This window comes from Pleurodeles waltl, chromosome 12, assembly GCF_031143425.1.
Source record: "Pleurodeles waltl isolate 20211129_DDA chromosome 12, aPleWal1.hap1.20221129, whole genome shotgun sequence".
NCBI classification, from domain to species: Eukaryota; Metazoa; Chordata; class Amphibia; order Caudata; family Salamandridae; genus Pleurodeles; species Pleurodeles waltl.
The window spans coordinates 79,612,535-79,873,714 of record NC_090451.1 but is presented as its reverse complement, the minus strand read 5'-3'; the positions used below and the strand labels follow the sequence as shown (position 1 = coordinate 79,873,714).

The 261,180-nt window shown below is 45.4% G+C and overlaps 2 protein-coding genes across 4 annotated transcripts; both read left to right on the top strand.

The window, feature by feature from the left end:
- Positions 1 to 27,806: 27,806 nt before the first annotated feature.
- On the top strand, positions 27,807 to 72,029 carry MKNK2 (MAPK interacting serine/threonine kinase 2). 2 transcript variants are annotated; one of them, XM_069217005.1, is made up of 14 exons: positions 27,807 to 27,888; positions 31,615 to 31,787; positions 38,072 to 38,162; positions 38,804 to 38,905; positions 39,655 to 39,752; positions 41,718 to 41,797; positions 41,890 to 41,963; positions 42,075 to 42,179; positions 42,523 to 42,578; positions 43,102 to 43,197; positions 62,603 to 62,797; positions 62,894 to 63,058; positions 63,613 to 63,656; positions 64,154 to 72,029. In XM_069217005.1, the coding sequence occupies exons 2-14, from the start codon at positions 31,737 to 31,739 to the stop codon at positions 64,392 to 64,394; spliced, it is 1,398 nt and encodes a 465-aa protein (XP_069073106.1). In that variant the 5' UTR covers positions 27,807 to 27,888; positions 31,615 to 31,736; the 3' UTR covers positions 64,395 to 72,029. The 2 variants fall into 2 exon arrangements, with proteins under 2 accessions (XP_069073106.1, XP_069073107.1); XM_069217006.1 differs by lacking the exon at positions 31,615 to 31,787 and having other exon boundaries at positions 27,811 to 27,888.
- Positions 72,030 to 118,741: 46,712 nt separating this feature from the next.
- BTBD2 (BTB domain containing 2) lies at positions 118,742 to 246,445 on the top strand. Of its 2 annotated transcripts, XM_069216607.1 has the most exons (9): positions 118,742 to 119,358; positions 148,618 to 148,737; positions 160,738 to 160,894; positions 175,158 to 175,263; positions 176,978 to 177,175; positions 179,041 to 179,233; positions 198,121 to 198,208; positions 203,277 to 203,423; positions 245,554 to 246,445. In XM_069216607.1, the coding sequence occupies exons 1-9, from the start codon at positions 118,898 to 118,900 to the stop codon at positions 245,713 to 245,715; spliced, it is 1,632 nt and encodes a 543-aa protein (XP_069072708.1). In that variant the 5' UTR covers positions 118,742 to 118,897; the 3' UTR covers positions 245,716 to 246,445. The 2 variants fall into 2 exon arrangements, with proteins under 2 accessions (XP_069072708.1, XP_069072707.1); XM_069216606.1 differs by lacking the exon at positions 148,618 to 148,737 and having other exon boundaries at positions 118,777 to 119,358.
- Positions 246,446 to 261,180: the final 14,735 nt, after the last annotated feature.

Below are 261,180 nucleotides of genomic sequence, written 5' to 3'. Positions count from 1 at the left end.
CGCCGACTGAACGTCCGCACGCATGTTCAGGACTCCGGCCAACTGATTTGCTACCAAGCAAATCTTGTGGTCCTGAAGCCAGGACCAGAGTCGAAGAGCTTCTCTGCAGAGAAGATACAACCCCACTTCTCCCTGCTTGTTTATATACCACATCGTGGTAGTGTTGTCCGTCAGGACCTGAACCAACTGACCGCGAAAGGAAGAGAGGAAGGCCTTGAGAGCCAGACATATCGCCCGCAATTCCAACAGATTGATGTGAAACCTCTGTTCCACTGGAGACCAAAGGCCTTTGATCTCCAGGTCCCCCAGATGAGCTCCCCACCCTAGAGTGGAAGCATCCGTCACAACTGTGGCCATTGGTGGAGGCAGCGAGAACAGCCTTCCTTGCGACAGGTTGCCATCCGCAGCCGCTCCATTTTGAAACATTGGAATCAACGCCTGAATGTCCTGAACCCACTAGGGCAGAGGAAAGGCCCAATTCAATGTGTCCATAACTGCCCCTATGAACAGGAGGCGTTGAGAGGGCTCCAGGTGAGATTTGGGCACATTCATTGAGAATCCCAGGTCGAACAACAACTGAGTTGTCAACTGCAGGTGACGCCGCAAGAGCTCCGGAGACTGGGCTTTGATCAACTAATCGTCCAGATAAGGAAATACCACTACCCCCCTTCTTCTGAGCTCTGCTGCAACCACCGCCATCACCTTGGTGAAGACTCAAGGTACCGAAGTAAGACCAAACGGAAGGACCGCAAACTGATAGTGCTGCGACCCCACCACAAACCGGAGATACTTCCTGTGCGACTTGAGGATCGGAATATGGAAGTACGCATTCTGTAAATCGACAGACACCATCCAATCTCCTTCGTTCAACGCCAAAAGAACCTGTGACAGGGTCAGCATCTTGAACTTTTCCTGCTTGAGGAACCAATGCAAAATCCTCAGGTTCAAGACTGGTCGTAACCGACCATCCTTTTTGGGGATTAGGAAGTACCTTGAATAGCAGCCCTGACCCCTCTCCTGCTCTGGAACCAGCTCCACTGCGCCTGTCGACAAAAGGGACATCACCTCCTGTTGCAATAACAGAAGATGGTCACCCGAACAGAAGGAGGGACGGGGAGGGAAGGGAGGAGGAAATTCCCGAAAGGGAAGAGCATACCCCTTCTTCACGATGCCGATGACCCAGGAGTCTGATGTTATGGACTCCCACATGGGAAGAAAGTGGGCAAGTCTCCCCCCTACAGGAGACATGTGCGCAGGGAGTGGTGGAGGACTAAGGCTGCTTTCCTTGCTGCACCCCTCCTGAGGAAGAGGCAGAGTGCTGCTAGGTGGCTCCACTAGTTCCTACTCTACCCCTGAAGGATCTGTAAGGTAGGGTTCCTGCAGGTTGTTGTCCTGCCGCATGGAGCCTGCCACGAAAGGAGGCGGCTTGACCAAAACATCTCAATTTCCAAAAAAGACCTAAAAAGTAGAGGAAGTGGCTGCCTGAAGTCCCAATGACCTCGTCGTGGCTCTACTCTCTTTAAAACGTTCAGGAGCAGAATCGGCTTTTGCCCCAAAAAGTTTATCTCTGTCAAATGGCAGGTCCAGGAGAGTAGTCTGTACATCCGGGGAGAAACCTGATTAACGCAGCCAGGCCTGCTGCCTCGTCGCTATGGATGTGCCCATAGCTCTTGTCACTGAATCCGAGGTGTCCAGCCCAGATTGAATCACCTGGGTCGCCTGAGCGTCTGACAATAGGTTCAATACCCCCTGTGGCAAACCAGGGTGACCCTTAGCCTCATCCATAAGGGCATGAATATAACGCCCCAAAATGCAAGTCGCATTGGTAGACTTTAATGCCATGCTGCAAGAAGAAAAGGTCTTTTTTGCTGCCTGGTCCATTTTCTTAGACTCCCTGTCCGCAGGGGCCCCGGGGAACGAACCAGGTGCTGAACGGGAGGAGCACGACGCCTGAACAACCAAACTCTCCAGAGTTGGAAGCTTGGTGAGAAAGTCCGGATCACCTGGGGCCACATGATAGCGTCTCGCTACTGCCCTGATGACGGCTGCCGAAGTCACTGGCTTTTTCCAGATGTCCTTAATGGGGTCCAAAAGAGCCTCATTGAAAGGCAAGAGAGGCTCCGCCACCGCCAACGCTGGATGCAGCACTTCGGTCAGAAGGTTTGTCTTCAAATTCGCAGCAGGAAGAGGAAGGTCAAAAAAGTCTGCAGCCTTCCTCACCACAGCATGAAATGAAGCAGCCTCCACCGTATACTCCCCTGGGGAAGCCAGATCCCATTCAGGTGAAGTGTCCAGGCCACTTGCTGTATCTAAGCCTTGTAGGTACCCCGAAGGCTCCATGACCTCACCTTCCTCCAAATGCTGCCTGCTATACTCCTCTTCCTCCAGGAGCCATAAAGCCAATCTCCTGGATCGGAGTCTGGATTCGAGCCCTCCGAAGCCACAGGCAACTTCACAGTGGATTGGATCCGTGGCGAATCCATCGGCGCCGGAACAGCGGTCGTCGGCGGCGTCACAGGCCTTCTGTGAGACGCCAAGGGCATCAGCGCCGAAGCCGCTCCAGAAGGAAGAAAGGGCATAAAGGGTGTCGGCTTGTAAGGAGCCGGAGCACCCAACTTAAAGGCCAAAGGACCTGACGGACCCGCATGCCCTCCACCAGGCGCCATGGTGGCAAAGATGTTAAACATTGCATTTAAAAATGCAGCTGGATCCGTACCCGGCGCGGGGAAAGCCAGATAAGTCTGAGGAACCGGCGCCAGAGGAGAAACCGATGATGGACCAGGCATCTCCTACTCCGGAGAAGCCGTCGGCTCCTGATGAGGCTTGACTTCAAACACCGACAGAGGAGACGTCGGAGAAGCCGGAGTCGTCAGAGGTGGAGGCGTGACAGTCAGGCTAATCTCCCACGTCAGCCGGCACCGAGCTGACGGAGATCTGGATCGGGATCTGTCCCTGCCGTGATTCGTGACGACACCAAGAGACCCCATTGTGTTGATGAGTCTTCGAAGATCGCGAAGAAGCCTCTCTCCGATGACGCCTCTCCTTCCTCTTCTTCGAATGGGCAAGAAACAATTTTGTCTCTTGTTCCTTAAGGGCCTTAGGATTCATTCGTTGGCATGAGCCGCATGACTACCTCATGTTCGGAACTAAGGCACCATAAACAATTTTCATGGGGGTCCGTGACGGACATTCGATCCCCACACTGGTTACAAGGTTTAAAACCAGATTTTCTCGGCTGAGACAGTTACACCGAAGTGAAACTGTAGCTCCCTGGTAGCCTCGAAGGCACGAAACCATTACTCGAAGGCACGGAAAAAAGGGAACTAAAGTCTGCACGTCGACGAGGGCTTATTGCCTGGATGACATCATACGGCGTGGCATGGAGTCGGGCAATTGTGACTTCGGCGACGTGCAGAGCTAGAAGAAAAATTTCCATTGAAGCTGGCGCGTGGTGCAAAATTCTTTAGGTGAGGAATCCACAGGTAGGTGTATCCATCAGAGAGATAGAGATATATATATATATATATATATATATATATATATATATATATATATAGTGTTTTTTGTGCTGAAACTAATTTAATGAAACCTAAATAAATGAACTTTTTGAAACATGAGATCCCGGAGTGCGGCTGTCCTTGAAGAACTTCATGGAATGTCATGTTGACACACACACATATATATATATATATATACACACACACACACACACACACACACACATACACACATATATAGACACACACACACATACATATATATATATATACACACACACACACACACACACATAGATACACACACACACACACACACTTATACACATACATATAGATATACACCAATACATACACCTGGTGGGGACTACCACTGGGTAATATATAGTTATATATATACACACACACATACATACACATATACACACGCATATATACACATACACACACCAGCGACTACCACTGGGTAATATATAGTTGTGTGGACACATACACCCACAGACACAAACACCCACACATAGAAATACACATATATATATATATACACACACACACAAATATATACACACATACATATACGCCCAGTGGTGAATACCACTGGTTAACAGTTGTGTGTATACATATACACATATATAAACACACCCACATATATACACATACATACACAAAGACATATATACACACATACATACATATATATATATATATATATACACACACACACATATATACACACACCCATATTTTCTTCAAAACCTTCTAAAGAGGATCAAAATATCAGTTACTTCTGTATCGCACTCACCTGTGATAAGTCTATATATAGAGCCATGGAAATGGCCTTATAAAAAAAAATAAAAAAATTGTCCAACATTCTGATGTGTTGGTTCTCACTTGTAATTACGTTCTGTATAAAGCTATTTGACCCCACGCCCCCCAATTTAAGTCTTGTCTGCATGCTAGAAAACTGCAATATATATGAATGAATGACTAGGGCAAATGTTAGCACTAAACTGATTGAGGTCACTCTGGTCTACACAAGTCTTACCAGAAGCTGAAGCAGACAATTTGAATGAGTAGCCACATAAAAATTCTAAGGGGAATACTGATAATCTAGTATGAGGTATTTGATCAGGCTTTCCAGTCTCCTGAGCCTCTTGTAAATGTGAGAACTGCCAATATAATCTGCACACTTCTACACATCCGTCCTGTAAACTGTATGCATGTCTAAATTTGCTACCCCACACCATGTGCTGTAATTTTGAAATCTTTTGCCAGGAGTTGATATTTAAGCACCCCATCAACTCTAAACTAAGATCACTAAACCTCTGTCTCAAACTGTGTTCTTGGTAGCCTTTTGTGAACCGACCGGAAGGTACTGTTGTAGGAGGCTGGCCTGGTTTGTAGTGGGTTCCCTAGGTACTTACACCTTATATATTTACCCATGGTTCTAATAATGTAGTGTATGTACATATATGCGTGTGTATTCATGTGTGTGTATGTATATGTGTGTGTGTGTATGTATATGTGTGTGTGTGTATGTATATGTGTGTGTGTGTGTATGTATATGTGTGTGTGTGTGTATGTATATGTGTGTGTGTGTGTGTGTATGTATATGTGTGTGTGTGTATGTATATGTGTGTGTGTGTATGTATATGTGTGTGTATGTATGTATATGTGTGTGTATGTATGTATATGTGTGTGTATGTATGTATATGTGTGTGTATGTATGTATATGTGTGTGTATGTATGTATGTGTGTGTATGTTTATGTGTATGTGTGTGTATGTTTATGTGTGTGTGTGTATGTATGTGTGTATGTGTATGTGTATGTATGTGTGTATGTGTGTGTATGTGTGTGTATGGGTGTGTATGGGTGTGTATGGGTGTGTATGGGTGTGTGTGTGTATGTGTGTGTATGTGTGTGTATGTGTGTGAATGTGTGTGAATGTGTGTGAATGTGTGTGAATGTGTGTGAATGTGTGTGAATGTGTGTGAATGTGTATGTGTGTGAATGTGTATGTGTGTGAATGTGTATGTGTGTGCGTGAATGTGTGTGCGTGAATGTGTGTGCGTGAATGTGTGCGTGAATGTGTGCGTGAATGTGTGCGTGAATGTGTGCGTGAATGTGTGCGAATGCATGCGTGTGCGAATGCATGCGTGTGCGAATGCATGCGTGTGCGAATGCATGCGTGTGCGAATGCATGCGTGTGCGAATGCATGCGTGTGCGAATGCATGCGTGTGCGCGTATGCGCGTATGTATGTGTGTATGTATGTGTATGTTGTTTCTGTGCTTGGCATGTTTGTGGGTCATTGCATGGCTCCTGGGTGGGTTGTTATACCAGATATCTATGAATCCCTGCTCTCATCTTATCACACTTATCTACCCACCATCATATGTCATGTCTATCAAACTATCCTCCATTCCCACTCGGACTCATCCCAAATCCTTTCTACTACTTTCATTTCCTAAATACGTCTGCCTAAGCTCTTCCCTCCGCTTCCACATCTAACTCACCAAACCTCACTCTACTACCATGACCTCCCACACAACCCTACTAAATTCTCCCTCATTTATCTCACCCTGCTACTATGCTCTCCCTAATCCTTCAACACTCTTCCCTCCTCCACCCCCCTTTACTCATCCCAAGCCTTTGGGTTGAGTAAATGAGGGATATACTCCCAATTAACACTTCTGATTTCTTTCCTTCTCCACCCCTCCATTACTCCAGTTAATCTAACTAACAAACTCTCAAATCCGCGGCTCAAATTAACTCATAATAATACTAAAACTGTACTCATATTTCCCGATACTAATCCATCACTAATTCTTGTTGGGTTCCAGAGTAGCATGCTACTCACCGAAAAGCGCTTCGACGCCTCGTCAGGGGTAGTAAGCGCTATATAAATACTATTACTATATATACACACACACCCACCCAGCCAGCGGCGACTACCACTGGGTAATATATAGTTGTGTGGACACATACACCCACAGACACGCCTCGGCAGGGGTAGTAAGCGCTATATAAATACTATTATATATATATATATATATATATATATATATATATACACACACACACACACACATATATATACATATCACACTCACATATATACACCCAGTGGCGAATACTACTGGGTGATATATAGTTGTGTATACATATATAAACATATAATTATATATAGACACATACATATACACCGATACATACACCTAGTGGTGACTACCACTGGCTAATATATAGTTGTGTGTATACACATATATATACATATATGTGGGCTGCAATATGTGGGAAGCACAATTTTCCCCCTCAAAAAATGCATTTTAGAACATTAGAGAGCAATAGTGAATAAGGAAACCATGTACCCAGTAGCCCGCCACTACAACCTAGCACATGATGGAAAATTGGATAAGATGCAATTTTTGGGTATTGACAGGGTAGTGGGTACCCCAAGGGGGGGTGACAGAGAGAAACAATTGATGAAGTTAGAATCGTAATACATTATTCGATTAAACTGTCGATTCCCCTGGGGATTGAATAAAGATGAAGAACTTCATGTTCATACTGGATAGTCAGATATTGTTTAGAATTGGGAGAATTGGGTCAGAGTTTTGTATTTAGTATTATTTTGTAATTGTTAGTAAAGTCATGTGGTCACCCCACCAGTTCGAAAACAATGTTGAAGATATTGACACATTGTTTATCAGGTTAACTTTGAAGGTTGGATGAAAAATGGTGAATACTAGAGATTATTTGGGTAATTATTCTTTCAAAATAGACCTAGAATGCACATGGTAATATAAAAAATCCATGCAATGGATCAGTGGTTATATAAAGAGTAGGATAGGTCACATGACTTGAATACTTGGAGGGCCAAGGAGGAAGACCGTGATGGTTGAAACGCGTCGCCCTAAATCCTTGATTTCTGAGTTACATGGATTGATATTAAATTTTGGATATAAATAAACGACAGTAATCTGCCTGGAGTGCCATCGTTCGAATTTTATGTGCAGCATATATATATTATACACCTAGTGGCGACTACCACTGAGTAATATATAGTTGTGTGTGTATACATATACACACACATATATAAAACACACACACATTATATATATATATACACACACATCACACTCCTATACATATACAGACACACACAAACACACATAAATACCCCCCCACATATATACATACAGCCAGTGGCGACTACCACTGGGTAACATATAGTTGTGTGTATACATATATAAACAGATATAAACACACACACACACACATATATATATATATATATATATATACACACGCACACACACATATATATATATATATATATATATATATACACATACATACATAAAAGTAAAAAATTAAATATCACCATGCCACCCAAAAGCCCATACCCACCCTAAACACACAAAAACCCATACCCACCCTAAATCCAAACCACCTTTCACCACCCTAAAACCCATACCCACCCCAAACTTTCAACACCCCTGACCCCCAAAAGCCCATACCCACCCTAAAACCACCCTTAACCACCTTTTGCACCTGGCCCTTTTTGCAGAGTCATCCCCAATCTTTTTGCCTCCTTCCTCCTAATTTTTCTGACCAGTTTTTGTTGGTTTTATTGTATTGTTGAATGGTTTATTCCTGATTGGCATATCTAATTTATTAGAAAGTCCCTGGTAAAGTGCACTAGAGGTGCCTAGTTCCTGTAAATCAAATACTACTAGTGGGCCTGCAGCACTGGTTGTGCCACCCACATTAGTAGCCCGGTAAACATGGCTCAGACCTTCCACTGCAGTGTTTGTGTGTGTGTGTAGTTTACCCACTTGCCAGGCCCAAACCTTCCCTTTTGGTACATGTAAGGCACCCCTAAGGTAGGCCCTAGGGAGCCCTGTAGGCAGGGTGCAGTGTATTTAAAAGGTAGGACATGTACAGGTGTGTTTTACATGTATTAACACTGCCAAATTCGGTTTTCACAGTTGCAAAGCCTATCTCCTTCATTGGTTAACATGAGGGCTGCCTTTAAATAACTTTAAAGCACAGATTCCCTTTGAGGGCAGATAGAAATATGGAGTTTGGGGTCTCTGAACTCACAATTTAAAAATACATCTTTTAGTGAAGTTGGTTTTTGGATTGTGAGTTTGAAAATGCCACATTTAGAAAGTAGGCATTTTCTTGCTTAAACCGTTCTTTGACTCTGCCCGTTTGTGGATTCCCCGTCTGGATCAATTTAACAGTTGGGCTGTTTACACCGCTCCTCTAGACAGTAACACAAAGGGAGCTGTGGTGTAGCCTGCATATCCTGATGAGCCATCTGAGCTAGAGTGGAGGAAGGAGTGGTCACTTACACCTGAAAGAGCTGTGCCTGCCCTCACTCAATGCAGTCTCCAACCCCCTGGTGTGTGTCTGGGGCCTAGCCAAGGAAGGATCTTGCAAACACATGAGACTCTTCTTTGAAGTTTGCAAACTTCAAAAGGCAGAAAGGGGTCTAAGTAGTAGACACAAAACCCCTGAAGTTTAGTATCTTTCTGGACTCAAGAGGAACCTCTGCACAGGAGAAGAGCTGAAGGAGGAGCACTGTCCCTTTGCTGTGTTGCTTTGCTGGACTGGCCTGCAGTTGCTGCTTCTGCCTGAAAAAGAGTGCAAAGGGTGAACTTTGGTGTGTGTCCTGCTTGAGAAAGTTCTTTAAAGGCTTGGAGTAGAGCTTGCTTCCTGTTGGAAGACTCGGAGACACCGAAGACTTCAGTTTCCTCGACCTACAACACTGGGAACTGTGTGTTTTGACCTGTTCAAGAGGAGAAACCACTGCAACACCGCTGGCCTGCACCGTGACCTGCCAATGCCACACGGAGCTGCAATACCCTGTTTCGCACCATAACCCTGGTCTCACTAACACTCATCGGACGACTTCACTGAGCCGCTGCTCGCACTGCGACCTGTGGGCCCACACTCCAGCATCACCTTGCTCACACCGCAGCCTGGACATCCCAGACACTGACGCTCCTGCTGATACCGGCACTGTGGCCTGTGGACACCACTTGTGAGGAGCACGAAGCACCGTCCCGTCCTGCACTGCAGCCCTGGTCCCCTGAATCCAGCACAGTCGACTTCAGTGTCATCACCAGGCCTCCCTGCCTGCACCATGGCCTGTGGACACCGCTCGTGAGGGTCAAGAAGCACTGTCCTGCACCGTCAGCTTGGGCCTATCGACAGCACTTCAGCAACAACTACGCCACTGCCTGCACCGTGATCTGGTGACACCGCACATGACAACGCCCTGCTTCACACTGGAGCCCTGGTCTCACCGATGCAGTCACCGGGCCACTGCTTGCACCGTGACCTGTGGACACCGCACGTCGCATTGTCCTGCTTCACACCTCAGCCTCAACGCCATCCACGCCAGTGCTCCTGACTTCAATAGCCCGGAGATCGATTTGCAACATGTGTGACTTCAAGGGCCAGGTGACCCCCCCCCCCCTCCCCCCCCTGCACCGACTTCGGAACAGACACTGCACTGCTGCTCTCTGGAGCTCACTGCGAGGATCCCGACTCTGGGCAATTCCGGAGGTACTGTTAACAGGTCTCCCTGACACAGTAGCTGACCCGCGACGCTGCAGCAGTCCTGAACTGTTGCTTTTATTGATCAGGACCCCGTGATGGCCCCAGGTGGAGCTACTGACCTCAAGGTACTGTATTTTTAAGTAAAGCTTGTAAAATTCCTATCTTTAGCACTGTATGTTGAATTTTTATCATTTTGGTCTTGTTTTACACAGAAATATTGGCTATTTTTCTAAAACGAGTGTGGTGTCCTTCTGTAGTGTTTTCACTTATTACTGTGTGTTATGTACAAATGATTTACACATTGCTTCTGAGATATGCCTGACTGCTCGTGCCAAGCTACCGGTTATCTGAACGGGTATCTCCCTTACCCTGACTAGAGTGAAGGTCCCTACTTAGGCAGGGTGGAAACAGACTGCCAACTAGAGACCCCATTTCTAACTTTGGTTGTCAGCAGTGAGGATAGGACTTTCATTTGCACTTGACCCACAGTGATTGGTGTACACTACTACCTTATCGCAGACCATTACCTGACCACATACTATTTTCCCTTTTTATTCTCTGGTGTCCTCCTGGATATATTGACTGTGGTTAGTGGTTGCACCTGTGAGGCCTTGGCAGAATGGAAATCAACTTCTGGCACCTATTCAGCTATACAATGAGGAAGCTAAAAGTATTCTACAAGGAAAGAGGACTGGCTGTAAAGAGGTCCAGAAGGGAGGATCTTGAGTCAGCCCTGTTTTGTTATGAGTTAATACACTAATGTGCAACACTACCAGATAATTCTGAGGAGGAGGTCAGTGTCCCTGAAAGGGAACCAGAGAGAAGGATGGCTCCTAGCTCAAAAGCAGTAAATAAGAGAGCTGGATGAACAGCTCGAGAGAGCTGAGGCTGAGAGCGCTTTAGCCAAGGAAAAAGGAATGTCTATAGCTCATGAACTGAGCTGTGAAGAGCTGAAGCTGGTCAATCAATCAATCGAAACAAATTTATAGAGCGCGCTACTAACCTGTGAGGGTCTCAAGGTGCTGGGCGGGGGGGGGGGGTTACTGTTCAAACAGCCATGTCTTGAGATTTTTTTCTGAAGAGTAGGAGGTCTTTGGTTTTGCAGAGGTTGGTGAGGAGGGAGTTCCAGGTTGTGGGGGCGAGGTAGGAGAAGGCCCTGCCTCCTGTGGTGGTTCGGTGGATGCAGGGGACTGTAGCTAGTGCGAGGTCATCTGATCGGAGGTTGCGGGGTGGAAGTTCACTCTTTCGTTGAGGTAGGTCGGGCTGGTGTTGTGGAGGAATTTGTGTGCGTGGATGAGGATCTTGAAAGTGATTCTCTTGTCTATGGGGAGCCAGTGAAGAGATTTGCGGTGTGGTGAGATTCGTTTGTGGCGGGGGGAGGCCAAGGACGAGGCGTGCGGCTGTGTTCTGGATTCTCTGGAGTTTGCGTTGGAGTTTGAGTGTGGTGCCGGCATAGAAGGCGTTACTGTAGTCAAGTCTGCTGCTAATGAGTGCATGGGTGACTGTCTTCCTGGTCTCTGGGGTAATCCATTTGAAGGATTTTTTTTTTTTTTTTTTTTTAAATAAAGAGTGCAGAGTGTGTGGAAGCAGGAGGAGGTTGGTGCATTGATTTATGATGTCATGGAGAGGGAGGGGTCCAGGATGATGCCGAGGTTGCGTGCGTGGTTTGCGGGGGTGGGTGCGGGGCCTAGGGCAGTGGGCCACTACGAGTCGTCCCATATGGTTTTGTTGGGGCCGAAGATGATGATGATCTCGGTTTTGTTGGAGTTAAGCTTGAGGTGGTTAGTTGTCATCCAGTTGGCGGTGTCGAGGAGAGCAGCGTGTAGGTTGGTTTTGGCAGTGGTGGGGTTGCGGGTGAGGGAGAGGATGAGTTGGGTGTCATCTGCGTAGGAGAGGATAGTGATTCCGTGTGGTCGGAGGATGTTGGCCAGGGGGATCATGTAAATGTTGAAGAGTGTGGGGATGAGGGAGGACCCTTGGGGGACTCCGCAGATGATCTTGGTAGTGGTGGAGTGGAAAGATGGAAGACGGACTCTCTGGGTCCGGTCGGTGAGGAAGGAGGTGAGCCAGTCTAAGGCTTTGTGGCGAATTCCTATGTTGTGGAGGCGTGTGTGAAATGTGTGGTGGCAGACAGTGTCAAAGGCTGCGGAGAGGTCTAGGAGGTTGAGTGCGACGGTCTCGCCTTTGTCGACTTTGGTCCTGATGTCGTCAGTGCATGCGATGAGGGTGGTTCCCGTGCTGTGGTTCTTGCGGAACCCGGATTGTGAGGGGGTCAAGAGTGTCGTTTTCTTCGAGGAAGTGGGATAGGCGGGCGTTGACTAGTTTCTCGGCAACCTTGGCGGGGAAAGGGAGGAGGGAGATGGGGCGATAGTTGGAGAGGATCTCCAGGTCGGCTTTGTTTTTTGTTTTTTTAGCAGAGCGGTGATTTCCGCGTGCTTCCAGGAGTCTGGGTAGGTGGCGGAGTCGAAAGAGGAGTTGATTGTGTTGCGGCGTATGGGGGCAATTGGGCTAGCTTTGTTGTAGATGCAATGTGAACAGGGGTCGGAGGGGGATCCGGAGTGGATGGCGTTCATGTTTATTTCGGTTTATTCGTGTGTGGTGGGGGCCCAGGTGGTGAGTGTGGTTTGGGGGGGGGGGGGGGGGTGAGGGAATCTTGAGTGGGGGTTGAGTTGGGTGAGTAAGGGGTGGGTGGGTGTGGTATGAAGCTGTTGTGGATGTCCAGGATTTTGTGGTGGAAGTGGTTGGAGGTCTATGTTGCTGGCTTTGTGTTTGGCTAGTTCTTTAATGATAGTGAAGAGTTCTTTGCTGTTTTGAGAGTTGTTGTCAAGGCGTGTCTTGTAGTGATCTCTTTTGGTGGTGCATATGAGTTGGTGATGGGTGCGAATGGTGGTTTTGGAGGGTGGAGAAGTTGGTTGTAGAGGGTTCTTGTCACCATATTTTCTCTGCTTGGCGGCATTTGCGCTTGGAGTCTTGGAGTTCGGGGGTGAACAATGGGGTGTTCGTGATGTTGCGGGTGGCGATGTGTTTTCTGAGGGGGGCTAGTGTGTCTGCGCAGGTAGTGATCCATTTAGTGAGGTTGCGTGCTCCTGCGTTGGGGTCGTTGGTGTGGGGGGGGGGGGGGTGTGAAGGTTGTGAGCCAGTTGGGAGTTCAGGTGTTCTGTGGGGATCTTGTCCCACATGCGCTAGGGTGTGGTGTGTGGGGGGGGGGGGGGGTTTGGTGAAGGAGAAATGGACGCAGTGGTGGTCAGTCCAGAGGAGTTCAGTGGTGTGGGTGTAGGCTGTGTTGGCTTGAGCTGAATATTGCGTCGAGCGTGTGTCCTGCTGAGTGGGTGGGTTCGGTGACCAGTTGTTTGAGTCTGAGGTTGGTAAGGTTGTCTATGAGGGAGGTAGAGTTGTGGTCTTGAAGGTTCTCCAAGTGAAAGTTAAAATCACTGAGGAGGATGTAGTCTGTGGAGGTAAGGGCGTGCGAGCTGATGGTGTCGGCGATGGTGTCGCAGAAGGAGGGGCGTGGTCCTGGTGGTCTGTAGATTAGTGTACCTCTTAGGGTGGAGTTGTTAATGTGGATTAGGAAGTGCATGTGTTATGTGTTGTCGATAGTGTCTTGGGAGCTGGTGGTGACTTTGATGGTGTCCCTGTGTAGGATGGCGATGCCACCACCTGGCCTGTTGAGGCGGTCTTTGCATTGGAGTTTGTATCCCTTGGGGGTGGCGATGGCTATGTCGGGTTCAGAGGAGGAGTTGGTCCAGGTTTCCGTGAGGAAGGCGATGTCAGGTGAGTGATGTGATCCGGTCCCAGAGTTCTATGGCTTTTTGTGAAGGGAGCGGATGTTGAGGAGCAGGCAGTTGAGGTGGTTGGTGTGGTGCATGAGGATGTTGTTGCGGGGTGTGTTCTGGTTGTGGGGTGGTGTGCTGCGGGGCTGGTTGGTGGGGGCGTTTTTGTTGTCGGGGGCGCTATGGTTGGTGTGTGGGATGAGGAACAGGAGAAATGACAGGTGTGGCAGGTGAAGGGGCCATGAGTGTGTGTGGGGCTGGATAGGGTGCAGGTGGGGCGAGGGCCTGGGTTGAGTGAGTTGAGGGTGAGGGGGGAGTAGATTTGTCTGAGCGGGCCAGGGGGGCTGGGTGCGGTCTTGGGGCGGGCGAAGACGGGCTTGCCTTTGGCACGCCCGCTGCGCGTCCGCGCCGCAGCTGCCATAAATGGGGAGGAGGGAGGGAGTGGCAGCTGGGAGGAGGGAGGTCTGGGCGAATGGGAAGGCTGGGGGGGGGTAGGGCTGCAGGGATTAGCAGCGGCGGGAAAAAAAAAGCAAAGGGAAAACGGACAGTGAGGAGGTGGGGGAGGCGGGAGGGGCCACGGGGACACAGCGGCAAGGTAAAGGAGAAAAAGATGGAAAACGGATGGTGAGGAGATGGGGGGAGGCGGAAGGGGCCACAGGGACGCAGCGGCGGGGATTTTAAGCAAAAGGGAACGGCCAAGTGGAGGGGGCGCGGGGCGAGGAGCAACCAAGGGTTGGTGGTCATGAGGGCTGAGACCAGTTCAGACAGTGGCAGCAAAAATCTTATGTCCAGTGCTGAAGAGGTACACATGCCCAGAGACTTGGTGCCCGACCTGAAGGAGGGGGCTAACACACACCAGGAAGTTCAGGGATATGAGGCAGCTCCAGTAGTGCACAGGGTCCCCGGGGTGGATTGGGGAACTGGCCTGGTTGTGGAGTGTGGAGACACCCCAGAAGAGTGTGGGTTGAGTGACAGACAGTCAGCTGCAGTCTTACCAGTCTCAGGAGGTTAATGTGGGGTACCTGTTCAAGGCTGAATCACTGGATGGTTGGATGAAAGGTAGTTTGGTTAACATATGTGAGGGGCTGTATGATGTGATTGCTGGAGAGCCTATGTCCAGCCCTTGTTTTTCAGAACTATGCCAACACCAGGTGGAGTGTGAGTTCTCTGACCCCAGGAAACTTGCACTGGAGGTAGACCTCTGGGTGAGTACCAGAGGGTCTGAAGAGGCGTTTGGGGGTGCTCCTGAAGAGAGTGGTCTAGGTATTTCCCAACCAGGTGAGGTGGGAAATGATTGCAGTATCCCAGGTATGTCCCAGTGTAGTGGGGAAGGTGAGGGATCCCATGTCCAGTCTCAGAGGAGAGGGAATGGGGGTGGGCTGAGTCCCAGCATGCCCGAGACCCAGCCCCAGGTCCTAGATGGTTCCATAAGTGAATGCCAGGAAGAGAGCCTAGCCTGTACCTTAGGACCCTCTGCTGAAGGAGATCCCCCCCCCCCCATGGTGACGGAAGAGAACTTGGGGGGCAGCTGTAGCCAGCGTCCCACCAGTTTTGGTATCTGCCAGTACCACTCCCAGTGGGGGGTGCAGAAGTCCAGAGAGAGGTTTGAGGGGGGTTGCAGGCCCCAGTGGAGAACCTGAAGGGTCATGAGGTCAGCTCTGAGGTACCTCCCCCCCCCCCCCCCCCAGGAATGACCTTGATGATACCATTTCTGAGCTGGGGTTGATCCAGGCTCTGCCAGGTGGGCCGAGGTAAGGGGTTTCCCTTGTGGAGGGTAGGTAGTCCTGGCTTGCCACTCAATGGTCCAGTCTGAGGGTACAGACTCTAGGCTGGAGGGTCAGCTGCAGGGGGTAAGCCCTGACCTGATTGGGGGGTCCAATCTCCCCCCCACCCTCCCCCAGTGGAACTCCGAGGGGTACTCTTCATGGGGGGGGGGGGGGGGGGGGTTTGAACCCTGGGAGTAGGGGCAGGGGAGGGAGAGACTCACCCCTGACCCAAGTTATATTCAAGGGTACAGATCCTGGATTGAATGGTCAGGTTCAGGGTGTCCACCCTGATCCGGAGGGAGGGGCTACTGCCAACAATGCCCCTACCATGTTGGATTCTTGGAGGGGGGAGGGGGAACACTCCTAGATGGGGGGGGGGGTGATGCAGCTCCCCAGAAAGGAGGGCAGGGGGAGAGAAGCCTCACCTCTGACCCTGGTCCAACCTGAGGGCACAGACCAGGTTGGTTAACATTCCTGCACTGGTAGGAGAATTGTGCAGGACAGCTTCCCTAAGCACCTTGACAATTATGGATTTTTTTTTTGGGGGGGGGGGGGGGACCCCAGAAAGAAGGGAAGGGGGAGGGAAGCCTCACCCCCTAGCTCTAATCCAACTTGAAGGTACAGACCCCAGGTTGTAAGATCAGTTGCAGGTTAACATCCCTACACTGATGGGAGGATTGTGCAGGACTGCTTCCACATGCAGCCCTCACCTGGTGAAAGGGAGAGTGGTAAAAGGGTGCTAGGCACCTGGGGATACTGACCTCTCCCGCTCTCCACAGTCAGTGGTTGGAAAGCCTAGAAAGGCCACAGAACCTAGATTCTCACCCATGACAGCGGTCAGTGGCAACTGTGACTTTCTGTCCTGGTGGACAAAGATGCCCGGGGGGGGTGGGTGGGGGGGGAGGGGGGAATAGGAGTCAAACCCTGGTGGTGGAATGGGCCACACCACTGTGTTGGCCCTGGTCGTACTGTCTGACCCCTAGAATACATCTGTGAGCAAAGTAAGGTTGGGTGCTGCACAAATGGTATCCACAGGTGAGGAGAAAGGTTCCCCATGGGTAAGCCTAATGGCCCCTGAGAGCATGGACAGAGGGATTCAACTGAAGTCGGGAAGGTGTAGAACTGGAACATGCCTCTGCTGTTGTGGGCCAGAGTCCCTGTTCTATCACCCTAATCAGGGAAGTCCATCAAGGTATTGATTGGCCTCCCATGACTTTAGGCTGGTGGGGGCTTGTTTTGCACCTGGCCCTTTTTGCAGGCTCATCCCCAAACTTTTTGCTTCCTTCCTCCTACTTTTTCTACCAGTTGTTTTTTTGGCTTTATGACTCCGGACACTTTACCACTGCTAATCAGTGCTAAAGTGCATATGCTCTCTGTGTAAAGTATATTGTTGATTGGTTTACTAGTAATTCCCTAGTAAAGTGGACTAGAGGTGCCTAGGGCCTGTAAATCAAATACCACTAGTGGGCCTGCAGCACTGGTTGTGCCACCCACATTAGTCGCCCTGTAAACATGGCTCAGACCTGCCACTGCAGTGTCTGCAGTTTTAAACTGCCAATTCGACCTGGCAAGTGTACCCACTTGCCAGGCCCAAACCTTCCCTTTTGGTACATGTAAGGCACCCCTAAGGTAGGCTCTAGGTAGCCCCCTGGGCAGGGTGCAGTGTGTTTAAACGATCAATCAAGGATTTGTAAAGTGCAGCCACTCACCTGTGAGGGTCTCAAGGCGGTGGGGGAGTTTGGGGGGGAGGGGGGTGCTGAAGATCAGTCGAAGAGACCGGTCTTAAGGTCCTTCCTGAACTGTGACAGGGTGGGAGATTGCCAGAGGTGGATGGGGAAGGTGTTCCAGGTCTTGGTGGTGATAATGGAGAAGGATCTTCCTCTGGCTGTGGTTTTCCAGATGTTTGGGGGGGGGGGGGGAGGGAGAAGGGGAACGTTGCCAATGGCCTGGTCGGCGGACCGGAGTTGTCTGGCGGGATTATAGAAGGAGAGTCTGTGGTTGAGGTATGCTGGTCTGGCGTTGTATAGGGCCTTGTAGGCGTGGGTCAGTAGCTTGAAGGTGAATCTCTGGTTGATAGCCACACCCCGCCCTTCTAAAAGATCTACACTAGCTGCCTGTGTCGTGAGGCATTCTTGATGAGACGGGCAGAGTTGTTCTGGATGCGCTGTAGTCTTTTCTGGGTCTTGGCAGTGGTTCCGGCGTAGAGTGCATTGTTGTAGTCAAAGTGGCTGCTGACAAGGGCCTGGATGACTGTCCTTCTGGCTTCTGTGGGGATCCACTTGTAGATTTTTAGAAGCATGCACAGGGTGTAGAAACAACCTGATGAGACTGTGCTCACCAGTCAGTCTACTGAGAGCAATGAATCTAAGATGATGCCGAGGTTGTGGGCGAGCATCTGAGGGCAGTGGGCCACAAGGACTCATCCCAGGCAGAGGGTGTGGAGCCGAGGATGAGGACTTCCGTTTTGTCTGAATTCAGTTTGAGGTAACTAACTTTCATCCAGGCGGCAACTGCTTTCATTCCTTTGTGGAAATTGTTTTTGGTGGTGGTCGGGTTGTTGGTGGGGGAGGCATGTACTGCTGTGTTTTACATGTCCTAACAGTGAAATACTGCCAAATTCAGGTTTCACTGTTGCAAGGCCTATCTCCCTCATAGGTTAACAGGAGGTCTGCCTTTAAATAACTTTGAAGTGCAGATTACCTTTGAGGGTAGATAGAAATATGGAGTTTAGGGTCTCTGTACTCACAATTTAAAAATACATCTTTTAGTGAAGTTCTTTTTTGGATTGTGAGTTTGAAAATGCCACATTTAGAAAGTAGGCATTGTCTTGCTTAAACCATTCTGTGACTGCCTGTTTGTGGATTCCCTGTCTAGGTCAATTTGACAGTTGGGCTGTTCACACCTCTCCTCTAGACAGTGACACAAAGGGAGCTAGGGTGTAGCCTGCATATCCTAATGAGCCATCTGCACGAGAGTGGGAGGGAGGGGTGGTCACTTACACCTGAAAGGACTGTGCCAGCCCTCACTCAGGGCAATCTCCAGTCCCCTGGTGTGTCTCCGGGGCTTTGCCTGGACAAGGAAGGATCCTGCAATGCCATTACATGCCACGAACATATGTACACTGGGGTAAGTGATATTTTCCATTCAATGGCATGTGTAGCTGCAGATACATATGCTGTGCATAGACTAAAAAGCAGTCCTTCTCCCAATAAAGCGGTGGCTAGCCTGCAGGGGTTGAAGTGGTTAGAAATAATGTTTTAAGCACAGTTTGACCAACATTGGCCTGTTGCTTTGAAAATACATCCACACAGTAATGTTTTGTAAATGTATGTGGTGTGTACCATGTGGCAGCTTTGCATATGTCTGCCATTGGTATGTTCCCTAGAAAAGCCACGGAAGCACCTTTTTTCCTAGTGGAAAGTGCTTTAATGTAACATGTTTGAATACGTCTTACAATCCATCTAGCTAATCCTTGTTTAGAGATAGGATTGCCGTTAAGTGGCTGTTGGAAAGCTACAAAAAGCTGTTTTAGTTTTCCTAAACTCTTGTTCTATCAACGTAGTACATTAGAGCTCTTTTAAGGTCAAGAGTATGAAGGGCTCTTTCAGCAGTTGTGTCTGGCTGTGGGAAGAAGACTGGGAATTAAACTGATTGGTTAATGTGAGATGGAGAAACTACTTTTGGCAAACATTGTGGATTTGTCCTAAGTACAACTTTATGTTTGTATACTTGGAAAATAGTTCCTCCAGAGTGAATGCTTGTACTTCACTCACTCTTCTTAATGAAGTAATTGCTACTAAGAAAGCAACTTCCCAAGTGATAAATTAAATCTCACGTGAATGCATGGGCTCGAATGGTGGTCCCATTGATCTTGTGAGCACAAAATTGAGATTCCATGCAGGAACTGGTGGGGTTCTTGGTGGAATAATGTTTTTAAGTCCTTCCATAAAGGCTTTTATGACAGGAACTCTGAAGAGAGAAGTATGTTGTATGGTTTGTAAGTATGTAGATATAGCAGTGAGATGAATTTTAATGGAGGAAAAAGCTATATTTGCTTATTGTAAACGAAGCAGGTAGCATACAATATACTGTATTGATGCTTTAAGTGGGTCTATATCTTTGGGCTGACAGTAGTAAACAAACCGTTTCCACTAGTTAGCATAACATTGTCTAGTTGTACGTTTGTGTGCTTGTTTTAGAACTTCCATACATTCTAATGGAAGGTGTAAATATCCAAACTATGACTTCAGGAGCCAAATCGCTAAGTTGAGAACACTGGGATTGGGATGCCTGATCTGACCTTTGTTCTGTGTTAACAGATCTGGTCTGTTTGGAAGTTTGCAATGGGGTACTACTGACAGATCTAGTAGTGTTGTGTACCAGTGTTGTGCCCACGTGGGAGCTATGAGTGTCATGGTAAGAGATGTGTGACTCAGTTTGTTGACCAGAAATGGGAATAATGGAAGAGGGGGAAAAGCATAAGCAAATATCCCTGACCCGTTGATCCATAGAGCATTGCCCTTGGACAGAGGGTGTGGGTATCTGGATGCAAAGTTTTGGCATTTTGCGTTTTCGCTTATTGCGAAAAAGGTCTATGTCTGGTGTTTTCCACATTTGAAAGTACTGTAGAAGTACCTGTGAGTGAATTTCCCTTTTGTGTATTTGTTGCTGTATCCTACTTAGTAGGTCTGCCAGCTGGTTGTGTATCCCGCTAGCAAGTAAATCTGATTGTGAATTGCCCATTTCCATATTGTTTGGGTTAGAAGTGACAATTGCAATGAATTTGTTCCTCCCTGTTTCTTCAGATAATGCATTGTTGTCATATTGTCTGTTTTTATTAAGACTGTCTTGTGCCTGGGGAGAGGTTGAAAAGCTTTTAGGGCGAGAAACACAGCTAACAATTCTAAATGGTTTATGTGATAAGTTAATTGCATTGAATTCAATTCCCCTTGTATGGTTAGGTTGTTGAGATGAGCTCCCTAACCTGTCACGCATCTGTTATGATGGTCTGAGGCACAGGGTCCTGAAATGACCGCCCTTTTATTAAGCTGTTGTGATTCCACCATTGTAGAGATTTGTGAGTTTGGTGGTCTAGCAGCACTAGATCCTGTGATTGACCCTGTGCTTGAGACCATTGTTGTGAGAGACATTGTTGCAGTAGTCTCATGTTTAGTCTTGCATGTGGTACTACTGCTATTCATGATGCCATCATTCCCAATAGTTTCATGATAAATCTTACTGTGTAACTTTGATTGGGCTGTATCTGTGATATGAGGTTTTGAAAAGCTTGTATCCTTTGTGGATTTGGGTAGGCTAATGCTTTTTGCGTATTGAGAATAGCACCTAGGTAAGGTTGAACCTGTGCTGCTTGAAGATGAGATTTTTGGTAATTGATTGTGAACCCTAGTGTGTGTAGGGTATCTATGGTGCATTGAGTGTGTTGTTGGCATTGTATAATGTTGATTGATCTTATTAGCCAGTCGTCTAGATAAGGAAAGACATGTATGTGTTGTCTTCTGCGGTGAGCTGCTACTACAGGTAGACATTTTGTGAAAACCCTTGGAGCGGTTATGCCGAAGGGAAGTACCTTGAATTGGTAGTATTTGCCTGCTATTACAAATCTTAGGTATTTGCGATGATCTGGATGTATGGGAATATGAAAGTAAGCATCTTTGAGATCTAAGGCAGTCATATAGTCTTGTTTTTGTAGTAGGGGAATTACATTCTGTAGAGTGCCCATGTGAAAATGTTCTGACAGGATATATAGAATTAGAGGTCTGAGATCTAGAATGGGTCAGAGAGTACCATCCGTTTTTGGTATCAGGAAATATAGTGAATATACTCCTGTTCTCCGTTGTGATATTGGAACTGTTTTTATTGCTCCTTTTAGTAATACAGATTGTACCTCTTGTTTTAGCAGAACGCTGTGGATAATTGAAAATACCCACTGATCTGTGGTGATGTTTTGCCAGTGAGAGTGGAATTGTTGCAGTCTTCCTCCCACGGGAGATGTGTGGTTTTGTGGGATGTTGAGGAAGTCATTGTTTTGGGAGAGCGGTAACACTGAGGAATTAAAATTTCCTCTAGCTCTAAAGTGTTGGCCTCTGTAAGAGCCTCTAGGATAATACTACTGGGTTTGTTTTGGCTGTGAGGTGGAAGACTCTGTAGTTTGGGGTTTGAACCCCCCCCCCCTAAACTGCTGTTTGCGAAAGGGGCCCCGGTAAGGTGTGGTATATAGGGCTCCCATGGCTTTTGCTGTGTCAGTCTTTTCTGAGTTTTTCAATAGTTGTGTCATCTTCAAGTCTGAATAGATGCTCCTTATCAAAGGGCATATTAAGCACTGCCTGCTGTATTTCGGGTTTAAACCCGGAGGATCTTAACCATGCATGTCTGCAAATTGTTATGCTAGTGTTAATACTTCTAGCTGCAGTATTGGCTGCGTCGAGGGCAGATCTAATTTGAATATTAGTGATTGCTTGTCACTCAACAATTTGTTGTGCTCCTTAGGTAAATATTGCAATTTTGCAAGAATTCTTACATTTCACCCAGTGTGCCCTGTTATACCTTGCTAATAGGGCTTGGGAATTGGCAATACACCATTGGTTAGCTGCTTGTGTAGCTACCCTTTTACCAGCTGCATCAAAGTTTCTACTTTCCTTTTCAGGTGTATGAGTATCCCCTGAAGACTGGCTATTGGGCCTTTTCCTTGCAGAACTAACTACAGTAGAGTCTGGTGGTACCTGTTGTGTGATATAAACTGGGTCGGCTGGTGCAGGCTTATATATATTTTTTTTACCTATTCTTGGGGTTAAAACCCTAGCCATGACAGGTTCCTTAAATGTCATCAGCATGTCTAAGCATACCAGGCAGCATTGGTAAACACTGGTAGTGTGAGTGAGTGGTGGACAATGTGCTAAAAAGAACATCTCCCCTCCAATGGTTCAGCATGCATTTGAACACCATAGTATGCAGCTGCCCTAGAAATGACCTTAGTGTAAGCCGTACTACCCTATGGTGGTGAAGGTTTGGACGGATAAAGATCTGGGTCATTTAATGGTATAGGATCTGGGTCATATAAGTCCCATGGGTCCACTTTATATCCATGTGAATAGGTGTGAGAATGTGTTAGTGAGGGCAATGGTGGTGGGTACAAGGTGGAGAGAAAAAGCTGTGGTGAATGTGGTGGAGAAAGCTGTAAAGGTGATGGTTTCTCCTTTCTTTTAAATATATATGTTTGCTGGTGGTGGATCAGTGTCAAGAGTCTCTTGAAACGCCAGCTTCCTCTTGGTCTGTGGAGGAGGTGAAGCAATAATTTTCCCTGTCTTCTTATTGATATGAATCCTTCTTGGTCTACTGTCCATAACCTCCAAAACTGGCTGGATATCATAGTCCTCAGAATGATATTCAGATATTTTTAAGCCTTTGGAGGATTGTTCAGTAATTGTCTTTGAACTGTGTTTTAGATGGCTCGAAAGTCCGGTCTCCTCTGTATAGAAGGATTTTTTCGGCTCCTAAAGGGTACCTAATTTTTGTGGTCCACAAGATAGTCTGATTTCGGCCCCTGAAGCTAGATGTTGAATTTTCGACTCCGAAGAGTGTAGACGTCGGCTTGGAGGTGGAGCTTTTGATGTGTTGGCTCGACTCTGGCACCGAAACAGGCGTGGCCCGTTGATGGGGGGGACTTGGTCTTTTTCTCCGCTGAACCCGAAGGTCGGTCGCCGACAATTTTCTTTTGGGTGGAACCATGGCTTTCTGGCAGTGGTGCACCCATGGCCTTAATAGGTCTTTTGGTGGTGGGCTTAGAGGCATGTGCACTCACATGCTAAGCCGCAGTGACTGGTTGGCTGTCTTCAGAGTCTGCTTTGGAGTCGGTGTCCTGAATTGAAACAGCAGTCTGTGCCTGCTCTTCCTCTATGGTGTCAGTGGACTCTGTATATTTCGACACCATCTTGAGTCTTCTTGCTCACTGGAATGACCGACAAGCTTCACAATCTTCCTCTCGATGTTCTGGAGAAAGGCAAAGATTACATACCATGTGCTGATGAGTGTAAGGGAATGTCACATGGCATCGAGGACAGAATCGGAATGGAGTCCAATCCATCAGGCTATTGCGTGGTAGGACTGAACAGGCCCAAGTAGGGTGCAAGCACCCAAAAGGGCGTTTTCTTGTTCCCGTCGATACTACTGGCTTGATTGCAGATGGAAACGCGATTGAAACAATACCAACAGTAGAATAAAGTTAATATAAAGTTTCCGAATGAAAAGTCTGAGAGCAAGAGGAAACACGCCTGAACCAAACAGTGGAAAGAAAACAATCTAACAAAGGAGTCGATGACCATGCTCACTATTACCGCAAGGAGGAGTAACTCGATCCCGTGACTCGAGAGAAGACTTCTTTAAAGAAAAACAACTTGTAACACTCCGGGCCCAACACTAGATGGCGGAATATATGCACAGCATGTGTATCTGCAGCTACACATGCCAATGAATGAATGAATATATATATATGAATATATATATATATATATATATACACACACACACACACACACATACACACACATATATACATACATATACATACACACACTTACTAAAATCATGTAATACTTGCCTTTAAAATGTCCACCATGCATATACCTTTACCATTCATGACTTTACAAAGTTAATAAAAATATTACCTTTAAAACCTTTACCACGCATATGCCTTTACCATTTATACCTTTAGAACGAAATTGGTTTATGAAAGCATGCGGGGTAAAGGTACGTGTGGAAAAGGTATATTTGTGGTAAAGGCATAGTGCATGGTAATGGCTTTGTGGTAACGGCTGTGCGTGGTAATGACTGTTGTAATGGCTGTTTCCAAGTTGGAGTGCTACCAGTAGCTCGCAAGCTACTCATTGGAGAAGCCTGCCCCATACACACGCCCCCCCCCCCCCCCCCCCCCCCCACAACACCATTGAGTCAGGTGGTCTCAGAAACCATATCAGAGGATTCCCAGGGTATAGACAAGTGCTGCGCTACTGGTGGTCATGTTCCCTTTTTCAGTGTCTCTGTTGGAGTTTCTTGGTAGGTCATCCCACTCTCCTCTGTTTACAGACACTCCTTTCCACACATTCTCACACAGAATGCAAGTTCACCAAATATTTGTTTTATTAACCACTGCAAAAAGTCTTCGAGGTGACTTTCTCTTCCTTTTACATTGATATTGACACCTGTGGCCAGGAAAACCCAGGAAGTGATTTGTGTCTCACATAATAAAACATTTGAAATTGCATCCTACAGATACCCCTTCTCAAAATCTTAACAGTATACCCATTATAAATTGATTACTGCAATGAACAGTGTGATGCATTTTCAGTTTAGAAAAGAGGGAGATGACCTTTGGGCAAGTAAGATTTACACAGAGACAGAAGGCTATTTCCCGGTGCTTCTAAGCATAGGAAATGGACCGACTGCCTAGTCCTTATATTGTAAGGCTACGCTGGGATCAGTGGTATCATGGATTTGCGTTGATTGCTTGGAAATTACTATAAGAAAAAAATGTTTTTTGATCTGACTTGGACTGTCCTATAACAAATTTATGAGACTGAAGTCCTTCAACTATAATACACTGCTAGACTATGTACAGTCCTGGTGAAGGTGGGGCATATAGAGAGGACTGTTCCACTAACATGTCAATGGTTTTAATTTGTCAACTGTTGTACGCCGTCTAATGAGGATACTAAAACATAACTGATACCTCCACCAACTTTCTGCGAGACAACAGGGAACACATTTAAAAAAAAAAAAAAAAAATCATGTGACTGTTTTACTACTTTGCTGGTTACAGGGCTTGATCATTTCTTTTCTGGTGATGTGTAATTTTGATATATTTTTCACTGAGCGTGTAATGAAATTAAAAAAAGTTCACTTGAGAAAAAACAATCCATTTGAAAACGTTTTGGTGTATGGTAAATGCATTAGTAGAGATCTGGTGAGATATATAAAGTTTTGAACATTCATTGTGGGTAGAGTTTTTAGGTTAAGGCAGCAAGCACTCTGATGTGTTCTAATCTATCAGTGGACTTTCATCCATGCCCACCGCACGCCCATCACGATCACTTGTTCATGAGCTTGTCTTTCAAAAATCCTTTATCATCATTGGTAAATGCTTAACGTTTGTCCCTCCTTGGGGCGGCTTGGTTACCGCCTTGGACACAGACCCTGTTACATGGACAATTGCACGTTTGCCGATACGTTTGACTGACAGCAAACTTATTTTTAATTTGGTCTTTCTCCTTCACACTCGTGGCTGCTGTGCCTCATTGAATCAGCTCACTTATGTCAACCGTTTTAATTTTCTTTTTAAATTTATGTGGCAAGAAAAGTCCAGTTAAGAATTTACAACAATCGAGCAAACATCAGACCCATTTCATTGCAAATGCTTGTTTTATTTTTTCAATTAAATAAAAGGGAACAGGTTTTGTGCTGTGTTTAGCAACGCGAGTTGGTCACCAGATAAGCCTAGCAGTCTACGCTGTGCACCACATGGTTTGGCCTGCCTATCCAGTAAATCATTAAAAAAAAAAAAAAAAAAAAAAAAAAAAAAAAAAAACACACAATAAAATTCACTTACAGTTCAAATGCGTGTCAACTTTAAGGGTCAAAACATGCAAAACAACAGAAATGTGTCAGTTATATTTTGCAACGTGCACACTACATTACATAAATATCACGTGCCATGATCCAGAGAACATGGTGGTCGACCATGTGTGCGTTTCTAAACATGAGTGGCAATGTCAGTGGTTTTGCACGTTTGAGTCTCAGAGGTGGGCGACCTACTGAAAACTTGAGCCAGGCTCTAGCTAGAGATCCTGTTGGAACTTGAAGCCGTAATGAGCCAAGCTTTCATGTGGATTTTGCCTCCCTCATGACCAGAGCTGCAGATTGTGGAAGTGGGGAACCAAGTTAGTGTTGGCATCGGATCACCAGCCTTTGATTAGGGTCAAATGTGCCCTTGTCTAATGTAACTGGTGGTTATCTAATGCGCTCCAATATCTTCGGGTCGAACTCCCGCTACCTTTCAAAAACTGCAGAAAAATACACTAAGAGGTGTTAAAAAAGCAAAAACAAAAAAAGCCTAAGTAGAAGGGAAGGCAAAAAGATATCTATTTACTGGCTGATTTGTACTAACTAAAACCAGAAAGCCTGGATAAACTGCACGTCCCCCGCGTAAATTGCCTAATCTTAGGCAAATATTTTAGTTCACCAAAATGTTCCTTCTTTAGCGCCTATTGAAGCACTTTTAAACGTGAGTTTAGAGTACCAATTGTACAAAGCTATCACTTAATTTGTACTTCTCGACGCCCTATTATTGTAAAGCTTCCATACGTTGAAGAATTACACCTTTTCAATTCTGAAGAGCCTTTGCCACATTTTAAGTGGCTTGGTGCATTTACATTGCAAATATTTTCAGGGCTAGGCTCGCGCATGGATCTAAGATCTGAGCCAGATCCCCGCCTCTGCTCTCCCTGTTAATTTGTTGGCTCTTAACGTTTTTTTTATTTTTATAAATAGATTACACATGCTTTAATTCTTTATATACATAAACATTCCACGTTACAGTATCTTTGAAGAGCACGAAACTATACAAGAATCTGTGTGCATATAACGCTATTTAAGTGGTTTGAATGTAGACGTGTCCGGCCTGCACAAAGTGCTGTACACGTGCTCCTTGAAGCAGCCGTTGTTGTCATTTGAGCATGTCTGGGCATTGCACTCAAGGGTGAGGGAGCGAGAGCCGCGACTGTTGAAATACAGTGTGTTTTTCCGGACACCGAGATGTGGGGGGTGCAGGATGCTGAAAGAGGGTGGTTCAAACTGGTATGGGACTGGCCGGAGAACTGAGTAAGGGCTGTGGGAGGGTCTGTGAAAGCAGAATGCGAGAGCCGTGTCATAAGCAGGCCTCTCAGTGACCGGTATATTCCGCAGGCTCAAGGCAGGCGCTGCTTATCAGGACAGGGGTGGGACAAGAGAAAGGGGGAGAAAAATGGAGGGGCGGGCAGGAAGGCCGGGCTCCCGCTGGGTATCAGCAGTGGTAGGACGGGACAAGGGGGAGAAGAATGGAGGGGCGGGCCGGAAGGCCGGGCTCCGGCAGGGGGCAGGGCCCTGGGAGGAGGAGCGTGTCTCGATATATAACCCCCCGCCCGGGACATTGGGCGCTGTGAAAGTAACTCCTCTTCCATGAGCTGAGTCCGGCTGTGACCATCCAGCAGAGTCTGCTGCAGAGCCCACCACGGTAAGAGGGGTGTGCGAGCAGGACAAACCCAGTGGTTTCGGGGCAGAGGCTTCCAAAGGGCCCTTCCTTACAACATGGGGGGGGGGGGGGTGCATGGTGCACCTAAAGGATGGATACGCCCCCTACCAGTGTCATATTTAACAGGGGGGCGACTGGACGGTGGAACACAGACCCCCCCCGTCCGTTAAATGCTTGTGTGGCACGGAGGGGGTGCAGGCTGTGTAACTTGTATGCACTCCCTGCGAGAGCCCTACGTGTGTTATTGTTGTGTCGGTGCGAGCCCGCCCCTTCCTCATTCCGATGGAGGGGCACACAAAGGAGCCTGCACGCTGCAGGGAGGGGTCGGGGGTTGCAGGGGGCCCCGGCCTAGAGCCGACGTGTGGCGCTTCGTAGGCGCAGGTTCGGGTGACGATGGGTCACGGCAGTGGCCGCGCGCCCGGGACCCCAGCGAGGGCCCGCCGCGGTGCACGAGGGAACGGCCGGTGGGTGCAGGGGCCGCGCGCTCGGTCGGGCAGATGACGGAAGTTTCCAGAAGGGCCGCGCGAAGGCCAGGAGCGGCCCTGATCCTGCGCGGGGCCGAGAGGGGATGTCTGGAGTACAGCGGGCGGGGGCGGGCCGGGCTCCTTCTCAGGGCTTTTAGTTGGGATGAGCCGACTCCTTCGCACCGTGCAACTCCGGTACTGCCCAGCTCACCCACGAGGCCCGCCGGGCACAGTCGGGGTGCATGCCTGCAGTGCGACCCGCTGCAGTCACTGGATTATAATGGGCTACCGCAAGATACTGCATGCTATTGTTCCAGTTCTGCAATACTACAGGGAATGCTGTACTGTTGTGATGTGCGCTGCATGATATACTGACCATACCCTGCTGACCACGATAGGCTAACCTAGCTGCATTGTGATGAGCCTCTTCACTGCTGTGGATCCCGACAACAGCCGGATAGCTGCGTTATTGTGATGTTAGCTTCTTTAGTGCTCTGGATCCAGATAAGTCGGATAGCTGCGTTATTGCCAAGCAGGTTAGGCTCGCTGCATTGTGATGTTACAAGTTGAGGTGTGCTATAAAAGAATCGGGTCGATGTATCGGTATGATGCGTGTTGCTAGCTCCATTATTACTGTTTAGCCTGCACTACTACGGTATGCCCTGACTGCTGCCTGGATTGCTGCTTTTAACATCACAGGTTAAGCTAGCTGCATTGTTGCGATGTTGCATGCTGCGTTGTTTTGATACTGTTAGCACCAATACTATTGCTTCACTCACATAATGGAGCCATTGCAACATAGTTGGGTTACTGTATTACTACAGCAAAGGTTGAAGCTTGCTATATTGCTACATTATGAGCAGTGTTAAACTTGCTGCGATATCCCGCTGCATTTTTGTGGTGACGCCTAATGCTATACCTTAACAGGGCCAGATCGATGCGTTGTTGCGATACATGTGGCTAGCTCATTTGTTAAAGTTCAGGCCGCACTGGTGTGATATCGCTGACTTTATTACACTACACTGTGACCTCAGCCAGACTGCTGCATCATGGCGCAGGTTAAGGTAACTGCATTGCTTTCATTATACATTAGGCCTTAGGCTGTGCCACAACAGAGCCAGATCGCTGCATTGTTGCGATGACGCCTTAGGCTGTGCCACAAGGCCAGATCGCTGCATTGTTGTGATGACGCCTTAGGCTGTGCCACAAGGCCAGATCGCTGCATTGTTGTGATGACTCCTTAGGCTGTGTCACAACAAGACCAGATCGCAGCATTGTTGCGATGACGCCTTAGGCTGTGCCACAACAAGACCAGATCGCTGCATTGTTGTGACGCCTTAGGCTGTGCCACAACAAGACCAGAGCGCTGCATTGTTGTGATGCCGCCTTAGGCTGTGCCACAACAGAGCCAGATCGCTGCATTGTTGCGATGACGCCTTAGACAGTGCCATAACAAGACCAGATCGCTGCATTGTTGTGATGACGCATTAGGCTGTGCCACAACAGAGCCAGATCGCTGCATTGTTGCGATGACGCCTTAGGCTGTGCCACAAGGCCAGATCGCTGCATTGTTGCGATGACGCCTTAGGCTGTGCCACAAGACCAGATCGCTGCATTGTTGCGATGACGCCTTAGGCTGTGCCACAAGGCCAGATCGCTGCATTGTTGCGATGACGCCTTAGGCTGTGCCACAAGACCAGATTGTTGCAATGACGCCTTAGGCTGTGCCACAAGACCAGATCGCTGCATTGTTGCGATGACGCCTTAGGCTGTGCCACAAGGCCAGATCGCTGCATTGTTGCGATGACGCCTTAGGCTGTGCCACAAGGCCGGATCGCTGCATTGTTGTGATGACGCCTTAGGCTGTGTCACAACAAGACCAGATCGCAGCATTGTTGCTATGACGCCTTAGGCTGTGCCACAACAAGACCAGATCGCTGCATTGTTGTGACGCCTTAGGCTGTGCCACAACAAGACCAGATCGCTGCATTGTTGTGATGACGCCTTAGGCTGTGCCACAACAGAGCCAGATCGCTGCATTGTTGTGATGACGCCTTAGGCTGTGCCACAACAGAGCCAGATCGCTGCATTGTTGCGATGACGCCTTAGACTGTGCCATAACAAGACCAGATCGCTGCATTGTTGTGATACATGTGGCTAGCTCGGTTGTTGCAGTTCCGGCCGCACTGTTGTGATATCGCTGGCTTTCTTATTACGCTACACTGCCTCTCGGCCAGACTGCTGCATCATCACGCCGCGGGTTAAGCTGGATGCATTTCTGTTATGTTTTAGGCAGCATGATTATGCGCCCAGCCAGCCGCATTATTACAGTCCAGGCCGCTGTCAGCTGACATTATCAGCTGCAGTACTACTCCAGAACCGGGCAAGGTAGTTCACTGTTATAGCGTAGTCTGCTAACTGCATTATTACAGTGCAGGCTGAGCTTTCCGCACTGTTATAGCCAGGCTAGGGGAGTGAGGCTGGTGCATTATTACGGCGCAGGTAAAGCTACTGGAATTTTTGTGTGGAAGGCGGCCGTGCTATGATGCTGCGTTGATCTGGCAGCAGCGTTACTACAGTGCAAGCTGCAGTGTTTGTGGTGCGTTGAGCTGGCTGCAGTGTTGTGATGTGAAATGCGTAGCTGCTAAACCGTATGCTGTCATTACAGCTTACTGAGTCTGCAGCATGGCTCGGTTACAACCAAGTAAAGGAGTCGGTCAGCTGTATTGTTACAGGGTTGTTTGATCCTGGCGTGCATTGTACTACTACACTGACTGGGAGCCGGGTACCTGTACTGTGACAGTGTGCAGGCTCACTCAGCACGGGATACTTTTAAAACGTAATACTTTGCAAAAGGTATCCGATGACTTCACTTTAGTGGCCACGGTATTAGATCATTCTCAACAAAGTTCCAGGTGTGGCTCATGCTTAAAAATTTTCATATTAAGAGGTGCTATTGTGCTTAGAATGTTTACATGTTTCTACCATTCATTTTTTCCTTAGTTCAAAAGTGGTTTACACTTGTCCAAAAGTACATATTCTTGGCATTGTGGACACACCACAAATTGTGTATGTGAAAATGGTGTACAGTTTAGTTCCAGCTTATAAAAATGAAAGATTTGTACAAATATTTCACTAGAATTCAACTTAACTGTCTACTAGTAATGTAACGTGTGAAAAGAATGAGTAGATTTTATGAACAAATGTGAGAATACAAAAACATTTTCTTCATCTTTTCCCCCAGGGTCTCTTTCCAGCCAGTTAGGACTAGCTCGCTCCACTTTTTCCACCACCCCGCCTAATTTCTGGGGTCCCAGAACCATTCTTCTTACTCATTTGTTTGAGTAATCCAAAATATCCGTCAAAATGGTGCAAAAGAAGACGACAGAAGTCAAAGGATTCCACCGCTCCTTCAAGGTACGAGGTTGCATTGCCTGCCCTGCACAGCAGCTCCACTGCTTGATCATAGCATGGTGGAGGGAACAGTGTGGGCACATTCTTTACGCGCACTTAAGTTTTGAGATGACGTAATGAATGTTGATTTTAAGAGGGCGGAGGGGTTTTCCTGCCTCTTGTTCATTGGAGGCAGGGATCTCGGGGTACAGGTGCACACGCGTGTGAGCGTTGTTTAGGCGCTAGTAGGACGTTGGTGACATTGCTTTATACTCTCGGAGACTTCAGTCTGGGGTGTCAAAGGGGCAGTACGATGAAAGCAAGCCCCACTCAAGCAGGGGGCTTCACTGGTCTCGAAGGAAGAGGAAACTGCTGAAGCAGTTAAGACTAGAGGGGAATCACCTCCCAGTGCGTGAAACTTGAGCTGACTGCTTCCGCACTATGTTATTGTTTTCCGGGGCAGGGGGCGTGGGCCTCCTGCATCTCCTACTGTCCGTATACTCTCTCGGGTAGGACTCAAACTGTTTCTGGGGAAAAGGAGGGTGTGTGGCTGGGGTATGAAAGATGATTTTGTAATGTGAAGTACTTGACTGCCGAGGGCCAAGGCCCCCTCGTATGATGCAGTTTCCCATAAAGCCCCAGTAAACGGGGATGAACTTGCACCTTGTTAGTATTTTGACAACTGTGTATCTCGACACACTTTCAAAGAATCACTGTTTCAACTGGAATACGAGACCGTTCATTGCTCGCTGCGCTCCAGTGATTGGATGACAATGTATTCTCGGCACTTTTCTGACCCGGTAACAAGGCACTGTTTGAAACTCACGCTGCTTTCAGCTTCGGCTCGGAGCTCATAATTGTTGCTCTTCTCTATAAACACTTGGAGACGACTCAGTTCATAGTGTGCACTACAAAAGCCTCAGCACATAGTGTGCACTACACAAGCGTAATGTGTTACACAAAAAGTACATAACATCACGGAAATAGGTAACACTCTAAAGGGATGTAAGATTAAGTAAAACATGACATTAACAGGAGCTTAATAGCCTACACGAACCGCCTTAGCACTTTTCAGGTTCTTTGTTCACAAATCGATAAAGGTTTTCGCTGTTACAGTTGACATGCATAAAGGGCCCGACAGAGAACCCCCCCACACAAAAAAAAAGCTGAGCAGGCGTGCGACGTTGAAGGCCTCTGCCAAGTTGTGTTGGCAGCTGTTCCCAGTCCAGCCTCCTCGGAGCCGCCTGAGGGGGGAGAGCAGCAGACAAAGGCTGGGTGCAGTTTGCAAAGCGCACAGGCCTTGTTTTCGTTCAAAACAGGACTCCAAATGGGCGAGAGGCGACGTGTGTGTGCTGTAGGATGTCCGGGTAATTATACCAGAAAGTTGGCGCGGTTATTTCGAGCTCACCCACCATAGCTGCTGGTATCATCATCCATCAATGTCGGCGCCACTCCGAAAGCGAGCATAAGAAGTAGGTACTTAAAAAAAAAAAAAATCAATGCTGTAGTTCTGCATGTTTACAGATGCAGTTCTTGGGTTTAAAAGTATGTCAAAGTCTTCACCCATTGCTTGGTAGAACAGCCTTGACGCTCTGTGTCCTGTCGATGGGCGCCTGGGCACTGCATGGTTCAGTGACAAGCGTTTATTTAGGGCACGTGGGACAGTCAGGTGAGGAGTGCCTCGACTGTGTGCCACTGGTGTCAGCTTCTATGGTAATTGGAAGCCTGAAAACCACAAAGGACTACCTGCCCAACTCTGGCTTTTGTAGGGGTGGGTGATATATTCCACCCAGTCGATGGAGTTTTGGCCACTCAGTTACCTGCCCAAATTCCTCCAACTGCCGTGTGGCTGAACTTTTTTCATGTGCAGTTCTCCAACGGTAAAGTTGGCGAGAGCAAGCAAGATATGGCGTCCCATAGCACGATTTCCAGATGCTAGGAGAGCACCCGGTGAGATGTCCCCAACACTGGCGGTTGTGACCGCTCAGTCAAAGCTGCAGCTAGAGTAGAAAGGCTACTTGAGCGGTGGCAAATCTCCTCGAGAAGCGGTGCCCTCTTGCGTGCTGTGTGGTGCTGTTGACACTGATTTTTCAGTGCTGAACAAGTTGCTGGCACTAAAAATTAATGCAAGCAGCGCAACAGGTATATTTCCATCCGTTCAGCCAGGTCTGCCTGCAGTAAAAGACAGACCCGGCTGATGCGCTACAGCAGCACTAATACCACTCCCTCAAAACACCAGGTGGAAAACTCCATTTGGATCATTTCATCCCTCGAAGCACTCGTAATGGGCAGACAAGTCCATTTGGTGTTGTAAAGTTTCTTTAGCATGATTAATTCGCGGAGCATGCAGATACAAACCTCCATTGATTGGCTTTCGTATGCAGTCACCTGAGGTTTTTCAACAAGAGAGTGATTGAATCGTCTTCATATGTGGTGGGTCTCTTTGTCCCAAATCCTTTGTGTCTCCTCTTCTTTTGTCCTGATGATGACCCTGTTCTAAATAATTGTAAAGAGGTCGAAACCTCACCATTAACATATGTGAATTGGTTTTAAAATTTGATTGTGGCTCTCAACACTCATTACTGCAGTTTATAACAGCAAATTGTCAGTCAGTCACGTGTATATTTCTGTACATAGCACAAGCACACTTATATTCACTTCCACTGTGCCATCCCTTGTTAGGAGCACCTTGCTCTTGAAGAAACGTGAATGGTGCATCATATCGTTGTGGATAAATGCACTTATTGCAATAATGTTAGCCAACTTGCAGAGTATGTTTTTCGTGACTCTACTGCAGTAGAGGTCTAAGGTTACTCTTCCCCCATTGGGGCCACTTTTTTGATAATTCCACACCTTGCTTTTTGTCACATGCATAGCTCATTGGCAGCTCACCGATCAGCACTGATCCTTCAACAGGCCACCTGACATTTCTGATGGCAAACTCAGTGCGCTTGACCAGTCTCTTCCACATCGGCCAGTGCTTCCTGATGGATTAATATTTGCAGATATATCAGAATTAGACATGCAACTGTCTTTTTTTTTTTTTTTTTTTAAATTAGTGCTAGGTTTTTATGATCATGTGGTTCTGAAGCACTGCCCACCATAGTGGTGATAAACCACTGCAATAAAAAGGAGGACCGGACATAACTCTACCAAAGTTTGCCGTGTTGGATCCACGTGTGGCTCCGACATCCTTGCATTAGACTGTTTATCTGAGTGCTGCCCAGTTGCACCCTGCAGAAACACCCTGTAACTCCCAGGCTGCTGAGACATTGCTGACATCTGCGAAAACAGACCTCCCCGTACTTTCCCTGAACCGCAAGGGTGGCATCGAGTGCAAACTGGGAGTTGGGCGATAAAGTCTGTTGCACAATACATTAGAAAAACTGTTTCCTGGTTTGTAGCGCTGCCAACCATTGTGGCGATCACGAGTTATGGGACAGCGTTTGGATTAGAAGATTTCAACCACAGAGAACCTCTAACATGAGCTCTCAAGTACCTTCTGAATGCTCTAAGTTTTGCCTGCAGATGGCTGCAGCTTCAGTGGTGTAGTACTTGATTTGCTCCGTCTTGTGCCAGCTGCAGACCGGACCCCATCCCCCTCCCGCAGTACCTGGGCTGTCGGAGCAGAAGTGCTGGGTGCTAAACGGTTAAGCCGAACACCTAACCTCCACCTCCTGAAAGGGGGACTATCCTCATGGATGCCACTGGGATCCTCTGACCAAAACTAGCTTCACACAAGATGAGTCAGACCATGCCCCTCTAAATAGGCCATTAAGCCTGTGCGCTGCAGCAGCTCCGTGACGGCCAAATATAAACTGTTGCCTGCCACTGGTTAACAAGACTAGAGAAGGCTGTTACTAACCAGCATATGGAGTGGTAATGTAAGCAAGAACTCTTCACTTTGAGAAAGCAGGTGCTGGAAGGCTACCTGGGTATGCATGGCTACCTGGGAATCTTAAAGACTGGCAGCAACATAGACACCCCTGTTGAATGTATGGCTGGGTGGGACCTAGTGCCCTAATGGAAGGACGCGAAGGAGCACTCCCAACTAGTGATAAGAAGCTCAGTCTTTGAGGTATAAAGCGCAGACATCTCCCAGCGAGTGAGAGAAGGCAGGCAATGATGAAACACAAGGATGCTCAACTACTATCAGGACACATCAAAATGATCAAATACAAAACTACCTGTTTTTGCGTTTGGGGGCGGGGGGGCTGTGTTTTTGGTCCTGGGTTCAGCAGCCATCTAGGGAAACCTACCAAACCCCGACATTTGACAACTAGACGCCCAAGGGAGTCCAAGTAGGTGTGACTTGCATGAATCCCCCAAGGTTTTCTTACCTAGAATCCTCAGCAAACCTCAAGTTTAGCGTTAAACAAAATAAATCCCCACATTTCTGTGTGAGATCACCGCCCCGGGACACATTTCCTACCACCCAACTTTCCCCTCAGTCTCCTGGTAAAAATGATACCTCACTTGTGTAGGTGGGCCAAGTGCCTGTGACAGGGAAGAGGCAAAAACATGGTTGAAATTGAGGGGGAACCAAAGCGGGTCCAAAAGGGCAGTTTGGAAGAAGAAAAAAAACATTTTTAGGCTGACAAGTGCAGCAGAACTTTTATCGGTATAGATGAGATAATGTTGGGTGGTAGGAATTTTGTGGAGCCTGGGGAAAAATGTGCGATTTCCAGCAAAGTTGGAGGTTTGCAGGGCATTGTGGGTAAGAAAGATGTGGGGTGCATGTGAAGCACACCACCTTGGGATCAACCAGATGTTTAGTTTTCAGATGTGTCTAGGACTTGTGGATTTTTCTACATGGCAGCGTCCAAAAAGTGCAGCCCCCACCATTCTAAGTGGGAACGATTTTGAGAGTTACCAAGCTCTCATGGCCCAAATGCAAATCCAAAACCCAAAATAATCAAATGTCCTCATGCTTGCCGTGGGATAAGATGTTTTAGTGTGCGGGGGAAGAGCTGAAAGACTGTTACCCCCTTCAGTTGGGATGGGGGCATAACCAGGCCCATTCTGGTTGGTAACCACCACTCCAATTTTTTTATTCCCTGCATCTAGTACCCACCACCACCAATTATATTAGGTCAATCTGCCCCCGGGGTCTGTAAGGGTCTTAAACCTCTATACAGCAGAAGCCAGGTACAGTTTCTGCTTCAGTCCAGGTGTCCGTGGTGCCTGGCTCAGACCATTTGATAATCGCAGAGTATCGCTCCACCACTGTTTTTACTTTTCGCCCCACCCAGTTCCCAGTTTGTTCCCTCCTTAACACATATACACAGTTTCTTCCTGGTCATGTGGTCACACCAGCTGTATCAGTGTCCTCCTCTCCTCAGTAATGGTGTTGGTATAGACAGAAGTCGTATTTGCTGGTTGGCTACCGGTGGTTCACCTTGTAGGTTTCTTTTATAGTAGCGGGTACCTGGTCTACAAGTAATACCAAGCAAACCAATTATTTGGGGGCTGGGGGGGGGGGGGGTACTTTATATATTAACATAGTACTACACTACTTGAGGGCAAATAAGTTACTACATTTTATACCTAGGTTGGGGGCAGTTATGGTTAAGCCAGTGAATTCTCACTCTAAAAAATAATAATTTTTCTCCTATGGGAAGCTGTTGTATTAACAAATACTCTTTTTGGATTGATCCTGCACCCTAAGCTAGGTGAACTGACCGATTAGTGTGTGGACACAGCCTCCCAGATGAAACATTGAATGGGCATTATTTTACAGTGGTTACTGGCAAATAACGAGTACACTTAAGCAGGGCCTACCTAAACCGGCCAGTTAATAAATACACAACTTAAGACATATACTGTTTTTTTTTTTTTTTTTAGGACAGCTGGGGCAAATAAATACCATCTAGACTTTGTAAGTGGTCACAGCACAAATAATACCCTACATGTTTGCTCGATGTTGGGGTTTTCAATCTACAACTGAGTTAATTAACTTTCAGTACCTTCCTCCAGACACAATTGAGTAGTTTTTCCCAGGCTGTCGAGCCCAATCCCATGACGGTAGTACTGCAGACCCCATTTCTCTCCCTTTCACTTTGAACTGTTGCCCGTTTGTTAAGGGCCACATTTGTTTAAGAGGCAGCTGGTTCAGCCACCATTTGTGCTTTGGTCTGCCCTGGTCAGATTTGCTAGAAAAACTGTTTACCGGAGCCTTTCGAATCGAATTGCGTATGAAGCTTGTTCAACCATGGTTTATGCTTAGGTGTAAAGAAAGAGTATGAATACATGGATAGGAGAGAACCATTAAGATTTTATTAGTGACCACATTCTACTTTTCCATGCAGGGGAAGAATCCTTTTGATTTGGTCGGCTACAATGACACCGAATCTGGCCACCTCGACTCCGTATTCAATTTCGACTGCCCAACCCGACCAGGTAAGTTACTATTTCCATATCGTTAGTGTGCGTTGAGGTCGGGTCTCTGGAATGCAGTCCGGGGGTCTTCAAGGTCACAACGATGGTCGGATATTTTTAGGGGTTGGGTGGGCGCACTTTGGCCCTTTCTCAGAATCTATTTCTGGTTTTCTATTTGCTGCCAGGTTTCTGATCCTACTTTGCCTCACAGTGACCATGACTAGGCTAGTAAGACTGTAAGAGTGTGCACAAGAAGCAGATGTCACTGTCAGTACAGGGAGCTCTCAACCCTACAGCTCTAATCCCAACTGTTGCTTGCCTCTCAGTCTTACTAACCCAGCCACGTTATATGAACTATTCTTCCTCCTGCCTTCCACCATCACAGGCAGCTGAATTTAAGTGTCACGGTTGTGTAATACTTGCTCCCATGCTGTGTGTGTACACGGGGTAGACTGTCCTCTGCTCTCGTGGTCGGTTTGCATGTTAGTGCACGTGTGAAGGCTTCACTTAAAGGAGGAAATATTGTGTCACTTTCTCGTGTGCTCCACTTCGACTCTTAGCACGTGTGTGTGTATATTATATATTAGAAAATTTGACAAAACAGTCCTGCTTATTAATGGTTCTTCCATACAACCTTTGCCCCTCCATTGATGCTTCTGCAGACATGCCATCTAGTCAACCAATTGACATCCCCGATTCCAAAAAGAGGACCAAGAAGAAGAAACGGTGCCGGGCCACCGACAGCTTCTCAGGACGCTTTGAAGGTGAGCATCGGCCGACTTTGAAATCTGCATCACCACTGCTCTGCTCTTCCGGGTAACCACTATGCCTGTATGGCGGTTTCTTGTAATCCCATTAGTAGCCACCTACTGCCGATATGGAAGGAGCGGTTCTCCTTCCTGTTAGGGGCAGCTGGTCATGTGCTTGGGGTGCCCATTGTCTGAAAGCTGGAGGAACCGTTGCAAAGGCAGGCACGCCCCTAGAACCTGCTGCGTAGCATGGGAGGCGCTTTCTAGCATGGACCCAGGATGCCTTCGCTTCCTGCCCTCCGCCGGCAAGCGGTTTAAGCTGGTTATTTTAAGCCACATATGTTGGTAGTTGCAGGGCTCTGCGATGCCAGCTGGCCCTCCCTGGGGATAACCATGTAACGCCTCTAATCCAACATGTCCCAGCAGAGCATCTTTCGCCCAGAACAGTGTGGATTGGGTTAATTATGGCTTGAAAACCTTGCCAGAGAGCGCCAATAATCCCCCAAAAAGGCTCACTTTCAAGTGAAAGGTCCCTACTGGGGACCTTCAGTTCCTGCATATGGTGGTCTCTATCCAGTAACCGTGTGCTGTGGGTCTGTCGTGGATGGCATTTCTGAGTTCCCGTAATATTGACCTGCTTTTAGCTGCGTTGTGTCATCAGACTCGCTTCCCTCGTATTAAAGCCAAGCTCCCGCCTGGCGAAATCTACCTTTTCCGTCATTTTCTTTGCTTTCATCCAGTTACATTTTTCTGCCTGCCAACAGATATGTACCAGCTTCAAGATGAAGTGCTTGGAGAAGGTGCCTATGCTCGAGTCCAGTCCTGCATGAATGTCATCACGAACAAGGAGTATGCCGTGAAGGTAGGTTGGCACTGGGAAGGTGTCCCATTTCGGTGGTGTTTCTGAAAGGCAACTGTGGCTGAGGAAGAGCAAGTCACAAGTTGGAAAAAGCACATGCATAAGACAGCTTCTCATCGCATTAATGCCACTAGTCTTGCCCACCCGAACGCTTGCCATTTGTCTAGTAGTGTACTTTTGTGGTTGGCCACGCAGCACTTGAAAACCGTGATGCAAGGTGGCCTAGTCCAGCATTGCTCTTGTATCCCAAACACAAGCAATGTAAAAGATTTAAATGCGTGTGGCGTCCTTAAATATATGCCCACGACAACGTTTGGCCTGTCCTACAGTAGTAAACAATCTATTTGAACACGGATGCAGAACTTAGACAACGTTCTGCAATGCTGCGGCGAGAGAGGACACAGTAAGAACGTGCCCGAGAATCTCGACGAAAAATATAAATAATTGGCAAAGCTCCTTTTTTTCTTTAGACTTTTAGCTTCTTTTAACGGTTCCATCTATAGTTACGGGACAGAAAAACCCGTGGGAACAAACGATGTTTGCTCTTATGTTTTCATTAGCTTACTTGACACCCCAAACATTGTTGTGGTGTTAACTTCCTTTCAAATATTAACTTTGCACAGCCTATGGATCAAATATTGTTTATGCATAAGTCATTCGGTAACTAAGTGAGATAGCAGGCTCCACCCTCAACCCTATTTTATAGGAAGGTCAGGGGTGGTGTCCACCTCTCAGTTTTAAAACCCAGTTATTTCGACCTGGCAATGTGGTTCAACTTCACGCAAGATGGTACGACAGGAAAGTTAAGGTGCAGGTTGTACAACAGGTACACAGGGAGAAATGGCTGGCAAATACAGTGTTGCCACAGCTGGGGACGAGGGGGTAGAAGGATTATTTAAATTGTAGTGGAAGCTAACCACGATGTCTCAGCGCTAATTTCTTCCTAGCTGGTGTACATAAAAGCCATGCTTATGTTTGCCTGTTGATTAAGTGGGTTGAAGTCTAAGGGGGAGGGGCGTTCAGGAGACTTGGGAAGACCTGGCACAATTCCTCCCCCACTTTGCCCCTCCCGGTGTAATTGGAGCAGAGCCAGCCCGAGAGGGAGAGAAAGGAGACAAATAAAACCAGTGTTTAAGACGGGATCGCCCTCCCCCCTGCATTCCTTCAGTGGCGGAGAAGCTGCTGGTACCATGTGCAGGCAGTCGCGGCTGTGGAGAGGGTGGGGTGAGAGGACTGGATGGGGGCTGTCCACAAAAGAACCACTACTTAAGTCTAGCTTGTGCGGACATATAATACATGGCGCCTGGCCTGAGCCTAGCACACACTAAGTACGGCATGTTCCTCGCCTAGCCTTTTGCGCAGCAAGGCTCGTCCTGTAAGGAGCAGCCCGGGCTCCAAGTCATGCTCATGGGTCCTGCGGTCACTGTAGGGCAGGGCGGTAAACTCCGGTTCGCTCCGCCGGACATACCCCATGTCTCAGGTTTATATCAGGTGTATGCATGGCGCAGTAATCGCTCAGTCCAAAAGTCCACGTCGCGCACCTTCAGAGGCCATGCAGACCTTGCTGGGTCATTCGCTCCCCGAAGTTGGCATCTCTCAAGCTCTGATAAGTCTCGGCACCACTTGTTTTTCTCGGAAGATTGTTTTGATGTTATAAAGTCCCACGATAGTCAATGTTCAACAAAGGTGTTACGGTTGTTGCTTAGTTCGGCAAGTCTCGGACTCCAATCCTGGCTTGTATAGCTAATCACCCCGAGGGCGAATCTTGAAGTTTTACAGTGCCACGGAGGTAGATAAGACTGTCAGTGAGTGCTAGACGGAAGAAAGCTAATGGCATCACTCTCCTGTCTTATGTCTGTCCAGTAACTAGTAGTGACAGGCCCCAAGTGTATACAAATTAAAAGCCTGGCGCAAAAGAAAGCATGCAACTGCTCTCTGAAGTTCAACCATGTTTCCAATTCATTGCAGATCATCGAGAAGCAGCCCGGGCACAGCCGTAACAGAGTATTCAGGGAGGTGGAGATGCTTTACCAGTGCCAAGGACACAGGTATGGTATCTGACCGCCACCCACGGGGGACTGGGGCCCTCTGCTGCTGGGGGACGGCGATCTGACCAGCTTCCTTCTTTATCCTCTCGTAGGAATGTCCTGGAGCTGATAGAGTTCTTCGAGGAGGAGGACAAATTCTACCTGGTATTTGAGAAGATGTGTGGAGGTCAGTGTCTGCATCTATCATCTCATTTTCAGCAGGGCTACAAGTAAAGAGTTGTGTGCATAATTGGACTCAAAGCTCACATGATTGTGAATCTGCGTCATGTCTTTGTAGGGTCGATTCTGACTCATATCCATCGGAGGCGACATTTTAATGAGAAAGAGGCCAGCGTGGTGGTGCAGGACATCGCCAGCGCTCTCGATTTCTTGCACAATAAAGGTAATATTAAGCATGACAAAACCAACTATACACGTGAACTTATTTAGTTGGGTATTTTGCCCCACGCTGCCTTTACTCATCCTTGACTACTCTTCCTACCCAATTATCACCTGGTAGTCCCACTGCACACTTTGCGTCACTGGGACTCATGCTTTTCTACAAATACCGTTCTCAATGGGGAGGCCAGCTTCCCATATGGTTGTCTTACCAATACCTCGAGCCCTCCCTCTCACCCACCTAATCACAGGGGGTTAAAGCCACAGCATCAGTTGTATAGATTTAAGTCATTATGAACGTTCAGTTGGTTTTGCCTTTAATACCTACTATAGTCTTATTTTTGCAGGAATAGCCCACCGAGATTTGAAGCCAGAAAACATTCTATGCGAAAGTCCAGAGCAGGTGAGTGAAACAGACCCACTGGAGGATGAAAATTAGAGTTGGGCCCAGTTCGAAAGTATGTTGAATCGTTCCACTCTGTTGTTCACTGAAACTCCCAACTTTTCAAAGGTACCTGTGTAAATGCAGAATTATCTGCGGTCTGAAAGTGGCCTAGAGGTTCACTATCGGCTGTGAAGCCAAACTAAAGCCCTAATACCAGCTTTCATGCTCGACTGATGTGGCCTTGCCTTAGTTTAAAAACTCGCGGTTAGAAACAGGTGAACTGTATATACAAATATGGGCGATAGTTTGTGAGTTCACTATTTTTGTGGAGGTGCAGTTATTCTCATGGCAGTGCTATTCACAAAACAAGTTGTTTTAAATGTATGTGATGGGAGGCCCCCGAGAAATGGGATAATATTTCAAAGTAGGCAAACTAAGATAGCTTGGGTTTAAACATTAAAATCAAAAGCCGCTCTGCTCTCCAGCCCTTCCCTGAACATAACTGACTTCATTTTTCTTTCTCCTTGCTTTACCTGTTCAGATGTCTCCAGTGAAGATCTGTGACTTTGACCTGGGAAGTGGTATAAAGCTCAACAGTGACTGTTCCCCCATCTCCACTCCTGAGCTGCTGACTCCGGTAAGAGGTGGTTCAGGCTTACCTCAGTTTGAATCTGCTGGGAAAGAGGTGTACGTTGGATTCAGTGGGTTGTAAATGTATTAAGTTTTTCATTGGCTGCACAGCACTGTCAAAAGGAAATAAGTATTTGCAATGCAATAGGTCTCACACTTGCTTGAGTTAGAGCTATTGGGGTTGTAAATTCATAACTGGAATTTTCTTGTTAGATAAATTGGTCAACCCTGCCTTCTAATTTGGTCTTTTTTCTTGCCACATAATTCCAGTGGCCCTGCATATAACTAAAGCACTTCATTTACCTTCTTCCTTTAGCTGCAGCCGAAACAGTTGCCATTTAGCATCCTAATTTAAATCTGCCATGCTAATTCCAACAGAACACCACTTTCACCACCACACCTAACATTTGCAATGCAATGGGTCTCGCATTTGCTCGAGTTAGAGGTATTAGCGTTGTAAACTCCTGACTTTTCTTGCCACACAAATTGAAAGGGAAAAAAAAAAAAACTAGCACGATCGTGCTATGTAAAACTCAGTTCGATCGCACCGAAATTGAAAAACAAAAAACTGAGCGTGATCGTGCAATGTAAAACCCAGCGCAATCGCGCAGGAAACCAAAAGATAAAGTAGTCTGGAAACCATGCTGAAAACATGGAGCCTTGTATGTTTTCAGTAGGTGGCCTGTGCACTCTAGGAGGGCTAAACACCAGAAAAGGCATGACGTATGCATGCCTTTCACTAATGAAATCAAGTGGATTTTAAAAGGCAAGCCCACATACCAATGAAAATCACAGGCGTGATATAGGCGTTGTTGAAAGCCCAAAGAGAGATTACAACAGGGACAGAACGCTTGTGCGCTCAACCCTAAAAAGACATCAAGACAGTCACAGAGTAGTAAGGAGAGAAATAAACTAGAAGGGTCACCCAAACATATCAAGGGTGCTCAAACAGTCCTAGTGTAATAAGGATGTTAAGTTAGCCTGAATCATGGTCATAACTGCAATAAGAAGAGTTTAATAAAACATATACTATTATCAAGTAAACCCAATAAAAAAAATAAAAACACTTTTGACATCAGACTGATGCTCAGAACAGCCCCTAGAGGACACCACAATGAAAATAGCATTTATAAGAAACATGGTCATGTAACTTTAGTGAGCCCCTAGAGGGCATAACCAGATGAAAAGAAACTGGCAGAAAGTAATGCAGTGTAACCATATGTTCGATGGCATCTGTCGCTGTAGATACGCATGTTTTGCATAGCTCGCCATCTGGTGTTGGGTCGGAGTGTTACAAGTTGTTTTTCTTCGAAGAAGTCTTTCGAGTCACGGGACCGAGTGACTCCTCCTTTTGTCTCCATTGCGCATGGGCGTCGACTCCATCTTCGATTGTTTTTTTTCCGCCATCGGGTTCGGACGTGTTCCTGTCGCTCCGAGTTTCGGAACGGAAAAACAGCTAAATTTCGGAAGATTTTAGTCGGTATTGTTGCGTTCGGGATCGGCGTAGTCAGAATCAACACCGCATCGAAGATCGAAGAGCTCCGGAGCCCTTCGGGGTAGTTTTCGATCCCCGTCGGGGCCTGCTCGGCCCGACCGCGTGTAGAAGAACGCCGATGGAACGGACCCCGTTCCGTTTCTGTCCCAAATGCCACAAAAAATACCCCTAGTCAGACCAACACTTGGTCTGTAACCTGTGCCTATCACCTGAGCACAGTGAAGACACCTGCGAGGCCTGTCGTGCGTTCCGGTCCCGAAAAACACTCAGAGACCGTCGAGCAAGAAGACTTCAAATGGCGTCCACGCCGACAGCGCACCAAGAGTTCGAGGTACAGGAAGAGGAAGAAACCTTTTCGATACACGAATCGGACTCCGAGGAATTCGACGATCCACGAACCGTGAGTAAGACGTCGAAAACCACGCATAAGAAGATTGTCAAGGCCCAGGGGACGCCACTGCCACCAGGCCATGGCTCCACCCATAAATTCGGTGACCGACCGTCGGCACCGAAAAAGGCCCAATCAGTGCCGAGACCGTCCGACTCCGGTCGAGACACCGGCACGCAGCCTTCTCGGGACAGAGAAAGTGCTGGAGACATACATCGACACCGAGATAGCGGTGTAGACACGGCTCAACGCCGAGACAGCGGCACCGATGAAGATCGACGCCGAGATGTTTCGACTCCGAAAAAGAAAAAAGCCACCTCGGAGCCGAAAAAAGATGCAGACAGGGTTTCGGTGCCGAAACAACCTGCAACCGACCCAGTTTCAGGCTCTTATACCGAAGAGCAATCAATGACCTCCCAAATGCGAAAGCATAGGTTTGAGGAAGACCTGCAATCCACCGATGTAGACCATACGCAGAAACGTATTTTTATACAGCAGGGGACAGGAAAGATAAGCACCCTTCCCCCTATTAGGAGAAAGAGAAGACTGGAATTTCAAACTGACCAAACACCACAAACAAAAATGGTGAAAAGGGTTACTCCGCCACCCTCTCCTCCACCTATAATTCACGTCTCGCCAGCACAAACTCCATCACATTCCCCGGCTCACACCACCATGAGCCAAGGTGACCAGGATCAGGACGCATGGGACTTAAACGACGCCCCTGTGTCAGATAACAGTCCGGAGGCATACCCTACAAAGCCATCACCACCAGAGGACAGTACTGCATATTCTCAGGTGGTGGCTAGAGCAGCACAATTCCACAATGTAAGCCTCCACTCAGAACAGGTCGAGGATGACTTTCTATTCAACACCCTCTCTGCCACCCACAGCTCCTACCAAAGCCTGCCTATGCTCCCTGGTATGCTTCGGCACGCAAAAGACATCTTTAAGGAGCCGGTCAAAAGTAGGGCAATCACACCAAGGGTGGAAAAAAAGTATAAAGCGCCTCCTACAGACCCTATTTTCATAACTTCGCAGCTGCCACCAGATTCTGTCGTTGTAGGAGCAGCTAGGAAAAGGGCCAACTCCCACACATCTGGGGACGCACCACCCCCAGATAAGGAAAGCCGCAAGTTCGATGCAGCTGGAAAGAGAGTCGCAGCACAAGCTGCAAACCAGTGGCGCATCGCTAACTCACAGGCACTTCTTGCGCGCTATGACAGAGCCCATTGGGATGAGATGCAACATCTCATTGAACATCTACCCAAAGACCTACAAAAGAGGGCAAAGCAAGTGGTTGAAGAAGGACAGAACATTTCAAACAACCAGATACGCTCCTCCATGGACGCAGCAGACACAGCTGCAAGAACAATAAATACATCTGTGACCATCAGAAGGCATGCATGGCTACGAACGTCTGGGTTTAAACCAGAGATTCAGCAGGCAGTTCTCAATATGCCATTCAACGAAAAAGAACTGTTCGGTCCAGAAGTGGACACGGCGATTGAGAAACTTAAAAAGGACACGGACACTGCTAAAGCCATGGGCGCACTCTACTCCCCGCAGAGCAGAGGAAATTACAGCACCTTCCGCAAAACACCCTTTAGAGGGGGGTTTCGGGGTCAGGCCACACAAGCCAGCACCTCACAGGCAACACCATCCAGTTACCAGGGACAGTACAGGGGAGGCTTTCGGGGCCAATATAGAGGAGGGCAATTCCCTAGGAATAGGGGAAAATTTCAAAGCCCCAAAACCCCTACAACTAAGCAGTGACTCACATGTCACTCACCCCCTCCACACAACACCAGTGGGGGGAAGAATAGGTCATTATTACAAAGCATGGGAGGAAATCACTACAGACACTTGGGTTCTAGCAATTATCCAAAATGGTTATTGCATAGAATTTCTACAATTCCCTCCAAACATACCACCAAGAGCACAAAATTTATCAAAACATCATTCCGAGCTCCTGGAGATAGAAGTTCAAGCACTATTGCAAAAGAACGCAATCGAGTTAGTACCAAACACACAAATAAACACAGGAGTTTATTCACTGTACTTCTTAATACCAAAGAAGGACAAAACGCTAAGACCAATCCTAGACCTAAGAATACTAAACACATACATCAAATCAGACCACTTTCACATGGTCACACTACAAGAAGTGTTACCATTGCTGAAACTACACGACTACATGACAACATTAGACCTCAAAGACGCGTATTTCCATACACCAATACATCCATCGCACAGGAAATACCTAAGGTTTGTATTCAAAGGAATACACTACCAATTCAAGGTACTGCCTTTCGGTTTAACAACCGCACCAAGAGTCTTTACCAAATGTCTAGCAGTAGTCGCTGCACACATCAGAAGGCAGCAAATACATGTATTCCCGTATCTAGACGACTGGATAATCAAGACCCATTCGTTAATAACGTGCTCACACCACACAAATCAAATCATACAAACCCTCTACAAACTAGGGTTCACAGTCAACTTCGCAAAATCCAACATTCTGCCGCGCAAGGTACAACAATACCTAGGAGCCATAATAAACGCAACAATAGGAGTAGCCACTCCAAGTCCACAAAGAATTCAAAATTTCAACATCATACAACGCATGTATCCAACACAGAAAATACAAGCAAAGATGATATTACAACTCCTAGGCATGATGTCTTCATGCATAGCCATTGTCCCAAACGCAAGACTGCACATGAGGCCCTTACAACAGTGCCTAGCATCACAGTGGTCACAAGCACAGGGTCACCTTACAGATCTGGTGTTAATAGACCGCCAAACTTACCTCTCGCTTCTATGGTGGAACAATATAAATTTAAACAAAGGGCGGCCTTTCCAAGACCCAGTGCCACAATACGTAATAACAACAGATGCTTCCATGACAGGGTGGGGAGCACACCTCGATCAACACAGCATACAAGGACAATGGAACGTACATCAAACAAAACTGCATATAAATCACCTAGAACTGCTAGCAGTTTTTCAAGCACTAAAGGCTTTTCAACCAATAATAGTTCACAAATACATTCTCGTCAAAACAGACAACATGACAACAATGTATAATCTAAACAAACAAGGGGGGACGCACTCAACGCAATTGAGCCTGCTGGCACAAAAGATATGGCGTTGGGCAATTCACAACCAAATTCGCCTAATAGCACAATTTATCCCAGGAATTCAGAATCAACTCGCAGACAATCTCTCTCGAGATCACCAACAGGTCCACGAATGGGAAATTCACCCCCAAATTCTGAACACTTACTTCACGCTCTGGGGAACACCTCAAATAGACTTGTTTGCGACAAAAGAGAACGCAAAATGCCAAAACTTCGCATCCAGATACCCACACAGGCAGTCCCACGGCAATGCCCTATGGATCAACTGGTCAGGGATATTTGCCTACGCTTTTCCTCCTCTCCCTCTCCTTCCTTATCTGGTAAACAAACTCAGTCAAAACAAACTCAAACTCATATTAATAGCACCAACTTGGGCAAGGCAACCCTGGTACACAACGCTGCTAGACCTATCAGTAGTACCCCACATCAAACTGCCCAACAGGCCGGATCTGTTAACACAACCAAACGATCAGACACCCAGATCCAGCATCGCTGAATCTAGCAATCTGGCTCCTGAAATCCTAGAATTCGGACACTTACAACTTACCCAAGAATGTATGGAAGTCATAAAGCAAGCCAGAAGGCCATCCACCAGGCACTGCTATGCCAGTAAATGGAAGAGGTTTGTTTGCTACTGCCATATTAATCAAATCCAACCATTACACGCAACCCCAAAACATGTAGTGGGTTACTTGCTTCACTTACAAAAATCTAACCTAGCTTTCTCTTCCATTAAAATACACCTTGCAGCAATATCTGCATACCTGCAGCCTACCTATTCAACTTCCCTATATAGGATACCAGTCATTAAAGCATTCATGGAGGGCCTTAAAAGAATTATTCCACCAAGAACACCACCTGTTCCTTCTTGGAACCTAAATGTTGTCTTAACTAGACTTATGGGTCCACCTTTTGAACCCATGCACTCCTGCGAAATACAGTTCCTAACATGGAAGGTTGCATTTCTCATCGCCATTACCTCTCTAAGAAGAGTAAGCGAGATTCAGGCGTTTACAATACAAGAACCTTTTATACAACTACACAAAAATAAGGTCGTCCTAAGGACTAATCCTAAATTTCTACCAAAAGTTATTTCACCGTTCCATCTAAATCAAACAGTGGAACTTCCAGTGTTCTTCCCACAGCCAGATTCCGTAGCTGAGAGGGCACTACATACTTTAGATGTCAAAAGAGCATTAATGTATTACATTGACAGAACAAAGAGCATCAGGAAAACTAAACAGCTATTTATTGCATTCCAAAAACCTCATGCAGGAAACCCAATATCAAAACAAGGTATAGCCAGATGGATAGTTAAATGCATCCAAATCTGCTACCTTAAAGCTAAACGACAACTGCCCATTACACCAAGGGCACACTCAACCAGAAAGAAAGGTGCTACCATGGCCTTTCTAGGAAACATCCCAATGCAAGAAATATGTAAGGCAGCCACATGGTCTACGCCTCACACATTCACCAAGCACTACTGTGTAGACGTGTTATCCGCACAACAAGCCACAGTAGGTCAAGCCGTATTAAGAACATTGTTTCAGACTACTCCCACTCCTACAGGCTGAGCCACCGCTTTGGGGAGATAACGGCTTACTAGTCTATGCAAAACATGCGTATCTACAGCGACAGATGCCATCGAACTGAAAATGTCACTTACCCAGTGTACATCTGTTCGTGGCATCAGTCGCTGTAGATTCGCATGTGCCCACCCGCCTCCCCGGGAGCCTGTAGCAGTTCGGAAGGTACCTTCAACTATTTGTATATATATTATTTTAACCTTAAATAGGTACATACTTAGTCACTCCATTGCATGGGCACTATTACTACAATAGAACTCCTACCTCACCCTCTGCGGGGAAAAACAATCGAAGATGGAGTAAACGCCCATGCGCAATGGAGACAAAAGGAGGAGTCACTCGGTCCCGTGACTCGAAAGACTTCTTCGAAGAAAAACAACTTGTAACACTCCGACCCAACACCAGATGGCGAGCTATGCAAAACATGCGAATCTACAGCGACTGATGCCACGAACAGATGTACACTGGGTAAGTGACATTTTCAATTTAGCTCCCCCAGTGGGCGTAGTGCCTTGCACATTTTCTGAGCTAACAATGATATTACCAACAAGACCTTTAAATAACAAACTACTCCCATCTGTAAAACCAAAGTTCCAGCCATGAGTGAGCTTAAACAGACACTGAATGGTTGGGATTTATTTTTTTGGGGTCCCCACTAACCTAGTGTGGGGATCCAGAGATGATGTAGACAGAACACGTTGTCTTGAATGTTTGTGTGGTGGTCCCATTATTCTAAGACCACCACAGGTTGAGTTATGAGTAAAAATGTTTACTAAAAGTAATGGCCTGCAAAGCATTATGCGGCGAGTTTCCCAATTGCAGTGAATATTGTAGTATTGGCTCTTCCCATGTCGGGAGAGCCACTTTGAGAATTTGTGTTGTGAAAGCTATGGAGTGTGAAGGGGAGAGCCAAAAGAAATGACTTATTAGGTAAAAGTGTGATCAGCGCTTTGAAACCACAGCTGGAGTTTGCGCTGTTCTATGTTCTGAGTGCAACAGAGTACTAAAGGAAGAGGAAAAATAAAAATAAAAAAAGGCCCGTGCTGAAGTATATTGGCAATCACGCAATAACCCATGTAACAGGGCCAGTCTGCAAGGAGATGGTAAAACCGTCCCAAGGTGGGACAAAAATAAAGCATTTACTAATGCCATCAAGGGATTTTTGAAAGACAAGCCCACGAACGAGTGAACACGATGGAAGTGGTTAAAAGCCAAAGGAATACTTGTAACAGCGATAGTGCTGTTTTTTTTTTTTCCTTGTAATTTGTGCGGCAAGAAAAGTCCGGTTAGGCGTTTACAATGCTAATAGCTCTAATTTGAGCAAATGCGAGACCCGTTGCATTGCAAATGCTTGTTTTATGTCAGTTCTGTTTTATATCTGAATGCAATAACAGAAAACTTAGAGTGGCATACACCTTTCGGGTGGCACCCTATGGGAAGCACAGAAGTTTAATTTATAGGTATAAGCCACACCATTAATGACGTAGAGCATGTTTCTTGGAAATGATTATCCACCACCCCCCTTTTAGAGACCCCCCCCCTTTTTTTAATTTCACCTAAAGCTCTGGACAGCAATACTTCCGCACTGAGATACTAAGCATTCATGCACACATACAAACATGTACACGCATGAAGGGGACGATGCTGCGCTTAGAAATTGAGAAAAAAAATAAGTGTGCCAAACCGAGGGAGTGAAAGATTTAGAAGGTGGAAAGTCCAGGGTGGGCAGGGACCCTGAAGGCGTTTGTTAATAGAGCCCTTGGAAAGGAGGGGGTTCCCTGTTAGGCTGTTGATTGCTAAGACCAAAGGCAGGGGGTGTCATTGAGGGCTGAGGTTGCCATCACTGGGGGCTCTTTATACCTTTCCACCTACTGTCTGTTACAAGTTTCACACCAAAAAAAATAAAAAATCTAAAGATTCACTGAGGAGCACAGCTTACTGTAACCTTTGTCATAAAAGCTAATTTCTTCCCAACTTGTAAAATGTAGACAAGAGCATGACTTGCGTGAAGTGTGGAAATAAGTAAAAACAAGAAAGTTGAGTGCCAGAGACCTGAAGCAGTGGGGGGGGTCACGGGGAGCAGGGGCACGATCATAGAATCAAATAAGCTGCTAGGAAAGAAAAAGGGAAAGTGGAGGGGGACTGTCTGAAAGCTACAGGGAGAGAGCTCTGCAACTAAATCAATCTCATGATGCAGAATGTCGGCAACTATTTTATTTTTAATTAATAAAAAGCCATAAGTTACAGAACGGGAACAAACTGCAAGAAGAAATTAATGATAAAACCAATCTGTGAAGGAATGGAAGCAACAAGGTTGGGGTGGATGGGAAGGAGCATTTGTGTCGAGTGCCCAAGCACAAAAAAAGGTAGCTCCTAAGATGGGAGGGATGGAAAGACAAGTACTTGGGGCAATCACTGTAGGAGGGCCTAAGCACAAGAAGATGCATAACCATGCATGCCATAGACAAATGGGTACAAAGGATAATGGAGCAACAATAGAGCAAGCACAGAAAAAATAAGTCTATGGGTTGGCTGCATGCACTGTCTAGCCGAGACCTAAAAAGCAGCACAGAGCTTGGGTATTTTGCAGGGCGAAGACACTAGATAACACTTGCAGAGTGCTAAACGAAAATGAAAAGTTCAATCAACTGTGAGCAGTGGAAGGATACAAGTCAGTCAAATGGATGGTAAAATGTTATGCCTTAAGCATGAGTAGGGCAAACAGTAAGGGGAGGGAAAAACATCAAAGCAAGCAAACAACGGAAGCAGCGGGTGGGCTCCAAGCCTCCATGTACGTTATTGGTGCAGGCTGTCTTCCGTTGTAACCTGGCAAGAACTACAAATTAGCAGAAAAACTAGAAAAAAAAGTTGTAAAACTGGACCACAATAGAGGAGTTTAGGTTTTCGTTCACTGTAGCTTACAGCTGTGAAATTAGGAGGTTTGGGGGTCAAACTGTAAATTTAAAAGACAGTCAACACTGCATATGCATTATTTTAAAAGTCCCAACAAGCTTTTTTGTACTACCTGGCAAAAAATCATCATTAATTTGCTTCAATAAAAAGCAGAAGCGCAACACATCGTAACACCTTGTTAACTTTCCCACCTCAAGACATGAAATATCAAACCAAGTTGTCCCCAGTTCAAACTACAGAAATGGACTGTGAAATCTATTGCATTTTACTTAAGACGTTTTGGCACTTTGGTGCCCTTACCTGAGAATGCAGTCTCCCCAGTTTTCATACAGAATCTTCCAGTTTATACAGGCAAGTAAATGTTGACTTGTTGCCTCCAATTCAGACTGCGACTTGTTGGGTGGGGTGGATGACAAATGCCAGTTTCTGCACATTTTTCTATCGTCTGTGTATTTCATGCTGTGATTCCGCTTTGTATAGGGCTGCATATATTTTAGATGTATTGCGTTGGCGTTTAGCATGTTAATTGACCGTGGCATCAACGTTTGCATAGTATTTTTACTGGCCATATTTTCGAAACATTTCCCCTATTTGGATATACAGTGGGCATCAGATCGTCTTTTCCTATTGAATCGCAGGTTCGTTTTTGATGGTCCAGAATATGGTACTTTTGATAAGCCTGCTTTGCATTATGTTGTATCGGGTGGCTGTGTGCCTTAATATTAATATTTTATAGTTTATTCTAATCTGTATACTGTTGAGACAATATTCTAGGATAGCACAATTGTTGCTACCACCCCCACCATAGCTTATTTTTGTTTTCTGAAGTGCCATTCATGGTAACGAGTGTTGCGTGAGGTACTGCCGTTCTGGAAAGACTGTTATTGATTGAGATGGGCGTTACTGCTGTCACGTTGGTAAAGATTTTCACTGGAGCCTAAAGGGCACACAGATATATTTCAGGTCAGTTTTTTCAGAGGAGCAACACCAATGGGATATCAACGGGAAAATATCGAGTTTGAGGCAAAGCGCTCAAAAATAACAGCCCTAGCCCGAAGCGAACTTTCCAACCTTGAAACACACTGGCCTAGGCAGATAGGTTATGTATTAAGACTTTAACAATTAGACCCCACCAAATTAAAGTAATTTCAAAAGTATATTTGCTATGATAAAGCACGAGTGTCACGTGGTTCCCACCCCATGGCCATTTTTACTTTTTACCCCACAGCAGTCTTAGCGCTAGAATCCTGGCGCCCACATCCTACTAGTAGCAAACAAGCCTGGCCGGTGGCGTCTGCCATGCGTGGATCGGAGTCACACTTTAGATAAGAGTACAATTACAGTTTATTTTTAAACGTTTGGGGCAGCAAGGCCTGGAACACTTTGAGCATTTCAAAGACTGTTTCACAATGTGGACAGCTGCCGACTGCACAACGGCAGGAAAAATACAGCGTTTGTGTAGGCCGCCACACAGCTGGGCCTTGAAGGCCCTGGCCCAAGCAGGGAGGGCCAAGAGGCTGCGTTTGCCTCAACAGAACGGCAGGTCGATTATAAAACCAGCTCAGAACAACTAAGAAAGCGTTAGGGGCGAAAACGGTAAATAAACTCAAGCGTGTCGTTTTTCTTTTCAAGTTATTTTTGGTGGCGGTGAATAGGGGGCGTTCAAGTGCGCCTCTGTTCACGCGCCCCCGCTGGAGCTCGGCCTGGTTCCAGTAACTGCCCCTGGTGTTCGCACAGGGCCCCCTCCCGCTGACAGCTGGGCCTCAGCCAGGCCCGAGCGATAAGAGACACACTGGGGAAAACACCGAGGCAGACGCGGGCTCCGGGTAGCAACAGCCGGAGGCCCAATGGGAAGCCGAGGCGGGGCGCGCGGGCTGCGTGGGGGGAGGCGTGCTTCTGTTTTTGAAAGTGCGTCACACCAAGTCAGCCGATGAGGCGGGGCGTGACGCGCGCTGCAACGCCGTGGAGACGCAGGAGAACGACTAGACCGCCAACTAGAGACTCCTTGTTGGGGGTAGAAACGGAAGGCCTCGTGCATTAGTGCAGGCGCGACGACTGAATAATTGATTTATTTTAGCTGCCTGATGTTCGGGGGGGGGGGGGGAATTAAGCCTCCGTTTTTCCCTCAGTATACATTTTTCCATACATACCAACGTTTTAGAAGAGGAAAGTGGGAGATAAAAAAAAAAATAGGAAGCCTATATTTGGTCCACTGAATAGCAGACAATTCAGACAGGAGACAGCCAAAATCAATTTTTGGCTTAAATTGTGTCTCCTGCTTTATTGTGGTCTTTGACACTTGTGTTCTTCCTAATTTTAAACTGTTGGCATGTATTGGTGTTGCCGCAGAGAAAAATAGCAATGGTGTAAAGTTGACTGTTACATGTAAATTCGCAGTGTAGTGCAGCCATGTGCTATTCATTAGATGTAATGCACAGTTAATGTTGGAAATGGCCCTTTTTGCAGGGTTATCCCCAAAACTGTTGCATTCTTCCTATTTTTTTTCAGGTCTGTTTTTGCTGGTTTATTGTCTCTGCACACTTTGCCACTGATATTATTTGCTAAAGTGGAAGTGCTCACTACAGAAATTGTACTGTTGATTGGTTTATCCATGATTGGCATATTTGATTTACTGGTAAGGCCCTAGTAAAGTGCACTAGAGGTGCCCAGGGCCTGTAAATCAAATGCTACTAGTGGCCCTGCAGCACTGGTTGTGCCACCCACATTAGTAGCCCTGTAACCATGGCTCAGACCTGCCACAGCAGTGTCTGTGTGTGCAGTTTTAAACTGCCAATTTGACTTGGCAAGTGTACCCACTTTTTAAGCCTAAACATTCCCTTTTTATACATGTAAGGCCACCTCTAAGGTAGGCCCTAGGTTACCCCATGGGCAGGGTGCAGTGTATGTTTAAGTTAGGACATGTACTGGTGTGTTTTACATGTCCTAAGAGTGAAATACTGCCGAATTCGTTTTTCACTGTTGCAGTGCCTATCTCTCTCATTGGTTAACATGAGGGCTGCCTTTAAATAACTTTAAAGCATAGATCCTTTGGGAGCAGATAGAAATATGGAGATTAGAGTCTCTGAACTCACAATTTAAAAATACATCTTGTTGGTTTTTAGATTGTGAGTTTGAAAATGCCACTTTTAGAAATTAGGCATTTCCTTGCTTAAACCATTCTGTGATTCTGCCTGTTTGTGGGTTCCCTGCCTGGGCCAGTTTGACAATTTGACTGTTCACGCCTCTCCTCTAGACAGTGACATAAAGGGGGCTGGGGTGTAACCTGCATACCCTGATGAGCCATCTGTGCTGGAAGGGAGGGGAGGAGTGGTCACTCACACCTGAAAGCACTGTGTCTGCCCTCACACAATGCAGTCTCCGACCCCCTGGTGTGTGTCTTGGGCCTGGCCTGGCCTGGACAAGGAAGGATCTTGCAAACACCTGAGAATTTGCTTTGAAGTTTGCCAACTTCAAAGGCAGAAAGGGGTATAAGAAGAAGACCCAAACCCCCAGACTTCTAGAATCTTTCTGGAATCAAGAGGAACCTCTGCCAAGGTGAAGAGCTGGAGGAAGAGTACTGTCCCTTTGCTGTGCTGCTTTGCTGGACTGGCCTGCAGTTGCTGCTTCTGCCTGAAGAGTGCAAAGGGTGAACTTTGCTGTGTGTCCTGCTTCAGAAAGTTCTCCAAGGGCTTGGAGAAGAGCTTGCCTCCTGTTGGAAGTCTCAGGGACACTAAAGACTGCAGTTTCCTCGACCTGCAGCACTGGGAACTACGTGTTTTGTGCTGTTCAAGATGAGAAATCACAGTGACGCCGCCAATGATGCCACTGGGCTGCACAGTGATCTGCCATTGCACCACGACCCTGGTCTCACCAACGCCGTCACTAGACGACTATACCGAGCCGCTGCTCGCACCGCAAACTGTTGGCCCCGCATTCTAGCATCGCCTGCTCACAACGCAGACTGGGCCTCCCCGACGACGCTCCTGCTGACACCGGCACCGTGCCTGTGGACACCGCTCGTGAGGCGCACAAAGCACTGTCCCGTTCCACACCGCAGCCCGGTCCACCGACGTCCGCACCATCGACTCCAGTGTCGTCACCAGGCATCCCTGCTTGCCCCGTGGCCTGTGGACACAGATCGTAAGGGTCACGAAGCACCACCCTGTCCCGCACCCCTGACTTAGGCCTGCCGACAACAGTGCTTCAGCAACAACAACGATGACGCTGCCTGCACCGTGACCTGTGGACACAGCACGTCGCACTGCCCCGCGTCACACCGCAGCCCTGGTCTCACCGACGCCGCTCAATGCCGCCACTGTGCCGCTGCCTGCACCTTGGCCTGTGGGCACCGCAAGTCGCATCGTCCCAGTTTTCACCGCAGCCCGACATCATCCATGCTAGCACTCCTGACTTAATCAGCCTGGAGTTCGATCTGAAACGCGTGTGACCTCAATGGCCCGATGACTCCTGAACCGACGGCGCTCTCCGGAGCTCACCGCGAGGATCACGATGCCCTGAAAATCCAAGGTCCTGTTTGCGAGTGTTCCCGACACCGTAGCTGGTCTGCGACGCCGCGGCCAGCCTGAACTATTGGTTTTGTTGATCACAATGCCGTGATAGCTCCTCCTGGGACTATCGACTTCAAGGACCTGTATTTTTAAGATAAATCTTACAAAATTCATATCTTTAGCACTGTATGTTAGATTTTTATAGTTTTGGTCTTTTTTACACAGATAAATATTGGCTATTTTTCTAAAACTGGTGTGGTGTCCTTATGTAGTGTTTTCACTGTATTACTGTGTGTCATGTGCAAATGATTTACACATTGCTTCTGAGATAAGCCTAACTGCTCGTGCCAAGCTATCGGGGTGGTGAGCAGGGGTTATCAGAGCAGGTATCTCCCTTACCTGACTAGAGTGAGGGTCCCTACTTGGACAGGTTGCAAGGCATTGCCAACTAGAGACCCAAACTTTGAATCTCGTTTAATACTAGTGTCAAGCGCGTCTAAAAGGGAGCTCAATCAGAACTACTGTTCTCTGTTCAAGTAGCTGTAAACTGGATTTAAGAAGTTTCAGAACCATGTTATTACATTCAGTATGACTTGTTAAGGACATTCTCGCCATCCACGGAATTGCCACCTACCAGCTTCTGATCTACACCCTTCATTTTATGTATAAAATATAATTGGGGCTTTAGTTTGATTTTAAGGGCTCCCAACCTTAGTATTAAAGTAATTGATGGAGCACTTTGAACCTATCAGATGACTGGCCATCTTGTAGCATCTTTTTTTCTGTCCTGAGCTTGTTTCTAACCAGGCTCTTAATTCAGAATCAGGAAGTGGACAAGACATCAGAAAAGTTATTGGTTTACTGTAAGGTTTAGGACGCGGCGGTAAATGAAGTTTACATTCTGGTCCAGGAAGTGCTGATCAAAACCAAACTATGTTATTGGCATCTGTGTAGAACGCTGCCTGCCTGGTATGATCTTGTGGCTCTTTCAGCAGTTCAGTTGTAGCCTTCCAATTAGGTCTGAAGTTTATTTTGGAAATGGGAGGCTGATGGGCATTGTGGTGATGTTAACAAGTACTTTTCTCAGCTATGTCTCCCAGTTTTGTAGTTTATATCTAGTACTGGAACTGTTCAGGTGAACAACATCAGAACTTGTTTATTTATTCTATAACTGCTTGTTGGATCCAACATCAAAGCCTTAGCTCCAGGTGAAGTAATTGCCGAGTATAAGAGCTACCAGATAATATTCTTAAGTCAAGAAATGTTATCACATTTGATGGTATCGTTTGATCTTTTTGGCATTCCCACCAGCAATGGAGATGCTTGTGCATTTTTTAAAACTTGAGGGTATCGGTTGGGTTTGTATAGGCAAGAGTACCAGTGGAGCAAGAATAAGTAGATCAGTAAGAGTGCAAAAACTTGGAAAGAGGCCATAGTGCGCGGGCGATGTCACACTCGTTCCATGTCTGAAAATTCCCCCTCCAAGTGTGAAAACATGCATATGCGGCTGGAGTGGCTGTGCGGGAAGCGAGTTATGTCTACTCAGCATGGCTGTGATTGAGGAAAGTGTTGGTCAGCTGCTTGATCAGCAGTCTGGGGATGGGATTCACTGGAGTTTGGCATGTGCCGGTCAGGACTCTTCCTGTTCGACAATTAAAGAGTCTGTTTATATGCAGTGAGACATTAATATCTGGAGATGTTTAACCAATTGCATTAGGATGGGTGATGGTGAAATGCTGAAGGGAGGCGAAGTTATAATCTAATAGCATTGCCTTATATATAGTACCATCCTGCCTTCCTATCACCAACTTCATTGCCTGCTTCCTAACTCCTTGATGGCTGTCTCACCCAGTAAACTTCTTGTTAATCAAAAAGCGATCCTGATACTTTGGGCCAGATGTAGCAAAGATTTTTACCGATTCTGTGTCTATGGGAAAAAGTGTTCGTACCTATGGCCCTTTGTCTCTTACTCTTCACACTTTTGAAATGTCTTCTTTGCTTTAAAATTTTCACAGAAATCCTATTTCTTTCTGAAAGTTTCTCAAGTGTAAATCTTTCTGATATGTTATAGTCCAAAATACCCTAGGTACATTGACTTACTGATTAACAGGGTTTCTACCAAACAGCAAGCCAACTAAAGGTTCATCAATGTTTAAACTAGACAAAGAAAGGAGTTACTCCTGGTTCATTTAAAACACCAACCAAAACCTATGGTTATCTTAAGATGCCAATAGACACATATCGGAAATTGGTCCCAGGATGCAGTTTGAATATTTATTGACAGGATTTCATGTGCCCAAAACTCTGGGGACCACCAGTTGTAAAACTAATCTAGCAACCTATCCTTTTCGGCAAAAACATAACCTGTAGGATTACTTTTCGATATGGTAAACACCTTAAACTATATTTGTGCCAGGCTAATACAGCTCAAGAGGAAATATAATTAAGCTAGAACAGGCTGCCACAGTAGTGCAGGCCTTCACTGACCTCGTGTACTTTTGCATGCTCATTACCTTAGCATGCTGGCTGTTGATTGAGCGCAGCAGCTTACAGAAGTGGAACAAAGGCGCGCTATGTCTATTGAGGACATGGGTCTGTAGCGGAAAATGCTGACTGCGCGCTTTGCCCTGTGCAGGCGCAGTGGTAGCCGGGCCCTGTGCCCAGTCGCCTGTTTTTTGTTTTATTTGAACACACAGCAAAGCTCTAACTCAATGCCCACCTGCCCCAGAGAAACCCTTTGGGTGCTATATTTTCTACTTTCGTGGATGTAGGCCACGTGATCAAAGAGAAACTATCGCGAGAACAAAGGCGTGACTAGGAGGGAGTCCGGGAAACGGGTCTAGTCATTATTTACCCATGTACTGGTTTTTCTACATAAGGACATTTGTGAGCGTATTATGAAGACAATCACTGAGGGCTCTGGCCAAAAAAAAACACTGTCCAGCAATGAAAATATTTCCTGGTCCTTAGATCCTTTGTGTGGAGGGCTTGCTGAACGACTAATGCCGCTTTTCTCCCTTGAGATGTTGTCCATCCCAAACTTACTATTGTGGGTTATACGGAAAAAAACCATTCCCTCGATTTAAAAAAAAAAAAATTGTGGGGGGAAATCTCGTACTTCCCAGTGTAGCAATGTTGGAATGTTTGCAGCCGCTTCATAAATGTCTTCAGTCACTGCCTACGTGTTTACTGATGAAAACCACAAATGTTTAGCTTTCAGTTTCCTTCCAATACTACATGACATCTCTCCTCCGTTTGCACATATTCAACAAGTTCTTATCTTCTGTTAACCTTTGTTGTAAAGCGCTCTGCTACTCATTGAGGTGTAAGAGCGCTATATAAAAAAAACTTCAGAAATACATAAAAGTTGAACTTGAGCTTTAGTGGACGTTCTCATCGGGGAGCCTGTATTTCAGCTCTAATGGGAGGACTGCAGTTATCACTGATTATTGCGGCACGCGCTCTACCCTCTCTTTATCCAGCTGTGATTGGTGGCTGCTACCTTGGGGGCGGGGGGGAGGACTTTACAACGCTCAGCATGTAAGCTGGGCATTTTCATTGGTGATAAAACTACAAATGACCTAAGGCAGTGCTTCGCAGGGAGACATGAGGAAGACTGGGTAGCTGTTCAAGCACTGCCCTCCTCTTGGGAATTACCTGACCTGGTTTTGAAGATGATTATTATAGCAAGGTTGGGTGTGGATTATATGTTAATGACTGCTTGCTGCTGGGTTATTGCTAGGAGACGGTCTGGAAAGCTGCGTGAGAATCGTCTTCCTAACCAGAAAGTATGGCTCTTGCATAAATTCAAGGAGGCCATTCAAAAACCTACCACTGCTCCTTGCTGATTTGCAGACTGTTTCCTTTGCAGCATGAGTGTAAACTGGATTTACATGTAGGATATCATTCTACTATCTGCTGGTTGGGTTCTGAAGTGTTTCGAAAACTGAGGGAGCCGTCCAATGAATGAAGTCACAAAATGCCTCCAAACTAACAGTGACGTCATCAAAGGAACATTCTAGGATGCCTATTGCTGACTGCTAGTGATGCAGGACTGGGTAAAATAACTCATGTCTCCCTTCTCTGGCTGGCCCCATCAACATTTCTTAAGTATGGGTGATACCCTACTGTTAGTAAATAAAAACGGTAAATTGACTTGCTGTCGATTTGGGAATTGAGGTTTGACACTTCTGTTTACCCCAGGTCGCCCTACTTTTAGCTGCTTTTTGAAACTTGCCACAATGCTAGAAATGAGGTGGCCCTGGAGCTGTATAGCTGGATAAATGGCAAATGCCCTTGGTTGGCCTCAGATAAAGGCGGCAATCCCCTGTTAAGGGAGGGTGCAAAAATCTACCTGGGAAGGTTTTCTCTGGCAGCCAACCAAGTGTTTTGCAACCCTGGGAGGGGCTTGCTACAGTTCTTGGCTCCCAGCCATCCTTCTGACAGAACTGCCTGAATAGCTGTGAGGCCTTCAGCTTTATTACCAGTTTCCCTTCTCAGAAAGGAATGTATTTTCCTGGAAGCTCTGAGGACATGATGCTGAAATACTTGGCTACATACCAAAAAGGTGGATGGGAAAAAAAAAGAAAACAAAGTTTCTGCAGAGAAGAAAACATGCTTACCATGAGACCACAGGGCCATTAGGTGCAGATGGAGAGGAACTGCCCCTCTACACCCTGGTATACTGTGCATGTTACCAGTCAGTTGTTTTCCCACTCTGATGGGTTGGGTCCAAATTACTGCAGTGAAAAAGCCTTTGTTTTTGCAAATACAGCTGTGAATGTCACAAACTCTCCAGCTTCAGACATACAGTCAATCTACATGCTGCGGCGAGGAGGACCTAGGTTGAACGAGTCGCAGAGTATTGTATAGCTATGTCCATTTGGAGGGCGTGTGCAGGAAGGACCTGCTGGGTTGGTGAACTGTACTGTACAGTTTTTATGGTGTTAGGGAGACAGGCATGTGTGCCATCCTTTGTTGAAAAACATACTTCAGTGAAGTCAAACTTGGTCTAGCCACACTGTGGTGAGCAGCTGTCATTTTAAAGGAATCCAGCTGGACTAGGAAGCTGTGTCTTGGAAAGTCAGTCTGTATTATGGAATTCTATCTTGCTGTAAAGGCCAGACTCCACCTATGTTGACATCTACCGTCGACATTTGTTTTTATTATCAACCACTGTATTGCTTCAAGTTGCAAAACCATTCTTGCAAGTAAGTAACTTGTTTTCTTACTCAGTGGCGGAAAGCCATGCCCTCCGCGGATACCATGCCGTACCAGGGATGGAGACTGGCTAGATCTGTTCTGTAGAGTTTGGCCTGTTCTTCTGTGATATACATGCTTGCAGCTCACAGTTCCACTCTCGTTCCTTTACCACAGTGTGGATCTGCAGAGTACATGGCTCCAGAGGTGGTGGAAGCGTTCAGCGAGGAGGCGTCCATCTATGACAAGCGGTGTGACCTGTGGAGTCTGGGCGTCATCCTCTACATTATGCTGAGTGGCTACCCACCCTTCGTTGGGCACTGTGGCAGTGACTGTGGGTGGGACCGTGGAGAGGCATGCCATACCTGCCAGGTAGGGGCACGTGGCACTGGGTTGGCATTTGTGGTTGGGTGCCCCTATCCCTCGGGTGTCTAACTCTATTTGTCCTGCCTTGACTTCTATTTGCAGAACATGCTGTTTGAGAGTATTCAAGAAGGAAAGTACGAATTTCCTGACAAGGACTGGGCCCACATTTCCTTTGGCGCCAAAGACCTCATTTCCAAGCTGCTTCTCCGGGATGCCAAGAAACGTCTCAGTGCGGCCCAGGTGCTGCAGCACCCTTGGCTGCAGGGGGTGAGTCACCTGTACTTTCTGCCTTATCAGATGCTGTTGAACTTAAGTTGTTATCAATTGTCAACCTAAAACGTGTACTTGTAGCTGAGACTACTAGCCTACCGTAAATTGCATAAAGGATTTTGCTTAGATGCAAGAGGGTGGTATGATTTGTTTAGAACTTAGTGTGGGATTTGTTTTATTTTATTTAGCCCCCCCCTTGAACACCATTTAAAAATTACCCCCTTTGGTTTAATAGTAATCTATCTGTGAGACCAGTGGACTGGGCTAGATGTAGTTAATATAGTTTAATGTAGTTGCTTTGATGTCTGGAATGTTTGTGGGTTGAGGGGGGGTCAAAAGCTTTTGAAGACCACCATCTGCCACTGTTCAGCATTTATTTATTTAGCAAAAGAATTGTAAGGCTTTTCTGAAACAATTAAAATAAGTTAGTTACAGCTCAACCACTACCATCCTCACAACATTTGACAAACAGATTGAAACAGAAGGACAAGCGTAGAGATTCTTGATGGAGGTGAACTTTTAATCTAACTGCAGACTTTACTTTGTTTCAGTGTGCTCCAGATAACACACTCCCAACACCCATCATCTTACAAAGGTAGGTGATCAACCTCAGCAGTTTTAAATGTTTTTCTTCTATTTTACTCAATCACATAATCATCTGGTCTGTAGGCAGTAAAGGTAGAGTCATCTTTTTGGCACTACCTGTAATGTGCTATGCAATAATCATATTTTAAGGCTAATCTCTAACATATTCCAGGACATAAACCACACAAAAGATTTATATTCTCTCCTCCCCCTCCTTTCACAACATGTCAAGGTTTCCTCACTTTTTAAGGAAAAAAAATAGTTGAAATGCCTACGGGCATTTCCAACAACCCTGCATAGTCTTCATGGCACCCCTACAAAAACTGAATACAGTGTAAAGTTACTTTTAAAGCTAAAAGAAAATGTGGGGCATGTGCAGCACGCCTCTGGAAAAATGTCATCATTGTAGGAGATGGCTCCCTTATTGCGCAATAAGTGTGCAATCATGTTTTGACAATTCTTGCTCCTCTCTAACAGGTCTCACCCTTTCGTGTCTTTCTTCTCTAGGAACAGCAGTGCCAAAGAGCTCACCTCCTTTGCTGCCGAAGCCATGGCTGTGAATCGCCAGCTGACCCAACACCAGGAGGATGAGGAGGAGGAGGAGGAGAACCGACCAATTGTCATTAAAGCTACCTCATGTTCCATGCGCCTGTCGCCGCCATCAGAATCCAAACTGGCCAAGCGGAGGCAGAAGGCCTTGTCCGGGTCTGGGAGCTCCTCACCCGGTACAATGGTTGACAGCATGTAGAATCGCACTTTCTTTCCTATTCCCCCTGTCGCAGTCTGTATGTTTGTATGTTAAGGGTCTTGGCCCTTCCCTACTTTCCTTTCGCTAATCATGTCTGCCGATTGCTGGGTCAATATTTCCTATCACTGGCTGGTTTCCAAATATTTATTGATCCATGCACCTCGGCAAGTCCCCATACCTCCTTTTTAAAAAGGTTTTTATTTTATGATATTGAGAAAAAATTGAACTTGAAGAAAATCCTGCTTTATCTCATGGACATGAAGGGGCAGTCAGTAACTGAACTTCATGGGGGGGTTTTGTACTCAAAAACTATTTTTGTAAAAATAACAATTGCTTTAGTATTTTCTGCTCCCGTCAAACTGTGAAAGACTTTTGGTCATATTTTCAAAACTGGGTGCATCGGGAGGGTAATGGATAAAATCCATTGAGGGTTGGGGGTTACAGAGAGAAATGTAGCAATTTTGTGTATCACCAGTATTGTCACTGCTGGTTGTTTCAAACTTGGGATGCGAATGGTCATATTTTATGCTAAAAAAAATTAATATGCAAAAAAAAAAATCATTCCAAAAAACCATCTAAGTGGGAAAAATACAAACAAACAAAAAATCTACGCATTTTATGGGAGTGTTCAACTTATGTTCATATGGTCGAGGTTGTGAAAGATTGCGTAAATGATTTTCATTTACATGTATAATTTAATTGCGTGAATAATCTCATCATGGCGTCAGTCCTCCTTGACCTTCATTGAACATTTTACTTGGATCATATCCTATAAAAACAAGCCTTCCTCCTTAGGACGCACTACAAATTCTTTCTGCTCTTAAGTCAGGAGTCTCTAAAACATGTTCCAAGTTTGCGTTTAGTTTTAGGTAAGCAAAGAGGGACTGCAGAAGTGGAAATTGCATTGTCTGCATGGGCTCGGAAAGCTCAATGTTTGACAGAGCTAGTTCGTTACTGGGATTTTGTACTCCTGTTTCAGGTGTATTTTTTTTTTTTTAACTATTTTTTTATCTAGGCTGCCCCATGTTAGATGTGGTTGATTCTGTGAATCTCTGGGAATTTATTTGCAATGATGCATTTCCACAGTTGGATGATCAGACGTCTGGAGTGAGATTTGGTAATCTGTCCAACTTCTAATTGTTCTTAAGAGTTGAAAACTTGTTCATAGTTAGTCTTCACAGGTCATTGTGTAAGATAACTCTGCCTTGTACTTGGCATCTTGGAGGTGGGGATGGAAATGACAATATTTGGACATGGGATGGACTGGAAAGTAAGGGGGTTTACAGACCAGTTGTGAGTTCTGCTGTTTTTATGTAAATAGTTTTCTACATTGTTTTGCATCTGTTTCGGGAGGAAGTGGACCCAGTCACTGCAATATGGGGATGCCAAGCCGTCAATCTATGGCGCCTCCCGCTTTCAGATTGTCAAGTACTGTTTCCATGCAATGCGCTACACTAGGTTTGTAATCCACTCCTTGTAGTTAGTGGGATTCCACTGATGGCGTCAGTAGAGCCCTTTGACGCGAGGGAAGTTGAGGAGGATGTGGCAGGGAAGAGCAGCCATCTTTTTTCCATAAGTTTTGCAATGTGAACCAATGGAGATTTGCTTGCTGTGCAGTATCGCGCAGTGTAGAGGTTTGGTCCAAAAGTGTTTTTTAACAATTGAAACAATTTAACAACAACTTTAAGCTACAGTCTTCATTTGGTCTCTCGGCGTGTGATACAAGAACAAAGGCAGCAGCTTGTGGTTGCCAAATGTGTTGCAAGCCTAGATACATTTACTGGACCGTGTTCTGTTTCTGCCATTCAGCACTTAGCGGAAATTGTTTTGCTTGGTTTACAGGTCGAACGGTCACTGAATCCATGGAACATTAGACTGAATATACAATCCCCAGCTGCACGATAGCACAAATTGGGGCCTAGTAAAGGAAGTGTTGATTCTATGTGTCCAGTGCTGCTGAAAGGCCCTTAAATATTTAAAGATTGCTTTCGTTTTGATAGCTCCTGTAAAAAGTGACAGCGTGGCAGGAAAATTAATATTTCATTAAAACATTGGAACCTTGGGGCATTGGCCTACCGGCATGCACACACCGTTTTACTGGCCCCAATCGCCACAACTCAAGTGGCTGTACGACTAGCCAACCCCTAGGGAAGTCCAGGCTTTGGCATAGGGTCTGCGTCAGAAGAATCTGATGTTGCAAGTTTGAATTGGGCAGTAAGGCGGGGGTTCTGAAAGCAGACTGGGTAGACTGGCATGTCCCCAGGTGGGCGACCTGAGACAATTCTAGAATGCAGAATAGAACAACAAATTTAAGAAACAACTACAGGCATAGACTTAGTTGCGCTGCTCAATGGTTACTGCCTTGATTCCTGGTGTTCCCGGAACAATCTCATCAGTGGTCATGAACCTAGTGCTGTCTGACAGATCATTGGGCGTGGTGTGCACAGTGTAGGGATTTGTTTGACTATGATATAATCGTGGGTTTCCTGCTGCTTCAGCACATCTAGATTTGTGTGAATTTTATGCAGGTTGTGCTCACCTACTGAGAACACTTGCTCACACCAGGAATATATTAATTACATCTACAAACCTTGTGATAACAAAAAAAATACAGAGGGTATTTATTACTGCTATTTTCCTGCTTTGTGTTTTTTGCAGGATGAGAATTTTGGGCAGGAGTGTGTGCTGTGCAATATTGGGGGGAGGGATCCACCTAGGACTGGTAAACCTCAGGCTGCAATATTCATGCCAGTCACTCCTTACAAGCACCACCGTCAAAAGCAGCAAACTCTGCCTGCCAGGTATGCTTCTGAAGAAGCAGTTGTAATCTCTGACGCGCATTCAGCCCGTCATCTTTATTATATCGTTTTATTCTTCCGTGAAGGTTTATTAACATTTTCAGTAAAAATGAAAACAATAACATTCTTTTTTTTTTTTTTTTAATGGGGCCAGTGTTTTATCTGATTTTTATATTTTGCCAGCATGACTTTTTTTGGACAGACACAAGGTTTGTTCTAATTTCCCACTACATGCAACGGTGCAAGCTTCTCCCACCCCACTCTATTATGCGTTCCACAACGCATAAATGAACACTGATCTTGGGGTGGGGCTCAAAGGCTAATGAAGGTTTGACAATAGATAAAAGTGAATTTTGGAGAACTGTATACTGTGGTACCCCTGAAAAAGGTTGCACAAACTCAAAGTGACTACCAAAGCTCCCAAAAGGTATTTGCCGGGACGAAATTGTATACAATCATACATTGGTAAATTGTATAATTTTAGTTTTTTTAAACTGACTTGTGAATAGAGAGGGGTCAGTCGGCAGATAGCAGTAGACTTTTGTAACTCAAAGTTGGAGAGATTTAGTGCAACAACTGGTACGGACTGTGGTACAATCCATGCCTACTGACGGGTCAGAAAGGTGCTCTCTGATTGCGGGTTTGTGACTTGAAGTGTATCCAGTCGCCAGACTTTAGTTTCTCGCCTAATTCATTTTAAAGATGATTCGTTGCCGTCTCATACATTTGGGGCACTCTAGCCAGCAAATCTTTAAAGCTGAGATAAGGCTGTCAGTTTCATTTTTGGGAGGACAGGAAGCACCTGGCAATCATTTGTTTATTTAGATTGTGTGTTTAAGTCGCACACTCCCAACCTCTCACCTTTCTTTGTAACATCCTTATACGAATTAAAAAGGTACTGGTCTGCCACGATCTCTCCCAGTTTCTCTATAAGCTAGTTTGCTCGACGCCTGTCCGCACAATTGCTCCCCCTCGTGGAGACAGGAAGCAGGGCTTTTGTATTGTACTTGGGGTTGTCGTGCCTAGACTCCTGTTAGGTTGTTTCCAGCCCGTAAGACATTGTTGCTCGTATTTGAATATGTGCTCACCCTTATAAGACTTGTGTATATTTTCTTTCCCAGGAGGTTATATTAGTAACCTTTGCAGGGACAAGGAGTGTCTGAAAATTAAACAGCTCCTCTTTCACCAAGTGTACCTTTGGTTCTCAAACAGTTGTTGACTGTTGCTCAGGACACATTTTTGCACCCTTTTCCTGCGATATGTTATTGCGAGGAAGCAGGTCCAGTAGTTTATGTTAGGGTCAATTAAAACAATTGGAGCTATTTAAAAAATGTGTAAAAAGAAAAGACCAAGACTAAAAAAGTGGGATCTCTGTGACATGGAGTCATATGGCAATCTGAGACATTTACTTGCAGTGGAAGAGATGTTTTCAGCTGTTCATGCGCTTGCAGAAGCACTGCAAGATGGCATTTCCTGTAAAGAAATATATACCCCTTGACACCTATGCTCTTACTGTAAATCGCTGCTAGCTGCCTTGGTTACACATCTACTGCCAAGCTCCCTTTTTTTTTTTTTTTTTTTACTGAGAGGGGCACAACTACCCTCGGATCCACTCCCCTGTAGTGTTACTCACATGTGCCTGACAGGACTGTTGTCCTGGGCATGTAGGAAGAGCATTTTACGCACAATAAGAAAGCTTAGAGTGGTTGCCCATTTCTAAGCTCTGATTAGTCATTCCCTTTTCTTGGCTTGTCAACTTAAAAAAGGAATCCTGTTGACTGCAGTCGATTCTGACCAGCATTTTACAGATCCCTTCTGAAGCGGACGTTCATTTGGAGGATTGACGCACGTCTGTCTCTCTTTGTGGCTGCCAGGTGTTGTTGATCAATACACTTGAATTTAAAGAGGAATTAAAACTGGGTTTGTCCTACTGTTACACTAGCCTCCCTAAGCTTTTGTTTTGGTCTGGGACAAAAAAATATAAAAATAAAATAACACAGCCTTCAGCAAAAGCCTCATCTTCAAGGTGGGGCTTTTTGTTCCTTCAATGGACTGTGTTTTGAGTGGGAACTTCCTTTGTCAAGAAGAAACTTCACCTCTTACTTAGAGGGCACGAAAAGTTAGAGTAGGGCTTTAAAGAGGGAGTCTGTCCAAAAGTAGAAGTCAGTTAGGGGTGTTATTTTGATTATCAATGTGCAGGCACTGATATGTTTTGGCTTAATAACAACTCGGAGCCATGCATGTTCTGTGTATTTTGCGGAAGGTGCCTTCTCCTTGAAAACCCAAATAAACTGTTCTTGAAGAGTGAAGGGACTCTGTTCAGTTTTCATTTGAAGATCTTTTCATTAAATGCTGCAAGTTCAGTGTCTTAGAGGGGTATGTGCAGCTTTGTATATAAATATTGTCAAACGTGCAAATTGAGCTATTAAAGTGGCCTTGGCAACAAGTGGTGCTTGAAGAACCTTAAATACTTGAGTAGTCCTTTAGTTCAGCTTTATATGGGTGGGAAATTATAATTGCAGCAATAACCCACTGTGTTAGTCCACTATTGATGTCAGTAACTTACAGGACATTATTCCTTGAAATTAGTGCCTCCGGGTGATTGAATGCTTGTCGGGGGGGGCATATAACTATATTTTTGGCAGGGGGTTTAAATCAGGTCTGGTTAAGTGAATTTTGGCACAAATGGTAGTGTGGTTGCAGGGCGAGAATCCTGTGTCAGCTGCTTATAGCCTCTGCCTATAAAAGTGTAAGGGGTCTTTCTGTTTTGTTATAGTAATGATACAGGCTGACCCACCTGCTGGGCACTCTCATATCTTTGCATTTTGGTGCTAGTGTAGGGGACCAGAAAAAACAAGAGGTGAACAGCCAATAAACCAAAAGTAACACCCTTGTGGTGTTCCCATGTTGGCTCCAGTGCACATGGAACTCTGAGCACATCTCCCTGAGGTTTAGCATCTATTGGTGTCTCGTATTCTGGAAGACTGACATGATGCAGGCGAATGGGATGTTAAAATGGTTGTGCTGTGCTGTTACCACAGCTGCAATATATTTCTCTGTTCATGCGGCTGTGAGGAAGAATAGAGAGAGACAATGTATGTCAGATTAAGAGGATAATAATGCCCTTGGCTGAGAATGCACAGGTTGTATTTTGAAAAGTAATCCAACACCTGGTAGCCACAAAATGTTGTTTATTTTTGACAATCTAATATGGTCTCCTTTTAAGATTTGTCTTCAGAAAAATACCTCAGAGAATTGGCTTTGTGTTCCTTGACAATTTTGTTTGCTGCATCCGTTTTGGTTTACTTTTGTAAAAATATTTTAAAAATCAATGGACGACTGTTGTGTTCAGGGGTACAATAAATCAAAGTGCTTGTAGCAAGCAAGCGCTACAGGAAGAAGGTGGAAGGGATCATTCTTAGACTGGCTAAGGATGTGTGCACCTCAAACTCCACCACAACAGCAAGTTGTGAGATGCAGTTACAAGTTTGGGCAGACTATCCTGATACTGATTGTATGTGAAATCTAGCCCCTAACCACTTTTGAAGTAGCCCTCCCATGGGGAAATGCATACTTCCCATGCAAGTGTTTGCTGCTCAATTCAGGACTTGAGTCGCCTGGCCTCTCACGCTGAGCAGCTTTCTGCAGCACTTGAGGTCAGGTCTAGTTGGATCTCTACATTATGTCAAGTTTGGTCTACCTGACAAAGAACCTAAAAGTATATTGTAGCGGGTGGGTGAATTGACTGCCACAGAGACGGTTGGGCCTGTAGGAATTCTGGGATGTTTTACAAGAAGCTGGTGTTAAACTTGAGGGTTGCTCAGCACAGACTGAACAGCGTCGTAAGGCACCGCCTGCCCTTCAAAAAACTTGAGACTTCCCCCGTTCCACCAAAATGTACATACCAATCACAAAGAGCTTTATCACCATGTGGGGGTTTTAATGCTTAATAAATGCACTTAACATACTGTGGGTTCTTTTTCAAGTCCATCTGGAGTGTAGGAATCTAAATTTCCATAGGGCCCTGTACGCTTCTGAATTTTGCTTGTTTAATTTGTGGTAAAAGCACACCGTTGCCATATATTCCTTGCAAATGTGTTTTCTGTTGGCTGGGATATACTAGCTAGCTAGCCACCAACTGTGATTACAGCTTTCGGTAAAATTGATGCACTAAATTTGGTTTGAGGTCTTCAGATCAAAGCAAAATTTCCTGAACAAGCTATACAAATGCAAGCTAGGGTCTAGCTAGCGCTTCCATTGTTGTGGGCACACATAGGCCATTTCATGTCGTTGCCTGCATTTGCCATTAAAGACAAGAGTAACCCGAAATGAATAAATGTTAATGTTGTTGACCATCAAAATTAATGTTTTTCACTCTGTGTCTCACATATTCCCTTCAGACGGGCTGGGGGAAAGGGTGTGTTCTAAGGTTTACATTGCAATGTCAGTTTTTTTCTCTCTCTGACTATTAAAGTCTTTCTGCAAACTGAATTCATTCCTTGTTTATTCCCCTTTTACGCTAACTGAAATCGGGGAGGTGGCAAAGGAAGACTGCCAAAAAGCTGGTTCCACGCTAGTACGTGTAATAAATGCACTGTCGATTTTGTACATCTGAAGCCTCTGAGATTTTTGTGTCTGGGGCGTCAGTTGTAAGAGGAGAAAAATAAACTGTTAAAAAAAAGAATATAAAAAGAAAGAAAAAAAATAAGCACTTTACTGTTTGTATCAGGCATCTGATACGGTTCCACTGGGAAGTTATTTCCTTTCCGTAATGCCGTGGATACCACATTTTTTTGTATTCTGTTTTGTAAGAGTTGAATAAATGCTTTAAAAAGGATTATGACTGTCCTGTTGTCTTTTTTTCTTACTGATGCTGTCCTGAAGTTTTATAGCTTCCACCTGCATTTCAGTCAACAATATGTTAAAAAATAAAGCCTCCTTTAAAAAACAAAAACAGAATTTATAATGTGTTTTAAGTATTCGTTTCCTTATTTTTAGGTTATCAGTGGTTAAACAAAATGTATCCTCATTGTTACATTATAGCTTAAGGCAATATATATTTGACGACTTTTTACTTATAAATTGTATCGAAAGATACTCCAGGATTTGCAATTCTGTCTGAATTTTACTTGACAGGGATATCAAAAATAATCATCCGATTTTGAAGATCCAAGTGAAATCTCCCTATTACCATTTTACCGTCGTCATTTCTTTCTCCTGTTGCAAATGCCTCAGAGGGATATGTGCATATTTGACAAATTCTCTGCATGCACAATGATTAAGATGTTAATGACAATGCCTGTAGATGATTTGCCTGGAAATTTGTAATAGGAATGGGGCAGGTAACTATCAGTCACCTGGGGACTTCTGATAGATATGTCACTTTTTAAGAACTATCTGTGAATGGATAAAATCGTTCCCCTAACATATTTGGCTAAAATTTAATTTAGAAACACTGTTTCAACCCTCCGCCACTATAATTAGATCGATTGTAACATTTTGTTATGTCAATAAAGATATGGCTAATAGTTTTTTCTAATTATACAACACTGTTCTTAAGTTACGTTTGAACAGCTAAGTAAAATACCTTTTTTAATAAACAGTTTGTAAAACGTGAAAAACATTTTCCTACAGTGAATAGAAAGTTGTCGTTGTTGTGTGTGGTTTTTTTTTTTTTTACAAGCAATTATAAACGGCAAAATAATTTTGGTGTTATTAAGGTTACATTAGATAACTTCAAAAAATAGTTCGTAATGGTAGCTGGGTACATAACGATATGAAAGTAGAGGGGATTTTAGTAATAAAGGGTAATAGTGTAAATCTTGTCTAGGGTCCTTTGCTGTGCATTGTTCTGCCATCTAGTGGTTGAGTTTGGAAGTGTTATGTGCTGTAAGATAAATGGAGAGAGAACTGGCTTTTATCTCTTTTGTGTTAATGGAGAGCTAAAAATCCATTGATTGCTCTGTGAGCTTAATGGAAAAAGAAGTGGTTTTCCAGTTTTCGGAGGGTATCCAAACATAGAATAATTTCAGTGAACAAATGTTATGATGAAGCTGAAATGTATACATGAAGGTCAAACAAATACGCTACGTTTAAAAAAATATTGTAAAATGTGTTGGGAAATAAATTGTAGAATTATTTTTTAGTAAAAGACGTTTTAGGAAAATGATTGTAACCCATGAAGAGCCTACCTTGCTGGCAACAAAAATCTACTGTAATGTCCAGGATTCCGAATCCTCCAATCTAGTAACACTATACTTAACACTCACATGTTATATTTGTACTGAAAACAAGACAGAATTCCAAGCCCAAAAACAGGACAACAATATTATTATAAGCATATGAAGCTGCAACAGAAACAAGACAAAATTTAGTTACATGTAAATTCTTGGATGTAGGGATCTTGATAACCTGCTGGAGCTGGCAGGACTGGAGTGGAGCTGGCGCAAAGAAGTCAAGAAAAGGAGCAAGATGGAGGTACCCTTTTCAGAGTGCCATGAAAGGATGGGGCTGTACTCTGAATAGGAAACACCTGATGGGAAGAGGCCTGTCTCCCAATGGAACATACTGGAATGATGCTCATGTTTGGTGGCAATCTTGAAATGGAGTTTCACCAAAGAAGAGTTAAACATCGTTCCTGCTTTAGCCAGACCCTCTTAATGACCCGGAACCATAACTTAAAGTATAATATTCATACATCACATGAACTACCTGGAAATGATCACTTGACAATATACGAATCCATGAAGCTTTAAAAACAACCTGGAAAATCTGTGAAATGAAAATTCACTCTTTCAATGTCCACATAGAGCATTTAAAAAAAACGTTAAAGTTAAAGATGCTGATGCACTAGATATAAAAAGAACATTGTTTACAAACATCACTTTAAACACATCATTTATTTCAAGGCGTACTGAAGTCCTTAGAGGTTCTACTCTGCATTCTTGTGAAAACAGTGGGAAGAAACACAAGTTGACATCAAAATAACACCGACCACGACCTTGTCCTTAAAATTAGCTTTCAAATGGACTTTCTAGTACATTGTGATTAATACAGGTAAATAATGTTTTTCTCCTTATCTGTGATGTCATAAAATAATTCTTTTGAATAAATAAAGCATTTAATTAGGGCTGACTATATAGATCTCTGTAGCAAACTACAATTTTCACATGCACCTACTTGCACATCCTTTGAATGATGTCAAGGCAGGTTTTACAACCCAAGTATATTTCTTAAATGAAGAGACATTCTGGAACTCTTACTATTGGTGATTATTGATGAAGCAAGATTAGCTAAGAGAACTAGATGTTTTTTCAAAGGATGGCCCGTTTAATATTGACTAACTTAATTGCAACTTAAACTCCTCTTGTTAATAGCCACACCCATGGCCTTTTTGATTTTTTTGCCAGTGCTCTCGGTTTACTGTCACATTAGTACCATAAATGAACGTCACCATTAAGGAAACTTTCACTGACTATAGCAGGGTGTAAGAAGGGCCGTGGTAGTTTGAGCTTTACTCACTTCAGAATGTACAAAATATTTTTTTTATATGGAAAATATTTTACTTAGGTGTAAAGAACATGTAATTTACTGAGATGACCTCCTAATTTACCAAGTATTCATGATCAAAGACCTGAAGGTTTGTCCCAAAAAGCCAGGTCAATGTTCTAGAAAAATATATTTGGTTTTGCAGGTAAAATATAGGATAACACAACTGACGTCATATTGCTACCTAGTGGTTAGATGTGGAAAGGTCTTCATAGCTTTGATAAAATCAGTAAGTATTGGCAATGCCACTTGTCATTGGGTTTAGGCACTCAGTATCTTTGCAATCATGCAACCATTTATCCATTGACTCTTCATTCTTGCAGTCACCCTCTGACACAACTTTAATGAAACACATAAAATAAGCAGCATATGCAAGATAAATTAAATCAGTTCAAGTTGAAAAAAAACACATTGCCTCCTAAAGATGGTGTGCACACGATTGCAATAATTAATCTAAATATACCAGCAGGTGCCACCTTGCAGAGGTATTGTAAATAGCCAACATTTGTTTTAAAGTTCCAGCATGGCCACCACATTTAGAGATAAAGTTAGTCGACTTGGAATGATAGGACAATGATACAGTATGGCTGCAACATTCTATACAGGTCTCATGGTTTACAGGAAGTAGGCATGTGAGATGAGGCACACTGCAAATGCAATGAGCAGCAGGCAAGTGACTGGTTAACATGGCTTGAAGATCTGTAGTATCATCTTAAACATTACAATAAAAAGAGGAGAAGCAAAAAAAAAACAGAAGGAGATGCATTAAAACTAACTGACTGACCAAACTAGCCTGATACTGAAGTACACTCATTTTCAACTTGTTGTACACGTGATCAGAAAATGCAGTCATTCCTAGGGCAAGAGAGCTGATGACTGATGTGGAATAAAATCACTACCCAATGCAGTACACTGTCATGGATGGAAGCAGAGTGTAAATGACAGACCAGTGACAGAACAGATCCAACCCAAAGGCCCTCTACGCATTTATGGACATATATTTATACAAATGTATATATTATTTCATATATTTACAAGATCCCAGAAGACAATGAAGAAGAAAGTCTAGCAGGAATTATTAAAGTACAAAGCTTGTATATTTTTTCAGAGGCGGTAACCAGTATCACAATCTTTCCCTGAAAAAGGTAATCTCTGACAAACCTATCTGTGGGCTTTAATACAGAGAAATAACAATTTACCCTTAAATGCATGTTGGCTTTGACATATTTTCACAATCAGTATGCTAGGCCTACTGCGTTTATCATAACGTTTAATTAAAAACAGATCAGACCAATGGCGTCAGAAATATTTTTCCTAGTGAACAAATGAGGCTTCTAGCTGTTTTCAGTAGCGTGTCACCTTAACCAACTCAGGGCTCCTGTATTAAGTGTAAGCTTCCTCACAAGCTAACCATTAGGCATGCACTCATAAAACTGCATAGAATGCCAAAATATACAAAATGACAGTTTCCTAATCAATTATCTCCCCTAAGAGGGGCTAGAAAGATTTCTTCTATACCCATGATTTGTTAAAGGGAGCTACCAGCAATAAAACCCTTGCCTACTATGAGATTCCATGTAACAAATTACAAGCATAGTGTGTTTTTCATCCTTTTGATTGGGAAGGAGACTTGTACCCTTCCACTGCTCACATTCAAGGAACTGCTTTTATCTTTTTACACTGCAGCTCGTCTTTTCACAGAACAAGAACTGCAATGCACATAATGTAAATGCAATATCTTTTCTTGATGCACTCTTTTAGTGTCTGATTTCTCACTCAGACTCACAAGTGCTGTTACCATCACCCAGTGCTTTGTGTTGTTTCCTTCTGGCCTCCCTCGCTTTGTCTACTATAGTCTGCTATGCCATAAGGTTTCAGATTGCTTATGTGTGGCATTTTCATAATTTCAGTGTAATTATGAGTGACATTCAACAACTATGAGTGACACTTTCTTGTGAGCAAAATTAAGCGATGAAGATGAAGAAAACACAAATATCAGAAATTACACCCATTTCAGAAACAAGATCTTAAAACTGCTGCAAAGCACCAGAATTGGAAGGGCACTAACGTAGTGCCCACTGGATCGACAAGGGGTGCAAAGTATCTGAGAAATATTTGGGGAGGGACACTTCCAATCGTATGAGACACTGGCAAACACATACGACTAAGGAAGGGGCGAATTTCTCACACACGGTATTGCAACAGGCAGTGCGCAATACATGGGGAAATGGCAATAGCGAGCCACACACATCAACAGCACTTCACAAACTATTGCTGGGTGCGGGCGTGCAATCAGACATATCTTGGATATATAAGATACTACAGGATTACCCAGAGGAGATACAACCACAGGCTAAAATCAGGTGGGAAGCGGCCCTGCTATCACCGTTACCCACGCAAACGTGGAACATAGCACTCGCAACTACATAAGAAGTATCGAGAAATGCCCGTTTCCGATACACCCCATTTAATTACCTACACCAGACATACCTCACCCCAGCTAGCATAAAACGCATGTTCCCACAGTCAGCCCCAGACTACCCGAGATGCAGAACCTTGGAGGCTGACTTTTTACATATGACATGGAGTTGCCCACCAGTACTCCGCACATGGCAGGATGTAACGACGCAGACAGCTAACTGGTCAAGATTGCCCCTACTCCCAACTCCGGAATCCTGCCTATTAGGGATGCGCCCACGGCGAGGAAAGGACAGACAAAAACATTGGTGTGCCGACCTTGCGTTTGTTTTACTCAAACGATTAATAGCAATACAATGGAAATCGCCCAGCGCACCAGATATACATCGATGGACAACAGAACTACTGCACTGGGCCAGGGCAGAAGCGCAAACAATACGCGAAATGCGCGATAGCGGGATGGAAATCAATGGGGCGGACATATGGGACTCCCTCATACAGCAGCTGGAACAAAAAGATGACACCTGACCTCCATGAGCTAACACCACTCCAGTTACATACATACACACAAATGATCCTCATGCTCAGTTCGGAGTCCCCTGGAGATGGGTGGCTCACTTCCTCCCTTCCCCATCCTTGTGGCCCCTCCCTCCCTCTCCTGCCCCCGCTTCCCTCTTATAGGCTCCGCCCCCGCAACTCCTACCCCCACACAATATGGGACATATGCTGGGTCATTAGCACACAATAACACTCTTAAATGGCGCTTAACAAATAAGTTACTTACCTTCGGTAACGCTTTTTCTGGTGGATAGAGTAACTACCTGTGGTTTCCTCGCCTAAAGAATTCTCCCCTCGCGCCAGCCTCGACGGAAATTTCTTCTAGCTCTGCACGTCAACGATGACGTCACAATCGCCCGACTCCACGCGACGCCGTATGACGTCATCTAGGCAATAAGAAGCCCACGTCGACGTGCAGACGTCAGTTATCACCATTTTTTACGTGCCACAGAGACGAACAGGTTGACCCTAAAGAGAACATAGTCATCTGAAATGAATGAAAACAACATTTATTATAATAAAAATAAAATCAGATAACAGTAATAACTGCTATATACAAAAGTAAAATATGTAATTCAAGTCCAAACATGTTTTCCTTAAGCTATCTAAATTAGAGAAAGAAATGTATATACAGATGCCACAACTATATACATAATTCAGGTATATACATATATACACAAGACAAAGGATGCTCACCCATGGATTTCATGGCATGACCAGTCAGGCAACGGGGAGGCGGGTGGGACCGTGAGGAATCCACAGGTAGTTACTGTATCCACCAGAAAAAGCGTTACCGAAGGTAAGTAACTTATTCTTCTGATGGATACACCTACCTGTGGATTCCTCACCTAAAGAATAGAGTCCCAAAGCAGTACTACCTCCGGAGGTGGGTGCCCGAATGGTCAAACAAAGAAATCCTGCAGCACCGAGCGAGCAAAATGGCCATCCCTCCTAACCTCAGAATCCAAACAGTAATGTTTAACAAAAGTATGGAGGGACGCCCAAGTCGCTGCCCTGCAGATGTCAGCCACAGGAACACCCCCAGCCAAAGCCGAAGAAGAAGCCTTAGCTCTGGTGGAGTGGGCATGAAGCTCCACAGGTGGTTCTTTCCTCACCAAAGAATAACAAATCTTAATACATAGAATGACCCACCTGGATATGGTTCTGTTGTGGACAGCTCTACCTTTCCTCTTCCCCACGTATCCAACGAAGAGCTGATCATCTTGCCTGGACTCCTTCGTCCTGTCGACATAGAAGCTCAGCGCTCTTCGTGGATCCAGACGGTGGAGCCTCTCTTCCTCCTTGGATGGGTGAAGTGGAGGATAAAAGGAAGAGAGAGTAATAGACTGCCCCAGGTGAAAGGGTGTAACAACCTTCGGGAGGAAAGCCACCTTGGTCCTTAACACCACTTTGTCCCTATAGAAAGAAAGGTATGGGGGCTCTACGCTAAGAGCCTGAAGCTCACTAACCCTTCTGGCCGATGTTATGGCCACCAGGAACACAGTCTTGAGAACTAGCAACCGCAAAGAGCAAGAATGCATCGGTTCAAATGGGGATCCCATTAAAAATGTTAATACCAAATTAAGGTCCCACTGAGGCATAACGAATGGTGATGGTGGAAATTTGTTATTAAGTCCCTTTAGAAATCTTAAAACAATAGGAGATTTAAAGAGGGAAGGCTGATCAGGAAGGCACAGAAAAGCCGACGGCGCAGATTGTGGTAACCGCACAACCCTTCTGTGCCAGGCAAAGAGCAAATGACAATATGTCAGACAAATGAGCCTTTAAGGGATCAATTCTATTCTCTCCACACCAGCATATAAATTTAGCCCAACGACTTGCATAAATCGATTTGGTGGAGTGTCGCCTGGCCGATAAAATAACATCCAGCACTTCTGGTGGGAGAGAAAAAGCACTCAGATTGCCCCGTTCAATCTCCAGGCATGAAGGTGCAGGCTCTGGAGGTGGGGGTGTAGAATCTGCCCCTGCGACTGCGAGAGGAGGTCCACCCTGTAAGGGAGACGGAGCGGAGGGCACTGAGAGAGTTGGAGAAGGTCTGAATACCACACCCTTCTTGGCCAATCCGGAGCTATTAAGATGACCTGGGCTTGGTCTTGGCGGATCTTCCTCAGAACTCGAGGAATCAAGGGTATGGGGGGAAACGCCCAGGATATCTGAAACGCATCCCCCAAAGCTCCTTGCACCGGATACTGGAGGCTGCAAAATAGCGGGCATTGCGCATTCTCTTGAGTTGCAAACAGATCTATCTGTGGATATCCCCACATCTGGAATATGTACAGAACCAGATCTGGATGAAGATGCCACTCGTGGTCGACTGAGAACATCCGCACGCACGTTCGGAGCCCTGGCCAAATGATGTGCTACCAAGCAGATCTTGTGATCCTGAAGCCAGGACCAGAGTTGAAGAGCTTCTCTGCAGAGAAGGTACGATCCCACTCCTCCCTGCTTGTTTATGTACCACATCGCTGTCGTATTGTCCGTTAGGATCTGGACCGACTGACCGCGGATGGAAGGGAGGAAGGCCTTGAGAGCCAGACGTACTGCCCGCAATTCCAACAGATTGATGTGAAATCTCTGTTCCACCGGAGACCAAAGGCCTTTGACCTCCAGGTTCCCCAGATGAGCTCCCCACCCTAGAGTGGAAGCATCCGTTACCACTGTGGCCACTGGTGGCGGCAGAGAGAACGGCCTTCCTTGTGACAGGTTGTCGACTGCTGCCCACCACTGAAGATCCACTGCAGTGTCTCTGGAGATCTTTATCGATTCCTCGAGATCTCCTTTGTGCTGAAACCACTGCCTGCGGACGCACCACTGAAGAGTCCTCATGTGCCTGCGTGCATGAGTGACCAGCAGTATGCAAGAAGCGCACAGACCGAGCAGACGAAGGACCTTGAGGACTGGAACTACCACTCCATTTCGAAACATTGGAATCAACGCCTGGATGTCCTAAACCCGCTGGGGCGGAGGAAAGGCCCGATTCAATGTCGTGTCCAATACTGCCCCTATGAACAGGAGGCGTTGAGAGGGTTCCAGGTGAGATTTGGGCACATTGATTGAAAAACCCAGGTTGTACAACAACTGAGTTGTCGACTGGAGATGACGCTGCACGAGCTCCGAAGTCTTGGCTTTGATCAACCAATCGTCCAGATAGGGAAATACCGCTATCCCCCTTCTTCTGAGCTCTGCCGCTACCACCGCCATCACCTTTGTGAAGACTCGAGGTGCTGAAGTAAGACCAAACGGGAGGACCGCAAACTGATAATGCTGCGATCCCACCACAAATCGGAGATACTTCCTGTGCGATTTGAGTATCGGAATATGAAAATATACGTCCTGCAAATCGACAGACACCATCCAATCTCCTTCGTTCAACACCAAAAGAACCTGTGAAAGGGTCAGCATTTTGAACTTTTCCTGCCTGAGGAACCAATTCAAAGCTCTCAAGTCCAGAACTGGTCTCAACCGACCATCCTTTTTGGGGATCAGGAAATATCTTGAATAACAGCCCTGACCCCTCTCCTGCTCGGGAACCAACTCTATCACGCCTTTTGCCAATAAGGACAACACTTCCTGTTGTAATAGGAGAAGATGGTCTTCCGAACAGAAGGATGGGCGGGGAGGGAAGGGAGGAGGGAATTCCCGAAAGGGAAGAGCGTACCCCTTCTTCACAATGTCGATGACCCAGGAGTCCGTTGTTATAACCTCCCACATCGGAAGAAAATGGGCAAGTCTCCCCGCTACCGGAGACAAGTGGACAGGGAGTGGAGGAGGACTACGGCTGCTTTCCTTGCTGCACCCCTCCCGAGGAAGAGGAAGAGGCAGAGTGCTGCTGGGTGGCTCCTCTTGTTCGGACTCTGCCCCTGCCCCTGAAAGATCTGTATGGCAGGGTGCTTGCAGTTTGTTGTGGTCCTTGAAATCTGCCACGAAAGGAGGAGCCACGTCCAAAAACCCTAAACCTCCTATAAGCTCTAAAGGAGGATGAGGCAGTTGACTGAAGCCCTAGCGACCTCGCTGTGGCTCTGCTCTCCTTAAATCGTTCTAGAGCAGAATCCGCCTTTGTTCCAAAGAGCTTCTCGCCATCAAAGGGCAGATCCAGGAGAGTCGCCTGTACATCTGATGAAAAGCCAGATGAACGCAGCCAAGATTGTCGCCTAGAAACTATGGTCGTGCCCATAGCCCTTGCCACTGAGTCTGAAGTGTCTAACCCAGACTGGATTACCTGGGCCGCTGCCGCCTGAGCGTCCGTCAGTAACTGCAACATTTCCTGTGACAAGTTCGAATGGCCTTTCGCTTCCTCCATAAGGGCATGGATATAACGTTCCAAAATGCAGGTCGTGTTGGTTGACTTTACGGCCATACTACATGAAGAAAAGGCCTTTTTGGCAATATGGTCCATTTTCTTCGATTCCCTGTCCGCAGGTGTTCCGGGAAACGAGCCAGGAGAGGACCTGGATGAACAGGAGGCCTGAACCACTAAGCTCTCCAGTGTCGGGTGCTTGGAGAGGAAAACAGGATCACCTGGTGCCGCCCGAAAGCGCCGTGCCACCGCTCTGTTGACAGCAGCTGTAGACACAGGTTTTCTCCAGATGTCTTTGATAGGATCTAGAAGTGCCTCATTAAAAGGCAAGAGAGGCTCTGCCGTCACAGAAGTTGGATGCAATACCTCCGTCAACAGATTCCTCTTAACCTCCGTAGCTGGAAGAGGGAGATCTAAGAAGTCCGCAGCCTTCCGAATTACTGCGTGGAAAGATGCAGCTTCCTCAGTGTACTCCCCAGGGGAAGCTAGATCCCACTCCGGGGAGGTATCTATGCCATTCACCGTATCAAGACCTTGAAAGTCACCGGAAGGCTCCAAAATCTCACCCTCTTCCAGGTGCTGTCTGCTGTATTCTTCCTCCTCCAGAAGGCGCAAAGCCAGACGTCTAGATCAAAACCTTGATTCGAGACCCGGCGTCGATAAGGCGTCGGCCGACGCCGAAGATCTCCGTCTGCGCCGAATCCAACTGTGCCGTAGCAGGTGTAGTAGGTCTCCTAGGCGACGTCAAGGGCATCGCGCCGCTTCAGGTGCAGCAGACAAAAATGGCATGAAAGGCGTCTGATTTGTAAGACGCCGGGACGCCCAAATTAAAGGCCAAAGGGCCAGACGGACCTGCTTGACCTCCACCCGGCGCCATGGTAGAAAAAATGTTAAACATGGCGTTCAAAAACGCTGCAGGGTCCGTTCCCGGAGTCGGGAAAGTCGGGTATTGCTGTTGCACCGGCGCCGTAGAAGGGCCAGGTAACTCCAGGATAGGAGAACCCTCTGGCCTCTGAAGAGGCTCAACCTCGAAAACCGACCCGGGTGAAGTCGGGGTCGTAGGAGGTGGAGGGGTGACGGTCGGGCTAATCTCCCACGTCGGACGACGCCAAGCCGACGGAGAAGCCGATCTGGACCTGGACCGTCCCTTACTCGATCGGCGCCGGGAGTCGTGACGACGCCGAGAGTCACCATGGGGATGACGGGTCCTCGAGGATCTTGAAGAGGACTCCCTCCGATGAGGCCTCTCCTTCTTCCTTCTTTTTCTTGGAAAGGGCCAAGAACAATTTTGCCTCCCTTTCCTTGAGTGCCTTCGGGTTCATGCACTGGCAGGAGCCGCATGACTCGACCTCATGGTCGGAGCTAAGGCACCAGAGGCAATTCTCATGGGGATGGGTAACCGACATCCGACCCCCGCACTGGTTACATGGCTTAAAGCCAGATTTCCTTGGCTGCGACATTGTAACCGAAACTGTAGCTCCCTGTGAGCCTCGAAGAAAAACCGTTACTCAGAGGCACGGAAAAAAGGGAACTGACGTCTGCACGTTGACGAGGGCTTCTTATTGCCTAGATGCAGAGCTAGAAGAAATTTCCGTCGAGGCTGGCGCGAGGGGAGAATTCTTTAGGTGAGGAATCCACAGGTAGGTGTATCCATCAGAATGTTAACTGTAGCTCATTCTTCTTTTCTATTATTTTTGATTGTTAATCAAAAGATCTGCTAAGTTATATAACAGGCAGTAGAATTATCCTAGATGCAAGATAGATCGTTACAATAACTCAATGTTATGTTTAAAGCAATGTAAAATATTTGATAAAATCAATAAACAGATTTTTAAAAAAAAGTAAGGATTGGAGAAGGTACTAGTGGCACTTACTGGTCTGGAGCGAGCAGCGCAATGAGAATGTATTGCGATTATTTTGCCACCTATGCACTACAGTCAGCAAGTGTTAGGCCACCCCACCTACTTGGCCCCAGTACTCTTACCAGCAGCTGCAACAGAGGCCTGGTCGCATAAGAGCACCTCTTCTCAGGGGCTTATGTAAGCTTGCCCATGTGTCAGGAGCACTCTTATGGTGGTTTTGACCAACTGAGCTGGCTGGCACTAGGTGTCACTGTCTGGCAGCTAATTGGAAAGAGTACAACCATTCACAACAAGGTAGGGAATTAAAATATCTCACTTTGCTTTCTCTTCATCTTGTTTGTGTGACAAATTTCCGATCATGCGGTAATGCAGGCTCCTAACTGCAGTTGCGTTACCCTAACGTGACATGCGTGGCACTTGGCAGGACTGCTATCCTGTTCACAATATTCGTCCCACCCTAAGAGCTCAGTGCTGCTCCTCTCACCACTCAGTCTATTCCTTCCATCACTCTTGTTATTTATTTTTATTTATTCTCCACTCATCCCCTGCTACAGCTTTTCCGCTGACCCCCCTCCTCCCACTCCCCATGACTTCCTCCCCACAGTGACTCCATTATACCTGCAATCCACCTGGTCCTTCAAATTTTTCATGTGTTCCAGGACCGGGTAGCGGCCAATTGCTGCTGGGCAGTTTGGCTTTCATTGGTGTCAAGTTAGATCTAAAAAAATAAATAAAATGGCACTGGCATCATCCAGATGGCGCACACCGCCTGGATGACACGGGTAATGCTTGACCATGCGTCAGTTCACCACATCAAGCCTTTCTTTTTTTTCAGATGCTGCACAGGAGCAGGCCAGAAATTCTTGTTTTTAAAGCAACTAATGTCTTTTAACTTGAAAGCGGATGTTTCTAAAAAGAAAAATTCACAGGAATGGCATTGTGTGACTGTGGGAACAACATCAGCCCAAGTCAGGTGTGGGTGTCTATTGCACGATTTGCAACTAGAATTTCAGTCTTAAACCATTTAAAGAGGACATTCCGAATCGCGAAGTAGAGAACAATTCCACTTTGAAGCCCCTTATCTTTATGATTCAGAAGGTGTTCTAAAAGGCACTTTGGGAGTCAGAAAGACTTTTTGGTTGTGAAATATATGTGAGCGAAAAAATCAGTTTGTACTTTGGGCCCTTTGTCTTTTTCTGGTACACAGTGTGAGGTGAAGAATACTTTGAAAGCAGATTCACACTTTGGGATTCCTAAATTCGGAGAATGGCAGGGGCATCTCTAGAAATTAATTTTAAGGGGAGCACACCCCATCAAGATGGAATAGGGGAGAATAAAAGTAATATTAAACACAGGGATCCACTAGGCTGTTTCTCCATAGAGGCCCCATTAAAAGAACATCATTGTCAGTCTCTTGTAGCCAGTCCAGGGAGGGCAGCAGTAACCCTTAAAGAGGGGTAATTTTCCACTGGGCAGAGCCTTTGGGTTTTAAATTGTCTCCCTTGCTACTGATCAATCACATAGGCTTGCTTTTGTATTGACTCCCTCATCCTGATGCTACTTTCAGTTACGAGCCATTAGATCATCTGTCCCCTGTTTTTAGGTCGAGCATAGCAGCGCACAAGTGCTGCTTTTCCAACGTGTTGTTATCTATTTGGCCTTTTAGCCACGCCCATCACTATCGCTCGTACATGGGCTTGCCCTTCAAAAATCCTTTATTATCATTGGTAAATGCTTTACGTTTGGTCCCTTCTTGGGGTGGTTTGGTTACCACGTTTGCTGATACGTTTGACTGCGAGCGAACTTCTTTTTCTTTTTGTGTGTCTCCACGTTCATGGTGTGGCACTTTGAATCCGCTTGCTTATGTGAAACGGTATTACTTTTCATTTTCAATTTATGTGGCAAGAAAGGTCCAGTTAGGAGTTTACAACGCTAATAGCTCTAACTCGAGCAAATGCGAGACCCATTACATTGCAAATGCTTGTTTATTATCTGCTGATTTACATCCTCTAGGAGATTTTATCATCTAGGTTGATAGCCATGATAGAATGGATTCATCAAATCCTATTGACAACTGCACCGCCCAGGGACGTTTTTGGCTTTTTGAAACTTTCTTGGCTGACTACTTTCTATGATCCCGGAAGGTTGGGCATCCTCGACTAGGCACTAGAGTCTGAAAACAATACATTTGAAATTCCCATCTTATTTAACCATGGCTGGTCAGATGCCTATATGAACCTGACCAAAGTGTCTATAACACCATGCGTTGGATGCACCATAAGTGATGGAAAAGAGAGCTGAGCCAATGAAAAGCCTGAAGATTAATGCCTAAGACCCAGGAGAAGTCAAAACAGGGAGGCCAGTCTCTCCCTATTCTATAATCTAATAAGGAGACCCTCCCGATGTCCCAGGTTAGAAACTACTGCATTGATAAGTTGAGGAGGTGAACAAATAGGGAATCCCAGGTGGGCTACATCCTGTAAATGTTCTTAAAGAGATAGCATCACATATTGTCTGCACTTTGTTGGGGGGGGCAAGACAATAGAGATGCGCAGCAGAAAACCAAGGCCTACAACAATGGTCCTGGGGTTGGCCAAGCTATGACGTTCAGAGGTCTTTGCTCCACAGCTGAGGTTAATCCCCAGAGAGGAAGGTCCTGCATTTATTGCACCAAGCTGTAGCCAGTAGCTGTTGACCAGCCATAATTTGACTGCATGCAAAAGATGAAGGCCTACAAAGGGCCTTAGTGGGCAGCTTTTGTGAAGACTGGTCATTTGCTGCATGTTGTGTTAAACTTCAAAAAAGATGCCACTGTTTGAAAATAGAGACAGCCCAGAGGGTCCACATAGGTAAAGTTCAAATTACTATATGCTTCCAAAAATCTGCAATGAAAGGGTCAGTCCATCACTTGCAAAAAGATAATACGTAGCTCTTCAATAAAGCATTCCAAAATCACTCAACACCCAACTTTTCCCATGAAGAAAAAGATGTAACAACCGCATTGTGCTTCATGGCTGTTCAAACCCCCATCCCTCCTACTACACTGTGCACAATCTAGCTAATGACGTGCACACCAGATGTTATGTATCTTAGGTACATCGTTATGCAAAGCTACGTTGGGTAACTCAACATGTTTATGTACAAACCTTTAGGGTATGTCAGTAGAATGTTTCACAAAGTGCAAAAATCCTAATTCATCTTCTTATATATAACCTTCTGCTTCATAGTTCAAAGAAGTGATCAGAAGTACTGATCATTGGGAAATGTGCTTTTATCCTCTTTGCGTTCTCTCCACATCTGTAGAAATTAAGCTAATACAAGCTGTAAAACTGTATCCAATCGCAACTGTCTGCCCGTCTCCGGGAGGGAGCGAAATCACAAAGGGGAGAGTAAGAATAGTTAAGATTAGCTACCATGTTTCCGAAACCCTCCTACTTCTCTGCCCTTACACATTTCACCCAGCCAGTTACCAGTTGCGCTCCAGAGCTAACGAGCAGGTTCAGAGTTGCATGACCTCAAGGTTTTCCCTAACTGGTTGGTATTTTAACAGAATCTTGGTACCAAGGGACATCTTCCCCATAACCAGGGACATCTTATGGATTTTAAGGGCTCTGGGCCTAAAGCAATTTGGGAGCCCCTGTTCAGAACAGCTTTGAATTTATGATCCAATTTCACCTCTTTCATGACCTCCTTGGCTAGGTTATTGACACTGCACAGACATGCTGTCCCAAATTCTAAATGTGTTTACATCTAATATTCAGCGATAGTGAGGTATGTTTTCAACATTATTATACAACAGCAGCTCACTAATTTTATTGCAAATAATCTTTGTGACCCCTGTGCATTTTTCATGTGTGAGGTACTGTTTTGATCTAAAAGAAACTTTATGGATTTTGGGTGATGTCGAAAAATGTAACCATTTCTCCTCAAAATGTCTCTTGTAGACTCCCACACATCACTCAAATTAAAGGAAAATGTTATTTAAAAATAGGTTTAAGAATTATTCAAGGTCATCAGACCAAGACTCTTTACAGAAGAGAGCTGGCTTTATTAAGGGGGCCCCATGAAAGGCTGAGGCCCTGGGCCAAGGCCCACTGTGCACATCCATTAAAATATCTCTACCCATAACAGTGAGTAACCTACTAAGGTTTTTTTTAATTCTTAATAATCGTAGTACATGTAATGTATGTTTAACATTATAATTGAGACTGTGCTCTCCAACTGTGTGCTATTGTCAGAAATGAAAACTTGGTTTTAGCTTACCAGCCCACTCTCCCATAGCAACCATGTGCAGAATTCTCCATATTCCTTAAACTCATTGTTCCAAACCAGTGGCTCCCAACCTTTTGGCTTCTATGGACCCCCACTTTAGCATTAGTAGAACCCGGGGACCCCCACTGAATCATTAGTGGAACCCGAGAACCCCACTGATTCATTACTGATAGTCGGGGACCCAGGTGTTGAACAGCAAAACATTAGACATAAAATACAGAAACAAACCTTCCATCAAACGCAAACACAAATGCTAATCCATTTTATTTCATTTGCAAACAATAAAAAAAATTGCTTTACGGGAAGGCTGGCGCTTTTCTAAATTCAATGTAAGCCTCACATCGTCCATACAATATTCTGCCCCTCAATCAATCTGAGGATCCTAATTTAACTGTTAGCTCCCAATTTCAAATTCCTTGACATTTACAGTACATTTAACATTTTTCAATTTTACATTTAGCCCCTTTATATACAATGTATTAATCTGTTAACATTAGTTCATTTTCTAAGCAGTCAGGGACCCCCTGACTAGGCTTCGTGGACCCCCAGTGGTCCCCGAACCACATGTTAGGAACCACTGTTCTAAACAAAGTACAAATTGCTCTTATTTCTACTTTTTCATTTTATAATCCATGAGATTGTGGCTTTATCACCAAAATACGTACATTCTTACTGAGTAAAACCCTATCCTCTAACGTCAGTGCTAAAATAACGGCAGGTGTCATCTAGTACTAAAAATAATCTGCCAGAGTGAGAGACAGATTGAAACATTTTGGAGAACTCCTACAGTTGGAGCTCCCAAATGAATGGATGAGCAATTGATGCCAGAAAATAACTAATACAAAGTTAAACATTTATACTGTACTGGAGGGGCCTCAACCCAGATATATATATTTTAACAAAGAATTTGGGGAATTGAAGAAGTTTATAAAGACAATAACGTTTTAAGAGAAGCTTTTTATATCTAAAAGAGGCATACTGTGATCCTTTTGGACTGGTTTCTAAAAAGGGTTTTAGTTCGGAAGATGTAAAAAATGGATTTCTGCAGATCCAGAAATAAGGGGGCGGTTGTTCCTTCTTAAGAGAGGACAGATGGGGGATTCAATGAGGATCAGCAAGCTTGCCATGTGGCTACTCGTTCCACTGGCATTATTATTCATGTTTCCTGGCATGGACCATAACAAGCATGTTTCAGACACTGGTTTTAGGAGTGCCCACTTTCCAGCTCAACTACTGAAACTGCGAGGTAGATGGTGGCGACCAAGATAGCTCAGCACGCACAGCATCTGCAAGAATCATGTCACAATTCGATCACACCCAATTCCATTCTATCATACTGGGGTACTAACCTTCTGGATGGGCAATCAATATAAGTGCCTTGAATACCTTTGGTGAGTAATGGTAATGTGCAGTACTTCCAGTTTCTTTTCCAGATGTTTTCCTCCAAACATTCTATATTCTAAAATAAATTCTCAGAGTGGCTTAATGCAAACAGCATGTCAACCTTCAAAAAACATGAAAGCATTTTATTTGCAAAGAAAGGAAAATGTAATCTTTTACTGGCGATACATAACTTTTCAGATAATCAGTGTATTCCATTTTGTGTAGTGCTTGGCATGTATTTTTAATCTTGTTTGTTGTAAAGGTTTAGCACACGAGGTAAAGGAAATAGATTGATCTCCTCCGGATCACCCAAATGTTGTGAAGCGGGTATATAAAGATTAGGATTAACTGGCCTGATGTAGAAGTTTGTCACAAAAGTGATGGATGTCCTGTTATGCATTACATTTTATGGTACTTGTAATATGGTGAACAGTACCGCCGCCATGTTTATACAGACTATTCCATCCGTCAAACTCTAAATAAGGCCCAAAGGCTTCTGTGTCAATAGTCAACAACTTAATCACTAGAATATTATTAATACTTAGTAAGAGTTGTATTTTATTATTCAGTGATCAGTAGGTGATCTCGAACTTTCAAATGTCCCTTAGACAAAACCGGCCACTTCACAGTCAGTGATCGGTGAGCTACTGTGACCTTTCCGGGCGAATATTAGTTATTTTGTTACCACGCATGCATTTACCACACTTGTAATACAATGCATTACCTTTACAATGCATTGAATTACAGTGTTGTTCTTTACCATGCGTGGTAACCACTGATATATATATATATATATATATTTTTTTTACTGAAAAAAACAAAGGTTACAGGTATGTTATAGTTAGGTTCTGAATTTACTCGTAGAAAATTATAGAAATTCACCAGTTATAGTTATAGTGATTTCAAGTAACTATAACTTGCGCCCAACGTTACTATATCTCTCGCCCCCACCATGCACAGTTGTCTGTTTAAAAATGTGTCTGCTAATGTTTCATTGGTATTTTTAATAATGTTATAAAAGTTCTCATGAGTGCTAAAATATCTAGGGCAATTAGCAGTGCATGGTGAGGGTGTGAGTTATAGTTACGTTAAATCACTCTAACTATAACTGGTGAATTTTGATGGTTTTCTACGAGTGAATTCAGAACCTAACTATAACGTCCCTGTAACGTTTGTTTTTTTCAGTGAATTTCTATGGTTTTCAAAATTCTATTTCCTAACTATAATGTCCCTGTAACCTTTGTTTTTTTCAATGAATTTCGAAGTTTTTTTAAAATGGAAAGTAATTTTCATTACTATACGCTAATCCAACCATAACCGTGCACGGCCTTTGGCGGTTGGCCACAGAGCCTGGTCTGTGGCTAGGCCCTGCACACAGACCCTTAAACCACCAAACCCTGTGCAGCGCAAGGCCTTTGGCCGTGTGCAGCGAGTATTGGCCGCAGGGTCTGGCCTGCGGCTATTCCCTGAGGCCAACCCTTATACCGACCAAACCCTGCAAGGCCCCACCCCAGGCTGATCTCTTCCCCGGGGACCTCACCCTCCAGGGCTGGCCTGAATATTATTATTATGTATATATATATATATATATATTTCTTTTTTTAGGTTTAGGAGGGGGGGCAAGTGGCCCCTCTCCCCAGGGCCCATCCCCGGCCTAAATATATATATATATTTTTTAAGAGAGGGGGGCCATCTCGGCCTCGGGGACCCCAGGACCAGGCCTAAATATATATATATATATTTTTGGAAGGGGGCTGCTTGGCCGCCCTAACCAGGTCCAATCTCGGCCCTGGGGATCCCATCCCCTGGGGCCCCCCATGTGACCTGTTGGGGACCATGGGGGGAGCTTGAAGGCCCCCACGGTCCCAGCTGGCACCCCACCTACTGTGGGAGCCAGCACTGCTGTCACAGAAAGGGAGCTGCTAAAGCAGCCTGGATCCGCTGCGACTCCCGGCAAAAATTCCACCAGGGCTAAGTGGTCAGGGTGTCCGTCCCCAGGCCTCTTTTTTTTTTTTTTTTTTTTTCGTGGGACTCGGCTGAAGCCAAGTCCCGACATAGTTGCCAACACTTCCTTGTTGAAATGTTGGCAGCCAAGCACGAGGTCAGGAGGGGCTGTGAATCCTTCGCTATATGTACAAATTAGAATTTCCTTTAATTTCCCCAAAACTACTGAATGGGTTTACACCAAATAACAAAAAGGGCTCTTTCTGGACCAAGAGCCACCTTTCTGGCAAATTTGGTGTAATTTCGCCTAGTGGTTTTGGTGCTATCGCTGTTCAAATCCCTATGGAAAAATGAATGAGGAAAACGTCTTATCGCACCCCCGCTTTTCCTCTGACCCCTCTTGACAGATCACTCCAAAACTTTCCAGACAGCAGCTGAAGTGAGTGTCATATTTTCTTTCGAAAATTTTGTGAAGAGTCATCAAACAGTGAAAAGTTATTAGCAAAACAAAAAAGCTCTTTCTATAGGAACTGGGTCCTAACTATAACTACAAAGTAATGACCGCCAGTAGGTAATATATATATATATATACATACATATATACACACATGTTTTGTGGGGAGTACCGCACAAACTACCCGCTCCTTATCTACTCTTTTTAAAATACTACTGAGTACCTTTGCCCATCCCTAATCGCTTACACCCCATTTCCCACTGCTTGACCTTAAATACTACTAACTACCATGTACTGCCCCCTTATCATTACCCATGCCTGAACCCTGAAATGCCTACCAACCCCATACCCTTACTCATCTGAGAACCGTAAGTACCCCTTAGTATTGCTTATCCATCTCTGAACCCTAAAAACCTTACACTTCCTCCCCTTTCCAATCCCTGAATAATAAAAGCCCCTAAGAACCCCATACCTTTACCCATACATGAATCCTAGAAACACCTTACTGCCACTTACCACCCCCTACCATTACCAAATCCTAAGCCCTTAAAACCCCTTGCGCCGCTTAACTGTGTGGTAAACTCCCACATTGTAAAGTGCTGCAAAAATGTCATGCATGCTACTTATCTACATGGTAACTGCTGTGTTGTAAAAGTAATGCGTGGTAATGCCCATGTTGCAAAGTATGCATGACTTCCGAGGCCTCCATCGGACATGACCTGATTAACAGGCGGCGCAACTCATTCACGGCTTCGCCCCTGGAAGAATGTTATGTTCCGTGCCCCCTCACTATTTTCACAACCAATCCACCTCCCCTCAGTCACCGCTGTCTCACTACCACAGGGGCAGCTGTCATAGCTATTAGCCACCTCGTAGGGATGTGACCTGCCAACGCGCAGGAGATTTTTCATCTGGCAAGGATCCATCTCAAAATAGCCTAGGAGATTCAGCTGCTTTCGGAGGGCTTAAAATAGTGCCCTGGGTTCCAGGAACAGATATAATCAAGCATGTCGCTAGCGGCATAGTGGAATCTTCCATCACGCGTCAATCCAATGTCCAGTCAGTCAGGCTAATGCTCACCGTCAGGCGACCAGGGCATAACCTGTTGTAGAGTCACAACATTGCTCCAGACCTAAGTATTTCCCAGTCAATATCCGGAACCTTGTAGCCTCATCAAGAGTCCAGCTGCAACCGTTAAGCGTAACCAGCTGAAGTGCATCAGGAGGCAGCGGCTGAGAGAGCAATTTATGCATGTGGATTTACTCACTGTAGGATCAGAGTCCCCTGAGGACAGCTCTGCAGTCTCACACCTTTGAAATTACAGTGAGTAAACAATGGATAACCCTGCTTTCTAAGCATGTCACTATATGCTTAAAGTTCTCTTAAGATAGTTCTGCTGTATAATGTCGGGGACAATATCATGAAAGTACACAATGGATATCTCTACTTTCTAAGTACTTTCATATGGCCATACACTTCTTAGAGAATACAAATATCTGATAGACATTTCTGCTGTCTAAGACATGCCACTCTATGATCTTAGTCTTCTATAGATAGCTCTGCTGTCTAAGACATGCCACTCTATGATCTTAGTCTTCTATAGATAGCTCTGCTGTCTACGACATGCCTCTCTATGATCTTATTCTTCTATAGATAGCTCTGCTGTCTACGACATGCCTCTCTATGATCTTAGCCTTCTATAGGCAGCTCAGCTGTCGAATGCCTGTGGTGATATAATCCAAATACCTGATAGATATTTCTGCTGTGTCAGGCACATCACTATAAAATCAAACTCCTGGAGAGATTATAATTCAAGAACCCAACAGATTCCTCTGCTGATCATAATCCTGCTATACAGCTCAGCTGTGTAATGAGAGTATAATCCAAGTACTTAATGGATACCTCTGGTGACTGAGGAATGTCATATGATCAGAGTCCGTATATATAGCTCTGCTGCCTAATGCTGGAGACAATATAATCAAAGTACCCAATGGTTATCCCTGCTTTCTATGGCATATGGCTATATCCCTATAGTCCTCTAAAGATAGATCTGCTGTCTAATGCTGGAGACCATTTAACCAAAGCACCTGATGGCTCTCCCTGTTTTCTAAGACATCACTATGTGCTTAGAGGAGCCTAAAGATAGCTCTGCTCTCTAACGTCTGTGACAAATTAATCAAATTATCTGATGGATATCTCTGCTGTCTCAGGCATGAGTCATGGCAGATTTGACAGCTTTCTAACCACAGTGACAAAATAATCTAGCTACCTTATATATATCTCTGCTGTCATAGGCATGTCACTATATGACCCTAATCCACTAATGACAGCTTCGCTTCCAGACAGTGTGACTATAGCTTGAGTTTCTTACTCCAATAACTGGTGTAGTGAGAAATGTGCGCATATGACACATTTAAAAGATAGGCTATCTGGGGATGTATTACACAAAGAGTCATCGGGGCAGAACAGGGTGTGCGCCTGTCTAGTGCACCTCTGGAGCACTTTGGTATTACTGAAGGGGCTGCAGACGCTCGTGCAACCCCTTCAGCAATATTGACATGCGCCGGCACTGTTGTGAGAGGGTGCTATCTCATTTGCATGTGTTGCGGGCGCCATGCAGATAAGGGAATCTTTTTGCCTCTGTGCCTGCGCCGTATTATTGACAAGGGCACAAAGGCAGAAGAAACTATCAGGAGGTGCACTGACTGCGCAAAAAACAGGTGAGACACTGTCAGTGTGCCCCCAGAGGGCAGCCATCAGGAGGTGAGAAAGGGGGTCCCACGGACCCCCCAGGCATCCCTTTGCAGGTGAATGTATTCACTCGCTGCACGCGCCTGCACGGGGATCTCTCTGCTCTCTTGAAGGTGCAGGTGGATTGCCAGCAGCACAGTGAAAGACAGTACACAGCTGCTCCATATTTCACTTGAAGTCTGTGCCCGTAGGGCAGAGTTTACAGCTGCCCTGATAGCAGCACTTGAATCATAAAAAAGCGCACTATACCTGTTTGTCCTTGGCCCACCTTTTGAAAGGTGCATTGTGGTGCAAGCAAGGAAAATGCACCCTATGTGTGATACGTCCCCTGATCATATAATGAATGTTTGGGAACACGTCCTCTGGGTAGGTCTCTGGTCAGGGTCTGTCAAGCAGACAATACTACGAAAGTCCTATGGCACGCTTGTTCATATGGAGCCCTGTCCCTAAGTGAGGATGCTCTCCTTCTACATTTGATTATCTGATGTGTAGATTTTTGAGTAGGTTGACTCGAGTTTCTGTACATACATCTCTAGAAACAATGTGGCTTTTCACTGAAGCTTAGGAGAAGTGTTTTTTTTTGTTTCTGTGTTTGGTCCTGATGAAGCATCACTTGATCCGTATGGACTTTTTAGGTGTGAAACATGTTGACCTTTTGTAGGGAGTTTTGAAGGCAGTTCCTTCAGACATCTCTTTGTTTTCTGGTAGAGTGGTTGAGCATTATCTCTTTTCCACTCCTGAGTATTTTTTTAATCTTGACCGGGACCCTTCCTTGCTCAATAAATTGTAGGTTTTTGGAGGGTCTTGAGCCAATTTTACCCTTTCTCTCCTGCTCTCTCCTTATCTGTAGGTTTGAATGTATCCCTACTTTCTTTAAACCACAGCACGGATTACCAGTAAAGATCTCCGGCAAAGAGCCCCTCTGCGGGGCTTGTCAGACATTGCAGCGCCGGTCTGATGAGGAGCAAGCCCTATGATGGAGCATGACATCCAATGGATGTGTGAGGGCTTTTGCTTCTATATATAGAAGTGCCTAGTGGATTTCTGACCTTTTTTTTGTAAAAGTGGACTTTTGTGTGTTTGTATCATTACTAGGGATGCTGTACACTGGACCATTCAATCTCCCTGTCCCTCATAAGATTGTTCATATAATGAATTTAACATATGGGCAGATCTGCACATGAATGTACTGTTTCAGTACAGTAGTCACGCAGAAGGACTGCCGCTCTGCAGTGTGTGATTTGATATCATCCTTGCAACACGGGAGAATCTGCGATGAATGTAACACATGAGCCACTCTCAAGAAATCTGGCGATTCCCATAAAACATGCTATGCATTCCCCTCGAGTGACCTTCAGCAATAGGAGTCAGGCATGGGTTGTGTTCTGGACCATCTTGTGGGGGGTAGTTATGTGCTCCAAGCTGTTCCCACAAACTCGCTTACTAAAGTGAGTACACCCCAGACATGAAGATCTGAAACACAGGTGGAACTCAAAGCAGCACAACATCTCTGGAGAGATAACTGATGTGAAGACACCTAGACTAGGTCTAGAGCATCTTTGGGATCAGACACTTGGCCAACAGCTCTGAACCCACAACTGATAAGAATAAACAGTCAACAAAAAGACCAGGCAGTGATGAAATGACACTGGCTCCAGAGCTTTGGAAAAATTATCTTTTAGAGGACATCTAGAAAAAACAAATCTGGAATCAGACTGGGCCCAAATATCTAAAGGAAGAAAATCCATTACCGTACATCTGGGAAAGCAAGTCTGGAATCAGGGAAAGGCTCACAGACCCGGAGCAATAGATACCCTATTAGACTTGTTCTAGAAAAACAAGCGTACATACCCCTGGAATCAGACTGGACCAAAAGCTCTTGAGTGATAACTGGTCAGAGTACCTAAAAAAAACCAAAAACAAAATAACTTGATTTATAGCTGGGGATCAATCTCTCTCCAGCCTTTCCACATGACTGGTACCCTCCGTACTCCACCTCCTCCTATGTCTGCCCCAGTGTTTCTAGCTGTACCATACTCTACACATGCTTGCTGCTTACTCTCTTCTATACTCCTGTAAAACTACCCACACTCTTGTTTACACTCATTAACTCTAAATCTGAGTTACCATCCCTTCAATATCTAACCTTTACTAACTCATTTACGCATCCATAAACCAAAATTTCTCCTTTCGTCCTCACAATATCTAACCCCCTCCTTCCCATTACTTATCCGATTGTTTCCACTTTCATGCGCTTATGCTAGTAACTACCCCAACCATATCATCTTTCTCCACCACTAGAAACTGGAGGGAATGCTTCAGTTCCATTGGAGGCCAAAACGAACCCAATAACCAACAAATGGACAACAGTAATTAAGAACAACTGGATTAGGCAGTAACTTTGGGTTACAGAGCAGGGGTGCCTCCTTCGTAATGGCAAAGGAGTGTCGCCCCCCCCCCCCCGGCTTAGCCAGCAGCTGAAAAATAAAACAATATTTTACCATTCTTTTACTTTTCTGCTGCAGGCTCAGCCAGCATGTAAAGGGAGGGCCGGGGCAGTGCCATGGGAGTGAGGAGGAGGAGTGGAGTGCATCTAAGTGCGCATGTGTGTTTGGGTGGCCGGAGACGGCCGGCCAAACACACATTTGCACTTAGGTTTCTCCAACCCAGCTGTGTTATTCAGCCGGGTTTGAGAAACTGCAGACTTCCATGTAGTGTCTGAGCGGCAGTCCAAGCCGCTCAGACGAATCCTGGCACTGCTCTCATACTAGGTTTAGCATGAGAGTAGCGCCAGGATTGCATGGGGGGAGCCTGTGCTGATGTCCCAGGGACTGCTGGCTGCTGGGACACCAACACCATCGAGACGGAACAAAAGCAAGATGGCCGGTGTCGGAAAGGTAAGTTTTTTATTTTTTTTATTTCACCCCTTCTCCATCCCCTTGAGATTTGCGGCAGCCGCCGCTGTGACATAGAAGCTTGCTACCCGCCATAAGTAGCTCAGGCAGCGTTCCACTAAACATGTTCAGATCGTAGTTGTTACACGGTCTCTACCGCCACCTAGTGGTGTCTGGAATCAGTGCATGTACGTGGATTCCCAACATTTGCAAAAGCGCCATAACAGCACAAAATATTCAATGTGTCCAGAACTCGTTTCAGCGCAACCTTCAACGTGAGAAGGGATTTCATTTTTAGGTAACATCTAAAACGTGAATTGGTTATCGGTTTCAAATAACATGCTATAATAAATATTATAACAAATAAATATATTCCATTAATACATAAATTATATAATAATAAATAATGTATATACATTGTAAGAATCGCACACGCATATGTAATAAGTTATAATAAAATAACAATAATTAATAATTATTTGGTTTGGCACATAAGACAATTTTTGGACACTGAGCGAAAGTTATTGACTCGGATCAGATCTCACAATCTGGGGAAGTGAGAAAGCCATAACTTCATTTCCGGTGTTGACCCTAATGAGTTTGAGCAGCAGCGCCGTGCCTCGCACCCATCCTGCAGCACACATGTGCGTGCTCGAGCCCTAAGGAGAAAATGGTGGGACCCCAGACGCTTTGAGTGATTAGCAATGCCTAGATTCCTTCCTGGTAAAATTAATTCCAAGGAGCCCCCTCTCCTCACCCCAGTCGTTTAGCAGAGAGGTAATCCAGCCCATAACAGAATCTGTAATATTTCACAAACCAGCAAACTACATCCCTCCCCGCAGGGAAGGGGATAAGCACCATCACACCACCACACGTCATTGTGTACCTCCGCCCAAGTAGCAACATCCATTTAGGCGAAGGGTGGCACATGGCAGGAGGTTGAGGAGGGATGGGGGTGAGAGGACAGCCTGTAATCAAAGTTACCTGTAGGGATTATGCCATCATGCCCCTTCCTCGTACTTTAATTAACATGGTGATTGCTGCACATCTAAGCTGATTCAGAGGCCAATAAATAAGATGTCATAACAAATGCTAGCACTAGGTAGTAACTAAACTGAGCAGTTCTGTAGAAAGAATCCGTCTCTCAACCAGTAATGCATCATGAAGGAGTGGCCCTTATTACAGCTATAATACCCGTCTCTGAAATATACCCAGTTGACTAGGGTCCCCCAAGTAGCTGTGAGCTGGAGTTACTCAGTTTTCATATGACATGATTATGGTATGTAAAAACCAATAGACTTGTGTTTGGGGTAATGCCTAGGTGCCCCTGTGCCCCAATCGGAATATGACAACAAGCACTGACAAAGCCAATAGGTCTTGCCTACACATGAGCTGTTGGCTTTCGTAGTGTGTTTTTTCCATGCTGTATGCAGTGTGGCTGTTGTTCAGAATGGCTAAAAGTTAGTGGTGTTGAGTGTTGTAAAGTGGAGTGGAGTAGGGTGGATTGTATGGGAGTGGGTTGGATTAGACTGGAGTGAGGTGGGCTGGCTTGGAGTAGTGTGGGGTGAAAAGATTGCACTGGAGTGAGTTGCACTGAACTGGGGTGGGGTGGGTCGGATTGGATTAGGGTAGAGTCTGATGGATCGTGGATTGGAGTGGAGTGGGGTAGTTTGGATGGGGTGGATTGGAGGGGGTGGGCTGGATAGATTTCACTGGAGTGGATTGGACTGAACTGGGGTGGGTTGGATTGCATTGGGGTAGAGTCCAATAGATCAGAGTAGATTGCATTACAGTGGGGTGTACTGAAGTGGGGTGGTTGGATTGAATTAAGGTGGATTGGTGTTTATTAGACTGGAGTAGGGTGAATTAGGTTGAGTAGGCTGGATTAGATGCAGTGGATTGGACTGTATTGGGCTGAACTGGAGTGGGGTGGACGGTAGTGGGGTGGGTGGGGTGGTGTGGACAGAAATGGACTGGATTGTAGTGGGGTGGATTTGTTTGAATGGGGTGATTTAGGGTGGGATGGATTGGAATGGGGTGTATTGGATTGGAGTGGAGTAGATTAGATTGGATTTAGGTGGATTGGCTTGAGGTTGATGGAAGTGAGGAGGTTGTGAGAAGCTGGCCTGGTTTGTAGTGGGTACCAGAGGTACTTACACCTTATACCAGGTTCAGTGATCCACCTTAGTGAAATGTAGGCAGTGTCCAGCAGCTTAGGCTGTCTAGGGGGTAGCTGTGGCAGAGCAGCCAAGGCTGAACCAGGACACATGCTAAGAACTTGCAATACCACTATAGCCACACAGTACTAATGCACAAGAAAGATAATACTCAGTGTTACCAAAAATAAAGGTACTTTATTTTAGTGACACAAGGCCAAAAATATCTTAGAGGCTATTTTCCCTCTGGAGGTAAGTATTATAAATAATATATACACTAGTAACCAAAATCAGGTTAGTAAACAGTCATAGAATAGTGCAAACAGTGAAAAACACAATAGGTTGCAATAGGCCTAGGGGCAACACAAACCATATACTAAAATAGTGGAATGCGAATGTTGGTTCCCCCCTAGGCAAGTGTAGTGTGTAAAGTGGTGCTGGGAGTGTAGGAAAACACCAAAGGTAAGTAAATTACCCCACCCCAGAGCCCAAGAAAATCAGAGTAAAGTACAGCAAGTTTCCTCAGAACACACTAGAAGTCGCAGTAAAGGATTATGCAAAAACCAAGCAAGACTGCAAGGAATGCAACAATGCATTCCTGGAGCTGAAGACCTGCGGAGAGAGGAGACCAAGTCCAGAAGTCGATGAAGAGTCCGGGAAGAACAGGAGCCCCTGCTAACCCGGATGAAGGTGCAAAAGTGGATTCTCCGGTTGGATGAAAAAGTCAGAAATGCACCAAAGAAGACAGCTGGCGCAGTTCCTGCATGGTGCAAGAGATATCCCATATCGAGCTGTTGGATGCAGACTCGTTTTCGTCACTGGATTCCGCCAACAAGCCTTGGCTCACGCAAATGTTGCGGTTTGCAGGAAACGGCGCTACCTAGGCCCAGGAGGGACCTGGTTGCCTCAACTCAGACTGAGGAGACAGAGGGGGCTCTCAGATATTTAGAGAGCTCTCAGAAGGCCAGGCACAACCTGGAAACTGTTGCAGTTGCTGGCTGGAGCTGAAGTTGCAGGGTCACAGTAGCCTTCCTGGATACTTTGTTGCAGTTACAGCGTTCGTGGAGCAGTCTGCGGTTGATCCGATGGTCAGAAACTGAAGCAGAGGAGTCCTGGTGGAGTCTTGCAAACCGAATCTGAGGAAACACCCAGAGGAGAGGCCCTAAACAGCCCTGAGAGGGGGACTGGCTACCTAACCAGGCATGCATCTATCAAGAGTGGTCTCTGGTGTCTGGAGGAGCTCTGGGCACCAACTCTGGGGTGGTGATGGACAGGTGAGTGGTCACTCCCCTTTCCTTTGTCCAGTTTTGCACCAGAGCAGGGACTTGGGGTCCCTGAACCAGTGTAGACTGGATTATGCAAGGAGGGCACCTTATGTGCCCTTCAAAGCATTTCCAGAGGCTCTGGGAGGATACCCCTCTCATGCCTGTGACACCTATTTCCAATGGGAGAGGGTGTAACACCCCTCTCCTAAAGGAAATGCATTGTTCTGCCTTCTGGGGATTTAGCTGCTCAATCCCCAGGAGGGCAGAAACATGTCTGTGAGGTGGCAGTGGAAACCACAGAGAGCTGGTTTGGTAGTACTGGGGATCCATGGTGGAGCCCCAGGGGTGCATGGAATCCCCCCCCCATACCAGAATTGGATTGGGGTACAGTTCCTTAATCTTAGACACCTCACATGGCCATATTTGGAGTTACCATTGTGAAGCTATATATATATATTGACATATATGTAGTGCACGCTTATAATGGTGTCCCCGCATTCACGAAGTCCGCGAAATTGGTCCTGGACAACGTGAGGGCACCTTTGCTAGTGCAAGGGTGCCCTCACACACAGTAACCTTGCACCTAGCCTTCAGTAACTGAAGGTTAGAAGTATAGGTGACTTATAAGTTACCTGGTGCAGTGAAAATGGCTGTGAAATAGTGTTTGCAGTAGTTCACTCAGGCTGCAGTGGCAGTCCTGAAGAAGTGTTTGTATGGGCTCCTTACGGGTGGCAAAAGAAACGCTGCAGCCCATAAGGATCTCTTGGAACCCCAATGCCCTGGGTACCTAGGTACCATATACTAGGGACTTATGAGGGGGGTTCAGTGTGTCAATATGGATTGGAATATGGAGCCACTAGACTATAGTGACACATTTGGAACCAGAAAGAGCATAAGCCCTGGAGTTCTGGTTAGCAGGACTCCAGTGACACTGTCAAGCATACTGACAACACAGTAAAACACACTGACACATATGCCACAAACTATGAGCAATTGGGTCCTGGTTAGCAGGATCCTAGCGAGACAGTAAAAACACACTGACAAACAGGCCAAAAATAGGGGTAACCATGCTAGAAGAAAGCCACCTTCTTACAAAGGTGGATTGGATTGAAGTGGTTTGGAGTGCGGTAGTGTAGATTGGGGTCAGGTGGGTTAGATGAGTGGGTGGTTTTCTTGTAAGATTTCTCGATTATTGCAATGGTAATTGGGAAAATATAAAAAGCCATTATTTTTCTCATGTGAACTACAAACGCAAAACAACAAATACAAGAGGAAGAAAGCACTTAACTATTGTTTAAAACTGTACTGTTCAAACTATGTGTAGATGATTGTAAAGTAGACTGAGAAACTAAAGTTTTAAAAAGAGCATAGAGGATTTTACATGACGTACTGTGTAAGGACTGTCTCATTCCCATTACAGAAATTGAAAGTATTTTTATCTGAAAAAGGCAGGAAACTCTAGTGGGAGTACAAGTGCAACCTAGACAAAATCTCAGAGAGCTTGAGTTTCCTAAGTCCATGTGTGTGCATTTCATCCAGTCTGGGGTTTTCTGCTCTTCCTTTTGGGCCTTATAGTCTTGATTTTTTAGTAATAACTGTTTAGAAATAGTATGAATACAAATCCTAGAAAACAAACCTAACCTGGACTGGATGAGCTGCCTATACACTAACCTTTAAAACTTGAGCACTTCCTTATAGAAGGAGGCATGAGGGAGAGTTTGAAAAATTATTTTTGCAATTGAGTTTTGTTGAAGTGGATGCTGATTAGGGGTGAGACAGCTAAAATACAGCATTTTCCTGAAAACAATTACGAACACCTGCCTGATTCGGGTGTAATGATATGTATGTATAAACAATCGCTGTTCATATTACAGACCCAGAGTTTTGGCCCTCAGTTGTGCCTTAGAGCACCAGAAGCTTTTGAAAACGCTGAAAAGGCTAATTTATAATTATAATTCCAGTCTTAGAATATTTTGGAGAAAGGGAATAAGTTTCCATAAAAAAGGTTTCAATGCTGTAAATTAGATTTGCCAGCAAGGACTGTACTGCGGAGGGCCCTGGTGAAGGTACAAAGTAGGTAAACTGTGCACGGAGAGTGCAATTTTGCAAATAGTTGATTACTCAACTTGCATTCTTCAACTCTAGAAACTCCTGTCTATTTGCTCTTCTCGCCCTTCCGGCTGTCTTTAATACAGTCAACCACCATGACCTGATATGCAGCCTGGCGGATCGTAAGGCAGTCAAAAGTGTAGTTCTTGACTGGTTCACCTACTATCTAACAAACCAGTGACAATTAGTGAAAATTGAGAGCTCTGCCTCTAACCAACTCATCCTACAACAAAGGCTTCCTCAAAGCTGGATCTTCTCTCCAACCCTATTTAACATTTATCTTGAACCACTATGTGAGATCCTTTGGAGTTCTGGGATTCTCTTCCACCTATATGCAGACAATACAGAGATCTACCAGAAAGTCCCATCCCCATGACATCCTACTTCTCTATGGCGCATTGGTAAGATTTGATGAAGCAGAAAATGAAGGTTTTGATTTTAATGCATAAACGTAGTGCTGAAATAATCATGTGTGACATTAACCAAATTAATAAAGATTGTACGGGGACAAAATGTGCCCTCAGAGTAGTTTGCCATCATTTATACGCGTGCTTTATATAACGTGGTGTATTAGAAATGCACTAATTCGACATAATCATAAACGTGTGCTACGATTTTGCTTATTTGACATGCCTTAGCTTAGCATTACTTTAGCGGAGGCTTTGGCCTAGTTGCCTGGTCTCACGGTTTAAACGTTCATATTTTTTCCACTGTGCTATTAAACGTGTATTTCTGCTTGAAGCTGTACTTTTCCACAGAGACTGCTTGCATGCTTATCTTAAAGTTGGTGCCAGCATGGCATATTTTCTCTTAAATTCAAGGTCGGCTTGCAGGTGCGGACAATGGAGCCTCTGAGAGTAAGCTAATCGAGAAACAATGTTGCAAATTGCGTACCCATCTCCAAGGATAATGTATGCTTAAGTAAAAGCTTGAGAACTGTCGTTTTGGATTGGTCGATTTGAAGCTAACCTATGAACCCACCAATGGAGACCCTACAGGACTTGAACTGTTGTCTATAAAACCCAGGTGCACGAGAGGGAAGCTCTCTCTCTATCTTCGGACATCCTGCCATTTTGATTTCGTAGCTACTATAACCCATTTTGCTGCGACGCCATTTTGAGAGACTTTGATGCTTTCTCTAATCGAGAGAAAGAGACTTTAATGATTCTTGCCCTAGAGACTTTAACTTTGACTTGTCCCTTTGCATAAAGTAGTAGCCTTAACCTGCCGCCGTGAGGCAATTGCCCCGTTCACCCCCGCTCCTTTGTCCTGGCCCATGCTGATCGAGAAACGGTACCTGTGAGACGAAGACTTCATTGATTGCTGATTGGAATTGGTAAATATGAAAGGAAATTGTAAAATTGCATTGTGTTTCCTTTAGGTAACCAACTGCTGATTCTTGATAAGGGCCCTAGCTAGGAGTTTTCTAAATTGATGTTGCCAAATTGTTTTTGCATGAAGTCCCACATGCTGATGCTAATTTGAGGTTAGACGAGGATTCCATATGTCACACGATGCAATTGGAGATCTTGTTATGCTGACTAAATGTACGCAATTAGCCCATTACAGATTATCGTATTAGTGCTTTGCATTGCCACTATCGAATGCCTTGTGATTCAAATGCTACATAGATTACACTTGTTTCGACGATATGGACAGCTATTAATGTTCATTTATGTTTATCATTTGGTGTTGAGGCACATTTATATTGTGCTAGCTTTGTTAATATAGGGAAATAAATTCACTAACTTTGCAATAAACTGGTGTGGTTATTCCTGGCTGAAAGGTCAGGGTTCGCCGAAATGTATTCTGGATTAATTGTTAAGTGTTATGTTGTTCAAGGTGTTGCTTACGTTCGTTATTGATTATCGATAAGAGGTGATTGATCAATTAAGAGTACAGAGAGTTCCCACTTAGCCAAAAGATTCATCGACCTAAAGAGCATCCGAACGCAGGTAAATTGTTACCACGTTCCGCTCTATCAGTAGATGGTAGCAGAGGACGGTTACGTCTTTTGGGACCCTGTACCATTAGAGTACATGGTGTCGAATTAACGGTTACGCATTTTTTGAGACCCCATTCGAAAAGTTGAATTAGATTTTTCCTGGATAAAACTGATTGACAAGATGATGATGGGCTAGGTCCACCGCGACTTTCCCGGGATCTCGGAACTTGCGAATGGAGAGAAAGGAGATGTGGAAACAGCGTTGGCGGTACTAGTGATGGTATGAGTGAAGTTAGGGTTTTGCGCTTGCACAGCTTATTGCCGCAGGGTGTGTGAAAGGGTTGCGAGGATTTTCTTTTTAAGGATAGCGGAGGGGCGACTCCAAGTGTAGAAGTAGAGAGGTCGTCGAACTTCATAAAGTAACGGAGGTGCGGCTCCGAGTGTGAGAGTAGGGAAGTCGTCGAACTTCATGTGCGTCTGGCGCTTGTGCATAAAAAGGTCCACGTGGTTGTTGTTGTTGAGACGGGCCCTGCGAGGTCAAGAGACTCCGGAGTATGTTGATCCATGTTGTGGTCTGGGCGGTTTAGTAGGTTGATCGGGCGTGGTCAACGAGTGGGTACGTGTGTTAGGGAGTGATAGGAACTTCGACTTCGGGCTTTGACAAGATTCTAAGTGCACTAGAATAGATCATTGACAAGTTGAGAGTAGGTCTGCGGGTCAGATTTGCTTGCGAATGTGGGGATTGAGAAAGACGGAATAGCGGCCGAGGCTGGTGAAAGAGATCGAATAGTGGCCGAGGTTAGTGAAAGGTCCCTAAGGTCCTGAAGCGATTATGTTACCCTTCCTGTAGTAAACCGACAGATCTGTTTTAGTTTTTGGTAGCTCGCGATACATGCAAAAGCTGTTACGGGAGGAACTGAGTGAAGGAGGATTAGCCGCGAGGCTTTGTCAGCCGCAGTGTGTGTGAGTGTGACGTCACTAAGAGCCGCGCTGGGATAGGTTGGTTGGAAAGAAGGGTCGCGCACGGATTGGACGCAGTCCGTGGCACTCGATTGGAAGGGGAAAGGCAGGTGAAGAGTATTCCGGGAATTAAAGTCACCTATTGATTACAAATCTTGTGGAATAACAGTGATCTATTGATTATAAACTTTGTGAATTAAAAGACGAGAAAATGAAATTCCTTAAAGCATTCAGGAGCGCGATGAAGGGAGAGTCATACATTAAAGCGAGCGTAGGAGAGGAAACGCCGCCCGAGGGTACACCAGCTTACATTGTAATGGAGGAAAAAGGGGTAGCTCCGTGTCTTTGGCTAAAGCAATGGCACAAGTGGACAGAGAATCATGGGAGCGTAGCATTCCCGATACATGGGACATTCAATATAAGGGTCCTAGAGAATTTGAGATTTACGATGTATGACATGAAAGTACCTCCAAGGCCAGCACAGTTTGAGGCTCTAGCAATATGGGAACTCATGGCTAGGCAGCAACAGAAAAACAAGTTTGAAACAAGGATGAGGAAGGTAGAAAAGACACTAGCGGATGCTAGGTGGGATAATGCACAGAAGGTGTGGAGGTCAGACGTATTGCAGGGAATAAAATTGTTCCCCGCAATTACTAAAGATGAAGAGGAGACAGGTAAGAAAGCTACCTGTAAGACAGACAGGAAGTGTTCCAAGGACAGAGAGGACGAGGAAAAGTTGAGAAAAGAAGAGGAGCTAGAGGATGAGGAATTGATAATGGAGTTGCTGAACGACCGTCCACCACCTTATGCAGAGAATGGACAAGGTCCAAGTACCAGTTCTGCCCCTCCGGCGTCGGTACAGAACAGGGAAACGCAGAATACAGGAGCACCATCGGGATCTAAGGATCCGAGCCTACTGCTCACCCCACAGATACCGCAGATCAGGAGAATGTATCCAGATGTGCCCGTGTTGAAACCAGCAGAACACTATCAGCCGCAGATGTCAGGGTACTACAGCAGTGATAACAGTGGAGGAATGATTCTAGATCCAACCGTAAGGGGCGTACAGAATGGTTACAACCCAACAATGGCACAAGCTGAATCAACTCAGTTTATGATGCCTCAAAAGCAAATGCAGGGAGGAAGTGTTCATGCTCAAATGACGGGGAGTCAGGTGGGCATGCCGGCAATGATGGCCCATAATATGGGGATGAACATGCCTCAGAATATGGGAAATGGACAAAATCCAGATGCGATATCACTGCCCATTACTGTAGGTCCAGTGGTACCTTTGTATAGTCAGCCTAACTTAGGTATGAGCAGTCAGGGACAAATGCTGCAGAATGGGACAGAAAGAAGGTGCATAGAAAACACTCCAGGGATAACCCCGATAGTGGCTCAGCCAACTGGGTCTGGGTCCTTGATGGAGTTTAGTCCTGTATGCGCTCCATCAACACTGGTGAGGTCGAGCCCCCCACTGATAATACCTTTAACATCGAATACTGAAAAGTTGCCACAACCATCGATGGCAGTCGATGTGAATGCTACACTGATGGGGGTAAATGCGCAACAGCTGACACAGTGGTTCAACAGTCTAAATTCAACACAAAGTTCAGACGGTGGGAAAGGAGACGATTACTTGAGCAGGATGAGGCTGAACATGGAAGCACAAGAATTGGTGGAAGGGAATATGGGTGTGAACAGGTTAGAATCCTACACGGAAGAGGAGTTGAGGTATCTATGTCCAAAGATCACGAAAGAGGTAAACAAGGTACATAAAAGTTTGCAGGAAGTAGCAGACAGGAACGGGATTGACATAGGCAAGACGAAACACTTGAGCAGGAGCTATAGGTTGGATTTTGGGACCACAGATTTTGAACACATGAGATCAGCAGGCATGAAGGCACACCTTAGAGAATTGTTGCAGAGTGCCCAAGTGTGGAGGTGCTTAGACAAGTGGGAAAGCAGATGGGTAAAGAGGAAGGATAAGAGGAGGGACAGTGCCACAGAGCACAATGAGAAAAGACCACAGAGTAGTGATACAGTAACTATGTTACCAATGAGGGAGACAGCAGGGGGAAAATTAGTACATGTACCATGGCACAGGAGCGATATTCAGTCTTTTACGAATGATTTTCCCAAACTAAGAGAGAAGCCGATTGAGTGGTATCAACAGACTGATAGGTTTGTGAAGCTTGCAAAATGTCTCTGGGAAGACCTGAACACTCTATTCGAGATTGTGGTTCCGGCAGATTTGTGGGAGGATTGCAAAAGAGCTGTAGGTTGGCCGACGAGTGAACCAGAGAGAGACAGAGAGACGGGTGCACCATCACCTATGGTGATGTGTCTGTACTATAAGGTGATTGAACATTTGAAGACGAAAGTTGCCTCGAAAAATGTGGATTGGCAGAAAATTGATCGAACTGCCCAAGAGGCCAAAGAATCGATTCATAGTTACTATGAGAGATTGTTGAAGGCGTTCAAGAATTACAGTGGCACAGAAGCAATAGAGGCGAAAGATATGCTTCATTTTGTGTTCAGATTTGTGGAAGGGCTGAGACCAGATATAAGTCAGATGATAAAATCACATTTGATCTGCTGGCAGTCGAAACCGATTGATGAAGTCTTGACTTATGCGAAATACTGCAGCGACGAAATTGAGGTGAAACAGAAAAGGCTGAAAGAGAAGGTGATGATGATGCAGCTTAAGGCGGCTCAGACAGGCTTGCAAGGTCTGCAGGGACTGCAAGGGTTGCCAGGGATGCAAGGGTTCCAACAGCAGGTACCGCAACAGCAGCCGCAGTTGCAGGGAGGCATGGTGTTTCAGCAACAGCAGCCGCAGTTGCAAGGAAACATGGCGTTTCAGCCACAAGGCAGAGGCAGAGGCAGAGGAGGTTTTGTGAATAATGGTCCGGATTTGAACACTGTTGTGACAGGTGTGCAGGCAATGAAGAAAGTGATGCCGTGTCACGCGTGCGGAAACGTAGGTCATTGGAAACGCGAGTGCCCAATGGTGGTGCAGGAAGGTGCAGGTGCAGGTGTAGGTGTTGGTCAGCAAAACAATGATGTCAATGCATTTCAGACAATGAGAGGACCGAAAATGAGAGGTCCAAACCCAAACTTTCAGACTATAAATCAATTGCAGGGATTACAACCTATGCAGCCGCAGCAGATGCAGATGCCCCGTGTGCAGATGACGCAAATGCAGCCGATGCAACAGCAGTTACCTATGGTACCTAATCAACAAATGCAAATACCTTTGGCACCAATGAGTCAGCAGCAAATGATGGTTCCTCCACAGGTAACGGGTCAGGTAATGGGCACAAACGGCACAATACAACAGTTCCCATTACACAGTGAGAGTGGAATAAACAATGTATGGGAGAGTGAAAGTTCAGAAGAGGAAGGAGATTGTGTGCTTGCGGCATCCCTAGAAGTTGATCAAAAGGGTCCGTACGTAGAAGGAAGAGTAATGGGTCATCGTGTTTCATTCTTGGTTGACACGGGAGCCACACGTTCAACTGTTAAGAGCAGTGAAGTGCCAAATTTGCCACTCTCAGGGAGGACAGTTCAAGTGGTGGGAGTAGCAAACAGGCATCTGACAAACCCAATAACAGATCCGATACCAGTCAACATTGGTAACTATCAAGGGGTACATCAGTTTGTGGTGTGTGACTCAAGCCCGATAGCACTGTTAGGAAGAGACCTATTGTGTAAATTGGGTTGCTCGATCATGTGCTCAAATGAAGGAATAACAATAGAGACGAGCAATGATGGGGAAGACGAAGACAGTGTAGAAGGGGATGAGACAGAAACAGTCGACGAAGAGTATCCTCTGATTTGTCTTTTACCAATGATAACTGAAGAAGATATCCCAGCAGAACTACGGGAAACAGTCGGAAAGAAAGTGTGGGACATGACAGGGAAAGAGGTGGGATTGATGAAAGGAGTAGAACCAGTAAAAGTGATGGTAAAGCCCAATGCGATCTTTCCCCAGACCCCACAATACCACATGCCACAAGATACCCTCATGAAAGTTGCCCAACTTATTGACGAATTCGTGAAGCAGGGAGTACTGAAAGAAGTATTAAGCAGCCCATGTAATTCACCGATAATGGGACTAATAAAGCCAAGTGGGAAAGTCCGACTTGTACAGGATTTGAGAAAAATAAATGACATCATAATCAAGTGCTGCCCTGTCGTACCGAATCCAGCTGTGATAATGTTTCAGATCCCTTGCGAGGCTGAGTGGTTCTCAGTCATCGATTTGTCACAAGCATTCTTTTCTGTGCCTCTTCACGAGGACAGCCAATTCCTCTTTTGTTTCAAATTCCTAGACAGAGTGTACAGTTGGTGCCGAATTCCTCAAGGGTTTTCTGAGTCACCGTCGATATTCAATCAGGTTCTAAAGAGAGACTTGGAAGAGTTAGAGTTGCCATTCGAGTCAACCCTAGTACAGTACATTGATGACTTACTGGTTGCATCAAAGACAGAAAGTGGCTGCACAGCCGATACCATTGCTCTGTTGAACCATTTGGGAGAGAATGGACATAAAGTGTCTCCTTCCAAACTGCAGTTCTGTCAGAAGAAAGTGAAATACTTGGGTCACCAGATAGAGAAAGGGTCACGGAAAATAATGAAGGAAAGAATTACCAGTGTACTTCAAATGAGTCCACCAAAGACAAGGAAGGAGGTGAGGAAGTTTTTGGGAATGGTGGGATACTGTCGCCAGTGGATTCCCAACTTCTCGTCTCTAGCGAAGCCTTTACTGAAATTGACCCAGAAGGATGCCTTGGATCAGATTGAACTGAAAGGGGATGAGATGGATGCTTTTGTTGAATTAAAGGAATGCATGTGCAGGGCTCCATCTTTAGGTATGCCTGACTACACAAAGCCTTTCACATTGTTTTGTCATGAACGTGATGCATGTTCTTTGTCTGTCTTGACTCAAGCCCATGGTGGCGTAAACAGACCAGTAGCGTATTTTTCAGCTACTTTGGATCCGGTTGCAGCAGCACTTCCAGGGTGTTTGCGCGCCGTAGCAGCAGTTGGTATCAGCCTCACTCAGAGTGAAGGAATAGTGATGGGACACCCAGTAACAGTCATGGTCCCTCACTCAGTTGAGATACTTTTGACCCGCTCCCGAACGCAGCACATGACTGGAGCAAGACTCACAAGGTATGAAACAACTATTCTGGGCTCACCGAATGTGCAGCTGAAAAGGTGCACCACGTTGAATCCAGCTACCTTACTTCCTGGAGAACATGCTGAAATTGAGAACGCTGAAGACGTCGAGCATGACTGCCTTCAGGTGACTGAATTTTGCACAAAACCCCGACCGGACATCAAGGATACAAAACTTGATGAAAATGACCAAATTCTTTTTGTTGATGGTTCATGTCTAAGAGATGGGGTGGGAATTTTGAAAGCAGGATATGCTGTATGTACTGTGACAGGGGTCTTGGAAGCGGGATGGCTCCAAGGAGTCTATTCTGCACAAGTAGCAGAACTTGTAGCCCTTATTAGAGCATGTCAATTGTCTGCATTGATGAAAGTCACCATTTACACTGATAGCCAATACGGGTTTGGGATTGTGCATGACTTTGGACAACTGTGGTCACAGAGAGGTTTCCTGACTTCTTCAGGATCCCCAGTGAAAAATGGGGAGAGAATAAGGGAATTGTTACATGCCATTCAAGTACCAGCTGAAGTTGCAGTGGTAAAGTGCAGTGCTCACACGAAAGGACAGGACTATGTGTCTTTGGGAAACGCCTATGCAGATCAAGTCGCAAGATTTTGTGCCTTGAACTGTATATTGTTAAGGGATGATTGGAATACAATAAGTGAACCAGAACTCGAACCAGCTGAAGCATTTGCCTTGAAGGTCGTAGATACAATAGAAGAACTAAAAGCACTACAAAGTAATGTCGGGGAGGATGAAAGAGATTCCTGGATTAAATCACAATGCATAAAAAGACAAGACGAGCTATGGGTTTCACATGAGGGAAAATTTGTTTTGCCAAATAGTCTCTTATCACAGCTTGCGCGGTTCTATCATGGGCAAGCTCACCTAGGGAGAGATGCCATGATAAGATTGTTCAAAACTGATTGGTTTAACCCCAGATTTCGCCAAGCTGCGGAAGCAGTTTGCCATCGATGTGTCACTTGCCAACAGATGAACCCAGGAAAGGGAACAGTTGTGAACGCGAGCCACATTGGTAGGGCAAGCGGTCCTTTTAGCCGAATGCAGATGGACTTCATTGAGATGCCTGTGCATGGAGGTTTAAGATATGTGTTGGTGATTGTGTGCATTTTTAGTCATTGGATTGAGGCATACCCCACACGTAGAAATGACAGTCTTACAGTTGCCAAGCTATTATTGAGGGAGTTAATACCACGTTTCGGATTCCCGATCTCTTTAGAATCAGATAGGGGAAGTCACTTCAATAACGAGGTGATGAAGTTACTTTGCGAAGCACTGAACATTGAGCAAAAGCTGCACTGTAGCTATCGTCCTGAGGCATCAGGACTGGTGGAGCAGATGAATGGTACGCTGAAATCGAGAATGGCAAAAATATGTGCATCAACAAATTTGAAATGGCCTGACGCATTGCCCTTAGTGCTGATGTCAATGAGGAACACTCCGGATAGGAAAACTGGATTGTCTCTGCACGAAATTCTCATGGGCAGGGCCATGAGACTTCCTACAGTTCCCGCAAACATGCTTTTGAATATTACAGATGATATGGTGTTAGACTACTGCAAAGGTCTGGCTGACGTAGTTCGCTCTTTCTCTCACCAGGTGGAGGCGACCACCTTGCCACCGATCCAAGGTCCAGGACACACACTGAAAGCAGGTGACTGGGTCGTGATAAAGAAGCACGTGAGGAAGTCGTGCCTGGAACCCCGTTGGAAAGGCCCTTTCCAAGTGATCCTGACGACAACAACCGCTGTGAAGTGCGCGGGGGTTCCCAACTGGATTCACGCCAGTCATACAAAGAAGGTGTTGTGTCCCACAGATGAGGAAGTTGAAGCGCTGAAACTACCAGTGCCTGATAAAACGGTGCCGAGTGCTGAGACAGAACAAAAGCGAACTGAAAACGAACAAGCAACAGCAGGAGAAAAAGAGATATCATTGGGGAACGAAGAGTCCGACTCACTTGGGGAAGACCAAGGAGAAAGTTCAGACAGCGACGACGAAGCTGCAGGTGACAAAGAGCCTGAAGCAGCTGAGGGTAGCAAAAAGCCTGAAGCAGCTGAAGGTGACAAGGAACCTGAAGCCGCTGAAAGTGATACAGAGCCTGAAGAAAGTAACGGTGACGGAGGGCTCGAGGAGAGTGAGAAGGCAGGAAAGCCTGAACAGAAAGGGGCTTTCCCAGAAATAGACGATACAGAAAAAGAAAAGGAAAACGTGACTGATTCCCCTGGAGGTGGGGACAAAGAAGAGCAGAACGAAAGAGCTCAAACATCTACAGAAAAGGTCACAGGTCCATCAAACGGACACGGTGCAAAAAGAAGACTAAGTATCTCACTGATAAAAGAAAAGGGTAAAGAAGGTTTGAACGAAGGAGGAAGGCCGAAAGTGAAAGAGAAAAGAAAGGAAGTGACTGTCGTGGAACAATCGTCAAGTGAAGAAAAGGACTTGGCAAAGGAGGAGAGTGCCAGCGAAGTGGAATCAAAGAGAGAAGCAAAATTGAAAAGGAAAAGGATACCAAACAAGAGGTATTCCGGTCCTGAATGGGCATATGCAGTCAATGATGATTGGACTGATGAGTTTGTATCTCTAAGCATCGAGAACGAAGAAGAAGGAGAGATACAAATAGAAAAGAAAAGTTTCATAGACTCTGTCGATTGAAAGAGTAAATGATATTGCTCGCTACAATATAACGTGAAAGAAACAACCAGCTGAGACATTGTTAAACCGGATGAGACATTTGCTAAACTGATAAAGACTTAGTTATTGCCGAATTGAGACAAATGCTGCTAACCGATAAGTGACTGGCCTTTTGAAGAAGACGGTGTGAACATTGCGCTTGTTCAGCTTTGTAACTGAATTGCTAAATAGTTTCATTTATAAGTGCTTCTAGCTCTCTGATTCTATACAGATCATGGCGCCAAACAATAGAAAGAGATTTTGTAAATATGTGTGTATAGGCTTGGTAATAACATGTGTACTAATAATAATGGCAATTGTGTTTGGAATGCATGGGAAAGGTGAGAATGAGACTATTACTGCTTCTACTATTGTTCCTGTTACTGTCACTGAACTAACACCATTGAAAAGACTAGCAATGGATGAGAGGCTCTTGCATGATAAGAAAGAGCTTTCGTATAACGTTTTCTATCGCTTACTAACAGAGTATGTTGAGACTATGGATGCGAAAGATTGTTATGTGTGTACCCAGATACCGACATCAGTAAAGGAAGGGGTGATTTATCACCACATGCCTCTTACATATGGGATTACATGTAGTTTAGTAATGTCTAGGTTTTATGGTCAATCTAACATACAGTATTTTTTCTCAAATTATGATGTTACCTTTGCTTATGTTCCTATAATAGCTCAGCTAAGCGAGACTGCAAAATATTGGGATTACAAAATTATGAGGGATTTTTTCGAGCCAATGCAACCTTTTGAAACGGCTCATGCTCATAGGGAGAACCTTACATGCTCCGTCTCTGCTGTAGAAATAAGTTTTTTAGATCGCACAGATGATAGAAGGGCTCAAATGAAGGCGAAATTAGAAAAAGAACTGCATAAGAGGACTTCAGTAGATAATTATGATTTTGCTGCTATAAAGACACAAGGGAAAATAGCTTTAGATGCTTGGCATGTAGGGAAGTTTTGTATATATCGAGGTGAATCTTACTATGACAATATTTTTGTAGGAGCGAGTGAATGCAAACATACGTTTATTTTTAAGGCCAAATGGACATTCATGATGGACGGACTTGACCCTGTCATTCCAGGGGTGTATTACATTTGTGGGCATAATGCCTATTATCGTCTTCCAAAGGGATGGTGGGGAAGATGTTATTTGGGTATAGTGTTTCCGAAGGTTTATCAACTGGATGACATATCGATGATTAAAAAGACACCTGGATCACACCGTATCCAGAAAAGAGAGACCGCAGCTGCTGTGGTAGGTGATATATTTGGAGCCATGATTCCTTCATTGGGAGTTGTGCTGAATTCCATCAAAATAAGGAAGTTGTCTACTATAGTGGATAACATGCTGACAAAGTTTTCAGGTGCTATAATCCTGATGGATGCTGAACTTGCAGCGGAAAGAGCTATGACTCTTCAAAATAGGCTTGCTTTAGACATTCTTTTAGCAAAGGATGGAGGCGTTTGCAAAATGGTTGGTGCACGTCACTGCTGCACCTACATACCGGATAATAGTGTGAAAATTAAAACTATGCTTGCTAATCTAACAAAAGAAAGTGCAGATTTGAAGGAACTGAAAGAACCAGGAGTGTGGGAGAAGGTTGGAAAGGGACTTGCTTCAGTGGGACATTGGATTGGGGGAATTTGGAATGGAATATTATTGAAAATAATAGAAGGGATATTAATAGTGATAATTTGTGTATTTGGAATTTGGGGAATAAAAAGGGGAATAATAATGATTATGGAGAGAATTAAAAGAAGAAAGGAGGAGAAAATAATGAAAAGAATGGCAGAAGAATACAAAGAGCAAACTAGGGGAACTAAAAGGAAAAGGGAGCTGACAGAATTTTAATGAGATAAAATTTGTGGGCTAAATTTGTATGATGACAAGTAGTCATCAGAGGAGGGATTGATGAAGCAGAAAATGAAGGTTTTGATTTTAATGCATAAACGTAGTGCTGAAATAATCATGTGTGACATTAACCAAATTAATAAAGATTGTACGGGGACAAAATGTGCCCTCAGAGTAGTTTGCCATCATTTATACGCGTGCTTTATATAACGTGGTGTATTAGAAATGCACTAATTCGACATAATCATAAACGTGTGCTACGATTTTGCTTATTTGACATGCCTTAGCTTAGCATTACTTTAGCGGAGGCTTTGGCCTAGTTGCCTGGTCTCACGGTTTAAACGTTCATATTTTTTCCACTGTGCTATTAAACGTGTATTTCTGCTTGAAGCTGTACTTTTCCACAGAGACTGCTTGCATGCTTATCTTAAAGTTGGTGCCAGCATGGCATATTTTCTCTTAAATTCAAGGTCGGCTTGCAGGTGCGGACAATGGAGCCTCTGAGAGTAAGCTAATCGAGAAACAATATTGCAAATTGCGTACCCATCTCCAAGGATAATGTATGCTTAAGTAAAAGCTTGAGAACTGTCGTTTTGGATTGGTCGATTTGAAGCTAACCTATGAACCCACCAATGGAGACCCTACAGGACTTGAACTGTTGTCTATAAAACCCAGGTGCACGAGAGGGAAGCTCTCTCTCTATCTTCGGACATCCTGCCATTTTGATTTCGTAGCTACTATAACCCATTTTGCTGCGACGCCATTTTGAGAGACTTTGATGCTTTCTCTAATCGAGAGAAAGAGACTTTAATGATTCTTGCCCTAGAGACTTTAACTTTGACTTGTCCCTTTGCATAAAGTAGTAGCCTTAACCTGCCGCCGTGAGGCAATTGCCCCGTTCACCCCCGCCCCTTTGTCCTGGCCCATGCTGATCGAGAAACGGTACCTGTGAGACGAAGACTTCATTGATTGCTGATTGGAATTGGTAAATATGAAAGGAAATTGTAAAATTGCATTGTGTTTCCTTTAGGTAACCAACTGCTGATTCTTGATAAGGGCCCTAGCTAGGAGTTTTCTAAATTGATGTTGCCAAATTGTTTTTGCATGAAGTCCCACATGCTGATGCTAATTTGAGGTTAGACGAGGATTCCATATGTCACACGATGCAATTGGAGATCTTGTTATGCTGACTAAATGTACGCAATTAGCCCATTACAGATTATCGTATTAGTGCTTTGCATTGCCACTATCGAATGCCTTGTGATTCAAATGCTACATAGATTACACTTGTTTCGACGATATGGACAGCTATTAATGTTCATTTATGTTTATCATTTGGTGTTGAGGCACATTTATATTGTGCTAGCTTTGTTAATATAGGGAAATAAATTCACTAACTTTGCAATAAACTGGTGTGGTTATTCCTGGCTGAAAGGTCAGGGTTCGCCGAAATGTATTCTGGATTAATTGTTAAGTGTTATGTTGTTCAAGGTGTTGCTTACGTTCGTTATTGATTATCGATAAGAGGTGATTGATCAATTAAGAGTACAGAGAGTTCCCACTTAGCCAAAAGATTCATCGACCTAAAGAGCATCCGAACGCAGGTAAATTGTTACCACGTTCCGCTCTATCAGATTCCTGTTCTGGATTTCAACTTATCATTATAAACTTAACCCGGCAAAAAAAAGAGTTCCTTGTAATTTCTCCTAATAGTTTCAACCATACTGTGCAGGAGTGGATAAAATCCCTCTCTGTCCTAGTACGTTAAGGTGCACTTGCATTTGCAAAAAATACCAAGTCTCCTGGCTTTAGCCTTGATAATCAGCCTCATTGGCAGAGGCAAATCTCTGCCATAGCCAATTTGATTACAACTAAGGACTCTCTGGGGCATTAATAAGGTTGCCACCATTTCCAGGGAACAATACACCCCATCTATGGCATTATGCTCAGTATAAGGCTGCCACCAAGTGTACAAAAAGATTTAAATGTAAGATAAAAAATGCTTCCAAAATATAGATCTGAGTAATGTGCAGACTATACTCAGTGCAAACAATTTTATAACTGTCTATTAATAGTACGCATTTCACAGCTCATTAGATCCCCTTACAAATACCGCTCAAAAAGAATACTGTTCATGTGACACCATCAATTTAAATCAGTACCGGCTCCAAGCAGTCATTGCGTTTGCAGATTAACCAATTGCACACCTTTGCGTTTCTTTTCGGGCAGCAGACCCTATTGCAAAAAGGCCAGTTTCTAGTTAAGCTGTTTGCTTCACAGCACAGGAGGTGCTCTCCTCTCCACTTCAGCCAAGGCATCTCATATGTCGGAATTAACCATCCTTATACAGTTGCCTTTTAACATAAAGTAGTGGAGCTGTTTTTGTCAAATTACAAAAGTATGGCCAAGTTGTGTCCTTCAGATTCCGCCCAACTCGACCTCTGCGCCTCATAAAGGCCAGAGCTCCGTTTAAACGCCTGCCTCCTCCAAAGCTCTCAGGGTTTATATTTTCTGTTGCTTTCTTTGAATTCAAATGTTCGAGCTCAATTACCGTTATATTGTTTTTCTAGTGTTTTTTGGTTCAGCGCTCTGATGCCTTCGGTCCTTGTTTGCGCAACACAAAAATAGCTAATTTAACACCGTTTACAACACCTGGAGAAATTACGCGTACACCTAAAATGTCAGCCAGCAAGCCCCATTTTCGAATGTGTGGTCTAGCGTTTATAAAATATCAACGTCTTCTTGGTTTCCAGGCAACACATAAAAGACATAAAAAACATAAATGTTTGTTTGCTCCCGTCTAAATCTCTCACTATAGACAGCCTTAAATCATTCACGCCTGCGGCTTGCCTGACCTTAGCATGGACGCTACGGCGACCCGTATGGTATGTGGACACCTAACATGGCCGCGACTCTGTGGATAACTTTTATTCTCGGCCTAGTGTTCTGCCAGTGTCAAGCCCCAACAGTCCTGCCTACCACGCCCCTTCTCCCGACTCGTGTTGGCCTCATCCTCGCGCCCCTCCCCCTGTCACTTCCAAGCTCTCGCCACTCCCCACCGCCGTCTCGCGCCACGCCCCCCCTTAAGGTCCTGGCTCGCGCGGCCCACCCCCGCGCGCCCCCTCCTGATGCGCCGCTGCTGCCCGGCGCTATTTGTAAACACCGCGGCGGCTCGCGCTCCTGCACACAAGATGGCGGCCGGTGGCGGCGCGCAACCCCCCTGCCCCGGCCTCGGCAACAGCGGCAACGGCGTCACCAGCGCCAACCACGGCGGGTGCCCCGGCCTGAGCCGCAGCGGAGGTCCCGGCAACCCGGCGGCCGCTGCTTCTTCGGCCGCGCAGGCCCAACTGCAGCAGGCAACAGCTGTCCAAGCGGGGGCGGGCCCCGCCGGGGCAGGAGGAGGAGGAGCTGCCGCCGCGGCCCCCCCGTCCGCCTCGGTTCTGGTCTACCGGGAGCCCGTCTACAACTGGCAGGCCACGAAGACCACTGTCAAGGAGCGCTTCGCCTTCCTGTTTAATAACGAGGTGCTGAGTGACGTGCACTTCCTGGTGGGGAAAGGCATGGGGAGCCAGAGGATACCTGCGCACAGGTGAGGTTCGCACCCCCTGCAGTGGCATGTGGACCACCCGTGCATGTGGTGGGGGGCATCTACACCCATTCTAGTACAAGGATTGCTGGTGAATCACTGTCCATCTGCTGGGAGCCCCATCTATCTGGAATTCATGCCAGTCAGTCAAAGATTACCCAATCAAAGCTACAATACTGCAAACTTCCCAGTGCAGGCACGTAGTAGCAGATTCGTGTTCCGCAGTCCATTAAATGGGAAGGTACTATGTACGTATTTAATTTGCAAGGCAATACTTCTATTTTTCCATTTCCAGCACTGGTGAATGGGCATTCCCTCTTTCCATTCGTCCCATCAAATTCGTACTAGGCTAGAGGCTAAATGACGCAGCTGATCATACCCTACATCTAATTGCTGAAGGTTCTGAAAGTTCTCAGGGTAGTAGCCTCTCACCTTGCATCTTCTATATCCTGTTTTAGGAAGCGGGAGCTCCCTCTTCCTGGGAGTCGAGATTCTCTGTCTTCTCTTAGGTCTTTATAGCTACTTCATCACATGTATGGCAAATCGGGTGATCCGAGACTGCAGGTATGGAAACCATTAATTTATGGCACATAGAACTAGATTCCCCCCACCCCTCTGTATGCACACAGGGAACTAGAGGACCCGTGTCGTACTGTGTACTTTGGGGCTCTACCACCTCAAGTCAAGGGATCCACAATGGCTCTTTGTTGCAAAAAGTATAGACAGGGTCACTGGAATTATGTAATGGGGTGGACCAAATTATGCAGTGGTGACGACTATGCCACAAAGAAGTCAAATTATGCCACATCACATGCCACATTTTGTGACCATAGTCATAATGTTACCATTTTTAGGTCGAGCGCGCAAGCGTTTTGACCAGTTGTAAGTATTGTGGGCTTTAAACCATGCCTGCCTCACTCCCATCACTTTCATTCGTTCGTAGGCTTGCCTTTCAAAAATCACTTGATGTCATTGGTAAGTGCTTTAAACTTGTTCTGCCTTGGGGCAGTTTGGTTACCGACCCTGTTACTTTGTTAATTGCACGATTGCAGACATACTTCAGCATGGGCAAACTACTTTTTTCTTTTGTATGCGCTTTGTGGCTGCCATGTCATTCACAGCGCAAACTCGATCAGCAGTATTGTTTTTACATTATATGCACTCTGATTTGCTTAGTACATGTTCTTTGCAGCAGGCATATTAATCTTGCGCGCTACCTTATGATGACTCCAAGCTTCCACTAGACAAAAGTACGTCCTCTTTTAAGAAAGAACATAAATCGCCAGAGTTAATTTGACATTTTTACATTACATGCACTTTGTGATTTGCCGAGTACACATTCTTTGCAGCAGGTGCGTTAACGCTTGGGGCTACCTTATGAGTCCAAGCTTCCACTAGACAAAAGTACGTTCTCACTCCAAAAAGATAATTAATTGCTAGAGTTATTTTGATATTTGTACATTTTATGCACTCAGATCTGCTTAGCACACGTTCTTTGCAGCACACATAATAATTCTGGGACTTGTAGTTTTATTTTTATAACGTGAATCAAGCTGGAAACCAGCCCCTGCAGTAAAATTCATAGTGTTGTCCAACTCCTTAGTTTGATGCTTGACTCGCTCATTTAGTTTGTTTCAGCTTTGCCATCTTTGACTTGTAGTTATATTTTTATAATGTGATACAAACTGCAAATACAAAGCAGAAACCTGACTAGATGAACTACACAAGTTTAAGTCTGTGAAACCTGAGCTGTGTGTGCATGTATTTATAAAACTATCTTCAAGGAGAGCTTACAGGTGATTATGCTGTACAGTGGAGAGCATTTTATAACTAATATTTCAATTGAAGACTGACTGAGGATCATTAATATGTGAGGTGGCTTTCCTCAAGTGTGTGAAAAATCATAGGCATTTTGTTTGACTCCTCAGACTACATTAAATGGACAGTGATCCAGTAAGCATGCATTCTTGGAGTACAATTGTTTATTCATAGTGTCCTCTAAGGGCTGTTTAAAGCATTACAATATTCGCAGCACTGGCAAACTCGCCCCATAATGCTTTGCATGGCTTTCTTTTTTCAAAACATCTTTGCCAATAACTTAGCCTATGGTGGTCCTAGGAGAATGGGACCACCACCAAAACATTCAGCTCAAAGCACTCTTTCTGTCTAGGTCACCTCTGTGTTCTGACACAAGGTTAGTGGGGATAGCAAAATAATAAACTCTTCCACCATTCAGTTTCTTTCTAAACTTTTTCATTGCTGGAACTTGTTTTGCACCTAGGAGTGGTTTGTGTTTAAGGGTCTTGTTTAAAAAAAGATCCCAGTAGACCTACTAGCCCTTTAGTTATGTGCAGGGCCACTGGAATTATGTGGCAGAAAGGACCAAAATACGTGGCAGGCTTTACCTATTAATGTGGCAAAAAATCCCAGTTATGTATTTACAATGCCAATAGCTCCAACTTGGGTAAATGCGAGAACTATTGCATTGCAAATGCTTGTTACATGTTGACACTGTTTTTGCAAAGGTGTTCTCTTTAATTATCAGTGTAACACCCAACTACTGCAATAAGTAATAGAAACTGACAAGCCAAACTTTGCGAGTGGCCTACATTGGTTGAAGTGGGCATTACTGGAGGGGCACGATGTGCCCATACTTCTATGATTCATGAAACACCATGCACCCCTACATTTTGTAAAAAAAAAAAAAAAAAGTGCTGGGACGGTTAATTCCGACAGTCTAAAGCTGAAGTGTCATTCAGTGAGTCTCCTGAGCTGTGAAACTAAAGCCGGGCAGGCGGGTAAACAAGCCTTCCGGCCAGAGGGCACCTGCTTGCTTGAAATAAATGCAAATGTGTGCTGCGAGTGAATCTGCAAATGTAAAGGATGCTTTGGAGCCAGTACTGGCTTTAATTGACAAAGATGTATTCTTTTGGAACTGTAGTGCAAAGCATTAACACTGGGCTATGAAGCGCTATCTTGGTGACTCTGAAAGAGCTCTGACATTGTGGGGGAACTATGTGCAGCCTAAAACAACTTGCTTCTAATTATGTCCTTATCAGCACCTCATCGGTTACGTCAGAGTGTTAATTAAAGGTGGGGAGTGGGACTGATCATGACCATGAATAGAGTGGATCTGAGTATTATGCCAAGTGAGCAGCGGTTATTTCAATGATCTGGGCATTACATCTGGACACTATCTATTGCTGTGAGAGAGTCTGAGCGTTATTGGTTATGTCATGGCATTCTTAGCTCTGGGCTGTGAAGTTCATGCTTTTAATTGTAATTGTATTTATATCATGCTTACTACACCTGGAAGTGTTGAAGGGACAGTAATGTAAAAAAATAATTGCATTAGATTCACTCTGGGTGTTACTAAAATCTATATTTGGAAGCACCATTTTATCTTAAACATTTTGTAGCATTTTATCTTATACTGTGTGTAAAGCAAGGTTAAAATAATGAATTACATATTGACAGTGATTTTCTGTCAGTCTGACCTCGTGGCACTAAGAAATGCACAAGCCCCTTTTCTAGTCAGCGAAAGATGTTTCTCAGGCTTTTTCAATGGCTGAAGTGAAATGGCATTTCAGATGTGGCTTTACACAGCACTTCAAACAAAAGTTGTAAATTAATAACTCAGTATGTTTGTTTCAGTAGATGACTAGAGATTTATTACTGAAGTATAGCCTATTTTTCATGCACTCATGTTTGGTGGGGCTTTCGGTTAATAAAACTTTAGGTTTGAGGAATTACCTATCTATATATTGAGGTTTGAGTTACAAAGACTTTGGTTGAATGTGGTCTCAGAAAATGTTTTTGCATTTTGATATTTATAAAACAAAAAAGAGTAACCTGCTGTTACCAAGTAATGCTTATGTGAAGCTTGACAAGCTTGTTTTCTCTTTTAATGTGTTCTTTGCTGTCATTCTTATTCAGTTTCACCACCTAAACCTATCCCTTCCCACATCACAGCAGTGCCTTGGGGTCTGGAGCATATTATAGCTGTGGTGCCCCGTCACCTGGCCACTGCCAACACATTTAAAACCGTTCATATAGGCTCCTGATTGCTGGGTTACTAGTGGGTCTGAGATGCAAACCACCCCTAGCCACCACTAACAGGTGTCCACCTGAAAGGATAAGACCACTACATGCTAGATATGACACAAATTAAATAAAATAAATTTGTGCTCAGTAACTGGGAACATGACACAAAACAGCCAGGCTTAAATAAAAGGCAATGTGTAAAGTATTGGAGTAGTTCATACACAGTAGAATAAGTCACAAAAACACAAACGGTTCCACTACAATTTTTAAAATAGACACATTTTATGAATAAAGTAAGAGAAAGCCAACAAAAAATTCAATTGGGTATTGAAGATATGCATTTTCAAAGATATAAATGAAAATATTAACAAGAAACACAACTGGCTAATGATAGTTTGACAGTGGTAGACCAGGACCAAGATGCTATTTGAGGCTGACCGCAATGGAGCCCCTGCCGAATTCACCCAGTGAGGTCTTGACGAAAGTATGGAAGTCCAAAAGTTTGAAAAAGTTCCAGAAGAGTTCTAAACTGAAAAGGGATTTTGGCTTCGTTTTTCTATGGTACAAATCTAAAATTGTGCAAGTTGCAGGTCCAACCTTCTTCCTCTTTGCCCAGTATGCCTGTTTTAATTCACACTTTTGATATATATAATTGTGGTTGGAGAACTCCTTTAACACTGGGTCTGGGCCAACTCTTTCTCATGGATAAAACTGTATTGTGTTGAATGTACGGTTTTCCTGTATTTTATGTCTAAACGCCCAGTTATAGAATATGATCAAGTTCAATGCAGTGTTTCAAAACATAGTATTTGTAAGACATCCTTCATCTTCTTCATTCTTTGTTAGGTACATTTCTTCATTACAGCCAACATGTGTTTCATCCCTCTAGGAGCCTGTTAGGAGGGGCGTTTTCTTGGGGATTTTGGAAATACATTTTAAGGTCAGATTCTAGAAACATTTTGTTTTTTGCACTGACTGCAATGAAAATGACATTAACCAAAGAAAGCATTTTGGGGCTAGGCCCCCTTGACTCTGAAGCAAAAGATTTCCCAAAGCTGCCACTCTTTTTCTTCGTGCCCAGACAACCACTGGAGTACATTCCAAGCCCCTGGACAAAGGCAGGGTGGGGGGTAGTGGCTCCTAGAGAGTCTCATGGTGCCAGACACAGAGCACCAATAAAGTACAGTTAAAGTTCTAGTTGCAATTAGTCAGCTGCCAGTAGTAGGGAAATGGCCTCTTGCAACCTTTTGTGCCCCTGTAGTCACACAAGAGGTCAGCCAACTTAGAGGTGAAGTCCGCTTCATTCTCCTGTATTCCAGGGGAAGAAAGTAGAGTCATTCATGGCTTCTCACAGGTTACATACAGCAGGTCTAGTCCTCTTATGTTCTTTCACAGGTCCAGAAAGTGTTTTGAGGAAGGCTGGTGGAGGGTTTAGCTTTGTATGGTTCGCTAGTCTAACATTGGGAGAAGCCTCCTGGGCACTTCCTAATGAATGGGGTAAAAGATCCTGGGGGCAAATCTACCCACCTTTTCAGTAGTTCCTGTTTGCCCTGCTGAAACCAATCCAACACTGCCACTCACCCTCAATATCTGGGATGGGGAAACCCTTTTTCAGAGCCCGTTTGCCCACACAGAGATGTGACCAGGATAATGAGCAGTCCCCCTCACACTCAAAAACAGTTCTGGTGGTAGCATTTCATCCACTGTGTTTGGTGCCAGTCATACAAGTGGGACAAAGGATGGGTCCTTTCCAGATGTCACCTAACCTTTACCTGTGACAGGAAATGGCCCATCGAAGTAAATTAATTTCCTGCTCTCACACCAACTGGTCTTCATCCCTGGGGAAGAAAATATCTCCCAAATCCCAAGCTACTCTCTGCTCTACTCAGGCCAAGCACTGGCTGGGCAGTTCCTGAAGGGTTAATGCAAATTAGGCTGCAGCAGCTTCAGGCAGGGTAAAGGTAACTGTCTAAAAGTTATGTTTGCCAGAAAAATAAAAATGTGAATGTTCCATTATGTTAAACAAGTCTGCAACAGAGTGGAAGGCTGGAAGATCTGCATGGACAGACAGTGCTTGCTGTTGCACAAGAGCCTCAGCGCACTTCCAACCATCGTCTGTCAAGGGTATGTACAACTAGTGCATCTTTTCACTTCAGGCAGAACCCAATGGTGAACCCATCTGCACTTCAGAGAATCACCTAATCAAATGTCGGTGCCTTATATCACATGGTTATTAGCAGTCCTTACTGCCACTGTTCCTCCACATATCGACCAATAAGGCCATGGACATCAGGGTATATAGGTTTCACATGGGTGTCTGCAGCACTACTGCTGGGAAAGAAGTCACCCCCCCCCCACCACCCCCCTGTGTCTGAAGGAGCATTGTAAATTCTGAACGGTGTTTATCCCTATAATCAGGGCCATTGCAATTACACCTTTCTGCAGCCACGGCATTTTTAGCATAATTATGTTTGCCAAATTTTACACATAATCCGTAATCTACAGTTTAAAAAAAAAAATGTTTCTACCTCAAACGTGACAAAATACTTGGCAAAGTGTTTTCCCGCGCAGTGGAAGATCCTCTACCAAGGGTGACTGGTCACTTTTCAGTTGCTTATTTTTGTGTTTGGTTGTTAAACTGGGACTAATAAGGTGAAGTTTTTGCCTGGACATGAAACAGTGTTTCAGTGTCTGTCTTTCATTTTGTAAATGTCTTTTCAAGCTATGGCAGCTGGGAATTATATTATTCCGGATGAAGTGGTTGCACATAGGATGATGGATCAATTGACTTTGGTTATTAAATATAAATTTGACGTAGTACTGATCTATGGGACATGTTAGTATTGTGCATATACTGTCTGAAAGCTTTTCGATGCTGACCTCTGTGGTTTGGTACTGGATGATGGTGGGGGCAGCAGGGTGATGGCCACAATTTAGAGGCAGTAGGTGGAGGCAAACCATCCGATCCGCATTTCTGATTTAATTGTTTCTTGAGGACAGAAAATGTGGTCTCTGCATATACCTGGCAGGCTTAAAAAGTTCGTTGCAGAGGGGGCAGTATATATATTTCATTTGCCAGAGAACCGTTTTAGTCTAAGCTGCTTATTTGCATGTTTTTGGGTAGCAACACAGGGAAGTTTCAGAGCAATCTTCGAGGAAAGCTTTGGTAAACAAAGAGGGTTGAGGCAGGAACCCCATCTGGCTGCTCAGTAAACAGATTTGGGGTATTTCTTGGGCGATTAAAGTCCCGTTAGTTGTTAAGATTGCTACTGCCGATGGACAGTTTCTGAATGAAATAGAATGCCTAAAGTGGGATTTTACGTCTGCATACTGCTTGGCTCCACAGCGGAAATCTTACACTGGCTGTCTTATTAAACAGGCTTCTGATAGGCCACACTGACCATTTATTTGCATAGCTTGGTACTTCATTTAGGCAGACCTCCTTATACCCCATTCAAATAGTCCAGGCCAAAGAAACTGTGCAGATATTGACGGTAGCTTTTAGAGGCAAGTTTTCTTGATGACCTGTGTGCAAATGAAATACTGCTATCTAATGTGAGCCCAGTTTTCTGACGCTGAAACGTTGATTGAGAACTTCAATGAGAGAGTCTCTTACACAAACTGATCACAGATGTCTTACTGTGGTTGTGTGTGAACACAAATACTTCTGGTCCAGGAAGTGGTGCATACCAAGCCTCCACAAACTGTGGTATTTATTGAGAAGCAGTCTGACATACAAGTAGGCACTGACCACTCTAATACATTTGTTGTTCTGCCAAGGATTCTTGTGCAACCCGCATGGTGAAACGTCCGTTTAGGAAGCTTTTTGAGGTGTGTGTGTGTGGGGGGGGGGGGGGGGGGTGCTTTTTCTTCCCCTCCTCTCCCCCCTCCTCCCCAAAAGGTGAGTCTTTCTTCCCAGTCTGAACGAGGCATACATTTTTTTTTCTTCACTAATTTGTTTAGAAATTTGGAAACCTTTGAACAAAAGTGCTGCGCTTGCTGAATAATGCAACTGATACTTTTCTGAGAGGTTAGTTCTGTGTAGATTGGGCATACATAATGCGTATAATATTCAGTTGCGCTTACAAATAATATTGAGTCTTAGCCAGAAAGGAACCTTATGATTCTTTCCATAAGCAACCAAGAGTGCTGAGCGCATCTTCCTTAGCGCCATGTGTAAGCTGCTGGTGAAAGAAGAGGAGAGTGTTAAGTTACCCTCGCCACATATATTTGCGACTGACTCTGATCTTTGCTTACAGTGCTATACAGTGTGTTTAGGAGTCTTTGAAGGTATGAAGTGCAGAGTAACCGGACAGCCTGCTTAACATTTCCACTGTGGAACTATGCAGTATGCACCTTAGCATGGGTTCACGACTTAATCAAAATTAGGTGCTCCTTGGCAAATCACTTGATCTCTTTGAGCCTCAGTCACCGCACCCCTCCAAAAATCTATCAAAAGTGGGTGCACTTGGGGGTAGTAAAACTATGAAGACTGTATATAAAAAAAATTATGTTCCGTCTGCATCGATGATAGATTTTTTTTTTCTTTCTTTTTTACCCATTATGACGTTTGGCCTGTCTGAGAGAGTTCCGCTTAACTTTGCTACGAAGAAGCGGTTCTTAACCTCTGATCTAGGGACACCTGAAGGTCAGCAACACCCATTCAGGGGGTCAGTGACTGCTTAGAAAATAAAATGATATAAATAGATCAATAAAGTGTATAATAAAAAAATACACAATTTTAAAACCTTTTGTGTATGTCTAGGAATTTGAAGATAAAAATTAAGTTAGTATTCTTGAATTGATTTGTTGGAGCGGTGCAAGTGCATTAAACAGAATATGGTATGAATGATGAGTGTCCTCTGCTTTCCCATCAAAATTTCTTTTTTTTTGTTTTATTTGTGAATTAAATCAGATATTTATCACTTGTGCATTTGCTTGATAAAATGGTTGTTTCTTTAAATGTTTGCATTGTTCTGCAGTTCAAACCATCTAAATTGCTCAGTCCAGGTTCCTCGGTTCCTGTAATAACTCGGTGGGGGTCCCTGGATTCTAATGATTCAGTGAGGGTCCCTGGACTACACTAATGGTTAAATGGGTTCCATAGAAGTCAGTAGGTTAAGAACCACTGTTATAGAACACAAATCCCAGCCAGAGATGCTTTTATTGGAGACATAGTCTGAATTTTTCTGTAAAAAAAACCTTAATGTTTTTTCCAGGATTGAGTTTTTTTTGCCCTTCTTTTTTTCTCATGAGTGACACCCAACAATGCTGCTGGTTTTGTTTGCGTGCCAGTGTTTTGCACATATTAATGTCATGATTGTACTGCAGAAGCCCATGTGATACGAGTCATGTGTCTGAATGAATCTTCCCTCGATGAAACTGCTCTTTCTGTGTGTAGAAGGAGGCTGTGCAACTGTTTCCTTTACTGTATGTATTAAGGTTAGGACAGAAAGCTTGACCCTCTCGTGCACCACGCATAGACTTTCCTGTGTTGCTTCTTGGAAGTAGTAATTACTTTGGCTGTTTTATAGTGGATCAGTGTTGGCGAAGCTTCATGGATATACATCACAGTTACTGGCAGCAGTAGTGCAAGCTTCCTTAACATAAACACAGCTTATAGACAGCTGGCGGCAGCGCAGTCCTACATGGAATCAGGAGTGTGTGATTCTTTGTGTGTGATGTTACTGCTCCCTACTGGAGTAGTACTGATAGTTGTACACATCTTCTCAGTACAGAAGTTTAAAGAATTTGGCAGTGCCAGTGCTTATTTGAGACATTTTATGGAGCACACACCTAACTGTAAGGTGTTGCCATGTGTACAGGTGCATAAGATGGTGAGGTGCTATGCATACAACAGTTTGGGGTGCTGCCTGGTTGAGGCCGGATTACACTAACCAACATATAATAGGGGGGGTTGAACAAGTACTTGGGACAGGAGTGGTCTATTAAGGCTGGTTCCAGGAATTTTTATCTGGATGGGCCAAGGTTGCATTTGGGTGGGCCATTGCGGGCCCAGTTTTTTGTTTATCTGGATGTAACCTACAATCCCTAAATTTACATTATATCTTCTTCCTAGCGGGCATAAAGAGAATATAGAGAGTTATTGGAGAGAAGGAGCTGATAGCTACTGTATACTCATCAGTCTCAACTTTCAAAATTTCCATCAGGCCAAATGTCAACACAAACACCTCGATACCAAGCAGATTGTATTAGTAATGGAAGCTAAAGTAGGTTCCTGTTACTACCCCCAGCCTTGACATTTTTACACTAGGAAGACTGGTTGATTATTCCTTGCAATTTTCCCAACACGTATTTCTTTTAGGTTGAGAGTGATTCTGTCCACCAGGTTCTGGTTGTTCTTCAGCCTCCTGATGAGATGTTTGTTGATCCCAGCAGAGGGTGTTCTTGTAGTCTAGTTTGCTGGTGACAAGAGTATGGGTGATGGTTTTCGGGAAGATGACTGGGAGCCATTTGAAAATTTTCCTTCGCATCTCCAGGGTGTTGAAGCATGAGTCAGTGATGGTGTTGACCTGGGCTGTTGAGTTAGCAGTCAATTCCGAGGTTCTTAGCGTTTTTTTTTTTTTTTGGGGGGGGGGGGGGAAACCAAGCTCTGTCTCTCACCAGGTAGAGTCACACATTGAGGAGCTTTCCCCAAAGATCACTTTAGTCCTGTCAGTGTTCAGTTTCAGATAGTGGGACTCTATTCATCGGTCTTGTGATATATATATATATATATATATATATATATATATATATATATATATATATATATATATATATATATATATTATTATTATTTTTTCTTGGCAGATTCAGCTAAGAGGAAAAAAGCACTGATAACTTTGTGGGGCTTGCAGTTTTAGACACCCTGCTTGTAACTGGTAAAAGTTTATCCTTGTGTATCTCTCGTATGTGGGATCTACATGTGCAGTTTGATTAAATGTGATTGGTGTGTCTGTATGGCCTGTGGTGTATTTGTGTGTGTGTGTGGCATGGCTGTTCTGGTGTGGATGTTTGTGTCCAATGTTCGTTTGAGCATGGTGTGAGGTGCTTGGGCATAAATCAGATTGGGCATAAACATGGTGTCTTTGCATATGATAGGTACCTGTATGTGGTGCGGTTTGTGTTCATTAAACACCAGATGGGTTTACAATAATATATTAATAAAATGACACAATAAGCTTTGGGTCGTGAAGGCCAAGGAAACCACAAACTCTGCAGCTTCTTTGCACGGATCATCAGCTGTGTGACCTCTCGCTATACCAGTGAGCCTATCAAACCAAGTCCTATGTAGTGAAATGTAAAAAGTAAACGAGGTATTAAGGAAATATGAATAGAATAAATGTTGTCCTAAAATTGTATATATTTGGTTTTGAAATAGCTTTTTAAAGTATATGCTAACCTACGTAGCAGCTATCAATTTCTCTGAAAGTAATGTGATATATATATATATATATATATATATATATACACACACACACACACACACACACACACACACACACACAATAACAAATGTCTGTGGAATTAATTATTTAATTCTGAGGTAAATTTGGATAAATAGCATCAATGATGCCACAGTGTGCGTATCATGCAAGGTTGCATAACCTGTGATAGCCATTTTTTAAAGGGACTTTTCATCAGTACAATTGTGAATTCATATGGTTAGACAAAGAGTCAAGATCAATATAACCAGGGCCACTGAAATTATGCAGCAAGTGAAAACCAAATTATGTGGCAGGGTTGACTAAATTTATGAGGCAAGAAGATACACATACAGCATAATATGGCACAATTTGTGATAGTATTCCTTTATTATTTTCTTTTTTACACTTGTTAGCACTGTCATGGCATACATTGCACCTCATTAGTGCAAGTTTAACACCCAAGTATAGCAATAAGCAACAGAAAGTTGACCAGTCAACATTTGCGATGGGCCTTCAACTGCACCCCAACACATGTTGCAGCATTTTTAGTAATGTTTAATCCGTTTGAACTAGGAACAATTTGTTTTAATTTTGCAGATTATGCAGTAAACAATTAATTATATGGCAAATCTATAATAATGTGGAAAACACAAAAGCCACAAAATTACATCATTTCAGTGGCTTTGACTATAACCTGTACTGGAACAAGATATCAGAATATGAAATGCTCATATTTATCATCCTGCCCTACTAGTGAAAATAAATTCAGCTCAGCACAATATTTTACATGAGATAACAAGTTATTTACTTTATAAATGCATCTGGAAGAGAACAGACAGGCACACCTATTCTAGAACTAGAGTTAGAGTTTGATGGACCTGTTACTTCTTCACAAATGTGAGCGATACTCCATATAATATATACAGTTGCACTTGTAATACAGTAGGCGAGATATCAGTCATGGTTGTGATGGAGCAACCCATAGGTGATCTCTAAATCAGGCCTTAACTCTTCGGCAATGAGCAGACATCTATAATTCCATCATGGCTGCTCATCCAATGAGGCATGCACTACTGGTATCTGAATAGGTTAATGCATGCACCATCCTACAATATATTCCTGGGCGCTACGTATACAGACTGAAATAAGCACTGTCACACACAGATACACCCATAACTGACGGGCACTCGCAGCTATAGGCCCTGGGGCCACTGCACCTGCTGCATCTTTGACAGGTAAACCCCCACTTGTCTTTTTCTTTTTTACAGGTATGAGTATTTTAATGTCTGAGCAATGACAACAATGGGGAAAATCACCTGTCAGTATTTTTCCCCTTATGAGTACATACTTAAAACAGTAATTGTAAACTTGAATGCACTTTAAATGTGTTCTGGAGGTTTCTTCTTAACCCCGGTCTGATAATTAAAGTGAAACATCATCATAACATTCGGCCATCTCGAGATGAAGTAGCGCTTAACAGGTGCGTTCTCCATGGCCTCTTCTGCCGTGACTGGGAGGGCCAAGGGCCATGCGTGGGTGGGCCTGGCCCACCCGCACCCCTGCTAGAACCGGGCCTGGGTCCATTACAAATTCTCTTTCCCCATTTAGAATTTGAATCACAGAGAGGATGTGCCTTTGCAGGGCGGGTGGTTCTTGTGTACTCACTATGAAGCTGGTATTGGAATCCGGATCCTTGGGATCCACTTTCTCAGATGAGGTTAGACCTGTTAATCCAGGTTCTGGAGAACTGCACCCACAGCAGCGGAATGTACGTGCCGACAGAGAGACACCCGGGTGTCACGTGGGCACGTCGAGAACATGTACCCTCTGCTGTTTCCAACCATCAGAGCTGATCTCTGAGCTGCCTGAAACACACTACTCTGTCCCCCCGCTTGATCACTGCTGCACGGACTCTGGGGGGCTCCTGGTGTGGCGCTCGGACTCAGTGGCGTCTGTGGTGTGTTGTAAGTACAGTTTTCATGTGCTGCAGTGCTCGCTCGGCCAGACATCCGCGGTCAGCGAGAGCGTTCCAGCTGAGTTAGGCACAGGGTTTCGGTACTGCCAGCTGGACTACGGGGCGGACCTTCTCTGGAGCATTGTGGACGACACTGCACGGTTATGTACTTTCAGTGTTTTGCTAAAAGCCTGAAGAGCTCCAAGCAGTGGCTTGCTGCTGAAATGTATGTGCAACCTGCAGAACACATGCTTGAGTCTCTGCAGGCCCAATTCGGCGTTTTAAATTTCAGAATTCCAAAAAATGAAATGACCTATTTGGCAATGCCAGTGGCTTTAGATATTTACCTCTTATTACCCTCTTTATTTTTTTATGCGTGAAAGGCGAACATCTGTTATGGCAGGCACCATATAAAAATAAAAAATCAGCAGATTTATTGAAATTGACCCTTGCCCTTGCCGCAGTGGATGGGTTAAAATAAAAGAAGATTTATAACTAAGCTTAGATAGTTTACCCTCGGCGCGCACACAGTGGGTTCCAGAACTTCTTGTCGCGCAGTGGCACTTTTTTTTCGGTCAAGAGCATCACGTGTGGTGTATTTATATTTAGGCATGCGACGTTTAATGCAGACGTTGGTGACTGGAAAAGTACTGTTTTGAGGGCACTGGAGCCTGAACCTCTCCTCCGAGGTTGAAATTGGGCACGCTGCTTGGCAGCAAATATAAATACTTGGCATATTGGCCGGAGTCTAACACAGTTGATAATTTGATCTTCAGCTCCCTAATGAAGATGCAGTTGTATTTTTTTAATTTTTTTTAAAAATAATTTAGTTTATTCAAGCTTCAGTTAAAGGTCTCCGTCGTGGGTCGTCTTTTTTCCGGACTGTGGTCTGAGAAGTTTGTTTTTATTTGTCAAATTGGCAATTGTGTAATAAATGCACATAGGATTAAACACTGGGTAAAGAAGTGCAAAATCTGTTTGGGCAAGTGTATATGCAGCGATCACTGGTAATTTGCACACAGTTGCATTGCATGCAAGGCAGATATTAAAATGTACATTTGTGTTGCGTAGCCTGGCATTGGAGTGGGTTCGATTGCTGATCAATTGAGTCTTAGAGGTGTAAGAGCATGTGTATTCAGTCACAGTGGTATTCAAGGACGGCAATTACATTTTGCAGGTAACCTTAAAATGTGTGAATGCAGACGGCAACTTGCGGAGTAGCAGAGAGTGAGTCCCGGTAGGGGCCCTTGATAGGGCGCATTGGTTTGGTGCTGGTTAGCAGACACTAATTTGTGCAACAGGAATTTTGAGCAGGTGTGGATTCAGTGGGCTAGCTAGGCTTTGCATAGAGGTATATTGAAGTGGTAATGCGCAGAGGCTTTAATAACTAAGAAATCATTTCAGGCCTGCCTGTGGTCACTTGGAGGTAGGAAAGTGTCTTGAGGCTTAAAACAGTGTTCACCTGACAAATTTAATGATTACATAGAAATAGACCTAACTTTAGGCTGTGGGCACAGCTCACCTTGCTTATGACTATAGTGTTGAGGCACAGGCTGTGTGGTACCGGAGGGGGAGGTGGGTTTAGTGTGTTTCTCACCTTAATACTGGCAGAGGTTGGTGTAGCGCTGTTGAAAGTTTCGAGTTGCATGCTGGAATAGAAGAGTAATGACCAAGGTTTTGCCTGAAGAAGGCGTCAGGGTAAAGAATATTTTTATTTTTGAGGACTTCTGCATTAGCAAGTGAAGAGGCATTCCTTGACTGATTGCTACATTATTCTTTAGCCTTTGACTCGAGGCACAAAGAGAAATACAGAAGAAAGTGGGAACATTTTGATACGTCCTCATTACATTTTTTCCTGCCTTCCAAATAAGGACGATTTTACCCAGGGAGCTAGTGGAAAACTTGTGGGAAAGACCCGTTTCTGGGAGGCTACTCTTGCCTGTAGTGGAGCAGAAGAGCAAGGGAAAAGGACCCATTGGAGATAGAACGAATGGCAGTCTGATTCTAAGCCACTGATGCAAAGCGCAGCTAGCAAGGTTAGTAGAGTGGAAAGAGCAACCACGTTGAAGGTGAAGAAAAGTCAAGAAGAGTGAGTGAGGGAGGGTGGTGAATGGGTGAGGACTGCAGAGCACGGGAGGCTTTCTGAGGTGGGTTAAATAGCTTCTGAGAGAAGAGGAAGTGAGCTAGCCAATTGGATACATGCCACAGTGTTTTAGAAAAGGATGCAAGTTGAGATGGTTTGGTCGTTTACCCCCGGACAACCCTCAGGATGGTAATCAGTCAGTCCAGCCTTCGGGCGATGGGGCAGTACAGTCCTGTCATCCGTGTAGTTGTTGTGCTGTCTGTTCTATATGGGGGCTCCAGTGAGCCTAAAGGATTCTCAGTTATAGGTTGAGCATTTGAGACCTCTTGTACATACCGATTTGTGCTTTTTTATTTGTTGTTTCAGTGTCCTTAAAAAAATCCTTGCTTGCGAGTGGTCAGTCTTTCCTCTTTGTCCCCTCCCCCCCCCCTTTCCTCATGGCACAGGTACTTGTACCCTTTCACTTGTGCCACTGTACCACCTGCATAGAAACTACTTTTTTCTGAGGCTAAGAGCATTTGACCAGAGCGCTGGAGGTTTTCAGTGGCTCCAGTCCGTTTCTGTAAATAGGGCTGTAAATCATGTTCTCTCATTACATGTTTTGTGCAGTTTTATGAGGGTGCCTTTTTCGGTCCCCTGCTGCCGCCACGCAGACAATAATGACCACAACTCTTTGGAGGAACTGCAAAGTTGTGGTGGCGACACAAAAATATGTAGAGAAATGCTGCACAGTTTTACAATTGATGCACTGACACAATGAACTTTGAACACATTTTAGCTACAGCGAACAGCACATTACTTCACACCTCATCTTACAATATTTTATTATTTTCATTATCAATTTTCCTTATACCAGTACATATACTCGTGTGGTGAGAGATTTTGTTTCAGCAGAGCGTCACTTTTTAGTACAGCACAGGGGCAAGTGCAGTGCGTCGCACAATGTAAGAAAGGCAGCGCTAAAACGTATCTTCTCAAAATATCGCACCTAGAGGCAGCCATCTTGGAACAGTGCATTATATGAATAGCCAAACAGAAAAGAAAACAACAAAAGTTTTAAATCTAATTCAAACGAATATGCTCCATGGGTTTTTACCACTTCGGTATTTGAATCTGCTCAATAATTAACATCTAAGTTGGGAAGTCAAATGTTTGTGCAGCGTTTCCTTTCCGAATTTGAAATGTAAACGATTCTGAGATTTCAGTTTCAATCGAACCATGTCCTAGCACTGGTCTTTTTCTTGTCATAACGTGAGCCATTGTCGACTTTGAATATGTCTACCTTCTTGCTATGTTGACCGTTCATACCATCTTTCGCTCTGCCCTTCTCCGTGCTGCTGGTGAGCCACAGAGACATTGCGTATCTTTCATGAGTAAGCTTCCATTGATCCTTCTGATTGGGTGACGTGTGCAGGCTGGTGAATGTGGCTGATAGGTGTGCTGGGAGGTAGGCTGGACCTTGGAGCGTTTGCTCTGCTCTCCTCACACATTCTCACAGAACCAGACAGAGCCTTGGAGTATTTTCTGGCAGTAGTCAATCAATCAATCAATCAAATAATTTCTAAAGTGCACTACCCACCCATTAGGGTCTCAAGGCGCTGTGGGGAGGGGGTTTGCCGGTTACTGCTCAAAAAGCCATGTTTCAAGGTGCTTTCTGAAGGTTAGGAGGTCCTGGGTCTTGCGTAGGTTGGTGGGGAGGGAGTTCCAGGTCTTGGCAGCGAGGTGGGAGAAGGATCTGCCACCGGAGGTGGTGCGTTGGATGCGGGGGACTGTGGCGAGGGCGAGGTCGGTGGAGCAGAGCTGTCAAGTAGGTATGTGGAAGTTGACTCGTTCGTTGAGGTAGGCCGGTCCAGTGTCATGGAGGGCTTTGTGAGCGTGGACGAGGACTTTGAAAACGATCCTTTTGTTGATGGGCAACCAGTGTAGGGATCTGAGGTGGGTGGATATGTGGTCGTGGCGAGGGATGTTGAGGATGAGTCGTGTAGCTGCGTTCTGAATTCGCTGGAGTTTTCTTTGAAGCTTGGCTGTGGTCCCTGCGTAGAGGGCGTTGCCGTAGTCCAGTCTGCTGCTGATGAGGGCGTGAGTGACTGTTCTTGTTTCTAAAGGAATCCATTTTAAAGTCTTGCGTAGCATGTGAAGGGTGTTGAAGCAGGAGGATGATATATTGTTGATTTGCTGGGTCACGGAGAGAGGTGAGTCTAGAACGATGCCTAAGTTGCGTGCGTGGGTGGAGGGTGTTGGGGGTGGTCCGAGGGTGGTGGCCCACCAGGAGTCGTTCCATGCCGTCTTGTTGGGGCCGAAGATGATGATGATTTCTGTTTTGTTTGAATTTAGTTTGAGGTGGCTTGCTGTCATCCATTTGGCGCTGTCGAGGAGTCCGGCGTGCATGTTTATCTTGGCGGTGGCTGGGTTCCTGGTGAGAGAGACGATGAGCTGGGTGTCGTCTGTGTATGAGATGATGGTGATTCCGTGGGGGCGGAGGATGTTGGCGAGAGGGGCCATGTAGATGTTGAAGAGGGTGGGGCTGAGGGAGGATCCTTGGGGGACCCCGTAGATGATCTTGGTGGCTGGAGACCGGAAAGGAGGGAGACAAACTCTTTGGGTTCTTTCAGCGAGGAAGGAGGTGAGCCAGTCCAGCGCCTTGTGTTGAATACCGGCGTCAAAAAGGCGTGCGCAGAGGGTTTGGTGGCATACAGTGTCGAAAGCTGCAGAGAGGTCTAGGAGGATGAGGGCGACAGTCTCGCCCTTGTCCACTCTGGTCCTGATGTCGTCTGTGCAGGCGATGAGGGCGGTCTCAGTGCTGTGGTTCTTGCGGAATCCAGACTGGGAGGCGTTGAGTATGTTGTTTTCTTCTAAGAAGTGAGACAGTTGAACGTTAACTATCTTCTCAGCGACCTTCGCGGGGAAGGAGAGAAGAGAGATGGGACGGTAGTTTGTGAGGTCTTCCGGGTCTGCTTTGGGTTTTTTGAGAAGAGAGTTAACTTCGGTGTGCTTCCAAACGTCTGAGAAGGTTGCGGTGTCGAAGGAACCATTGATGACGGCGCGGAGCTGAGGATCGATGATTTGGCTGGCCTTGTCGAAAATGTGGTAGGGGCAAGGGTCTGTTGGGGAGCCTGAGTGGATGGAGTTCATGGTTTTGCCAATTTCTTTGTTGTTGGTGGGGGTCCAGGTGTGTAGTGGGTTAGTGCGGGAAGGTGTTGTGGTGTTGGTTGTGTCGGTGGTGGTGATGGTGGGTGTTGATGCTGTGAAGCTGTTGTGTATGTCTGCGATTTTGTGGTGAAAGTAGTTGGGGAGGGAGTTGCAGAGGTTTGGCGAGTGTGGAGGGTCGATGGTGCTGGATTTGGGTTTGGGGAGTTCTTTGACGATGGCAAAGAGTTCCTTGCTGTTGTGTGTGTTGTCTATGCGTTCTTTGTAGAAGGACTGTTTGGTGGTCCGGATGAGTTGGTGGTGTTTGCGCATGGCTATTTTGAGGGCGGAGAAGTTGCTCATTGAGGGTTCTTGGCGCCAGGCTTTCTCAATTTTACGGCATTCTCATTTGGAAGCCTGGAGTTCTGTTGTGAACCAGGGGGCAGTCTTGACGGTGCGGGTGTTTGTTTTCAGTGGGGCGAGGGAGTCTGCGCAGGTTGTTAGCCATTGTGTGAGGTTGTGGGCGGCGGTGTTGGGGTCGGTGTTGGGAGGTGGAGCTTGTCTGAGGTTGGCGATCAGGTGTTCTTTTGAGATCTTGTTCCACTTGCGGTAGGGTGTAGTGAGTTGTGGGTGGGGGGGTTTCATGAAGGAGAAGTGGACGCAGTGGTGGTCAGTCCAGTGGAGTTCGGTGATGTGAGTGAAGGAGATGTGGCTGCTGGAGGTGAAGATGGAGTCAACCGTGTGTCCCTCTGAGTGAGTGGGTGAGGTGACCAGTTGCTTGAGGCCGAGGTTCGTGAGGTTGTCCAGCAGGGCTGTGGAGTTGCAGTCGTGGGTGCTTTACAGGTGGGTGAAAGTTGAGGTCACCAAGGAGTATGTAGTCTGTGAAGGTGAGGGCGTGGGAGCTTATGGTATCTGCGATGGCATCGCAGAATGGGGTCCTGGTAGTGGGCTCCCTGGCAATGTGCGCCCTGCCCTAGTTGTGCTCAAGGAGAGCCAGGGAGCAGTCTGTCCACGTCACTTAGTCCCCCTGTAGACAAAGGTCTCCTTTGGTAAAAATCTATTTGCAGAGACCCCAGGGTCCACGTTCCCAGCATAGCAGTACTCCCCGCGCTTGCCCCTCCTGAAAAGCAACTTTTCTCTCGCATGGGAGCAGTTGCATCTGTCTCTTTCTAAGTGTTCAGAGACGCCCCATTCCGTATTGCCTTTATAGGGGCATACCGCCCCCGCCCGGTTTAATCCTTTTGGACACAAAGGGTGGCCCCTAGGAGAGGGGTGTTCCTTTTACAGGGGCAGACAGACCACCTTACCAAAGAGCGGGGAATAGGCCTTTCTGCCCCCTTTCTGTTCCGCAACCTATGTTTAGGGCCCGTTGTTGAGTTCTCATGAACCTTACTATCTCATAGAAAATAATCTACCCATACTGTGAGTAATAGTTGAGCGCCATAATTTTATGCAGCAGGCCCATTCATTTGCAACTGCTACATTGAGACCTGCCAACCCCCAAGGTTCCAGTTGCTGTCCCATCTGCCTTTGAGTCCTCATCTTATTCTTGGTCTTCCTTCCCACTCATGCTGAAGCTCGAACTCCCTCTGAGGATTACTGTTTCCTTATACTTTGAGTTATTCTCGACTTAAGCCTTATGTCCTCTCATATTCTGATCTATTTGAGACGTTCTCTTGTCTCATTGTTATAACACACTGCTTCCCCGACTCTTCATGAGTAGGACAGACTGCGCAGACCCACGTACCCTCACTTTTTCTGTTCACAGCCTTTGGCTCTCGCAACGACTCCTAATGGTGTAGAGCATTGGTTCCCAATCTTTTGACTTCTGTGGACCCCCACTTTACCATTACTGTTGCAGATAGAGGCAGAAGGTAAATGGAAGTGACTTAGTTATATGCTGGGTCCCTGAAATTATGTGGCAGGAAAAGACCAATTTATGTGGCAAGAAAAGTCCAGTTACAAATGTAGAACTCCAATAGCTCTAACTCAAGCAAATGCAAGACCAATTGCATTGCAAATGCTTGTGCCACAAACTGTTGTTTTGTTGCTATTAATTCCACTATCGAGAGAGAGAGAATCTGACTGTTTCGAAATAGTGTTTGTCCTGTTGAGCACAATATCAAGTCCGATACAATTTCACAATAACCAATATGGGTTCAGATTAATGTATTAAATACAAAAGAGGGACAGGGAGATTACTGGTCCAGTGTACAGTCTCCCAAGTAACCTATTATAAAGAAAGGTACACTGTTCCATACGGCATCCAACCTATTTAATGTGTAGGAAGGAGAGCGCGAATGAAGTCAGAGATACAAAGAGTATCAGGAGAGCCCTCAAGCACCCACTAGGGTGACATGTTTCATTATTGGGCTATCTCCTCGTCAGACCGGTGCTGCAATGTCTGGCGGACCACCCACCGAAAGGGGTGGTACTCAACCGAAGGCAAATTGCCCAATGATGAAACATGTCACCCTAGTGGGTGCTTGAGGGCTCTCCTGATACTCTTTGTATCTCTGACTTCATTCACTCTCTCCTTCCTACACATTAAATAGGTTGGATGCCGTATGGAACAGTGTATATTCAGATTAATGTATTCAGGTCTGATGCGCATGTGGCTTTGAAAGCAGATAAAGAACTTTTGAAAGGTGAAAGCCGGATGAGTATATTTCAATCAAACTGTTTAAATATGTGGAAAAAACAATAAATTATTAAGCCAGAGTACACCGTGAATGAGGTATATTTAGAGACACTTTTATTTCCTATTTGCTGCTGATGTAGCATGTTTCAAGAACTTAATGAGGTCTGGAGATATGCGTTTGGTCATACTGCATAGAGAAAACTTCTTTGTGAATGAGCCCAAGACAAAGGTAATGATGTTTAGTGTAAGGAATAGATGTGTGTGCAGTTCTATAATATTTAAGGCAAGCATCTCAAGCATAGTGGGACCTCCCTTTATGTAGGTATCAGTTTTCTAGAGTTATTGATCCGTTTTGCATGGTTGGGCATGATCTAGAAATGTGAGAGCTGTAGCTGGCACGTATGGTAATTCGTCCATGCTCTTGGTGGGGGGGGGGGCAAACACAAGAGGAGGAAAGCCTACAGAATTTGGAGAATAAGAAGCAAGCAAAGACGTGACTGGGAAGCACTTGGCAGGCTCTAAGCCCACTGAAAGCTAACATGTCTCTCAACAGACAGCACATGTGCTGTCTTGGGCGAGACTTAAAACTTAGTTCTCTAAATTTCTAGCAGATGAGTCTCAAAAATAGCAGTAAAAGTGTGAAAACATAGTGCCTTACACTCGATTTTGTGACACCCCCCCCAAACTCATCCCAGTTTTATTCATTGCTTGAATACTCAGTGCAGTGCAAGCATATGGTTCCCCCTCGTAAACACTAGGAAAGGGTTTTGATCTTTGGGGAAATAATACTTTTTTCTATCAGAACAGTTAGTGCCACCCAAGACTGGCACAACAGTCTGGTAGTTCAGGGAAGATCATGAGGTTGACATCCGAGGCGGAGTTTGGATAAAAGAAAGTCTGGGAGAGTGGGGGCAGCAGTTGGGGAAAGCAAAGGTAGCAGTAAGCGAGGAATCATGGGGACAGTGGTGCAGTTAGTTGGTTCTGGGCGTCTCTGTGGCCCGCATCGCTCTTTTGGATAGAATGTGGAGCTGCAGCATAGACATCTTGAAACTGCAGTCATGATATTTTGGTGATACGAGGGTTAATAATTTGTGTGGTCTGGTTGAATTTGGTTAAGGATAATGAAATATCCTTTAAATCTGCTACTGTGTTGCCAATAAGACGAAAGACACGATTGGTAGATCCCTTCTGGTTTGCTGCATGTATTGCAGATGGTATAGAAGATTCATGTACAAAGGAATCTGAGTATGAAAGTGGGTCATTTATGACCAGACGGTGCATGTCCTCTGCTGTCCTCTAGTTCTTCTCTAGATTGACTAGAGACCAATAAGCAGTAGTGACATTGAATCAAACAAAGGTTCTGTGTCGCTGCAAGGGAGTAAGCAAGATGTGCACAGTCACTATCGCAGGGCGGTTCACCTACGCTCTGCAGTTAATTGCAAGGTTCTCCTTGGACCACCGGAATCCCTCCCTTGCAGTTACTTTTTGCTTACTCTGGCCACCGCACTATGACTTGGGTAGAGAATGCAGGCAACAAGGATAACTTCTGAAGGCTTTTACCATGACGTAATATCCGTTCTGGGAAAGCTGGACTGACGCCGAGCTAAAATAATTTTGTCAGTATCCAGTGACCTGTATCGATCGGTATGCTTTTTCCTGAACTTCCACTCTAAATTATTTTATATATCTGCATGTCTGGCGTGTCTACCTATCTTCTCTATCTATCCACCTTTATATCTATCCTGTCTATACACCCCTGTAAAAGTTACAGTTGTGTTAAATTTGATCATTTATGCACTGTTTTCATACTTATAACTCACATTTAAAATTACGCACCCCGTATTTACGTGAAGGTGAAAGACAATAAAATGTTTGCAGATTACTTTGGGCTTCTTAGCCACATCTCTGGCACCGCACGGAAACTCGCTGACTCCACCGCCCCCCCCCCCCCCCCCCCGCCCCCCCCCATTGCAGCAGTCATCAAAGTTTCCATGCATTTTTTTTATTCACTGCAACATGCGAGCGAGATGCGGGTAAAACCGCCTTTTGAAAGGGCAGTGTGGAAAATTGACTAGGGGCTTGGATGTTGCAAGGCCGCTGCACATGCCCCGTGGGTACAAATGGTACAGGTACTTCCTGAACGTACTACCATTAGTGGACAATGAATATTAAAAAATACGTTCACCGGAGAAAAATGGACACCGTGGCCCATTTCTAACTTACGTTTAAAAAAAAAAAAAGTTTCAAGTGAAGATACTTACTAGTTAAAAAACCTAAAAGAAAAAGGACCAATTTTCTAGCTATGCAACCATAAGGCTACTTTCTCTGCTTATGAATTCAAAATAATATTAGAAATTACTTTGCCTGATCATTGAAAAGGCTGCAATCCTCCGTATCGCAAAATTTGGATTAAAATGACAGGTTGTAGTTAAAAAACAGAAGCGTTCTGTAGTTACAAAGCCAATTTACATATCTCCTAACAGGCGGTAGGGACATAGCTCTGGAAGACTGTAGTTCATCTGAGGGTCACAAACCTTATCACCAAGTGATTGTATGGCCACAAATTGCTGCAAGTAAGTGCAAAATCATAACGAACATGAATGTTTTTACAGCGACCTAGTTATGTATTAAACATGACGATTTTATCTGTCACTACAACAGTACTTCCTGAAATTCAGTGGAAAACCGCATAGATTGTTGTTTGGTGAGGAGAATCAAAAACCTCTGGGTCACAACTTGTTGCCGAGATATGAGGTCAATCAGCACCTTCTGCTCGGTCTGTCAACAATTTGGCAGCTCAGCTCGGCGATGTGGTATCTTTTTCTGTATGTACCTGTTAAACCAGCCATTTAGTTTTGTTGCAGTCAGCTGTATATTGAAGAATGCTACCTTAATTTGCCTGAGTAGTTAAAGAGATTGCCTGCTATCGTGGATATCTCCTCAAGAGTCAAATACATTTGCCCTTCATTTGAGACAGATTCCATATCTGTCGCCATAGGTGCAGCTCAATTGGTGAGTGTTGTCAAAGCTTTTCACTAACTTCCTTTAATACAAAAGATACAGCTGACAATTGTATGGTGCTCAAGCACCCTGTTGCACTGGTCCTGGTTCATTTGCAAGAGCCTTGGAGTGCTTTGTCCCTTCGTGTTTTTTTTTTTCCTATGCCAGGCGAGGATTGACCCCAAACTGAATTGTCAGGTTTTTACTTTTCAGGCAGCTACCTTGTGTATTCAGTCTCAGTTTTTGAAGGGGGAAAAATACAAGTATTGGAAGTTTGTGAACTGCTTATTAAAAAATAATGAAGGCGTGGGCCCTTTGAACAATTCGTTTTTCAAATCTACCAAATGACCCCATGCCTTAATTAATATTTTCTGTGTCATTAGTTGTTAGTACTTTTGTTCAGCAAGTAGCCTAGAACACTCTCCGAAATTCATGTGGGACTTAAAATGCCCTGCGTTGGGCTTATCTCACAGCGAAGAGTTCAGTCAAACGCCATCAGCCCTCATAAAATATGAAATATGGTGAATAGTCCATGAAATCACAACAGGTAGCGGTGTGAAGTGGCGTGCTGGAGACAGGTTCTCTAGAAATGACAGTCTGCTTCCCATAAACAAGGGTGTATTTTAAAACAGCAGAACATTCATACTAAAATGGAGTGTTAAGGGTCCTAGATCTCGCCTTTACGTCCACTTCCATGACTATGTTGCACAATAGCGTAGTGCAGACCACAGAGGATTTGGCCTCTTGGCCCTTTTTTTTTTTTAGAAGGATCTTCCTCTGGCCTCCCGGACGTGTTGGACGGTGGCGAGTGCGAGGTCGGCGGAGCTGTCTGGTGGGCGTGTAGAAGTGGAGTCTTTGGTTGCGGTAGTTTTGTCTGGTGTTGTGAAGGGCTTTGTAGGTGTGCGTGAGAAGCTTGAATGTGATTCTCTTGTCTATTGGGAGCCAGTGCAGGTCTCTCAGTAGAGCGGAGGTGTGGCTGTGTTTGGGGGTGTTCATGATGAGACTTCGGAGGCGTTCTGGATGCGTTGCAGTCTTTATTTCATTTGCATGCCTTTAATAACCCAATGGCTACATATTTCATTTGCATGCCGCGCCACTCACCCAAAATAAATGTTGTAGCTTGATGGGTCGATTTTCATATTTCAGAACCAATATCAAGGCCGGTGCTTCTTTTCTAATGAGCTATGCTTCTTGGGCACAACAACGTCCACGAGGTGTTGTCATAGCATGCAAAGTGTGGCTATTTGTCCTATTTTAGACACCTTTGTCACCCTTTACATCCTTTGTGAGTGAAGTTTGACTTAAAGGAAACCTGGCAATGTCAAAAAAACATCCTTGGGTGCTGTTAATGCCTGCACTCACCAAATCTATCATCGGAAGTGGCGCAGGAGGCCCCACAGTGCATATTGTCAAGTTGTGCTGAACTAAAAAGCATCCTGTGGTGACTTCCTAAACCTTGCTTGGTGAGAAAAAGAAGTTCTCCCGGCCCTATCTTGTTGCATTGAACACTGTTGGCTCTCCCCTGTGCCCTGCGTCCTGCGTTTCCTGCTGCCTCTGTTGCTGAGTGGTGCTGCTCAGAAGCAGAGCCGGGCCTCACTTCCTGGTTCTCGGGCACAGCTGCACATACTTTCCGCCACCGTGGGCTTGTCCTTTGCCCCTTGACTGCCTGTCACAGGTGTCCTGGTCAGTCACTCCTGGGGATGTTTTCCACCGTGCGCGTGAAGGTCACGCCGAGGGCACTGCAGCCCTTAACTAATGCTTTTAGTTAGCAGAGCCTGCAACTCCAGCATCAGGCCAGGTTTTCCCTTTTAGGATTGCTGTTTAGCACAGCCTCAACCTACATTTTATTTGTTATCTGTATATTTTTTTTACCTTGTTGTTTAAATGTTGCAGTTTGTTATAACTGCAGTGTTGAGTGTTTTTGTTTCCTGACGCATTTTTCTGTTCCCATTTCGTTTGGAATTCATACTGCTTGAAGTAGGAAATGAGTTGCAGTTTTGTACTTCTCTGAGGTCCAGGTAAGAAACTGTTTAGGTCAGTTGACCTTGGCTTTCGAGACTTCATCTTTCACTGTGAAGAAAGAGGAGACTGGGTGCTGTAGGGCACAGCTGGTTACGGATGTAGAACAAGAGGTGGTGTCGCGTGTCACTAAGTCCCCTTTGCTTGTACAACAGATGGGCACAGATGAGCTGTGGGATGCTCAAACTTGCTCATGGACAATGTCCTCATTCCGAAGGTTGTGGCTGTGTACTGGGGTCCTGTTTTTGGATGTGAATTTTGTCTCCTGTATCCATTGCCAAGTCGATTGCCTCCCCTTCGATGGTTCTGAATGGTAAGTGGAGTTTCTAGTGCCTCCGATCAGTTAGCTGGTTAGATTAACTGCACCAAAGACACTTGAGATGACTTGATTTGCAGTGAGATGCATTTAGTCTGTTTACTCTTCCTTCGTCCCTGTGATATTGGATAGATAGCGTTGTCGCAGCCTGTGCTCGGAACCCAAAGTAACTGGTTTGAGGAGTTAGAATGGTCCAAATTAATTTGTGTGTGTGTGTGTGTGTGTGTGTACATACACACACACACCAGTGATTTTTTTTTTTTAATGTATTTTTTTTTCTTTTGTTTACGTAGTAAGATACTAGCTCTACAATTTCACTTCTGTCCAGAGCTCTTTTGTGTGAAGGTTGTAATGCATTCAAAGATGTATATTTCAATTTTATAAGGCTCTCTACCAAATGTGCACTGTTTATCGTTACTCTTTAGAGTACCTGTTTGCTCATGAGAAGTGCTGGTACTCTCTCTTTAAATGTATTGCAGCAATGCTGAGAAGTGAAGGTACTCTTCCTTTCAAGTAAAAAAAAAAAAACAAAGTGTGGGGAGTCAGTACTGGAGAGTACCTGCCCGTTCAAAGCACTAGTTTAAACTGCTAGGATCTTAAGAGTGTTGATCATCGCCCCGTCGCTGCCATAGCACTCTCGAGCAACTGGTGTAGGTCTGCTTTGTGACAAGTTGGGCATGCAGTAGACCAGGTGGGCGCTATATTCCTCAGTTTAATGGTTCACATGCATCCTTACCTCCCGTTCTTTAGGCTTGATGTGCATAGCAATTGTGCCATTCATGGTAAATGTATTCTTAATTTAAGAAGCTTTTTAGGTCCACTTTCTTCAGCTATAGGTTTAATTTGTTCCAGAATATTCAGCTATTGTCAATCATATCTTTAGAAAAGTCCACAGGTGTATTTTCGTCTCACCAATTTTCTGTTAGCTTTTCAGCTTGTCCTCTCAAAATCACTATGCTGCTCCAGGGATTTTTTTAAATATCTGATATCCGTCAACGAATGGCCCTGTAGCACTATGGAACTAACGCTCTGAAAGATTCAGAAAAATGAATCCTATAGAAAGAAGTCATTGTCAACATTTGGCTTTGCCAGTGCAGAGTTACAGATTTTGTCAATTTTCTGCTGGTGATGCCATTAAGCATCAGCCCAAAAGCAAAACGTCAGATGATGCACTGGTGTCATCACAGATACTCATATATGCATCAGGAAGCAATAGCGCCCACAACATCACCTTGCAAGCGTCATGACATGGCAGTTTTTTTTGTTGTTTTATTTACCATTCGACGAAATGTCCACCTTGAAATGCTCGACAAAAATAGCACAAAAAGTTTGCTGAAGCACGTTTTAAAATGAAAGATGTGGTGCAGAAGCAAATTGCAGCTGCTGGTCCCTCCAAGAAATAGACGTGCAGCAGTGGAGCTGGAGCGAGCAGCTGGGGGGACAAGCACCCGAGGAGCTTGGTTTGGGGGATGGTCTGAAAATACATTAAAAATCAAGGAACCTGGGCAGTACAGGGAGGCGGGCTAGACACAACACACAAGCTGAGAGGCGGAAGCAACATGAAGAACAGGGGTACCAGAGAAGCAGCAGTCGAGCAGGGAGGGATTAGGGAAACCACCAGGAGAACGCTGGAGGTGCAGTGATTTGTTATGCTGATGCATCACACAAAGAAAGCAGGAAAACACATGCACTCACTTGAAGTGCTGAATGGAAAGGTTTTCTCTGCGTGCCAGCAGTAGAAGGATGTAAGTCATTCAGTCATCCATTGAGACTGCCAAAACAACCAATTGTAAGCTGTGGGTTGAGCCAAAGTATTGGTGTTGTCCGTAGCAGGTCTCCAAGATCTAAAAGGGGGTGCTTTATTTTCTGAGCATCAGCTTTACACTAATTCCAAATAAATAAACAGTAACAAAGTCCTTAGGCTTGATATCTTTAATGCATGTTTATATCTGATCCACATGCTATCCACACGTCAATCCAGTTGGCTTTGCTAGTGACGTTAATACATACTTTGAACAACCTAGGTTCAATAAACTTTAACTTTTCTAGCTCCTCTAATAATAGTGAGCAGGAACTACAGTCTCGTGCATGAAAGCTGTGCTTGTATTGACCATAGAGTTATGGTTTCTGTCAGTAACTCTAGGTGGCAGTTACATTCACTCTAAATGTGAGATATCCGAGTTCAAAAGATCTTCTCTGCTCTCACTTTTACCTTTAAATTATTTTCATAATACCTATAAACCGTCCTACTTGACTTTCTTTTGTCCTCGCTAGAATGAAACGTACAACAATGTTGGTTGGCTAGTAGCTAACAATTATAGTTACAAATTCATGAAGGTTTTTCATCCCATCAAGGGTGGACAACGTGTTCTGTGCTTGTTGCTCACCTATTTTACCAAAAGAATTGAAAAGAAGAAAAGGTTAGCTGCCTCCAAAATTCAAATTTTCACTTTTTCAGTAACTATTGAGTTTCTGTTTTACTAGAAGCTTTGCAGAATTTCGCCAGTATTTTCAACACCTTTATCGCAAGTTTTAAAGGCGTTACCTTGAGTGTAAATATAACTAAAGTGCTGGGCATCTCTTGTGGAAAGTAACTAGCGTTTAGGTGAATAGCCTGTGTGCTCCCTTCTTAATGTTTCTTCTTTCCAGGTTTGTATTGGCTGTGGGAAGTGCTGTCTTTGATGCCATGTTCAATGGTGGAATGGCTACAACTTCTACCGAGATTGAACTTCCCGATGTGGAGCCTGCAGCCTTCCTAGCTCTGCTGAAGTAAGCACTTTTTTATTTATTGGATGTAATCTTTCCATTTTTGTCGAATTTTGGGTGAATCCACTGGGAACCTATTTTGTCTGATTCCAAACTGGACGGATTCACTGATGTTTTTTGGAATGTTGACTGCAATATTCGTTCATTTATGTGCTTTCAGTTGCAGTTGACAGCAAGAGTGTATTGACAGCCTGTAGTCTCATAGTTCTGCTCCTTGTTGTCAGCATGGTGATAATCTAACCTATTTAGGACTACATGACTCATCCTTAATAATGGATTCAATGTAACTATTATAGAGATTAAGCTCATCCTCACTTCCCTTGTGTGGAGCGATGACACGGACTGTAATAGGAAACGTCAGTTTATGAATTAAACAGTGCAAAAACAAATAGAGGAACACTAGCAATACTTCTCTCACAACTGGAGTAACTAGTAGAACAGGAAAGGGTCAAAACTAGACTACATAAATAGAGCATTTAAATCGCAGTTCTTCCTTGCATAGGTTGTTTGTATACTCGTGATGTCCTGGTCCATCAGCCACTCATGCTTCTCTTTTCCAAACTCCTTGTTGCACGCAACCCATCTGCCCATGGCTTCCTCTACACCATGTTCTTGAATAACTTTTGGCTCGTACTCTTTCACTTTGTATAATCATGCAAAGCTCCATAGAGCACAATTTTAGGCCTCCCCTTTATTGGGTTGCACATCACTTACCCTTTCTGGTGCAGAAAATGTTACCCACCCATTCGTTTCTTGGCTGGGTAGTTTCATCAGAACCAAATCTCCACAGTTTCACTGTGTTCACCTCATTCTTTCATTTATACCATCAGTAGTACTGGACATTCCCCTCATTGTGGTCATCAAATGTCCGTATTTGGCATACTTCTGTATCTTCCTAGCCAACTGTTGCGGAGAACAACTATGTCCCTATGTTTCCTCCACACACCTCCTTCGACCGAAATGTCATCTTTGCTGAACAATACCCGCTCAGTACAACCTTGAACCTTACCAGTGACATGCCCAAAAAAGGTGGGCGTGGAAATGATCAAGCTCCGCTGTGCATTCCTTTAAATTGAAACTGTTGAAATGAAGCGTTTGCACTCTTAGTGGCATGTCACTAAACAAAACGGTTAATTGTAAATAACGTGCCAGGATCTGCAATGCCTCTTCGCAAATTTCTGTATCTTCTACACGGTTAGTGTTTACCCTCATTCGTATTACCTTCTCCAGTCTGAGTTTCAAAATCGGTATGGCCAGTGTCTTCTAGGTAGCTGCCCACTACAGAGCAGCATACTAGTTAGTTCAGCAAGCTAAATTTGTTGTGATGCGATGGACTCTTCTAGGAAAGCTGGAAGATTATTAATTAACATGCAGATACTATAAATATAAAGGACTAATCACAGCTGTGAGCCACTTGTGATGGACAGCTAACTCAGCCCACAATAATGACCACAAAAACCCCTGCATCAGTGTTAAAATAGTAATAATGTATTAGTCATGCATAGCAAAAAGACAGAATTGTCCGCATCATGGAACCTACTATTTGTTTAGCTCTATCTTCAATCACACACACAATCGTTTCTGTACTTGGAAGTAGCCATGAACGAATAAAGGTTTTTAAATCTTTATTTTGTCATTTGCACATAAAAACACAAGTACCTTGTTTTTGCCCCAACTAACATTTCAGATCTCTTGTTTCTCAGTATGCATGTTTTCATTTTTCTCGTAATGCACTATCCTGATTTAGTTTCGTCCAAATCCAGTATTTTGGATTTAAGTATTTAAGAACTATTAACTAAACAAATTAAACTTGATCGCATTCACGTTTGTCTTAATGTTCAATACAAGGTTTTTTCTTCTGGCATAGTGTAACTTTTTTTTTTCCTTCCATGAATGGCACTCCCTAGGCATGCTTTTTTTTTGTTTTTGTTTTTAAAGTTGATAATCCCTAAGAAGTAGGTGCACAGGAGAATGAGTTGGTAAAGGAAGAAGAAGATGGCTGACATGACCATGGGGAGCATCAGAAATTGGAGGGCCAGATTAAGTGGCATTCTAACGAGATTAGCATTAGAGAGGTTTCTGATGGATACAAGTACCTGTGGATTCCTCACCTTATGAATTCTCCCAATGTGCCAGCATTCGACGAAAATTTTTCTTCCCAGCTCTCCACGACGACGTCACAATTGCACGGCTCCGCATGCGACTCCGTCTGACGTCATTGTGGCAATAAGAGGTCCTCGCCGGCGTGCTGACGTCAGTTCACTTTTTTCTGTGCCTTCGAAGCTAACGGTTTTCTCCTACCTCTCGGGGAGCTATTGTTTCGAAGGTGTCCTTTTTGTCTCTGGTTACAATGTGTCCTCCTAGAAAGTCAGGGTTTAAACCTTGTCAGGAGTGCGGGGGTCGTATGTTGGTTACGGACCCTCACGATGACTGCTTATGGTGCCTAAGTTCGGAGCATGATGTGGAGGAGTGTGTGTCTGCCAAAGGATGAATCCAAAGGTGCTGAAGGAGAGAGAAGCCAAACTCTTTCTGGCTAAGGCGAAAAAAGGGCACAGAAGTCATAGGAGATCGTCTTCACATACCTCTTCGGAGAAGCCTAAGAAGCTGTGCTGACACGACTCCCGGTGTTCGTTCGGCTAGAGGTCGTTCATGATCCAGGTCTCCATCTAGACGGCGTCGTGGGAGGTTAGCCCTTTGGTGACTCCACAGCCTCAAAGCCCTCAGGCTTCTCCGGCGCCATCGGTCTTCGAGGTGGTTGCACCCCAAGAGAGTCTTTGCTTTTTGCCTAGGGTGCAGGATTCTGATGCCCAGCCGGCACAAGTGCCACAGGAAGATCAGCGGTATCCTGCCTTACCTGCTCCGGGAGCGGATCCGGCGGCATTTTTGAATGCCATGTTCAACATGTTTAATGCTATGGCCCCTGCTGGTGCACTGGCTGGTCCCACAGGTCCCTTGGCATTCTGGTGGGGCTCATATAAGTCGGCGCCGTTGATGCCTTTTTATCCGGCTGAGGGTGCCGGTTCGGCGCCGATAACGTCGCCTCATAGGCCTATGGCGCCGATGACATCGCCTTATAGGCCTGCGGCACCGATGACGTCTTCTCCAACACAGTCGACGCCGATGACGGAACCTCATGTGTCCACAGCGCTGATGGGATCAGCTCTGGCGCTGGATGGGATCAGCTCTGGCGATGGATGGGACCGGATTGGATCGTAGTGTGTCTCTTTCTTCTCCTGGTCCGAGTCTATCGGTCCTGAAGCTGGTGTCATCGGCTAACTCTATGTCGACACGGAGATTGGAGGCCAGGTTGAGGTCACGGAGAAGAGCACTGAGGCTCTTAGAAGAACAGGAGTACCAAAGACAGCTGCTGGAAGAAGGAGAGATTGCTGAGCCCTTGGGGGATTATCAGGGCCTAGACTCAGCCAGTGGTCTGGACACTTCCCCTGAGTGGGATCTTTCATCTCCAGGGGAGTTTACAGAGGAAGCGGCCTCCTTCCATTCTGTGGTCAGAAAGGCGGCAAATTTCTTGGACCTTCCGTTGCCAGCTGCTGAGGTTAAAACTAACATTTTGATCGAGGTTCTGCATCCTTCTTCGGCTTCAGCAGAACCCTTGTTTCCATTTAATGATGCTCTTCTGGAGCCTATATTGGAGGTTTGGAGGAAGCCTGTGTTATTGCCAGGTGTGAACAGATCTGTTGCAAGACAGTAGAGGGTGGCTCCGGGAGATCTGGGGTTTTTATCAAAGCATCCGACTCCGGAGAGTTTAGCGGTCCAGGCCTCATGTTCGGCACGTTCTGCACCAGGCTCTTTCCCTGTTACTCCTTCGGACAGGGAGTCCAAGAGAATGGAGCAGTCAGCCAAGAAGACTTTTTCATCCTGCAGTATGGCCCTGAAATCGTCAAATGCTACCTGTGTGTTAGGTAGATATGTGCACGCCCTGATGGACACGGCTAAAGCTGTAGTTCCTGACTTATCGCAGTATATGCAGGGGCAGTTCGGTGAGCTACTGTCAGATGCTCAAGCTGTGGCTAATTATCCAGTCTGGTCTGGATGCTACAGACTCAGTGGCCAGGGCGATTGGTACTTCAATCGCTACCAGGAGGCATGCGTGGTTGAGGTCTTCTGGCTTTTCTACAGATGTCCAGCCACTCTATTGGACCTGCCTTTCAACGGAGAAAAGCTGTTTGGAGCCAAAGCTGACTCTGCCTTAGAGCGCTTCAAGGACAGAAGGGCCCCAGCAAAGTCCTTGGGTCTGCAGGCTTTCACTACTACCCCTTTCAGGTCCTTTTGGAGGTTCAGGGGGTTTTGGCATGGAGCCGTTTATCGTGGGATACCCCAGTCCACAGTCCAACAGCCTGCCAGCCTCCCATATAGATCCTTTAGAGGGCGGGGGAGAGTTTGGACAAAAGGGGCCACCCAGCAGCACCCTGCATGATCCTCTTCCTTTGGGGGAAGCACAACAAGGGAAGCAGCCCTAGTTTTCTACCTTTTTTGGAGTCCCACTTCTCCTGTAGGGGGAAGGTTACGTCTTTTTCTCAGTGAGTGGGAGTAAGCCACATCAGACTCCTGAGTTCTAAATATTGTGAGGAAAGGATATGCCCTTCCTTTTCAGGAGTTTCCCATCCCTCCCCGTCCTTTGTTTTGTTCAGTAGACCCTCTCCTGTTGCAGCAGGAGGTTCAAGTCCTGTTATCAAAAGGCACAGTGGAGTTGTTTCCAGAGCAGGAAAGGGTTCAGGGTTGTTATTCAGGATATTTCCTGATCCCCAAGAAAGATGGTCGATTTGAGACCTATCCTGGATCTGAGGATTTTGAATTGGTTCCTCAAACAGGAGAAATTCAAGATGCTGACTCTTTTCAACGCCAGTAGCACCTGCGCCAAAGAGGATTGGATTGTGTCTGTCGACTTGCAGGATGCTTACTTTCATATCCCTATTCTCAAGTTGCACAGGAGAAGTATCTCCGGTTTGTGGTGGGGAAGCAAAACACAACCAGTTTGCGGTCCTTCCTTTTGGTCTCACTTCAGCACCTCAAGTTGCAGCAAGTCTCAGGAAGAAGGGAATATCGGTATTCCCTTACCTATATGATTGGTTGATCAAAGCCAGGTCTTCAGAGCTCGTGCTGCATCACCTGCAAATGACAACTCAGTTGTTGCTCAGTCTGGGCTTTTCAGTAAACGTGCCCAAGTCTCACCTGGAGCCCTCTCAGCGCCTCCTGTTCATAGGGGCAGTACTGGATACAACATTGAATCAGGCCTATCCTCCACCTCAGCAGATTCAGGACATTCAGGCATTGATTCCAATGTTTCAGAATGGAGCGGTTGTTCCAGTCATCAAGGTCCCTCGCCTGCTCGGTCTGTTCGCTTCTTGCATTCTGTCGGTCACTCATGCACGCTGACACATGAGGGCCCTTCAGTGGTGCCTCCGCAGGCAGTGGTTTCAACACAAAGGGGATCTCGGAGTTGATAACGATCTTCAGAGACGCTGCACCGGATCTATGATGGTGGGCTGTGGACTGCAACTTTTCCCAAGGAAGGCCGTTTTCACTACCGCCTCCAGTGGTTAAGGTCATAACGGATGCTTCCATTCAAGGGAGGGGAGCTCATCTGAAGGACTTGGAGATCAAAGGTCTTTGATATGAAAAAGTCTGTTCCACTGGAGACCAATCTGTTAGAATTGAGGGCGATACGTCTGGCTCTCTAGGCTTTCCTCCCGTCCCTTAGTGGTCAGTCAGGTCAAGTCTTGACGGACAACACTACAGCGATGTGGTACATCAACAAACAGGGAAGAGTAGGGTTGTACCTTCTCTGAAGAGAGGCTCTGCGGCTCTCGTCATGGGCTCAAGACCATTGGATTTGCTTGGTAGCAAATCATCTGTCCGGAGTTGTCAATGTATGTTCGGAAAGTCTGTTCGCATTTCTCGGCCGATCACGAGTCGCGTCTCCATCCGGACCTGGCCCTTCACATCTTTCGGATGTGGGGTTTTCCGCAGATAGACCTATTTGTCACTCGGGAGAACGCGCACTGCCCGACGTTCTGCATCCTCCAGTATCCAGTGCAAGGAGCTTTGGGGGACGCGTTTCAGATGTCTTGGTGCGACCAATTGCTTTGTGTTTCCCGTCCATACCCTTGATTCCTTGGGTTCTGAGGAAGATTCGCCAAGATCGGGCTCAAGTCATTTTAATAGCTCCGGATTGGCTGAGAAGGATGTCGTACACGGACCTTCTCCAACTCTCACTGTGCCCTCCTCACCATCTCCTTCTCAGGGCAGATCTCCTCTCGCAGTCGCAGGGGCAGGTTCTACACCCCCACCTCCAGAGCCTGCACCTACATGCCTGGAGATTGAACAGGGCAATCTGAGTTCTTTCTCTCTCCCACCAGAAGTAGTGGATGTTATTTTATCGGCCAGGCGACACTCCACTAAGACTGCCTATGCTGGCAGGTGGGCAAAATTTGTGGCTTGGTGTGGAGAGAAACAAATTGATCCCTTGAGAGTCCATTTGTCTAATATTCTGTTGTTTTCTTTAACTTTAGCGCAGAAGGGTTGTGCAGTTTCGACTTTCAAAGGCTATTTGTCTGCGCTGTTAGCCTTTCTTTGCCTTTCGGACCTTCCTTGTTCAAATCACCTGTAGTTGTTGGGTTCTTGAAAGGTTTAACAAATACATTTCCTCCCACTCCGTTTCTTATGCGTCAGTGGGATTTAAATCTGGGTTTGGATTTTTTTTTTCTCTCAATGAGTTCACAGTTTGAACCTATGCATTCTTGTCCTTTTAGGATTATTGGTCTTTAAGACCGTTTTCCTTATAGCTATTACATCTGCTAGGCGTGTGAGTGAGCTTCAGGCCCTTAGTGTCAAACCTCCCTTTACATCATTCTTTGCTGACAAAGTGGTGCTGAATGCCAGGGCGGCTTTCCTTCCTAAAACTGTCACTCCTTTCCATATGGGGCAGTCTATTACCCTTTCATCTTTCTACCGTCCTCCTCATCTTTCAAAAGAGGAAGAAAGACTCCATCGCTTGGACCCCAGAAGGGCTCTCAGTTTCTATATTGAGAGGACAAAGGACTTTCGATTTAATGACCAACTCTTCGTTGGATATGTGAGAAAGATGAAAGGCAGAGCGTTCCATAACAGAACCATATCCAGGTGGGTCATTCTTTGCATTAGGATCTGTTATTCATTAGCAAAGAAGATTCCTCCTGAGAGTATTAGAGCTCATTCTATCAGGGCTAAGGCTACCAATTCAGCTTTGGCTAGGGGTGTTCCAGTGGTAGATATTTGTAAAGCAGCAACTTGCGCTTCTCTTCATACTTTTGTGAAGCACTACTGCTTGGATTCGAAAGTCAGGAGGGATGGCCATTTTGCACGTTTTGTGTTGCAGGATTTCTTGGAGTGACTAGTCAGGCACCCACCTCCGAGTGCGGTACTGTTTTGGGGCTCTACTCATAAGGTGAGGAATCCACAGGTAGTTTTATCCATCAGAAGAACAAGTTACTTACCTTTGGTAACGCTTTTTCTGGTGGATACACTAGCTACCTGTGGATTCCTCACAGTCCCACCCACCCCCCCATTGCCTGTCTGGTCATACCAAGATTTTTGTATTATAAGTGTATTTATGTTTTGATTAATTTTCATATAAATAAATGTTGTACTTATGTTACATCAGTATTGTATATGTATGTTTTATATGTGCTATTGTGAAGTCGTTTTTCACCTGTTCGCCTCAAAGGCACGTAAAAAAGGGTGAAACTGACGTCAGCATGCCGGCGAGGACCTCTTATTGCCACGGTGACATCAGACGGAGTCGCGTGCGGAGCGGTGCAATTGTGACGTCGACAGCTGGGAAGAAAACTTTCCGTCGAATGCTGGCGCATTGAGAGAATTCATAAGTTGAGGAATCCACAGGTAGCTAGTGTATCCACCAGAAAAAGCGTTACCGAAGGTAAGTAACTTGTTCTTTGGGAGAGGGTGGATGAGGATGAAGAGTGATTATGAAGTTTATAATTATGGGGTTGGGGGGAATAACATGAAGGTGATCAGGGGATGTGTTCAATGAACTAATAAGAGGAGTGAGTTATTAAGTTGAAGAAAAGGAGGATTACAGGAGTCTTGAAGGGGGAAGGTTCGGGGTCGTAGAAGTATCCACAAAAGAATATCAACTGAACAGAGAAAACATGGGCATTTGGTAAAATACAGTTTACCTATTTATTCTTCTTTGTGTGCCGAAAAAGTCTCACATTAAAAAAAATACTTTTCTTTAAAATGTATTGATTTGTGTAAATAACTATTACTTCAGTTTGTATACAGTTAGAAACAGTTAATTCCCAGTCAAGTCTTACCTAAGCTACTTATGGGGATCCAACTTTAGCAATAGTGTCCTGTGCCAAGTTTTGTACTCACTCTATTTCTGGTGCCACGGAGTTCCCCTTCTTTCTTCTGTCACAGAGCTAAACCTCTGGTTCGTTTCAGATACACTACTCTTTTGGCACATGAATGCTTCACCATATACCTGGTCTGCTGTTCCGCTCACCCTGTTCTTTGAGTAATGGTAGTGCTTACGTATTCCCTACTGTACCTGCATTCCTAACCACGTGCCTAGGATGCCTAGCCCGTCCTTGAATGTGGATTTATTTTGTATGTTTGTGTTCCTTCAGGTGCCTCTTTACAAGATGTGTGAAAGTAATTTGTTAATCCCGCCTCAAGGTTCAGTTGCATTTTGTCCATAGTTTGTAGCCTATCTTTTGTAACTCTGTCATGTATCCTTGCTTTTGGAACTGGTGTTACAAGTTGATTGTTACCTCTGCTTCCCTGCTCTTTCAATTCAGTGTATATTCTGTTTATCTAACACATCCCCTTCTGACCCAACTCTTCATCAAACACCAATATTCATCTCCATGTGAACATTGCTGTGGAACACAGCAAACATGGCAGCATTTCTAACCGTAAAGAGAAAAACAAATAGTGCCATTTAAGAGAAACAAGCACAGAAAACAAAAATTGGATACATCAATACACTTCTTTAAAGCCCCTTTGCTGCTTGCTTGTCTAAAACTAGGAATGTGGTTAAAATAGGTAGTTAGTGATCCTAATTGAGCTATTAATTCTTCTTCTAATGCCTTTACCTTTTTTCTGTCATATAATACAGTTATCTGTATCACTGTTCACCTATGATGCATGTTGTGATTTTTCAGATGAGGTGCGGCCAATTTGCAGAAATTCAAAAGTATAGATTAAAGGAGACAAGCACATGACTTAGACTAGGCTGTACCCTGAGACAGGAGGCATGCAGAGGATTGAACTTAAGGAGAGGGGTCGTTTAGTAAAAAAAAAAAAAAGGTGAGGCAACAATTGGAAGTCTCAAGTGAAGGTCGAAATTATCATGCAGGGGTTTAGGAACGTAGAGTAGATTCCTGAGTTTGCATGCACTCTAAGCATGCCAAACTCTAGAAGGAAACATCATAATTGGCATATGGAATAATGCTATATTTGGTACTTTAGATGAGAATCAGGTGACTAATACTGCTAGGCCATTGAAAGACCACCGCATCAGCATAGTCTGCTGATCATCTGGGGGTGGCAGCATAAAATAATGGTTGTGTGCTGTAGGGAAATATCCAGGCTGTGCTTCACTGAAGCAGTAACCTACTGATCAATGGGGATTTGGTATTTTAATATGAAGCATTCGTCGTCTCGCAGTATTCTTGCAGTTTTAGGTTATAATTTAGTACTAAATACTGTAGTCTTCGAGCGAAAGGCTGTAACGGGAAGCTTTGCTAATAAACTAAAAGCTGGTTTCGGATAGTCTGGTGATTTTAATTATATGTACACTACAGTCCAATTTTTAAAAGTAGGTAGGGTTTTACTCAAGGTTACTGAGCAGTTTTTATGGAATAAGGTTCTACCCATATACTCCCCACCCCAATCTGGACGGTCTTAAATTATGGGCTTAACATATAACAAAGTGCGCTCTGTCCTAAGGTCCCATCATCTCAGTGGTCCTCTAGTTAGATAGATGGGATGACAAGAAGTCTGCCACTGCCTGAGCTTAGACTTTTATCAGAGAGAATGAAATTGTGTAGAACTTCTACCCCAAGGGCTAGTTCAAGGGTCAGTCTAGCCAACACTAAACCATTGGCTACTTAGGTAATCTGTGAGATTTCCTGTAACAAAATGCATATCTGCATACTTTAACATTGGTGCAGTGACAATCCACCTTTATTGGTGGTAACATGTGTATACTAATAAATAAAACAGTTGACTTCCATGGTCCAAGCTAGTCCTAATGCAGACCTATAGCATTTGAAATAACCATTTCCAATGAAACCAGTCAAGTTTATAGCACTTATAATTTGCCTCTCGCCTTAACTAAACCAGTCCGGCAGTGTTTAACATAAGCTTTCAAATAAGTCAAAAAGTGCACTCTTTTTTTTTTTTTTTTTAGTGGAAGCAGAAAATGTCGGCCCAACCTCATGCTGTTGTCAAGAAAACCAACATGTGGGTGGAGCCTAAGCCCCCCTCACTCCCTTCAGTAGTCTTGAAAACTTTATCTGGTGATCACAAAGTCTGACTACATCTGTGTTGTCTACACCGTCCTCAAATTGCCCTTTGCCCTCCCAGCCCCATCTCACCCATTACAAAAAAAACTGTATTTGGTATCCTGCCACTCTTGCCACAACTGTACGTTCTGTCCACTCCTCCGTCAACCCGTACAAACATGCACCCAAACTAGTGTCCTCCCACCCTCACCATCCAACCTCCACGCCTCCAGACAAAGTCCTTACCTAGAGTTCTGCATTGCTCCCAAGCTATCTACCCTCTTTGTAATCCCTCCCACTCCTTGCATAGCCTGCCCTCTGATTTCCATGGCCTAAAGGGTCAGTGCAGCGCTAACAGCAACTCTTTGAGTACAGTGCATAATTGTGGAAAGAATTTCCCTGTCCTACAGTATCTGTAGAGACTCCGAGTTGGTGGGGTTACTGTCACCAATGTTCTCCGATCACCCTTGCTCTATGGAGCACCAAGAAGGGCCTAACAATGTGAGTGAAACAGGCAGTCATCAGGCTTCTGCTTTGGCTAGATCTCTGATGAAGTAGGTTAAGACATAGGAAGTAAGCACGTTCCTTACAATGTAGCGACAGTGGAAAATAGGGAGAGCCATGCATGTTGTCAATAACTTTTATTTCAGCCCCCACAATCTTCTGTACAATTTCCTTTCATGAACGATCTGATATCAAAGCAACTTCCTACATAGCAATCCCTTTACGATGCCTTGTCCTTTAATTTTGTCATAGACTTTTTGAATAGAGCAGGAGACAGATTAACAAAAAAATAAAAATGTGCTAGTGTCATGCTTAGTCGATGGTGACATGCCAAATACTTTGTTCACCCATTGCTTATCTGTTATTTTGGTGCTGATATTCTAATAAGCCCCCTTTTTTTTTTTTTTTACTAAAATCAACAACCTTAATAATTATTATAATTATTAAAACCAGTCATACTGGCATGAAGTGCATAAGCCAAACACTGAATTCTGAAGTGTTATCAAGTTTACAAATGTATCTGAGCAGCCTTCTCTAAGATTTTTTCAAATCATATTGGATGCACTAAATTCCTGAAACCCAAATAGGAATTGATCTTAGCGCAATTCCTGTGCAATATGAAGCTTTTGTGTTGAAAGCATAGTGCCTTCCTTTTGTGCTCTCCGTTTGTTTCTCCTCCCCCTGCTGAAATCTGAACACTACAGATCTGTGTGTGTAGAGACCATAGATAAGACAGTGTGTTTTTGGTGGGCCGACTATCTCGTTTTGATTATTGTGAACTAGTTGGAAAACTTAAAATTGGAACTGCAACATGCTAGTAACTTGGGAATTGATCCGTATCCATGCTCCATTTTGTGAACAGAGCAGCTCTTTCGAGAAGAGTACGGGCGAGCAGTAAAACAGTCTTGATGTTTTCTACCACCTTTGAATTTATATATGTTACCAAATTAAAACAATTTTCTCTTGTTAGATTTCTATACTCTGACGAGGTTCAGATTGGACCAGAAACAGTTATGACCACACTGTACACTGCAAAAAAGTATGCCGTTCCAGCACTTGAAGCGCACTGTGTGGATTTCCTGAAGAAGAACCTTCGAGCCGACAATGCTTTCATGCTCCTAACTCAGGTATGTTGATGTCCTCTTACTACCACTCACCCACACACTTTCTCTAGAGTCTCCTATGTAGGCAGATCTGTGGAAGTGGTTTACAATGAAGAGTTGCTGCTGTGCATCATCTCTACCAAAGCCAAGTGCAATAGAAAACTATCTCACTTTGTGCCGGGTGCTGTAGCAGCATGCTGATACTTATTGTTTATCTGGTGCTGGTTACCTCTTCAGTTTCACCCAGTGTTAATATGCCAAAGACACTGCTGAGCCCAGCCAGTAGTGCAAACCACTCCACAGTACAAATATCCTGACTTTCTTTTTCAAGGAGATTATCACCCCCTCAGGCAGCGTAATTCACATACTTGGTATCCATAGGCGGTCCGTATACAATGACCAGGAGTGAATTTTAGTGGTTTGCCACTGTTGTCTTGGGTCCACCACTACTGGTGCACTACCAATGGAAAGCTGTATTGCCGCCTTTGTGCACAGGGATCTCCAACGATAACCGAGTTTAAGGAGGCGGCTGAGCGCACAGGCTTTAAACTTGAAGGTATGTGACATATGGAAATTCTTATGCTTCCTCACAAAGTAGCTACTTCACACTGAAGTTTCTCTAATGTCCAGCCGGAGTTTCACTTGTAAGGAGAGCACATAGTTATTTTCAGATTGTCGCAGCTTTGCTTTTAAAAGCATGATCTACACAAAAACCAGAAAGCTAGCGGTGAACCACCGCAGGCACTTCTCTTGTGTTTATATAGTGGATGCTAGAGTTGTATAAGTTGGGGCCTGATGATTGATATAATGCCATTTGAGAAATGTTTGGTGATGCCAGCAGTCGTAGGAAGTCTTATGGTGTACTGCAGGTCGTATTCAACCAGCTACTGGAGCTTAATCACGTTAACCATAGCTGTCTGCCCTAGTTCCTTGGTATCTCTGGGTGAATGGCAGAATTGCTCAGTGGGTTGAATCTGACTGAGTATCTTCCAAACCCAGTTCAGAATATAATAGCCCATAACCTCTCCCTTGCCCCCTACACATACATATGTATTACACGTAAAGGAGAACCCCAAGCACACTGCGTCATATATAATAAGCCTAGATCAGACAATTCTGTTCCTTGTTTTGAAGTGCTGGTTTATTTACAAGCGTCACAAGATGTAGACAAAATCTTCATGGAGCAGCTGTTGACCTGTTTTGTCCCATTGACTTTATCAGGGCTGATGAAGTCTTACATTAGAGTTCAAGGTATCATGGTCAAGCAACATGATTAGCTGAAGCTTAGTGGCCCTGGTTAGGCTGAAATGAGTCTCATTGAAAAACCTTTAAAACAGGGCATGTGGCTAGTACTTAGACAACCACATATGGCTGGAGAAAGGCACTGATAGTGATGAGCTGTATGTTGTGAACTGGAGATCCAAATAGTGGTGGGACATACACATGTATGCTAGGCCTAGGCAAAATTTAAACTCTGCGGCATAATTTTGATTGTAATGCGAAATTCCTCAAATTATGCCAATACGTGAATCATGTAATTAGACCTCTGTTCAGAGTTAAAGTATAGTGCAGGAACAACGTGAAAAAAACAGAATTCAAACTGCTGATCGCTGCAGTTGATTTATTTTTTGGTGTTTTTTTATTTTTTAGCTTGAAATGCATTGTCGGAAATTGCTGCAAGGAAGCATTTCATGATTAAAAAAAAACAGTGCTAAATAACAGAGTTGCATTTTTAAAATTTTCTGAAAATGTCACTTTCTGAGAAAGGAAATTGAGTGAATTTTCCACACCTATATTGCATATACCTCAACCCACACACTCTAACCTCTCCCTCCTGGCATCCACCAATACTCCTACACACACACTCACTCTGCCCCCCCCACACACACACGCACACTCTGCCCCCACACACTGACCTCTGACCTGTTTTAGATCTAGAGCTCGCCCCCCACGTCCGCAGCACCACCTTGCTGTCTCGTGCCCCTGACCCCCGCCCACGCTGCTGCTAGCGTGTTCGAGGCCCTGGTAAGCTTCACTAGACCTGTGTGCCGCTTTCCGCCGTTCTGTAAGTGTTTTTCCACTTTTTTCAGCGCCTTGCCTCCTTGCGCTCTTGCCCCCATTGTGCCCCTTCTGATCGCTGTACCCCGATTGTATTTGTGCCATCATTGTATTTTGTGACTTTTAACTTTTTGCCTTACTGTTGTGCCTTGTTTTTCCTGTTTTTTTCGCCTCTTGGGCGCTCCCCCTTGCCGCTGCCTCCCTGCGGCCCCGCCCCCCTCGTGCCCCCATTCGCCACTCCCTCCCACCTCCCAGCTGCTCCTCCCTCCCTTCTTAATGGCTGGCGCTGCGCGTCGCGAGTGAGTGACCTCTGACCTGTTTTAGGTCTAGAGCTCGCCCCCTACGTCCGCAGCACCACCTTGCTGTCTCGTGCCCCTGACCCACGCTGCTGCTAGCGTGTTCGAGGCCCTGGTAAGCTTCACTAGACCCGTGTGCCGCTTTCCGCCGTTCTGTAAGTGTTTTTCCCCTTTTTTCAGCGCCTTGCCTCCTTGCGCTCTTGCCCCCATTGTGCCCCTTCTGATCGCTGTACCCCGATTGTATTTGTGCCATCATTGTATTTTGAGACTATTTTAACTTTTTGCCTTACTGTTGTGCCTTGTTTTTCCTGTTTTTTTTCACCCCTTGGGCGCTCCCCCTTGCCGATCTCTCCTTGCCGCTGCCTCCCTGTGGCCCCGCCCCCCTCGCGCCCCGATTCGCCGCTCCCTATCGCCTCCCAGCTGCTCCTCCCTCCCTTCTAATGGCTGGCGTCGCGAGTGAGCGACCTCTGACCTGTTTTAGGTCTAGAGCTCGCCCCCCACGCCCGAAGCACCACCTTGCTGTCTCGTGCCCCTGACCCCCGCTGCTGCTAGCGTGTTCGAGGCCCTGGTAAGCTTCACTAGACCCGTGTGCCGCTTTCCGCCGTTCTGTAAGTGTTTTTCTACTTTTTTCAGCGCCTTGCCTCCTTGCGCTCTTGCCCCCATTGTGCCCCTTCTGATCGCTGTACCCCGATTGTATTTGTGCCGTCATTGTATTTTGTGACTATTTTAACTTTTTGCCTTACTGTTGTGCCTTGTTTTTCCTGGTTTTTCGCCCCTTGGGCGCTCCCCCTTGCTGATCTCTCCTTGCCGCTGCCTCCCTGCGGCCCCGCCCCCCTTGCGCCCCCATTCGCCGCTCCCTCCCGCCTCCCAGCTGCTCCTCCCTCCCCCCTCCCTTCTTAATGGCTGGCGCTGCGCGTCCGCTGGCGCGCCAGAGGCAAGCCGTCTGCACCCGTCCGCGCCTGGACCGCGCCCAGCGCCACCCCCCCTGGTCCTCACGGCCCCCGCACCACCAGCCTTCGCTACTCGGCCAGCGAACTCCTCGCCCTTAACCCTGGCTCCTCCACAGCCTGCTTCCAGACCACACCAAAGGACCCTTCTCCTGCCGCTCCTGCAACTTCTCCTGCAACAGAACAACGAAGCCTGCAGCAACCAACACCAACCACCTCCACTGCATCCACCTCAACACACGCTCTGCACGAAAGCACGCCATCGAGCTCTGGGACCTGCTTGACACCACTGCCCCAGACGTAGCCTTCCTGACCGAAACCTGGTGGAACGACTCCCCGGCCCCAGACATAGCCATCGCCACCCCTGACGGCTACAAGATCACCAGAAGAGATCGCACCAACGGAATCGGTGGAGGAATAACCATCGTCCACAAATCCACCCTCCAGGTCCTCACCCACACGGACGACACCCTCAAGACAGCAGAACACCTTCACTTCCAGATCCACACAGACCCCAACACCACCCTCAGAGGAACTCTCATATAACGACCACCAGGACCAAGAGCCCCCTTCAGCGAAACCATCTCCGACCTCGCAAGCACCCACGACCTCAACTTCCACCTGGATAACAACAACGACGCCAACACCGCATCACTGACCACCAACCTCTGTCTCAGACAACTGGTCAACACACCCACCCACATCGCCGGTCACACTCTAGACCCTCTCTTCTCTGCTAGCAACCACATCTCCTTCAGCCACACCACCGAACTCCACTGGACCGACCACCACTGCGTCCACTTTACATTCAAGAAACACACCGAACACCACCGCCCCCCACTACCACTGCGCCGCCGCTGGGGCAAAGTCAGAGAGGACCAACTTACCAGCACCCGCGCCAAGAACCCGCCGACCAACCCTACTGACCCGAACTCAGCAGCCACCAACCTCCAACAGTGGATCCTCAACAGCGCCAACATCCTCGCCCCACTCAAGAGACCCACCGTCAACCAAGAAAAGAAAAAAGCAGCCTGGTTCACAGACGAACTGATCACCTCCAAAAGCACCTGCCAGAAACTTAAGAAAAAATGGCTTCTCGAGCGCACGCCCGACAGTCTGGCAACTCACAAGGAAGCCACCCGCAAGCACCATCAACTGATCCGACTCACCAAACGCTCCCACTTTACAGAACGCCTAAACAACAACGCACATGACAGCAAGGAGCTCTTCTGCATCGTGAAAGAGCTCTCCAACCCCAGTGCCAACGTCAACGACGTCCCACCATCCCAGAAACTCTGCGACGCACTCTCCACCTTCTTTTATGAGAAAATTGCGGCCATCCACGACAGCCTCAACACCACACCTCCGCCAGAACCCACCCCCGACTACTCCTCCAACACCAACCCCCTCACCTCCTGGACCCACGTAGACGACACCGAAACCCGGAAAACCATGAACACCATCCACTCTGGATCCCCCTCAGACCCCTGCCCACACCACGTCTACAACAAAGCCGACGCCACCATCGCCCCCCATCTTCGCAAGATCATCCATCTTTCCTTCGACACTGCGACCTTCCCGGACAGCTGGAAGCACGCCGACATCCAAGCTCTCCTCAAGAAACCCAAGGCTGACCTCAACGACCTCAAAAACTTCCGCCCGATCTCCCTCCTCCCCTTCCCAGCGAAGGTCATCGAGAAGATCGTCAACGCCCAGCTCACCCACTACCTAGAAGACAACTCCATCCTAGACCCCTCCCAATCCGGCTTCAGACGAAATCATAGCACCGAAACTGCGCTCCTCGCCGCCACGGACGACATCAGACAACAAATGGACAATGGCGAGACTTCAGCCCTCATCCTCCTAGACCTCTCCGCAGCGTTCGACACAGTCTGCCACCGCACCCTACTAACTCGTCTCCACCAAGCCGGAATACAAGACAAAGCCCTCAAATGGATCTCCTCTTTCCTCTCCGGCAGAACCCAGAGAGTCCGACTCTCACCCTTCCGCTCCGAAGCCACCAACCTCATCTGCGGCGTCCCCCAAGGCTCCTTGCTAAGCCAGACGCTGTTCAACGTCTACATGGCCCCCCTCGCACAAGTGGCCCGCCAACACGACCTCAGCATCCTCTCCTACGCCGACGACACCCAGCTCATCCTCTCCCTCACCAAAGACCCACACACCGCCAAAGCCAACCTCCATGAGGGACTGAAATCCATCACCGAATGGATGAGAGACAGCTGCCTAAAACTAAACTCCGACAAAACGGAAGTTCTCATCCTCGGACGCACCCCCTCAGCCTGGGACGACTCCTGGTGGCCCACTGCACTGGGACCCCAGCCTACTCCAGCCAACCACGCACGCAACCTCGGCTTCATCCTCGACTCTGCCCTCACCATGTCCAAACAAGTCAACGCAGTCTCCTCCTCCTGCTTCAACACCCTGCGCATGCTCCGAAGAATCTACAAGTGGATCCCGACGGAGACCAGAAAAACTGTGACCCAGGCCCTCGTCAGTAGCAGACTGGACTACGGCAACGCACTTTACACAGGCATCCCAGCAAAAGACATCCAACGACTCCAACGCATCCAGAACGCATCCGCCCGCCTGATCCTCGACATACCCCGCCAATGCCACATCTCCCACCACCTGAAGGACCTCCACTGGCTCCCCGTAGACAAGAGGATCACCTTTTAAACTACTCACCCACGCGCACAAAGCACTACACAACGCCGGACCCGCCTACCTGAACAACAGACTCAACTTCTACGTCCCCACCCGCCAACTCCGCTCGGCCGACCTCTCCCTCGCCATCGTCCCCAGAATCCAACGCAAGACCTCCGGCGGCAGATCCTTCTCCTACCTCGCCGCCAAGACCTGGAACTCCCTCCATGCGCCAGACCCCGGACCTCCTCACCTTCAGGAGACTCCTCAAGACATGGCTCTTCGACCGATAGCAGCTGCCCCCCTCAGCGCCTTGAAACCCTAACAGGTACATAGTGCGCTCTATAAATGTTTTGATTGATTGATTGCCCCCATACACACTCACTCTGACCCCCACACACACTCACTCTGCCCCCCCACACACACACACTCTGCCCCCACACACACACACACTCACTCTGCCCCCCACACACACACTCACTCTGCCCCCCACACACACACTCACTCTGCCCCCCACACACACACTCACTCTGCCCCCCACACACACACTCACTCTGCCCCCCACACACACACTCACTCTGCCCCCCCCACACACACACACTCACTCTGCCCCCCCCACACACACACACTCACTCTGCCCCCCCACACACACACACTCACTCTGCCCCCCCACACACACACACTCACTCTGCCCCCCCCACACACACTCACTCTGCCCCCCCCACACACACACTCACTCTGCCCCCCACACACACTCACTCTGCCCCCCACACACACTCACTCTGCCCCCCACACACACTCACTCTGCCCCCCACACACACTCACTCTGCCCCCCACACACACTCACTCACTGCCCCCCACACACACACTCACTCACTGCCCCCCACACACACACTCACTCTGCCCCCCACACACACACTCACTCTGCCCCCCACACACACACTCACTCTGCCCCCACACACACACTCACTCTGCCCCCCACACACACACTCACTCTGCCCCCCCCACACACACACTCACTCTGCCCCCCACACACACACACTCACTCTGCCCCCCACACACACACACTCACTCTGCCCCCCACACACACACTCACTCTGCCCCCCACACACACACACACTCACTCTGCCCCCCACACACACACACTCACTCTGCCCCCCACACACACACACACACTCACTCTGCCCCCCACACACACACTCACTCTGCCCCCCACACACACACACACTCACTCTGCCCCCCACACACACTCACTCTGCCCCCCACACACACTCACTCTGCCCCCCACACACACACTCACTCTGCCCCCCACACACACACTCACTCTGCCCCCCACACACACACTCACTCTGCCCCCCACACACACACTCACTCTGCCCCCCACACACACACTCACTCTGCCCCCCACACACACACTCACTCTGCCCCCCACACACACACTCACTCTGCCCCCCACACACACTCACTCTGCCCCCCACACACACTCACTCTGCCCCCCACACACACTCACTCTGCCCCCCACGCACACTCACTCTGCCCCCCACGCACACTCACTCTGCCCCCCACGCACACTCACTCTGCCCCCCACGCACACTCACTCTGCCCCCCCACGCACACTCACTCTGCCCCCCCACGCACACTCACTCTGCCCCCCCACGCACACTCACTCTGCCCCCCCACGCACACTCACTCTGCCCCCCCACGCACACTCACTCTGCCCCCCCACGCACACTCACTCTGCCCCCCCACGCACACTCACTCTGCCCCCCCACGCACACTCACTCTGCCCCCCCACGCACACTCACTCTGCCCCCCCACGCACACTCACTCTGCCCCCCCACGCACACTCACTCTGCCCCCCCACGCACACTCACTCTGCCCCCCCACGCACACTCACTCTGCCCCCCCACGCACACTCACTCTGCCCCCCCACGCACACTCACTCTGCCCCCCCACGCACACGCACTCTGCCCCCCCACGCACACTCACTCTGCCCCCCCACGCACACGCACTCTGCCCCCCCACGCACACGCACTCTGCCCCCCCACGCACACGCACTCTGCCCCCCCACGCACACGCACTCTGCCCCCCCACGCACACGCACTCTGCCCCCCCACGCACACGCACTCTGCCCCCCCACGCACACGCACTCTGCCCCCCCACGCACACTCACTCTGCCCCCCCACGCACACGCACTCTGCCCCCCCACGCACACGCACTCTGCCCCCCCACGCACACGCACTCTGCCCCCCCACGCACGCACTCTGCCCCCCCACGCACGCACTCTGCCCCCCCACGCACACTCACTCTGCCCCCCCACGCACACTCACTCTGCCCCCCCACGCACACTCACTCTGCCCCCCCACGCACACTCACTCTGCCCCCCCACGCACACTCACTCTGCCCCCCCACGCACACTCACTCTGCCCCCCCACGCACACTCACTCTGCCCCCCCACGCACACTCACTCTGCCCCCCCACGCACACTCACTCTGCCCCCCCACGCACACTCACTCTGCCCCCCCACGCACACTCACTCTGCCCCCCCACACACACACACTCTGCCCCCCCACACACACACACTCTGCCCCCCCACACACACACACTCTGCCCCCCCACACACACACACTCTCACACGGCCCCCACACACACACTCACTCTCACACGGCCCCCACACACACACACTCACTCTCACACGGCCCCCACACACACACTCTCACTCTCACACGGCCCCCACACACACACTCTCACTCGGCCCCCACACACACACTCTCACTCTCACACGGCCCCCACACACACACTCTCACTCTCACACGGCCCCCACACACACACTCTCACTCGGCCCCCACACACACACTCTCACTCTCACACGGCCCCCACACACACACTCTCACTCTCACACGGCCCCCACACACACACACACTCTCACACGGCCCCCACACACACACACACTCTCACACGGCCCCCACACACACACACACTCTCACACGGCCCCCACACACACACTCTCACACGGCCCCCACACACACACTCTCACACGGCCCCCACACTCTCACACGGCCCCCACACCCTCACACACACCCCCACTCTCACTCTCTCTCACACACTCTCACTCTCTCTCACACACTCTCACTCTCTCTCACACACTCTCACTCTCTCTCACACACTCTCACTCTCTCTCACACACTCTCACTCTCTCTCACACACTCTCACTCTCTCTCACACACTCTCACTCTCTCTCACACACTCTCACTCTCTCTCACACTCCTACCTTCAATCTAGATGCATGAATGGCAGCCACGAGTCTCAAGATTTGTACTCCAAGCCAGACCTGTGTTAAGATTTACATCTCTAGTTTTTTGGGGTCGAGCGCGCAAAGCGCTCCGTCCCTGGTGTAATCTCTATGTTGGCTTTTAACTACACCGATCAGTTTGGTTGGTTTGTGGGCTTGCCTTTTAAAATTCACTTGATTTCATTAGTGAAAGGCATGCATACGTCATGCCTTTTCTGGTGTTTAGCTCTCCTCGAGCACCGGTATAGTTCTGAAACATACAAGTCTGTGTTTTCCGTATGGTTTTTGGACTACTCTTTCTTTTTAATTCGTAGGCAGCGCAATCTCTCTGGGAAACCTTGTCACATGGATAATCGCAATTTTGCCAGTTACATGGATAATTGCACTTTTTCCACAGATAATTGCACTTTTGACAGTAACATGGATAAACACGCATTTGCCGATATGCTTCATTGCGTGCAAACTTCTGTTTCCCTTTCTGTGTCTGCTTCATGTTCATGGCGGCCGTCTGCCCGGTTATGTGAAACTGTTTTACTTTTCATTTTCAGTTTATGTAGCAAGAAAAGTCCGGTTAGGAGTTTACAATGCTAATAGCTTTAACTCGAGCAAACGCAAGACCCATTGCATTGCAAATGCTTGTTATTTTTTACCAAGCAGTGACAGTTTAATTAATGTACGCCTTTTCAGCTTGAGTTCTCCAACAAGAAACAATCTGGTCCATTTTGAGTCCGACCCAACTTGTTAATAATTGTTATAAAATTCAAGCCTTGAATAATTATAAAAATGTTACTAGACCTGCAGATCGAGTAACCTGAATAATCTACTTGACCGGAGTATAATGTACTTGACCAGTCAGTGGGTCTCAAATTGTGTGATCCGAGACAAATATTTTATTTTACAGTCTCACCTTTTTCTACATTCTCACATATGAGTGCACCTTCAAATATGTGAGCTTGGCATTTCTGGTGTACAAAAAAAGTCTCTTATTTAATTAGACTAAATGTTTGTTACGTAATAAGAATCTAGCCCACATATAGAGGACATATGATCCACGACTTGCCACTTCGCTTACTAATAGCGTAGCCATCAGGGCAGGAGTGTTTCTCAGTTTGTTTAAAATCTCACTTTTAATAAGTATATCACCAAAGCATGGTGTGGTAGCGCACTGTCATTTTCCAAGAAATATCCAAAAACCATTCCACTAACTTGCAGCTTTACTAATAAAACTATATCGTGTATTAATAATAATCTGTGTAAATTGGGTTTCAGAAAATAATTTATCATTTGCAAATCGCCAAGCAAAGTGTTTTGTTTTCATTCTTTTAAAATATTTTTTCATCACACAAGTACAAAAATTGGCTTTCACATCTACTGAAATATATTTTGAAATGTTTGCAGACACAACATTTAAATAACTCTTTGTACAGCAGGTCAGAGTTCACCTTACAAAATCCGGAACTATGCAGTCAGAATGAACATTAATTGTAAGACAAACTGACTTTTGACCTCTGTCTCTGAAACATTTTCGAGGCCTGAAATGTAAGAAGAGAAAGTGGAATCCCCCCCTTTCCCTTCAAGGAAAGCGTGCTTGCAGTTGCACTCTCTTGTAGATTCCATCCATAAACATATGATGGCTGTCTGTAAAGTCTCTGCAATGGCGAGATTCAGGTAAATAATGGGCAGGTACAGGTGCGCAAAAGTCTTGTTTTTGGAGCATCTCATTTCGAATAAAATGCCTGATCCCAGACTTAGTCACTTATCAGAAGTAAGAACTTTAGTTAAATTGGATAACTTTAATTTCATCCTAACACTTTACTAAGTTGTTAGTAATCCTGAGCACTGTGAGTGGACTTTAACCTCCCTGTACAGCTTCAGTTCACATGTGTGTGAACAGCTAGTTTTAGTGGCTGCTTCAAGTGAAGTTTTTTTGGTGACTGTCATTTTATTTATTCTTGCAAGCTGTCACTTGTCCTTGGTGTCAAGATAGACATGACAAGCAGTTGTGCACTGGTGCCATCCATCTGAACCTGAATTGTTTGTGCAGAAACTCATCGTCCTCCATTCTCCAGGAAAGAAAACTACCTTGAAGGGGCTAGCCTGAAACAATATTAGCTTGCGTACTCAAAGCCAATTTTGTATATTTTGCATAGAGACAAGATTTGCTTATGTATCACCAAGGTGAGCAGATCAGATTCCATGCAGGAAGCACTAGTAAAAGATTTGCATTAAATTCCGAAAAGGAAATGGATGCAGTAATGATGCAAAATTCTCCTACATCTATGAAATAGGCACAGTGTGAGAATGAACAGCGAATGTCACTCGGGGAGACAGTAGGTAACCATCTAAGATTCTTCTTCATATAGAGCTGACAGCGCAAGCAGCAACATGTAAATCCTGCACACGCCTTCCACTATCTCTGCAGATAGCATTCTTATGGCAGGAGCAGCTAGCGCATGCTTTCAACAAAGAGAATTGGGATTGCCTAGCATAATTGATGCAACCACCATATATTCCCCAGAGTCAGTGAAAATCTTACCAGTGAATGCTTTGCTTTGTGTTACTATAGATATACCACCCCTCTGGTCTTGCACATGAAGTGAAAAATAACACCCACAATGGGGAAAGAAATGATGCCTCTTATTTCCTTTGTAGAGTTTGACCAACACATCCGTCTGCCCACCTGCTGAGTTCACCACCTTACCCCTGACAACTTGCCACTAGGCCGATCTCTCTTAAGCCTCCATGAACTCCCACCCCCTCCCCAAAATTATCTAAGACTTTCTCGCTATTGAGCAGTTCTTCTGAAACGTACAAACTTTGTTCTTGAGGAAAGGGAACTGCTTGTGCCTCCAATCTTAGAACAGCCCCATGACTATTTTGATATCTCAATTTTCAATTGGCTGTTTGGATGTGTTTTTCTGCTACAATTGGAATGCTTGAAAGTCTATTTTACAGATATATCAGTAAGCTGATAGCACTCTGTAACATCAGTAGCACTTGCTGCACTGTTTGCAATTATTATAAAATGGTGACCATCTTGAAATGGTATTATACGTACACTTTTATTGTACTGTTTTACCATTCCAAGGTAGACATCCTATAAATAGTAGCTAATGGTGTGGTGACAGTGAATATTGAGCCCTTACAAAAACATCTGAAAAAAGGATCCTATAGAAAAGAAAGCACATTTTTCTTGTGACATTGATTTTTCAGCTACTTTAGTCTGTTAACTTATTAACAGCACATTATAAGCAAAATTAATAGCATGTTGTACAGCTATCCTACCTATTGGCTTTACCAGTGCTTGTTTGGTCTGTTGATACCAACCTCTGTTTTTTCAGTACCCACAAATTAGGATTTGGGTCAGCCCCTTCAAACAATTGGTTTGCTTGAGTTGAGCCTCCTTCTGTCATTGGCTTAAGACTTGATTAACCAGATATTTCTTCAGCCCAAAGGAGTCTCTTATTCCTACCAAAATGATATTGGCTATTTGGGCGTATCCTTCCACCTACTACTAAGTGCTACCACTGCCATACCTGAGGAATAATTTGAATCTGAAAAGAAATCTAGGGCATTAGACAGTGTCGCATTTAATGATTTTCTCATACATACATTAAATACAAATCAGAATATTTTTGTTCTGTTAGACACATTGGTTCACTTTACATTAAAGCAAGATGCCAATTGGCCTTGTATATAATGAGTTCTGTTAACTATTTAGTTACCTAGCAACCACATTCTGCCACTGAACTACTGAGAAGCAGCACACTGAGCAGCTCATCTGCCTGTACTACCGGGCTGACCATGCAAAACCTGCCCCGAGAATCTTGTCTGGGTTCACTGGATAGACTTTGGGACAGATGAGAAACTTTTCGTTTTCCCATGCCGCCCTGTTTTATATGGAAGAAAGTAGTGAAAGTTCTGCACAAGTAAGTTAAACCATGAATTATTGAGGAGACGATTGCCCCATAATAATCTGTAGTCATAGCATTTATACCCCAACTAAATGCATTGGTTGTGTGATGTCCAGTGCCTGTCCTGCCTTTAGTGTTTATACTTGTGTCTGTTTCAGTAATATTTATTCCTATAATTATCCACCAATCTACCCATGATTAACTCGCCACATAATGTACAGTGGAAAATTAAATATTATTGGTAAAAATGTTTTAAAAAATATGAATGGGAAATTATTAGTCGGTGCAGTTTGCATGGGAAGACAAGCCCTTATCTAAGAAATTTTCAGTCTGAGATATCCAAGAGTGATTTGATAGAGTTTAGGTGGATGGTGGTAGAGTTTAAGAACGAGTTGGTCTATGCGGTTGGGGTGAGGATGAAGGATTGTGGGTGGGAGGCAAGTGTCTGTTCAGCAGGCATTTTGTTCCAGACAGAAAAATAGAGCATTAGTAAGTATGCTGATGTATTTGTTGAGGTCTGAGTTTCCATAACAATCCAGCCATCATCGTAAGGTGATTTGGGCTCATTGCCACAGTCAGCCAGCCATTAATACCTCAGATTGCTTTAGTCAGCCAGCCATTAATGCCTCAGATTGCTCTGTCTGTAATATTTATCATGGTGTGCATTTCTTGATAAATGAATCATCCGAAAAAGCATGTCACCTCTCCATCGAAGTTACACTTGGAAGCATATGAACCCACCACCCTAAGGCCTGACCTCATGATGCAAGTATTTGAGTTGTTTTGTTAGAGGTGTAGACGTCCATTGCCACACCATACTGTTCTCGGGAAGGTTATCCTGTGTTCGTCATTTGCTCTCTTTGTGACTGTTCGCAGTGATTTTTTGAACAGATCTTTTCATATGGATAAAAAGCTTTGGTGTATGTTAAGTAATTACTACTTTCATGTGGAGTAAATTATTTTTTGTATACATATTTATTCCAGTACAGATAAGAAATCTTTACCTTTAGGTAATGTTAAAATTGGGTTCTTTTGAGGATCCTTTTGTAAAGAACGTTTGCTCTTGAACATGGTTTAAAAATTGTTGTTAAAAAGTTTTCCTTTTCTTTGTGGTAGGCACGACTGTTTGATGAACCTCAACTGGCCAGTCTATGCCTGGAAAACATTGATAAGAACACCTCTGATGCAATCAATGCAGAAGGCTTCACAGATATTGATCTAGGTAATCATCCTAGTAAGAGGCTGCATGGTTCTGTGGGACATGGTCAGAATTAAGATGTTTCCCTGCTCTCCATGTGCTATGAACTAAAACAATTGTTGGGCCTACTTCCCTCAACAATATAAATGTTCTTTATCCTGGAATGTTTGGTGTTAGTAAACATGATTTTAATGCACAAGTGTGGAGATCCAAAAACACATTTTAATTGAGAAAAATATCATTTTTTTAAATGAATTTTACTGAGAATACAAGACTGTCAAAAGGCGTCTCTCTTAATCCAGTTTGCCAGAATTTGAAAATAAAAACCTTGATATTGTGAAAATCCTCTTAAAAATTCTTCACAGTCAAAAGCAGGAAAGTTCATGTTTGCGATCTTTGGTGCAATGGTTCCTGAACACATCTTAGCCTTAGATGGCTTTTTTTTTTAACCCAAATTTAAGCTCAAAGTTTGTGCATTCTCAGATTCATATCTATCTGTTTCATCTCTTTGTAACAATGGGAAACAGGTCTTTGCTCCAAGTGTTTATACCTCATTCATTTGTCAGTGATAACGTTTCTTAAAGGTTGTCCTTCTGAGAGAATAGTGCTGTGGCACAGGCCGGACCACAAATATTTTTTGCTCTTACTGCCGCCTTTTTTTAAATTTTATAATACTTTGCTCCTTGAGTCTGGCCCATATCTTTCCTCTGTGTCCCTCTAATGAGTCTCCCTGGAGCAAATTCAGATTGTTTTCATAGCTCCCTGATGCAGTCAAGTCCACAACAGGATTTTGTTGCCAAAATTAATAAATAGCTAGAGCAAGTTTTTTGTTATGTATTTTAGTTTCCACACCTCCTTTTACAGTTGTCATCAAATACATTTCATTCTAGACGGCTGTGCCTTGCTGACTTTCTGGTCATCTTCCCTTAGGCATTAGCCAGTCTTTGTGGTGAAGTGGACCACCTCCTACAGGGTGAACATTTGTACCGTTGTCTCTACATGCGTTAGAGTTTTAGCAGCCTAACACTGTTACTTTAAAGTAATCCCCCTACTCCTGGCAGGTTGAAACACATTAGTGTTTCCACTGTTCTCCTCTGGTCCAAGCGTCTTCTCACTACCTTGTTTGGCACAGGTTTATCGTAACCCTAAAGGGAGTCTGGCCCGAGTGCATGAATACAGAGCACCACCACTTTTCCTTCAGGGTTTATGTGTAAAAGGTAAACAGGCCTCTGGTTGTTTTTAGATCTGCAAGCCAACCTGGTAGCCAGGAGAAGGGAATCGCCTTAAACTCAAAACTTAGTTTTCCAGCAACAGGGCAAGGAGCCGCAGAGATGATAACCTTGTTGTAAGCCGACAGTGGAGCATTTCCTGAGGAGTTTAGCAGCTCCACTCTAACTAAATTATTTTTACTCAAGTTGACTTTAGAAAAACAAAAGTGATCATTTGTCAACGTCTCTCTTGAGCTTGCAAGGTTTTTAAAGTAATGGGACACTTTTGCCAAATTCAGTTTGAAGCCAGTCCCCAATGAAGTATAAATAGAGTGATGGTCACACATTCTTTAAGGCTGTTATGTTCAGGAATCATTGAAAAACAAAACTTGTAGTGCAAAGCTGAGCTTTGGAAGAGCCAGGTATTTTTCTGTTTAGTTCCTCCGTTGCCATCTTATCTGTCATTGTGCTTTGTCACTCCTGACTTCAAGGCTTTTTCTTTAATTATTGTTTATTCCTTTTCTCTGCAGATACACTAATAGCAGTGTTGGAACGTGACACATTAGGCATTCGGGAAATCAGATTGTTTAATGCCATGGTTCGTTGGTCAGAGGCAGAGTGCCCACGACAGCAGCATCAGGTGACTCCTGAGAACAAGAGAAAAGTACTGGGAAAAGCACTCTCACTCATTCGCTTCCCACTTATGACAATTGAGGAATTTGCAGCAGGTAACTAGTGTTAGAAAACAAAGTACTGTTCGTTGCATTGGCCAAAATAGTAAAACTTCAGATATTGAATGCAGAAATGCCCAAAGCCTTGGGGTCTACGTTTGTGACATGAATCTGTAATCTTCAGACAGTCCACTTCGGAGAGGTTTGTTTAGGTCTAAAATCGGGGATCTATGGCCACCGTGCCTCCATTTAGGAACTTAACATCCTTGTTATGTTATGAGAAACACCACAGCATTTGCTTAATTGCTTGAAGGGGCTGACAAAGTAGCCAGGTTCATAATCATCCAAGGATTAAATGTACATCCAGTAGTTTGAAATGGTCTTGACTGCCAGTCCTGGGTGATTTTTAAACCAGTGCGCCTTATGGTTTTACCCTTTGTTTCTTATAAACCTGAACTTGCCATGTGTGTCTCCAAGCCTCCTCTACCCCTCCACCTGTAGCAGGTTATCATGAACAGACAATGATGAGGGAACAGTGATGTTAACTAAAATAACTTTAGGTCGAGACACGCTTTCTCTTATACTCAGGCCAACCAGCTGGGACCAGCAAACTGGACAACTACATAGCATTGGATGTTGAACCCAGGTGCATGAGTACAAAGTCATTTTTTTCTAATTTAGACAAACTACAATTTATGAAAGTATTTTTGGACATTGGGTCCGCTTCTGTTTGTACCACCCTCTTGGAGAGAAAACAAGATACAGCTTCTGAACCTATGCATGATTGCTTGACAAACTGAACAAAGACTAATTCCTTGATTGCAGTGGCAGCCGAGCATTGATCCAAAATACGAGCAACATCTTGCAACACTACCCTCCAGACAAAGGAGGTAGAAGGTTTTTCTCTTTGAGCACTTGTATAATCACGTTTAGCCTATGTCTGTTAAAGTATCCAAGATTAGAACAATTCCAGCCAGATATGCTGGGGAACCAGGGCACAATATTGACCCATTCATAAAAAACTCCCAGAAGAACAGGTAGTACAGGCAAATGACATTCTAAAGAAGGTAAACTTACTTCACCAGCCTTTATTAACACATCAATACATGTTGCCTATCTAAGTTCTGACAGTTGGCTAATATAGTGGTTTTGGCATGCTATGGCAGTTTATGGATGGTATAATAAACAATGTCCCAGACAACAATAGGTTCACCAAACTTATTCATATACCGCAAGTTTACTCTAAGTATATGTATCTAATTACTTTGCTTGAGTAACTCATACCTGTTGAATTCATGGTTATTGCGGTCAGTGTTTGTTTTTTATATTATTGGGATTCCAGCCCCCTATTCCTAAATTGAACCGCACCCCATATAGTAACTGGATGGCAAGTTACACAGCACATGGGCCTGCCTTTCGACATGAAACCTTTGTTGGGCAATGGCTTTGATGATTCTCTGAGATGATAAAAGTACAGACACCACAAGATCAAATGTTTAATCTCGCAAGTAGTTTGGAACTAGTGGATCAACCCAGTCCTACCATCAGTGCTCTGCCTCATTAAAAAAAGGTCCCAGAACACCAGTCCAACACAGACGACAGGGACTCAAGCCAATGGAGTATACATGTGGGGAGAGCACACTTTACTCCTCCCAATAAGTTCACCACCTGCCAACCTAATGTTGTGTGTGTGTGTGTGTGTGTAATAATTTAAATTCATAGCGGATTGACCTGCAACTTCTTCATTTATTTGTTGTGATGCAGTAAAGGAAAGTGTGACCCTTGTGCTGTTATTTTTTAATTTCATTGTATATTCATTTACGTTTCTAAAATTAATTTAGTGTTGTTTTCAGTCAAGAAATCATTCATCTCTGGAGTTTGTGTCCAGCAGCTTTTCTTTCAAACCCTCTTCTTCTGTCCAGGTCCTGCCCAGTCTGGAATCCTCACAGACCGTGAAGTGGTCAGCCTTTTTTTGCACTTTACAGTGAACCCAAAGCCACGGGTGGAGTTTATAGACCGACCTCGATGCTGCCTGAGAGGGAAGGAGTGCAGTATCAACCGTTTCCAGCAAGTGGAGAGCCGCTGGGGCTACAGTGGCACCAGCGACAGAATACGGTTAGTTTCTCTAAACTGTTAATGATCTGGAAAGGAGGTGTGTTTTATTGAAGTGTTGTTAGTGCAAGTTAAAGATAAGATATTGGAGAACAGCATACGTTTTTGATTAAATCTATTGGTGCATTCCTAATAGACTTTAAATCTTCTACATTGGCTCTCTTGTATTTCAGCTCCACTGTAGAATGGTCTAGTGTTATTATCTCTGCAGCCTTGGGCCACTGTCTATTTTCTTGTGCAGTTAATGCTGCACCTCCTGCCTTGTTTTATCTCTTTTGAAAGTAGACGTTAATATTTTTCCTCAGGTTTCTTTACATAGTACTTCTCTTTATTTGCTTTGAATGTTATTGGTGTCCATGTCTGGATCCTGCACATGTCCATTTCTAGAACGTGAGGATTCTTCCCAATCTCAATTTATAAGTGTGACTGATTTCATAGTCACAGTTCGGTTAATTAACTTTGAGACTCCTCAGTAATGTATTCCTGTTTGCGGAGGAACACTTTCTTCGTAGGCATCTGAAGTAAGTATCTGGACTGGCATGAGTAATGGAATGCCTTCTCAACAGTTATTTCTGTGTGTTTCGTGTACTGTTAACAGTGTGACATGTATACTTTTTGGCTAGGTTTGCACTACGCAGAGGTGACATGTATGCAGTGTTCAGAGAAGGGTTACTCATGGTTTCGCCAGCGCTGGCAGAACCATGCAAGATTTTGAGGATAACCTTTTACTCCAGTATTGGAACTTTCATAGATTCACATGCTTGAATCATTCCCCGTTGTCGAGATGGGAGTCCCCGGTACCTTAGAAAAGACAATGTCCCCAAGGACATAACAGCAATAAGTTTTAGCTCCATTATTTTTAGTAATCTATCCAAGTCCTTATGTAAAAAAAGGCCGAAACTGCAGCATTAACCAATCAGATAACCCCACCCTCTAGAACCCTCCTGAGAGAAGCTCCAGCACTTCCGATTTTCTACCGCATGTCGTGCTAGGAGCCTCGTCTGAGCTCTGAACATTTTGTTCCTATTGTAGTAGATTTTTCCACTTCATCTGAATTTCTTCTTTATTATTGAGTGTTTCTTATTCACACTCAGAATTTCTGGAGCTTGACTCTATCAGCACAATGTCTGACAGAGAGAGGAAAAGTCTCTTCAGAGCCTGCAGTACACGTGCAAAGAAAAGGCTACACTCTGAGGGTCCACATAGAGACTGTCCTTTTTGCCTCTATCATGAACATTCTGCTGCTGATTGCAAGGTATGTCATACCTTTTCCTCAAAAACGTTAAAGGATAGAGAGGGAAGGCTGCTAATATGGGTCCAAAAGCTTAAAACAAGAAAGAACCCTGTCTCCGATTCGGAAAGTGAGCAATCTTCCTGGTCTTCTAAGAAATCCCAAAAGAGGCAAAGATCGCCTCACTCTGAAAAGGGTTCAGAACAACCCTCAAAAACCTTTTAAAAGACGTCCCAGGGGTCTGGTGAAGGCAGCAGTCTCTCAACATCACCTCATGCAAGGACATTTTCCTCAAAGTCTAAACATCGGCCTTCAACTTCAAAGGAGGTGCCTAAACCTTCTTCAGAGCCTTCCACACCTCCACCAAAGGCTCTTGCTACTTTTAGAAAGCCTTCGTCAGCTCCAGATGACAGTATTCTCCTCAAAGAAACCAACCCGGTGTGCCAGAGGATATGGTCTGTATCCCTAGTTTCCTCATCTCTGATCTGCAGCTTATGCTGTCAGACTACAAGAAAAGTTTTCAGTCGGCACCACAGTCTGAGAACATCCCAATGGAACCTCCACCATCGGTACCTGCCACTCCAGTACCACAGTCTATGTTGTCACCTAGATCGGCGAGGAGTACCCCGCAGAGAACCTTCATGCAGGTTACTGACTCCTCGGATGAGGAGAGGGAAGAAGGAGAGCTTCAGGATGCGCATTCTGATTGGGAGAACTATATATTGCCAACCCCTTAATCTCCATTGCCTACTCCGGTGGATTCACCCCAAGGAGATATTTGGGGTTTCCATAATCTCCTTGAAAGAGCACAAAGAGATTTGCGCTGCCCATGCCATCTAAGCAGATGGACTGCTTTCTATGCGACTTAAGGAGCCTTTTCAAAAGAGTATACGCTCAATACCTATAGTAGGTTACATCTGGGAGGAAGGTCTAAAGGTAATGAAGAATCCAGCTACTGTGACAGTGGTCTTACCAAGGTTAGACAAAAAATATAAGGCTCCAGAAGACACTTCAACTTGTCTCATTGGTCATCCGAAGCCAGACTTTCCTAACCCAGGCAGCGCAGAGGCATTAAAAAAATCCATCAATGCCAGTTTCAGCACCCCCAGACAAGGAAGGTAGAAGACTGGACAACATTGGGAAGCGTTTCTCCTCTGTCGGGCTTAAAGTGAGAGCAGCAAACTTGTTGGCAATTTTGGGCAGATACGACAGGCAATTATGGGCTGATATTGCTCCGTATCTGGACCACCTTACGGAAGATTCTAAGGTGGAAGTAAAGAAAATCCTATTGGAGGGGGAGCGCACCTTGACGGAGGTTATAGATTGCGCAATAAATATTGCGCCCACTGCTTTTCGACAGCTAGCTGGTGGGGCGGTGCTCCAACGGCAGGGCTGGCTTAGGGCAACTTCCTTTCGCCTGGGAGTACAAAATAAAGTATTGGACCTCCCGTTTGATGGGGAGGCTCTTTTTGGCAAACACGTGGATGAAGCCTTGCAAGCGATAGAAACTGATAGACAACGCCAGGTCATTGGGGACCCTACAATCCAAAAAGTTGCCTTTTCGAGTCTCCAGGGGTCGAGGAGTCCCATCATATAGAGGGAGTTTTCAGAACTTTCATTATCCCTCATTTGCGACTTAGCATTTCAGACCCCAATATTCACGGAGACCGCAACCCCAGGCGACCTATTCCAGGCCTCCTCCCAGAGGTAGAGCACATCAGAGCAAGGATTCAGTTTAACGCCAATGACCGCTTTCAGGCTCTGGCTACATCCCCACCACCAATTCACAGAATAGGGGGAAGAATATCAAACTTTATTCGCAAATGGCAAGTAACGTTCGACCATTGGGTATTAAAGATAGTTCAATTTGGCCACATTTTGGAGTTCATCCAAATCCCACCTTCACACCCTCCACATACCTTCTTTCAAAAGCATCTAAAACCACTCCGGTTGGAGGTCTTGACCATGCTAAAGAAGGGAGCTATAGAGTTCCTTCTTCGGAAAAGGGCAGAGGTTTTTACTCCATTTTCTTTCTAGTACGCAAAAACTGGGAAGCATGGCGTCCCATTCTCGATCTCAGGGACTTAAATACCTCAAATGTCAAACCTTTCGCATGGTCATGTTGCAGGACATTCTCCTCTGCATGAATCACGGAGACTTTATGGCGACCCTGGATCTACAGGATGCTTACTTTCATATCCCGATTTCACCTGCTTACAGAAAGTTTCTGCGTTTCACAGTAGCCGGCAGCCATTTCCAGTTCAGAGTTCTTCCATATGACCTGAAGTCTGCCCCCAGAATCTTTACAAAGTGTCTAGCTCTGGTACCGGCTGGGCTGAGAGAAAAAATATTAAAATTTTCACTATTCAGATGATTGGCTAATAAAAGTGCGGTCTATCAAGAGGCTTGCATGGAATTATTCGATAATCTGGGTCTCACTCTGAATTGGAACAAGTGAAAGATTTTACCAACAAGAGTAACAACCTTTTTAGGGGCAACAATAGACACAATCAGGGACAAGGCCTTCCCTTCAGTGGAGAGACAAACCAAGCTCATATCTCTAACAAGCAGAGTTCAAAGAAGAAAGTCTATTTCGGTACGCAGCTACAAATCGCTTCTGGGGATGATGTCACCTTGAATTCAGCAAGTTTCTTTTTGTCTCCTGAGAATGCGCCCCCTGCAAGAGGAACTAGATCTCCAATGGATTCAGAAAGAGGGTTCATTCAACGATTCGATCACAGTGACTCTTCGTGTTCTTGAAGCGCTCCACTAATGGTCAGATCAGTTAATCATCGCAGTAGGTGTTCCTTTTCTGTCTCCGCGACCCCCATTGGTCATTACCATGGACGCTTCTCTGGAAGGATGGAGGCTGTACCTTCAAAATCTACAGGTCAGTGGAAGGTGGAGCAGCTCTATGCAGAAATATCACATCAATTTCCTAGAGTTGAGAGCAGTTTTTCTGGCCCTGCAGGCTCTCCTTCCAAGGATAGAACACACTGCAGTTCTCATAAGAACGGACAATACGACAATGCATTACTTGAACAAGCAGGGGGGAACAAAGTCTCTTCTCCTATCTTGAGAATCTCAAACTATTTGGACCTGGACCATTCGAAACGGAATCAGTTTATGAGCAGAACAACTGCCAGCAAGGCAGAACTAGACAGCAGACACCCTCAGCAGACTAACATCTGCCTGTCACAAATGGGAGCTGAACAAGGAGGTGCTCGACCAAGTTTTCAAGAGGTGGGGAGAGCCCAACCTAGATCTATTCGCAACTCCGCAGAACACCAAATGCCGCTTTTAGGCAGGTTGCGTTCCCCCATCTGGGCTTGTGGGGGAATGCCTTTTCGATGGCATGGTATGGAATATTTGCCTACGCTTTTCCATCCATTCCCCTGATTTCAAGAGTGCTCACAAAAATCAAGAGAACATTGCAGACTAATCCTGATAGCTCTGTATTGGCTTCACCAACATTGGTTTTTGGAGCTCCTCCTGCTCGCAGAGACAGACCGCATTCCACTGACAGTCTCACCGCAGCTCCTGACAAGGATCGAGGGTCAAGTTTTGCATCCGTGCCCCAAATCACTAAAGTTTTCAGCTTGGCTCCTGAACACAATGAGTTTGCCCATTTAAACATTCGCCCCGAATGTTGGAAGATACTTTCAAAGGCCAGAGCGGATAGCACAAACAAATCATACTCTCTGAAATGGAAAAGGTTTTGTTTATGGTGTCAGAAAGAACAGGTTGATCCACTATTGTCGCCACCAGAACAGATATTGGCCTATCTTTTCCATCTGGCGTCAACAAGATTGTCTCATGCATCAGTCAGAGTGCACTTGGCGGCCATATCTTGTTTCAGGTGTTCGCCGAAATCGCCATCTTTGTGGTCCTCTAGGTTGAGTAAATAGTTTCTGAAAGGGCTCTTTTGAGTTTTTCCACCAGTAAGACCTCCTCCACCCTTCTGGCAGCTCAACAAGGTTCTATCTCAGCTTCTGAGACATCCATTTGAACCCATTCACAAATCGGAATTTAAGTACTTGTCATGGAAAGTAGCTCTTCTGGTGGCCCTTACTTCTACGAGACGCATCAGCTCAATCCAAGCTTTAACCATTCAAGAACCTTTCCTTCAATTTAGGCATGATGGAGTGATACTTCGTACAAACCCAAAATTTGTTCCGAAAGTTCCATCAGACTTTCATATTAACAAGCCTTTGATCTTGAAGTTGTTCTTTCCAAATCAGTCATCTCTGGCAGAAAGGGCTCTTCATTCGTTGGACGTCAAAAGAAATCATAAATTTTATTTGGAGGGAACCAAGCAGTTTCGCAAGACTACACAGTTATTTGTAGCTTATAGCGCCCAGTGGAGGGGTCAGGCCCTTTCCAAGCAGAGTATAGCAAGGTGATAGCAGCTGCTATAAAGTTTTGTCACCAAGCAGCTGGTAATCCTTTACATTCTTCAAAGGGCACACACTACGAGATCTGTCTCAGCGTCGATGGCGCTGTTTGCAGGTGTGCCCCTACAAGACATCTGCAGAGCGGCCACCTGGAGAAGTACCCACACGTTTACAAGGCACTACTGTTTGTGGGGCCAAACCTAAAGGAGATATAGCGGTTGGGCAGGCGGTCCTGCGACATCTGTTCCAGTAATGGTGAGCTAACATTACCTCTCTCCATCCTTCTTTTCTGGTATGCACATTGCATATGCTGATTGTGCTTAGTATGTGCATTTAGTCGTTTAAGTACATGAATGTTTCTGTTCATAAGTAACTGCATCTCTTCAGATAAGGAAACTATAATGCCTTTTTCAGTTAAGATCGCTATCTGTCAGCAATGCCAATGATTTCTGGTCAATGCAATGTGCTGCATATACTGCTTTGTAGTCTGATTCAAGCATGTGAATCTATGAAAGTTCCAATACTGGAGTAAAAAAATTAGTTACTTACCTGTAACTATAGGTTCGATGGCATCTGTCGCTGTAGATACGCATGTTCTGCAATAGCTCGCCATCTGGTGTTGGGCCGGAGTGTTACAAGTTGTTTTTCTTCGAAGAAGTCTTTCGAGTCACGGGACCGAGTGACTCCTCCTTTTGTCTCCATTGCGCATGGGCGTCGACTCCATCTTCGATTGTTTTTTTTCCGCCATCGGGTTCGGACGTGTTCCTGTCGCTCCGAGTTTCGGAACGGAAAATTAGCTAATTTCGGAAGATTTTCGTCGGTATTGTTGCGTTCGGGATCGGCGTACTTAGATTCCACACCGCATCGAAGATCGAAGAGCTCCGGTGCCCTTCGGGGTAGTTTTTCGATCCTCCGTCGGGGCCTGGTCGGCCCGACCGCGTGCTGAAGAACGCCGATGGAACGGACCCCGTTCCGTTTCTGCCCCAAATGCCACAATAAATACCCCTACACAGACCAACACTTGGTCTGCAACCTGTGCCTGTCACCTGAGCACAGCGAAGACACCTGCGAGGCCTGTCGTGCGTTCCGGTCCCGAAAAACACTCCGAGACCGTCGAGCCAGAAGACTTCAGATGGCGTCCGCACCGACAGCCCAACGGGAGTTCGAGGAACAGGAAGAGGAAGGTACCTTCCCGATCCAAGACTCAGACTCCGAAGGATTCGACGATACACAAACCGTGAGTAAGATGTCGAAAACCACACAGAGAAACATTTACAAGGCCCAGGGGACGCCACTGCCATCCGGCCATGGCTCCACCCATAAATTCGGTGACCGACCGTCGGCACCGAAAAAGGCCCAAACAGTGCCGAGATTGTCCGACTCCGGTCGAGACACCGGCACGCAGCCTTCTCGGGACCGAGAAAGTGCTGGAGACAAGCCTCGACACCGAGATGCCGGTGTGGACACGGCTCGACGCCGAGACAGCGGCACCGAAACAGATCGACGCCGAGAGGTTTCGGCCCCGAAAAAGAAAAAAGTCACCTCGGAGCCGAAAAAACACGCAGACAGGGTTTCGATGCCGAAACAAACTGCAAGCGACCCAGGTTCAGGCTCTTATACAGAAGAGCACTCGCTAACCTCCCAAATGCAGAAGCATAGGTTTGAGGAAGAGCTACAAGCAACTGATGTGGACCATACGCAAAAGCGTATCTTCATACAGCAGGGGACAGGAAAAATAAGCACCCTTCCCCCCATTAGGAGAAAGAGAAGGTTGGAGTTCCAGACTGAACAGACACCACAACCAAAAGTGGTGAAAAGAGTTACCCCACCACCCTCTCCTCCGCCCGTGATTAACGTCTCACCAGCACAAACTCCATCACACTCCCCAGCTCACACCACCATGAGCCAGGGTGACCAAGATCAGGACGCATGGGACCTATACGACGCCCCAGTGTCAGATAACAGTCCGGAGGCATACCCTACGAAGCCATCTCCACCAGAAGACAGCACCGCGTATTCTCAAGTGGTGGCTAGAGCAGCACAATTTCACAACGTAAGCCTCCACTCAGAACAGGTCGAGGATGATTTTTTATTCAACACACTCTCCACCACCCACAGCTCATACCAAAGCCTGCCTATGCTCCCTGGTATGCTCCGGCACGCAAAAGACATCTTTAAGGAGCTGGTCAAAAGTAGGGCAATCACACCAAGGGTGGAAAAAAAGTATAAGGCGCCTCCTACAGACCCGGTTTTCATCACTACACAGCTGCCACCAGACTCTGTCGTTGTAGGAGCAGCTAGGAAAAGGGCCAACTCTCATACATCTGGAGATGCACCACCCCCAGATAAAGAAAGCCGCAAGTTCGATGCAGCTGGTAAAAGAGTCGCAGCACAAGCTGCAAACCAGTGGCGCATCGCGAACTCCCAGGCACTACTTGCGCGCTATGACAGAGCCCACTGGGACGAGATGCAACATCTCATTGAACATCTGCCCAAGGACTTACAAAATAGGGCAAAACAAGTGGTTGAGGAGGGACAGGCCATTTCCAACAACCAGATCCGCTCCTCCATGGACGCTGCAGATACAGCTGCACGGACAATTAATACATCTGTAACTATCAGAAGGCATGCATGGCTCCGAACGTCTGGATTTAAACCAGAGATTCAACAAGCAGTTCTCAATATGCCTTTTAATGAAAAAGAACTGTTCGGTCCAGAAGTGGACACAGCGATTGAGAAACTCAAAAAAGATACGGACACTGCCAAAGCCATGGGCGCACTCTACTCCCCGCAGAGCAGAGGGAATTACAGCACATTCCGTAAAACGCCCTTTCGAGGGGGGTTTCGGGGTCAAAGCACACAAGCCAGCACCTCACAAGCCACACCGTCCAGTTACCAGGGACAGTATAGAGGAGGTTTTCGGGGACAATATAGAGGAGGGCAATTCCCTAGAAATAGAGGAAGATTTCAAAGCCCCAAAACCCCTGCTACTAAACAGTGACTCACATGTCACTCACCCCCTCCACACAACACCAGTGGGGGGAAGAATAGGTCATTATTACAAAGCATGGGAGGAAATCACTACAGACACTTGGGTTCTAGCAATTATCCAACATGGTTATTGCATAGAATTTCTACAATTCCCTCCAAACATACCACCAAAAGCACAAAATTTAACAACACACCATTCCAATCTCCTGGAGATAGAAGTGCAGGCACTATTGCAAAAGAATGCAATCGAATTAGTGCCAAACACACAAATAAACACAGGAGTTTACTCACTGTACTTTCTGATACCAAAGAAGGACAAAACGCTGAGACCAATCCTAGACCTCAGAGTAGTGAACACTTTCATCAAATCAGACCACTTCCACATGGTCACACTACAAGAAGTATTGCCATTGCTAAAACTACACGACTACATGGCAACTTTAGACCTCAAGGATGCTTATTTCCATATACCAATACACCCATCGCACAGGAAATACCTAAGGTTTGTATTCAAAGGAATACATTACCAATTCAAGGTACTGCCTTTCGGATTAACAACCGCACCAAGAGTCTTTACCAAATGTCTAGCGGTAGTCGCTGCACACATAAGAAGGCAGCAAATACATGTGTTCCCATATTTGGACGACTGGCTAATCAAGGCCCATTCGTTCATACAGTGCTCAAATCACACAAATCAGATCATACAAACCCTCTTCAAACTCGGGTTCACCGTCAACTTTACAAAATCCAACATTCTGCCGCGCAAGGTACAACAATACCTAGGAGCCATAATAGACACATCAAAGGGAGTAGCCACTCCAAGTCCACAAAGAATTCTAAATTTCAACACCATCATACAACGCATGTATCCAACACAAAAGATACAGGCAAAGATGGTATTACAACTCCTAGGCATGATGTCTTCATGCATAGCCATTGTCCCAAACGCAAGACTGCACATGAGGCCCTTACAACAATGCCTAGCATCACAGTGGTCTCAAGCACAGGGTCACCTTCTAGATCTGGTGTTAATAGACCGCCAAACTTACCTCTCGCTTCTGTGGTGGAACAACATAAATTTAAACAAGGGGCGGCCTTTCCAAGACCCAGTGCCACAATACGTAATAACAACAGATGCTTCCATGACAGGGTGGGGAGTACACCTCGATCAACACAGCATACAAGGACAATGGAACGTACATCAAACAAAACTGCATATCAATCACCTAGAACTTCTAGCTGCTTTTCAAGCACTAAAAGCTTTCCAACCAATAATAGTTCACAAATACATTCTCGTCAAAACAGACAACATGACAACAATGTATTATCTAAACAAGCAGGGGGGGACGCACTCCACGCAGTTAAGCCTGCTAGCACAAAAGATTTGGCATTGGGCAATTCACAACCAAATTCGCCTAATAGCACAGTTTATACCAGGGATCCAAAATCAACTCGCAGACAATCTCTCTCGAGATCACCAACAGGTCCACGAATGGGAAATTCACCCCCAAATTCTGAACACTTATTTCAAACTCTGGGGAACACCTCAGATAGACTTGTTTGCGACAAGGGAGAACGCAAAATGCCAAAACTTCGCATCCAGATACCCACACGAACAATCCCAAGGCAATGCCCTATGGATGAACTGGTCAGGGATATTTGCTTACGCTTTTCCTCCTCTCCCTCTCCTTCCTTACCTGGTAAACAAACTCAGTCAAAGCAAACTCAAACTCATATTGATAGCACCAACTTGGGCAAGGCAACCCTGGTACACAACGCTGCTAGACCTATCAGTGGTACCCTGCATCAAATTGCCCAACAGGCCAGATCTGTTGACACAGCACAACCAAAAGATCAGACACCCAGATCCAGCATCGCTGAATCTAGCAATCTGGCTCCTGAAATCCTAGAATTCGGGCACTTACAACTTACCCAAGAATGTATGGAAGTCATAAAACAAGCCAGAAGGCCATCCACCAGGCACCGCTATGCAAGTAAATGGAAGAGGTTTGTTTGCTACTGCCATATTAATCAAATACAACCATTACACACAACTCCAGAACATGTAGTGGGTTACTTGCTTCACTTACAAAAATCTAACCTAGCTCTCTCTTCCATTAAAATACACCTTGCAGCAATATCTGCATACCTGCAGACTACCTATTCAACTTCCCTATATAAGATACCAGTCATTAAAGCATTCATGAAGGGCCTTAGGAGAATTATACCACCAAGAACACCACCTGTTCCTTCATGGAACCTAAATGTTGTCCTAACTAGACTTATGGGTCCACCTTTTGAACCCATGCACTCCTGCGACATACAGTTCCTAACCTGGAAGGTGGCATTTCTCATCGCCATTACTTCCCTAAGAAGAGTAAGCGAGATTCAGGCGTTTACAATACAGGAACCTTTTATACAACTACACACAAATAAAGTCGTCCTAAGGACCAATCCTAAATTTTTGCCAAAGGTTATTTCACCGTTCCATCTAAATCAAACAGTGGAACTTCCAGTGTTCTTTCCACAGCCAGATACCGTAGCTGAAAGGGCACTACATACATTAGATGTCAAAAGAGCATTGATGTATTACATTGACAGAACAAAAAACATCAGAAAGACTAAACAACTCTTTATTGCATTTCAAAAACCTCATGCAGGAAACCCAATTTCAAAACAAGGTATAGCCAGATGGATAGTTAAATGCATCCAAATCTGCTACCTTAAAGCTAAACGACAGCTGCCCATTACACCAAGGGCACACTCAACCAGAAAGAAAGGTGCTACCATGGCCTTTCTAGGAAACATCCCAATGCAAGAAATATGTAAGGCAGCCACATGGTCTACGCCTCACACATTCACCAAGCACTACTGTGTAGACGTGTTATCCGCACAACAAGCCACAGTAGGTCAAGCCGTATTAAGAACATTATTTCAGACTACTTCCACTCCTACAGGCTGATCCACCGCTTTTTGGGGAAATAACTGCGTTCGATGGCATCTGTCGCTGTAGATACACATGGTATGCATGAGCTCGCCATCTGGTGTTGGGTCGGAGTGTTACAAGTTGTTTTTCTTCGAAGAAGTGTTTTCGAGTCACGGGGCCGAGTGACTCCACCTTCTGTGCTCATTGCGCATGGGCGTCGACTCCATCTTCGATTGTTTTCTTTCCGCCATCGGGTTCGGACGTGTTCCTGTCGCTCCGAGTTTCGGAACGGAAAGATAGCTGAAGACGGAAGATTTTCGACGGTATCGTTGCGATCCGGTTAGAGATAGACACATACGACGACGCGTTGAACATCGAAGCGCTTCGGTGCCCTTCGGGGTAGATTTCGGCACCCCGTCGGGGCCTAGTCGGCCCGACCGCGTGGAGGACAACGCCGATGGAACGGACCCCGTTTCGATTCTGCCCCGAATGCCACAACAAATATCCTTATACGGACCTACACTCGGTCTGTAATCTGTGCCTGTCACCCGAGCACAGCGAAGAATCCTGTGAGGCCTGTCGGGCGTTCCGGTCCCGAAAAACTCTGCGCGACCGTCGAGCGAGAAGACTGCAGATGGCGTCCACGCCAAAAGAGCGTCGACAGTTCGAGACAGAAGAGGAACAGGAGGAATCCTTTTCCATCCAGGATTCAGACTCCGACGAGCTACACTCTACAAGAACTGTGAGTAAGACGTCGAGATCAAACCTTAAAAAAGGAAAGAAGGCCCAGGGGACGCCACTGCCAACCGGCCATGGCTCCACCCAAATTCTCGGTGACCAACAATCGGCACCGAAAAAGGCCCATTCAGTGTCGAGATCGTCCGACTCCGGTCGAGACACCGGCACGCAGCCTCCTCGAGACCGAGAGAGTGCTAAACAGAAGCATCGACACCGAGAGTTCGGTGTCGACACGGATCGACGCCGAGACAGTGGCGCCGAAGACCATAGAGGCCCAGAATTTTCGGCACAGAAAAAGAGGAAGGTTACCTCGGAGCCGAAAAAACAATCGACAGGGTTTTCGGAGCCGAAAAAAGCGACATCAGACCCTGTTTCTGGCTCCTACACTGAAGAGCATTCTATGTCTTCTCAAATGAAGAAACATAGATTTGAACAAGAACTGCAATCCACTGACGTGGATCACACGCAAAAGCGTATCTTTATTCAGCAGGGGACTGGGAGGATCAGTACCCTTCCACCTGTCAAACGAAAGAGAACGCTTCAGTTTACTCCTCAGCAACAAACAGCACAAAAGGTAACACCTCCTCCCTCGCCTCCACCTGTAACTCCGGCTTCGCCAACTTACACCCCGTCACATTCGCCAGCTCACACCGCCATGAGCCACGATGACCAAGATCAGGATGCGTGGGACTTGTACGACGCACCAGTGTCTGATAACAGCCCAGACACATACCCAACTAGGCCATCACCACCGGAAGACAGCACAGCCTACTCACAAGTGGTGGCTAGAGCAGCACTATTCCATAATGTGGAACTACACTCGGAACAAGTAGAGGATGATTTTTTATTTAACACCCTCTCCTCAACCCACAGCTCCTACCAAAGCCTGCCGATGCTCCCAGGCATGCTACGCCATGCAAAGGACATTTTCAAGGAGCCAGTTAAAAGTAGGGCAGTGACGCCTAGGGTGGACAAAAAGTATAAGGCGCCTCCTACGGACCCCGTATTCATCACCTCTCAGCTGCCACCAGACTCTGTGGTGGTAGGGGCTGCCAGAAAACGGGCAAACTCACACACTTCTGGGGATGCACCTCCCCCAGATAAAGAAAGTAGGAAGTTCGATGCAGCCGGGAAGAGGGTTGCTGTCCAAGCAGCAAACCAGTGGCGCATCGCAAATTCACAAGCGCTGCTAGCGCGATACGACAGAGCCCACTGGGATGAGATGCAGCATCTCATTGAACATCTCCCAAAAGATCTGCAAAAAAGAGCAAAACAGGTTGTTGAGGAGGGTCAAAACATTTCCAACAATCAAATACGCTCCTCCATGGATGCAGCAGACACGGCCGCAAGAACCATTAATACGTCGGTTACCATCCGTAGGCACGCATGGCTCAGAACGTCTGGATTCAAGCCAGAAATTCAGCAGGCAGTGCTTAACATGCCAGTAAACGAGAAACTTCTGTTCGGTCCGGAGGTCGACACAGCCATAGAAAAGCTCAAGAAGGACACTGACACTGCCAAGGCCATGGGCGCACTCTACTCCCCGCAGAGCAGAGGATCTTATAACACCTTCCGCAAAACACCTTTTAGAGGAGGGTTTCGGGGTCAGGCCACACAAGCTAGCACCTCACAGTCCGCACCGCCCACCTACCAGGGACAGTACAGGGGAGGTTTTCGGGGCCAGTATAGAGGGGGGCAATTTCCTAGGAATAGAGGAAGATTTCAAAGCCCCAAAACCACTACCAACAAGCAGTGACTCACACGTCACTCACCCCTCCCACACAACACCAGTGGGGGGGAGGATACATCAATATTACGAAGCATGGGACAAAATAACTACAGACACATGGGTCCTAGCAATTATCCAACATGGTTATTGCATAGAATTCATGCAATTCCCTCCAGACATACCACCAAAATCACAAAATTTATCAAAATACCATTCACAGCTTCTAGAGATAGAAGTTCAAGCACTACTGCAAAAAAATGCAATAGAATTAGTACCAAGCACACAAATAAACACAGGAGTTTATTCACTGTACTTCTTGATACCAAAAAAGGACGAAACACTGAGACCAATTCTAGACCTCAGGGTAGTAAACACATTCATCAAATCAGACCACTTTCACATGGTCACACTACAAGAAGTGTTACCATTGCTCAGAAAACACGACTACATGACAACCCTAGACCTCAAGGACGCATATTTCCATATACCAATACATCAATCACACAGGAAATATCTAAGGTTTGTATTCAAAGGAATACATTACCAATTCAAAGTATTGCCTTTTGGTTTAACAACCGCTCCAAGAGTATTCACAAAATGCCTAGCAGTAGTCGCTGCACACATCAGAAGGCAGCAAATACATGTGTTCCCGTATCTAGACGACTGGCTAATCAAAACCAGTTCGCTCACACAATGCTCAAACCACACAAATCAAGTCATACAAACCCTCTACAATCTAGGGTTCACCGTCAACTTTGCAAAATCAAACATTCTGCCAAGCAAAGTACAGCAATATCTAGGAGCCATAATAGACACGACAAAAGGAGTAGCAACGCCAACTCCACAAAGGATCCACAATTTCAACAGGGTCATTCAACACATGTCTCCAAACCAAACAATACAAGCAAGAACAATACTACAGCTCCTAGGCATGATGTCCTCATGCATAGCCATTGTCCCAAACGCAAGACTGCACATGAGGCCCTTACAACAGTGCCTAGCCTCACAGTGGTCTCAAGCACAGGGTCACCTTCTAGATCTGGTGTTGCTAGACCGCCAAACTTACCTATCGCTTCTATGGTGGAACAGTATAAATTTAAACATAGGGCGGCCTTTCAAAGACCCAGTGCCACAGTACGTAATAACAACAGATGCTTCCATGACAGGGTGGGGAGCACATCTCAATCAACACAACATAAGAGGACAATGGAACATACATCAAACAAAACTGCATATAAATCATCTAGAATTATTAGCAGTTTTTCAAGCACTAAAAGCTTTCCAACCAATCATAACCCACAAATACATCCTTGTCAAAACAGACAACATGACAACGATGTATTATCTAAACAAACAAGGAGGAACACATTCAACGCAGTTAAGCTTGTTAGCTCAACAAATATGGAAGTGGGCAATCCACCATCAAATTGGTCTAATAGCACAGTTTATTCCGGGGATCCAGAATCAGCTGGCAGACAATCTCTCTCGAGATCACCAGCAAGTCCACGAATGGGAAATCCACCCACAAATTCTGAACACCTACTTCACACTCTGGGGAACACCACAAATAGACTTATTTGCAACAAAAGAGAACGCAAAATGCCAAAACTTCGCGTCCAGATACCCACACAAGCAATCCCAAGGCAATGCCCTATGGATGAACTGGTCAGGAATATTTGCTTACGCTTTTCCTCCTCTCCCTCTCCTTCCTTACCTAGTAAACAAATTGAGTCAAAACAAACTCAAACTCATTTTAATAGCACCAACGTGGGCAAGACAACCCTGGTACACAACACTGCTAGATCTGTCTGTAGTACCACACATCAAACTGCCCAACAAACCAGATCTGTTAACGCAACACAACCAACAGATCAGACACCCGGACCCAGCATCGCTGAATCTAGCAATCTGGCTCCTGAAATCCTAGAATTCGGACACTTACAACTTAGCCAAGAGTGTATGGAAGTCATAAAGCAGGCCAGAAGGCCATCCACTAGACACTGCTACGCAAGTAAGTGGAAAAGATTTGTTTGGTACTGCCATCATAATCAGATACAACCACTAGAGGCAACTCCAAAACATATAGTAAATTACTTGCTCCATTTACAAAAAGCAAAGCTAGCCTTCTCTTCTATTAAAATACATCTTGCAGCAATATCTGCATACCTGCAAACTACATATTCAACTTCCTTGTATAGGATACCAGTTATCAAAGCATTCATAGAAGGGCTTAAAAGAATTATACCACCAAGAACACCACCTGTTCCTTCATGGAACCTAAACGTGGTTCTAACAAGACTCATGGGCCCACCTTTCGAACCCATGCACTCTTGCGGAATACAATTCCTCACCTGGAAAGTTGCCTTTCTCATCGCCATTACATCTCTAAGAAGAGTAAGTGAAATTCAAGCGTTCACAACACAAGAGCCTTTTATACAAATACATAAAAATAAGGTCGTCCTACGACCTAATCCAAAATTTTTACCAAAAGTTATTTCTCCATTCCATCTAAATCAAACGGTAGAACTACCAGTATTCTTCCCACAGCCAGATTCTGTGGCTGAAAGAGCACTACATACATTAGATGTCAAAAGAGCATTAATGTACTACATTGACAGAACGAAGAACATCAGAAAAACTAAACAGCTATTTATTGCATTCCAAAAACCTCATGCAGGTAACCCAATATCAAAACAAGGTATAGCCAGATGGATAGTTAAATGCATCCAAATCTGCTACCTTAAAGCAAAAAGACAACTGCCCATTACTCCCAGGGCACATTCAACAAGGAAAAAAGGTGCTTCAATGGCCTTTTTAGGAAACATCCCAATGCAAGAAATATGTAAGGCAGCCACTTGGTCTACGCCTCACACATTCACCAAACACTACTGTATAGATGTGCTATCCGCACAACAAGCTACAGTAGGTCAAGCTGTATTAAGAACTCTATTTCAGACAACTTCTACTCCTACAGGCTAAACCACCGCTTATGGGGAACTAACTGCTTACTAGTCTATGCATACCATGTGTATCTACAGCGACAGATGCCATCGAACTGAAAATGTCACTTACCCAGTGTACATCTGTTCGTGGCATCAGTCGCTGAGATTCACATGGACCCACCCACCTCCCCGGAAGCCTGTAGCAGTTCAGAAGTTACCTTCAATTTTGTACATTTGTATATATATTACTTAATCCTTTAATAGATACATACTTACATTTTTCATTGCGCGGGCACTATTACTATAGTACAACTCCTACCTCACCCTCTGCGGGGAAAACAATCGAAGATGGAGTCGACGCCCATGCGCAATGAGCACAGAAGGTGGAGTCACTCGGCCCCGTGACTCGAAAACACTTCTTCGAAGAAAAACAACTTGTAACACTCCGACCCAACACCAGATGGCGAGCTCATGCATACCATGTGAATCTCAGCGACTGATGCCACGAACAGATGTACACTGGGTAAGTGACATTTTCATTACTAGTCTATGCAGAACATGCGTATCTACAGCGACAGATGCCATCGAACTGAAAATGTCACTTACCCAGTGTACATCTGTTCGTGGCATCAGTCGCAGTAGATTCGCATGTGCCCACCCGCCTCCCCGGGAGCCTGTAGCAGTTTGGAAGTTACCTTCAATTATTTATATATGTATCATCTCAACCTTAAATAGGTGCATACTTAGTCACTCCATTGCATGGGCACTATTACTACAATTCAACTCCTACCTCACCCTCTGCGGGGGAAAAACAATCGAAGATGGAGTCGACGCCCATGCGCAATGGAGACAAAAGGAGGAGTCACTCGGTCCCGTGACTCGAAAGACTTCTTCGAAGAAAAACAACTTGTAACACTCCGGCCCAACACCAGATGGCGAGCTATTGCAGAACATGCGAATCTACTGCGACTGATGCCACGAACAGATGTACACTGGGTAAGTGACATTTTCATTCTCCAGTATTAGAATCGTTCATAGATTCACATGCTACCACCCACCTCCCAGGGGAAGCTCACCTTTTTTGTTACTTTCTCGATCAACTTTTACAATTACAAAGGTGCTGGAGCTTCTCTCAGGAGGTTCTAGAGGGTGGGGTTATCTGATTGGTTAATGCTGCAGTTTGGTCTTTTATAGATTGGATAGATTACTAAAAGTAGAGCTAAAACTTATTGCTGTTATGTCTTTGGAGACATTGTCTTTTCCAAGGTACCCGGGACTCCCATCTCGACGACTGGGAATGATTCAAGCATGTGAACCTATGAAAGATTCCAATACTGGAGAACTATAGTTACTGTTAAGTAACTTATTTTCTTACTGTTAAATTAATTTCATATGCTGATATATCATATTGAAATTTCACAAGGGGATATGTTCAAATTGTGGCATGGTGCAGGCCTCCTAGAAGAACATTGTGCACCTTTTGTTTTTAGACAGATGTGTCCATGAGAGAAAAATGATTTCTGATTCATAATACTGGATGTTAAATGTACATAAAATCTGTCTTAAAAAAAAAAGCCATGAAATGGTGAGAATAGCAGGTTATTATACGAAGTGGTGTGTTCTCTTCTTGACTAAGCCATAAAAACATTCTTTATTGTTTAATACAAGACCCAGTATCGCCTTTCAATTAACATCAATCGATTTTTGCTTGTTAAAAAAAAAAACAATCATCAATTCAGTGCTAAAACTTTGTATTGTCTGTTAAAATGATTGCAAGCACATAAAATGTTTTTGATCCATTTGTTAGGTTTCTATTTGGTAAAATGTTGAAACAAAGGCTGTGTTCTTCAGAATATAAAGCAGCCGATTCGGCCACTGGTGTGCCTGCAGGCACTTCTATTTGATTTTGTTTTTTACCACTCTTTTCTTTCTGTCACAGGTTTTCGGTAAACAAAAGGATATTTATAGTTGGCTTTGGATTGTACGGTTCAATACACGGACCAACTGATTATCAAGTAAATATACAGGTATTTAATCCAAACAGTTTCCTCTGGCTGTACATAAAGTAGCTGCTGGTTTGTTGCTATTATCTCTGTCTTTTGATTGCGGAGACTCTTCTGTATGCAACTGCAAGCTCCCTCCAGGCTTGGTCATTTCCACCTATATTGGCATATTGCCCTCTTACAGAGGCATGACATCAGTGGGTGCAAATATTTTGTTACAGTTGTACTGATCATGATATTTTGCGAGAGTGTTTGCAGCTCTGCAAACTCTATTCTTAATTGCTTTCTAACGTGTGAACATGGTACTCATTATGTTGTACTAGATCCCAGTCAGGCAAAACACAATTTTTTTAAATGTTAAACAGAATTTAGTAGATTAATTTATATCAAGTAAATGTTCTGTAGTAAATAATTCCCACAAGGGCATCCAATGTTGTAACCTTTTGTTCATGCAACAGTGGTGAATCTGAAGGGCAGACTGAAATCAAAGGAACCATTTTTTGTTTCTTAGGTCTGCAGCAGTGTGGGCAATAAACATCCGTTATCCACTGCTGAGCATGAAAACCTATTTGGTAACAGAACTTGTCGCTAGTACAGTACTTGTTCGGCACTGCATCTTGCAGTGGACACTGCTTATCTCAACTAATGCTGTCTGGCTCCCTCCTTACCTATGTCACTGTTGGACCAGTTGTCTGAGACAACCAGCCTTTATTGATAAGTGACCCCACTCTGTTTTCTGAGGCTATTTCTCCTGCTGTATTCCCCTGCCATTTTTAGTGACCTTTTTGAGCAGCAGTTATGCCACCTTACAGATGTAAATCATATTGACTTCCACTTATTCAAATCTGTCACTCTGAACATTCAAAGTTCTTCACTCTCCACTATGTGGTACAGAGTTTTATACTAGTCGTTCAGCCACACACCAGTAAAACTCATCACTTTAGAAAGCACATGGTAATATTTCATGGTTTCTTCCTCTGATCTTAGGTTGTCACTGGCAATTGTTGTTTTGTATTCGACACACATCAGTAGCCTAATTCGTGTCCGAATTCTTCTAACCGGAGAAATCAGGTACAGAGTTTGGATTTCCTTTTCCTTTGAGGCCTGGACATGATCTCACATAAATGCCAAAAGAGGATTATTCAGAGGTGTTTCTTGTTATTATATCTGCATTTTTAAGCTTCTAATACCAGTGCACCTACGGGTACAAAGTTATATTGTAGCAGAACTTATGTTTTTAATTTTTCTAAAAAGAAAATTAATCATTCCACACTTTTAAGATTAAGGTAGAATAATCATTCCATCAAAATAGAGTGACTTCGCCTTTCTAGTAAGTCATGCCTTGGCTTGAAATATCCCAAGCAATGAATGTCCCTTGTCACTAACGTCATATGCAGATATGCTGAATCACATTTGAAGATGGTTCAGCAATCACCGTGGAGTGCTTAATTGTCAGGCTCGTTCTTAATATAGTGGGCTGGTTTCACACATTATGAATAAATGACAAAAAGACTACTCACCCAGATGTCTGTGAAAAACCAACTCTTCGGTGAAATCTGAGTATAGTTTGACCCTGACTATACTGATAAACAAATCAGTGACATTGTGAATACTCATTAACCCTTTTGCTGCCAGGCCTTTTCCCCTTCAGGTGCCAAGCCTTTTTTTGGCTATTTGGGGTAGTTTGCGCTTAGGCCCTCAACTTTTTTGTTCACTTAAGCTACCCACGCCAAATTTGCATCCTTTTTTCGAACATCCTAGGGATGCTAGAGGTACCCAGAGTTTGTGGGTTTCCCTGGAGGAGACCAAGAAATTAATCAAAATACAGCTAAAATTTAACAACAACAAAAAAGGGGTGGGGGGGGTGGAGTGCTGGAGAAGAAAGCATGTGTTTTCCCCCTGAAAATGGCATCAACAAAGGGTTTGTGGTTCTAAAATCACCATCTTCCGAGCTTTCAGGAACAGGCAGACTTGAATCAGAAAACAACATTTTTCAGCACAATTTTGGAATTTTACTGGGACAAACCCCATTTTTACTATTCGTTTTGTGCTTTCAGCCACCTTCCAGTTAGTGACCGAAATGTGTGTGAAACCAATGTTGGATCCTGGATAGCTAAACATTTCTGAAAAGTAGCAAAATAATGAATTTAGAATGGGGTCATATTTGTAGATCCGTTAAGGTTTTCCTACAGAAAGTAACAACTAAAGTAAAAAATATATATATATATTGAAATTGAGGTGAAAAAAAAAAAAAGCCATTTCTGGCCAAGTTTTCTTCTAGAACTTTTCCAGCTATGGCAGATTTTTGAAAGCAATATACAGTTAAGTCTGCTGGACTCTTCATGTTGCTGGATATATAGGGCTTGTAGGTTCATCAAAAATCCTCGGTACCCAGAGCCAATAAATGAGCTCCACCTTTCAATGGGTTTTCATTGTATACCGGGTATACAGCAATTAATTTGGTGAAATATAAAGACTGAAAAATAGGTATCAAGGATACCTTTGTATTTCCAAAATGGGTACAAGATAAGGTATTGAGAAGCAGTGGTAATTTGCACATCTCTGAATTCTGGGGTCCCCATACTAGCATGTGAATTACAGGGCATTTCTCAAATAGAATTCTGGCAATAACACGTGTTCTTCTATTTTGTGTTCCCCCAAGTCTCCCGATAAAATGGTACCTCACTCGTGTGGGTAGGCCTACTGCCTGCGACAGGAAACGCAGCATGGACACATCACATTTTTACATTGAAATCTAACATGTTTTTTGCAAAGTGCCTAGCTGTGGATTTTGGCCTCTAGCTCAGCCGGCACCTAGGGAAACCTACCAAACCAGTGCATTTTTTAAAACTAGACACCTAGGGGAACCCGGGATGGGGTAACTCGTGGCTTTCACCAGGTTCTGTTACCCGGAATCCTCTGCAAATCTCAAAACTTGGCAGACAAACACTTTTTCCTCACATTTCGGTGATGGAAAGTTCTGGAATCAGAGAGGAGCCACAAACGTCCTTCCACTCAGCATGTGAAACACACCACCCTGGACTCACCCAGATGTTTAGTTTTCAGATGAATCTAGGTCTCGTAGATTTTTCTACATGGCAGTGTCCCAAAGCCCAAAAAGTTCAGCCCTCACCATTCCAGGGGGGACGATTTTGAGAGTTAGCCAAGCTCTCAAGGCCCAAATGTAAAATCAAAATAATCAAATGTCATCTTGCTTGCCGTTGAGATAAGATCTTTTAGTGCTGGGGGAATAGCTGAAAGACTGTTACCTCCTTCATTTGGAGTGAGGGCATAACCATGCCCATACTGGTTGGTAGCTACCACCCCAAATTATTATTATTTTTTTATTTTTATTTTTTTACAAATTCCCTGGCATCTAGTAGGCTTTCTGACACCCACCCCCCCTCCCCCAAAGCCCCCTGGGGAGTGGATCAGGGTAATTGCCCCATCTGCCCACCAGGGAGCAGTACAACTTTGTCCCCATTTATTTGGGGTGGGGGTATGGCCATATCCCGCCTTTTTTTTTTTTTTTTTTTAATCCTTCCCTGGTGTCTAGTGGACTTTCTGCCCCCCCTTGGGGGCAGATGGGCCTTTCAAAAATAGTCCAATCTTCCCCCAAGAAATGGGCAACAGTAATGTGCTCCGATGGTACACCCCCTCCTCCAAACACACACACACACCAGTCCCTGGTGCCTAAGGGGCTTCTGCCCCCCTTGGGGACAGATTGGCATAATAAAAATAGGCCGGTGTGCCCCCGGGGGGGGGGGGGCAGAAATGGCCTAAAATAACTTTGCCCCCCATCCCCAGGGAAGCGGCCCTTGCCTAAGGGGTTGCTCTCCACCCCTGGGGGAGAGGGGGGACAGATTGGCCTAATTAAAATAGCCCCCCTTGAGGAGCTGCCCTTGCCCATGTAAAGTAAACAAACTCCCTGGTGTCCAGTGGGCTAAGCGATCGGGCTGCAGGAATGCTCAAAGACATCAAAGGAAAGGAAAAGCCTTTCCTTTGATGCCTCTCTGTTCTCCTCTCACCCACTGCCCCCCCACACCCTCACCCTCCAAATCTGAAGAGAAATGTAAGCTCAGTTTCGAGCGAGATGGGGGCGACCTCCGGTGACGATCACAAGTGGATGTCATCAGACATTCCAAAGTGATTCCCCTTCCATCCCTGCCTAGGGGAGAGCGGCCGGGTCCAGGACGTAACGGTTACATCCTCGGCAGCCAAGGGGTTAAGGTTTAACAGGCTTACCTGTGCCTGACCTATTGGCTTTGCCAGTACGGGTTCTAATTTTGTTTTTAATTGTCGTTCTGAGGGTTGCGGTGGTGTGTGGGAGCTACCTCACAGTTTTCCTTCTCACAATCCCTTCCTTCTTTCCACTGCTTTTGTTCTCCTTACGTCACATCCCCTCTCTAGTCATGCTTCCAACATGCCCTTTCGCTTTTTTTTTTTTTTTTTTTTTTTTTAAATAAAGGAGCAGTGCCTCCTTGGGACCACTTTTTCACCCGTATTCAGAATTCATTTATTTCCCTGCCCAGAGGCACTTTCCCATTTTATTTTGCTGATGGTTGTAGGGCAGGCTTCAATACTTGCATTCCTACTTTTAACCATTTCCTTAGACTGCTTTTCGCTAACATTGTCTTATACCCTCTTTTTTTTTTTTTTTTTTTTTTTTTTTTTTTTTTTTTTTTTTTTTTTTTTACTATAATGTTTATTAAAACTATATTCCCTAACTATGGATTCCACTTTCTTTGTAATTCAGATTTTATGGCTTTGAGATTAAACTGTTAACAGTAGTATTTTTTTCACTAAATGAGTTTTCAGTTGTTTGGTTGCTCAGTATTAGGTTTCTGTTTTACCCCCATGAATTAACAAACTATTCTACATCACCACCAAGACTACTTCTAACATCATCTGTCAACTGGGAAAAATCTACAAGAACCTTTTTTTTTATTGAAGCTTTTGGGGCTTTAGTTGAATCCCACCAGGGATCTCTGCACTCTGTGTTTTTTTTTTTTTTTTTTTTTTTTTTTTTAAACTACTACATGAACAATATTGTGTGCATCTTACTAACTCCTCCCATCGATTTGTCTTCTAGATTATCCACACAGACAGCAATACAGTGCTGGGTCAGAACGACACCGGGTTTAGCTGTGATGGATCATCAAATACATTCCGGGTGATGTTTAAGGAGCCTGTAGAGATTTTACCCAATGTCAATTATACTGCATGTGCTACACTGAAGGTACTATTTGAGAAAAATAAAGTTTATTTTATATATGGTATTTTAATAGGGTCAGTTTAATAGAGCTAAAGGGTATCTTAGTAACTTGGTGTTTGCATGCACTCTGCCATATTAGAATGTTACAATTTGAAGGCCTATAAGTAGTGTTTTGGATATTGATTTAAAGATACTGGGAAGCAGTGACATTTTTCTTTCTCTATCAGGACCACCCAATCAAATCGTTCTTGTGTCCAGATTAGTTAAGCTTCTCCAATCCCCAGCAAGGAGACAGGATGCTTATTACTGCCACTAGTGATTTTTTGGGAATACTGTGAAAATCCTTCAAGCATATTTGATGAGGCATTCTATCCCTTCTAGTATGACAATTGATATTAGGAACATTCGAAGAATAAAATGCACCACAATCTACAGAATGTGCCCAGTTTAGATCTGAAGGGGAATCTAGTTACTTCTTCCCCATTCCCTCAAGCATTTGTCAGGGAAGTCTTTTGGCCCGATTACTTTTCTACCTGCTCTTTAATGATGTTGGTGCATTCCCGAAAATAGGAGAGCCCTGATGTCTCGAAAATGTGCAACAAAAAGACATTTATTATACTTGTTGAAGACAATGCTGTGATTATGTGAAGGACGCAAAATGAAATAAGTAGTAGTCTAAAAATATTGTGGAGCTAAGGTTCTCCTAATTATTCCTGCAAAACTAAGATCATGGCATTAAAACCATTGCCAGTGCCTAGGAGGTTGCCTATGATCACTGGACATACATACCCTTGGGAGTGTACTTTCATATGATGATCTGAGTATATGTTTTAAACACAAATTATGCTGGCATGATCATATAGACAAGGCAGCAATTACTCTCAAGAGAAAAAAAACAACACTGTACTGCTGCTTAGAGATTAAATTGACATTCTTCAAGTGCAATGCTACAGATATATAGGCAGAAGGCAGTTGCCGTCACAGTTTATAGAACTGAACTCTGGCGTGTAGGAAGCTGGCTATCTGTGTAGTATACAAATGTAAGGGGGCACCATGCAGATAGTCTGACCCTTATTGGCTGACAGGGGCTAAAATAATAATTCTAAATGCTCTTTTTTTGTGTAAGTGTTTGCAACAGGTAGGCTTATCACTTGTCGCGCACTCTAAGTCAGTAAGCAAGACACATTCAAAACAGAAATTCGACACCAGTTTATAAAAATTACACAGATTTTTATATCAATTTAGACGCCAAGTTCATCAGAATTGGGTGAGTACTTTTCGAGATATGAATTTTCATCGGTTTCAAAACTTCACAGTGCAATTTCTGGAGCCGTTGTGTTATCCTGTGGGTAAAAAACATACTGCATTCAGGTACTTGTCAGTGACAACATGTCATCCCTGACAGCACTGGGACATCTGAGTGCAGAGGTGTTTTTCAGCATTGGGTGCCCCTCTTAAGTCTATGGGGATGGCTCTGGTCACAAAGAAGCTTCAAGCTGGGATGGAGGGGGGCAGTCTGGGTGAACCCACAGGGGAGGCTTAGTTTTTGAGATGCTTGGGCATGTAGGGACACTGTTGGCCCACTTCTACTTGGGTTGTGGGGCTCAGGTGCAGTAGTGCTTTCAGGTGTTGGATTGCAGTGCAGGAGATACTCGTGGTTTGATGGGGCCTGTGGAAAGAGGCTGCAGGTGGCGACTGGGAGACCAGTCAGCCAAACCTAAGAGCTGCCCCAGCTTTGAAGGGCCTCAGGACTCCATGGGCACTGTTGACTCCCTTGGACTGTGGGGCTCAGTTGCAGAAGTATTTTGAGGCGTCTGGTAGCTGTGGTAAGAGGCTCCTCTGTTTCTTAGTTCTGCAGAAGAGGGTCAAAACAGGACAACTGGGTCACTCTGTATGTGGGTCTCACTGTCCCTAAAGTCCCTCGACGTGGAGGTCAGATTTTCTTGGCGTTGGTGCCCGGATTGGACAGAACAAGCCTTGACTACTGCAACTGCTCCGGTACCTAGAGCATTGGTGTTTTGGGGTTCCTGGAGGGGTCAGCATCTTGAAACTCACTGGAGAGACAGAGCTGGTCTCCTAAGCCTCGGAGACTTCTTCCTGGTAGCTTGCTTCCTTCATGGACCTGTTGATCAGCAACACGGTTGACCGGGCAGCTGCGTGTGCCTGTGGATGCAGGGGAGTAGCGCCTCTATTCAAGGGAGATCTGTCCTTATCATTGAGGTGCTGGGCAGTCCTCCAAGGGTTTTGGGGAAGAGTGTCTAGCCCTCGGCAAAGTTGGTCCCAGCAATTGTCGAAGCACAAGGAGCCTGACCGTGTTTTGCACCAATCTTTGGTGCAGATCTTCAGTTCTTGCTCTCCTGGGCCTCCTCCGTTCTTCCTCGTTTCTCAGTTGTCGAAGTCTTGATTTGATCTGCTTTTCTGGTGTTCTGGGTTCCCCTCAATGCTCAGTTTACGGGCAATAAGAGTACTTGTACTGCAGCACCAGCACTTTTCACAGAACTGGCTTGCCCACAATCTTTATGCCTGCTCCAGGTGATATTTGAGACGTCTGGCTGATTGTGAGAGAATACCCTCCTGACTCCAAAATAGTGACCTGATCATGGGGGTGGTGTGCTAAGTAATTTTATTGGCCTACTTTATGTGCAAAGCAGCAGCATTAGTGCTGTTGGTGCCTAAATGGTTTTGTTGTCCTATGCTGTGTAAAAGCCCTTACCCTTTGTAAGGGTAATGATAGAGATCTTAAATGTTGCCCTGCACCAAGATTCAGTGGGTAGATGGGTGGCTTCCACCTTTTTTTGTGTTGCCTCCTTTTTTTAAATCTCTATTCTGTTTATATTTTTGATTTATTCTGAACTTTAAACTATAATTTTTAATGTGTGCTTTTTTGTTGTGACTTTTTGCTGTGAACAACAAATACATTTCGACCATAGTTAACAATTATTTATAATCAGGCTCCTAAAAAGATGGGAAACACGAGAGACCCCAGAATCAACACCACAGAATATCTGTTCTTTTTCAATATGTGGAGAGCACGGAACCATTTGTGCATTCATGTCAAAATGCAGATTTCAGTTGCTCAGCAAAAATAAGTATATCTTGCACAGGGAACCAGTGTAGTGACCCTCTTTTTATTGTGGTTAATGGTAAAGGAGTGTGTCATGACATTATACAAAACAGTGAAATAAAAACATCATATTAGGTTTAAAAAATTTTAATAATAGTATCTTGCAAATGTTCAAATTCAGAATAAAGTTAGAAGGAACCCTGTAAAGTGTAAGCAGCACCGTACATAAGTGGACGACTGTAAATGTCAACACCTGGCATGCCATATTGGATTCGCAGGGTATACTGGATGAAAGGAACACATTTCTTTTAGTTAATAATAAACAAAAAAACAATCAATGAGAGTGTTTGCTATAGAACTCGGTGGCCCACTTGAGGAACTATTGGTCACACAGAAGCAAACCATGGGGCTTTTAGAGCAAAACTACATGTTCGATGGCATCTGTCGCTGTAGATACACATGTTCTGCATAGCTCGCCATCTGGTGTTGGGTCTGAGTGTTACAAGTTGTTTTTCTTCGAAGAAGTCTTTCGAGTCACGGGACCGAGTGACTCCTCCTTCTGTCTCCATTGCGCATGGGCGTCGACTCCATCTTCGATTGTTTTCTTTCCGCCATCGGGTTCGGACGTGTTCCTGTCGCTCCGAGTTTCGGAACGGAAAGTTAGTTAGTATCGGAAGATTTTCGTCGGTATTGTTGCGTTCGGGATCGGCGTAGTTAGAGTCAACACCGCATCGAAGATCGACACGCTCCGGTGCCCTTCGGGGTAGTTTTCGATCCCCCGTCGGGGCCTGGTCGGCCCGACCGCGTGTCGAACAACGTCGATGGAACGGACCCCGTTCCGTTTTTGTCCCAAATGCCACAACAAATACCCGTATACAGACCAACATTTGGTCTGTAACCTGTGCCTGTCGCCTGAGCACAGTGAAGAGACTTGCGAGGCCTGTCGTGCGTTCCGGTCCCGAAAGACACTCCGTGACCGTCGAGCCAGGAGACTTCAGATGGCGTCCACGCCGACAGCGCACCGAGAGTTCGAGGAACAAGAGGAAGAAGAAACCTTTTCGATCCACGAATCGGACTCCGAGGAATTCGACGATCAAAGAACCGTGAGTAAGACGTCGAAAACAACACAGAAGAAAAGTGACAAGGCCCAGGGGACGCCACTGCCACCAGGCCATGGCTCCACCCATAAATTCGGTGACCGACCATCGGCACCGAAAAAGGCCAAAACAGTGCCAAGATCGTCCGACTCCGGTCGAGACACCGGCACGCAGCCTTCTCGGGATCGAGAAAGTGCTGGAGAAAAGCAACGACACCGAGATAGCGGTGTAGAAGCGGCTCGACGCCGAGACAGCAGCACCGACGAAGATCGACGCCGAGAGGTTTCGACTCCAAAAAAGAAAAAAGCCACCTCGGAGCCGAAAAGAGATACAGGCTGGGTTTCGGTGCCGAAACAACCCGTAACCGACCCAGGTCCAGGCTCTTATACAGAGGAACAATCACTGTCCTCCCAGATGCGAAAGCATAGGTTTGAGGAAGAGCTGCAATCCACCGAAGTGGACCATACGCAAAAACGTATTTTCATACAGCAGGGAACAGGAAGAATAAGCACCCTTCCCCCTATTAGGAGAAAAAGGAGACTGGAGTTTCAAACAGACCAGGCGCCACAAACAAAAATGGTGAAAAAGGTGACTCCGCCACCCTCTCCTCCACCTGTAATTAACGTCTCACCAGCGCAAACTCCGTCACATTCCCCGGCTCACACCACCATGAGCCAAGGTGACCAGGATCAGGACGCTTGGGACTTATGACGCCCCAGTGTCGGACAACAGTCCAGAGGCATATCCAACGAAGCCCTCACCATCAGAAGACCGCTCAGCATACTCTCAAGTGGTGGCTAGAGCAGCACAATTCCACAACGTAAACCTCCACTCAGAACAAGTCGAGGATGACTTTTTATTCAACACCCTCTCCTCCACCCACAGCTCCTACCAAAGCCTGCCTATGCTGCCAAGTATGCTTCGGCACGCAAAGGAAATATTCAAGGAGCCGGTCAAAAGTAGGGCGATAACGCCAAGGGTGGAAAAGAAGTATAAGGCACCTCCTACAGACCCGGTTTTCATCACCACACAGCTGCCACCAGATTCCGTCGTAGTAGGGGCAGCTCGGAAAAGAGCCAACTCCCACACATCTGGGGATGCACCACCCCCAGATAAAGAGAGCCGCAAGTTCGATGCAGCTGGGAAAAGAGTCGCAGTACAAGCTGCAAACCAGTGGCGCATCGCTAACTCTCAAGCACTACTTGCGCGCTATGACAGAGCCCATTGGGATGAGATGCAACACCTCATCGAGCATCTTCCCAAGGAACTACAAAAGAGGGCAAAGCAGGTGGTTGAGGAAGGACAGAACATATCAAATAACCAGATACGATCTTCTATGGACGCTGCAGACACAGCTGCAAGAACAATTAATACATCTGTGACCATTAGAAGGCACGCATGGCTAAGAACGTCTGGGTTCAAACCAGAGATACAGCAGGCAGTGCTCAATATGCCCTTCAACGAAAAACAACTGTTCGGACCAGAAGTGGACACGGCAATCGAAAAACTTAAAAAAGACACTGACACTGCTAAAGCCATGAGCGCACTCTACTCCCCGCAGAGCAGAGGAACCTACAGCACCTTCCGCAAGACACCCTTTAGAGGGGGGTTTCGGGGTCAGGCCACACAAGCCAGCACCTCGCAGGCAACACCGTCCAGCTACCAGGGACAGTACAGGGGAGGCTTTCGGGGCCAATACAGAGGAGGGCAATTCCCTAGGAATAGAGGAAAATTTCAAAGCCCCAAAACCCCTACAACCAAGCAGTGACTCAGATGTCACTCACCCCCTCCACACAACACCAGTGGGGGGAAGAATAGGTCATTATTACAAAGCATGGGAGGAAATAACTACAGACACTTGGGTCTTAGCAATTATCCAACATGGTTATTGCATAGAATTCCTACAATTCCCTCCAAACATACCACCAAAAGCACAGAATTTATCAAAACAACATTCCGAACTTCTGGAAATAGAAGTTCAAGCACTATTGCAAAAGAATGCAATCGAATTAGTACCAAACACACACACAAACAAACACAGGAGTCTATTCACTGTACTTCTTAATACCAAAAAAGGACAAAACACTGAGACCAATCCTAGACCTCAGAATACTAAACACCTACATCAAATCAGACCACTTTCACATGGTCACGCTACAAGAAGTGTTACCATTGCTAAAACTACAGGACTACATGACAACCTTAGACCTCAAAGACGCGTATTTCCATATACCAATACATCCGTCGCACAGGAAATACCTACGGTTCGTATTCAAAGGAATACATTACCAATTCAAAGTATTGCCTTTTGGTTTAACAACCGCACCAAGAGTCTTTACAAAATGTCTAGCAGTAGTGGCTGCACACATCAGAAGGCAGCAAATACATGTATTCCCGTATCTAGACGACTGGCTAATCAAAACCAATTCACTAACAAAGTGCTTACAACACACAAATCAAATCATACAAACCCTCTACAAACTAGGCTTCACCGTCAACTTTGCAAAATCCAACATTTTGCCGTGCAAAGTACAACAATACCTGGGAGCCATAATAGACACAACAAAGGGAGTAGCCACTCCAAGTCCACAAAGAATTCAAAATTTCAACAAGATCATACAACGCATGTATCCAACACAAACAATACAAGCAAAGATGACATTACAACTCCTAGGCATGATGTCTTCATGCATAGCCATTGTCCCGAACGCAAGACTACACATGAGGCCCTTACAACAGTGCCTAGCATCACAATGGTCACAAGCACAGGGTCACCTTCTAGATCTGGTGTTAATAGACCGCCAAACTTATCTCTCGCTTCTATGGTGGAACAGTATAAATTTAAACAAAGGGCGGCCATTCCAAGACCCAGTGCCACAATGCGTAATAACAACAGATGCTTCCATGACAGGGTGGGGAGCACACCTCGATCAACACAGCATACAAGGACAATGGAACGTACATCAAACAAAACTGCATATAAATCACCTAGAAATGCTAGCAGTTTTTCAAGCATTAAGGGCTTTCCAACCAATTATAACTCACAAATACATTCTTGTCAAAACAGACAACATGACAACAATGTATTATCTAAACAAACAGGGGGGGGGACACACTCCACGCAGTTGAGCCTTCTAGCACAGAAGATATGGCGATGGGCAATTCACAACCACATTCGCCTAATAGCGCAGTTTATTCCAGGGATCCAGAATCAACTTGCAGACAATCTCTCTCGAGATCACCAACAGGTCCACGAATGGGAAATTCATCCCCAAATTCTAAACACTTACTTCAGACTCTGGGGAACACCTCAAATAGACTTGTTTGCAACAAGAGAGAACGCAAAATGCCAAAACTTCGCATCCAGATACCCACACAGGCAGTCCCAAGGCAATGCCCGATGGATGAACTGGTCAGGGATATTTGCCTACGCTTTTCCTCCTCTCCCTCTCCTTCCTTATCTGGTAAACAAATTGAGTCAAAACAAACTCAAACTCATTTTAATAGCACCAACTTGGGCAAGGCAACCCTGGTACACAACGCTGCTAGACCTATCAGTAGTGCCCCACATCAAATTGCCCAACAGGCCGGATCTGTTAACACAACACAACCAACAGATCAGACATCCAGATCCAGCATCTCTGAATCTAGCAATCTGGCTCCTGAAATCCTAGAATTCGGACACTTACAACTTACTCAAGAATGTATGGACGTCATAAAGCAAGCCAGACGGCCGTCCACTAGGCACTGCTATGCAAGTAAATGGAAGAGGTTTGTCTGCTACTGCCATCATAATCAGATCCAACCTTTACACGCAACTCCAAAGGACGTAGTGGGTTACTTGCTTCACTTACAAAAATCTAATCTAGCCTTCTCTGCCATTAAAATACACCTTGCGGCAATATCTGCATACCTGCAGACTACCTATTCAACTTCCCTATATAGGATACCAGTCATTAAAGCATTCATGGAAGGCCTTAAAAGAATTATACCACCAAGAACACCACCTGTTCCTTCATGGAACTTAAATGTTGTCTTAACAAGACTCATGGGTCCACCCTTTGAACCCATGCACTCTTGCGAAATACAGTTCCTAACCTGGAAGGTTGCATTTCTCATCGCCATTACATCTCTAAGAAGAGTAAGCGAAATTCAGGCGTTTACAATACAAGAACCTTTTATACAACTACACAAAAATAAAGTCGTCCTAAGGACTAATCCTAAATTTTTACCAAAGGTTATTTCACCGTTCCACCTAAATCAAACAGTGGAACTACCAGTGTTCTTCCCACAGCCAGATTCCGTAGCTGAGAGGGCACTACATACATTAGATGTCAAAAGAGCATTAATGTACTACATAGACAGAACGAAAAACATCAGAAAGAATAAACAACTATTTTTTGCATTCCAAAATCCTCATGCAGGAAACCAAATATCAAAACAAGGTATAGCCAGATGGATAGTTAAATGCATCCAAATCTGCTACCTTAAAGCAAAACAACAACTGCCCATTACACCAAGGGCACATTCAACCAGAAAAAAAGGTGCTACCATGGCCTTTCTAGGAAACATCCCAATGCAAGAAATATGTAAGGCAGCCACATGGTCTACGCCACACACGTTCACCAAGCACTACTGTGTAGACGTGTTATCCGCACAGCAAGCCACAGTAGGTCAAGCCGTGTTAAGAACATTATTTCAAACCACTTCCATTCCTACAGGCTGAGCCACCGCTTTTGGGGAGATAACTGCTTACTAGTCTATGCAGAACATGTGTATCTACAGCGACAGATGCCATCGAACTGAAAATGTCACTTACCCAGTGTACATCTGTTCGTGGCATCAGTCGCTGGAGATTCACATGTGCCTACCCACCTCCCCGGGAGCCTGTAGCAGTTTGGAAGTTAGCTTCAACTTTGTACATTGGTATATATATTATTTTAACCTTAAATAGGTACATACTTAGTCACTCCATTGCATGGGCACTATTACTACAACACAACTCCTACCTCACCCTCTGCGGGGAAAACAATCGAAGATGGAGTCGACGCCCATGCGCAATGGATACAGAAGGAGGAGTCACTCGGTCCCGTGACTCGAAAGACTTCTTCGAAGAAAAACAACTTGTAACACTCCGACCCAACACCAGATGGCGAGCTATGCAGAACATGTGAATCTCCAGCGACTGATGCCACGAACAGATGTACACTGGGTAAGTGACATTTTCATTTAAGAATCATTTGAGAGATTGAGTCAGGGCAGCCATTTAGAACAATACACAAAAGCAGCAAGCAAACTCCATGTTGTTGTATGTGAAAAAGCTGCAAATGATGGGCATTAAATTGTGCTCCTGAAAACCCTCTTGAGTGATTAGTGCCCTATACAAATCAAAATAACATGCCTAATAGCCAACAGCACAAGTTCAAACAAATTCCAATATTGAATCGCCTATAACACATGCAGCACTTATTTTGCAAGTTGAGGAGTTGCAGGACATGTTTTATGTAAGTGTGTTCTCCATTTTCCCTGAAAGCTAAATGGGTTATTGAACCTGTAGGGTGTTTGAAAGTAAAGTGGATCTTGACAGCACAAATTGATTGAATTTGTATTATTAATTTTTTTTTTTTTCTCTTTTTTTTATTTATTTTTTTAAATACTTTTGAGAACACTTTTCAGCAGCAGCGCTCCACACATTTCTGGGTAAAAGGAAATTTAAGAACAGGAAAACATCTAAGGTGTCACAGTAGTTCTGTTTCAGGGACCTTGATGGTACCAAGAAATGTTACAAACTTAAGAAAAATCCATTACTAGTGTTGGAGATTTCATATTCTTTTGGGAAGTGATCAAAACAATGAGTTGCAGGTTGATTTATATTGGGGGGGAGGGGGGGAGAAATGTGTATCTCTACTACCTGTAGGGTGGTTTTATCAAGTCCTTGTGACAACGTGCGTTTGAGAAAAGTAGGGACCTTTTACTTTACCAAAAGGCAGGCTGATGCCATGCAGCTTCAGGCTCTCATATTTGAGTTGAACATTTCATGGGTGCTAACTGAAGTCCAGCAAAATTACAAAATTTAAAGTTACCTCTGAAACAAATGAAGTTTTTTTTAAACCTGGTCACTATAAGCAAGAGTCTCGATGTTGAGGCCTAATATTCTTGTTAAAATACAGATGAACTTAAGTGTTCAGCACAAAGCCTTAAACAATTTGGAACTTGCTAGGAGTTGTGAATATTCCTTTCAGCAAGAACAACAAACCTTTTGAGCATCCTTACTAATTAATATACTGTTAAGTGGTCCACAGTGGAAATTCTGGTCAAAAGTATCCATGGCAGCAGTTAAATTTCCACTACTGATTAAATGTTTCTGATAGATTACTTTATCTGCAGATTTCTTACCTTTTGAATTTCCCAGGCATCAGATCCGGAAACTTTTGTGCGAGCAGTACCCCTGAGTGCCTTTGGGTGGCTTGATTTGGTTCTGTGTGGCGTCGCAATCACCTATATAGGTGCCACCCAGGTGCGCGGACATCAGTTCTTTTCTTTCTGTGCCAGTTAGCACTGATCCGGAGAACAGTTACTGAATCAGTCTCTTTTTGGCAAGCTTTTTTCAACATTTTGTCGAATATTTTTGAAGTGTGTCAAGAAATGTCATCAAGAACGTTAAGGTTTAGGCTGTGTGGCGCCTGTCACCACGCCATGTCCGTCATAGACCTGCACTTGGTGTGCTTATGGTGTCTCGAGCACAATCATGACTCGAAGTCAAGCTCAGACTGCTGGCCATGGCGTTGAAAGCTTTGAGGGAGCGGCTCCTGAAGCTGCTTGCGGTCCCAGTGGTCAAAACCAGTTAGTGTGACTCCTAGGAGGTCTTGGCCCTGATGAAAAAGGTCACGGGACTGCTCCAAGAACCCCAACTCCTCTTCCTCACACTGAACGTCCTCGAGACCCTCTGGGAAGGTAACACAAGAAGAATTGTAAATGGACTTCGGCTTCACCTCGTCCGTCAGCGGACGAGTGAGGAAAATCGGTGTTCCAGGCACGGTTCTCCAAAGCCGTTGCCAGGTCCGACTTCGCACCTCCCCCTGTTTCCAGGAGCCAGAGCGACCCCCACTCACATAAGGGATTTTTACGAGGCCATGAGCCACATATTCGAGCAGGCTGACTCCTCCCAAGTGCCTTCAGGCCCCGTGGGGTTGGAGTAAGCCACATCAGGTCTCGTGCTGACAGCTCCTGCCTCGCCTCTATTGGGGTCTCACGGATTGGCGCCGGTTAACCCAACTTGACCTTCTCTGATGCTCCCGGTGCCATCGGTACCCACCGGCAGCACCAGCCCCATTCTCCTTCAGAGCACTCTTGAGTCAGAACCGCGTCATTGGACGCATATTCCGGCGCCAAGAGGGCCCACTAGCGCTAAGTGGTTGCCTGACCGTATTTTGTAGCAGGCATGGGAAAGGGTGGGGGGGCCACTGGACCCTTTAGAATACCAGTTACACACCCGTAGTGAAACTTTGGACGGTATGAGGGACTATGAGATGCCAGTGGACAGGACATATCTCCAGATACTAGCTTGCTCTCTTCCCCCCCAACCATGGCTCCTGAAGAGGGGGCAGCTCATGCAGTGGTGGCAAAGAGGGCAGCGGAGATCCTTGACCTCAAGCTTCCCTCAGTAGCAGTCAAGACTAATCTCTTGACAGAAGTGCTTTAGCCTGGGGCTCCTTCATTCAAACCCCCATTGTCCTTTGTGAAAGCACTGACTTGTTCCAAGCCCAGCACAGGGGCTCCTGTAAATAGGACAGTTACCTGTCGCCATTGCCCTGATCCGGGTTACCAAAGTTTCCTCACCCAACACCCCACCCCAGAGGGCTTGGTAGTCCAAGCCTCAACTTCCTATGGTGCGTTTCCTGCTGCTCCCCCGGACATGGAATCCAAGAGGCTGGATAACTTAGGCAAGAAAATGTTTTATTTCTCCATCCTTGCATTACAGTCAGTGAACAGTACATGCCTGTTGGGCCATTATTCCCTTACTTTGTGGGATACAGTTGCACAAGTGCTGTCACAGGTCCCTGAGGAGGCCCGGGCCATCCTCTCCCAAACAGTGAAAGACGGCAAAGATGCAACACAATTCACCATTAGGGGTGGTTTGGATACATCTGACTTGCTGCGCAGAGCGGTTTCCTCAACCATGACCTTGAGGCACCACACCTGGCTGAGAACATCTGGCTTTTTAGGTGATGTCCAGGCTAAACACATGGACATGCCCAGCTGAAGCGCTTCAAAGGCCAAGTCCTTGCACCTCTCAGTGACACCTCACCCACAGTCTGCCTTTTATATCTTTAGTGGCTATGGAAGGGGCATGCCACTGCACCAGCCCTGTGCCCTCCATCATCCTGTGCAAGCTTTCCAAGCTTTGCAAGGACATGGTGCATTCGGGCCCTATGAGTCTGGTAGTCAGAAGTCATCCACCACCAACCCCCTGACATCTGCAACCTCTATCCTAGTTTAGTTCTGCAAGACTATGGGTGTCCAGTCGGAGGGAAAATCCAACATCATCTCCACTGGCAGTTCATTACATGGGACAAATGGGACTTGTAAATCATTCATAGTGGCTACTCTCTCTCTCTAATCTTTCTCTCCCCCACTAGCACAGGAACGGCTGGCAGAGGATCATCTGTCTTTGCTCCGAGAGGAAGTTACAGCTGTCTTGGCCAAGGGGAGGTATAGAGAGGGTTCCAATATCAGATGTAGGCAGTGGTTGTTATCCTGATTCTTTTTGATTCCCAAGAAGAAAAAGGATCTCTTCCCTATTCTAGACCTCTGAACATCAGTCTCTTCCTCGAAAAGGAGAAGTTCAAGATGCTCACCTTTGGCTCCAGTCTTGTCTGCCCTAGACCAAGGAGACTGGTTGGTAGTGTTGGAGTTGCATTATATGGTTTTTCACATCCCCATGCTGCCTGCCCACAAATGTTACCCGCGGTTCAAGGTAGGCCACAAGCACTTTCAGTTCACCGTACTCCCCTTTGGCCTTACCAGCTCCCCTCAGGTGTTCACCAAAGTAATGGTGGTTGTTGCAGCTCATCTGCGCAGGGGAGGGGTTCCTGTCTTCCTCTACCTTGACGACTGGCTGTTGAAGGCAGACTTGCCCCTAGCTGTTGTCTACCACCTTCAGACTACAGTGGACCTCCCGTATTTTTTGGGGTTAACTATAAACGTGCCAAAGTCACACCTGACTCCTTCTCAGATGTTCCCTTTTATCCAAGCAATTCTGGACATAGTGCAGTTTCGTGCTTATCCTTCCGAGCAGCGAGTCCAGTATATTCAGGCTATAATATTGATGTTTCAGCCTCTGTCCTGGATTTCGGTGAGAATGACTGAGGCTGCTAGTCGTCATCGTCTCCCGCATCCTGCTGGTGAATCATGCCAAATGGCATATGCAGGCTCTGTAGTAGGACCTGAAGTTCCAGTGGGCGCAGCATCAGAGGTATCTCTCCAACATGGTCCAGATCTCAGAGGGAACTATAGTTGACCTGCAGTGATGGCTGATGAACGGTGATTGAGTCAAAAGCTGCCTCCCTTCCCCAAACAGATCTGACAGTAGTGACAAATTTGTCACTCCTGGGATGGGGCGGCCATCTGGGAGAGGTGGAGATCAGAGGGCTCTGGTCTCTGGCGGAATCTGGACTCCACATCAACTTGCTGGAGCTGTGTGCGATCTGGTTAGCATTGAAAGCATTTCTTCTCTCTGTCAAAGGGACGTTGCTGCAGGCATTCACGGACTACACCCCTGCCATGTAGGTACTGCAACAAGCAGGGCGGGGTAGGGTTGTGGACCCTTTGTCAAGAGACCCTGTGTCTCTTGAGATGGCTGGATTAGCAGGGCATAACCCTGGTGGTTCAACACCTGGCAGGTTTTCTGAATGCCAGGGCGGACTAACTCAGCCGTTGATGCCTAGCAGATCATGAGTGGTGTCCCTATTTGGAGGTGGCTCAAGGACTCTTTCAGCTATGGAGAAAGCCTTGGTTAGATCGGTTTGCCTCCGAAGAGAATGCGCAATGTCAGCAGTTTTGCGCGTTGGAGTTTCCAAGGCGGCTATTGTTTGGAGATGCTTTTTGTCTCAATTGGAGTTCGGGCCTCCTGAACGCCTTTCCGCCCATACCATTTCTGCCCAGAGTTTCCAAGAAGATCAGAAACAACCGGGCCCAAGTTATCCTTGTGGGTCCAGACTGGGCACAGGGAGTCTGGTATCCTGAGCTTCTGAAAATGAGCATCGATACTCCGATCAGGCTGCCCCTTCAGGAGGCTCTTCTGTCACAGCAGCAGGGGACGGTTCTGCACCTGAACCTGCCAACTCTCCACCTTCTTGCATGGAGATGGAGTGGTGACAGTTGATAGCTTTTGACCTTCCTCTTGAAGTCTGTAACATTTTCTTGGCAGCCAGGCCTTACTCCACTAAAAACAGTATACACCTGCTGATAACAAAAATTTATAAAATATTCTACTGAAAAGTTGATCGACCCTCATTCTGCCTCTCTTTCTGATATTCTTTTCTTCGTTCTTACCCTTGTCCAGAAGGGCTCTGCTCTGGACACTCTTAATGGTTATCTCTGTGGTCCGTCTGCCTTCCTGCGGCTACCTGACCAACCCTCCTTTATTTATGTTCTCTATTGTAAATAGGATTCTCAAAGGGCTTGTACATATGTTTCCCGCTACACCCTTTATCATGCCTCAGTGGGATCTGAATTTAGTTCTCACATATCTCATGCGTGCTCCCTTCGAGCCTCTGCACAATTGTCCCCTCTGGCTGCTTACCATAAAGACAGCCTTCCTAGTGTTAATAACATCTGCCCGGAGGGTGATTGAGCTCCAAGCCTCCTTATCTACCTGTGTTCCCAGAAAAATTGGTGCTCCGCACCAGGGTCTTTTTCCTGCCAAAGGTGGCAACCGCATTCCATCTTGGGCAGTCTATCACCCTGTCCACCTTTTTATGCTCCTCCACATCCCTCTAAAGAAGAGGAGTGACTCCACCATCTGGCCACCTGAAGAGAATTGTTGTTAGACCTTGACTGCACAAAAGAGTTCCAGGTGGATGACCAACTCTTTGTGCACTAAGTAGGAGCTAAAAAATGTTTGGGCAGTACAGAAACAACCCATTTCACGCTGGGCCGTTCTCTGTATCAAGATTTGCTATGCCCTGGCTAAAAGCAGCCTCCTGAGGGCGTAAGGGCCCATTTTACCAGAGGAAAAGGTACGACCACGGCATTAGATCATAGAGTTCCAGTCCTGGACATCTGCCGGGCAGCAACATGGGCATTCCTGCACACATTTTTTCAAACACTACTGCCTGGATAGTCGGGTCCATAGGGATGGCCATTTTGTCCGTATGGTCCTGCAGGAATTTCTAGGCTAGAAAATTTGTCCACAGTCCACTGCCAGGGGGATATGGCTAGAAATCTATTCAAAGGTAAAGAATTTCCAGCTAGAAGTCCCTGTCAGATGAACAAGTTACCCTTGGTAGCGCATAATCAGGTAGACTGTCTAGCTGCAGATTCCTTACACCCACCCTTGCATTCCCGCTCTGCGGACCGACTTCTAGGAGTAAGGTTAATCCCTTTCAGATCCCTAGTTTGGACACACATTGGTCACCTCACCTCATGGCTCTGTGCTCCTGGCGTGGAAAGTTGTGAAAAGTAAATGACGTCCGCATGCCTGGGTGGCGCCTACATAGGTGACCACGATGTCGCTTCCGGCAATGATGGCGATGATGCTGTGCGGAACCAAACAAAGCCACCTGATAGCAGGAAGGGGTACTGCTCACGCAAAAGTCTCCAGATACAGTCTGATGCCTGGAAAATTCAAAGGTAAGGAATCTGCAGCTAGAGATAGTCTTCACAAGATTATTCACTACCGAAGCCAAGTAACTTGTTCTTTTACTCAGGTTTTTTTTAAACATCAGAGGTGAATGGTGTCCTTTTCACCACCTAAATTAATCAAACTGTGGGTTTCAACTATTGACATTTCAGAATCAAAATTTGATATGTGGCTTCTATCCTTGATGTTTCCATGTCCATTTGTTCAAGATTTATATTCTAGTTTCCGCTTTCAACACCACATCACTAAACATTTGAATAAGTCTCACCCCATGGGCCAATTTCAAACCTAAAAACTCCCAGTCCTCTTCAGCATGTGTTCTTTTAAATCAAGCCATCAAAATTCCTTCGGTTACAGCAGTGCTTTCTTTCGAAGCAACAGTATAGTTATTGTTACATTGATAAGTTCAATGTCTCCGATTTTGACTCTGAAGATAGTATATATACCTGTTTGACTAGAATCATGGTGCAACAGGTGAAAACCATGATTATGATTGTTGCACAACTCTCAGACCCCATTCCGTGGGGTGGGGTTTGCCACTGGTGTTCTGGTGTCTTTTGGCTCTGCAACCGTGGCTATGTACAACCCTTTCCGCATGTGACTCCCAGGTGAGCAGTAGTGTGCAGTCTTAGGCTTCACAGGCAGGAAGCATAGTTTGCAACAGCTCAGAACGCGACCAACCAACAGAGACAATGTATTGAGCAGCCCAGTGCTAACCTTTTAAGTAAAGGAAAATACTTTAATCTCAGTGTTAACTAAATACTATACCGGTAAAAGGTGGTTTGGTTATAGGATTGGATACCCTCTACAGAATTAAATTAAATGCTGATATCGCTATGATGACTGCTTTCTCCGCCTTCTCTCTTGTGTGACTTGAGTACAATTATGGCTACTGGCATAATGTAAGCACCAGCGCAGCTCACAAGTGAGTACCCCAGTGATCGTTCCGTTGGTCAGTTCGGTTGTCGTTGCCCAACCAGTCAATAACCAGCAAACGTTAGTGTAGCAGGAGAAGTTTCGCTCTGCTCACGTTCAGACAGTCTGTTTGTGCAGCTACATACCATGTTACCTGCTTGGTAATACTGGTGAGCCTGAGACATGTTGGTGTGATCGGCATCTTCATACTAATGAGCTTTGGTGGGGGTGTGGGAGACCACAAATGGGGGTCTAGCCCATTTTCTGAGTCATGGGTGTTGGGAAAAGTTCTTGTGGAATTCTCTGCTACTGTGACCTTCAGACTAACACAGGAGGGCAATTGACTTTGGCAGTTGTAGCCCCCGAGACTGATGCAGTGGGCACTCCTTTTCAGTAGTTGCAGCCTTGGAGGTTGATGCAGGCGGAGACTCTTATTTGGCAGGTGTGGGCCAGGAGGCCAATGCAGCTACTCGTTTTGTGATGGCAGCCCTCTATATTTATGGTTACAACGTTGGACCGCACAATTACAACTTGCCTAATACTTCTTTATGCAGCTCATGGTGAGAACACTACGTGAAAGCAGGCACTTTTTGCCAACTATTGTCAGAATTGGCTCCACTGTCTCAACAGTCAGCTACTTCTGTGTGCCCCACACATTGAAATATGCAGGGCTTCTCCTCCTGAACATTCCTTCCTCCTGAAGGGCCACTGTCTCTTTCCCTATCTGAGAATGGAGACAGGCTTCCAGGCACTTATGCAGACCTTCTTATCTCCAGCAAGTTGCAGACTAGCTGAATGCCAGTCAGACACAAACCCTGGCTACAGAACTGTCCCCCGAGGTCTCATGAAACCTCCTTTCCCTGGTTGTGAAGAACTTGGAACCTCATGAGTGATTTGGATCCCACTTCTACATGTATTGTTTGGGGCATGTGTGGCTGTAGATACACATGGTTAGCGTAATTGTGCCATCTAGTGTTGGGCTTGGAGGTGTGCAAGTTGATTTTCCTCGAAGAAATTCTTGAGTGACTCTTCCTCTTGCTGATAATGCACATGGGCATCAACTTCATTGTTAGATTGCTTTCTTCTGCCATCAGGGTCAGACGGGTGCTCCTCTCCTCTGTCTCCACACCTTCATTTCCTAGTTTAGGCCTAATCTCTGTATTAGTTTTGATCTCAGCCAATACTTGATCCTTCAGTTGTTTACCAATGTCTGTCTTGTCAGGGCGACTTGGCTAGACTACGCTCCACTTGGGCTTCTGCCCTTTTGCGGGACACTTCCACTTCAATAACCCCTTCACCATGTCCGTTTGATGATGTAATGGAGGCCCTTTCGGTTCTGCCCTTCCTGCCACGTGAGATTTTGACGCACCAGCCAACATCTGGTGTGTAACTTGTGCCTTTCGCCAGACCATCAGGAAGCCACATGCAAGACTTGCAAATCATTCTGGTCCAAGAAGATGCTGTGGGCTCGATGACTGACTCTATGTCCACACACACTGCAGATACCGGCCATCTTCGGACCTACAGGAGGAGAGTTACGTCCAGGGGTGGGCAGCAGATGAGGGCCCCTCTCACAAGGACAGCTCAAGGTATGAGCTTGAGATGCAAGACCTCACACTGGGACAAACTGTAAGTACAGAACCCTCTCCATCCCGGCACCAGCAGGTCGTCTCCAAGGGCTGTATATATATACACCAAGGACCGAACAAAGTCTTCCGTTGGGCTGCCACTGCCTCTGGGCCTTGGTCGGCACCGATAAGCTTTGTTGGAAACGCTGAGTCCTGCCTCGGCACTGAAAACGCAGCACATGCTGTCAATCTGACTCCTGCACCAATGGAATCAAGCCGAAAGTGCCGGTGCCGAAACAGCGGTCCAGCTCAGCAGCCAACATTGTCAGACGTGGGACACTTGGTATCCTCTAGCCAACGATCAGCACAGTATCTACAGATGCTCAGACACACACCAGACATCTTCAAAAAATCAGTCAAGGTCCCTGTCATAACTTCAAGGGTCGCTTGAAAAGTACAAGGCACCTCCATCCAACTCCTCATACATCAAAGGCCGACTGCCTCCTGAGTCACTGGTGGTCTCTACAGTGAAAAAAAAAGGGCAAACTCAGAACATCTGGTTAGGTGTCACCCCGAAGCAGAGAGCAGGGAGATAAACGCAGCAGGGAAGAGGGTGGCTGCCTAGTCTGAAAACCACTGGAGAATTGCCAACTCCATAGGCCTCCTCTCCTGCTATGATATAGCTCACTGGGATGGGATGGAGAGGCTCCTCCAAAAATTTCCCAGATGAGTACAAAAAGAGGGTGTAGGAAATTGCCACTAAGGGCAAATTAATTGCCAACACCTCCATCCGCTGTGCCCTACATGCAGCTGACATAGCAGCAAGGAGCGTTAATTCCAGGTTACTCCTCAAAAGTCATGCCTGGCTCAGGGTATCCGGCTTTAACCTGAAAGTGCAATAGAACTGCCACTTCAGCATGATGGAGAATAGTTGTTCATCCCCCTGGTAGACACACTACCTGCAAAAATAAAGACAGCAAATGAAACGGCCAAAGCTATGGAAGTGTTGCAAACATCAACCCAAAGGTACTCCTTCTGCCATGGGGCAGCTAAATCCGCCTCCACAGATACAGCCACATCCTACCAACGTCCTTGGGCACAAACCACCTCCGCCAGGGGTTACAATACAGGTTCCTATAAGAGCAATGATTCTAAGGGCAGAGGAAAGACTGGCTTCACAAAGCCCTCTAACACCACAACAAACTCTTGACTTGCCCATCATTCCCTTGTCGGGGGATGATTATAAGAGTTTCTCCTTGCCTGGTGGACATCACCTCCGATCAGTGGGTGAGGATGTTTTCCATCATGGTTATTGTCTGGAGCTCAATTCTACACCTTCAAACATTCCACTTTGCAAACACAAACTCTTACTAGAACATCAACAGTTGTTCAAGGAGGAAGCTCTGGCACTTTTGGGAAAAAAAGAAGCCATAGAACTAGTACCAACACACCAGCAAGGCACAGTGAGTCTATTCACTCTATTTCCTTATTCCCAAAAAGGATGAGTACTTGAGACCAATCTTGGGCCTCAGACCCCCTAAATATCCTTCACTTTCACATGGTCGCTCTTCAAGATGTCATCCAACTACTACAACAAGGCGACTTCATGGCAGCACTTGATCTAAATTACACCTTTTTTTCACATTCCCGTTCACCCAGCGCATCACTGATATCTCAGTTTTGTAATAAACAATGACCATTTCCAATTCAAGGTACTACCCTTCGCGGTCACAGCCACCCCAGGGTCTTCACTAAATATCTCGCTGTGGTAGCAGACCACCTGCGCAGGCAAAACATACTCTTTTTTTTTTTTTTTTTTCTCCACATTTAGACGATTGGTTCATCAAAATTGCTACTTTTCAACAGTGCTTGCAGCACACTCAGGCCATTATAAATTTACTTCATCAATGGTGAAGCATAGTTGATTAAGTCAAATACCATCTCCAGCCTCTTCAAATACAACCCTACCTAGGAGCCATCCTAGGTTCCCAACGAGGAATAGCTTGCCACAATGCTGCCAGGATTCAATCCTTCCAAGCACGTATTCTCCTGTTTCAACCTTAGCAAGTAAAGTGAGTACAGACCTGCATCTCCTCGGTATGATGGCTTCATTTATAGCTATAGTACCTCATGCCAGACTCAACATGCGTCCGTTGCAAGAGTGCTTAGCGTACCAGTGGTCTCAAGCGGAGGGTCAGTTGGAGGATCTAATGTTGGACAGCTGTTAAGCGTGCCACTCAGCAATGTGGAACAATAGCAATCTTGTAAAAGCATGGTCTTTTCTGAACCCATTTCTGCAGAGAACCGTGACAATGGACACCTCCCTCAGGTGCTGAGGAACGCATTCACAAGATCTCACTGTTCAGGGATGCTGGACACTCAGCCAGAAACATCTCCATATCAATCACTTGGAGTTGCTAGCTGTTCATCTAGCACTAAAAGCCTTCCTTCCTCACCTGATCAGACAACCTGACTGCCATGTACTATCTCCAAAAGCAGGAGGCACCAGATCTAAGCACTCTCACCTAGCTCAGACCATTTGGAAATGGGCTTTCTGATACACCATTCACCTGTTAGCGAAGTACCTCCCAGGAGGCGTCAACAAGTCCATGAATGGGAGCTCCATCTGCAAGTTCTCCTCCCATACATCCGTATTTGGTGTCACCCAGAAATAAAAAAAAATTGCCCCAGCAGAAAATACAAGATACCCAAACTTCTCTTCTAAGTTCCCACACCCACAGTCCAAGGGTAACGCACTATGGATAAGTTGGTCCGGGATATTTGCTTATACCTTTCCATCTGTCCTACTGCTTCTGTTTGTGGTTCACAAACTTCGACAGACATCTCACTCTCATTCTGGTAGCTCCCACAGGCACACAGCAACCATGGTTGACCACACTGCTAAAACTCAGTAGTTCCCCACAAACTACTGATAAACAAGCAGGGCATTCTCACGTAGAAATCACGGAGAAATCAGACACCCAGATCCCTCAACCTTGCTATCTGGCCTCTCATCCTAAAGTTTGGTTATATGAACCTACCACAAACTTGTGGTGTTATTCTTAAAGACGCATGCAGACCAACTAATTGTGCTTGTTATGCTGCAAAGTGGAAAAGATTTGTCTACTTCTGTCAGTCCAAACAAACTGATCCTAAATTAATCTACTAGCACAATACATTCCAGGAATAGCCAATCAGCTGTCAGATATCCGCAGCAGAAATCGCCAACAAACTCACGAATGGGAGATTCCTCCTCAGGTACTTCAAAAATACTTTCAAAAGTGGGGAACACCAAACAGACCTGTTAGCAACAAGCGAAAGCACAAAATGCCAAAACTTTGCATCCAGACACCCACATCCCCTATCCAAGGGCAATGCTATATGGATCAGTTGGTCAGGGATATTTGCATGCGCTTTTTCCCCTCTCCCACTCCTTCCGTTTCTAGTCATCAAGTTGCATCAAACTTCACTCAACATGATACTCATAGCACCAACATGGGCAAGTCAACCGTGGTACACAACATTATTAGATCTGTTGGTAGTACCAAACTCCCATCCAGACCAGATCTGTTGACACAAAACAGAGGTCAAATCAAGCATCCAAATCCCAAGACACTCAATTCTAGCAATTTAGCTCCTGAGGTCATAGAGTTTGGATATTTACAACTCCCATCAGACTGTATGGAAGTTATTAAGCAAGCAAGAAAACCTACTACTAGACAGTGCTATGCAAACAAATGTAAAAGATTTGTATATTACGGCCAATCCAAAAATATAGACCCTCTTACAGCATGAATACAAGATATTGTATGTTATTTACTTAATTTACAAAAATCAAATTTAGCATTCTCTTCAATAGAAATTCATCTTACTGCAATTTCAGCATATTTACAAAATATACAACATTGCGCTTTATTTAGAGTTCCTGTCATTAAAGCTTTTATGGAATGTTTAAAACGCATAATTCCACCCAGAACACCACCAGTTCCTTCTTGGAATCTAAATATAGTGCTTACAAGACTTATGGGACCACTATTTGAGCCTATGCACTCGTGCCAAGTTCAATTTCTAACATGGAAGGTTGCCTTCCTAGTGGCAATTACTTATTTAAGAAGAGTAAGTGAAATCCAAGCCTCTACTCTTGAAGAACCTTTCTTCCAAGTGCACAAACATAAGGTTGTACTGAGAACAATCCAAAATTTCTACAAAAAGTTGTATCACCATTTCATATAAATCAGACAGTGGAACTGCCAGTCTTCTTCCCACAGCGAGATTCTGTGGCAGAAAGAGCTCTACATACGTTAGACATCAAAAGAACTTTAATGTACTATGTAGACAGAACTAAACCTTTTAGAAAGACTTAACTATTTGTAGCTTTCCAAAAACCACATACAGGCAATCCTATATCAAAACAAGATTTAGCACGATGGATCGTAAGGTGGATCCAAATATGCTATTTTAAAGCAAAAAGACAGCTTTGAGTTACTCCCAAAACTCATTCTGCAAGGAAAAAAGGTGCAACAATGTTTTTTTCTTTTTTATTAGGGAATATACCAATGGCTGAAATATGTAAAGCAGCTACATGGTCAACACCACATACATTCACTAAACACTACTGTGTAGTCGTATTATCACGACGACAAACCACAGTAGGTCAAGCCGTTCTAAGAACATTATTTCAAATAACTTCAACTCCTACAGGCTGACCACCACAAATTTATGGGTGGACAAACTGCTTTGTAGTCTATGCACATCATGTGTATCTGCAGCTACACAGGCCATCAAACGGAAAATGTCACTTACCCAATGTACATCTGTTCATGGCATGTTCTGCTGCAGATTCAAATGCACCATCCCTCCTCTCCTGAAGCCTGTAGTCTAAGTTACAAATATATGTAGATACATTTGCATGGACATCTCTTACTTTGTACCTATATTCTCTCACTCCTTCCTTTACCCTCCGTGGGAAAACAATCTTAACAATGGAGTCAATGCCCATCCGTAATGGAACCGAAGAGGAGTCACCACTCGATCTTGTGGCTCGAAAAGACTTCTTCGAAGAAAAACAACTTGTAACACTCCGAGCCCAACACTAGATGGTAGACCAATGGACAGCTTGTGAATCTGCAGCAGAACATGCCACGAACAGATGAACACTGGGTAAGTGATATATATATGTTCGGAGGCATGTGTAGCTGCAGATACACATGCTGTGCATTATCCTGCCATCTAGTGTTGGGCTCGGAGTGTTACAAGTTGCTTTTCTTCGAAGAAGTCTTTTCGAGTCACAAGACTGAGGGACTCCACCCTTTCGGCTCCATTGCACATGGGCGTCAACTCCATCTTAGATTGTTTTCTTTCCGCCATCGGGTTCGGACATGTTCCTCTTCGCTCCATATTTCGAATCGGGAAAGTTAGCTAAATATCGAAAATTCGACGGTATTCTCGTTTGGTACCGGGTTAGTGTTATTGTATCGGCACCGATAGCAGAAGCGCGCCGGCGGCCCTTCGGGGCTTCCGTTCTTCAGCGGAGCCTGGCCGGCCCGACCACATCAATTGTCGAAGACCAATGGACCGGACCCCCTTTCACTTCTGTCCGAAGTGCCACTCGAAGTATCCCTATACAGACCAACACCTGGTCTGTAATCTGTGTTTGTCACCAGAACACAGGGAGGATACTTGTGAGGCTTGTCAAGCGTTTCAATCTAAAAAGACCCTCCGTGATCCAGCGAGAAGTCTGCAAATGGCGTTGACACCGAGAGATCAACTCGACGCCAGAGAGGAGGAAAGAATTTCCATCCAGGGGACGGACTCTGACGAATCCGAAAGTGAGCGACCCTCGATGGTGCAGAAAACAGTGAGTAGAACTGCCCCGTCCAAAACGCACACAAAGATCGTTAAGGCCAAGGGGACGCCACCGCCAGCAGGCCATGGCTTAACCCATCGAAAAGAAGGTGACCAAACATTGGCACCGAAAAAGGCCAAAGATTTGCCGAAGACTTCCGACTCCGGTCTAGATTCCGGCACCGAACGATCTCGACACCGAGAGTTCGACTCACCCAAAGTGAGAAAAATATTGTCGGAACCGAAAAAGAAATTTTCTGAAACATCGGTACCGAAAAAAGCGGCTTCGGCACCGAAAAGAAGTTCTTACACAGAAGAGCAAGGACTTTCCAGCCAAATGCATGAAAGGCACAGGTTTGAGCAGGAAATAAGTATGGATGAACCAGACCATACGCAAAGGAGGTTGCATATCCAGAAATAGACTGGGAAAATACAAACTCTTCCTCCAATTAAAACCAAAAGAAAACTGGCATTTCAGGAGACCGAAATGCAGGTGAAGGTGGCCAGAGAAAAATCCCCACCACCAAGGTTTTCACCACAACCTTCCCCACTACACTCACCACAACTCTCTCCAGTGGGAACACCTCCAATGCAGTCACCTACACATACAGGGATGACACAGGATGATCCTGATGCATGGGACTTATATGATGCACCAGTATCAGATAACAGTCCGGATTGTTAACCAACAAAGCCGTCACCTCCAGAGGACAGTACTGCATATACGCAGGTACTATCCAGGGCAGCTACGTTCCACAACGTAGCAATGCATTATGAGCCAATAGAGGATGATTTCCTGTTCAACACCTTGGCATCCACCCACGCTTCCTACCAGAGTCTGCCAATACTCCCGGGTATGCTCAAACATGCAAAACAAGTATTCCAGGAGCCAGTTAAAGGAAGGGCTATCACGCCTAGGGTGGAGAAGAAGTACAAGCCTCCCCCAACGAATCCTGTGTTCATAACACAACAACTTACACCGGACTCAGTAGTTGTAGGAGCAGCAAGAAAGAGGGCAAACTCTCAATCGTCAGGATACGCTCCACCGCCTGACAAAGAGAGTAGAAAGTTTGACGCAGCGGGCAAACGAGTGGCAGCACAGGCAGCCAATCAATGGCGGATCGCTAATTCGCAAGCCCTAATTGCTCGCTACGATAGGGCACACTGGGACGAGATGCAATACATTATACAACACTTGCCCAAAGAACACCAGAAACGTGCCCAGCAGGTTGTGGAAGAAGGACAGGCAATATCCAACAACCAAATAAGGTCCGCACTAGACTCGGCAGACACGGCAGCACGAACGGTCAACACTGCGGTAACCATTCGCAGGCATGCATGGTTAAGAAGCTCTAGATTCAAGCCAGAAATCCAACAAGCGGTGTTGAACATGCCTTTTAACCAAGAACAATTGTCTGGGCCGGAAGTGGACACAGCAATTGAAAAGCTAAAGAAAGAAGACACGGCCAAAGCCATGGGCGCGCTCTACTCCCCACAAGGCAGAGGCACATTTAGAAAGCCACAATTCAGAGGGGTTTTTTGAATGCAAACACCAGAGCCTTCCACCTCTCAAACCAGACCCACCTATCAGGCACAATACCAGAGGGGAGGGTTTCGTGGCTCATATAGAGGAGGACAATTCCCAAGAGGAAGGGGAAAGTTCCAGACACCTAAAACAAGCCAAACCAAACAGTGACTCCAATGCCACAAAACCCCAACACTTCTCACCAGTGGGTGGGAGACTTACCGCAAACTATCAGAACTGGACACACATTACCAGAGATGCATGGGTTCTAGCCATTATCCAGCATAGTTATTGCATAGAATTCACACATTTTCCGCCAGATGTGCCCCCAAGGGCACACAATCTGTCCAAACAACACTTAGTGCTTGGACTTCTATTTGTAATAGGTCTATTACAAAAACAAGCAATAGAGCTAGTACCCAACCATCAGAAGGGAACAGGCGTCTACTCACTATATTTCCTAATTCCAAAGAAGGACAAAACGTTAAGACTACATGGATACCCATCCATCCTTCACACAGAAAATACTTAAGGTTTGTAATACACAGCGTACTCTATCAATTCAAAGTGTTACCGTTCAGGATAACAGCCCCAAGGGTATTCACAAAATGCCTAGCAGTAGTAGCCGCTCACATAAGGAGACAGCACATGCACGTATTCCCATACTTAGACGACTGGCTAATAAAAACCAACACTCAACAACAGTGTCTTCTTAACACGCAATACATTATGGAAACTCTACACAAACTAGGGTCCTCTATAAATTACCAGAAATCACATCTGCAACCATCCTAAATACAACAATACTTGGGAGCAACACTCAACACACAAAAAGCAATTGCCACTCCAAGTCCACAAAGGGTCCAAGCGTTCCAAAATATAACTTCAAGCATACAGTCAAACCAACACTACCCAGTAAGGTTTGTAATGAAACTTCTAGGCATGATGTCTTCATGCATAGCCATTGTCCCAAATGCAAGATTACACATGCGGCCCTTACAGCAGGGCGTAGCAAAACAGTGGACACAAGCACAGGGTCAGCTTCAAGATCTAGTGTTGATAGACCGCCAAACACACTTCTCGCTTCAATGGAAGAACCCTATAAATTTAAACCAAGGGCGGCCATTCCAAGACCCAGTGCCTCAAGCTGTGATCACAACAGATGCTTCCATGATGGGGTGGGGAGCACACCTCAACAAGCACAGCATACAGGGTCAATGGGACAATCAACAAAAACAACTTCACATAAATCACTTGAAACTACTAGCAGTGTTTCTAGCATTAAAAGCATTTCAACCACTGGTAGTCCACAAACACATTCTTGGCAAAACCGACAACATGACAACAATGTATTATGTCAACAAACAAGGGGGGACACACTAGTCACAACTGTGTCTCTTAGCACAAAAAAATTTGACATTGGGCAAATCACAATCACATTCGCCTGATAGCACAATACATCCCAGGCATTCAGAACCAGTTAGCCGACAATCTCAGTTGAGATCACCAGCAAACTCACAAATGGGAAATTCATCCCCAGATCCTACAGGATCTCTTCCTCCGCTGGGGAACACCAAACATAGATCTATTCGCAACAAAAGAAAGCGCAAAATGCCAAAACTTCGCGTCCAGGTACCCATACCCTCAATCAAGGGCAATGCACTATGGATCAGTTGGTCAGGGATATTTGCTTAAGCTTTTCCCCCTCTCCCACTCATTCCTTATCTGGTCAACAAACTAAGTCAAAACAAACTCAAACTAATACTCATAGCACCAACCTGGGCTCGCCAACCGTGGTACACAACACTGTTGGACTTATCAGTAGTACCTCACATCAAATTACCAAACATACCAGATCTGTTAACACAACACAAACAACAGATCAGACATCTGAATCCAGCATAGCTCAATCTAGCAATCTGGCTTCTGAAGTCTTAGAATTCGGACATTTAAACCTTACACAAGAGTGTATGGAGGTCATTAAACAAGCTAGAAAACCCACGACAAGACATTGTTACGCAAACAAATGGAAAAGATTTGTTTACTACTGCCACACTAATCATATACAACCACTACATGCCTCCACAAAGGACATTGTAGGCTACTTATTACACTTACAAAAGTCTAATCTAGCATTCTCTTCCATTAAAATACATCTCTGTAATATCTGCCTATCTGCAGATTACACATACAACATCGCTTTTTAGAATCCCAGTCATCAAAGCATTTATGGAGGGACTAAAAAGAATCATACCCCCAAGTACACCACCGGTACCTTTGTGGAACCTTAATATTGTATTAACACGACTCATGGGACCACCATTCGAACCCATGCACTCTTGTGAGATACAATACTTAACTTGGAAAGTAGCCTTCCTAATAGCTATCACATCACTTAGAAGAGTAAGTGAGATACAAGCATTTACTATTCAAGAACCCTTTATACAAATACATAAACATAAAGTGGTTCTCTGTACAAATCCCAAATTCTTAACAAAGGTCATATCACCATTGCACCTAAACCAAACAGTGGAACTCCCAGTCTTCTTTCCGCAACCAGAGTCAGTAGCCGAAAGAGCCTTACATACATTAGACATAAAAAGAGCACTAATGTGTTACATTGACAGAACAAATCAATTTCGTAAAACAAAACAATTGTTTGTAGCCTTCCAAAAACCTCATGCAGGTAATCCTATATCCAAACAAGGCATCGCCAGATGGATAGTTAAATGTATTCAAACTTGCCATATAAAAGCAAAAAGAGATCTACCTATTACACCAAGAGCACATTCCATTAGGAAGAAAGGCGCCACAATGGCTTTTCTTGGGAATATACCTATGACGGAAATTTGTAAGGCAGCCACCTGGTCTACGCCTCATACATTCACTAAGCATTACTGTGTAGATGTGTTAGCAACACAAAAAGCCACAGTAGGACAGGCTGTATTGAGAACATTGTTTCAGACAACTTCAACTCCTACAGGCTAAGCCACTGCATTTTGGGGGAGATTACTGCTTATTAGTCTGAAGACAGCATGTGTATCTGCAGCTACACATGCCACAGAACGGAAAATGGCACTTACCCAGTGTACATCTGTTTGTGGCATGAGACGCTGCAGATTCACATGCGCCCTCCCACCTCCCCGGGAGCATGTAGCCTTTATTAGTTGAATAAAAATTGTAAATAAATATTATTTTAATACACATTATGTACATACATACCTACTCCATTGCATGGGCACATCTAGTATACTCACAGCTCCTACCTCACCCTCTGCGGGGAAAACAATCTAAGATGGGGTCGACGCCCATGCGCAATGGAGCCGAAAGGGAGGAGTCCCTCGGTCTCGTGACTCGAAAAGACTTCTTCGAAGAAAAACAACTTGTAACACTCCGAGCCCAACACTAGATGGCAGGGTAATGCACAGCATGTGAATCTGCAGCGTCTCATGCCACGAACAGATGTACACTGGGTAAGTGACATTTTCCATATATATATATATATATATATATATATATATATATATATATATATATATATATATATATGTATATATGTTCGATGGCATGTGTAGCTGCAGATACACATGCTGTGCACAGTCCGCCGTCTGGTGTTGGGCTTGGAGTGTTACAAGTTGTTTTTCTTCGAAGAAGTCTTTTCGAGTCACGAGACCGAGGGACTCCTCCCACTTTGATTCCATTGCGCATGGGCGTCGACTTCATGTTAGATTGTTTTTTTTCCGCCATCGGGTTCGGACGTGTTCCTTTTCGCTCCGTGTTTCGGGTCGGAAAGTTAGTTAGAATCTCGGAAAAAAACGTCGGTATTGTTTGCGTTCGGTATCGGGTTAGTTAGAACAAATCGACACCGAATTTTGAAGAGTTCCGGTGGCCCTTCGGGGTTTTTTCGATCCCCGTCGGGGCCTGGTCGGCCCGGCCACGTGCGACTTCAAGGCTCATGGAATGGACCCCATTCCGCTTCTGCCCAAAATGCCATCACAAGCATCCGTATACGGATCACCATCTGGTCTGTAACTTGTGCTTGTCCCCCGAGCACAAGGAGGATACTTGTGAAGCCTGTCGAGCGTTTCGGTCGAGGAAGACGCTGAGAGACCGAAGAGCCAGGAGACTACAAATGGCGTCCACGCCGACCGGTCAAGATCGTTTCGAGGAGGAAGAAGAAGCTTTCTCCGTCCACGAGTCAGATTCGGAAGAACTCGACGCCGAAGAAACAACCAAAACCGTGAGTAAGACGTCGAAAATCAAGACTCCCGAGAAGTCTACAAAAGCCCAGGGGACGCCACCACCAACAGGCCATGGCTTAACCCGAAAAATAGGTGACCCATCCAAGGCACCGAAAAAGGGCATGCTGGTGTCGAAGTCATCCGACTCCGATCGAGATATCGCCACACAGCAACCTCGGAGCCGAGACAGCGGCTCCGAGAAACTTCGGCACAGAGACAGCGGCACCGAAGAATTTCGGCACAGAGACACCACGCCGAAAACAAAGAAGGTTTCTTCTGAGCCTAAAAAGACTTCCGAAAAGGTTTCGGTTCCGAAACAGCCAGCCTCGGAGCCGAAAACTAGTTCCTATACAGAGGAACAAGGATTAACCTCCCAATTACACAGATTTGGAGAGGAGCTTCAAGCTGTAGAGCCTGACTACACGCAAAGAAGGCTTCATATTCATGAGGACACAGGGAAGATAACCACTCTTCCCCCCCCAATCAAAATAAAAAGGAAACTTGCCTTTCAACAAAAGGACAAGCAACCACAAGCAAAGGTGGCAAGGAAAACAACCCCACCACCGTCTCCACCACCATCAATACATGCATCACCAGCAACAACTCCACCACTGATGCACTCACCAGCTCATACCACAATGAGTCAGGATGATCCCGATGCATGGGACCTCTACGATGCTCCAGTGTCTGACAATAGCCCAGACTCTTATCCTACAAAACCGTCACCACCTGAGGACAGTACATCCTATACACAGGTGGTCGCAAGGGCAGCCGAGTTTCACAATGTCTCCTTACATTCGGAACCAATTGAGGATGACTTTCTCTTTAACACCCTATCCTCCACCCATAGCCAGTATCAATGCCTTCTCATGCTCCCAGGAATGCTAAGACATTCAAAACAAAGTTTTCAGGATCCAGTTAAAGGCAGAGCCATAACTCCAAGGGTGGAGAAAAAATATAAGCCACCGCCCACAGATCCAATATATATTACAACACAACTAACACCAGACTCAGTAGTTGTGGGGGCAGCTCGTAAGAGAGCCAACTCTCATACCTCAGGCGACGCACCACCTCCAGACAAGGAGAGCCGCAAATTTGATGCTGCGGGAAAAAGGGTTGCAGCACAAGCAGCAAATCAGTGGCGTATTGCCAATTCACAAGCACTTTTGGCAAGATACGACAGGGCTCACTGGGATGAAATGCAACATTTCATCGAACACTTACCCAAGGAGTTCCAAAAAAGAGCGCAACAGGTGGTGGAAGAGGGACAAAGTATCTCAAATAATCAGATACGGTCTTCCATGGATGCAGCAGATACAGCTGCAAGGACAATAAACACTGCAATCACAATACGAAGGCACGCATGGCTGCGCACTTCTGGGTTCAAACCTGAAATACAGCAGGCTGTGCTCAATATGCCGTTTAATGAACAGCAATTGTTTGGGCCGGAGGTAGACACTGCCATCGAAAAACTCAAAAAGGACACCGATACAGCCAAAGCCATGGGCGCACTCTACTCCCCGCAGAGCAGAGGCACATTTCGGAAAACACCTTTTAGGGGAGGGTTTCGAGGTCAACCCACAGAAACCACAACCTCACAAACAAGGCCTACCTACCAGGGTCAATATCAGAGGGGAGGTTTTCGGGGGCAATTTAGAGGGGGCCAATTCCCAAAAAATAGAGAAATTCCAAGGCCCAAAAATCCCCTCAAAATAAGCAGTGACTCACAAGTCACACACCCCCATCACATAACACCTGTGGGGGGAAGACTAAGCCAATTTTATAAACTTTGGGAGGAAATAACAACAGATACTTGGGTCTTAGCAATTATCCAGCATGGTTATTGCATAGAATTTCGCCAATTCCCTCCAAACGTCCCACCGAAAACACACAATATGTCAAAACAACATATAGATCTTCTAGGACTAGAAGTTCAAGCATTGCTACAAAAGGACGCAATAGAATTAGTACCAATTCAACAAAAAAACACAGGAGTTTACTCACTGTACTTTCTAATACCCAAAAAGGACAAAACTCTGAGACCAATAATAGATCTCAGAACACTAAATACCTACATAAAATCAGACCACTTTCACATGGTCACGTTACAAGACGTAATCCCACTGCTCAAACAGCAAGACTACATGACAACATTAGATCTAAAAGATGCGTATTTCCATATACCAATACATCCTTCACACAGGAAATACCCAAGGTTCGTATTCCAAGGAATACATTACCAATTCAAAGTGTTGCCATTCGGAATAACAACTGCGCCAAGAGTTTTTACAAAATGCCTGGCAGTAGTAGCTGCACATATCAGAAGGCAGCAAATACATGTGTTCCCGTACTTAGACGACTGGTTAATCAAAATCAACACGCTAAAACAGTGTTCACAGCACACAAAATATGTCATACAAACCCTTCACAGGCTAGGTTTCTCCATCAACTACGCGAAGTCACACCTTTTGCCGTGTCAAACGCAGCAATACTTAGGAGCGACAATCAACACAGCAAAAGGGATTGCCACTCCAAGTCCACAACGGGTTCAAACATTTCACAAAGTAATACAGGCCATGTATCCAACACAAAAGATACAAGTCAGAATGGTAATGAAACTACTAGGCATGATGTCTTCATGCATAGCCATTGTCCCAAACGCAAGATTGCACATGCGGCCCTTACAACAGTGCCTAGCATCACAATGGTCACAAGCACAGGGTCAACTTCTAGATCTGGTGTTGATAGACCGCCAAACATACATCTCGCTTCTATGGTGGAACAGTACAAATTTAAACCGAGGGCGGCCTTTCCAAGACCCAGTGCCACAATACGTCATAACAACAGATGCTTCCATGACAGGGTGGGGAGCACACCTCAATCAACACAGCATCCAAGGACAATGGGACATACATCAGAGACAGTTTCACATAAATCACTTGGAAATGTTAGCAGTATTTCTAGCGCTGAAAGCATTTCAACCCATAATAACCCAAAAATACATTCTTGTCAAAACAGACAACATGACAACAATGTATTATCTAAACAAACAAGGAGGGACACACTCGACACAGTTGTGCCTCCTAACACAGAAAATATGGCATTGAGCGATTCACAACCACATTCGCCTAATAGCACAATTTATTCCAGGGATTCAGAATCAGTTGGCAGACAATCTCTCTCGAGATCACCAACAAACCCACGAATGGGAAATTCACCCCCAAATACTAAACAATTACTTTCAAATTTGGGGAACACCTCAAATAGATCTATTTGCAACAAAGGAAAACTCAAAATGCCAAAACTTCGCATCCAGGTACCCACAAGATCAATCCCAAGGCAATGCTCTATGGATGAACTGGTCAGGGATCTTTGCATACGCTTTTCCCTCTCTCCCTCTCATTCCATATGTAGTAAACAGGTTGAGTCAAAACAAACTCAAACTCATACTAATAGCACCAACATGGGCGAGGCAACCTTGGTACACGACACTACTAGACCTGTCAGTAGTACCTCATGTCAAACTACCCAACAAACCAGATCTGTTAACAAACACAAACAACAGATCAGACATCCAAATCAAGCATCTTTGAATCTAGCAATTTGGCTCCTGAAATCCTAGAATTCGGACACTTGCACCTCACACAAGAATGTATGGAGGTCATAAAACAAGCTAGGAAACCTACCACTAGACACTGCTACGCAAACGAGTGGAAAAGATTCGTGTATTACTGCCAGAATAATCAAATTCAGCCATTACACGCATCTCCAAAAGATATAGTAGGATATTTACTACATTTGCAAAAATCAAATCTAGCTTTCTCTTCCATAAAAATACATCTCACCGCAATATCAGCTTACCTACAAATTACTCATTCAACTTCACTATTTAGAATACCAGTCATTAAAGCGTTTATGGAAGGCTTAAAGAGAATCATACCACCAAGAACACCACCTGTTCCTTCATGGAACCTCAACATTGTCTTAACAAGACTCATGGGTCCACCTTTCGAGCCCATGCATTCTTGTGAAATGCAATACTTAACGTGGAAAGTTGCATTTTTGATTGCCATCACATCTCTAAGAAGAGTGAGCGAGATTCAAGCATTTACCATACAAGAACCATTTATTCAGATACATAAAAATAAAGTAGTTCTAAGAACAAATCCTAAATTTTTACCAAAGGTTATCTCACCGTTCCACTTAAATCAAACAGTAGAATTACCAGTGTTCTTCCCACAACCAGATTCTGTAGCTGAAAGAGCACTACATACATTAGACATCAAAAGAGCACTAATGTACTACATTGACAGAACGAAACTAATTAGAAAAACAAAACAACTATTTATTGCCTTTCAAAAACCTCATACATGAAATCCAATTTCAAAACAAGGCATTGCTAGGTGGATAGTTAAGTGTATTCAAACCTGCTATCTTAAAGCAAAGAGAGAGCTGCCTATTGCACCAAAGGCACACTCAACCAGAAAGAAAGGGGCTACCATGGCCTTTCTAGAAAATATTCCAATGAACGAAATATGTAAGGCAGCAACATGGTCTACACCTCATACATTTACCAAGCACAACTGTGTAGATGTGTTAACTGCACAACAAGCCACAGTAGGTCAGGCTGTACTAAGAACATTATTTCAAACTACTTCAACTCCTACAGGCTGAACCACCGCTTTTGGGGAGATAACTGCTTACTAGTCGGTGCACAGCATGTGTATCTGCAGCTACACATGCCATCGAACGGAAAATGTCACTTACCCAGTGTACATCTGTTCGTGGCATGAGTCGCTGCAGATTCACATGCGTCCACCCGCCTCCCCGGGAGCCTGTAGCCGTTTAGAAGTAGATCTTCAACATTTGTACATTTGTAACTATATTACTTTAACCTTTATTATGTACATACGTATTCATTCCATTGCATGGGCACTATTACTAACATACACAACTCCTACCTCACCCTCTGCGGGGAAAACAATCTAACATGGAGTCGACGCCCATGCGCAATGGAATCGAAGTGGGAGGAGTCCCTCGGTCTCGTGACTCGAAAAGACTTCTTCGAAGAAAAACAACTTGTAACACTCCGAGCCCAACACCAGACGGCGGACTGTGCACAGCATGTGAATCTGCAGCGACTCATGCCACGAACAGATGTACACTGGGTAAGTGACATTTTCCATATACACACACACACTACCGGTGGACACCAGTAGGTAGTTATAGTTAGGACCTAGTTTCCATAGAAAAAAAAATATATATATATATATATATATATATATATATGTGTTTTTTTTTTTTTTTTTACTTGCCTCCATCTTTGGCACAGTTTGACTAATCTTCATTTCATTTTCCAAAAAAAGTGCCCTCTAGAGTCTTGTTGTGCATGAAAAGTTTCAGGATGATCAGTCAAGAGGGGGCCGAGAAAAAGGGGGTGTCAAAAGTGCATTTCTTATGTTAAGTCCCATAGACTCTTTAGACATGCCTGCAGCCTGAACTGCTAGATGGAATTACACCACATTTGGTAGAAAGGCAGCTTTTGGTCCGCAGATTGACATTTTTATTTGGTGTAAATCCGTTTGGTAGTTTTCGAGTGTTGGACCTGTCCCTAAACGTTTGGCTTCCTGCCTTCTATTTTTTCTGACCAGTTTTTGTTGGCTTTAGGAGTCAAGGCACTTTACCACTGCTAAAGTGCATATGCGCTCTGTGTAAATTGTATTAGTGTTTGGTTTTTCCATTACTGCATATTTGGTTTACTAGTACGTCCCTAGTAAATTACTCTAGAGGTGCCCAGGGCCTGTAAATCAAATGCTACTAGTGGGCCTGCAGCACTGGTTGTGCCACCCACATGAGTAGCCATGTAAACATGGCTCAGACCTGCCACTGCAGTGTCTGTGTGCAGTTTTAAACTGCCAGTTCAACCTGGCAAGTGTACCCGCTTGCCAGGCCCAAACCTTCCCTTTATGTACATGTAAGGCACCCCTAAGGTAGGCCCTAGGTAGCCCCATGGGCAGGGTGCAGTGTATTGAAAAGGTAGGACATTGACAGATGTGTCTTACATGTCCTGATAGTGAAACACTGCCAAAGTTGATTTTCACTATTGCAAGGCCTGTATCTTCCATAGCTTAATATGGGGCTGCCCTTAAATGTCTTAAGTGCGGTTTCCCATTGGGAGCAGGTAGAGATTTTGAGTTTAGGGTCTCAGAACTCACAATTTAAAAATATATCTTTTGGTAAAGTTGGTTTTTAGATTGTTAGTTTGAAAATGTTACTTTCACAGGCAGGCAGCCTCTGCCTGCCTGTGAGATCCACGTCTGGGTCAGACTGACAGTTGGGCTGTTTGTGAATTCCCTCTAGACAGTGACGCATAGAGAGCCGAGGTGTGTCCTGCATATCCTGATGAGTCTCCCGGGCTAAAGTGAGGATGGAGGAGCGGACACTTACACCTGAAAGGGCTGTGCCTGTCCTCACACAATGTAGTCTCCTACCCCCTGGAGTGTGTCTGGGGCCAGGCCTGGGTAAGGCAGGATCTTGTGAACAACAGAGACTTTCCTTTAACTAGTGACCCAAAACCCCAGACTTTTAGAAAACCTCTGGATCAAGAGAAACCTCTGCCAAGGAGAAGAGCTGGAGGAGGAGCACTGCCTCTTGGCTGTGTGTGCTTTGCTGGGTTGGCCTGCAGTTGCTGCTTCTGCTGTGGAGAGAACAAAGACTGAACTTTGTTGTGTATCCTGCTTGTGAAGTTTCTCCAAGGGCTTGAAGTAGAGCTTGCCTCCTGTTGGAAGTCTCGGGGATATCAAAGACTTCAGGTTCATCTGCCTACAGCATTGGGAACTGCGTGTTTTGTGCTGCAACAGAAGGAAAACCACCACAATGCCGTCTGACGCCGCTGCCTGCACTGTGACCTGCCGCCGCAAAGAGCAATGCCCTGCTTTGCACAGCGACCTGGATCTCACGGATGCCGCCACTGCTTGCCTTGCACTCCACATCGCCTTGCTCTCACTGTAGCCTTGGTATCCCTGATGACTATGCTCTACGCTGACATTGACACCACTGCCTGCACTGTGGCCTGAGGACACTGCTCGTGAGGTACATGAAGCACCATCCCGTCCCACACTGCAGCCCCGGTCCACCGATACCAGCGACTCCAGCATTGTCAACAGATGTCCCTGTCTGCACTGCGACTCTTGGGCGCCACACGGAGCCCGCCCGGTGTCGTACCACAGCCTTAGGACGGCCGATGACAGCTGTTCAGCAACAACGACACCACTGCCTGCACCTCTATTTGGAGACACTGCACCGCCACCTGGAGACACTGCACTGCCCTGGTTGACACCGCAGCCCTAGTCTCACCAACGCCGCAGGGCGCCGTCACCGAGCTGCTGCCTGCACTGTGACCTGAGTGCACCGCACGCCGCATTGTCCAGCTTCGTACCGCATACAGACGCCATCAACGCCAGTGCTCCTGATTTCGTCATCAGCCCGGGGTTTGATCTGCAACGCGTGTGACTTCCAAGGGACCGACGACCCCAGCACTGATCTCCGGAACAGACACCCACCGACGCCAGCGACATCGCAAGGATCACAATGCCCTACATTTCCAAGGTACTGTTTGCGGGTGTTCCCGACGCCGTAGCTGGCCCTCGATGCCGCGGCCAGCCAGGACTGTTGGATTTGTTGTTCACCACGCCGTGATAGTCCCAGCCAGATCTGTCGACTTCAAGGAACTGTATTTTTAAGTAATTCTTGCAAAATTCATAACTTTTATTACTATATTTTGGATTTTTCTCATTTTGGTCTTGTTTTACACAGATAAATATTGGGTATTTTTCTAAAACTGGTTTAGTGTCCTTGGTAGTGTTTTCATTGTATTACTGTGTGGTATGTGCAAATACTTTACCCATTGCTTCTGAGATAAGCCTGACTGCTCGTGCCAAGCTACCAAGGGTGTGAGCATGGGTTATCTGAGCTGGGTATCTCCCTTACTCTGACTAGAGTTAGTCTCTATTCTTGGGCAGGGTGTAAACTGACTGCCAACTAGAGACCTAATTTCTAACATCGAGCTATTAAAGGTAATTCAAGTTTGTGTATCTGGGCGGCGCCTAAGCACAAATCTCATGGTGAGATCCAATTGGCTGTCAGCACTTAAACCAGAAAGTGCTGGCAGCCACCCTGGGACCAATATACATGATAGCACCCCATTGAAATGCATTATAGTGAATGACAGGTTTTGAGGGTTACAAATGGTGATAACATCTTAGTTATAATATAAATAATTTTTTTGAAGGTACCATACTGATTTTAGGAATTGTGGTGTGTTCTAAGGTGTTTTCACCCTGTGAAAAAGCCTTCTGCTGTGATTTTATGAATCATGTTTGTGAGTAAACTGTTTTTACATGATTTTCCCATAGAGGTTATAGAAGGTGCTCCAGAAGCTAAAATGAGAGCAGATTTTCTGCAGTTTCACACCATCTTTCTCAGCCATATGAGAATGAAGTCTGACATACTCAGTAAAGCTTACTTCCAATAGCCTGTTGTGATTCCCTTGTGTTCTATTGCAGCCTCCCAGAATGTTCTAAAGAACAACTAGAGCCCTAACAGTATTACTTATGACAAAAGTGTGGCACACTTGAAGCCATCTTGATTGAATCAAACTGGTAAAACTTAAAACATTTAGTTGAGAAAGGAACAAAATGAGGGAGTTCATTTTGTCATAGGAATTATGGTTAGTGCTGCAGAAAAACACATTAGGACATGTTTTAAGTGAATTTTAAAATGCCTTCTTCTGTTTCATTAAAACATTCTGACATGCAGACTGAAACATGAACTTTCAACACTGGCATCAGTCTGCAAGTTTACTTCCTGGTGAACAGCAGCTTTACTAGAATGTTCTAATGAGCAACTACGGTTGCTAACATTCCGAATTTATGCCAAACGTGTGGCACATCTGAACACCATCGTGATGGAATTGAAGTGGAAAACTGAAAGCATTTTCTACCGAGGATACTGCAGTAAATGAGGAAATTAGAGAACTTCATAACAAATGAGTCTCCCAAGATGGCCACCAGAGACAAAAAAAGACCAAATGTAGCACTCAATCACCCAAATGTAGCCCACGTAGGGCTCGGTGACAAAAGTGTTCGAAACACCTATTTGTAGGTCGAGTGCAAGCGCTCTGGTCTGTTTAAATCTATCTGTGGGCTTTTAACCACGCCCACCGCGCACTCATCACTATAACACGTTCACGGGCTTGCCGTTCAAAAATCCTTTGTTATAATTGGTAAATGCTTTACGTTTGTCCCTCCTTGGGGCAGTTTTGTTACTTTCTTGGCTATCGACCCTGTTACATGGATAATTACACTTTTTCCAATATATTTGATTGCAAGCAAACTTCTTTTTCCTTTTGTCTCTTTCGCACACACGCTTATTGCAGCCGTGGTGCTTTGAATCAGCTTGCTTATGTCAACTGTTTTACTTTTTATTTTCAATTTATATGGCAAGAAAAGTCCAGTTAGGAATTTACAAAGCTAATAACTCGAACTCAAGCAAACGCGAGACCCCTTGCATTGCAAATGCTTTTTTTGTTTTTGTTGCAGTTTTATAGGGTGCAGACAGGCGTACCACACTTTTGTAACAAATAAAGAATGTTAGCAATCTGGTCATTAGTATACTGTATGGAGGCAGAGGTCAAGGGCACAGGCTTGAATAATTGAGGGCAGGAATGAAGGTACAGAGGCAACAAGTTGGGCAGTGCAGAGAAAGGGGGGCAGGGTAAACAAAGCAATGCAGAGGAAGTGGGGGGGGGGGGCAGGGTAAACAATCCAACCATGCAGGACAGGCATGAGAGGCTGTGGAAATATAACGGACCATTGAGGGCAGAAGAAAGAAGCAGTGGCAATCCAACCATACATGCCAACAGACCTGGTTTTGGCAGGAGACTCCAGATGTTTTTAAGCTCGAAAGGGCTTATTTTATCTGGCTCCTGCCAAAATCTCCTTTTGTTTTTTCAATGTAATTCAATGGGGAAAATCAGCTCCCAAGGTTTATTTTTCCAAAAGTTCCCTAACCAAGTTCAAGATGTTGACAAGTATGGTACATTGGTTCACAGAGGCCAGAAGGAAAGGGGTAGAGACATGGACTCTGATAACAAAGGGTAGGAGGGAGATGGGCAGCGGCACAAATCTGACCTTATAGGGCAGGTGTTAGAGGTTGCAGCAGCACAATATACCACACAGGGCAAGCGGGGCAGTAGTGCAGCACAGTGGATCATGGAAAGCAATAGAGAGGTGACCGGGCCATGCACATGGAAACAAAAGAGAGCAGAGGGGAAAGAGGCAAGGGCAGCAAGCTGACCATCCCGGACAGACAAGAGGGACAGTTACAGCATAAAGGACCATGAAGGGCAGGAGGGAGGGTGTAGGGACATGACAACGGGCCAGACCAGGCAGGAGGGAGGGGATAGGAGTCTGCACATGGAAAACAGAGGCCTGGGTGCAAGGGGAGCAGGGTAGGAGCAGCAAGCTTGACCATAGAGGGATGGCGGGATGGGCACTGGAAGCACACCATGGAGAGTAACAGTGAGACTATAATGGCATACACACGAACAACGGAGGGAAGGTGTAGGGGGGGTTCAAAGGCACAAGATGGCCACACAGGGCAGGTGGGAGGGGCTGTGGCAGCACAGCAGATCATGCAGGGCAAGTGGAGGGTTAGTGGCAGCACTACGTCCATGGTGGGCGGGGGGGAAGGGGAATGCAGAAAGGACCATGCAGGACAGAAGGGAGGGGTAGGGGATGGACATAGACGAGAGGTCAGGGGAAGGGCTTCACGACAGACCACTCAGGGCAAGTAGGAGGAGCAGTTGCTAATCAGCAGAGCTTGGAGGGCAGAGGAATGTGGCAGCAAAATGGACCATGGAGGACAGGAAGAGAGGATAGGGGCATGGAACTCAGGCAGGGTAGAGGTGGCAGTGACAGGTGGCAGCCATCTGACCATGCTAGGCAGGTGAGAGGGACAATGGCAGCTCAACAGAACACTCAATAGGAGGGGAAGTGGCACGCCTACGAACCACGGTAGTCAAAAAGGAGGGTACAGGGGCATGTGCTTAGACAGCAGGCGAGGGAAGGAGAATAGGGGTAGCAAGCTAAGCACAGAGACTTGCTGGAGGGCAATGATGGGGCATAGAATTGGGCAGCAAAGGGTAGGAGGTGTGGGCTGGGACATCAAGCAAAATGGAGGGCAGTAGCAGCACATCAAACCAGGCAGGATAAGAATGAGGGGGCTGGTCCATGGACTTGGCCAACAGAGGGTAGGGAGGAGATGGGTGGGGAAGCAGGCTAACTCTTCAGGGCAGGTGGGAAGGGCAGAGCCGGAACAACAACCACACAAGGGCAGCACAATGCTAGGCCAGACCCTGCATTCAACCCCTCCTCCATACTGTGCATTGCGATTGGCATCTTACTTAACGTTAAAAAAAAATAAATTTTAAAACAAAAAACTATAAATTCACTGAAAAAAAAACAAAGGTTACAGGGACGTTATAGTTAAGAAATAGAAAAAAAAAACTTAGAAATGTACTAAAAAAACAAAGGTTATGGGGACGTTGTAGTTAGGTTCAGATTTTAAATGCATACACCTAAGAAATTCAGCTGTTCTCGTTAGTTATTTCAAATAACTACAACTTGTACCTTAAGGTAACTATAACTCATGACTTCACCATGCTCTAATTGCCCCAGATTTTACATCACTCATGAAATCTTCTATGACGTCACTGATAATATCACTGTAACAATTGCAGTAAAATTACTGGTGGGGGCACGAGTCATAGTTTCCTTAGGTCATGAGTTATAGTTACTTGAAATAATTAGAACAGCTGAATTTCTGTGATTTTGTGCGTGTAAAACCTGAACCTAGCTATAATGTCCTAGAAACCTTTGGTGTTTTAGTGAATATATATGTATATTTCATCATTGTATTTTTGACCATATGTTCTTACCTTATATTCTACAGTTACTATATTTTGCTTTTATTATAGGGCCCAGACTCTCACTATGGAACGAAAGGCCTGCGTAAGGTCATCCACGAATCTCCTACTACAGGTGCCAAAACCTGCTTCACATTCTGCTATGCGGCTGGAAACAACAATGGCACTTCTGTGGAGGACGGACAGATCCCAGAGATGATTTTCTATACATAATGGGGGATGGTCCACCTGCAAACCTCAACTGACTGTTTGTCAGAATGATCCTCTCCATTCTGAACAATGAGTGTTGGCTAGGGTGCACTGTGCGCATGGTTCCACCTGAGCCAAAGATCTCCTTACGGATGAGGAACCCTGTGCTATCCTGTGCTGCTGGGGTTATGGCCACATTCTAGCAGCTTCCCAGATCTCCTTTGTTGGTTGCCTGTGGATAGAATGTTGTATATCTCTACCTACTTGCACCCACGTATCTATGAAGCAGAATTGCCTTTTTAAAATTCATGAATGTAGCTGGGGCTGCTTAGGAGTCCAGAAGTGCTTGATTCATGTGATTTTTTTTCCTTGCAGCCCTGGTAATAGCAAAGGCCTTGAAAAACTTGATGAAATGGATTCTTCTGCATGCAGAGAGGAATATAAGGAGAGGACAGTGGCGACCCATTTCACAGAAAGAACACTTAAAAAAAAATATATACCACATCTTCACAAGTCCACCCAAGATCATACTGTCCTAGCCGAACTTTTGGTGGTTTCAAGTGAGGGGCGGTTCCAAATCTACTCTCTTCAAATGGCAGATGTGATGACAAGCACTTTGGTTGCATCCTCCCTTGTTTTCTTCTGATTGTTGATGTAAACAACCGTTGTTTGTTTTGAGCCTATTGAGGAAAATCCGTCAAAGCATTATTTCTTGTATGTATGAATGAATGAATGAATGACCGACCAACCACAATTTTGTGTTGTGTGCCTTCTTTTAGCACCGACTTATTTGTTGGGGAAACTGGGGTGTAAGATGTTTATTTTTTATTGAACGTCATTGCTTGGTCTCCAGGCCGTCGCTGAAAGTCAACAATGTTGAGTGGGCTCTCTCTACATGCCACTCTTTACCAGCTGTGTTTTTGAGATCCCTCTATTTCCGTGGGACTCAGGATTCCAATTAAATTATTTCCACACATATTAAGTATGAGAAAAATCAAAAAGGAGAAAAATGTGCTACAAGGCCCCTGATAGTGGGAATTTGTTTGTGAATTGAAATTTTCGTAATACTTTTGGAACCAAGCAATCTCTGTAAGTACCACAGACCTACAGTAGTTGGTCCCGAATTGTCCTTTCTGAGCCCAAGTACACCCTCCCATGATCACGGGGTGAAGTAGGGTGTGCTTCTTGTGTTTTTCCTCAATCTTTTTGATTTTCAGACCATCTCAGTAAAGACAATTTACTGCTTGGTAGTGCAGCCAAAAGAAGTTTAAAGTGGATCCTGTTATTGACTGGGGTCCTGTTTCATACCTTTGCAATAAGTATTTTGTGAAGTGAAAAAAACAGAAGTCCTCATATTTGCAGAAACTGCCTCACCCTGGGATGATTCCTGGTGGCCTGATGAGCTAGGGCCACCCCTCAGGACCTCAAACGCCTTCAGGAACCTGGGGATCATCTTTGACAACAAACTCAGCATGGAGAAGCAGATCAAGCGCAGTCTCTGCCACCTGCTTCCTCACTCTACGTATGCTTTGGAAAAAGAGGCAGCCAGTCACCACGAGAAGAACAGTCACGCAGGTCATCTAGAACCCCACAACCAACACCTAAGGAACCTCCACTGGCTGCCTATGCACAAACAATGCCAATTCAAGATCCTGACCTACACATACAAGGCCCTGCACAACTTTGGACCCACCTGGCTCAGCCACTGACTGAACTTCCACTAACCCTTCAGACACTTCCACTCAGCAACACTCCCCCCTCGCATCCGTTGCAGCTCCTACAAAGGTTGCGCTTTCTCCTTTATTGTAGCTAAAGCCTGGAACAGCCTCCCATCCCACCGGAACACAGCTCCGTCCCTTCGGGAGTTCAAGAAAGGCCTCAAGACCTGGCTATTTGGCTAATGGCAATGCAGCACCTGGATACCCCTCATGGGTGACAGGTTTGCTAGACAAACCCGTTGACTGATTGATATTGGATATACTTTTTTTTCTGGAACAGTTGAAGCCTAATGATTTATTGATAGGTTATCCACTAGGTTTGTGAAGTGCAGGCATGAAAGGGTGACATTCTGGACCAGTATTTGCATGGTACGGTTTGAGTATGCTGGTCTTAACTTTTTAGGCATAATTGTATATCCAGATAGGTCTATATAATTAGACCTGATGTCATGCTTGTTAGTGAGGTTACTGTCTGCAGTGTTTCCTACATTTCTTACGATGGATGATGGGAAATATCTTTGTTTTCATCCGGGGCTGGTGGATTGTAGGAGTACTCTTGAGTAGTTGGGCTACATAGTAGAATGCATGGACTGCTTCAGCTGGAGCTACCTTCTGTCCAGTACAAAAAGTACCACAATCCTGGAATTGTGAATGTACCTGTATATCCTACTTGTAAGTGGTGTTTGGGAAGCCAAGTTTAGTTTCCTCGTTCATCTATTAAATAAAGCTGTGGAAGGTGACACCCTGTGAATAATTGTAAAGCAGACAGAGATGGAGTAGATTGATTGCAGCTCATTCTCCCAAAACACCTCAAAGCTAACCGATTTTGACCAGGCAATTTTGTTATCCTCTTCTGATTTTTGGCTGAGGGTCTTTTAACAGGGGAAACAGTGTGTGTGGAGGCTATAGACGAAAGTGTGTGATGTATCACTGTTTATTAGAAATGTCCTGAATCCAGTGAGCTCACTTATTTCAATGGAGAAGTAGTAACAACTACTTATAAGGGTGTAGGTGAAAATATACTGGTTGATGCATATAACTGCATCTCCTCATGCAACCGCTATTAAAGTTTTACAGTTCCCACAAATGTCATACTGAGTGCTTCTTTTGGAAGAAGCTCATTAAGTAACCGATGATTACAGGAGAGCTAATAGCTTTATTAGGTGTACATGAATGTTTAGAGGAATAATTGTGGTAAATACGGGAGTGCCAATATGAGCATGACAGCCATGGCTCTGAGTCTTCGTAAGATGTCAATCAGCCCTTACAAGAAGCTCTAACAATTCTCACCTGACCGAGCACTTGGAGTTCGGATACCTTAACCTCCCACAACAATACATGATGATTTTTTTTAAGAGCCTTGGATAGCCACTACACTGACTTGCTGCACATTTCAGCGGAAAAGGTCTATGCACAACTGCTTTTTTATTATTTTTTAAAACTAATAGACCCCTCTACAGCTTCTGTGCCAGGCATTATTTTCCTACCTACTTCACCTCTAAAATGCAGGCCTAGTATACACTTCCACATGCCTACATGTTGTTGCAGTTGCAACACACCTTGAAAACAAACGGCATTCCTCCATTTTCACAGTACTAGTCATTAAAGCGTTCATGTAAGGGTTAAGAGTTATCTGTCCAAAAACGCCTGCCCCACCTATACAGGACTCAAATATGGTGCTCATGTGACATATGGGCCCTCCTTTTGAGTCTTTGCATTAGTTTGCTTTCCTTTATTTATCTGATAAGGTGTCTTTCCTCATAGTAGTCACTTCACTGAGGCGCATTAGTGAGCTATGAGCTCTTACAATTGAGAACCATACATTAAGGCTATTCTGCCATTGGGTTGAGACATGTATCATTCAGGCTCTTTGTTTAACAACACTTTCCTGTCCGGTCCATTTGATCGCTTAAAACTTCTCTCTCTACAAAAACACTCAAAAGGACTTATCCCTAATCCAGTCTTTTTCATCTCTACTCAATGATCACTGAAAAATCGATCTTCTCTTAATGCCTCACCGCCGGGGCCACAAGCACCTCCTGGTGAGCTCGGTCACATCAATGTGATTCTTGGGAAGGGCAATCAGGAGAGCAATGGAAAGGATGTCATTTTAATATTGCCTCCAGTGTCATTCCAAGTTCCACTCAGCTGATAATCATGACATCTGCAATCTCTGCCTGCTGGTCAATCTCAACGTTCACCAGCTGTGCGAAAAACAATCTAACGGTGGAGTCGGTGCCCATGCGCTTTGCCAACTAAAATAGAAGTCATTATCCCATGAGACTAAATATTTTTTTGAAGAAAAACAAGCAACATTGGAGCTCAACACTAGATTACAGGAGTATGCAGAGCACGTGAATCTGCAGCACTACATGCTACGAACAAATGCTCACATGGTAAGTAATATACTCCTTCATATATTTATTTAAAATGTAAAGCAAAACAGCTACAGTATTTTTTTAATTAAACATTTCATTATCTTAAATACATAAAATTAGAATTTTTTTTATATTTATTTTAAACAACCCTAACTAAATTGTTTTTTTATGTTATGTATTACATGTGACTAAATGTTAAGTATAGTATTAATTTAAATCTAATTATTTTGATTTAATTTTAAATCCAGGTAATACATTTTTGTAATGGTATTTGATAATTTTTAAACATTTAAAAAAAAAAATTCTGTAAAAGTTGCAATAAATGTATTTTTTCAGCACTATTTTCTGTTGGGTTTTAATTTACATCTCTCCCTCCATTATGTTCTCTGAGAGTATGTTGCAGTACCAGGGTTTGAACATGTGTGATGCTGGACTTAATGGGTTCTTTTTGGCTGTAGTATCTTTAGAAGTACAGGTTGTGGATAAGAATGGACTTACTTTTTTTTGGTTGGGTGTGTGTTCCCTCTTGGCACCCCCTTAACTCCCGACTCCTCTCTGAATCCCTCCCTTTTAGTACTCTCCATTTTCCAGTCATTTCCCCGTCCCTCTAACATTTCCAACTAAAACATAGCTGTATGTATGTGGCCATCTCTACACAGCAAAGATAAGAGCGGTGAAGATATCCGCAGATAGTGAATTGCATTTGTAGTAATTCTAAACATAATACAAAATGCAGTTTGTGAATAGAGAGGGTGCCATGTTAGCGCTGTACATAACATTTAATGAAACATTAATGTTTTAAAAAAACAGGAACTCTATACAGAACTTTGCTTTCAAATCGATGTATTGCCGTGCCACCTTTCTAACGAGAATTACTATTTTTTCTGTATGCAATGGTCCATCTTCTTCTGTAGGTAGTACATGAGTGGTCTCAGCATGTTCAGGGTGTCTAGTGACTTCTTGGGCTGGGTTTTGCATTCTTGGAAGAAGGCCGGTAGTTGGGTGGTTTAGTTGATTTGGAATTGTGATAACTTCAGTAGGAACTGTGGGTTTGTTTTTAGTATTACCTTGTCCTTGTGAATTTGAATGTATGGCTCCAGGATGGCAAGTGCTTGTAGTTCGCTCAGCCCTGCCAAGTGATGCAATCGTTAATAGGAATACAGTCTTTAGGTTAGAAACCTCAGCTCTTTCCTGTGCACGGGGGGTTGAATGGTTCTGTTTTCACCTGTGTGAGTACAATGTTATGTTCCACATTGTTGTTGCTGCTGATCTTGATGGTGCCACCTTGTTTGATCTTTCCAGGAATCTTTTCACCACCAGCAGTGTGAAAACATTGTTCCCTAAGTGTAAGCCACTGTGGCAGCAAGGTGGACTTTCAATGATGCGTGGTTAGGCTGCTGTCCAGCAGGTGGGTTAGCACTGCTGTTTCTGGCTTTTCTTGGTCCCTGAACCAGTGGATGAACCTGATCCATTTGACTGTGTAGCACTTTTGTATGCTCCGTCTCCCAGCCTTAAGTATTTCCATTGTCCTGGGGAGCAGTTGAAGGTGTCTGAATTCTAACTCTTTAGGAGCCATGCAGCTAGATTGTGTCTGGTTCTGGGTGGCATATCCTCCCACTTCCTATTGTCATTGAGTCCACTGATGCTTCTCTACTAGCTCAGAGTACCATGTCTGTTTGTCCCACTGTGGGCGAAGAGTAGGAGTGACATCCTTGACTGTTTGACCTTGTCCAATACTCTTGGTATCAGGGGAATTGGCAGAAAGGTATAAGCCAGTCCCCCTTGGACTGGTGGTGTGGAAATCTGGACGCAAAGTTTTAGGGCATTTGCTGGGCTTGCAAAGAGGTCTAGGTTTAGGGGTGCCTCAGTGTCTGAACACACTGTCCAGCACCTGTTTTATCTCCCACTCGTGAGAGGTGTTTGCTTATCTGCTTAGCCTGTCTGCTTCTCTTCTTCTGGTAGATGTATTGCTACTAGAGTCATATTCTGTTGGACCAAACACTTCCCTATCTCGTGTGCCAGTTTTGACAGTGGGAACAACTTTGTTCCTCCCTGTTTTTTTTAGGTAGAACACGGTTGTGTTTTCAGTCTGGATCAGCACTGTCTGCTCCTTTATGCATGCCTGGTAGGCTTTCAATGCTAAGACGACTGTCTGAGTTTCAGAGGTTTGTGCGTGTCACTGTGTCTTCAGAGTCCTCTGACCTCCAGGTTGTCTGTGAGCATTCTTTAGCCTGTGTGGGATGAGTCCGTTGTTATGGTCACTGTGGGGGCTGGTAAGTTGAAGGGTCTCCCTAAACCTATATTCTCTTCGTTTTACTATTCTACTTATTTTTGAAACTTTGCTGTGCCAGCCACTAGCTCATCTTAGCTCCTGTGGCTTTTGACCATTTGTGGCAGAGCCATTTCTGTATGGCTTGCATACACAGTCTCACCTGCGATATAAGGGGGGGATGCACAATGCCCATTCATTTCATGACGGTCCCCACTGTTGGAGACTGACCCTTCTGGTACAGGCAAGCGTGCTCTATTACCTTTGGCCTTTTGGGTACTGGGTATGCGTGTGCTGTCAGAGTACAGTGTCTACCCCAGGAATGCTTTCACCTGCTCTAGGCGCAGAGAGAATTTGTGGTTTATGTTGAAGCCCAGCTGTTGTAGTGTGGTGACAACAGGCACCTTTAGTTTGATCTTGGGTTCACCAGCCAATCTTTCAGGTACAAGTCTATACCCTGTCTTCTCAGGTGTGTGGCAACTGCTGCTAGGCATTTCATTTGGTGCTGACGACATGCCAAAATATAGCACCTTAAACTGGAAGCATAACATGTCTAAGATGAATCTGAGGAACCATTTGTACCTTTGGTATGTGTAAGTAGGCATCCTTTAAGTCTATGTGAGCCTTTAAATCTCTCTTTGTTATGAGTGGGCTAACCTCTTGTGTTGCCATTTGAAGTGCTGTGTTTGTATGAACTGGTTTAGGTATCAGAGGTCTAGTATTGGTCTTAGTTTTAAGTTTTATTTTGGTCTCGGAAGTAAGCCGAGTAGACCCCTATCTCCACTGGCAGGACTCTTTCTATGGCTCATTTTTTTATCAGTTCTTTTGACTTTTCTTGAACTGGCTTTGGTTGCATGGTGAATTCTAAGCATAACCATGTTTTATTATGCTCCGTATCTAGTTGTCTGAGGTGACTGACCTATAAGCCTTGAGGAATCTTCATATTCTTCCCCACCCAGATGTTTATGTGGTGAGGCTGTGGACACAGAAAGTGACTTGCTTGGCCTCTCAGTTTCCCTAGAAAGGGCTGTCTTGTGGGATGCTGCCACTGTTGATATGTGGGCAAATATGGGGTTTGCTGGAAGAAGCCCTTTCGGTGTGGCAGTGCAGTAGGTGGTCTCCTCCCTGGCCTGCCTGTTTTCTCAAAGACATTTCTCCTTTTTTTTTAAGGGCACTTGGAATTGCAATGCCTACAGTGCTTTTGCAGGATCAATGTTCTTTTGATCTGCTGTAGTGTCTTGTCCACTGCTGATCCGAAGAGGGCCTTGTAGGAAAGTACCCTCTTTTTGGCATGGTTATCCCCACTTTTTGCCTGCTGTCAGTGTGTTTTGACTGTTTTCACTAAGATCCTTCTAACCAGGACCCCAGTGATTGTGCTCTCTTCCTCTAAATTTGGTTGCTTATGACTCTTATGACTCTGCAAACCCCACATCTGATAGAGACTTGTAGTTGCAGATTCCTTACCTTAGAAATTTCCCCCAGGTGTCAGACTGGATCCAGAGATTTTTTTCTTCAAGCAATACCCTTGCACATTGGTAGGTGGCGTTAGTTGACTCTGCGAGCGTCGCTGGCGTCGTTATGATGTCTGGAGTAGTACATAGATGCCACCTCAGCGCATTGACTACAGTTCTTTTCTTTCCGTGCCATGTGCTAATCTGGAGAGAGATACTCCTGGTCAATTTTTGACCGACTTTGACTTTTGTCGACTTTTTGTGAGTTTTTTGTGCGTTGAGGGATGTCCCCGAAGACTGGCTTCAAACCGTGCGAGGACTGTCACCACATGATGTCTGTGACCGATCAGCATCGGGTCGGTTTGTGGTGCCTGGAGCATGACCTTATGGCAGCCCGGCGCTCGACTCCGCATAGGTACTGGTTTCGCTTGAGGAGAAGGTCTCGAGACTGGTTGCGGAGCCACCATCACTCGTCGTCTTTCAAGTCTTCGGGTCAAGGTAAGGAGGAGCGTCGACGCTCGAGGCCTCAGTCTTCGGAGCCTGCTTCTGGGTCTGCTCCGTGCCTCCTCACGTTTCCGGGAGCTGGAGCAACCCCTGCTCAATTAAGGGAGTTTTATGAGGCCATGCGCCTCATTTTTGGGCAGTCAGACCCCGCTATGGTGCCTTTGGGCCCAAGGGGTTTGATTGGGGGGCCTTCGGGTTCCTTGCCAGCGGCTCCAGCCACCAACGTCCCCTCCAGATCTGTTCCATCGAGATCTTCCCAAGCGCCGGTTCGATTGTCGACACTCGTGACAGTGGTGGTGCCCACTATTGACGCTGAGCCAATCCTGATCCCCCGACTACTCTGAGTCAGACTGGCATCGGCCGCCGCCTCCTTCGATGGGGCCTATTCACCCCAGGTTGGACTCTGGCCCTTATTTTTATGGGTTTGAATTCGGGGAAGGATTGGAGGGGTCCCTGGACCCTTATAATACCAGGATGACCATAAATTGGGACTGGGCACAGTATTTGGGGGTGGCCAGTGGTCCGGCTACCTCTACAGATGCCAGCATGCTGTCACCTCCTACCATGGCTACGGGGAAGGGAGCAACTTATTCCATGGTGGTTAGTAGGGCGACTGAGGTCCTCGGCCTTGAGCTGCCTACTGTTCAGGTCAGATCTAATCTTCTGACTGAGGTGCTTCAACCAGGGGCTTCCACATCTGAGCCTCTTCTTCCATTCAATGAAGCCCTCACCGATGTCCTTGTGGGTACTTGGTCCAGACCCAACACAGGGGCTTCTGTGCACAGGACTATCGCACAATGTCATTGCCCACCCCGAATGACCCTAAATTCCTGTCCCAACACCCCATACCCGAGAGCCTGGTCATCCAGGCATCCTCATCCTCTGGCGCATTCCCTTCCACAACTCCTTACAGGGAATAAAAAAGGCTGGAACAATTTGGGAAGATGTTTTCTTCCTCCATTCTCGCGCTGTCATCATTGAACACCGCATGCCTTTTGGGCTGTTCTACTCTCTGGGGGATACAGTTGCCCAAGTTTCGCTGCAGATATCGGAGGAGGCCCATGCTATCGTCTCCCAAGCTTTCACCGATGGGAGAGATGCTGCAAAGTTCACTATCAGATGTGGGCTGGACACGGCCGACTCTCTAGGTAGATCGGTTGCAACAATGGTGGCCTTGAGGCGCCACGCCTGATTACGTACATCTGGTTTCCCAGAGGATGTCCAACAGACTCTTAGGGACATGCCCTTTGATGGCTCTTGTCTATTTGGAGACCAGGCGGACTCTGCTTTGGAGAGGTTCAAGGACTTTCAGGTTTCGGCCTTTCCACTGCCCTTCGTTTTGATCGCCCCTCACGTGTTCACAAAAGTGATGGTGGTGGTTGCAGCTCATCTGCGCAGGTTGGGGATTTCAGTCTTCCCCTACCTCAATGACTGACTACTTTCTGGGGCAAGACCGCCTTCAACAGCCAGTCTCCTACCTTCACACCGGACTCCCTCTCAGATGCTCCCTTTCATCTGAGCTGTTCTGGACACTGCAGTTTCAGGCCTATTCTCCCCTAAAAAAAGCGAGTCCAGGATATTCAGGCTATGAGTCCGATCTTTCAGCCTCTATCTTGGGTTTTGGTGAGACTGACTTTGAGGCTGCTGGGCCTCATGGCCTCCTGCTAGTGACACATGCCAGATGGTATATGCGAGCTGTGCAGTGGGACTTGAAGTTGCAGTGGGCACAGCATCAGGGAAATCTCTCCGACATGGTCCAGATCCCGAAGGGGACTTCGAAAGACTGGCAGTGGTGGCTTGGCATTGGGTCAACGGAAGATCTCTCTCCCTTCCCTAACTAGAGTTATCCATAGTGACAGATGCCTCACTTCTGGGATGGAGTGGCCACATGGGAGAGGTGGAGACCAGAGGCCTCTGGTCTCCATATCAGTCTTCTGGAGCTCTGGGTGATCAGGCTTGCATCAAAAGCATTTCTTCCCTCTCTCAAAGGGAAAGTAGTGCAGGTGTTCAGGGACAACGCTACTGCTGTGTGGTACTGGAACCAACAGGGCGGAGTAGGGTCCTGGACCGTTTGTCTGGAGGCGCTACACCTCTGGACATGGCTGGCACATCAAGACATCACCCTGGTAGTTCAACATCTGGTGGGCTTTCTGAATACCAGAGCAGACAAACTCAGCCGTTGATGCATAGCCGATCATGAATGGCGTCTTTAACCGGAGGTGGGGCAAGGTCTCTTTTAGCAGTGGGGAGAGCCTTGGTTAGATCTGTTCGCCTCTGCAGAGAAAGCACAATGTCCGCTGTTTTGTGTGTTGGAGTTTCCAAGGCGGCAGTCACTTGGATACGCTTTTCGTCTCGAGTAGAACTCCGGCCTCCTCCCTGCCTATACCACTTCTGTCCAGAGTTCTCAAAAGATCAAGAACAACCAGTCCCAAGTAATCTTGGTGGAAAAAACTTACCATCTCACGATGGGTAATTCTTTGCATCAAAATGTGCTATGCTTTGGCCAAGAAGCAACCCCATGAGGGCTTGCATGCTCATTCCACCAGAGCAACTGCTTCCACAGCATTGGCACGTGGAGTTCCAGTCCTGGATATCTGCCAGGCATGAACGTGGGCATCCCTGCACATTTGTACTAAATATTAATGCCTGGACATTCAGGTCCATAGGGACGGCTACTTTTTTCTAGTATGATCTTGGTTTGCAGCCCACCTCCGAGGATGGCATTACTGGAGTATCTATTCTAAGGTAAGGAATCTGGAATTAGAAGTCTCTATTAGATGTACAAGCTACTTACCTTCCGTAACAATATACCTGGTAGACACATATTCTAGTTGCAGATTCCTTACCAACCTACCCGTCCTCCCCGCTTGCGAACTGATTTCTAGGACAGGGCTTGACCATTCAGGAACTTAGCTCTGGTGCACCAATTTCAGTGTTCTTCGCAGCTCTGCACTTTGGTGTGGAAAATTGTGGAAAATAAATGTCACCGCACTGAGTGGGATCAATGTACTACTCCCAACATCATCACGGTGACTACAATGCCACTGACTTCTGCAGAGTCAACCAATGCCACCTACCAACGCGATAGGGTATTGCTCAAAGAAAACAAATCTCTGAATCCAGTCTGACGCTTGGGGTAAAATTCTAAGGTAAAGAATCTGCAACTAGAATACCAGGTATATGGTTAACGAAGGTAAGTAACTTGTACAATTGGCGTACTGGTGCCCACATATAAGTATCTAGTATATGGTACTTATTTACCCAGGGCATTGAGGCACCAGGGTTCACCATGCAGGCCTGCCATTGCAGCCTGTGTGAAAAGGTGCATGCACCCTTTCGCTACAGGCCACTGCACCAGGTCACTGTAAGTCACCCCTATGGTAGGCTCTCCTAGCCCAGAGGGCAGGGGATGAGGAGAGGTGACCCTACAAACTCCAGCTACATGACACTGGACTTTATAAGTGCAGGAAGCCATTTCATTTGTGTCAGCTACATAATGCTAACTCCAAACCTGGGCGTGTTTGGTATCAAACATGTCGGAATCATACCCCAATCTTTTTGCTAGTATTGACTGTATGATTTCATGCACTGTGGAGGCTCCTTAAAGGGACCCCACTATTGCTGCTACCCGTCTTCTGGGGTTTTCTAGGCAGCCTGTGCTGCTGCCACCCCTCAGATAGGTTTCTACCCTCCAGCTGCTTGACCAGCTGAGGCCGAGGAAGGCAGAACAAAGGATTTCCTTGTGGGAGAGGGAGGTAACACCCTCTTCCTTGGAAATAGGTGTTACATCGATTGGGAGGGTTAGCCTCCCCAAGCCACTGGTATATTTGAAGGACACACTTGGTGCCCTCTTTGCATAAACCAGTCTGCACCAGTCCAGGGACCCATGGTCCCTGCTCTGACACGAAACTGGACAAAGGAATGGAAAAGGAAGTGATCATTCCCCTGCCCTAAGGGTAGTGCCCAGAGCTCCTCTAGGTGGCCACTTGATTCTGCCATCTTGAATCCAAGGTGGACAGAGGCCCCTGGGAGCATCTGAGTGGCCGGGTCCAGTAGGTGATGTCACAGACCCTTCCTGATAGGTGGTCACACTGCTAGGTGATCAGTTTCCCCTTCCTGGCTATTTAGGGTCTCTCTTGGGTGGTTCCTTATATTTGATGTGCAAGATTCCAGCAGGACTCATCTGCATTGTTTACGTCAACTCCTGGCCACTGGGACTGCAACTGGACCCTCTAGGAACTGACAATCTGCAACTACAGTGATGACTCTGCTCTGCAACGTTGTTTCCCTGGCTTCTTCCAGCAACTGCAACATTTCCCTCGCTGTGCATCCTCTGAGGGTGACTAGTCTTCAGCCTCCCTCCCCCTCCCCCGCCCCCCCCCCACACACACACGCAGAAACGACAACCAGCTGCGTGGATCTTCTGTCTTTCAGAGCTGGGTGGATCATGCATCACAGCAGGTGGTCTGGAGTGGTCCCCTTGGTCCTCTCTACCAACTGTCCAACTTGGGAGATAGTAAACCCTTGGCTCTCCTTGCACCTACCGAGGCTTGTTTGTTCCTCCTCCAAGGGATCTTCAGGCTCCCTGTAGCCCCAGCACTCCTTCCTACAAAGCACAGTCTTCTTCCTGCTGCTCTAGTGACGTGGGACTCCTCTTCAGGCATGCTGAGTGGGACTCACTGAGACTCCTGCATCTGCTGCCAGTGGGTAGAAACGCACTCACTCTGGTGCTCACCTCTTGGGGTGCCTAGTCCCTCTAGCTCCCTTCTCTTGATTCCACTTCCTTCGGTGGGGGACTGCCTTTCACATTACATTTTTGTTAGTATATGATTTGGCCCTCCCTATTAGTTATTGCTTTTACCAATGCTTAGTGCTTTCTATGCTATTTACTGAATGCTAATGTGTATATAATAGTGTGTTTACACACCTCCAGTTGGGAGAAGTACCTAGTTAGTATTTTAGTAATTGTATTAGCATAATGAACTACCTTTATTTTTGTAACACTGTGGTTCTTTCATGTGTGTAAGAGCTGTGTGACTATAGTGGTCTTGTATATGCTTTCCATGTTTCCTAGATAAGTCTTGGCTGCTTCTCACCAGCTACCTCTAGATGGCCCTGGCTTCCTAGACACTGCCTACATTTCACTAATAGGGAATACCTGAACTTGGTATAAGGTGAAAATGCCATAGGTGTTCACCACGCGCCAGGCCAGCTTCCTACAGGCTTCTCCTGTGAACAATCTGTTGATAATGGATGCCTTCACCTTTGCTTTGAATCCTGAAACCCACAGCCAGGTGTGTCTTTTTTTTCTGCCGCTGGCGGTGTCTGCAACATACAGTCCTGATTTGAAGTACGTGTTGGTGATGTTCTTGCCCTCCTGGATCACTGTCTTGGTCCTCTCCGAATTCATCAGGGAGGTGCTGCAAGAGGTCATTCCATCTCCATAATGGATGTGGAGTGCGTTGGAGTTGGCAGTCCTCCATTGAGCATACACTTCCCTTTCCATTTTTCTGTCCACTAGATCCATTCTCTTGTTCTTCTCTGGTGGAGGTCTGGTTGGTGTGGGGACTTTAGTTCTCTTTGTGGCTGTTGCCACGAGGATGGACTCCGCAGGTACATTCCTCTTGATGTACTGTGGGTCCTGAGTGGAGTTACATCCCTTGCTGTGCCTTGCTCTCAAAATGCCTGCTTGAGTTGGTCTAAAATGCACAGCAGCAGGGTACAATTTTGCCTTCTGGGGTGGCATAAGTGTCTCAATGAGGACGCATGAATCCCACTGCTCAAGTTGGACCCTATATGTATCTGCTGCCCTCTTGATAAGGCCATTGTACATCAACAGGTCATCTGGTGGTGAAGAAGGGGGGGGGGGGGGGGGGGTAATGGTCCACACTGCCTTTGGGGACTCTGTGTCTAGCTCCTGCCACATGTCAAGTTGTCCCAGTGCTTCCAGCTTTGCAGGCTCATATTCATGGTTCTCTCAAAGAATTCCTCCTGCTCTTCATCATGGGGCTTCAGCGTAGATTGATGTGTGGTAGATTTTTTGGGTGAAATGCAGGATCCCATTAAGGAGTCAAACTCCTTCCTTTGGAGGTGGGCTGTAATTTTGGCTTTGAGCCACCTGTTCTTAAAGTCAAAAGCGCCTTACTTTTCGCAGTTCTTTTGCCTTCGGCTCCTGCTGGTGTTTTTCTTTTTTTTTTGGTTGCCCTTTTTGTGTGCTCACTGGTGCAGAGGCCCCAATTAATTTCCTTTGGTAGGAACCGATTATGGCTCTTTGTGCCAACCATCTGTCGTTGGGTGTTTTGATGCTGAGGTGGTCTTCGAGGATTTAGAGTCAGCTCACTTTGACGCGATATCCTGTGCCTTTATTTTGTCTCGGTGTCGCTGGCTGACATTTTTGTGGCCTCTATCTTTTCAACATTAAGGGTGCTCTCCTCTGCCTTTACTCTCCACCAGCTGCTGGCTGGGCTTCATCTATATTCTCTTCCTTGCTGGAAAAGCATAGGTCTTTCAAGAACTGCTGTGCATCTGCCATTGTGTGATCTTCCAGACACTGTTCAAGTCTCTTCTTCAGTGTCCTTGAGACAAATTCTGCACAGTCCTTGCAGTCATCTGTGGTGTGGTCCTTCGGGAACTCTACCAGCAGACTGTTATTGCTGCCTGGACCAGACAGAGGGTAAACGTCCCAACAGCATCTAGACCACCTCCAGATAAAGAAGGTAGACATGGTGGGGAGAATCTTTGAAAGGAGAGCAAAAACAATGTTGCAAAGCCTGTTCAAATGCCCTCCTCCACAGACATGCATTATCAGCACACGGACACAATATCAGCTGATGAAACATCTATTGTAACAATACCAAAGAAGAGCAGCATCCCTGGGAGTAGAAGAGAAAAATCGTCAACCCCTGCTTAAAATCTGCTCTAGATTTGACAGATACAGCAAGTAGGCAGATGGTGACAGGGACCACCCTAAGACAACATGCCTGGCTAAGAGTGTCATGTTTGAAATGCAGGCAAACATCATTAACACCCACATTTAGTGGTGAGCAGTGGATGCAACTGTACAACAGCATAAAAAGGGCAATGACAGCCAAATCAATGGGAGCCTTGCAGTTCAGGGGGGCACCTTAGGAGAGGATCCTCAGCAACAAGAAGACCTGCAGGAAAGAGGG

Bases quoted from the DNA above. Each gene is read 5' to 3' on its own strand.
- MKNK2 (XM_069217005.1), top strand. From the start codon at position 31,737: ATGGTGCAAAAGAAGACGACAGAAGTCAAAGGATTCCACCGCTCCTTC. The intron at 38,163-38,803 runs GTAAGTTACTAT...ATGCTTCTGCAG, and splicing joins CGACTGCCCAACCCGACCAG to ACATGCCATCTAGTCAACCA. The intron at 63,059-63,612 runs GTGAGTCACCTG...ACTTTGTTTCAG, and splicing joins AGCACCCTTGGCTGCAGGGG to TGTGCTCCAGATAACACACT.
- BTBD2 (XM_069216607.1), top strand. From the start codon at position 118,898: ATGCGCCGCTGCTGCCCGGCGCTATTTGTAAACACCGCGGCGGCTCGC. The intron at 148,738-160,737 runs GTAAGCACTTTT...TTCTCTTGTTAG, and splicing joins GCCTTCCTAGCTCTGCTGAA to ATTTCTATACTCTGACGAGG. The intron at 177,176-179,040 runs GTAACTAGTGTT...TCTTCTGTCCAG, and splicing joins AATTGAGGAATTTGCAGCAG to GTCCTGCCCAGTCTGGAATC.